This window comes from Acinonyx jubatus, chromosome D4 (genome assembly GCF_027475565.1).
Source record: "Acinonyx jubatus isolate Ajub_Pintada_27869175 chromosome D4, VMU_Ajub_asm_v1.0, whole genome shotgun sequence".
Lineage (NCBI taxonomy): Eukaryota > Metazoa > Chordata > Mammalia > Carnivora > Felidae > Acinonyx > Acinonyx jubatus.
Window position 1 is genome coordinate 37,698,283 of NC_069391.1, and position 286,392 is coordinate 37,984,674.

Genomic DNA, 286,392 nt, shown 5'->3' on the forward strand with positions numbered 1-286,392 from the left:
ATTTCTAACGGCTGCCACCACGGGGTGTCGGAGGACGGGAGAGGGCAGAGGGGGAATTGCAAAATCCTGATTGTCCCCCAACCTCAGACATTACTGGTCCGGTGGGAACCAACAACTTGGGCCTCCCGGCTGGTGGAACCAACCTCCTCCCGTTGGGTCCTTAATAGGATCCTTCCTGCACCGAGCCTCTGAGATCCTCCCGGAACTCCGCTACCCTTTTTCTATATGAATTGTTTCCATATGGGAAATTTTTTCCACATGGAGAGCTAGTGAGAGCGTTATACCGAGATGGCCTCCACCTGCCCAAATCTGGAGGGGAAAGAATCCCAAGAGCCAACCCTGCCCCTTTACCCTGTAGCTCGTTTCTCCTCATACACATCCCAAATTTAGCCTAGAAGTGCAAGAATCCCAAGTCTACAACTGCTCCTTCCTTCCTCCAGAACTACATTTCCCAGAAGGCCTAGGGCAGAGCCCCGCCTGAATGCGGTAAGCAACTGCCCGGCGGGGGCGGGCCTGAAGGCAGGGGGCGGAGCCGGGAGACCTCCGGCTGGTGGCCCTCCAGAGTTGCCCGGAGGTGGGCACAAAACAGTAGAAGAAAGGTGGGGGCTAAGGGGTGGGGCCTTATGTCCGCGTGACAATGTGGGCAGAGGGATCGAGCACCAGGGGCGGGGCTGGACTCCGAAGCCCGAAATGAAACGGAACGACCGGGGCGTGGCCGAGCAGGAAGAGGGCGGGTCCCGAGGAGGGCCTCAGCTGTTTCCCAGCTTGGCAGAGCCCCACGCTGTGCCGTGGCAGCGCAACTCCGGCTAGCGTGGAGGGAATCTTCGGGAGCCTCCCTTCACCCCCACTTCTGGGGTCACTGCCGTGAGTGAGCCCAGCGGTGGGACTTTGGGGGGGGGGTGTTGAGGAAGCACACTTCCTGAACTTTCGCTCCTACTAATGAGTAGGGGGTGCGAGTCTGGACACTTGGGCCCCTTCTCAAGCCGCGGTTCCCAGCGGGAGGCTGGCCCCTAGACCTCATTCTGTGCCTTCGGGCACTGTAGCTGTAGCGCTGGGGTGGGGTTGGAGTATTCCAAGCTGTAGGCGCAGTCACTCGATCCCTTCGGATCCTGTCATTGAGGAGGGCAAGGAGATGGGCGGGATCGAGTTGCCTTTGACATTCCTCCCTCCAAGCCCCCCCCCCCCCCATGGAATTATGTTGGGCTAACGACTCAACTTGGCATGCCCTCCTTTCTTTGGGGCCAGGCCGGGCCCTCCCCCTCAGATCCGGCCAAGGGCCGGCGGCCAAGACTGAGGTTGAGTATCAAGCGGGGAAAGGCTTGGCTAGGTCAGACCCCACCTGCTGGCATTAGCCTGTGGTTGGCCAGATGGCGGAGGCGGCAGATTACAGGGGTCTCTAACGCTGTTAACACAGGAACCATAGTTCCTCCTCCACAGCCCCGATGCCAGATGCCATTAAAATTGCCCCTTTCCTACCTCCAAGTAGCCTTCCTGGAGCAAGTAGCAGCATCAGTCCTTGAGAAGATAGGCTTCACTATGCACAAACTCACCTGAGTGGGTGGGAGCCTGTCCCACCCTCTGGCCCACAAAGCTCCTTTCCTCTGCTGCATTCAGACAGCCAGTCGGACCATTATCTCCCATCTCTTGAAAATTATGCTGTGGAGGGTTAAGCTGGGATTTTGTATTAGGCAACCTTGCTACCTGGTGACTTCAAACAAGTTCTTTCTTCTGTTTGGGCAAGTTTCTTCATCTGTAGAATAGGCACTATAGCTATGCTTCTTGTTCAGTATTATTGTTAGAGTTGGATGCTGTGGTGGCATTTGGGAGACCATTACAGGGCCTGCATGGAGTGGGTGCCTAGGCCTGTGGGTTCCTGTTCTTCACACACACACACACACACACACACACACACACACACACACACACACACAACCTTGGAATCCTAGAACATTAAGATTCTCAGAACCTGTTGGAAAGGGCTTTTGAGGTCATCTTGGTGGCCTTTCTATGCCTCCAGGTGTAATGAGATAGGCTGATTTAATATGAAAGTTTTGAGGATGCCCTCACCCTGTTCTCTGTCCTCTTCAGATATGGACCCTTTCCCCTTATTCCCTCAGTGCCCAGAAGGGGGCCTTGATTGTCCTGAATGAATGAATGAATATAAATGTACAGCAGGTACTTCTTTGGGTTTTGCTTAGCTTGAGGGCATCAGTTAAAGGCTACTGTGTTCATTCTCCAGGAGGGCTTTTCTAACCTGTTCCTACAGGAAGGGAAGTCCATATTGGTGTTGGGAAGTTTTGAAAGCTAAGTTATGTGGGATGAGAGAAAGAGTAAGAGGCTGTTCCAGACCAGCTGGAACTGACCAGCTTAGGGAGTTGGGGGGAGGGAGCACAGAGAATGAGGTCCTGAGACAACACCTCACTGGAGGGGAGGGGAGATTGTAGGGAGCTGTATATTGACATCTGGGATCAAATTCTGGTCTGTACCTGTCATTCTTGACAGTTTCTTCATGGGAGAGGTGGGGGAGTTGAGGACCCTGAGCAGTTCTGGCATCTCCTTGGAAAGAGCTGAGGACTTTGAGACAGACACTGGCATCTGGGAGGAGACTAATTACTATTTGCCAGTCTCCCTCTCTACTTCCTCCCAGCTGGAACAGGTGGGCAGCCGGCTGGCACTGTGTATGTCTGTGTGTGCACCTAGCTGGTGCTATTTCTTTGTTGAACTCTGCCCTGAGGGCTGAGATAGGAAGGGTCAGTGGCCTTGAGTAGCAGATTGGGACACACACCTCCCCCCAAGTCTATGGGTTTTGTTTGTTTGGTTGGTTTTTGGTGTTTTTTTGTTTTTGTTTTGTTTTGTTTTGTTGCAGTCGTATCTGTGTGTTTAGCATACACTGTATGAGAGTGTATGTAGTGCAGTAGGGGGTGTCTGATAGGTGAAGGAGAGACATTGGCCTAGTGTGGCTAGGCAAAACTTCCTAGGGCATATGGCTGAAGGATTTAGATTAGGAAAGGAATGAGTTTGGTGGTCACAGGATAGGCCTGCCTGGAAATGGAATCAGAAAGCAGATGAGACCATGACATGCCTTAACTCTTGATTGCAAAGTTTACACTTCTGAATTTAATCCTGGGTGTCATGAGCAGCTCTCTAAACTAGGAGGAGATGTAGTCTCATAAGTGCTTTAAGAAGATCACCATGGTTGCTGTAAGCAGAAGGCATTGGGGGAAAAAGAAGTTGGAAGCAGGGAGGTCTAGGGGGAAAGTACTGCAATGATACAGGGGAGAAATGACAGTGCCCAAACTAGGGCAGGGGCAGCAGGAGAGTCAGTGAGTGGTAGAGACACATCCAGGAGGTAGCTGGCCAAGAGATGTGTTGCCAGGAGGGGAGAGCAGGAAGGTTGGCAGAGAAATGGACTTGGTGATCAATTACTGAGAACAGGGTGGAATTTGAGAGAGCAAAGAAAGGGTGGTCTGAGAAGTCACCATGGCCCCCAGGCAAGACTCTTTACCCCAGCCCTAATGTCCAGACTCAACCCTGCCTCTCTCCAAAGCAGGCCCAAGACCGAGGCTGGCTTTGGGTATCTTCTCTAATCTCTAGATTTAATCTGACTTTTGACTCAAGATTAAATTCCATGCCTGAGATGTTCCCCCTTCTCTCCTCTCCCCCTCTGGGGACAGGAAAGCCAGCCTACTGCCCAGTTAAAGGTCTGAAGGAGCTGGTTGGATTATCTTCCCTCTCCCACCATGGCGCTCTCCAGATCCCTCCTCTTCTCTTCAGCCTGAACTGCATCCATGTGTGATCCAGGGAGGCCTGACTAATTCTGTGAGTCTAGACAGCTCCCTGACCCTGCCTGGGTTTGTTCTTCCACCAGGGAAATGGGGATGTATGCCATCTGCCCCTCCCCATTCAGAGTCCTGACTAATTTTGTCAAAAACTGGGCTCATGAGAAAGAGTGGGTAGGATACAGACAGATGGTTCTGTTAAGGGTCAAGCCTTTAGTCCCAGACCTTACATCCCAGTAATACAACCTTTCCAAAGTATACACCTCTTCTTTCTTGCTGCAGCAAAGGGAGATACTATGGAATGAGAAAGCTCAGTTCTACTTCTCTCTTTCCCCTTCCAGAATCAGGCAGGCCAGGTTCAGATGCGCTTTGTTGGGTGGTCCTACTGCCCACTCCTTCCATAACTGGGGGCTGATGCCCCAGAACCCTCAGGAGAAGAGCCAAGCCTATCCCCGCCGCCGCCCTGGGAGCCACACAGACCATAAGAGTCCCAAGGCCACCGCAGGCGCAGCTATGTACACCTTCTTGCCTGATAACTTCTCGCCTGCCAAGCCCAAGCCGTCCAAAGAGCTGAAACCACTGCTAGGCTCCGCGGTGCTGGGGCTGCTGCTGGTGTTGGCGGCAGTGGTGGCCTGGTGCTACTACAGTGCCTCTTTACGCAAAGCAGAACGCCTGCGTGCGGAGCTGCTGGACCTCAATCGAGGCGGCTTCTCCATCCGCAACCAGAAGGGTGAGCAAGTCTTCCGACTGGCCTTCCGCTCAGGCATGCTGGACCTGGACTCCTGCAGCCGCGAAGGTGCCCTGCTCGGCTGTTCTCGCACAGCAGATGGGCGCCCGCTGCACTTCTTTATCCAGACTGTAAGGCCCAAGGACACGGTCATGTGCTACCGTGTGCGCTGGGAGGAGGCAGCTCCAGGGCGCGCGGTGGAACACGCCATGTTCCTGGGCGATGCAGCGGCACACTGGTACGGCGGTGCTGAGATGAGGACCCAGCACTGGCCTATCCGCCTGGATGGCCAGCAGGAGCCACAGCCCTTCGTCACCAGTGATGTCTACTCCTCTGACGCCGCATTCGGAGGCATCCTCGAACGTTACTGGCTGTCATCGCGTGCGGCTGCCATCAAGGTCAACGACTCAGTGCCCTTCCACTTGGGCTGGAACGGCACCGAACGCTCGCTGCGGCTGCAGGCCCGCTACCATGACACGCCCTACAAGCCACCTGCTGGCCGCTCCGCAGCACCAGAGCTCAGCTACCGTGTGTGTGTCGGCTCTGATGTTACTTCAATCCACAAATACATGGTTCGACGCTATTTCAACAAACCGTCAAGGGTGCCAGCACCCGAGGCCTTCAGGGACCCCATCTGGTCCACGTGGGTGTTGTATGGGCGTGCCGTGAACCAGGACAAAGTGCAACGTTTCGCCCAGCAGATCCGCCAGCACCGATTCAACAGCAGCCACCTGGAAATAGATGACATGTACACACCTGCCTATGGAGACTTCGACTTCGACGAGGCCAAGTTCCCCAATGCCACTGACATGTTTCGCCGTCTGCGCGACGCCGGCTTTCGTGTCACGCTCTGGGTTCACCCGTTTGTGAACTACAACTCATCGTGCTTTGGTGAGGGTGTAGAACGTGAGCTGTTCGTACGCGAACCCACTGGCCGGCTGCCCGCGCTTGTGCGCTGGTGGAATGGCATCGGCGCGGTGCTGGACTTCACACGCCCAGAGGCTCGTGACTGGTTCCAGGGACACCTGCGGCGGCTGCGCTCCCGCTATGCTGTGGCTTCCTTCAAGTTTGATGCAGGAGAGGTCAGCTATTTGCCACGGGACTTTAGCACTTACAGGCCGCTGTCCGACCCCAGCATATGGAGCCGACGCTACACTGAAATGGCACTGCCCTTCTTCTCTCTGGCAGAGGTTCGCGTGGGCTACCAGTCACAGAACATCTCGTGCTTCTTCCGTCTAGTGGACCGCGACTCGGTGTGGGGCTATGATCTGGGGCTGCGCTCGCTCATCCCCGCGGTGCTCACCGTCAGCATGCTGGGCTACCCATTCATCTTGCCCGATATGGTGGGTGGAAATGCAGTGTCTGAGCGCACAGTGGGTGGTAGCGAAGTGCCAGAGCGTGAACTATATGTTCGCTGGCTGGAGGTGGCCGCCTTCATGCCCGCTATGCAGTTCTCAGTCCCACCTTGGCAATATGACGCCGAAGTGGTGGCTATCGCGCACAAGTTTGCAGCGCTTAGGGCCTCACTCGTAGCGCCGCTATTGCTTGAGCTGGCTGGTGAGGTCACCGACACAGGCGACCCCATCGTGCGCCCCCTCTGGTGGATTGCGCCAGGCGATGAGACAGCACACCGCATCGACTCGCAGTTCCTTATCGGAGACACGCTGCTGGTGGCTCCAGTACTGGAGCCAGGCAAGCAGGAGCGAGACGTCTACCTGCCTGCAGGCAAGTGGCGCAGCTATAAGGGCGAGCTTTTTGACAAAACCCCCGTGCTGCTTACTGATTACCCAGTGGACCTGGATGAGGTTGCCTACTTCATCTGGGCATCCTGACCCAACCCAGGACCCAGGAATCCCACAGCCCTAACCTCTGTCTTCATGCAGGCGTTTAACCCTCCATCACAACCACACCGTGCATCCCAAGGAAGGTCCCACCTCTGCAGTTCCCACTAAGTGGGTGCTGACATAAATGTGCTCTAGCCAGCTCCTGCAGGGCCAGGTGAGGGGGCGCTGAAGCAACTTCCCATTTCAACGCACAATCCTAAAGACACTCTTTCCCTCCATGCTCACTGCAGTCTGCAGAAACCTCTTTCTGAGGTGGGAGCGAGAGAACTCTGAGGTAAAATGCCAGCTATCTTCCTATTACACGATTGTGTTTTAAAAGCACAGAGAGAAACCTTACTGTCCGTCCTGGCCTGAATGGCCATCTTTGTCCTTCTAAGGTTGGGACTTGATCCTTTTAATGTCCCCAAATAGCTCCCTGCCACACTTAGAAAGGCACATTCTTGGTGTTGGAAGCCAGGCCCCAAGTTCCCAGCACTCGCCTGAAGTGTGTTGACCTGGTCCTACCCCAGCTAAGGAGATGGGATGGAGGTGTCTGGCCAACAGACAAGGAGGATGGAGGTCCCATCCCAGAGGATAGAAGGACTGGGCACAGCACTGAGCCATCATTGTTGTCCCTCATTTGTGAAGAGACTCCTAATGCTGCACTTACCCATCTATGTAAACACATGGGCTCAGCCCTGGACCAGGGCCATGGCCTAATGGGCAAGGACTTGCAAAGCCATGCAGGCCCAACTTGGTGCCTTAATTCAAGAACCTGTGTGTGTGTGTGTGTGTGTGTGAGAGAGAGAGAGAGAGAGAGAGAGGCACCATGTGTTCCTGGATCTATGGAATGAACACAATACTTCTGAAGCTGGATGAGCCTGGAAGGAGGGGACAGGAAGCAAATTTGAGGTTTTGATTGTTGATCTGGCCCTCTTCTGGTTGATGTCTCTGGGACTATAGCAGGAAATAAATAGCGCTTTCAAGATTTCTCAGCTGCCTCACTTCCTGCATACATGGCAGGGGTGTGGCATAAAAGGGAGCGAGCGGTGTTCTTTTTCTGATGGTAGTGTGCTTTGGCACGTGAACTACATTTGCACATCGACACCTGTAAATACACATACAGGGTAAGGTGTTTCGTTTCAGCCGTTTTCCCTTTCTAAGAAGAGCAACCTCAGCCAGAGTAAATCTCCCTGACTTTGCAGCTGAGTCTGAAGAAGTGGCTTACCAGAGCGGGGAGGTAGGAAATAGGGCAGGGCTCAGCTTCCCTCAACCCCTAAAGAATGCATCCTTTTGTCCACTCCTCTACCCCCTCTATTTCCCCAGTGTGAAGAATGCCTAATGAAAGTTTGGGGGCACTCACAGATGTCTATCTTGAGTGCTGATTTTACCACTTGTCTACAAGCTGTGTGATTTTAAGCAAGCTGCTTACACTTATTGAACCTCAGTTTCCTCCTATGTAAAATGGTGATGATAATGCCTACCTCCCATGATATTGTGGGAATTATAAGTACAGATGTATGTAAAGTGCCTGGCACAAGTAGGTGCTCAATAAAAGGTAGCTATTATACTATTTCTTGGTTTTTGTTGTTGTGGGGTTTTACTGCATAAAAACAAGGATTCTTCTAGGCCCCAGCTCCCAACCCAACTGGCTTCCTCTGGGCCTGCCTGTTTCCCAAACATTTGCACATAGCACCCAGTTGAGCTCTGAGTTTGTGACCCAAAGGGCACTGTGGTCCAGAGAAAGGCAAGAGGAGAGATATCTGAAAGTGGGATGTCAGGAGCCAGGATTCCTGTGTCCCCAGGAGATGGGGAGTATATGAATGAACTTCCTTCTCCTTTTTGTCAAGAGCATCCATCCATCAGTACTCAGTGATGAACCTCCTGGGGCCCCAGCAACCATCTGTAGGTTGTGGAGTGACTGTAGAAGCAGAACACCCAGGCTGGGTCCTGGAAGGTTCCCTAAGTGGCTGGAGAGCATGACTCACACTTGAATGGCCCTCCAACTTTCTTTGCAATCTGAAGCCAGTTTAACTAACCTCTTAAGCCATGGTTTCTTCATCTTTTGAATGGAATTTCTAGGATTCATTGAGATGGACCTGTAAAGCACTTATGCAAAAATTGGCAAAGAGTAAGTGCTCAATAAATGGTAACTCCTATCAACTCTTCTTTTAAACAAGGGACACTAAACAAGGAACAAACAAAAAAGCCTGCCTAGAACCTATGCTGTCCATGTGGTAGCTACTACCCACATGTACCTTCTTAAATTTAATTTTAAAATCAACTAAAATGAAATAAAATTAAAAATACAGTTCTTCAGGCACACTAGCCACATTTCAAGTGTTCAAAAGCCATGTGTGACTAGTGAGTGGCTAACATAATGGACAGGACATATTATAGTTGCAGAAAGTTCTAGTGGACAGCCCAAGATGAAGCAGTGTGTGCTGTCTGAGATGGCATGGGGAAGGATAAAACAATCTGTAAGGCCTAAGTAATCTGGCATGGAGGAGGAGGCATACACCCTTCAGAAGGGCGGTAAGGGTGGGCAGCAGGGTCTTAGTGTCTTACAGCCTAGATGGGGGAGGGGGCAAACCGTACTCACTGAGCATTCACTGTGTGCTGGGACAGGGCCAAATGGAAGAGTGCCCTTTTCTGGCCAATTCTAGCACACTGGCCCTTGGCTTGTGATCTGGTTTCTGGCCAGGCTTTTGCCATTTTCATTAATCACAAAAGCACAGATGAACAAATTGAAGCACTGAGAGAGGAGGGTATTGGCAGAAGATTAGTAACCAAGACTAGACTGGAATGTGGTGTTCTGCACCCAAATGCCTAGAGTCTCCTACCCACCTTTCATCAGCATGGTCTAGCACTGGCCTGTATACCAGCAAGGATGGGGAGCCAGCCAAAATGTATATTTCTGAAGCTGCCACCCACTGTTTCTGGGTCAAGAAGTGTTTTCCCTTCCCCACTGATACCAAAACAGAGAGATTCAAGAAGGGGGTGGAAGACCAGAATTGCAGGAGCCATGAGAAAGAGCTAGATCTTGGGAGATAGGGGAAGGTGAGGGAACTGAGTTGGAAGCTACCTCTACCCTTCTTTTGGCCCCTTCCAGCCTTGTCCTGCACCCCATCCCTCCCCATCCTCTTGTGCATTCCCAATTTATGTTTCTCTGCATATCTGGTGGGGGTGGCTGTCCTTACTCCATAGAACTTCCGGCAGCCTTGTATGACCAGAATTCCTAATTGGCCTCCCTATACCCCTGAGCTGGCTGGTGGGGGCTAATATTCAGGAATGGGGAACTCCTCCAGAGGTAATGGATGGGGACAGAGTGGCCACTGTAGGAGATCTGGGACTGGGGCCTAATGCCCCCATTCTGTAACCCCATACACCCTGAGAGTCTGTCTTAGTCTCATTTCTAATACCATATGAATCAGCTGAACCCTAGTCAAGCCCAAGATGTGAGCTAAGGGTCTTTGCCCTTGTTCCCCAAGATTTGGGTAAGGTGCATCTCACTCTGGCTGGCTCCAGAGCAAGTCTTCTGCTGGTTCCCCTCACCAAGTTTCTGATCGCTTCTCCCCTCCTCAAGCCCAAGGCCAATGCTCCATCCCTTGGCCACTAGCCCACAACAGATCATATTAATGTTAGCCTGGACCACTGCAGTGACCCCCTTTTTTCACTCTTGGATGCTTCAATCTAATCCACATAGCAGCTAAGGAAATCTTTTTGAAATTCAATCAAATCACTGAGGAAAATATCCAAGCTCTGATGTTCAAGGCCTCTACTTTCTGAATACTTCGCACATCTCTGTTTCTATTTTATTCACACACACATACTTATGAATATATTTTGAAAAGCATTTGAAGAAATATTACCTTCTGTTCTGGGAACAGCTGCACAGCCCATCCCTGAGAGGGGAGGCCTGCCTCCACCCAGCCTTGAAGAAAACCACACAGGCAACTGGGTAATTTCCTTTCCTGCTATTGTCCGACTCAGCAGGACTTCTGCTGACACCCTCCCCTCTCTGGCACACACCCCTGTTCCCAAGGAACAACCTGGTTTTTATCTTAAGGTTAGCCATTTACTTCATGCCCATGGATTTTTCCAGCAGTTTGAAGGGAGGGGAGAATCTTTTTTTTTTTTCAATGCACTTTACCATTTTGATGGAATATAGGGGGAAACGGAGGCTGACCTCTTTTTTTATATTGAGATATAATTGACAAAACATCATATTTTTCAGGTATTAGTTTCAGGTATACAATGTAATGATTGGATATTTGTATATATTGCAAAATGATCACTGTTGTAAGTCCAGTTAACATCTGTCACCATACAGATATGGTGTATCGATACACCATATATACTATCAAATATTTTTCTTGCAGTGAGAACATTCGAGATCTCTTCTCTTTGCTACTTTCTTTTTTAAATTTTTTATTAAAAATTTTTTTTAATGTTTTTATTTATTTTTGAGGCAGAGAGAGACAGAGCATGAGCAGGGGAGGGGCAGAGAGAAAGAGACACAGACTCCGAAGCAGGCTCCAGGCTCTGAGCTGTCAGCACAGAGCCTGACGTGGGGCTCAAACTCATGGACTGTGAGATCATGACCTGAGCTGAAGTCAGACGCTTAACTGACTGAGCCACCCAGGTGCCCCACCTTGCTACTTTCAAATATGCAATACAGTTTTGTTAATAGCCACCATGCTGTATATTACATCCCCATGACTTAATAATTTTGTAACTGGAGATTTGTGCCTTTTGACTCCTCCACCCATTAGGGAAGGGGAGAATTCATGACCTCAAGTTGCAAATCCTGAGCTTGGCTGGGCTTGGGGTTGGATGAGGAATGGGAAAAGACAGAAGAGGAGGTCCTGTCCCTAGGAGTCCCCAGTCTAAAGAATAGGAAGAAATTGTGCCTCTGTACTCTGTATCCTTGTGTTTTTCCCTCCCTCCCTATCGCCCTTTTCCCTCCTCAGGCTGTCAGTTGAGATCTTCCTATTACACAGTCCTGAGCAGGAGGTGGATTGGGAGAGGAAGGGAAGGGAAAGGAGTAGCATTCCAGAAAGGCACAGAGCAGGTCTCACAGGGCATCTATAGCACAGCCTCAAGGGGGCAGCAGCAGGGCTGGCACAGCCTTCCTCTAGAAAAAAAGGGACAGGTTGGGCCCCAGTCTGAGCCAATGGAGATGTAATCCTCTGTTCCCCAAACATGGGGGCCCACCTGAGGTCTCATACATATCAGCACAAGTATTTCAATTGAAATTCTACTATCAAATAACTACCATTATAGCTTCATTCCTTTAGGTCTTCAATTCAGCAAAGAAGTGCCTACTGTGGGGGTGTAAGGTATTACGCTTGGAAGTCAAGAGGGCATTTTCATTTTCCAGAGCACACCCCAGAAGGTAAGTCTGTTAAGTGCTTCTCCACCCTGGGTGGTAGAGGTGGTACTGGGGAAAACAGGTGGAGTTCCAAGAGGAGCCTCTTCAGGTAGAGGTGGGAACAGGATAGTATTTATAGGATGGGTGCTTATTAGGGAATGCTTCCAGGAGGACATGCTCTGGAGCATGGAGGGCCTCAGATCGAAGGGGATATTGTGGTCTCAGTCCCACATCTCTGAACAAGCTGACCAGAAGCAAAGTGGGGATGATGACAAAGCCTGCTCACCCACCATGTCCTAGTCTCAGTCCAACTCTCCCCCCACCTCATCCATCTCCTATAACATGCCACGGTCCCACCCTGATACCAATTCTTCCTGCAGAGAGTAGGTGAAGATAATTTATGGGGGTTCTGTCACCAAAGTACCTGTGTTTTGGAGGCACCTGGGTGGCTCAGTCAATTAAGCATCCGACTTCAACGCAGGTCATGATCTTGTGGTACGTGAGTTTGAGCCCTGAGTCAGGCTCTCTGCTGTCAGTGCAGAGCCTGCTTCTGATCTTCTGTCCCACTAGCTCCCTGCCCCTCTCCCGCTCATGCTCGCTTTCTCTAAAAAATAATATATATAAACATTTTAAAAAGTGTGGTTTTTTAAGGTTTATTTATTTTGATGTCAGCACAGAGCCTGACGCAGAGCTCAAACTCATGAACCATAAGAGCATGACCTGAGTCGAAGTTGAATGCTTAACTGACTGAGCCACCCAGGTGTCCCCAAAGTGCCTGTGTTTTAATGGAAAACTCTGTAAGGCCCAGAGGAATGACTTCAAAGCCATATGAGATATTCTAAAGTAGAGTCTTCCCTCGGGCACTTCATCCTCAACACACCCCACATACAGGCAACTGCCAGGGCCATCTACCTTCTTAAGCCTCAATTTCTCCAGCTGTAAAAATGAGCAGCAAAATTAGGTCATTTTACAGTCCCTTCTAACTCTGACATATAAGATTTTAGCATCTTGAGCTTCGACAGCCTCCCATGCTGAGAGCACAGGGCTGGCCAGCTCTTGTTAGGAGGCAGCTAGTCTGTGGTTTGGCACCACTGCCCAGCCGGCATTTATTAAATCAGTGGGATGTGGTCCCTTCTGGCCTGGAAAGAGAACATTAAGCTCCAAAAACTTCCTGCAGCAGGCCTCCTTCAGAGAGTACTGCTCAGAGGGGTGAAGAACAAAACCATTCAGATCCTTGGCAGTGCTCCAAGATCCTGTTCACTAGTATTTTTGCCCTGTCTACATGGAGAGCCAGTGACTAAAAACATCTGGAAGCCTGTTAAAGACTTGGGTGACTTCTTTCTCCTTTCAGGGGTGGCTGTTCTTGACCTTGGTAATCCAAGTTGACCTTTGCCAATGCCCCTTTGCATTCAATCTTCTGCACTTCATTGGGCAACAACCCTTTAATAAAATCCACATGAATCCATCTGCTAACAGCTCCTGGAAGGGCTGTAGGATCTAACACCTGTCCTGCATTCCTTGAGCCCTAGTAGCTAGGGAGAACAGGGCTGAGACCCAACTCTTGCACCTCTGGGTCTTACAGTTGAATTGGAGAGAAAGGGAGTATGTAGAAAGAGAGAAACATAAATGATGAGAGCTTGCTAATGGTGGAGAAGGCAGCTGCAGGCAAGGAGTGCACAGGTGTAGTGATGGGGCTGCTGGGTAGCGTAGCAGAGTCCCCCCGGCCTGAGCCTGCCTCTTGCCAGTGACTTCAGTCGTGCTGACAAGGCCCATGCTGACTCTGGGAGGCAGGACTGGGCTGAGAGGTTGGGGTCCACATGCCACTGAACTGGTGGGCCAGTGTGGTCTGTCCCTCATCTCTCTCTTGTGACCTGGAATATGTCACAAATTCCTTTGGTCTCTATTTTAGGAAGCATCTACTGAGCACCTACAACATATGTGCCTGGTGCCAGGGAGAGGGTACATTTAGTGAGTAGAACAAACCTAATTCCCGTGCTCTGGTCCGACTCGCTTGTATTTCCTGTCCAACTACAGGTCATAAAGTCTCAGGAACGCTGGTCAGGTGGAGTTCCAGAGGCAGGAGAGTCACCCTGACTCCTCCCTTAGCTTCTCTGGGGTATGAGTGCATGGACACAGGATTCTCTCTGGCTAAGGTCAGAGCTCCATTTCACTTTAGCTTTCTCCCCACCAGGGCAAGAGTCCAAGAAATAAAGAGAACAGGTTAGATGGGCAGATAAGCTCCCTGAAGTTTATTTGTAAATTACAAGGATGTACTTATTACACCTAGACTTTTTAACTCCTCGTTTGCCTTCCTTTCCACCCAGCTGAGATTTTTGTTTGCGTTCCTCTGAGAGTCCTCAGCTGATTTTACTAACCCATCTGCTCTTTGCTATGATGAGCCAAAGACCAACACAATCCTTCCCTGGAGTTGACAATGGTTCATCTTGAAAGGCCCTCAGGGATCCTACAGAGGTAAGTGACTGTGCTCTGGTCAGCTCATGAAGCTGTGGAGCAGAGAAACTGGTGCCCTTCTTGGAGCGCTGCCTTCATCTCTTTGAACTGAGCCAACTGGCAGGCCTCATCCAGCCCCAGCCAGCGGTAGGCTTGGTGCTCGTGGGAGAGGCGGATCTCCACATTGCAGTCCTTTACCTCCGCCAGCCAGTAGATGACTGTTTTAGGCTTCTCTCTGGCCACATAATTGAGCTCCCTCCTGAACCCCTCAATGATGGTCAGCTGGTCTGCTTCTATGCCTGCTTCCTCCTGAGTCTCCCGCAAGGCTGCTTCTAAGTCATTTTCTCCTGATTCCACATGGCCTGGTTAGGAAAAAAGAGGAAGAGATAATCTTCAACAAAGGTGGAATTTTCAGGTCAGATGATTTAAAGATAGGGGGTCTTCGGTGACTTTTTAAATTAAAAAAAAAATTTTTTTTAATGTTTACTTATTTTTGAGACAGAGCATGAACAGGGGAGGGGCAGAGAGAGAGGGAGACACAGAATCTGAAACAGGCTCCAGGCTCTGAACTGTCAGCACAGAGCCCGACGTGGGGCTCAAACCCACAAACTGTGAGATCATGACCCGAGCCAAAGTCGGATGCTTAACCGACTGAGCCACCCAGGTGTCCCTTCGGTGACTTTTTTAGATGTTGCTAGGCTAAAGGGGGTCTACAGATTGGCAATATCCTAACATGCCTAGGAATAGGGTACAGAACAGGTAGTGTCTGGGCAATTCCTCCTCCCCACCGTATCTTCTCTGCAGAGAGTTAAGACCATGGGTTTAACAAGTCTGATCTAGAAGACTGCTCTTCAGTGGTGAGAGAGATGGCCTTCCTCAGACCTCTGCTTTCTTATTCTTTGGAGCTCTCCTCATCTCAAGTTCTCAGGGAGACTTTTCCCTTGGAGACCTTAAATTGATTTTCCGAAGGAAGGGCAGTCTCTTCTTGGCAGGTGAGAGCTGGCTGAAGAGGGAGCACTTTGCCTACAATCCACAGTGAGGACTCAACACTGTCTTAGTTGGTCCCTGAAGTCCCAGGGCCAACAGACAGGCTCCAAACCCTGCACTGCAGCACTGGCAGCTGTTTCCAAGTAGCTATCAAGGCTTTTCCAAATTGTTTTCATCTTTCTGAGCAAGGCCAGATTCCAGTTTCATAGGGAAAGTCCTGATGGGAACTTAGACTAAGGACAAGCTGAGAGCCAGTTCTAAGAAAATTTGCTGGCAAGACTCAAACCCAACCAGACAGCTGCCAAGAAACTGCTGTAGGAGAGCCTGAAGCTCTGCAGACTGGGAGCAGCCCTCAGTTTTGCCTCTAGGCCCTCCTTGCAAATTCTCAGCTTGCCCAGAGGGGCCAGGAAGGACAGGGAGGGGTCTGGCAGCCTCTGTCAACACACGGTTCCAGCAAGTTGCTGGGGGCCTCCTGGTTCAGGAGCTCATGGGGAACAGGAATTGTTAGCTGTTCCCTTCTTGGTTCAGAGACAAGGCGACCTCCTAGCCCTCCTCCTTCCCAGGGGCTCTCCCAGCAGTGCCCTGAGTCAGCCGTTGCTGCACAGCTCCCACAGAAAGCAACCAGGAGTCGGGGCTTAAAAAACCAATCTAGCTCATGGCTTCTGGGAATCTTCTCTCTATAGCACTTTATGTAGCTATGTGCACAAAGCCAGGTAGGTACTGCACTGGGGGAGGAAGGTGAGAGGGATGTTGGTGGTAAGAGGTGACCCTGATTCCCACCTGCCCTCAGAAGTGTGGGGAGTCTCTGAACACGCCCTTCCCAATAGTGTCTGTGCTGCATTCTACCCATGAGTGTTAACAGGGTGACTTCTTCAGGCCCAGGCGGGACAAAATTTGGAGAGTTCCTTTGAAATCTTTCAGTGAGAGGTACTATGCAGTATGACATTGGTGATCAGGAGACAAGTGTGAAGATTTCTATTCATAGAGTTTGTGACACTTTTGTCCCTCTCTTTCACCTTATTTCTCCTTAGTGAAATGCAAAAGTGCAAAGTTTATTTCCTGTTCCCATTTCCTTATTTTCCTCCAACCTGGATCCTTGTTCACCCCTCCCCCTGGCACTCCCCTTTAAAGTTCCTGCTCCCTTCTATCTGGAGGCTGTTCACTCTGGGCTCCTGACCTGTAACCCAGTAATGATTTGATCCCAAGGCCCCCAATTCCCAGCCCAGTGCCTTTTCTCCTACCCAGGCATTCACCACAAAGACTGGCACTCCAGTGAATGTGAGTCACACACAGAAAACCGGTGCTGCTTCTGCCCTGGGATTCAATCACAAAGTTCTATTTCCAGCTCTGCTCTGGCCTGGCATGGAGACCATGTATGTAGAAAGGATCAAGGGCTCCTGCCCCCACCTCCCCTCCTGGTGCACAGTCACTGAAATATAAGCTTTGTGGAGGGCCTGGCAGGGTGGCTTTCTGAGCAACACTCAGCATTTTCCCGAGAGCCAGCCCCTCTGCCTTGCACCTTTGGGAGGAGTCCAGTGATGAATGCCATCTGATGCCTGCAGCAGTAGAAACTCAATCGCAGGGTCGTCCACCTTGGGAATGAGGCGTCTTCGGAAAATGATCAAGCCACACGCTCTGAGGGCCATGGTCTATCTGAGGACTTAAGGAAGAAGATGTGAGACCCTGGGAAGTTACACAAAACAGGAAGATCTACCCTGGGGGCAGCATTCTGGTGCTGGAGAACAGCACAGACCAGCTAACAGTGACCTCATCAGCTACAGAAAAAGGCAGCATACCGAAGACAAGATGGGAGAAACCAGGAATCAGAGGCTGATTTGTGTGTGATGGTAGGACCCTGGCCCCTACCCTGTCAGGGAAGCTCTATCCCAACTCCTCCAGGACTCCCTGTTAAGACACAGGGGCTGGGGCTGGTGTGTGTGCATTAAGAGACTGGAGGTCCTCAGAAGCAAACCCACTGAAACTGGAGAGATGCTGTGAATGGAAGAGATGAGGAACATTCTCATCAAACCCATGGTCCCATTTCCTTTCGGCCTCCAGCCTGAGTCTGTGGGGCAGAGACCCCAGCAATGTAGTTTCAGATGGCTTGAGGACTCATTCAGGGAAGGTAGCTTGGGGTACTAAAAAGCTTTTTGTTATTGATATTTTTAGTCTTTTATCCAGGTTTTAGAATGTTACACGTTCATGTGGTTCATAATTCTAAGTACAAAAAGGCACACACAGTAGAAAATCTCTTTCCTACCCCATCAAAAGCAAGCTAGTATAATGGTCAAGAGTGTGAATCTGCAGCATGAGTTCAAGTTTTGACTTTACTACTTATTCACTATGTGATTAGCTCCTAAGTCTCATTTTCCTCAGCTCTATCTAAGACAGGATAGTAACAGTTCTACCTCAGGGGCACCTGGGTGGCTCAGTCAGTTAAGCAGCAGACTTTGGCTCAGGTCATGACCTCATGGTTTGTAGGTTCGAGCCCTGGGTTGGGCTCTATGCTGAAAGCTCAGAACCTGGAGCCTGCTTCAGATTCTGTGTGTGTGTGTCTCTCTCTCTGCCCCTACCCCATTCATGTTCTGTCTTTCAAAACTGAATAAACGTTAAAAAAATTTTTAATAACAGTTCTACCTCAAGGGGTTGCTGTGAGGGTTGCTGTGACTTAACTTTTGTAAAGTGCTTTAGAACAGTGCCAGGCATGTAATAAGCATTCAAAAGATTTCAATATGCATAGGAAAATGTTTGGAAGGATACACATCATTAATAGTATTTCCTGGAGGATGAGATTATGGGGAGACTTTAATTTTCCAGTCCCTATATTTCTGTATTGTTTGGAAGTTTACAGAAAATATTTATTAATTTTATAACCAGCAATTCTGTGAAGACTACAATTTTTTAGCCTTTTCCATTTTAGTTACTTTTCTTTCCATTTCAGAAAAGAATGTCAACAACAAGAACAACAACAACAAAAGAGAGGAAGGGAGAAGAATAGAAATATCTGCAGAAGTGAAAAAACAACTCATCTGAAGGGGGACAGGTTATCAAGGTAACAAAATATATGGAAGATCACTTATGTAAGGCCTTTCTAAAGAAAATTTGTCATTTGTTCAGTCAACAATATTGAGTAGCTACCATGTACTAAGTACATGCTAGGCCTTTGCTCTCATGCAGTTTATATTCTAGTGGGAGAGACAGATTTTAATCAAATAATTAAGCAAACTAAAAAATAATTGCCAATAAGGTATGTGCTACAAGGGAAAAATGTGTAATGGGTAACCTGACTTTGTCTGAGGGATCAAGGAAGGCTTCCTTGGAAGAAGGGATGTTTGAGTAGAGAAGGACGAGTGAAAGGTAAGTTGGCAATGGGAATGAGGAGAAGAAGTGTGTTCCAGGAGAAGTGGACAGCATGAATAAAGGTCCTGAGGTGGGATGGCAGAACGAAAAGAAAATCAGATATCTTAAATGCAGCAAAGGCCTGGGAGAGTGACCCAGGCAGGAAAAGACCCAAGTCAGCAGGGCCTCATCTGCAAGATTCCAGAGCCAAAGAAGGAGCTGGTATGTTGGACAGCAGAGCTGATGCAGAGAGCTGGAGCAGGAGGTGATGGCCTCCTCAGCCCCCTTGCTGGTACTCAATCAAGATAAGCCTGCATCTGTCAAAGGCACACAAATCAGACCCAAACTGAAACTCTTTCCAGGATAATTCTCAGAACTGTCAACACATGGCTTACCAAAAAACCAAATCCACCCAACACTGTGATCTTTTACAAATATTTCTAAACGTATAATGAATTTTTAAGAATTGGAAATAATTCAAGTGGGTTTTTTTAAGGCTTAAAAAAATTTTTTTTAATGTTTGTTTATTTTTGAGAGAGAAAGAAAGCATAAGTGGGCGAGGGGCAGAGACACACACACACACACACACACACACACACACACACACACACAGAATCCAAAGCAGGCTCCAGGCTATCAGCACAGAGCCTGACGTGGGGCTTGAACTCACAAGCCACGAGATCATGACCTGAGCTGAAGTTGGAGCTTAACCAACTGAGCCACCCAGGCACCCCTTAAGACTTTATTTTTAAGTAATTTCTATACCCATTGTGGGGCTTGAACTTACAATCCTGAGATCGAGAGTTGCATGCTCTATTGATTGAGCCAGCTAAGTGCCCCTCAAATGGGGTTTTTGAAATGGTCTGTGCTCTCATATACTGTTGGTAGGAGAGAAAATTAGCATGTCCCCTTAGGAGGGCAATTTGGTAATAATTATCAAAGCATAAAATGCACATTCCCTTACACCTAGCAATTCCATTCTAGGCACTCTGACATACACAAATACATGTTTAAGATATACACATAAGGATGTTCATCACAACCTTGTTTGCAATATCAAAAAGGAAAAAAAGGCAGAAACAAATATCCATCAATATGGGAAGGTTAAATAAAGTATAGTATATCTGTACAATGGAATATTATGGAGCCTTTTAAAAAAACGAGGTAGAGCCAAATGTGCTGCTTTTAAGAGGATTTTCAGACAGGGACGCATGGGTGGCTCAGTTGGTTAAGCCTCCGACTCTTGATTTCGGCTCAGGTCATGATTTCATGGTTCCTGGGTTCGAGCCCTGCATTGGGCTCTGTACTCATATTGTGGAGCCTGCTTGGGATTCTCCTCTCTCTCTGCCCCTTCCCAACTCTCATCCTCATGAGCTCGCTCACTCTCTCTCTCAAAATAAATAAACTAAAAAAAAATATTTTTGGACATATTAAGTGAAAAATGTATGATTCAGAATAGACTGTATAATGCTATCCCGTTTGAGTTTTAAAATTTACATGTAAACTGGTAGCAGGCTTTTTAAAACATTATGTTCTATTTCCCTGCTCTCCCTATTTATGCCAAAAACCTTCCCCATTTTGGAAACCAGAAAGAAGCACCCTGTTGCCACCATACTGGTGAACAGAGGTTTCAAATTAGTGGTTCCAGGCTTAGGCAGAAACAGGTACCAGATACCATGCCCTCCTATAAAGATGCTTATAAAGTAGTAGCAAGTTACTGGTGAAGGGCACCTTGCTCCTGTCTTGGGTTGAGTCCCATGGAATGAATGTTGGATCCCTAGATAAGCTTAGGGATCCAAGACTAGAGGGCAGTGCCCTGCCTTGGACAGAAGCCCCAGAGCATTGCTCTACATCACTGCCATCACCAATGCATCATGGGGAAAACAACACTGCCTGTATGGGGGGGGGGGGGGGCAAGACAGACAGGCCTGGTGTGGCCATGTGGAGACACTGGAAAGAGGGGGGCAGGACAATATTTTCCCATGGGGAAGTGGCTTAGGGTAGTGACAAGGGCACACCTTAGAAAAATGTATCTTAGTGGACACCAATGTGTAAGGGTAACCACATCTAAGAACCAGACCAACCAATGGTTCATCTTAATGGGACCAGAAGAGCTAGGATCAGATGTTCACTTTCTACCTATCCTATTGACCTGTGGAGAGGACAGTTGTTCTAGAAAGGCAAAGCTCCTATTTACCTTTTCAATTGCTTGGCTTGAGCCAGCTGTTCTCTAGAATTTCTCTCTCCTTCCCCATACATGCTTCCTACTCATGCTTTCAGAAGCAGCTCAGTGTCACTTCTTCTGTGAAGCCTTCTGGCTTCTAATCATTCCATCTTCTGGGCTTTTAACATGGTTTGAATAAACTTCTGTAGCGTTTGATCAGAGAAACAGAACACTATGAGGAAATTAAGGATTTAGTGTAGGGATTACATCTTGTGCAGTTATGGAAGTTGATGGAGAAATCCAAGCAACTCTGTCACCTCTGCATCTGGTGTTGTGCCTGAAGTCTCTATATGTAAGCAAGGCCAGCAGTTGGGAAGGAGAGCTGGATGTGAAGTGGAGGAGAGCAAGGAAAACTGGAACTTATGAAAACAAACCAGATCCTATGAAGACAAGTAGAACTCTTGAGGACAAATGAAACCTGTGACTTCTTTCACCATTTCCAAGCTCATGAACTTATAGGAGGAGCTGGAGCCCTTTGTCATAGAGTTGAATGGACATCTGGCCGAGCACTCGGAGTAACTGAAGGAGGACATTCAGCAGGAGTTGGGGAGCTGCCGGCCTGAGTGCTATATCCTGCACCGACAAGGTGAACCAGCAGATCAGTGTCAAAAGGTAAGTACTGCCACATGCTTGGTATCCTGCTCTGTCCTTCACAGTGTACTATTGCTACTTCACTTAAGCTTTCCAAATCTCGCACAAAATTTTCTTGAGGTTGACCCTAACTTGGAACCATGTAGGAAGGGAATCCTGGGAAACACAGTTCCAGTTTAGCTAAGTGGACACAGAACAAAGCCACCACAAGCACAATATCTAGTCTGGTAAATCTCAGTCTGTACCTTTGGCAGGGAAGAGCCGGACTATGAACTCTGTTTCCTTGGGACCCAGCACAGCAGCTTTCAACAGATGTTCATTGACTCAACAGAACACTCTCCCCACATCCCACTCAAACAAATGCTCAGGGTATGTTCTGGGATTTTGGGAAACAGCCCAGTGTTTTCCTGAAGAGTGCCATTTACATAAAAATCAATGGAGCCATTGTTGTACATTTTCTGTTTTTCTGGAGACCATGAAGGGAAACTGTTCTGGGGTTTGAAAGTTGTCAGCTTATAGAGAAAGATACACACACACACACACACACACACACACCAGACTCCAAGTAGATTCAAACCTCAGGGGGTTAAAGAACACAGCATCCAATATGCAAATGTGCTTGCAGCCAGGATTGCAGAGATGAGAACTCCAAGCTGACAGCAGGCAATTCACACTTCAGAAAAGTGGCAAAGTGCCTTAGGTGGTTAAAAAAAACCTGAATAAAAAAATCCTCAATGTCATCAGAAGGTTCCAGAAGCTAAGGAAAAGTGTTCTTGCCTTTCTCTCTATATACATTTCCCTTACAGCTCAGGAGGTTCAGAACCTAGGTGCCAAAAAATAATTCACAGATAAATGGCTGTACTGATGTATTGTGTTCCAATGTTTTCATCAAATTAATCAGAGTGCTATTGCAAGCATAGCTCAACCCCAAACGCCCTCACAAATATACCTTTAGATACAGAAAGAGCTCCCCAAATCCTCAACTTGTTCCTTATAATCTTAAATCCCTTTAACAGAAACTGTTTCATGCCACCATGTTATCAATTAAGCATCTGCATTGTGCCAGCTATACTGTGCAAAGTTCTTTACGTGTATCTTTTCTAATGCTTAAGACAAATCTTCATGATAAACACGACTGTCTCCAGTTTTGGATGAGGAAACTAAGACTCAAAAAGGTGAAAATCCTTGCCCAAAGGCATAGCCCAAAGGCAAGATTTGAATCCAAGTAAGTCTAACTCCAAAGTATATCTCCCTCCTTATACAGCTCTGCTTACCAAGAAAGATGAGGGCTTAGGGCACAAATGGCCTGGAGAGAGGATGTGCAAATAATTTATAAAATTACTCCCAGTTCCAAAATGCCCAGTTTTTGATCTATATTCATATGGGGAATTTTTTTTTTTAAATTTTTAATGCTTAGGGAGACACAGAATTTGAAGCAACTCCAGGCTCTGAGCTGTCAGCACAGAGCCCAATGCAGGGCTCGAACTCACGAACTGTGAGATCATGACCTGAGCTGAAGTGATGCTTAACCGATTGAGCCACACAGGCACCCCATACATTTTAAAGGTGCCCAGCTGGAATCCTTTCCATAGAATAGGTTTTAGTTGGGGGGCAGGGAGTAGAGATGAAGATCTTGGTGCCCAAGGATGACCTGGAGAGGTAAAGTGTAGCCTTAGGCCCCTACTTTGCCTTTCTATGAGTCCTCTGCTTTTTCTCTGGGAAGTAAGGACCTAAAACCACATGTTCAAAACCATATCCAGTAGCCTGGGGGTTCCTAAGCACCAAGTGTTGGGAATACCCTTAATGCTAGCCTTGAACAAGCACAAAAACACCTAACTTAGGCAGGGTGCTGGTATCCAGGAAAGTTGCCCGGGCCACTCCGCTGTGAGGAGGAAGGCCAGTTCTGCCTGCTTACAAGCAACTCTAACTGCTCAGCTTTTCCTCTCTTCCCATATCATAATGGTCTTTTCTGATTCTTCAACTCCCCTCCTCCCTTTCAAAGGATGGAATAGACATGAGGTGCCCATCAGTGAATAAAGCTCTCTCTTTCTTGTGACAAAAAGCAAGCAAGCAAGCAAGAAGCTCCCAACTACTGTGAATAAATTGAGACAAAGAAAATGTTCCCTTAATTGCACCTTTCCCTGGGCATCTGCCACTCTCTTTTCTCACAGAGACCAAGCTGCTGAGTCATGTTGCTATCTTTGCTATTTGGCTGAGGGCGAAAACAGGAGATTTCACCTGTAAAGGCATGAATATTGGCTTCCAGGATGGGGCCAAAGTCAGACAAGGTTGGAACAAAAATCATTCCAAGTAAAGAGGATCTGTTAAGTGGCCTATTAGTGCCATCTGCTGTACAATTCTAGAAAGCAAACATGGAGAATTCTAATATTAGCGCCTGAAGGGATTTACTTACTCATCTAACATCTGTTGAGTATGTCCCACTTGACAAGCAGTATGACAGAATTGAAGAGTGGATATAGAGCTGAATATTATAAAGCCCCAGCTTTCTAAGGGTTCACAGTCTCGTGAAATCGGAAGGTACTTAGACAAGTTGCCAGTGTGTTTTGTGCATCATTGGGGTATGTGTAAAATGGAAAGGAAGCAAAGAAGAGGGAGTGGTTATCTTTAGGTCAAAGAGGCACCCCATAAGGATTCTGAAGGATGGCTAGGAATTCACCAGGCAGAATAAAGGTGGAGGCAAGGGGCATTCCAGGCAGAGAGGAGCGTGGGCAAAGACCCTCAAGCACAAAATGGCATTCCATTGATAAACAGCTTAGTTTATATTCTATAGGCAATGAGAAACCTTTGACTGACTTTAGGCAGGGTTGGTGATATGGTCAGATTGACATTTTACAAAGACATTCTGGCAGCAAGGAAGGTAGAGAATGAATTAGGATTGAAGACAGGGAGATCAACGAGTTACAAGCTTGTCACCAATAGGCCAGGTGACAAATGATAGAGTTAAATTAAGGCAGAGACCCTGAAAAAGGAGAGGAAGGGATGAATTTGAGAAATATCTCGAAAAGAAAACCAACAGTATTTGATGTTTCATTGTTCAAGGGAGAGAGGAGGAAAGAGAGATTGTTTGGTTTGGGTGACAGTGGAATAGGGAGTAGAATGTAAAATAATGATTTGCTTGGGACAAGATGAATTTGAAGTGCTATAGACTACCCACAAGGTAAATGAACAGATGGAATTGTGTTCAGTGATCTGATCACCTCATCCCACCTCTTCATTGCCCAAGGTGAAAATTTCCTATTGGAAAAAAATTTTGCTTCCACTATAGGTACCTCTGCAGGCCACCTCCTCCACTTGGGTAAGTCTGCCTGTGCATCTGATATTCAAAGCATTTTATCCTCTTTCAGTCAGAAACAACATGGAAAAGCATGGCTGGCTTTGCAGTGAGAAAGACCTAACTCCCTAATTCAACAGTTGTATTACTTTAAGCAAAATACTTCCTTAAGCCTCACTTTCCTCATCTGTAAAATGAGGGTAACCTCTATTTTACATGGTTGTAGTAGGGTTAAAAATAATATATACATAAGATCAGACATATCAGAAGTACTGAATATATAGGAGTCATTTTTATCCCTGTTGTCATAAAAGGTCATCAGAAAGCTTCTGTATTATGATCTAATAGCATGCTCTTAGCTTCTATTGATAGCTGAATCAAGAAACGGCTTTTCATATTTCCAGCAAAACTGCTGGTGACCACGCTGTTCACTACACCATATATATTCCTTATGTATAAAGTACCACAAGATAAATTCCTTTCAATATAGGAACTGGGAAGAAATTCACTCTTTTGAAAAATGGTTTCCTTTTTTGTGTTATTTCTCGGACAAGTTTTGAACTAAATTGGGTGCTCGCAGTAAGTCTACTGGCCTTGTTGGCTAGTATATTTATTTGTTTCTATTATGAAGGTAAGAGGTACCATTTTGGGGGGGGGGGTAGTTACTGCTTGTCAGGCATCGTGCCAAGTGCTTTACTTTCATCAATTCACTTAATTTTCACAACAACCCTCTGAGCCTTTACCGTGATTTTTCAAGAGGAAAAAAAAGGAAAGATATGTCTGGGTAGACTCAAAGGCAGGTCTGCCTGACTCCCAACAACCTTGCTCTTAACCTTGACTCTGTATTACAGTTTTACATTTGGCTATATGATTGTAGTCAGTTTAGTAAAACCTTAGTTTGCAAGCATAATTCGTTCCGGAAACATGCCTATAATCCACAGCACTTGTATATCAAAGCAAATTTCAAGAACCATTGGCTCAGTTGTGATCATGTGACATTTCGCGTCAGGTACTACTTACATCGCAAGACATTGTCCATTTACCAAGTTAAAATTTATTAGAAACGTTTGCTTCTCTTACAGAACACTCCCAATCCAAGGTTTTCTTGTGTGTATGTGCATACATATATGTATATGTGTGTGTGTGTGTGTGTGTGTATATATTTTTTAAGACATATAATAACAAATAACAAATACATAGGGCCCAAATCAGACCACAACAAAGAACAAGGAAGTTATGTTTTAGGTGGTGGGACTCTCCTGCGATTTTCTTTCTTTACTTCTGCTATAATTGCCACGATATTATTCATTCAATAGATGAAACATATTAGAAAATATAAAATCTCTTCTGGAAAGCAGGCAGGGTTTAAAGGGCAACAACAAAGTGAAACTGAGGCCGAGGGAGGGGAAGGTATGGCGTTCTTGCCGTAGGGCCCTAAATGTGAACTCTGGGATTCCGATGCCCCACCCCATCGTCACCTGCGTGCGGGCCAGCAAGGCTCAGAGCCATTGAACCCTCCCCTCTTCCTGAGCACAGAGGAAAACTGAGGTGCTGCGAGCGGCAGAGGGGGTGGGGTTGGTTGGGGGGAGGTCTGGCCTGCCCACGCCTCACTGCCAGCCTGGGGGAGAGCGCGTCCACCTTTGACGGTGCACCGACGGGAAGCTATTCAGCTGCAGATTCTCATCGGTCAAACCTCAGTACCTTAGCACAGAATTCAACACAGAGGCCGTTCCTTAAGACTACTCACCCAAGGCCGAGGGAGGCAGGAGGCGGGCCTTGAACGGAAAGGGGGAGTACGTCGACCAATCCGGAGGGTTCGGTTGCGCTTAGAGCGACCAACAGTATAGGGAGAAATCTCCTCCACCCGCCTCAAAAATGCCTTTCTTTCACTTAGAACGTCGCGAGATCTTCACTCAAGCTGTATGGTTGGTTGAAAGACGCAAAGTGAGGGTTACGCCCACTGCTTCCTCCGTTCACTGATTGGTCTTCTAGAGGAAAAGGGCTCTAACGTCAACGAGTTCCGCGAATGCCCATTGGTAGATGGTGCGGCCCTGTCGGCGCGCGGGCGCCGGCGCGGGCGTTCGAACGCGGGGTTGGCGGCGTTACCATGGCGATGCGGCCTGGCCGGAGCAGCAAAAGCCGGTGAGTTGACAGCACCCCGCCAGCTTTCGGGCTCTCTCCTGTCGGTGTTGTCTTCTGTCCTCAGACAGGGTTGACCGAGGGGGAACTTGGAAGTCTCTGAGGTGAGAAATGGCGGGGGGACGACCGGGGAGGCGAGGGGTAGGCCTCTGCCCCCCGGAGGATGGCACTCAGGACGCCTGCTGAACGCGTGAGGAGGCGGCGGTTGCAAGGAAACTGGGATTTGGCCTCTCATGGTTGTTTGAACGCTCACCTGCTCTTTTCTTCATCCCAAAATCTCCGCCTTTTTTTTCTGTGACTATCTCGAGCGCTACTTCTCCCATGAAGCCTTGTCTGAGTCTCGAAATCTTGCCTTTGAACCTGTAGCCCTAACTGGAACCTTTCTTAGAATGCACTTGTATTAGGCGTTGGGTTATTTGTGTACTTCCGTGAACCTCATTCTCCTCCTTCCTCCCATTTAGAGTTCTTTGAGGCAGAACAAGCATCTTTCATTCACAATGTCTTACACACAGTAGAGTTTTCAGGAATTATTTGTTGAGTTGAATTTAATTCACCACAAATAGATTGGATTCCCCTCTGTGCCCTGTGCCGTTTTCCCTCGCGTTTGGAGGTTATTTTCTATTTTTACGAGAGTAGAGGGAGTGCACCCTAATTCACATTAGAAGGACCTGAAAGTCCACGTTGGCCTTTCCACTGTTTGTGAAAGGGAACATCTTTTTTTTTTTTTTTTTTTTGAATTCTTGCTACAACTCTGGCACTGTGGCTTTTAGTCTTGTTCTCCCAATGCTTTTATTAAACTCCTTGTGAGTCTTTGCTTAAAACAAATTACTGTATGCCAAGAGTGTCTCAGTTTCTTAGTGACCTGCAGCTATTGTCACATTTTAAGAGTGCTTTGGAAACTGTTTTAAAGCATTTTCTCCTTTGTATTTTACTTGTAGTGAGAGACTACATGTAAACTACATGTAGTGAGAGACTATGCTTCAGGTGCATATAACAGCTGCTCTTGTAGCTATCCAATCATCAGGTGGCCATGATAGAATTGCTTTACCAAGACTGTTGTTTGGGGGCACCTGGGTGGCTCAGTCGGTTAAGCATTTGACTCTTGGTTTCGACTCAGGTTGTAATCTTTGAGTTTGTGGGATTGAGTCCCGCATCAGGGCTCTGTGCCAACAGCACAGAGCCTATTTGGGGTTCTTTTTCTCCCTCTCTCTCTGTCCTTCCCCTGCTTACACTCTCTCTCTCAAAATAAATAAAGGTTAAAAAAAAAAAAAAAGACCGTTGTTTTGTCGACTCCTAAGACTATAATATTGCCAATCCGGATTGTTGATGATTCTCATGTCAAATTCATAGCTCAGTGATGGTTTTAATAAAAAGATTGAAAAAGTCAGGTATAGTAACAGTGCTATTATTATCCTCTTATAAAAGTTTGAACACAACTGTATAGCTAAATTGCAGATCTGTGACATGTAATGGAAACCAAACAGGGGATTCAGGGTTTGGCGTTGGCTCTGTCTCTACTCACTGTAGCTGGTTTTACAAGCCAGTTAGCCCTTTCAGTTAGCCCTACTAATTCAAAAAGTGTTGAATTAGTAGAGCCACAGGGATTCTAGTCTATCAAGTTAGTCAAGCAGGTGTTTGTTTTTTTAATTCCAGTATAGTTAACATTGTTATATTAGTTTCAGATGTACGGTATATTAATTCAATAATACTGTACATTACTCAGTGCTCATCATAAGTGTACTCTTTTTTTTAAAGAGTTTATTCTTTAAAAATGTATGTTTATTTTGAGCGAGAGTAAGCGTGAACGGGGGAGAGACAGAGAGAGAGGGAGGGGGGAGAATCCCAAGCAGGCTCCATGCTCCAGTGCAGAGCCTCATGTGGGGCTCAATCCCTGGACTGTGAGATCATGACCTAAACTGAAATGAAGTGAGCCACCCAGGTGCCCTGTGGTAAGTTATTCTTAATCCCCTTCACCTATTTCCCCCATCTCCCCACCTACTTCCCCTCTGGTAACCATCAGTTCTCTATAGTTAAGAATCTGTTTTTTTGGTTTGTTGCTTTTTTTTTTCTTCATTTGTTTTGTTTCTTAAATTCCACATATGGGTGAAGTCATATGGTATTTCTCTTTCTCTGATTGACTTATTTCACTTAGCTTTTTATCCTAGGGATCCATCCATGTTGCTTCAGATGGCAAGATTTCTTTTTCTTTATCAGTTCTAGTAGTTCTTTATTTTTAATTTTTTTTTAATGTTTATTTATTTTTGCGAGAGAGAGCATGAGCAGGGAAGGGACAGAGAGAGAGGGAAACACAGAATCTGAAGCAGGCTACAGGCTCTGAGCTGTCAGCACAGAGCCTGACATGAGGCTCAACACAGCATTCAAACCGTGAGATCATGGCCCGAGCTGAAGTTGGACGCTCAACTGATGGAGCCACCCAGATGCCCCAAGTTTTCATTCTTTTCGATGGCTAATATTTCATTATATATATGTGTGTATGTGTGTGCCACATCTTTATCTGTTCATCTGTCAATGGACACTTGGGCTGCTTGACTACTGTAAATGATGCTGCAATAATAAAAAAATGCTGCAATAAGTAATGTTGCAGTAAACCTAGGGGTGCATATGTATTTTTGAATTAGTGTTTTCATATTTTTTGGGTAAGTACCCAGTAGTAGAAATACTGGATCATATGGTAATTCTTTTTAATGTTTTGAAGAAGCTTCATAATCTTTTTCACTGTAGTTGTACCGGTTTGCATTCCTACCAACAGTGCACAAGGATTCCTTTTACTCCACATCTTTGCCAACACTTGTTTCTTGTGTTTTTGATTTTGACCATTCTAACAGATGTGAGGGGATAGCTCATTGTGGTTTTGATTTGCATTTCCCTGATGATCAGTGATGTTGAGCATCTTTTCATGTGTCTGTTGGCTATCTGTATGTCTTCTTTGGAGAAATGTCTGTTGTTGTCTAAAAGCAATTGGTTATTTTTTGAAAAAAATTTTAATGTTTATTTATTTTTGAGAGAGACAGAGGGGGAGACACAGAATCTGAAGCAGGCTCCAGGCTCTGAGCTGTCAGCACAGAGCCCAATGTAGGTCTTGAACCCACAAATTGTGAGATCATGACCTGAGTCAAAGTAGGACACTTAACTGACTGAGCCACCCAGGTGCTCCAAGCAATTGGTTATTGATATCAGGTAAACATCACATGTTCAGTCTTCCAAGGACTATACAGCTGAAACTGATAGCTGCCATTTATTGAGCATTTACCCTGTGCAAAGCACTATATCAAGGGCTTTATATAAATATTACATTTTTCTTAGCATAGTACATCAATGTACTGCCCACAGAGCATTTCAGTAAAAGCTTTTGGTTTATGTTGTTAATGTAAGTCTTTAGTTATTGTATGTTCTAGTGTATGTCCTTGGAGCAAACTAGGGCATGATCCTCTCATCTTCCAGTTTAGGAGAAATAGTTTCTTTGGGCTGCCATTATATGGTTTGTAAAGTAAGGGGTTGAAGTCTTCTCAGTCCCTTACAGATTAATTCATCAATTAATCCAGTTTCTTGTACTGGCTCAGCAAACCTGTTCATAATTTGTACAGAAAAAAATCCTCAACAAATTTTGTTAAATGAGCAATAGAGTTCCACTTATACTATGAGTGTTGTGGTCATTGTATACTTCCCCAGTTAATGTCTCAAGGATTTTGATGTTCATATCTTATTGAACAAGAAGACTTTTCCATAGGCATAAACTAATAATAGGTAAATAGGTACCATTTGTATTGGAAAAATGCCATTTTCTACCTATATGTCTTTTCCTGTGTAGGAAAAACCTCATTTCTTTCCCTCCTGTCTGTCTCCTTTACCACTCATAGAACACTTCACTTCTGACACTTCTGGCTAAATGTGTGGGGACTTTTCCCCCACCAAGCAATTCTTTGTGACACCAGCTGGGTATCCTATAATTTAACTCAATCTAACTCTACCTATTTGGAGATAGTATCCGATCCCACAAGTTAAGGGCTCAGTCTGACACCCCACTTCAGATGCCAACTGTTAAGTAGTAGGTCCCCAGGTTACCTACAACTTCTGTCAGATTTGGCTATAAATCAGAAGTTCCCATGACTCCCTCCATGGACTCAATTTGCTAGAATGGCTCACAGAACTGAGGGTAACACTTAAGTTTACCAGTTGGGGGCGCCTGGGTGACTCAGTGGGTTAAGCATCCAACTCTTGATTTCTGCTCAGGTCACGATCTCACGGTTTGTTGGGTTGGGAGCCCCATATTGGGCTCTCCACTGACAGTGTGGAGCTTGCTTGGGATTCATTCTCTCTCTCTCTCTCTCTCTCTCTCTCTCTCTCTCTCTCTCTCTCTTAAAATAAAAATAAACTTCAAAAAAAAAGTTTATCAGTTTATTAAAGGTTATAATAAAGGTTGTAGATGAACAGCCAGAAGAAGAGATACATAAGACAATGTCTGTGAGGGTCTTGAGCATAGGAGCTTCTGTGCCTATGGAGTTGGGGTGTGTCACCCTCCTGGTGTGAATGTGTTCACCAACCTGGGAGCCTACTGAACTCCATACTTTTGGTATATTTATGAAAACTTTGTCAAGCTTATGGCTTGATTTTTTTGGTGGCCAACCCCCACCCAGAGTTGCATCATTAGAACAAAAGATATTCCTAATGCTCTTATCATTTAGGAATTTACCAGGGTCTTAGGAGTTCTGTGCCAGGAACTATGGGCAGAGACCAATATATACTTTATATTATCTAGGTGAAAGATACTAGGACCAAACCACCAAGGCTGTGGTGGTTGGAATGAGGATAGAGGGGGAAAATTTGACAAATATTTACTCTATTAAATTGGCTGGACCTGTTGATTAGATTTGGGATTAAAGGAGAGGAAAGGAATCTAGGATGCTTCCCAGTTTAGCTCTGAGTCACTGGTTCATGATACTGTCACTCACGTACTCCCACTCCCCTCACCAAAGAAGAGAAAGGTGGAGGGGCAGTTTTGTGGGGAGGTCATGAGTTGATTATTGACAAATAGTTCAGATGCTTAATTATGGAAACATTTTGATAATGATCCCTGAATGTTTTTGCTGCAACTAAAGTTACACTGGAATTCTAGAAGTATCACTTAATAATGCTGTACAGTATTCAGGCCAAAAAAACTCTAGGTGTTTCATCAGCAATGAGGAGCAGTCTTTTAAGTTAGTTACCTTCTTGTGTTGAGATTTGATTGGTTAAAACTAGTGGCATGGAATTGCATAGCCAACATATGAAATAAATCCATATAGTTGTTTTTAATGATCTATGCCTTGGTTCCTTCATTTTAAAAAAGGAAGATGGTGATAATTGCCACTTATCACAAAAAGTCTTGGAAGAATCAGGTAGCACAATTAATTACATATTAATAATTTAGATCCCAGTGGATGGAATTATTGTTTGAATTTTTCTTTGCTTTCTCAGCATCATTCCTTTAGAAATAATTCCTGGTGCCAACAGTTCCCAAAAGGATGTAGCCTTGGGTAAGAGTCTATATCATCTTAGTAATTTATAAAAAACTGATTTAATAATTATTTTTCCAGTGAAACACATGAAGATATATTTTGTCAAAAGTATTTTATAACTGCAAAATGGCAAAAATCTGCAAATGACAACTTACAATTGGATTAGACCAGGATTTTAAAATTAAAGCCCTGATTTTAAACCCAGCGTTGGCTGGGAATTCTTTAAAAATTAAGCCTCTAGGGGCATCTAGGTGGCTCGGTTTAGTGTGCCAACTTCAGCTCAAGTCGTGATCTTGCAGTTCGTGAGTTTGAGCCCCACATCGGGCTCACTGCTGTCAGCCTGTCAGCACAGAGCCTGCTTTGGATCCTCTGTCCCCATCTCTCTGCCCCTTCCCCACTTGCCTTCTCCCAAAAATAAATAAATACTAAAAATTAAGCCTCTATATTTAGAATAATACTTCTACTGTTTGAAGATAACTGGGTTCGACAATTTTGTTAGGTTTATTTTTAGGTGATTATTCCCATGCTTTTCACCAAACTTAGAAACTTAAGCTCATAGTGGGGCTTTTGAAAGGAATTGCAGTAATTGCAAAGTATTGGCTATCTAACCATAAACTTGAAATTTATCTTTTTCCAGTGAAAACAGGATCTCTCAAAAACTGCTTTTGGGTATAACTCACATAATTCGTATCCTAAAATCCACCTCTATCTAGCCTTAAGAATTCCATTAAGTGTCATATATTCTCATTCCTTTGCAGCTGTTGTTTTGAGCAGTTGTTTAATAACACTTGTCTTCTGTTGAGATCACTAGTCTATAGATAGAATAACCCCTAGAGTTTGAAATAACTAACTCCCTTGTTGAGGGAAAAGTGTATATTATATCATCTACCTCTTAATCTTCCAGTGATAATACTGAATTTCTTATGTTCTTAATTAAGGAACTTATGCCTAACATGGAGTATGGAAACATTTTAATGAAAATTGTTTGAGAATACTGGGTTTGTATTGTATACTTAATGGTACGGTGGACCCAGTGACCTTGTTAGCGGTCCCTTAAAAAGTGATCATTGTTAGTGTGTCCTAGAGCTAGATAGGTTGGCGGTTTAGTATGTGAACATACTAAAAGCCATTGAATTCACTTTAAGTGGATGAGTTGTATGCTGTGTGAATTAGATCTCAGTAAAGCTGTTTTATCTATTTTTAAAAGTGGTTATTGTCACAATTTTAGGGGAACTTAGATGAAGAAATATTTCTTGGCAATCAGAAGCTATTTTAGTTCTTTTATTTTCATACTACTTCTATAATAATAGAGTATATAATATGCTCTAATGCCTACTGACCTTCTGATGTAGTTCCCTTACTTTCAGAAACAGCATATTCATTTAAAACATACACAATTGAGTATGTAGAGAGGGGAAAACAGATGTTTAAAGAGGCCATGGTGGTTTAGCCTATGAAAGCTGTGAGATCATTGGAGAAGTCAATTATTCAGAGCTAGCTTTAGTTCCCACATAAAATGAAGATGTTGGACCACATCCTAGCTCTCAAATGCCCACAGGGCTAACCAGTTAATGTAAATGAATAAAGTTGTTTGGTTGGCATAAAGGAACCAGAAGCAGAGAGACTATGGTGTATAGGATAGTATATGCTCTTCTAATGTTTATTTTTGTTTGTTTATTTATTAGAAAGTATGTGAGCTGTATATGCTCTTCTAAAGAGAGCAGCACAACTCTGTTTTGGTCTGTTATTGCCTTATTTTATTGTAGGCTCAATGTAACTATCTTTTGATTCTCGAGAAAAACAGAAACTGGATTTTTAATTGCTCTTGATTTTTAAATAGTGAAACGAATCCTAAAAAAGTTTTAAACACTATGCAAGCCAAACTGCAAGGTATGAAGGATGAAGGAATCCTTCATAGGCCAAATGTTCTAGATTATATCAGCTGTTGACTAAATGACCTCTTTTGACTTGGCTAGCCATAGGACTCCCCCCCCCCTTTTTTTTTTAAATCTTATAGAAATGCAGTGTGGTGCATACCAAAGAATATGTGTGAAACATATATGTAGGTTATAAAGTATAATACAAAATGAATAAAATTCCTAGACCTGACACATCATCTCCCTTTGTTCTCTTCCTGTTCCACATTTCCCTGCTCACTCCTCTGAGGTAACCACTATTCTACATTTTGGGATTAGATGCCTAAATAATACATTGGACTTGCCTGGTTTTGCTCGAGCCTTAAAAACAACATAGTTTTCTAGGATTTGCTTTTCAAGTGATGTTTCTGGGATTTGATAAATTGAGTGTAGTTATAGTTTGTTCTTTTATCACTATTGTATAATATTCCATTGTGTGAATGTATCCACATTTATTTAGTCTCCAGCCAGTAAACATTCAGGTTATTTTCAGCTTTTGGTTCTTGTGAAGAGTGCTGCTATGCACATATTTCTATGTGCCTCCTGAAGCATGTGCAGAAGTTTCGTAGGGTATATACCGAGGAGATGAGTTGCTTGGTTGTATAATATATGAAGACTCAACTTCATAAGATAATGTCAAACTGTTTTTCAGCATAACTGACTTAGCCCCATGATTCTTGACTCTGAAAGTTCTCCATAGCTTTGCCTTCTCTAATTTATTGTATTCTTTTCTTCCATACTTTTTTTTCTCTTGGTGAAGATGACCTGCTTCACTGCCCCCCTATTTTCTTTTTCTCAAGAACTATATGTTCTCTGCCATTTCGCTTCATTAAGAACATTTTCTCTAATAAAAAGATAAAAAAGGACTGGAATGCCTGGGTGGCTCAGTCAGTTGAGTTGTCTGACTTCGGCTCAGGTCATGAGCTCGTGGTTCTTGAGTTTGAGCCCCACGTTGGGGTCTGTGCTGACAGCTCAGACCCTGGAGCCTGCTTTGGATTCTGTGTCTCCCTCTCTCTCTGCCCTTCCTTCACTCGTGCTCTGTCTCTCTCTCTCAAAAATAAATAAACATTAAAAAAAATTTTTTAAAGGACTTTAATAGAATAGAATCATATTTAACAATATTATCTTTTCATATTTCATATATGTAACTTGCTAAAGGAGCCTTTTTAAAAGTTTTTCCATACAGAAATATTTACTGATAATTTAATGGTCATTCAGGCACCTGGGTGGCTCAGTTAAGTGTCTGACTCCTGGTTTCCACTCAGGTCAAGGTTTCACTGTTCAGGGAATCGAGACCCGTGTCAGGCTCTGTGTTGACAGCATGGAGCCTGCTTGGGATTCTCTGCCTTTCTCACTCTCTGTCTCCCTCAGAAGAAATAAATAAACGTTAAAAAAAATTTAATGGTCATTTAAAGAACTTTGTAAATTGTTTGTCAGGTTCTGTATAGGATTACATTTAAGTTCTGTTTACTGTGGCTGTGTTTTTTTTAACTGCCTCACAAATGATCTGGATATTTCTGGCACTTATGAGCTCTTAGTTGTTTCAGGAGTTGCTCAGCATAAATAATTTGAAATTTTATTGTTGGGGAGTTTTTTTTTTAATTTGGGAACATGAATTTTTCTGTAATCAATTTGAATGCTTTTATTTTTTTTTTAATTTTTTTTTTCAACGTTTATTTATTTTTGGGACAGAGAGAGACAGAGCATGAACGGGGGAGGGGCAGAGAGAGAGGGAGACACAGAATCGAAAACAGGCTCCAGGCTCTGAGCCATCAGCCCAGAGCCTGACGCGGGGCTCGAACTCACGGACCGCGAGATCGTGACCTGGCTGAGGTCGGACGCTTAACCGACTGCGCCACCCAGGCGCCCCTGAATACATTTCTTTTAAAAAGGCTGTGAACACACAAATGTTTTCAGCTACTGTAAAAGCTACCCAAAGCCACATTTTATTTTCCTCTTCACCGTATTTTTTTGGTTTGTTTATTTTGTTATTTTGAGAGAGAGAGAGAGAGAGAGCAAAAGGGAAGAGGGGTAGAAGGAGAGGAGGGAGAGCAAGAGTCCTAAGCAGGTTCCACACTGTCAGCACTGAGCCTGACACAGGACTCGTCCAACTAACTGTGAGATGGTGACAGCCAAAATCAAGGGTCAGACGCTTAACCAACTGAGTCACCCAGGCACCCCTTCACTGTATTTTTTATAATAGAAATAAATCATTAATTATTATTATTTAATCATTATAAAAAAGTATTATTTGATACTATGAAGTCCATGTACGAGTGAGTCAGGCTTTTTTTCTTTTTCTAAACAGGCAGGTTTATTTTATTTAAAATAAATATGGATAGAGTTCCTAAACATCTTAACAAAATGAGGTAGGTTTTGGTTTATCCATTATTAAGCTTATATTGAGTTACCTTTTTTTTTTTTAATATATTTTGTTTTTAAATAATCTCTACACCCACATGGGGCTCAAACTTATAAAGTTACAACCCAGAGCTCAAGAGTCACATGTTCTATTGACTGAGCTAGTCAAGCGCTGCTGTAATTACTTTTTAAAAACTATGGCCACCACACCCACCTAGAACGTGTTCCTTATGCCCTTCTTTTTTGTTTTTAATTTTTAAAAATGTTTTATTTATTTTTGAGAGAGTGCAAGCAGGGGAGGGTCAGAGAGAGGGGGACAGAGGATCTTAGCAGGGTCTGCACTGACAGCACTGATCCTGATGCAGGGCTCAAATTCTCCAGCTGTGAGATCATGACCTGAGCTGCAGTTGGATGCACAACTGACTGAGCCCACCCAGGCACCCCTCCTTATGCCTTTTTCATTTATCCAAGTAAAGCTCTGGAGATTTTTGTTCTCTGCTTGAAGAGTCTAAAAAAGTGTTCAGCATGTGCATTTTTTTTTTCAAAGTAGACTTTATGCCCACTGTGGGGCTTGAACTCAGGACCCTGAGATTGAGAGTCACATGCTGTACCAACTGAGCCAGCCAGGCACCCCCAGCATGTGCATTCTTGGCAACTCTTAACCACAGCTCACATTTTTTAAAATTTAATTTAGTTTTATTTTTAAGTAAACTCTCTACCCAACATGGGGCTTTAACTCATGACCTCAAGATCAGGAGTTGCATGCTCTGGAGCGCCTGGGTGGCTCAGTTGGTTGTGTCCGACCTCAGCTCAGGTCATGATCTCGCAGTTTGTGAGTTTGAGCCCCATGTGGGGCTCTGTGCTGACAGCTCAGAGCCTGGAGCCTGCTTCAGATTCTGTGTCTCTCTCCCCTTCTCTGCTAATGCTCTGTGTCTGTCTCTCAATAATAAGCGTTAACAAAAAAAAAAAAAAAAAAAGTCACACGCCCTACTGTCTAAGCCAGCCAAACACCCCGACAGCTCAAATTTCTATAGAAAATTTCAAGACATTTTATCATTTTCTTCTGTGGTTAATTTGGTTTTGATAACTTTAGAAATGAATGCTTTAGGGGAAGAGCTTTTCCCATTTATTTTTTAACTATTTATTTATTTTTGAATACTTATTTATTTTTGAGAGACAGCATGAGCAGGGGGAGGGGCAGAGAGAGAGGGAGACAGAATCCCAAGCAAGCTCAGTTCTATCAGCGCAGAGCCGGATGCGAGGCTTGAATGCAGGAGTTGTGAGATCATGACCTGAACTGAAACCAAGAATTGGATGCTTAACCAACTGAGCCACTCAGGCGCCCTGCTTTTCCCTTTCAGATGTTAGTGTAACATCTAAAATTTAATGGTATGAGGTTTCTTCTTAGAGTGATAAAAATGTTCTAAAATTGGATTTTGATGATGGTTGTACAACTCTGAATATACTAAAAACTGTTGAATTGTACTCTTTAAGTGGGTGAGTTTTATGGTATGTGAATTATATCTTAATAAAGTTGTTAGAATTTAATGATGTCCTAGAGGGATTTATTGACCCTTTTTTCCTGTTTCTTTTTTGATAATCAAGTATTTGGGATGTCACATTAATTTGAGAAGCTAAAAATAACTTCTATGCTTTTGAACTTGGACCATTTTCCCCTAGTTTTTCTGATTGGCAAGGAATACATAGATAGTACATTTAGGTTTTCTACTTTTTTATAGTGATCAAAATTAAAAAAAACATTTTTAATATTTACTTATTTTTGAGACAGAACACAACCAGGGTAGGGACAGAGAGAGGGAGACACAGAATCCAAAGCAGGCCTCAGGCTCTGAGCTGTCAGCACAAAGCCCGATGTGGGGCTTGAACCCACGACCACAAACCATGAGATCATGACCTGAGCCAAAGTCGGACACCAAACTGACTGAGCCACCCTGGCGCCCCAGTGATCGAAACTTTTATTAGACATATTGAATAATCTTGACAATTCTACAAGCAGACAACAGTGGATTCTGATATGTTCTTCAAGTTTTTTGAAATTATAATACCTGCCCCTGGGTTAATGTTACTCAGTTGTCTCCCCCTAGAGGTGGAACACAGAACTCTTTTAGCATAAATATTCTATTTACCCATGGGATTGCTTATTTTCTAATAGGTAATATTTTCCCCAAGTCATTGATACTATATGTTTTTCTCAGGTTGACTTTAAAAAATTAGACTGATGGGGCCGCCTGTGTGGCTCAGTTGGTTAGGTGTCTGACTCTTGGTTTTGGCTCAGGTCATGATCTCATGGTTCGTTAGATCAGACCCCACATAGGGCTCTGGGGCTCCTTGCTGCAGTGCAGAGCCTGCCTGGGATCCCCTCTCTCCCTCCCTCTCTGCCCTTCCCCTGCTTGCATGTGTGCTCTCTCTCTCAAAATAAACTTAAAAAAAAATTAGACTAATTTAAGCAATTTCTTCTTTTATGTCATCTAGGTCAGTGAAAAAAGACTTATGAAAACCGGTATTTTAACTTTATTCCAAAGGCCTAAGAAATAAAAATCACACAGTTGAAAATCTCTTATCTGTATATGTTACATGGATTTAAAATAACAATGACACTATGTGATTTTATTTTATGTGACATTCTAGAAAATACGAGTCATCTATGAGACAGAAAGCAGGTTAATGGTTACCTTGGGCCCAGGGTGGAAGAGAGGATTGACAGCCAAGGGTGTTTAGGAACTTTCAGTAGGTGATTGATGGGACTGTATTGATTGTATTTTGACTGATATAGTGATTACATGGATATATATTTGTCATAATTCATAGAACTATACTCCTAAAATGGATCTAGTTTATTATATATAAGGAAAGTTGATTAAAAGAAAAATCAAATAAGACCACACATACACATGACGTTTATTTGTATCAAGTATTGATCTTTCAATATATAGCATCATCTAATATTTCCCTGTTGTATATGTAATCAGACATTTATGTTAACTATTTCAGTGGAGAGCAAAGTACTTGTACAATTGTCATTGATGAAATAGTTTGAATAGAAGCCTACACATAGTATTTTGCAAATATAATATGTCTACTCTAGTAACTCTAATTCCTTACCTTTTGATTCTATGTTACATATTCAGGTTTTGACCAAATAATAGAAATTATCTTGTAACCATGTTAAAAGTCTTCATACAGTGCATCTATTTGTATCTAAGTCAGGTGGCCAACACTTTCTACATGCCAGGCATAGTGACCAGTGCTGAGTAAGAGAGCATGGCCCCATCCTTATGGAGTACTTTATAGTTTTCAAATTAGTTTTACATAAATATCTTACTGCATCCTTTAAGAGAGGGGAATGAAACTCAGAGAAACTGACTTTGTCCAGTTTACGCAGCTAGATGACTGAGTTAATATGATACCAAGTTCAGTTTCAGGCAATTTAGGTGGATAAAGTTACATAGCTCAGGTAGATAAATGGAAAGTTTGAGAGGGTATGTTAAATAGTTGGATCTTATCCACATCCTGGAATGTGAAGAAACTTCCTTAATTGTATATAAAGTTACATGTGTTCCCCTTCCAGTTGATTTTCTCTAACACCAGGATAAGAAAGTTTGAATTTCTTGGATTTCTTCCAAGACTATTTCTGATTGTTACCCCAACAGCTGAGACCCAGTAGATCCTGGGTGTCACAGGGGAGAACTCTGCATACTTGTGGCATTGAATGTGAGTGGGCCCTACATACAAAAACCTGTCATCTGACCCCATATTGATTTCACTGATTTGCAGGGCATTTTCATGGTGGTGGCAGCTGTGAGCTGAGCTGTGTTGTGCTGCAGCACAGATGCAGGAAGCTGCCAGTCTACTGAGCAGTGTAGATAGTGGGCCTGTCATGGTGGGATGGCAGTGTCGCTGTCTTTGCCACTACTTGTGAAGGAGGCAGAATGGAATAGTGGAAAGAACATGGGACTAGCCATGGGAAAACCTAAGTTCCAATCTTAGAACTGTTACTTGAGAGCTATATTACTATGGGCTATTCTCTGTATCATTCTAGTCTTCTAAGTAAAATGAGGGAGTGATCTGTGCACCACAGATAAATCTCAACATCATTATACTACATGAAAAAAGCTAGATACAAAAAAAGACTGTATTTTATAATCCCATTTATGGAAGACTTCAGAAAATACAAACTAATATATAATGACAGCAGATCAGTGGTTGCCTAGGGCCAGGGGCAGAGAAAAGGAAGGAATGCAAAGAGACATGAGGAGTCTTTTGAGAGTAATAAAAATGTTCTGCATTCTTTTTTTTTTTTTAAGTTTACTTTTATTTATTTTGGAAGAGAGTAAGCAGGGGAGGGGCAGAGAGAGGGGGAGACAGAATCCTAAGCAGGCTTTGCACCTGCTTAGCATGGAGGCCAATATGGGGCTCGAACTCATGAACCACAAGATCATGACCTGAGCCAAAATCAAGAGCTGGACCCTTAACCAACTGAGCCACCCAGGCACCCTAGACAAATTTCTTAAAATATTGAAATGCTTAATTTACCCAGATTTTGATCTTATATTCCATTTGATTGTTTTACTGCTTCATGGTTATTATATCCTGTCATCTTTATTTACATCCTTATAGTCACAGTGTGACAAAGGTGTCAGTGGTAAATTCTTAACTCCAATATATTTGGAGCACAAGAAACATGGAAAGAAGTCATGGAAATGACTTGACACCATCCCCTACCCCAATTTTCATCCTGTATTCTATTAATGGTTTTAAATGCTCAAAATCTGTCTTTTTTCTATTGTTTTTGTTTGTTTTTAAATGTTTATTTTTGAGAGAGTAGGGTAGGAGCAGAGAGAGAGAGAGAGGGAGACAGAAGATCTAAAACAGGCTCTGTGCTGACAGAGAGCCCCATGCGGGGCTCAGACTCACAAACCATGAGATCATAACTTGAGCTGAAAACGGAAACTTAACCAACTGAGCCCCCCAGGTATCCCTGCTCAAAATCCTTCTTAATAAATACTTCCAAAAGCCAAAACCAATTGTTAGGAGTTGACATTGGAGTTGAAAATTAACCTAGGGAAAATATTCAGTAACTCAAACATGAAGTAAGTAGCGACCATTCTGGATTAGTTGTGGCTGTATACAGCTATTCCTGATCTCCTTTCCCAAATGCTCAGGTCTGTGCTTAAGACTTGCTGGAAACGCATAATCTTTAGCTGGACATGGGACAATGGGCAGCTACTTCTGAGACGTGTTTCTTGGAGGAAAGCTGATTTTAGGTTTTGGTCAGAAAATAATACAAGATGAAACTGTCAGACATTAATTGAAACACAGAATATATATTTAAAAAACCAAAACATGAGTTAATAGTGAATTTTTAAAAAGCACCCCCCACCCAAAAAAAAGGCAAAACCCAAATCCTAAAGGAACTCATTAGATACCATCCAAAACAACTAAGGCAGGTGTGCCTAGGTGGCTCAGATGGTTAAGTGTCCGACTGTTGGTTTAGGCTCAGGTCATAATTTTATGGTTCGTGGGTTGGAGCCCTGCATGAGGCTCCATGCTGACACTGCAGAGCCTGCTTAGGATTCTCTTTCCCTCTATCTCTGCCCTTCCCCTGCTCACTCTCTATCCCTCTTTTTCTCAAAATAAAATAAATAGACATTAAAAACAAAATAAAATAGGGCATTACTTCTTACTCTGAAAATTGGAAATTAAAAGGAAAGAATACCTTTATTGCTGCCTTCTATGTACAAACTTTACTCTGGATGATCAAATAGCCCTAGTTGTTAACTGAAAGTTTTTCTTTACAAGAAAATTCCACCAACAATGATATATTCTGAAAATTACCATTTTGCAACCCCTAATGAAATAATTGAGGCAGGTAGCAATCATTGGATGAAACTATTGGATTGATTGGCTGATGAGAAAACTTTACAATGAAGGAATCAGCCTGCAAATCTAGCAGACATTTGCATATTTTCTGATATGATGGGTTTTTTTTAATTTTTTTTTTTTACATTTATTTATTTTTTGAGAAACAGAGTGAGACAAAGCGTGAGCGGGGGAGGGGCAGAGAGAGAAGAAGACACAGAATCCAAAGCAGGCTCCAGGCTCTGAGCAAGCGGTGAGCACAGAGCCTGATGCAGGGCTGAAACCCATGAACTGTGAGATCATGACCTGAGCCAAAGTCAGACGCTCAACCAACTGAGCCACCCAGGTGCCCCCTAATATGATGTATTTTAAAGTGCATAGTAACACCTATGAAGTATTTTTGCCCAAAATGTAGAACTTGATTCTAATATTGGGTTGTGAGATTAGGCCAAAACACAACAGGACACCTAGTTAAATTTGAATTTCAGATGAATAATGAGTGATTATTATTATTATTATTTTTATTTTTTAGTATAAGGATGTCACATACTTGGAACATACTTGGTTTCTGCAAAAAGTCATTGGAGTAGAAAGGGAAAAAAGAAATGATGGGGTATTGCTCTGTAAGAAAAAAGATTTAAGAGACATGACAACCAAATGTGTGCACTTTGTTTGGATTCTGAGTTAAACAAAAATATTTTTGTAAAAAGATATTTTTAAAAATATATGTTTAAATACTTTATTGTTGGGAAAACTGGACAGCAACATGCAAATACAGAAAAATTAACTCAAAATGGATTAAAGTCTGAAAGTAAGAGCTGAAACCATAAAACTTCTAGGAGAAAACGTAAGTGGTAAGCTCTTTGACACCAGTTCTGGCAATGATTTTTTGGATTTGACACCAAAAGCAAAGGCAACAAAAGCAAAAATAAAGCAGAACTGCATCACACCAAAAAGCTTCTATATGTCAGAAGAAACCATCAATAAAATGAAAAGGCAGCCTACTGAATGGGAGAAAATATTTGTAAATCGTATATCTGATAAAGGGTTAATACCTAGAATATATATATATATATAAAACCCTATAACTCAATAGCAAAGTAAATAATCTGAAAACAAAATAAGCAGAGGATCTGAATAGCCATTTTTCCAAAGACTTACAGATGGCCAACAGGTACATGAAAAGACGCTTAGCATCACTCATCATCAGGAAAATGTAAATCAAAACCACAGTGGGGGGCACCTGAGTGGCTCAGTCGGTTAAGCTTAGGTCATGATCTTGTGGTTTGTGAGTTCTAGCCGTTCATTGGACTCTGTGCTGACAGCTCCGTGCCTGGAGCCTGCTTCGGGTTCTGTGTCTCTCTGTCTGCCCCTCCCCTGCTCGCTCGCTCGCGCTCTCTCTCTCTCTCTCTCTCAAAAATAAACATTAAAAAAATTTGGGAGGGGCACCTGGGTGGCTCAGTGGGTTAAGCATCTGACTTCAGCTCAGGTCATTATCTCACGGTCTGTGAGTTCAAGCCCCATCTCGGGCTCTGTGCTGACAGCTCAGAGCCTGGAGCCTGCTTCAGATTCTGTGTCTCCCTCTCTTTCTATACCTCCCCCACCCACACTGTGTCTCTCTCTCAAAAACAAATACACACCGAAAAAACTAAAATATATTTTTTAAGATATTTTAGCAAAGGAAATAAAGAATAGAAGAAGCAAGTAAGGCAAATTTTGATAATTGAAGAATCTGGGGGTAGTTAATGTGAGGGTTTATGGTACAATTCTATTCACTTTTGGGATATTAGGAATTTTTTGTAATATTTTAAAATGCTGTGGGTAGATTACTGTGCTTGAAATTTGCCAAGCAGTTAGTAGGTGCTTTACAGAATATGCCTGCTATACAATCCATACACGTAGAGAGTATTTTAATATGTCTAATTGTACTGTCAATACCTGTCAATACCAATTATTTTAGTTGAAGAAGCTGAGGCCCAGAGACATTAAATAATTTAATCACATGTCGCGTCTGATTCTTGGCAGAGCTTGACTGGATCCTGGATTTTTTTGATACGTAATCCAGTTATTTTCTGCTATATTATTTACTACTAAACAAACTCTTTGATGGTCTACTGGCCCGTTTAAAATAAAAGTCTTATTTGACATCTTAAAATAGAAAAGAAGAAACAATGTGAATGTTTTGCTCTCTGTTCAGTTTTCTCCCTACAGAATAAAAATATGTTTGGTGGTGGTGGTAGTAGTTTTAAGATCCATGTTTATGGGATGTCCATGATGTATTATACCAGTGCTTTAGTATTAGTTCCTTCTAAATCCACTGACAAAGTGGGCATGTCACTATTTTATTATAGCTAACATTTCTAAGAAGGATGAAGGGATGTTCTACAATAAAATAACTACAGAGAAAATATCAAAAGTAAAAACATGCATTTATGGATGGGTGTAAAGAGAAGGGTCATTATCCTGGTAAGCCTGCCTAAAGAAATCTAGAGCAAAAATCCTGGGGTACAGAAAAATAAAGTTCATTACAGTGATATTTTGGCAGCTTGAATCCCAACGTACTTAAATAAATTTGTAGAAAAATTAGTTTAGTGTAGTTTCTTCCCCCCACCCTCCACCCCTTCTAAGGGAGACCTATTGCTACTCGTAGGTTACAGCCTTTGTCTGGGAAACTACTACAACTTACAACCCAGGTTATCTTGTTAACAGACCACCAGTGTTGGACTTTTTTGTTCTCCCTAATTATCTAATCAGGTGCTGAGGAACGTACTTTTAAAATGATCCTTTGCTCTCATCTTATTTAACCACTGAAAGATAAACCCAATAATACAATTTGAATAAAACATGATTTTAAGAGTAATTTACATTTGCATTAGTATTGTCAACTTAAGATGACAACCGGGATGCCTGGGTGGCTCAGTTGGGTAAGTGTCCAGCTCTTGATCTTGGCTCAGGTCATGATCTCACAGTTTGGGATCGAGCCCTACATCAGGGTCTGTGCTGACAGTGCAGAGCCTGCTTGGGATTCTCTCTCTCCCTCTCTTTCTGCCTCTCCCCAGCATGCGCTCTCTCTCTCTCTCTCTCAAAATAAATAAACTTAAAAATAAAATGACAACCAATAAACATTATTTTAGGGGTTCACTCCAAGATGTTTTTTAAAGTGTTTTATTTATTTTGAGAGCAAGCAAGCATGTGAGCAGGGGAGGGGCAGAGAGAGAGGGAGAGAGAGGATCCCAAGCAGGCTCCGTGCTGTCAGCACAGAATCAAACACAGGGCTCCATCTCCTGAACTATGAGATCATGACCTGATCTGAAATTAAGAGTTATATGCTTAACCAACTGAGCTGCCCAGGCACCCCTCCAACAGGTTTTTAAAAATGAAATTCTGGTGGCACCTGGGTGGCTTAGTTGGTTAAGTGTCTGACTTGGCTCAGGTCATGATCTCATGGTTTGTGATTTCAAGCCTCATATCCAGCTCTGTGCTGATGGCTCAGAGCCTGGAGCCCATTTCAGATTCTGTGTCTCCCTTTCTCTCTGCCCCTCCCCCCTTCTCACTCTGTCTCTCTCTCAAAAATAAATAATCATTGGGGCGCCTGGGTGGCCTTAGCTGGTTGAGCATCTGACCTTGGCTCAGGTCATGATCTCACAGTTTGTGAGTTTGAGCCCCACATTGGGCTCGTTGCTGTCAGCCTGTTAGCACAGAGCCCACTTGAGACCCTCTGTCCCCCTCTGTCTGCCCCTTCCCCGCTTGTGCTCTCCCCAAAACAAATAAATATAAAAAATTAAATTAAAAAAATTTTTTTAAATGTTTATTTTATTTTTGACAGCAACAGAGGGGGGCAGGGACAGAGAGGGAGACACAGAATCCGAAGCAGGCTCCAGGCTGCCAGCTGTCAGCACAGAGCCCGCCGCGGGGCTCGAACTCACAGATCGTGAGATCATGACCTGAGCTGAAGTCGGACGACCAACCGACTGAGCCACCCAGGTGCCCTAATTTTTTTAAATTTTTAAATGGAATTCAGATTTAGCCAGATGAATAGAATAGTTTGTGTAAAGGACTTAGACATAATTCTTTGCATAAAATATAACTCAATACATTTTAAAATATAACTCAATAAATTTTAGTTTAATCAGATCATCAAAGTAGTATGACTGTGCACTATCTGCTGAAAAAATGTGATTAGCCTTATTACATAAAAATTTTTTTTGAACTATATTAAGTGCAAAGGTGATGTTGGTAAATATATTGTATCAGGCTTTTCTAGTTTTTAAGGACTCTGAGGTTGTCTCCGTTACTTTGGGTGATGGGACTTGTAGAGTTAGGAAACAGAGAAAATGGCTCCAACGACATAAGTTTCATACATTCTTTTTTTTTTAATGTTTTATTTATTTTTGAGAGAGAGAGAGAGAGAGCTTGAGTGGGGGAGGGACAGAGAGAAAGCAGACACAGAATCTGAAGCAGGCTCCAGGCTCCGCACTGTCAGCAGGCCCCAACCCACAAACTGTGAGATCAGGACCTGAAGTCATATGCTTAACTGACTGAGCCGCCCAGGTGCCCCCAGGCAATCTTGTAATCCTTTAGTTGCCTTGGTTAAAAAATAGAAATGGTGAAACTTTTTGTTCTTTGTCCTGTCTAAGCAGATTGTGTTCGTTCAACAAATACTGGTTACGCACCTTTCTAGCTCAAATGCTAGACTGAGCAGATCATACTGCTTTTCTCTTGAAGAATTCACATTATAGTATAAGGCAGAGCCACCTTACGTCATCTCTGGAACAAGGCTGGCAATAAATTTAAAAAATATATGAGTCTGTAATAAGTGCCCTATCAGTTTTACAGTCAAAACACTATAGGAGTTTGGAGAGAGAAATCTTATCTCCCTGGGGTAATTCATGTATTCAGCAAACATTATTTATAATTGTGTGAATTTTTTTAATGGCTATAACAAACAGCATATGAAAATGCTTATGTAAATAGATTTAAAAAGTGGATTATAATATAGTTGTGAGTACGATGTTCTATACAATGTTTAAAAAATGCATTAAAAAAAAAAAAGGCCAGGGAGAAAAACACCAAAATAGTAACAAGTAGTTGTATCAGGTCAATTTGAGAAGGCTGGGAGGGAGGAAGGTAGATGGATTTAGAAATATATTTTTTAAAGAAGATATAGTGGCATAGTTTCAAAATTTTAAAAACAGCTGTTCTAGAGGTCCTGCTCTGTGTGATGGAGACAGCAATGAAATAGAAATAACAATAGGAAAGGTAATAATAGATACCAGCATTTATTGGTATATAATAGTCCTCCTTGGGGGAGGGGAACTAGTTGGTAGAGGGCTAGCGTTAGAAGGAGACTATTACATAACAGCTTTTGAATTTGGCTCAGGTCATGATCTCACAGTTCAGTTGTTCATCTTGTGAGATCAAGCCCTGCATCGGGCTCTGAGCTGACAGCACAGAGCCTTCTTAGGATTCTCTCTCTCCTCTCTCTCTGCCTTACCCCCTGCTTGAGTGCTTGCTCGCTCTCTCTCTCTCTCTCTCTCTTTTAAATAATGTTTAAATAAACATGTAACTAATAAATTGAGAGTTTACTTTCGCTCTGTAATTGCTTCACAGTATCCCATTTAATGGGTTGTTATTAACCAGTTCCTATACTGATTCTTTGTTATTATATAAAGTGCTGTGATGAATAACTTTGTACCTATGTCACTTTGTACTTCTACACAATATCTGTAAGATAGGTTCCTAAAAGTAGAATTGCTGGGTCAGTGTATTTGGGTTTGTAATTTTGATAAATATAGATCAGTGGACTAAAACCATAGCCACCTGGGGGACTTTGTCAGTGTTGTTAGGTTTGTCCCCCTCAATGCTGGGAGGTTTGTTTTTTTGTTTTTGTTTTTGTTTTTTTTTTTAATTTTTCTATGTATCTGGGATGGGGTTCAGTTATCTTTATATTTTTAGGTTCCTAGGGTGATTCTGATGTTTACCCCAGAAGGAAGAGGAGGTTGGACCTTTGTAAAATGGAATGTGGTACAAAAAAGCATATCTAATTTTAAAACAAAAGAGCAGCTCTTTCTGCTCATGGGTCCCATCCCTGTGCTTTAATGAAAACACCTTTTTCCTTTGCAAAAAGAAAACCCAAAAAATAAAAGAATGTAGGCTAACTGTGGGGCTCAGAAATACAGAAGCATGCCAGTGGCTGCTTTAATCTGCATGTTCAGATTACTACTATCTCCAGCATCTTCCCCTCCCATGGTATTATGGGATATGCAAGCATTGTAAGAGGAATATGTTAGTATTTCAAGTACGGATTAAGGGATGCAGTAGAAGTCATGGTTAGCAGAGTTTGGTATGTCACCAAGGAAATGAGTATGTGAAATATATGATTTTGTACAGCCTGTGGAAATTGAAGACTGCATAGCACTTAAGCTGTTGCTCTGGGTTAGGCTGAGCCAAGTAGGAAATGTAACTGCTTAGAAGTAATTTAAAACACAACAAAACATTGAAGGCTTATTTTGTTCTAGCATCTGTGCTAAGTGAAGTTAGTAGTATAGAAATAAATCACAGTAGTAATAACTACCAATACTTATTGGGCACTGAGTATGTACGAGGCATTATGCTGAGAGTTTTACAAGTATTTTCTTATTCATTCATTCATTCATTCATTCATTCATTCATTCATTCTCAAAGTGTATGCTGACATGCGAGCAGGAGACGGGGAGAGGGAAAGAATCTTAAGCAGGCTCCACACTCAGCACAGAGCTCGATGTGGGACTTGATCCCTTGACCCTGGGATCACGACCTGAACAGAAATCAAGAGTTGGTCACTCAATTGACTGAGCCACAGGTGCCCCAAGTATTTTCTCATTGAATCCTAATCCTAGGAACTGTAGGGGCTATTACATTGCTATTTAACAGTTGAGATGGGGCACCTGGGTGGCTCAGTCAGTTAAGCATCGGACTCTTGATTTCGGCTCAGGTCATGATTTCACGGGTGGTGAGTTCAAGCCCCACATTGGACTCTGCACTGACAGTGTGGAGCCTGCTGGGGATTCTCTCTCTCTGCCCCTCCGCCACTCATGCATGTGCTTCTCTCTCTCTCAAATACATAAACTTAAAAAAAAATTAACAGTTGAGAAAAATGAGTTTCATAGATGTTAAATAACTTGCCGAAGGTCACACATGTATCTACTTCATAAGATTAAAGGTTAACAAATGGTATTTAGAACAGTGCCTGGTACATAATAAATGCTCAAAAATATTAGTTGCTATTATTATTGTTATTATTATTATTATTATTACTGAAGTACAGAGGAAATACCAGTTATCCCTTGCCTAGGGCATATGTCACAGAAGAAAAATATGAATAGAATTTCTCTTGGGAAAGACAGATATTCCAGCTAGAAGAAACAGTTGTAAAGGGATTGGTAGCCTGATTTGGCTACTGCATAATGTACTTGGTGGTAAAATGGTAGAAGAGGATGAGAAATGAAAGAAGGCATCATGGGAGGGTGGGGCAGAGAGCTATTGAGCTATTTTGAAAGGATGTGCATAACTCATTTTAGGCAGGGGGGTTGGGAACATTTCAAGCAAAGATACAACATGTAAAAAGGCATAGAAACATGGTTACAGTTATCTACTGCTGTGCAGTAAACTACCCCAAAATTAAATGATTTGAAACAACTATTTGCCCACGGTTCTTTGAGTCCTCTGTTTGGACTAGGCTTAGGTAGGTAATTCTGGTCTCACTGGGCCAGTCACTCGTGTGGCTGCAGTCATTTCGTGGCCACTGGGGCAGAATAGTCTAAGATGGCTTCTCTCACATGTCTGACTTTGATGATGACTATTGGCTGGGCTTCCCCTGTCAGCAGAGAGTTGCAAGAGAACAGAAGCTGCAAGGGTTCTTGAGGCCTAGGTATGGAAGTCACACAGTGTCACCCCTACCACATTCTGTCAGGTAAAACAAGTCACAAGGCTAACCTAGATGCAATGGGAGGAAAAAGACACTGCCTCTTGATGTGAAAGGACCTGCAAAGAATTTGTGGCCTTCCCTGACTCCCCCAAATCTACCACAGACGGAAAAGGTCAGGATGAGTTTAGGATATATTACTTAGGCTTCTTTGGCCTTTTCTGTAGCCTAAGTAGCATTTCCTCCAAAGTTAATTATACACTGTAATTTATTCACCTTTATTACCTGGCCCTGAGCTCTGTTTCTCTAACAGTGGTGTGGAGAATTCCTCAGGATCCTGATTTTAGTAATAAACCAGGATTATGTGGATTATGTGTAATTAACACATTATTTGTTAGTATTAAATACCTGACTGTTAAAAGTTTTTAAGCATTTTAATGTTCTACCATATAAAACCTTTTTTAAAGTTTATTTTAATAATTGCTATACCCACGTGGGGCATGAACTCACAACCCTGAGATTATGAGTCACATGTTCTTCCTACTGAGTCAGCCAGGTGCCCCAGCAACCATATAAAATCATTTTTTTAAAGCACTTGATTTTTTTTTGGTAATTACTGTTTTTTAAAATAATATCTACACACAGCATGGGGCTCGAACCCACAACCCCAAGGTCAAGAGTCATGTGCTCTACCAACTGAGCCAACCAGATGCTCCTATAAGATCTTGAACAATTTTTTAAACCTCAGGTAAATTACTTTATTTATATTCTGCACAAGCTGACATCTACAACCACCTACCTTTACTTACCTTGTAGAATGATCTGAGACCCTGAATTAGATTCTGAATTGATGTTTTTACCTCTTTATTCAACTAGCTTTTACCAGTACCCAGCAGATACAAATGTGATTTCCTCTGAGTTATGTTAGTTTATAATCCTCTGTGGTTTGCTATTTAATTCTGCTTTCCATTCTGAAGGACTTCTTAGCCTTTGTTCATTAATCATAGGAAACAGTTGTGCAACATGCCTTGACATTAACTTGAACATCTAAAATTAGTCTTGCTACAATCAGTGGTTGGGAACAATGTTTCAGTAGTTTGTGACATGTGTTAAGTAGACATTGCAAGATTGGAAGGAACTCCCTAGAAAAAAGTAAGTGACTTGTGTGTGTGTGCGCATGTACCTATGTATATACACAATTAAAGTTCCATTTGATAAATTACATCTGTTACTACAAATGCATCATAAGCATCTTTGCTTGTGCACTGTGCTGTTTAATTATTTCAGAAGAAAATGTATATTGAAAACTTGGTATGTTAGAATGGATTTTCTGCATGTTTGTTTTGTGATTTTCATTTTTAAAGGAATATTTCAAGTGTGGCTTTTTTCTTTTCCTATTCAGAAGTTATAGAAACTCATTCACAAAAAATGACATCTTGGTTGTATGAATGTCTTTGTGAAGCTGAACTTGCACAGTATTATCCTCATTTTACTGCCCTTGGTCTTCAAAAAATAGATGAATTAGCCAAGGTTACAATGAAGGACTATTCCAAATTGGGAGTCCATGACATGAATGACCGCAAACGTCTCTTCCAACTTATCAAAATCATTAAGATTATGCAAGAAGAAGATAAAGCAGTCAGTAGCCCAGAGCATCCTCTTCAGACAAACAGCCTGTACATTAAGCCTCAGGAATCCAGATCTGGCCCTCGCAGACAACTGCATTTTGATTCTCCTGCTGACAACAAAGACAGAACTACCAGCAACAACGGGCTTGAAATGTGCAGGTTATCAGATTCTTCTGTAAACAAACAGAAGTCTAGTTACCTCAAAGTGCTCCAACGCATGCTGCCGGCTGATTCCCAACACCATACAAAAACAAGAATTCGGAATGCCACAGCTGCTGGTTCCTATGTGCAAACAGAAACTAACACTTCACTCTTTTCATCAAATCACTTTTCTCCAATACTGGGGGATTATGATATTCCCGTTATTCAAAGAGTCCCTCATGTTTCAGAGTATAACTATGGAATCCCTCAGTCCTGTATCAGGTAATAATTTATTATCTTTTTTGGGGGTGTGGGGGAGACAGAGGCAAGGGCAAGCCTCTCCATGACTGAGAGCAACAGCTTCTTAGATATAGAAAGTTATAGTGAACAACTTCTGCAGCAACAATAGAAGTAGTTTGATGGGGGAAAGTTCATGAGGAATTGGGACTTTCCAGATGGGAGAAAAATGATATTGTTCATGTATGTTCAAGCTGCTACTTGCCAGGATCTGGTATTATTCCGTAGCAAACCTATTTCTATTGTTTATTATACTGTAACATGATACATCTAGTGCATCTTTGAAGGTAAAATAGTTAACTGGCATTCTGTAATGGAAAGAGTGTGTGTGTGTGTGTGTCTGTGTATTCCACAGGATTTTTTTTTTTAAGGCTATCAAATTCACTTCAACCAGGAGACATAAAGCTTAGTTAAAAACAAAGAGCATGTAGTTGGATTAAGTAGATCTTGGGTGCAGTTAGCTTACCTACACATGTTGAAATAGGGTCCTGATTTTGAGTGCTTTCTTCAGTTCCAGCCCTGGAAGAACATGATTTTGGTAATTACAAAAGAGTAAGACACTTTTGATGCACTTGCAATTTTGAGAGTCAAGGTGATAATAAGTCATTTTCATCTAGTGCTTTAAGTTAAATGTTGAAATGTCCCTAAGAGCTAAAATATTGACTAATCCCTAATACCAGCATTGGTATGATAGAAAACATATTCTTTTAAAAATAACATGTCTTGGTTGTTTTGTTATTGTAAAAGTTGCACATGGGGAGTTATAGAGAAACAAAATACATTCTTTTTTTTTTTTTTTTTTTTAATGTTTATTTATTTTGGAGAGAGTCACAGTGAGAGTGGTGGAGGAGCAGAGAGACAGGGAAACACAGAATCTGAAGCAGGCTCCAGGCTCTGAGCTGTCAGCACAGATCCCAACATGGGGCTCAAACCCATGCAACGGTGACATCATGACCTGAGCCAAAATTGGACGCCCAACTGACTGAGCCACCCAGGTGCCCCCAACAAAATACATTCTTAAGCCACATTTTCTTTCTTTCTTTCTTTCTTTCTTTCTTTCTTTCTTTTCTTTCTTTTCTTTCTTTTCTTTCTTTTCTTTCTTTTCTTTCTTTTCTTTTTTCTTTTCTTTTTTCTTTTCTTTTCTTTCTTTTCTTTCTCTTCCTTCCTTCCTTCAAGCTATTATTCATACCTTAAAAGAAGGTATACATTTAGATCTGGCCTTATATTGGCTAAGCTTTCAGAGAATCTCATAAGCAACCAGTTCTTTTATTCCAAAGGAAAATAGAAGACCCAATTTTACAGGTAAAAGTACTTTTAGTAATTTGAAATACATAATGAATTTTATAGTGTTTCTAAAAACTTTATTTGGTTTAGCAGAGCACAGAGTAACATATAGCACTCTTTAACTTTTTTTAAGGTTTATTTTGAGAGACAGAGCTTGTGCACATGTGTGCACGTGCAAGCTGGGGTGGGGCAGAGAGTGAGGGAGAGAGAGAGAATCCCAAGCAGGCTCCACACTCATCATGGAGCCCAGTGTGGGCTCGATTTCACAAACCATGAGATCATGACCTGAGCTGAAATCAAGAGTCCACACTTAACCAACTGAGCCACCCAGGTGTCCCTCTTTTCTTTGAATTGTTAGAGAACTAGACTGTTCATGGCTATCAAAGCCAGGATTATTACTGTCCTATTGGTTAGCTCTGAGGTGAAAGAACAGATATTTTCTTGAATGTTAGTCTTTTTTTGAACAATACATAAAAATCTAAGTTGGAATTATTTATAAAGACACTGCTTTGCATTATTTATTTGGATAAAATGAGCATTTTAGTTTAAATAGGCTCTTTCATTTAGTTGGCTCATATTAAGTACATCTCTTCCAGGCCTGATTCTCGATATAAAGATAATTAGGATATATGGAGACTCTTAGTTTCTTAGGGTGCAGGGTGAGTAGGAATATAAACAACCATACGGTGAGATAAGTGCTCTTATAGAGGTTTATACATGACAGACCCAGAGCAAAAGCTATTCCATTGAGCTTTCTTACTTTTTATATATCATTATTTTATATTTTATCACTCTTCCTACTCTTTATTAGAGAAGTAGAGATTTTAAAAAGTACATTTTACCCACTAATCCTCATACTGTCTTTTCACCCAAATGTTTCTAAGTAGGGGTCAGGGTTTCAGAACTCTGAGAAACTCCCTCATGAACTTAAGGCTTGCTGTTAGGATGTCATCTTGTCCAAAGAGCATTCTCTTCAGGTGCCTCAAATCAAGTAAGCTCAGAATACATTACTGGTCTCAGGTTTTTTTTTAAGCTTATTTATTTATTTTGAGAGCGAGTGTATGTGTGTGTACTCAGAGGAGGGACAGAGAGAAAAAGGGAGAGAGAGAATCCTAAGCAGGCCCTGTGCTGTTAGCACAGAGCCTGATGCAGGGGTCAAACTCACGAACCATGAGATCATGATCTGAGCCAAGATCAAGAGTCAGATGCTAAACCAGCTGAACCACCCAGGCCCCCCTGGTCTCAGAATTTTAATAAAAGTTTAATGCATTTAGAAAACTAGTTGCCCTGACTTATTTAAGATTTTAAATAGACCTAACTCCAGCTGTCTGAACTCTTTTCATGTCAGATAGATACAGCTTATTTCTTCTAGGGAACACTGGGCATTAAAAAACCAGAGCCTTTTAGGGGCACCTGGGTGGCTCAATTGGTTGAGCATCCATCTTTGGCTCAGGTCATGATCTCATAGTTCATGAGTTTGAGCCCAGCATTGGGCTTCGTGCTGACAGCTCAGAGCCTGGAGTCTGCTTCGAATTCTTTGTCTCCCTCTCTCTCTGCCCCTCCCTGCTTGAGCTCTGTCTCTCTCTCCCTTAAAAAAGAATAAACATTACAAAAATTAAAAAAACAGGGGTGCCTGGGTGGCTCAGTCGGTTGAGCGTCTGACTTCGGCTCAGGTCATGATCTCACGGTTCGTGGGTTCAAGACTTACGTTGGGCTCTGTGCTGACAGCTCAGAGCCTGGAGCCTGCTTTGGATTCTGTGTCTCCCTCTCTGCTCCTCCTCCACTCATGCTCTGTCTCTCTCTCAAAAATAAACATTAAAAAAAAATTTTAAAAACAGAGCATTTTAGGAGAAGAGCAGTCATTCCTTTTTGCCCCTTGAACTTGAAAACTAGTTTTTGACCACGTGACCCATCTAGAGTCCCTAGTCAATTTTTAAAAAATTTTTAAATGTTTTATTTATTTTTGATAGAGAGACAGAGAATGAGCAGGGCAGGGGCAGAGAGGGAGGGAGACACAGAACCTGAAACAGGCTCCAGGCTCTGACAGCTCAGAGCCCGACGCAGGGCTCAAACTCATGAACTGCGAGATCACGACCTGAGCCAAAGTCAGGCGCGCAACCGACAGCCACCCAGGCACTGTCAGTCCCTAGTCAATTTTTAAAAAGACATTTTCTGTTCCCCTTGATTAACTTTGTATGATTAAGTTATTAATATCCCCAACAACTAGAGATTTTGACACAGGCCCTTGTTAAAAAATAATGCATTAAAATTTTGTTTTTCTTGTTAAAAAAAAATTGAACATATGCAGAAGGGAGAATAGAACAGTGAATCCCCCATATGCCCATCATCCACTTTTAGTTGTCAGGATTTTGCCACACTTAACCTCAAAATGGTACATTTTTTTATTCTATTTTATTTTAAGTTTATTTATTTATTTTGAGAGAGCACAAGCAGCAGAGGGGCAGAGAGAGGGAGAGAGAGAATCCCAAGCAAGCTCAGTGCTGTCAGCTCAGAGCCTGATGCAGGGCTCAAACCCATGAACTGTGAGATCATGACCTGAGCAGAAACCAAGAGTCAGCTGCTCAATCGACTGAGCCACCCAGGTGCCCCAAAATGGTACATTTAAAAAAATTTGCTCTGGGGCGCCTGGGTGGCGCAGTCGGTTAAGCGTCCAACTTCAGCCAGGTCACGATCTCGCAGTCCGTGAGTTCGAGCCCCGCGTCAGGCTCTGGGCTGATGGCTCAGAGCCTGGAGCCTGTTTCCGATTCTGTGTCTTCCTCTCTCTCTGCCCCTCACCCGTTCATGCTCTGTCTCTCTCTGTCTCAAAAATAAATAAACGTTGAAAAAAAATTTTTTTTCTAAAAATTTGCTCTATGTTGGTTAAAAAACAAAGCATGCTTTAAAAGCTTGGAGTTATCTTTTATGCACAATATTAGAAATTTTATTTGCTCCTTTTTATTAATTTTAGATCCTGACAAAAAATAATTTTCCAGCCAGTTGGAGGGCTCAGAAAATTGAAATTGATATGAAACAGTTATATAGTGAAATATCCTGTGTAAAATCAATTATAAAAGGGTTTTTAGGAGCTATTAATTAAATTCTAAAGTGTAAAGGAAGGGAATAATTTTTCTTGCCAAGACATTCTAAAGTATATAGACCAAAGGCATTGATCCTGTAAACTGCTTTCAAGAATTTTATTTTCTTGTTACTTAGGTTAAGAGGAATTTCTATACAGGTAAATGGTCAGTTCTTAGAGATATGCATATATACCCCCATTAGGCTCAGCAAGTAAAATGATGAATTTTGTATCCCTAGCTCAAGGAGTATTTCATCAAATATTCTAGCTGTTAAGGTTGATAAGTTCACTGAAGCCAGAGCCAGAAAAGAAATGTGTCTGAATAGAAGGGTGATAGTGGTGGGCAGCACCAGTCATAAAATTGTCCTGGGAAGAAAAAAATAGAGGATTGTGTTCTAACAAACACACATCAGGTGACAAAAAGAGGAAGAGCAAGACAAAGGGAGGTACAGAATATACCTGGGAAGAACAGAGGAAAAGTACATTGAAACCTACCACCTAATTCAAGGTATTTAGTAAACCCAGGTATGATTAAAAAAAAAAAAAGAAAAAGAAAAAAAAATCATTAGAAGTTTTTGGAAGACCACATCTGGAAGTCAGACACACAGTCTTAAAGCTAAAGCAGTTCTTAAGGTTTGGGGGTTGGTTCGTTGTTTTCGGCAGGATAAAGGATGGGGTGGAGTAGGGATAGAGATAGAAATAATCAGGAGGATTTAGTTATTAAAAGAACTTTCTGTACACATAGTATGTATAAAATTACATGTATTTTTAATATTTATTTATTTGGCGGGGTGGGGGGAGGACCAGAGAGAGGGAGACAGAGGATCTGAAGCAGGCTCCACGCTGTAAGTACAGACCAATGCGGGCTCCAAGTCACAAATGATATCATGACCTGAACTGAAACCAAGAGTTGGCTGCTTAACCCACTAAGCCACCCAGGCACCCCGTGTGATGTTACATATTAGAGTGACAGGGCGCCTGGGGGGCTCAGTAGGTTAAACGTCCTACTTGGGCTCAGGTCATGTTCTTGCCATCTGTGAGTTTGATCCCCACGTCAGGCTCTGTGCTGACAGCTCAGAGCCTGGAGCCTACTTCAGATTCTGTGCTTCCCTCTCTGTCTGCCCCTCTCCCACTTACGCTTTGTCTCTCTCTCAAAAATAAACAAACACAAAAAAATTTAAAAAAATAAAGTGTTGACACTGAGGAAGTTTTTTATATATAATATATATGTATAAGGTGTGTGTATATATATTAGGCATAATGTATATACAAAATAACAAAATGTGCTCATACTTTGACCTCTTAAGTAGTCATCCTATTACTAAAACTTAAAGCCCACTTACAAATATATATCAGACAGAACACCTCAGAGAAAGAGAAATCTTGGACTGAGATGGAGAAAATCAGAGTTTGTGTTCGAAAACGCCCTTTGGGCATAAGGGAGGTACGTCGTGGAGAAATTAATATTATTACTGTAGAAGACAAAGAAACTCTACTTGTTCATGAGAAGAAAGAAGCAGTTGACCTCACACAATATATTCTGCAGGTATGATGCTTTCCTTTTGTGTTTGGAACTAATGTTATCAAGTGTGTCAGTTTGTTGCTTTTCTTTGAATAGCAACACACGAATTCTAAAATCCTGTTTTAGCTTTGGGTATTGGCATTCTTTTTTTTTTTTTTTTTTTTTAAGTTTATTTATTTATTTTGAGAAAGAGAGCGGGGAAGGGGCAGAGAGAGGAAGAGAGAGAGAATCCCAAGCAGGCTCCGCATTTTCCACGCAGAGCCTGATGCGGGGTTCAAACTCACAAAACGCGAGACCATGACCTGAGCCGAAGTCGAGAGTCAGACGCTTAACTGACTGAGCCATACAAGCACCCCACATTCATTCTTGATGTAAATCATTAATACTCTGGGCCTTCATTAAAAAAATATATAGATAGTGCAGTGGGGGAAACAATAACATAATTTCTGCACTCTAGGGCAATAGAGTTGTATCATACATTCGCTTAACACATTTTACGTGAATGTAATTATACCTATTCGGCAAAAAGTGGGGCCCAAGGGGATAAAAAGAATGTAATGAATTGGTGGTAGATAGGACAGGTCACTGAGGTGTGCCCCAGGGTGACTCTGAGATGATTGCATAGTTAGTCTCAAGTCTTGCCTGTGTCTCACAGTGTGAACTTATTCTGCTGAGTGTGTCTGGAGTTTAATGATGGAGGATATGTTTTTGAGCAACAAGGTTCCAGATTGCCACTCAGCTGCTTATTTCAATTCTCAACTGTCTTTGGGCTTAGATTTAATTTGGTGGAAACTGGACTCTTGAGCAGGCCACTTGGTGAAAGTTAGATTATAGTGTGAGTAAATGTAATCCAGGGATATGATTTTTACATGTAACTTACAAGGATTTACATAAAACACTGGTAATTTAGACACAAAAAATATTCACTCCCTGCCAGAAAGATCACAAAGAGTCCAAGGACAAAGGCTTGGTATTGAAGGGAACTTACTTAAAGTAGATAGATACCCTTGTAGTAATCCTCCAGTCTCCTATGGAAGCAGCAAGCCCATAGATGGGAGACACCATAATTTGGTACTCTTAAAATGATGAAGCAATTGTAAATAAAACAGAGGATAATCTACCGGATGTTAAGATTTGAGAATTTGGGTCTCTCTTTCTCTGAATCTGCCTCCCTAAACATGCACGTTATATTCATTCTTCTTTCTCTCTCTCTTTCTCTTGCCTCAAAACCCAGTGATTGGTAGAGAGAAAAAAGTGGTGAGTAATCTGTTGTGCTAGCATTTCACTTTAGTCAGCTGAGATTTTACCCTCCTGGAATAAATACGTTAACGCTGAAGTCAAATTAACACTTTCCCCCTCTTTTACACATGCATTGTTCATCTTTTTCTTTGGCTATCAAAATTGAGTTTCACAGCAACGTTCAAAGTAATCCACTGACTCTTTGTCTGGGCACTAAATTAGTAGGTCACTGTATAACCAACCCAATCACTTTAACAGCCTTACTGACTGCTGATCAATGCACAATCTATTAGGTCTAGATGGGAGATATTTATTTTGAAGATGGTCTAAATGCCAATTAGTTATAAGGTTATCTAGTTCCATACCTACTTGTAACTGTAGTAATAGCCCTGTCCAGTCACCATCTACCCAAGACATCATTAATGATGCTTTTGTCACGGTAATTCCCTCAAAGAAGCATCAGCTTATCTTTTGTATTTTTCCATTATCCCCAAACACAATAACCTTCCTTCTTTGTCATTACCATTAGTCAATACTTATTGAATACCCATAGTTTTCATAGCACTTACTCTGTAGTTTGAACTTTGGACCTTTGCTCTCATAGGTCAAAATCCTTACCTATCAATGCTATAATACAAGTGTTGGGAGGGCTTTTACCCCCTTTTCTTTTCTTCAGTGGAAAGAAGTAAAGGGAGGTTCATAGCAAACATGGCAAATAAATATTGATCCTAGATTCTTTGGGTTTTATTTTTAAGCTTACTTAGGAATTCAGACAATAGGTTTATGTACCCATTTAATTAAATGTCCTATCCTTTCAAATCTTCTTTTGTTACTTAGTATATATGATCATATACATGTAGTGTGCTGTCTTACCATTAAATTTTATATCAACATAATGTGTGAAAGGACAAGGAAACAAATGTGTATATGTTTCATTCCAATTTCTTAAATAAAGAAACATATAGAAAAAAGATGGTACTGAAATATATTAAAAAGTCAATAGTGGCTCTCTCTGTGTAGTAAGATGTATAGGCAATTTGATTTTCTTCTCTGTTGTTTTCCATGTTTTTAAAATTTTCTATAATCAGCATGTTACTTTTATATAAAAAGTAAAAACTTTTGAGTAAGATAGAGTCACCTATTTCAAAATCAAAACATACAAAAAGGTATGCAGTGAAGTATCCTGCTAATCCCATTTCCTCCTTGAAGGCAACCACTATTACCTGTTCTATCTTTCCAGAGAAATTCTATAAATATACATGTTACTTTTATAATCTGAAAAAATTTTATTTAAAAAATAAATTATGGAACTCCAATCATACCAAGGCTAAAGTGAGTATTAATCCAACCTAATTGATAAAGTGTGATCAAATGAAAGTATCTGTGATGCAAAGGATATTATGGATTATATATATATTTATATATTGTGCTAGCATTTATTATATTTATAAAATAGCATTATTATAATTAACATATATAACATATGTAACATGTTAATTAGAATAATCTTGCATGTTCATATATCTTTCATTAAGGATACTTACAGAAGTACTGGAAAAATCAATACCTAAATCCTCTTGGAAGGAAAGATACTAATCCCTTTAATCAATAAGTGTTTTCTAAGGTGTTTACTCAGGAGCTGAAGTTATTCACAAGCACTCATAGAAGGAGATGAAGAATAGCCATATATTCAATGAAGTAAAAGAAAATTTTTTAAAACTCCCACGTTTACTTGTTTTCACTTTTTTCTTATTTTCCTGAGAAACACCAAAAAATATATTTTAGAAATATATTTTACTTTTTATTATCGCCATTTTCAAGTTTATTAAAAAAATATAAAGAACCCCTATGTACCTATCACCCAGATTCAACAGTTAGAAACATTTTATTCTTAAAAACATCACATATTTTGGGGCACCTGGGTGGCTCAGTCGGTTAAACGTCTGACTTCGGCTCGGGTCATGATCTCGTAGTTCGTGGGTTTCAGCCCTGCGTCGGGCTCTGTGCTGACAGCTCAGAGCCTGGAGCCTGCCTTCGGATTCTGCGTGTCCCTCTCTCTCTGTCCCTCCCATGCTCACTTGCTCTTTCTCTCTCTCTTTCTCTCAAAAATAAATAAAACCAAAAAAAAATTTTTTTAAATCACATTTTATGCCACTAAAAGTTCACAGACTTCTGTATCATGCTGCACAGATTCCTTATTTTCTCACCTCCTAACTTTTGGAGATATCTTCTAACTGATAAATTCATCTTAGTGGCCCCAATTTCTGCTCAGGTGCCCTAACAAATTTCTATTCTAATGTAATGGCACACGAAACAGAATCAAATGTGGGTAGAGTGACCTATAATAAATTGCCCCAATTTACTTTGCTGGGTTTTCCCATGCAATTTTTCCTTACCTGGATATTTAGAGCAGGCCCAAGAGGTAGCAGAAGATAGGGCCTCATGTCCCCCTTGTTGTGTATGGACTGCCATTATTACACTACGGTCAAGCTTGAAATTAGTACTTTTACTCAGAGATAGCTGGGCTACCAACATAATAAGCCTCTAAATTTTGCAAGTGATTATGGCTGCTGAATTAAATGCTTTCCAGACCCCTTTTAATAGGGTTATCTATCCTTTTCCAAATTATCATGGTTTTTCATTTGGGAATCATCTTGGACTACTTTTTCTTCCCACCAATCCAGGCCATTAGTTGCCAAATTTCTCATGCGTCCATCTCCTCTTTATTTTCATTGTCATCATCTAATTTAGACCCTTCTTACCTCACCACTAGATTAACAGTGTCCCTGTTCTTAGTCCATTCACAGTGTGCAGTAAGATTAGTCTTCCAGTAAAATGGCTCGGATCATCCCTTCCCTTTGCAAAGTTTTTTGTCTTCCCACTATTTGCTAAATTATATATGAACATTCTGACCTTAAGGCTAGTGTCCCAATACTCATACACCGTAGTCCTAACTCATTATTCTAGCCGCCTATTTCACCTTTCTACCTACAAAATCCTGTATTTCAACATTGAATCTTCCCTGTTCCCTAAAATGTTCCTTGTGTTTTCCTGCTTTGACTATTTGCTCATGTTTTCTTTGTGCCTGGACTCTCTTCCCTGCCTCCATCTATACCTCTCAAATTCCTCTTCTTCCCCCATGGCCCTTTATCTGTACAGTATTTTTCATAATCTCTTTTCTAATTAGAAGGAATATGTTTTTGTTTTGAATTCTACATGTACTTTATCTCTCACATTTTTTCTAGCTTAGAGTCATGTGTATACTGTCTGGATTCACACCTTTAGGTGGTCGAGTGGGGTAATGGTAGGGTAATGTCAATATCTTTGGGCCCTTTGAAGTGCCTACTACAGGTACACATGTTACCAGCTGAGCAATATATGTTTATGGAATTAAAAGCTCAGCTGTGTAACCTATGAAATGGAAACCTTCCTCTAGAATTTCCCTAAATTTCAAATATGCTGGCCCTAGCTAGGCTGTGAGGATAATCCCCATAAAATTGAGTTCTCCTGGAGCTAAGGAGGATTGGCTTACTCTTGTACTCATCAGTTTACTTCACTTAAGAGAGAACAAAAATTATGTGCCTTAGTTTTTACATTATAAGAATATGTCTACAGAGATCTCAAGTAAAAGAAGGCCCTGTCATTTGACAGTTGATTGCTCATTTATCTCTAAATTTGTCATAGTCAGTAGTTAAAAACATATTCGCACCTTTCTTATGTGTTAACTAGAATAGTGGTGAAGAAAATCCAGGAAATGTCTCTATAAGAATCACATTTCTTTTTCAGCATGTTTTTTATTTTGATGAAGTCTTTGGTGAAGCATGCACCAACCGGGATGTATACATGAAGACTACTCACCCACTCATTCAGCATATTTTCAATGGGTATGATAGTAATTATTTGCTTCTCTTGCTTCATATTTTCTCTTCTCCATAATCATATTTCTTTATAAACATCACTTACATTTTTCAGTTTTTTAATTAAACATGAATTTGTGTCTTAATCTGGTGAATTTAGACTCTGTTAAAGAGTGCCTTATCTCTATAGGAGTTACCAAGCATTTAGAAATTTTCAGGAAAAATGTTGTTAGCAATATAATTTCATCAAAGTCCTCAGAATAAAAAGGTTTAAGTGGTTACAGTTTGAACTTTTGATAACAGGAATTATGTATTCTGGATATATAGTTCAGTTACCTTTTTCATTGGAGTGGGATAGGTAAGTGACTGTCATCTGTTCTTTATAGATGTATTTTTTTTAATTTTGAAATAATCACACTTTAAATAAACATATAAATGGGATAGAAAAGGCATTAGGGAGCCCTGTTGTATATTCAAAATATAGGCATGTATTGATAGAAAATGCCAAATGGTCTGCTATAATCACTGATACCAGAGTATTTTGACTTTTTCATTTTGTTTATTTATTTAAAAAAATTTTTTTTAACATTTATTTATTTTCAAGAGACAGAGTGCGAGTGGGGGAAGGGCAGAGAGAGGGGGAGGCACAGAACCTGAAGCAGGCTCCAGGCTCTGAGCTGTCAGCACAGAGCCCCATGCAGGGCTCGAACCCACCAACTGTGAGATCATGACCTGAGCTGAAGTTGGACGCCTGACTGAGCCACCCAGGCACCCCTATTTATTTATTTTTTAAATGAGTTGACTTTTTTTTTTTTTTTTTTGAGAGAGAGAAAGTGCACACAAGCTGGGGAGGGGCAGAGAGAGTGGGAGAGAGATAACTTTAAGTAGGCTCCACACTGCCAGCATGGAGCCCAATGTGGGACTTCAACTCATAACCAATGAGATCATGACCTGAACTAAAATCAAGAGTCAAACACTTAACTGACTGAGCCACCCAGTTGCCCCAGAGTATTTTGACTTTTTTTTTTTTTAAACAATTATTCATTTTTGAGAGACAGAGCTCAAGCAGGGGAGGGGCAGAGAGAGAGGGAGACACAGGATACAAAGCAGGCTACAGGCTCCAAGCTGTCAGCACAGAGCCTGGTGCGGGGCTCGAACCCATGAATGGTGAGATCATGACCTGAGCCGAAGTTGGATGCTTAACCAACTGAGCCACCCAGGTGCCCCTTGACTTTTTTAAAAATAATTTTTATAACTTTAAAAATATTGAGGTATAATTCACATACAGTTAGATGTACAGATCTTAAGTATTCAAGTTTCATGAGTTTTAGTAGTTGTGTATATCCAAGTAACTAATACCTTGAACAAGATACAGAACATTTCCGTTACCCCAGAAAGTTCTCTTGTGTCCCCTTTTAGTTAACCTCCACCTCTACCCTCAGGTCTTATATAACCACTGACCTGCTTTCTGTCACTATATATTTGTTTCGCCTGTTCTAGAATGTCACAGAAATAGAATCATTCCCATATATGTTCTTTTATGCTTGGCTTCTTTGGCTTAGCATAATGTTTTTTGATATTAGTACATGTATCTGTAGTTTTTATTACTAATATTCCTTTCTATGAATATACCATAATTTGTCCATTCTCCTTTTGATGGATATTTGGGTTGTTTCCAGTTTTGGACTATTATGAATAAAGCTGTATGAACATTCTTGTACAAGTCTTTGATTCTTGGACATGTTTTCATTCATCTTGGGTGAAACCTAGACATGGACTTTCTGGGTCTTAGGATATGTGTGTGTTTATAAGAAAGTGTCAGGGGCGCCTGGGTGGCGCAGTCAGTTAAGCGTCCAACCTCAGCCAGGTCACGATCTCGTGGTCCGTGAGTTCGAGCCCCGCGTCAGGCTCTGGGCTGATGGCTCAGAGCCTGGAGCCTGTTTCCGATTCTGTGTCTCCCTCTCTCTCTGCCCCTCCCCTGTTCATGCTCTGTCTCTCTCTGTCCCAAAAATAAATAAACGTTGGAAAAAAAAAAAAAAAGAAAGTGTCAAACAGTTTTTCTCACACCATTTTGTATTCCCAACAGCAATGTGTGTGAATTGCATTTCTCCATCCTCACCATATTTGGTATTGTCAGTCTTATTTTAGCCAATCTAATAGGTATGTAACTTTATCTCATTGTGCTTTGAATTTGAATTTCAAAATGCCTAATGATACTGAGAATCTTTTCATGTGCTTATTGCCATTCAGATACCTTCATTTGCCCCTTTTTTGTTTGTCCGTTTCCTTTTTATTGTTGTTTAATAGCAGTCATTAAAATTTTTTTAATTCTAAGTAGGCTGAAAAAGTGAAATGCCTTTCAGGTTTGATTTCTTATATATCAAATTTAGGGAGTACTTTTTAAGAGAGCAAGTTTGTAAAGTTAGAATTTGAATGTTAGGACAGTACCAGTTAAAAAATAAGAGAGCTACAAGTTAAGTGCATCCATTATGCAAAGTGTAATAAGAGATTTTTCATGCCCATATTGTTGTTTTTCAAAAAGATCATCACTAAAATGTTCAGAAGATAAGGTAGATACTATTCTTTACTCTCATTCTGCTAAATCTTTTTTTTTATTTTAGAGAGAGAGAGCATGAGCAGGGGGGAGAGGGGGAGAGAGAGAGGGAGAGAGGGAGAGAGAGAGAGAATGAGAATCTTAAGCAGGTTCCACACTTAGTGTGGACCCCAGCACAGGGCTTGATCCTGGGATCATGACTTCAACAGAAATCAAGAGTCAGCCACTCAATCCACTGAGCCACCCAGGTGCCCCTCATTCTACTAAATCCTCTGCAATGTGTTTACATTTTCCTCCATTAATCCTTTCCTATCTGTGCCTCTGCTAGTGTATTCAAATGCCCATACTACTGGGAGCCTGGATTCAAAAGACAAGGAGTACCTGGTCTCTGCTCAAACAGCTTAAATCTGATTAGCTACCATCTCTTTATTCTCACACTTATATGGTTCCTTTGCTGTTGTCCTATTACTGGTTCTTGGGTTTCTTTCTGGCTTCAGGCCTCTTTCTTCATGTTCTTCTCTCTGCCCACCTCCAGTGTTCCCTTACTTCTGTGTATTCACAGACTTTTTTCTTACTGCAAGTAGCTACTTTTATCCTTAATCTCCATGCAATTTCCTGTTCAAGAGTCTGCAATAGCTGCTTATTACTTAACATTATGTTCATTTTCTACTCTGTACTACATAGTTGAGCCTCCAATACTCAGGTAATCTTGGCCTCTAGCTCCTTCAAAAACATGCGGTGATTGGCAGGATAGTTTCCCAGCTCTCCTCTGAACCTTTTATTCTGCAGTTCTTCACACTCATACCCATGCACATACCCACCCTACATGCAAGAATAGTGATTCTTACTTAGAACCACATGGTGTCAGAGCTAGAAGGGATCTTAGAAATCAAGTAACTAATTAATTTATTAATGAAAGTGAAAACTGAGGCTCTTAGAAAAACCCTTCTGTGAGTCCTTCCTCAAATATCTTGCTTATTCACATCTAAACTTCATTAATATTTATATGAGTAGTCATTACCACCCTGTTAATCATATGGTCTTCTGTTATTTTTGTATTTATTTTAATTCTCTATTACTTCTTTCATCAAGCTTTTTCGGATTAAGACAAAATCATCTCTTAGATTCTCTAGGACATCTAGCATGGAATTCTTATTTGCTTCCAGACTTGTCTTATCATATAACCAGTTCCATGAAAAATTCCTATTAAAAAACTCATGTGCTGCTTTAAGAATGTTTTTTCCTCTTCCTGTGTTTTTATCATGTAAAGCCCTCCTCTCCCTAAAGGATTGTATGCTCATAGCTGAATTTTGTCAGCTATAAACAGGATTCTGTTTCTACCTGACTTTGGTAATGAAAAATCTGTATGTAGATTAACATTTCTCTTAGTGTATATGTTATACAAATGATTTTTTTCCCCTAGAGGGAATGCCACTTGCTTCGCATATGGACAGACAGGTGCTGGGAAGACCTACACCATGATAGGAACTCATCAGAACCCAGGACTCTATGCTCTGGCTGCCAAAGAGATCTTCAGGCAACTAGAAGTGTCCCAGCCAAAAAGGCACCTCTTTGTGTGGATCAGCTTTTATGAAATCTACTGTGGACAGCTTTATGACCTCTTAAATAGAAGAAAAAGGTACTGGTTATGAATGGGAAACTACAAATCTGTTCATCATTGTTTTAAGCGAGGGTCCACAGAATTGATGATCATGGGATTTAATACAAGGTCTTATTATATTAGTGCCCTTTTCTGAGATGAGTCTCCTGAATTAGATGAATATTTTTTAAATCAGTTCAGCTAGAAAAGAATGCAAATTAGCCTTCCATTAGTATTTTTTAAGTGATCTATATCCGTATGTTTATCAAAAGACTATCCCTTTTACTTTGATCTGCAAAAAGGTGATGATTTCAGGAAATCAGGATATCAACATGTACTTAAATACCTTCCTATTCTTTTGCCTATTATTACATTGGAAGAACTATAAATAATGTTTCTTGCTTTCTCTTATTTTTTTTTCTCAATAATCTTAGGGTAAATTTAATGATAATTTTCTGAGATCAGTTAAAAAAAATACATCTCGGGGAGCTTGGGTGGCTCAGTCGGTTAAGTGTCCAACTTTGGCTCAGATCATGATCTCGCAATCCGTGAGTTCGAGCCCCGCGTCGGGCTCTGTGCTGACCGCTCAGAGCCTGGAGCCTGTTTCAGATTCTGTGTCTCCCTCTCTCTCTGACCCTCCCCCATTCATGCTCTGTCTCTCTCTGTCTCAAAAATAAATAAACGTTAAAAAAAAAAATTTTTTTTTAAATACATCTCTCTTCTTCACGTTAGACTTCTAACTCTTCTAAGTCTTAAACTGTTGCCCTTGAAACATAATACAGTAACTTAGAAATGGATTTAAATCCTATTGTATTTTTCTGGCCTAAAGTTTTGTTTAGGTTGAAAGAGCTGACTTTAACTGAGCAGGAAACAACAAAGTTGTGAAGGTACCAACTGACTGGGAGGATAAGGAGGAGAGATGGAATAGGGGAGGTGGAAAGATAAAAGAGTGTCATAACCGAATTAACCAGAACTGTGACATGTTGGGAGCAGTCACAAGTGGAGAGAAGGGAATTGGGGCAGAGCATGGTGGTAGGCTGGGGAAACTAAATCAGTGACAGAAACTAGCCCCCAGCAAAGGTATCCAAGCCCCTACACAGCTGTCCAAAAGGATGTGCAAATTCCAGGCAAACACTGGAATGGGGGTTGGGCTAGAAGAGCATCTGAGTTCAGTAGAGTGTGATAGGGCAGGCCCCCATGCCAAAGGTGCTGATGTTTGAAGGGTTGGGGTCCAGAGCCAAGATGGCCAAGAATGAACTCTTGAGATGTCTTTGGTGCAAAAAGGTGGTTTTATTAAAGCACGAGGACAGGATCCGTGGCAGAAAGAGCTGCACTGGGGTTGGGAAGAGTGACTGATTATATAAGATTTTCTATCCTGTGGAGGGGAGAATGAGGTTAGGGCTCTAGGAAATTGAGTCCATAGGTTTCTGGAGATTGCCTTTTTACTTGTAAATTATTAAGACAGTTGCAAACTGATGCAAACTCTTGTCCTGCATGATGATCTCTATCAGTTAACCATTTGTTTTTCCCTTTCCTTTGTTCTTGGGCAGCCAAGAGTGCCTGAGGAATGTTTTACAAATCCCACCTGGGGGATGGGGGGGTGGGGGTGTTAGCTTGTACTATGCTCTCAGCTTGCCTTTGTTACCTATAAGAGTATTGAGTAGTGAAACTGGAGAAGCCATCAACTGGGCTTAGGCAGACCACCATCTGTGGACTATTCCAAGAAAAGGGGACCTTTAGGTATGCCACAATTCAGAGGATGTACAGGTGTTCAGGGTTTAGTCCTGACACAGCAACTGCCAAATAAAGGAGGGTTCTGCTCTAGGTTTGGTTTGGAGAAGAGTTGCTTTTCTTTATTACCCTCTGTTGGTTTTTGAAGCTTCAAGTTAGTTCAATCACAGCTTCTCTTCCAAGGCCCCAACACTATTACTTAGGAGACCTTTCCAGTCAGAATGCAGCTGGACACTGGCAAGAGCATCTGGCTCTGGAGGTCTCAAACAGACCAGGTTCAACCACTAGCCACCAACAAAATCCAAAGGCAGAGAAACAAGTAGTGGTGAAACAAGAAAGGAATTTAGTTCAGTGGGGCTACCACCAGGAAGACAACGGACTAACATTTCAAAGATCGCCTCCAAAGTGCCGAAAATACTTCTAGGTTTATATAAGGAGAAAGTGGGACAAAGGTCAATGGGTTTGTGCAGGTGGGCAGTGAAGTCAAGTTGATCATTGTCTTAGGGCCAATCATGGATAGAGTCTTGCTGGCTTGGGACAGTCCTTTATTGCTTGAGGGGGTAATTTGTGTTCCCTTCTGGGGATGCTTTGCCTGCATGGTCTTTTCCCAGAGTTAAGAGTATGATACGCTGGAATGAACTTAATCATTTAGAAAGTTTGAGGTCAAAATGCAGGAAGTTGAAGTCCTCTTTGTTTAAAGAACAGTCGGCAAGGGGATAAAAGCTGTTGTGCTGTGTGTGTGTGTCTGTCTCTCTGTGTCTAGTTTGTTGGTTTCTTTGGGTGAAGGGACAGTCAGGATATCTAGTTATTTGTGAGTGCGGTTCTTTAATGAATGACTCAGATATATTGCCCTGTGTATTTGCATTCTTTTCAGTTTATTTATTTTGAGAGGTGGGGGAGGGACAGAGAGAGAGGGAGAGAGAGAATCCCAAGCAAGCTGTGCACTGTCAGCACAGAGCCCAACTCGGGGCTCAAACTCACGAATGGTGAGATCATGGCCTGAGTTGAAATCAAGAGTCAGAAGCCAAACCAACTGACTGAGCCCCCCAGCAACCCCCCCCCCCACAAATTAACTCTTAAAGTAGAGGATAAATTGTTTTTATAGCCTTGCATAAAAAGTGATAGAAATACATTTCTGGCTTATAGAATTTAAAAAGCTAGAAGTACATTTTGGGCTGTCCATTAGGAACTGTTCTGGGGTGAGCTCAGGGCATAGGGCCTGTATGTTTAGGAATGACCTGAGGGCTCTGAAAGCTTGATCCCTCTTTTATTCCAGAAGCCTGACTGTTCTAATAGAATTAGTTTCTGATAGGTCATGGGGATTGGTGAAGCTGTTTTTCTCCAGTTCTGTAAAAATTCGGAAATTTGGGGTGAAACAAACTAAGAAAACATTTTTGAGAAAATCATTTCCTTTTTTGGGTATAAAGTGGAATTCCATTCTTAACCTTAATCAGTATCTTATTAAGGGAGAAAAATAATCTTTGAGTCTTTGATAGATTCAATATATGCCCCTTGATATATCTGGTTTAATGATGATGATAGACCATAGCCTTATACATAGGCCTGAGAAATTCAGTTATAGCACCAGCTCTTCCTTCCTCCCTTGGAAGATATATGAAGACTCCTTATGTTGGAAATAGAGTAGAACCCAGTTTCTGTACATCTCTCTGCTCTACCTTCTATGATGTTAGCTTTCAAAATTGGCCCTCTAGCAGATACGGAATGGCTGCCACTGCTCCCAGGGCCACATACTTTCACTTCCAGAAAGAGCACCAGCACCTCACCCCCAGGCACCTAACGACCAGAGACAAGAACTATTTTGATTGGACCAGCAGAGATCCCATATCCACTCCTGAACCAATCACTAAAGCCAGGAATATACCATCTGTTGATTGGCATATGTCTGCATTATATGTTCATTCTTTTAATTGTAGCCAAAGATGTCGATTTGTTTACAATAGTCAAGGACCATCTCTGAAGCCCAGGGCTGTGATCAGGAGGTGTGCGAGGGGGGGCGTGGAGGATACACATCAATCTCACTCAAATAACAGAACTGCTACCTAATAGGGAAATGGTGGAAGGTCTCTGGGGAGGCAAGAACAAAGTCCATTATAGCAGGTCTGCTGTACCAACCATGTTCTTGTGTCTGCAGGCTCTTTGCAAGAGAAGATAGCAACCACGTGGTACAGATAGTGGGACTGCAAGAGCTTCAGGTGGACAGTGTGGAGCTCCTCTTAGAGGTAACTCTTCCTTACTACCCCATGATAGTAACCTAAGTACAGGGAAAGAATTCATTTTGCTATCTAGCAAGAATAATGGAATTTAGCCAGAGGGCCATGACAAGCATGCTACCTAACATTTGTAAAATGTGAGTCCTCTAAGAGGATAGCTCCTTTCTGTACAGGGTTGTTGTCTAAGTGCCACAGAGTGTGTGGGAGAACCTTGTGCATGAGAGGCTACTCTTGTGCTAGCTTGACAGACTGCTAATGTGTATATCTATGGTAGTGGGAAAAGCTACTGGAGAGAAATATTCTTTTTTTAAGTTTATGTACTTATATTGAGAGAGAGAGAGTCAGCAGGGGAGGGGCAGATAGAGGGAGAGGGAGAGAATCCTAAGCAAGCTCCACACTGTCAGCACAGAAACCTAATGTGGGGCTTGAACTCACAAACCGTGAGACCATGAGCTGGAGTCAAGAGTTGGACACTTAACTGACTGAGCCACCCAGGTGCCCCGAAATATTCTTACTTTTAAGTAAAAATTTTAATGGGTAAGGGGCACTTGACTGACTCAGTAGAGCATGTGACTCTTGATCTCTGGGTCATGAGTTTGAGCCCCACATTGGGTGCAGAAATTACTTAAAAAAAATTTTTTTTAATAGTAATTTTCACATGGGTTCGGAATTCAAGAGGTACAATAAAAATATCCCTTCTATTCCCTTTTAAAACTGAGGCAAGTTTTTTTGTATATCCTTCCAAAGACATTTCCAAATCTTTCATGAAAAGTTCTTTTAGGGGCACTGTCTGTCTCTCTCTCAAATAAATTTGAAAAAGCTTCTAAAAAGTTATCTTTTAACACTTGCTCATTACTAGATACAAACCTTGCAAAAATATGTAAGAAGATAGAAGAATACAGGCCACTTCCAACTTACTGTATAAAACTCCCTACTCCCCACTGAGATATCCACTGTTCAAACGGTTTAAAATCATTTTTTTTCCTTTGCGAATTTATTAATTTATGTACAAATATATTTTTGTTGAATTGTCCTTTAATGCAGTGCTCCTCAACCACTTAGATCACTTTATTGTGAAAAATAGCCTATACCGAAATATGCTTAAAGCCTGAATGTGTATAGTGTAGTATAGTATAGAATAAAGAAACAACCACTTTCATAATCAGTTACCCAGATTAAGAAATAGAACATTTCAGCACCCCATAAACCCCTATACAACTTGCCAGTCACAGTCCCCTGTACTCCTGACATTTATGCTAAATCACTTTCTTGTTCTTTGTTATAGTTTTACCACTTATGTATTCATCCATTAACTATATAACTTACTGTGCACCTGTTTTTTAACTTTTATGAATAGAATCACACCATATTATTTGTCTTCTTTTGCTCATCATTATGCTTTTGAGTTCAGTCTATGTTTTTGCACATGGCTGTAGTTTTGTTCTTATTTGCTATATAGTTTCAATCATATGAATATGCCACCTTTTAACCATTCTGTTAATGGACAGCTGGGGTTGTTTCTATTTGGGGGGCTCTTCTGAACATTGTAACTGTGAAATGTCCTTATACCTGTGTTCCGGTACAGTTCTAGTTGTGAGGACATGCAGATCTTCCACTTCATTAGCTTTCCAAAGCTCTGTATGCTACCACAAGTGGTGTATGAGCAATCCCATTGTTCTTCATCCTCGCCAAGACTTCCTGTTGATTTTCAAATTTTTGCCAGTCTGGAATTGTTTAATTATATCTCATTGTAGTTTTATTTTGCATTTTGCTGATTGAGAAATAAATTGAATAGCTTTTCATATTTTTAATTTATCTTATGGGTTTCCTCTTTGGGGAATGCCAGTTAGGGTCTTTTCCTCATTTTGGGGTTGTCTGTCTTTTTCTTACTGATGTGTATATACAAATGTGAGTCATTTGTTTTTTGTGTCATAAACATGTTGTGTCATTCTGTGGCTTGCCTTTCTAGTTTCACCGCAGTGTCTTTAAATGCTTACTTGACTCTGAGGTCAATGAAATCAGAATCTTTTAAATCAGTCAGGCCTAGATGTAGATATTAGTGTTATCCTGAACTGAAATATTGGTCACATACCGTAAAATTCACCTTTTTAAAGTATATGCTTCAGTGTTTTTAAATATAATTTTCTTATTAAAATATAATCCACATAAAATAATCACCCTTTTAAAATATGCAGTTAAAGTGATTTTTAAAGTATATTCAGAAAGTTGTGCAGCCATCTCCTCTATCTAATTCCAGAACATTTTCATCACTTCAGAATGAAACCCTGTACCAGTAGCAGTTGCTCCGTATTTCCTTTGCCTCCAGGCCTTGCAGCCACTAATTTCTGTCTCTTTGAATTTGCCCATTTTGGCCATAGCATATATGGAATCCTACAATATGCAACCTTTTGTCTCTGGTTTCTTTCACTTAACAGATTTTCAAAGCTCACCCATGTTGTAGCATATGAAAGTACTTTCATTCATTCTTGTGGCTGAATAATATTCTATTATGGATACATTATTCATATATATATTTATTTTAGAGAGGGAAAGAGAGAGTGAGCTTGTGAGTGGGGAAGAGGGGCAATGGGAGAGAGAATCTCAAACAATCTCCATGCTTAGCTCAGACCCCAGCATAGGGCTTGATCCCACGACCCTGGGATCATGACCTGAGCTGAAATCAAGAGTCAGACATTCAGTCGACTGAACCACCTAGGTGCCCCATATTATTCATATTTTATTCATCCATTCATTAGTTAATAGACACAGAGGTTGTTTTTACTTTTATAGAAGCACTGTTATGAATAATACTGCTATAAACATTCATAGTACAAGTTTTTGTGTGGACGTATGTCTTCAGTTCTCTTGAGTCTATGCCTAGGAATGGAATTGCTGGGTCATACTTTTTGAGGAACTGCCAAACTGTTCTCCAAAGTGGCTGTGCCGTTTTACATTCCCAGCAGCAATGTATGAAGGTATATGTCATTTTAAATGCTCTCCACATGATTCTGACATGCAGCCTGCAGCCATTATAATCATCCTTACAGTATTCTTTTAGTAGCAAGCCTGGCTAGAGTCAAAGAAAGAAGGCTAGAAGGACAGGCCAGGTACTTGACCAGACGTTCCTTTAGAACAGCTTCACAATACACCTTTCCAGGGATTTGGGTGTATGAAATGGCAGGGTGGCCCACCACTGATGTCTTTTTCTAACAGTTTCTTTTTCCTAGGACAAATAAGTAAATTTTGCTTAAGGCCTGAGACCTCATATTTGTGTGACTATTATATTCTTAAGTCCTGGGATAAAACATCTGAGGATAGCACATGAGTGTGGCTATTTTAGAGTTACTTAAGAGCCAAGGGCCCCTTTCTAGGAATTGTAAAATCAAGTGCGCAACAAAAGTTTGTGGGATGTGTTGAAGGGGCTTCCCTGAGATTGTGACCATTCTTTTTTTTTTTTTTTTTAACTTTTATTTATTATTGAGAGACAGAGACAGAGCATGAGTGGGGGAGGGGCAGAGAGAGGGAGACACAGAATCTGAAGCAGGCTCCAGGCTCTGAGCTGTCAGCACAGAGCCCAGTATGGGGCTGGAACTCACAAACCGCAACACCCAGACCGAAGTCAGACACTTACCTGACTGAGCCACCCAGGCGCCCCTTTTTTTTTCCCCAATGTTTATTTATTTTTGAGAGAGAGCAGGGGAGGGGTAAAGAGAGGGGGACAGAGGATCTGAAGCAAACTCTGCACTGACAGCACAAAGCCTGAGCGGGGCTCGAACTCATGAACCATGAGATCACGACCTGAGCCAAAGTCAGACACTTAACCAGCTGAGCCACCCAGGTGCCCTGAAATTGTGACCATTCTTTTTTTTTTTTTTTTTTTTAATGTTTTTTTACTCTTGAAGGAGAGAGATAGAACATGAGTGGGGGAGGGGCAGAGAGAAAGGGAGACACAGAATCCGAAGCAGGCTCCAGGCTCTGAGCTGTCAGCACAGAGCCTGATGCGGGGCTCGAGCTCACGATCTGTGATATCATGACCTGAGTGAAGTTGGTTGCCCAACCGACTAAGCCACCCAGGTGCCCCAAGATTGTGACCATTCTTAACCTGTCCAAAGTGCCCTCCATTGTGGAGTCCTAAGAAAATTGTTTCTTATATTCCTGTTCCCTGTGGTTCTCTTGCCCCCACCTCCCCCAGCCATTCCTTCATTTGACAGGAGAGTTACTGCCCATGATGCCTTTATCCCTGAAGATTTAACCAACTGAATGGGAAAGGAAGAGATGTTTAGGAGGAGGTCCCTTTCCCTTAGCTATGGCCATAATTGTGTTAATGGGAAGTCTGGTGTCATATCACTCCCACTACCTTTGGAAGAGTTTATGGTACTGCTCTATCTTAAGATATCTTTCCTAAGAAAAGCCACCTGGGTGGCTCAGTTGGTTGAGCATCCAACTCTTGATTTCGGCTCAGGTCACGATCTTATGGTTTGTGAGTTTGAGCCCTGTATCGGGCTGTGTGCTGACTACAGAGCCTGCTTGGGATTCTCTCTCTCCCTCTCTCTCTGCCCCTCCCCTGTTTTCTCTCTCTCTCTCTCTCTCTCTCTCTCTCTCTCTCTCAAAAAATTAACTAAAAAAAAAAAGCAGAAAGAAGTTTCTTGTTAGTGTTTTATATCATCACCATCGATACTCTCAGTCTACAAGAAGTCAGTTGAGATCAAGATGGAAAGTTGATATAAATTATGGATGCCCTCATGAACATTTACTCACTCGAAACAACAGCACTTGCTAACTCAGGTGTTGCACTTTCTCAGGTGTTACTGTACATTCTCGCTCAAGTATCACCCATGTGTTTGCTCAAGTGTCACCCTCAGGTGTCATCTTTGAGTGTCACCCTCACAGATCACCCTCAGGTTCACTCAGGCATGGCCACTTGCATGCCTGCACAACTAGCAGCCGTATTTTTCCCACAGGATTGTCCTTCTTCCAGGAACTCTCTCCTTCAAGTGTATTTTATTACCTGGGCTTAACAATGCAGACACAAGGTCTTCCCTGCCTTTACCGAGGATGCACTGACTCCTCATATTTCTCAGTTGTGGAATCAAGATTTCTTCTGTCAGGGAATTGATGAGTATTTTTTCAGTTGTAGAGATTTACAGATTTTTTTTAACGTTTATTTATTTTTGAGACAGAGACTGAGCATGAATGGGGGAGGGTCAGAGGGAGGGAGACACAGAATCTGAAACAGGCTCCAGGCTCTGAGCTGTCAGCACAGAGCCCGACGCGGGGCTTGAACTCACGGACCGAGAGATCATGACCTGAGCCGAAGTCGGCCGCTTAACCGACTGAGCCACCCAGGCGCCCCAGATTTACAGATTTTTAAGTCATTTCGATAGCCACTTTATGTACTTATGGGCATCCATTCTCAAACTTCTCATAAACCTGTTTCATATTTTATCATTGCCCTAATCGCAATTGGTAACGGAGGCCCACATGGCAAAAGCTTCCCCTAGGTGAGCCTCGTTGTATGCCAGTGGTAGAGACTTACTATGCACACAGTGCCTATGCTACTGACATGCTCCTAGCCCTCCTTCAGTATATGCACAGAAACCTTAGTGATTAAAGCCTTATAACCATACAGAGGTGGGTCCTGGTGCCATGTATCCTTCAGCATGTCCTTTCCCTTTCTGAGCCTGAAACATGTGGATGATAGTAGATGATTGGGTTGGATGATACAGGAGGAAATGAGATAACATATAGAAAATGGTTGGTGTGACACTAGTTCAATTCGCCACATCTGTTCTTATTAATAGTCTTTATTAATAATGTCCCTGAATGTTACCCAGGCAACAGAATTGAGCAGTTGTCTTTAGTTTCTTTGGTGGCAGTTCCCCATTTCACTACTCACATAACATGTTTTGTCTAAAGGACCTAGATTTAGAAATTTGCCCAATAGACTTGAGTTACAGAAGGAAGAATTCAAGAAGGAGGAAGTGGTAGAGGAAAAGGAAGCCTACTGATTTTTCAGTTGATTGCACTATTTTTGCTTGGCTCCTAGACTTGCATTTTCCCCCAAATATTTTGTTTTTCCCTTTTCTTCTTCTTTTTTCTTTTTGGTTCACTTGTACTGGGGAGCCCGTGGAGTCTCATGTTGATCTGCAAAGCTCTATTTCCCCAGGAAACTCTGTTTTACATTTCTGAAAAGAAATAAAGTTTTGGAAGTTTACACAAAAATGTTTGTTCTTGGGGCACCTGACTGGCTCAGTCAGTGGAGCATGCAACTCTTGATCTCAGGGCTGTGCGTTCGAGACCCACATCAGGCTCTCTGCTACCAGCATGAAGCCCACTTCTCTGTCCCCATCTCTCTGCACCTCCCTCACTCATGTTCTCTCTCAAAAATAAATAAACATTGGGACACATAGATGGCTCAGTGTGGTTAAGTGTCTGATTCTTCGTTTCAGCTCAGGTCATGATCTTACAGTTTTGTGGGTTCGAGCCCTGTGTTGGGCTATATGTGCTGGCAGCATAGAGCCTGCTTGGGATTCTCTCTTTACCTCTCTGCCCCTCCCCTGCTTGTGCTGTCTCTGTCTTTCTCAAAAAAAAAAAAAAAAAACTTAAAAAAATTTTTTAAATAAAAATAAATATTAAAAAAAGTTGATCTATCTGATGATCTTTATAAACGGAGTCATTTTTACTCGTCAGAGCCCAGGTGCTTTATTTCACTTTCTGAAAGGCATGGTTATTGTAGCCTGTTTCTGAAGCTGAGGAAACTGAACCAGAACCAGAAATCCTTCATGCCTTCCCTAAAAGTCATTAGTCAGGAAAGGTATCCTCAACACATTAGGTTTTCTGGGATGTACTCACAGGTACCTAATGCATCATGATGGATAAGGTGGACAAGGTGCATGAAAAACCAAGTGTAAAACTTTATAACAGAACCCCAGAAGCCAACTTTTCTTGACTTCCCTGGGGGTGAACCACAAACCATCTTCTAAGTGTCTGTCTGTATCCTCTGTGCCTAGCTAGGCCTTGAGGCCTTTCTCAGCTGTGTGTCCCTAGCATCATTACTGTCACGTGGCAGAGGCCACCTGGCTTCTATCCCTAGCCTGACGATATTTGACCTATGTGACCTCGGGTAAGTCACTAACTTCTCTCTTTCTTCCCTTATCAAGCATATTGTTTATACAAATGTAGAGATTTAAAGGATCTCCCCTGTCTCTTCGTGGGGCTTGTAAAAGACCAAAACCAACAAGCAAAAAACAAAAAGAGGTGTGAGAACCCTAAAACTAGAAGGAAATACACCAGAATCTTGTTTACTCTGGATTTATGTGAGGTATATATTTTCTTGTTGATAGTTTTCCTACATTTTCCAAGTTTTCCACAGTAAGCATGTCTTTCTTTTCTAATAGAGAAAAAAGAAAAGTTTGATAAAAAGAACATTACACATCATCCTTGCATTAGTCTATGTATGCACAAAGAGTGACAGGAGAGAGGCCAGGATAAAGAAGTACATTTGAACTAGGTGGTTCAGTTACAGATGTGCCTGAAGCAGCCTAGCCAGCATCCAAGCTTAGTTAGCAGTGCAGGGCAGGGGGACCTGCCACACCCAGTGTAAGGGACTACTATCACTCTTATGATTTCTAATTAGCAGTAACATACTAGCTCTGCAGTTGACAGTACAGTGTTATAAATTAACAGGTTCTTCTCTTTATAAAAAGATTCATCGGATAGAGCTATTACACTTTTAGCAAGCTATTTACAAAATGAGTGCATCTAAAATATTCTAAATTTGATTTTAAAATACAATTCTAGGGGCACCTGGGTGGCTCAGTAGGGTAAGCAGCCAACTCTGGATTTCAGGTCATGACCTCGTGGTTTGTGAGTTCAAGCCCCACATCAGGCTTGAGCTGACAGGCTGACAGTGTGGAGCCTGCTTGGGATTCTGTCTCTCTCTCCCTCTTTTTCTTCCCTGTGTATTAGTCATTCTGTGATACACATTTCTGTCCTTTGCTTTAGTTACTAAGATAGATGGCTACTGTGGGACCTTGCTTTGGAGACAAGTCATGCCCTGGAGATTGTAGTCAGGCTAAATCTATCAAAGGTATAAAAAAGAGTTTATGAGATCAAGAAGTAAATTAGCTCTTCAGCTATTAAATGTTTTCCCCCAAGGTGAGTATTCCACATTGTTTGCATTGCTGTTGGGTATTTACTCTGTATGATTTAATGTTTAGGCAGCTTTCTGCTTAGAAGGAAAATGACTGCAGTGTACTGACAAAGGTATATGCCTGGTCTCTGTTGCTCTCAGCCAACTCTTAGAAACCAGAGGGCTTTTTTATTTCTTGGGGAAATCACCCTATGGATTTTATTTTCAGGTGATTCTGAAAGGCAGCAAGGAGCGCAGCACTGGGGCCACTGGAGTTAATGCAGACTCCTCCCGCTCCCATGCTATCATCCAAATTCAGATCAAAGATTCAGCCAAGAGGACATTTGGCAGGTGAGCTGGAAATATGCAAGGAACTGCATTGTCTGCCTTTCCGTAACATGACTTTGAAATATGTGTTATCAACAACAGAACACTCTGCCACCATGGAGTTTTTAATAAATATCAGGGATACAGAGTAGAGTTGTTAGCCCTGAAATAAATCATTGTATTAAAGTGCCATCAGTTGATTAACCATGAAGTAATGACCTATTGTTGGTCAAGCCTAAGTTATTAAAAGGGACATTGATTGCTTCTAACATGAAACACAGTATCAGCAAAGGAATAGTAGGAAATGCATCTCAGCTTACAGGCCAAAAAAAAAAGGGGAGGGGGGAGAGAGAATTAATCTAGCCTTCTTGAAAGAAGCCATAAGACAAATGAGTACATTCATTGCTTCTCTGGTGCTATCTTAGCAAACTCTGCCACACTGATGGATGAGCCTATCTCACCTCTCAGTAATGAGTCTTTTTCTTTTCTTTTTTTTTCCTTAAACTTTTCTTTCTTTTCTTTTTATTTTTTTGGCTGGAAAGTAGCCCACAGAAGTTTCTATTTAATTATCTAAGTGGTCACATATGTGATTTGCATTGCAGTCATTTAGCTTTATGGGAAGAATGGCGGGGTTTTTTGGGGGGGGGGAAGAATGTTTTATTAATTTTAGTCATACTTTCTCACAAATGATTAAAACCAATGGAAGTGTCTGAACAGTGCTATCAACAGCTGACAGATCAGGATCTTAAAATACTTTTGGAAAGCTGACAGTAATGTCTTTTCTTTCCTGAGGATGGGCCAGTGTTAATTTCTTCCTGCCGCCACAAAATGCTGACTGTTGTAAAAATAAACCAAAGCCCCAAAGAAGTTACCTTTGCTGTGTCTTTTCTCTAGGATCTCTTTTATTGACTTGGCTGGCAGTGAAAGAGCAGCAGACGCCAGAGACTCAGATAGACAGACAAAGATGGAAGGTGCAGAAATAAACCAGAGTCTTCTGGCTGTAAGTTGTTTGACAACTTTAATCTAAAAATCCTTCTTGAGGGGCACCTGGGTGGCTCAGTCAGTTAAGAGTCCGACTTCAGTTCAGGTTATGATCTCATGATCTATGAGTTCGAACCCCGTGTCAGGCTCTGCTGACAGCTCATAGCCTGGAGCCTGCTTCGGATTTTGTGTCTCCCACTCTCTTTGCCCCTGCCCTTGCCCCTGCCCCTCCCTCCCTCTCTTTCCCTCCCTCCCTCCCTCCCTCTCTCTCTGTCTCTCAAAAATAAATAAATAAACAAACAAACAATTAAAAACTTAAAAATTTTTAAAAATCCTTCCTGAGAGATTTTGTCCCTCTTTACATGCAGCCAGAGTGGGTGAGGGTGGTTGGGTGGAATCAGTAGAGCAAGGGCATGCTCTTAGAGTCTGGCAGTGGAATTCCAAGGTTGGAATTGGGCAGAGGCTGCCCAATCAGATTCTCAGCAAAGGAACACACAAGTATTTCTGCAGCTGCTAAATGGTTAACTTAGGTAAGCTTTCTCCCTCTCATCAAATTTTTAGATTGTATTAAGTTTTCAAACATACAAAAGTAGAATAAATCATTTAATGACTTCCCAAATACTTGCACCCAGCTTCAACATGTGAAAAATCTAACTAACCCTTCCCTTGGATTATTGTAAAGCAAATCCTGTCATCCTGTCATGTCTTCCACAAATATTTCATTATCTCAAGGAGATGAGGGCTCATACTTTCTTAAATATACCTGCAATGCCATTATCACACCTAAAGAAATAATTATGTTATATTATCTATTATCTAGTAAATGTTATCCTTCCTCCAGTTGTCCCATAAATGGCTTTTCACAGTTGGTTTGTTCAAATCAAGATGCAAACAGGACCCTTGGATCATTTCTGATAGTCTATTTTATTCCATATCAGTTCTTCCATTCTCTCTCTCTCTCTTTAATATCAATGTATTTGTTCAAGAAAACTGGGTCACTTGTCCTATAAGATTTCCTGCATTCTGGATTAGGTTGACTGCATCCCCATGTTGATGTTTAACATGGCACTCTGTTCTCTCTATTTTCTGTAAAGTGGTTAAGGTCTGTGTTTGTGCTGTACAGTACAGTAGCTACTACGCCACATGTGGCTATTGAGCACTTCAAACGTAGCCAGTCTGAACTGAGATATGCTCTAAGTGTAAGATACACCCTGGATCTTGAAGCAGGCATAATATCTCATTAATATTTTTCATATTGATTACACAATGAAATAACATTTTGGATGTATTGGATTACATAACATGTAATTAAGATTAATTTGGAGTGCCTGAATGGCTCATTCGGCCAAGCATCAGACTCTTGGTTTTGGTTCAGGTCATGATCTTGAAGTTCGTGGGATTGAGCCCCGTGTCAAGCTCTACGCTGGCAGCATGGAGCCTGCTTGGGATTCTCTCTGCCCCTCTCCTGCTCATGAGCGCATGTGCGCGCGCGCGCTCTCTCTCTTTCTCTCAAATAAATAAATAAACTTAAAAAAAGATTAATTTCATTTTTTTAATGTGAAATTTTAAATTACACGTATGATTTGCATTTGTGGCTAACATTTCTATTGGGAAAGCACTGTTCTAGAAGCTTGATGAGATTGGGGTTCTGTTTTTTGACAAGAATTCATGGGTAGTTTTTAGACTTCCTATAGGAACATGTCAGGAGGTACAGAATGTCTGCTTTTCTCTCTTTGTGATTTTTTAAGAATTGAGAAAAATTCAAGTGTCAGCTTAATTCCTCCATTATAGTTTCCTATCAGACTTTTTCATTGAGTGGTTTTAGCAGCCGTTGATGAACATCGCCTGTATCTGCTGTTTTATTAGAGATTCCAAAATGATGATATTCTAATACTCCTTCTTTATTAGCTGGAAAGAACTTTCCCTCAACTGTCTGATTCTGAAATATAGTTCATACAGTAGATACCAGATAAATTCTTGCTTCTTTGCCTTTACTCACCATTTTGCAGAATGACTGGTGTCCTAGTAACCTAAACATGACCAATGAGTTTGTTATTTACTTTTTTTTTTGTATTATTATAAACTCATTATAATCATTATTCTTTTTTGCTATTTAAATTGTACATATTTGGCCAGTGGGAGCTTTTTCAAGTATGTTCCTTTGTTTTTTTGACCAGCCCTCTTAGTCTCGAATAGCTTCCTGGCTTTCTGGTATGACAAGATAATCTATGCTCATCTTGTACGTTTCCTTTTCCAGACCTTGAATCAGCCAGTTCTTCAACAAGCCTTGGTTTTAGAAGGAAATGGCATTTAGAGACCATTAAGGGGCACTAGGGGTGCTTATACCATAAGTGGGTTAGTAGACAGAGCTAGGAAATAGATTTTTTTTGAAAGGGAAGGTAGATCAGGGATTCATACTAATAAATTAATTCAAAATTAAGATTACAAGGGTTTTGGTTAACTTTTTTGAATTTATATTTCCCTTCTCTCCTATGCTAGAATTCTTAGTTCCTAACATTAATTTATTAGCTCTACTTCAGTATGTATACATTTCAAAATAATCCTAACACTACTCATAATATGATTACTGAATTCAAATTAATATTTCTTTGCAGTTTCTTTTTCACTCTTAAATTGTATCTGGTTAGGGATGTGTAGTCCTAATACTGTGTTGCAAAGTCACTTGATAAACACACACACACACACACACACACACACACACACACACACATTCAGTACATTGAATATATATGTATTCAACACTGTTCTCAGAAGCAAAAGGGTAGCATACTGTAAACACTTTGCTTTTTTCCCTGACCAGTATCCTGGAGCTCCCTACACGGTTCTATATAAAGATCTTCCTTATTCCTTTTTGCAGCTCTACAGTGCTGCCTGTGCTCCTCCATATTATTTAAGTCCTTTTGACCAGAACTGAAGTCTCTAGCTAGGTACTTTATTTCTAGGCCTCATGAAGGATAAATTGCAAGGCTAGAAAGGTGAGAGAGCATCTATCTTTATCTTTTTAATTTTTGAATAATTTTAAGTTTACAAAAAGATGCAAAAATAAATGCCCAGCATTCCTTCACCCAGCATCCATAATATTAACATCCTACGTGACCAGAATAAAATGCTCTAAATCAGGAAATTAACATTGGTTATAATACTATTAACTAAAAAAAGAAAAATTTTAAAGGGGTGCCTAGATGGCTTAGTCAGTTGAATGTCCAACTGTTGATTTCAGTCATCCCAGGGTCATGGGATCGAGTCCTGTGTCAGACTCTGTGCTGAGCATGGTGCCTGCTTGAAATTCTCTCTCTCACTCTCTCTCCCCCACCCCCCCACCTGCCTCTTTCTCTCTCTCAAATAAAAGTTTTAAATATTTAAAAAAGTAATAATACTATTAACTAATCTACAGACCTTGTTTTAATTTCACCAGTAGTCCCACTGATGTCCTTTTTTGGGTCCAGGACCTTTTATTGCATTTAGTTGTTCTGTCTTCATAGTCCCCTCAGTTTTTGTTGTCTGTGACTTTAACACCTTTGAAGAGTGCTGGCCTTTTATTTTGCAGATTGTCTGTGGATTTGGGTTTATCTGATGTTTTCTCAGATTCGATCAAGGTAAAGAATTTTTAGCAAGAACACCACATAAGTTGTGTCCTTCTTGGTGGATCATATCAGGTGGTGCATGAAATCAGTATGTCTTACTACTGGTGATGTTCACTTTGATCACTTAAGGTGGTTTGTGCTAGGTTTCTCCACCGTAATGTTACCATTTTTCCTTTTGTAATTAATAAATATCTTATGGGGAGATACTTTGAAACTATGCAGATATCCTATTTACATCACACTTTTGCTGCCTAATTTTGGCATCCATTGATGATTCTTAATCTGCAACAATTATTGTGGTGTTTACCTGGTGGGATTTCCTGTTCCTATCACTCTTTTTACATTAATTAGTTGGAATTCTGCTGTAAGAAAGAGCTGTCCTTCTTCTCCAATTTATTTATTAGATTATAACAGTAAATGGATATTTCTTTTATTTGCTAGATTATAATACATTTCTATCATTATTTTATTGCTCAGATTGTCCCAGATTTGGCCATTGTGAGCTCTTTCAAGTTGGCTCCTGTATCATTTTGATATATATGCCCTCATCATTTTTTGTTGTTGTTTATGTATTTTGAGAGAGGGAGAGAGAGCACAAGCAGGGGAGGGGGCAGAGAGAGAGAGGGACAGAGGATCTGAAGTAGGCTCTGGGCTGACAGCAGAGAACCTGACACGGGGCTCGAGCTCACAAACCGTGAGATCATGACCTGAGGCGAAGTCTCAGGCTCTGACTGAGCCACCTAGGCTCCTCATCCCCCATCATTTTTGAGCATATCCTTGTCTTTTGGCCTTATAAGATGTCACACACTCATCTTTATGCTTTCCCTGCCCTAGCCCTGTAATCAACCATTTCTCAAAGGAGCCCCAGAACCAATAGCATTTACCGGTTAAGTTTCTAAGACTCAGATGGATTAAGTGAACTGGCCAGGGGTCCATATTCTCTAGCTACAAATCTGTGATTCTCATATGTAAAATTATGGTCCAGGAATCAAGTATAAAACCTGGGAAGAAGTCCATGTGAAGTCATACAACCTCTTGAGACTGGACTATGTCTATCTCACAAGGTCAGTAGCATGCAAAGGAGCCTAGAAACAAGCCTTCAAAAACAGCATCATAGTCTTGTGCTTTGTGGGGCTCCACGGGGGCTCAGTTAGTTGAGCATCTGACTCTTATTTTCAACTCAGGTCATGATCCTAGGGTCATGGGATCAAGCCCCACATCAGGCTTTGCACTGGGCCTGGAGCCTACTTGAGGCTTTCTCTCTCTACCTCTGTCCCTCTCTCCTGCTTGTGCTCTCTCTCTTTCTCTAAAAAAATAAAATTTAAAAAAATAAATAAAAATTTAAAAAATATTTATTAAAAAAATCTTGGGGTGCCTGGGAGACTCAAGTCGGGTAAGCATCCGTCTTGGGTTCAGGTCATGATCTCGCGGTCTGTGGGTTCAAGCCCCGTGTCGGGCTGTGTTGACAGCTTGGAGCCTGGAGCCTGTTTCAGATTCTGTGTCTCCCTCTCTCTGCCCTTCCCCTTTTTGCACTCTCTCTCTCTCAAAAATAAACATTTTTAAAAAATTTTTAAAAATCGTGTGCTTTGTAAGGTGCACAAAGGTACACCTTATTTTCTTCTTGGGTATTCCCCTTAGTTCTCCCTTAATAAGTTTAATAAAGTATACTTCCCATTCTGATTCAACAGGGCTAAAGGGACTCAAGGACTCATAGGGATTGGTGGCCACACTTGGATTTGAGTATGTAAGGGGCAGATGTAACTCAGGGGCAGGATTTGGCTACCTGTTTGTCCCTTTTGGAGAACTGTCCTAGTGCTCAAGTTTGGGGTATTTGTAATAAAAGAGGAAATTCCCTTATATAGGTTTCTCTATCTGAAAATAGAATTTTCCCATGAAACCTTTTGTAAGCCAAAATGGCATAAGGCAAAGAAGTGATTACCATTAATTTATATGGGAAAAGTGTGTGCATTCCCAAAATGCCAAAAATAGCCTGTCTTCGGCTTTTCTGATACCTTAAGATACATCTTGCTAATGGGTGTACAAACTAAATCAAAATAAAGCACAGATGGAGGAGCCTAGCTGGCTTAGTGGAGCATGTGACTCTTGATCTTGGGGTTGTGAGTTCAAGGCCCACATTGGGCTTAGAGTTTACTTAAAAAAAAAAAAAAAAAAAACTATTAAAAGATAAGGGGCACCTGGGTGCCTCAATTGGTTAAGCATCCAACTCTTGATTTCAGATCAGGTTATGATCTCACAGCTTTTGAATTCCAGCCCTGTGTTGGTCTCTACACTGACAGCACAGAGCCTGCGTGGGATTCTCTCTCTCCCCATCTCTGCCCCTCCCCCGCCCGCTCTCTCTCAATACTAAGTTAGTTAATTAAATTAAATAAATAAAACACAGATGGAGATACAGTTCTGCTGAGATGTTGAATGTACTTCCCTGGGAAGCAGTTGGACGGTACCACTCTTGCCGCTCAGGGTACACGCACTGCACCTGTAAAGGCTTGTTGCAGAATAAACGCTGAATACTATTTTTACTTTTCACCTTACTTTTTAATGTTTATTTTTGAGAGAGGGAGAGAAAGCGTGTGTGAGCATGGGTGGGGGAGGAGCTGAGAGAGAGGGAGACAGAATCTGAAGCAGCTCCAGGCTCCAAGCTGTCAGCACAAGAGCCCGACACAGGGCTTGAACTCAAACTGTGAGATCATGACCTGAACCGAAGTCAGACGCTCAACTGACTGAACCATCCAGGGGCCCTTACTTTTCACCTTTTAAAATAAAAGTGAAAATCCTCTTTAAATTTCTTTTAGTTAGCACAGACAGGTACTAAAGTAGGCCTTTTATAAAAGTGAAATGGCATAACCTGAACTTTCAGAAAGTGGAGGATACTTGTTCCCTCTTATATACTGCAGCTTTTTGGATAGAGAGGAGTTAGCTGTGGACCTCAATATTTGCCACTAAGAACAGCCATAGCAAACTCTCAAGGCTAATTACCTGTTCTTGGTGAACTCCAGCATGGGTACTTCCAAGGATTCTTTCCATCCTCTTTCCTCCCTTGCTTTACATTTACTTTATTTTAACCTAGATACATGACTCAGAAATAGGAGATCTCTTCTCCCTCCTCCTGTTCCCCTCACCCTTGCTGTTCTGTTCTTTCTGATGAGCATGTTACCCCTGGAGGTCTACATATGTGGATCTCTGAGCGCTAGTGATGTTCAAATGTGCACTTTTTTGAGGGGCTTATGTCTAGGAGCAAGTGATACGTCCTTGCCTTTGGGACACAGTCCCTGCCTTTTTAAAATAAGAAGGTAAAAAATAAAATGAGAAGGTAGACTTAGGTGATTTCCCAGTTCCTTTCCAGCTCTGACTCTAGAATTTCTTCTGTCCCACTGAGAAAACTTTTATCTGAGTCTACACTTGAATCTACACCTATAGGTATGCATGTGGGAGCAGGGAGGTTGAGGGAGTCAAGTAGATATTCTCTCTACTTCAGCACATCCATAGCTGATAATAGTATAAGAGGAGATGAGAAAAAGGGAGGTGGCAAGCCAGAACTGCCACCACATAAGCTTGGACTCTGGGCCTTGTGGGAAGTTACCTGGTTTGTCTGTTCCCTGCTATCAGGGCTAATTCTAGGATCACAGCCTTTATGTTGGGTGGCCCTTAACTAGACACAGCACAGGATGTTGTTTCCCAGTCTAGCTTGATTCTTCTTGTTGGACAAGAAACTACCAGGGCATTTGACTTCCTTTTGGAGGATTGCCTGAGTGTGGCTTATTTAAGAAAAGTCTGATCTGTTAACTCTCTCTTTGCATGTGATATATGATGTGTTTGTTGTTATTCTACTCTGCAGCTGAAGGAATGTATCCGAGCATTGGATCAGGAACACAGCCACACTCCCTTCAGGCAAAGCAAATTAACTCAGGTAAAGTTAAATGTGAGCTTTGAGTTTGTTCTCACTTGTTCTTTCATTCATTTGTTCATTCAGCAAAGCATCCACTGCCAGCAATGCATGATGCTAAGCTTGGGGGTCCAGGGAAGGAAAGGGTCACATTCTTTCCAGGAGCTCATTCTTTCCAGGAGCCTGGAATGGGCTCATTCTAGGATGCCCATTCTAGAGAGGGGCATCCTCAGGCAGAGATGCCTGTGGTGGGAGGCAGCTGGGCATTTTCGGGGCAGTGGTGCTCTTCTGGTCATCACTCAACAGCTTTTTGCCAATTTCTAATATAAAGAAATATTTTTTATTTAGTGGAGTCTCTTGAGCCTTTGAAGGGAGGTTGGTGTAGTTGTACTAAGTACTTTCTTAGCTGTAAGACTTAGACTAGTGTTTCAAGATAAAAAATAACAGCTGGAGTTAAAAGGAATGAGATAGATGTATTTTTGAAGTTTATTTTGGGGCGCCTGGGTGGCTCAGTCACTTGAATGTCTGACTTTTGATTTCGGTTCAGGTCATGATCCCAGGGTTGTGGGATCAAGCCCCGCATCGGGCTCTGCACTGAGTGTGGAGCCTGCTAAAGATTGTATCTCTCCTTCTCCTCCTCTCTCCTGTTCACATGTGTGCGTGTGCTGTCTCTCTTAAAAAAAAAAAAAAAAAAAGTAAAAAAAAAGTTATTTTTAAGTAATGTCTATATCCAACATGGGGCTTGAACTTAAAACCCTGAAATCAAGAGTCACATGCTCTACCAACTGAGCCAGCCAGGTGCCCCAGATGAGCTAGATTTTTGACAGGTTCTGATAGGAAAGATGACCAAGATCTACAGTATAAAAATATGTTATGAGACAAAAACTACACAAAAAAATTCTGCATGTGTTAACTGATTATTCTGAGTGTTAAAACTATAGGTAATTTTTTCCTCCATTTTTCTGTCATGAAACTGTGCTTTATTAACAGAAAATGCTAGTAAGTCAGCATTGTAATAGCTATACAAAAGTGGCCCATGGAGGGGTCTACCTACATATAAACTGCTGTGAAGGCAGTTATGGGTGCTTCTGATTCCCTTCTGCACCAAGTCCTGTGCCCAGTGGAGAATGGACTAGGGTAGAAGGCAGTTTATGAGATCTTTGTATTTTGGGAGAGGTTTTCAGTCTGTGCAGCTATCCTAATGGCTCCACAGGGCCTGTGGCAGAACCTATAACATAACTCCTTAGTAGTCGGAACTGGTTAGATGATGTCTTCTCAAACATTTCAGCCAAAAACTTAGAAAACCTTTCTTATGGGTGATTCTGACATTAGTTGTTATTATTATTATTTTTTTAATGTTTATTTTTGAGAGAGAAAGAGACCATGTGAGCAGGGGAGGGGCAGAGAGAGAGGAGGACACAGAATCTAAAGCAGGATCCAGGCTCTGAGCTGTCAGCACAGAACCCAACATGGGGCTCGAACTCACGTCCTGTGAGATCATAACCTGAGCTGAAACCAGATGCTTAACTCACTGAGCCACCCAGGTGCCCCTTGGCTCTGTTATTTTTTAAAACAAGTTCACCATCCCCAGAAAATATGTTCCTACTTAATTAAATAATTCAGGGGTACCTGGCTGGCTCAGCTGGTAGAGCATGTGACTCTTGATCTCAGGGTTGTGGGTTCAAGCCCCATGTTGGGTGTAGAGGTTATTTACAAACAAAATCTTTAAATAATAATAGTGATTCAGACCATATATACAAGTACAAAGAAGATGGTAGGAGGTACCAGAAAATCCCACCTCCCAGTGATAATCACTGCTATGTTTTGGTGGACATCCTTCCAGACATTTCTCTGTCCATATATCTACATGTAGATCTACTTACATAGTTATGGAGTAATATGCCTTTTCACTCAGATTAAGTTTTAGATCTTCCTGTGTACCTAAGTACAGCTATACATAATTTTTTAATCATTTATTTTTGAGAGAGAGAGTGCAAGCACGAGCAGGGATGGGGCAGAGAGGCAGGGGGGTGGGAAGAGAGAATTCCAAGCAGGCTCAGTACTGACAGCACAGAGCCCGGCATGAGGCTTGATCTCACGAACTGTGAGATCATGACCTGAGCCAAAATCAAGAGTTAGAAGCTTAAGCAACTGAGCCACCCAAGTGCCCCACATAATTATTTTTAATGGTTGTATTATATTCAGTTAACGATTTGTTCCCTACTTAAAAATGCCTAGATTTTCCAATTTTTATTATTATGTTGTAATGCATATCCTATATATATATATATATATATATATATATATATATATATATATATATTTTTTTTTTTTTTTTTAATTGAACAGTTCTCTTTAGGATAACATTCTGGAAGTGTGCACTTTTTTAATGTTTTCATGCATATTGCCAAACTGCCTTCCCAAAAGGAAGTACCATTTCATGGTACATGCTACATGAGTAGTGTAGCAATGTAGAAAAGTACCCATTTCCCTGGACCCTCACTAGGGCAGGCATCATGAGTCTTAATCTTATGGGTGAAAAATATTAGTATTTTTAATGGCTTGTTTGTATTTCTTTGGTGGTGAAGTGAGTACCTTTTTTTTTTTTTTTTTTTTTTAACATGGTTGATCATTTGTATTTCTTCTTTGTAAACTGCCTTTTTGTAGGGGATGGGGAGCCCAGTGTCCTGCCCACAATAAGTAGTCAATATGCCCCTTGTTAGTTGACTTCGTTGACTTGACTTCTGTTTTGGACAGGTCCTGAAGGATTCTTTCATCGGTGATGCCAAAACATGCATGATTGCCAACATCTCGCCAAGCCACGTGGCCACTGAACACACTCTGAATACCTTGCGTTATGCTGACCGGTGAGTTGCTCTCAGGTAGCAGGTCGTGTGTACAGGTCTTACACACACATAGGGGTCTGATCTTGAGCTCCAGAAGCCTGTTCTTGAGGCAGTGATCCTAGTACCGAAGGGGAATGTGCAGTTGGTAATTTGAAGAATGTGACCTGGTAGGCCTTGCCATTTTACAAGTGTGAATGTGACAAGAGGAAGAGGACACGTTTGCCGGTTCAGGAGACAACTCCATTGGTGATTTTTAAATGGCTACTGGGAAATGAAATTTCTTTGGAGTTGAAGGCTCAAGGTTTTCTTCCTGCTAGCCTCAGCCCTAATAGTAAGGGATAGAATACATGTTACTTGTCAAAGCAGAGACACTTAGAACTTTGTAGGTCCAGAAGAGAGCAACCCAGATATAACATGTTACAGAAGGATAAATTGAGCCCAGAGAAGGGCAGGAACTTTAAAAGGGCTCATTGGGAATTGGTGGTAAAGCCAGCACCTTTGACTATATTATTTGGGGTGACTTTGATATCTGCCAGGGTCCCCCCAACCTCACCCCATGTCTTACTCTGTGGTCACATATGTTTCCTACCATGGATGAAGACGCTACCATTTCCATTCTTTCCTCTGGCTGCTTTGCTGCCTGGTCCTGTCTTACATCTTTTTCTGTGGTCTCCCAGAAGCTGTCTCCTCTCCAAGGTTAACAAACTATTTGAGGGAAAGCTTTTCTTTTCTTTTTCTTTTTCTTTTTTTTTTTTACTACTGTTGAGGAATCTTTAGTATCCATGGCATTTTATGAAATTCATTGGGAAGGAAAAGTGAGGTATTATTTAAGTTCAATGAAAACAGGAAACCTTATCTTTTTCTCTACCATATCTATTGCTCAGTGCTTTACCTGGTAGACGCACAGTAAATATTTGTGAATGAAAGGAGGAACTCTTCCTGGGTGTCAGGGTGAGGCACTCTGTGTACCATCTCATTTAGATAGGAGAGATACTTGACACAGTGGTTACAAGAGCTCTGGAGTCCAGGCTATCTGGGCCAATATCCTACTTCTGCCTCAAAATAGCTGAGTGGTCTTGGGCATACATTTTGGGTCCAGTTTCCTTATCTGACAGGGGATATTAGCATCTACATCTTACAACAGTTACATGGAATCAGTGAGGATAATATGTGTGAAGGGCTTACCAACATGATGGGCACACAGTGACTACTCAATATGTTAATTTAATTTATGTGTTAATTTAACCAATGGTAATACTAATAGGTCCCCAAAATAGGTTTCTTTTATTGCATGATTTCCTAATGCCTGCTCACTAGCACTGCTAGAGGAAAGGCTACTTCATGAACTGAGATCAGATAGAAGATATGAGATGATCCAAACTTGTTTACAAAAACCCAGTATGGCTGGAAATTCTTTACCCCCATGTATCCATTACCCAGCTTCAACAGTTATTAACAGTAAGCTGAACTTGTTTCATAACCCCACTCACTCTCCAAATCATAGACATTGTTATCAATTGCTTAGACTAATAACTTCATCACTAGAAGCAGAGAACAAGACCATCTCCTCACTTAGTGACTCAGTAAAGGAAGATGAAAATAACCCTTTCTCATAGGGGATGTATTAAGTATAATTGCAAAATTATTTGAAATAATTTTGGCTTTAAAGAGAATGGAAAAAGTATAATAGAATTCGCTTCATTTGAAGCAGTCTAATACATTACTGAAAATAAATGAGGAGCACCTGGGTGGCTCAGTTGGTTAAGCATCCAACTCAGATTTGAGCTCAGGTCATGATCTCACATTTCATAAAACAGAGCCCTGAGTCAGGCTACGTGCTGAGAGCAAGGAGGGGGCTTGGGATTCTCTCTCTACCTCTGCCCCTCACTCACTCAATGTGCTCACTCGCGCGCGCGCTCTCTCTCTCTCTCTCTCTCTCAAAATAAAAAAATAAATGAAAGCCATTTATTTTATGTGCTTAAATGAGGCCTAGAAGAATGTTGCTAAGTAGTCCAGAAATAAAGTTCCATAGTTCTAATAGATGTATCAGAAGAGCTCACTGATAGTTGTGATTTTGGTGACATGAAAAGTACACTGGAAGCAGTTAGCATCAATGACCAAATTACCTGTAGGATTCCTTCTGGCACTCAGCTGTCTATAGTTATTTACTGTGACTCCTAGTGAGAAATTTTGATGTTTCTCTCTTAATTAAACTAAAATATTTAAGATTTTTATAATAGGAAGTAATATGGAACCATCTAGACTTACCATGGCACCTCTCAGCCCGTTGCTTGTATGTCCTACTGCAACACCTAAACAAAGGCCCGTGGATACAATTCGTGTGTCTTTAGTCACATCCTACATCTCTTTGCTTAGCTATGTTGCTTGTCTTCCTTGGCTCTCAGACTTAAAGGTAAGATTTAAATGAAGTCTCAGTATCAGACTTACGATCTTGGTTTTCGGAAATGACCAGGTGTCATTTGGCTACCAGTAATGATTGAATTAAAACCAAAACAATGGAGGGGCACCTGGGTGGCTCAGTCAGTTAAATCATCTGACTTTTGGTTTCAGCGCGGGTCATGATTTCACAGTTCATGGGTTCAAGCCCTGCATCAGGCTCTGTGCTGGCAGTGCGGAGTCCTCTGTCTCTGCCCCTCCCCCACTCATGTTCTCGGCCTCTCTCAAAATAAATGGATAAACTTAAAATAATGGAAGAGACATTTTATGGGAGCCCCCCAAGTAGAAGTAGTACTCCCTTCTAGAGGATTTTTTTTTCTTTTTAATAAAGAAACACTCTTTGTTTTTAATGTTTTATTTATTTTTGAGACAGGGGGAGACAGAGCATGAACAGGGGAGGATCAGAGAGAGGGAGACACAGAATCTGAAACAGGCTCCAGGCTCTGAGCTGTCAGCACAGAGCCCGATGCGGGGCTGGAACTCACGAACCATGAGATCACGACCTGAGCTGAAGTCGGCCGCTTAACCAACTGAGAGCCACCCAGGCGCCCCTCTAGAGGATTTTTAAATATATCTTTTTAATTAAGTAGGCTCCATGCCCAACGTGGGGCTTGAACTCATGACCCTGATATCAAGAGTCGCATGCTCCACCGAATGAGCCAGCTGGACACCCCACCTCCTAAGGGATTTTAATGAAGAATCTACAAACTACTGGAGAGTCACATTTTTACTTGATGTCACCTTGTAATTCTAAATTCCTACAGTGTTTTTAAATGTCACAGAGTAAGAGACTGAACTTGACAACTAAATCCTAGCAGAGACCTAATTCTGGCTTTTCCATCTTCTCTAAAATTCCCATGTGGAATAGAGCACGGTTCTCTATTTCTCTACCTAGGAGGCAACTTTGCCTCCCACGGGACATTTAGCAATGTCTACAGACATTTTTGATTGTCATGACTTAGAAGTGCTTCTGACATTTAGTAGGTGGAAGCCAAGAATGCTGCTAAACATCCCATAGGGCAGAACACAGGACAGTTCCCCACAACAAAGAATTATCTGGTTTTCCAAATACCACTATGCTAAGGTTGAGAAACCCTAGGAATAGACAGGTCACTTTTCCTTTAGTGGAATTAGCACAGCCTGCTTATTTCCAGAAGGTTTTGCTTCCTGAGTTCTAGCAAGTTTGAGGGAATTCATTTTCTTAGAGAAGCCTGAAAGGAGATGGGCTGCAGGAAAAGTGGGCAGGTGAGTGGTAGACACCAGGCTCCTGAGTTGGTCCACCTTCAAGAAGTACAGCATGGGCCCTACATGGATGTAGTGTAGTTCCAAGACCAGCTCCTCTGGCCTATCCCATGGGACTGAGGTGATTTCCAAAACTTCTGATCATAGAATGCTAGGTATATGCTTATATCCTAAGAGAATACACTTGTCTTTTTTGTAATACTTTTTGTTTCGTTTTTGAAAAATATAGAAAAGGAATTAAGGAGCATACAGGAATACACATTTAACATAAAATGGTAATTTACAGGGTCAAAGAACTAAAGAAAGGCATTAAATGTTGTGCTTCAGCTACCAGTCGAAATCGGACCTCTGGAAACTCTTCTCCAAAACGAATCCAGAGCTCCCCTGTGGCCCTGCCAGGGGATAAGTGTTCTCCCAAAAAAGTCAAGCTGGGACTTCAGCAGTCATTCACAGCAGCTCCTGGTTCCACGAGAGGGAAGGCTCATCCTCTGGCAAACCGCCCACCCAATATCCCTTTTGCTCCTGTACCTAAAGTTCCCAGTAAAAGGGGTGGATCCAGAGGGAGTCTTCACCAAGAGTGGGTCATTCAGACTAGCCCTGTGAAGGGAGCCACACGGTCTGGACATTCAGTCAAAAAAAGAGAAGAGTCTGCCTCATTGTGCTCTGAGAAAATTCAAATGAGCCACAAAGCTGCCCGCAGATGGGGAAGCAGGACCCCTGGCCCAGGAGAAGACCCGGTGCATGGCAAACTGCCCTCCAAGTGCAAGAAAGTGCAGACTGTGCAGAAGCAGCTTGTGTCACGAGTTGAGCTGTCCGCTGGCAACCTCCACCACTTGGCAGAATACAGTCAGGGCAGCAAGGGGAGCACAACTGCCAGGTCTGCCTCTGAAGCTTGGACAGACATCCCTCCACACCAGAAGGAGAGGGAGGAACATTTGCGCTTTTATCACCAGCAGTTCCAGCAGCCGCCTCTCCTCCAGCAGAAGTTAAAGTACCAACCACTGGAAAGGTTTTTATGCCAGTACAGGCCCCTAGAGGGGCAGCTCCAGAAGGAGACCCCTCCTCCCTTCTGTTCTTACTCTGAGAGCCAGGATGGAGCCCAAACTGAGGACCTTGATGACAGCGATTTCAGTGAAGATTCTTTTTCACATGTCTCCAGTCAGAGAACCACAAAGCAGAGAAACACCCTAGAGAATAGCGAAGGTTCATTCTTCCTTCATCAGAGGGAACAAGGACCTGAGGAGCAGGTGGCTGAAAGGCAGCGAAGTCTGCTTTTTAACCCCAGGACAGATGGTGATGAGAAGTGTCTAACTGGAAGCTGGATGTACTCCAGGGACCCCACAAGCCACAGAAGAGCAGCACTTAATCGTGGCTACAGCCCAAGTAAGTTACCTTTGGACTGGAGCAGAGAGGAGGACTCTATCTCCTCAGCACCTTCTCCCAGAGACAACCTGGCAGAGAAGCCTTACTGCTCACAGGTAGAGTTTGTATATGGCCAGAAAAGAGGTGGCAGCCCAGCCTTTGATCTCAGACAGAATGCCTTCAGAAGTGAGGTTCCTGGGCAGGCCGAGGGTACTTCACCATCCCTGGAGGCAGATGGTTTCATTTTCTCACTATCCCACATTGCAGTTGCAAGATCTCCAGACCAAAGAGACACAGTCAGTACACCTCTGAAAGAAGTCAGACAAGACAGCCCAACAGCAAAGAACAGTTATACATACCAAGACGACGACTCTAAAGGGGAATCAGGCACATGCTCTGAATATGCTTCTGGAGTGATGGCTCCCCTCACTGTGTCCCTCCTGGAGAACACAGACAATGAGGGCTCTCTTTCCTTGGAGCAGCTGGCCCAGGATGGGCCTGTGCATAGTCTAGCGGCAGTGGACACAGGGGGACCAGCTGTGGACCACACAGTGTCATCTGATGATCAAAAGGCACTTCTGCCAATCTCTTCAGCAACTGGGCACCTGTGGCTCTCATCATCTCCCCCTGACAATAAGCCTAGTGGTGGTCTTCCAGCTCTGTCCCCATCACCCATCCGTCAGCAGCCCCCGGACAAGCTACCCACAAGTGAGGCCGACCTAGGAGGGGTCTGCGAGAGCACAGAGACTGCTCTCTTCTCCCAGGAACATGTGGGTAGCCAGCAGTATGATGCTGATGCTAAGGACACAGAGCTGAATAGCTCCCAAGGTTTCCCAGGAAAACCCTTCCCCACCATACATACTGGAGGACCCCACCCTGGGCCTATATTCACCCCACAAACAGAAAGTAGTGATATGGCTGACCAGCCCTGGGCCCAGGAAAGAAAACATCCAACAGGTCTTGGTTGGCAGGAGCTGAGTTTGTCCACAGACCCCATCAAGTTGTCTTGCTCCAACACAGACGTCGTATGGCTCAAATACAGGCTGATCCCAAGATGCTTAGCAAGGCCAGGCTCTCCCCTGATCCCCAGCTGCTCTCCAGAGACGGCAGGAAAAGTCCATCAGCTCACCCTGGGGCATGCACAGTAAGTTGGACACTCCCCAAGATTCGAGCCCCTCCGGCACCCCTACTTCCACCCCAGGTTAACGTTTTGTCTGTCCTGGGAATGGCTATTGTTGGCTCAGTGTCAGAGCTATTCTACAACTAGAGAGGCTTTGTCCAGCTTTTCAAGGGAGCTTGCCTAGATGCACCTGACATGGAGAGCAAGAATAAAATGTATGGGAGCAGGCCCACCAGGGTGGATGAACCCTGAGTCTGGGAAAGCTGGGACTTGAGTGGGAGAAGGGAGGATCTGTCACCTGTGGTAAGTTCAGAATCCTCTTCATTCTGTCGGGTCTGTATTCCTGAAGTGCTGCCCAGAGATGCAAAAGCTGTAGCCTTGTGCCCGCAGAACCAAGACAGGCTGGCCACCTTCCAAAATGGTGAAGTTGATCAAAAACAGAGGGACTAGTGGTTTGTACTGCTTTCCCCAAAGGATGCTGTAGATGGTGCAGCAAAAAGAGATGGGACAGAGGCATAGAGAAAAAAAAGGCAGAGGGATCAAGCAGGGCCCCTCTCAGCATTAGAGGCTGGGAGATGGAGGGCAGGGTGGGTGTGTGGGAACAGAGGCTACAGCCCTTTGCTAGGGCTCCTGATATCTAGGCCGGCTGTGTGCCTGCTGCTCGCTTTGGCTCCAGGCCAAGGCCATGGACAAAGAAAAGGACATGCAGGGATGCACAGGTGAGAGGAGCCTGGCAGATCCTCCAGTTTCTAGCTCAAACCCCCTGCTTTGGTCCCTGGACGCCCAGGGAGGAGAGATGATGGCAGGCAAAACAGGCTCTACCCCATGCCAAGTGTGTCACCTCCAGTGGTCACAGCCTTGAACCTTTTGGCAGGGAAGCTATGGGCAGCTCCTGTAAAGAGTACTCATCCCTGTCCTTCAGTGTAGCTGGGGAGGCAGGGACAGCTTGAGAAGTGCCTCTTTCCTGGTATCTTCTTGGTATACTCTAGTGCCTAAATAAGCCCTAAGAACAGGTGACAGGGGAGGAGGTGATGGTGAGCTGGCCTTGGTCAAAACTTTGACCACTTTGGGCAGAGGCAGTTCCTCGCCTGGAAATAAGGCTCTCAGCTCCCAAAAGTTGCCCAAGAGAGATGGAAGGCCCAGAGGATCACACTGTCCCCTCTGGTGTTTCCAGGCAGGTGGTCATCCGAGCACACCAGGAACAGCTGGATGAAATGGCAAAACTGGGCTTCAAGGAGAAGACCCTAATGAGCCAGTTGGCTCTTAATGTAAGTGGCCTTGGCTAGACCCTCAGGGGCTCTTGGGAATTAGCCTGTGGGTAGTTTGATGGTCATCCTTGTTTGCTGCAGTTATGTGTGGGGTAAGGGTCTGCTATCCTACTCTAGGAGGCCTTGTGCCATCCCTCTGACATAGCTCAAGGGGGGCGCAAGGACAGGTGAGAGATGGTACTACACTCCCTGTTTCCAGGCCTGTACCCTGTGCCATTCTGCCTGCCATTCTGCCTTCTTCTTGACTTGCTACGGCCCCTCCCTGTGACAGTAAGTGACCTACCACATGCAAACCAGGGGTACTTTCACAAAAACAACCCTCTGTCCTGCAGAATACCTCTCATAGAAGTTTCTCAAATGCAGGGGTGCCTACCTGGCTCAGTCAGTGGAGCATGCAACTCTTGGGGTTGTGGGTTTGAGCCCCACATTGGGTAGAGATTACTTTAAAATAAAAACCTTTTTTTTTAAAATTCATTTTGAGAGAGTGCGCGCAAGCTTGGGGGGGTGGGTGTAGAAAAGAAAAGAATCCCAAGCAGGCTCTGTGTTGTCAGCGCAAAGCCTGATGTGGCGCTCGAACCCACAAACTGTTGAGATCATGACCTGAGCTGAAGTCAGATGCATAATGGACCAGGTCACCCAGGTGCCCCTTAAAAATAAAATCTTAAAAAAGTTTCTCAAATGCAGAGAAATGAGCCTCACCCTGTGCCATAGTGACCCTCCTGCAGATTTTCCAGCTGAAGGATGGACCTGGGCTCTGAAAACTTGCAAGAGAAGGGACTAGAAAAGCAGATCCTGAGAGAAGGCTAGCAAAAGCTCCATTTGTCCTTTGTTTCCTTTCTCAGGATTTTGAAGATTTTGTGACCCAGCTGGATGAAATCATGGCTCTGAAATCCAAGTGCATCCAGAGTCTGAGGAGCCAGCTTCAGCTATATCTGGCCTGCCACAGGCCAGCCACCGCCCCTGAGAGAACAATGGTGTCTTAGAGTAAGACCCAGTATGAGGTGATGGCAGCTCAGGAGCCTGTGCTGAAGGGGCCTCTGCCAGGTCCTCCCTGCAGATACCAGACCCACTCCCTGATCCTTCTCAGGCTACCCTTTCCCTAGCCACACATGGCCTTGACTGGGCCCCAGCTCCTCTCTCAGGACCAAGACTCTGTCCCTCAATTTCAAGCACAAGGCCATCTGTAAGGAAGGACAGAGCAGCCTAAAAAAAACAATATGGCCCTCCCTTTTCTTTGGGGCTAGAAGAGAATTTGTCTTACTGACCTCTTGTCTGGAAACACACTTGGGTCTAATAACCTTGTAGATGTTTCTGAATTTAAGGCTCAGAGGATGAGGTCAGTGGTAATGTAAATGCCAAAGGCCACAAGCTGGAGAAGAAACCATGCTGAACTCAGGGGCTTTGTTAGATGAATTCTGTTCTTCAAGACTTAGCCAAAAACTAAAACACTGGTGGCTTGTAGTGGGGGCTGGGTGAGCTCTGCCCCATCAGCCCTTGGAGACTGGTTTGGGCTTTAGGTTGCATACGTGGGACAGGCTTTATACCCCCAGTTCCCCTCCCTTCCTGCAATCCAGACACAGAAGGGAGTGTTCATATTACTGCATTATTCTTTTCCCATCTCTGCTTATGCTGGGATGACTGGCCTATTATAAGCCCTAACAGCACCCATGCTCCTGTGGCAGGCAGTTCCTGGCTCCTGAGTCCTCACCTGTCACGCCCTCTCGTGGCAGAGTTGAAGGGGAGGATCTCAGGCAAGTCCATCTCCTAGTGTTACCTTTAACATGACCCTGAGTGTCCACTACCTCAAGAGCCTGTGTTTAGTAGTACCTTGGCAGGAGTGCTCCAGTCAGTAGTCTTGAGAATCTGAAGCAGAATTTTTACACACCCCTTCATATGAGTCCTCCTTGCTATGTATCTTTTCATCAGGAAGAGGCTCAAGACAAAGACAAATACAAACTGGTCCATCACTTACTAGGGCCTCCCGGGTCAAACTTCAGATTCATGTGTCACAGCCTTGGCCCGGATGCCCACTATAATGTGTGAATCTTCAGTTTCTTACAGGGAAAGGATACCTTTGTAAGGTTTTAAAAGGAAGGCTTAATTAAGAGGATAGAAGCATTAACTGGCTTTCAACAAGACTGCAGCCCTGCCGCCCTTTAATTGATCTGAGCACTAGAGGGCGGCCTCTTTCCTGGCCAAAAGACTGCAGTCTCTCCTCATATGATCACTCAAAATACTAGACCCATTCCCAGCCGTGAGCATAAGGTAGGGACTACAGGATGGCATTAAGTATAAAGACCAGAAACTTCAGGGAGGAATCTAGTTCAGCTACAACAGCACCACTGAGAGCTGGTAAAACAGTCTGAATCCAGTTCTGCCTGCGGCGCACAGCACATAAACGCCTGATGCTTCTCACAGGAAAAGGTACTTCCTCATTTCTGAGTGCCTACACCACAGGCCCAGCCTGTCTCACCTCCAGTCTTGCAGGAAGGCATATGTCCTTGTTCCAGAGACTGAGCTACGTCAGGTTTGTAACAGATCCTCATCTGGGTCTGCCTCTGCAAACCAAAACCCAGGGCAGACTGCAGGGCCAGCTTCTGGGTACCAAAGGCCTACAGTGGGAAGAAAGTACTAAAAAGACAAAAATAGTTAGCTCCTATTTCATGAGCAGCAAATCTAAGCAGGAACCTCTTCACCACCTACCCCAGCCCCTCAGTAAAACAGCACTTGGCAATAAATTATCACAGCAGAACATACCTTTTAGAGTTTTATTAGTAGTTCTCTGAAGAATCAAAATAGTTAGCAAATTACTTTAGATTCAAGACTGTATATCCTTTGTATTTAGATCTTTAATGATGAACAACATAATACAAAACAAACGAAAGAGACTGATTTCTATGACTAGGTGTTACTCATTGTGTCATCCTAGAGCAGGGGGCTGGAGGGAGAGGCTGTTCTCCAAGGAGAACGGAGGTGGAGTTAGTGCTGGGCTACTAAATTGCAGCCTATTTCTCCCCACTCGATGTGCTGGGAAGGGGCCAATGATTTCTTAAACCAACAACTGCTTCCGAGAGAAGGGAGCTCTAAAATCCTGGGTAGCAGAGGATTGTGGTCCAAACCAAGCCAAAAGAAACAGGCTGGGGCAGGGAAGCATGGTAACTGCCTGGCAGAAGAGGCAAACTCAGCGCCCCATGGGGAAAAGGGCATTTTTTGCACCTCAGAGACATTGCAGAACCAGTGTAACACTAAGAGTTTGTTGGAAAAAAAAAAAAAAAACCCTGGAAGAACCTTTCAATTGCACTCAACCTGGATCAGAGTTCAGTCCACCAGTGCAGGGGAGGGAAGCATCTAGCCCTAAAGCAGCAGAGTCTGGCCCTCCCACCCCTTCTTCCTGACTCCTTTTGGCAGCTGTGCCAGGTTTCGGCTGAGGACATACCCCAGAAGGACCAGGGAAGTCTCTCTGGAGGGCCAAGGTGGGAAGGTCACTTCTCAAAATACAAATACATTTAATATGGAAGGAACCAGAGCAGTTCTGGAGGCATTCACATGCCCAAATCTTCCCTACTTTCTCCCCAGCTCAGAGACTGGCAAGCACAGTCTCCGCGCCTGACCTTCCACCCCCAAAAGAAAATCGGGAAGTGTGTCCCTTCTCCTTCCCCACACATGGGATCCTCAGGGCCTCCTGCGGGGGTGGTTCCATGGCAGGGCCTAGGCAGCGCCTGGTCTCAGCTGGCTCCTGCCCGAGCCATGAGGTCTTCCAAAGCATTGTCCTGGTCATTGTTGTGTAGTAGCAGAACTTCCTTAATGTCTTTCAGTTCAAAGCCCATTTCCTTAAATTTGCTCATTAACTGAAGAAACTCCATCATCTAAAGGACAAAAGAGAAGAAAGATTGAAGAAAGGGGTCTGGCCACATAGTAGGGTAGAGGAATGTGTATGTAGGGGGCTGCTTGGGGGAATCTGCATTTTTTGCCAGAGCCTCATGAGTTTCTCTGAGGTCCCCCAACAAGCACAAGGGGGCTGTAGAGGAAGCCAGGCAGATAGGCTGATGCCACAGCCTATCATCCTTCAGGAACTATGCCCAGTTCCAACTCCTGCTGTCTCATTTGCATCCCACTAACCAAAATCCACATTCAAGGCAGGATACTGAACCCAGAAACAGCCAGGAAGCAGGCTGGGCAAAGTGACTAGCAATCTCCTCAGTCATCCAGAAGTAAGGCTTTTTGCCCAGGTCATTTCCCCTTCCCTTCCCTGGGACTCTAGATAATCTTCAACCCAATACTTCATCAAGCCTCTAACAACCCAAACTATCCAAATGCTGTCTGGACACTTAAGAAATTATGTATTTTGACTACCTCTGCCTGCACTCACTAGTAGGAAAAGGTGATTCTTGGACAGGAGACATTACTTTGTCCCTCCTTTCCAGAGGGTTCCCTTGAGGCACAAAGGGTCCTACCTTTTCCTCTGAACACTGGTGCATTTCCAGAGCCTCTTCCACTAAAAGAGGGTCGAAGCCTTTCTCACAGAGCTGTCCATGTGCAAAGAGATAGTCGAGAATCTTAAAAAAATAAAAAGGTTTGAGCACTTATCACCACTCTTGCCTGAGTTTCCCAAGAGTCTTAGACAAGCCAGTAAGGGTGACATCTGCTTCCCACCTGGCTATTAGATCCTGGATAGGACTTGAATTTGTATTGTGAACTGCATCCAACACAGTAGGACCTCGGTGACTATTTGCTGAAAAGACAGGCATACCCTTCTAAACATGAGTAGCCATTTTTCAAAGGAGTTCCTGTCACAGCTGACTCATCTCTCCCAGAATGTCAACTCCACAGACGGGGCAGAATATACTAACAAATAGCCCAAATCACAAAATGCCAAGATTTAGGTCTCCAGTACCCTATTTTGGAACACTCTGGGCATCTATGACAGGATAAACATTTCTGGGAGGAGACATCAGACCATATCTCAAGCCTAGTGTGCCCTCTCAGGAGGGGCAGAGAACAGTCCAACGGCTCCAATGCACCCTTTCCTCTAGGCTTTTCTCTAGCGTAGGTCCCAGGGCAGCCCCCAAAGCAGAAGCACTGCTGCTGAGGCTGCTACTTTCTCCAAAAATATTGCCCTGAGTCCCGCCAACTCACAGGAAAGGACGCTGGGGCTAGGAGTCTGATGGGGCTCTAGGATATAAGCAGGACATTACTCCAGCCCCAGAGGTCTAGAACCTCTCTCCAGGCTGACCACTCACCACCCACCCCACCCCAACCCCCAGCCAACCAACCACTCACCTGCTCAATATTCTCTCCTTTCTTCTTCATGGCTCTCAGGACACACTCATATGAGTAGCCCATGTTGACCACAGTCTCCACACACTGCCGCTCACTGGGGGACAGTGTCTGCAGTTCAGAATAGGCCTGGGGACAGCTGGGAGTGTTGGGCACTTGTGACATTGAGAAATTAGGAGGTGTGACCTGGTGGTGGAGAAACCAGAGGATCAGGCAGGAATAAAGACAACTAGGGCCCCAGAAGACATGTCCCCTAAGTAGCCCAGTCCAGGGGCTTGCTATTTGACACTTACCACATTCCCAAACAGTTGGCCTGGTAGAAAGGGCCAGACTGCTGGCCAGACATCCTAAAGATGGGTAAGGGAGCACCAGATGAGGAAAAGAAAAGCTGGGAAGACACCTGCAATTGGATTGTCCTCTGCCCTCATCCCAGCTTGCAGAATAAGAAAATACTACAAGACCTATATGCCCTTCTATGTTCAAATCCCTTGGGCTTGAATTGGAGAAATAAGTTCTGAGGCTGCCCATGGGACGGATGGCAAGATGGCTGCTATGATTTCTCTCCCGGGCTCCATTATCCCTTTCACAGGTTGTGCTTCAGAGTCATAAAAGGTTCATTCACCTCAGACACCCCCTAACTCTGGGGCTCTTTCCCAACAATGTCTCTATCCCTGCTTCTATCCCTGGGCTGGGCAGAGACTGCGAGTGCTGTTCCCCTGCATGGCCAGTTCAGTGGCTCAGAGCTTTGAGGGCACTCCACCTTTGCCCTGCACCACAAGCTACAAGGCTTCAATTCCCTGCTACAGCTGCCAATACTGAAGGACTATTAGCCACACCAGGGTGGGCCCTCAAGAAATGGAATGTGTACTCCAGGGCCCTGCCTCTACTGTCCTGCAGGCAGCCTGCTACATGCCCTAGGACTCTATTGACCTCAGTCGGATTGATGGGTAGAACTCTTTCTACCCCTTCTGATAATGACTCAGGCCCAAGGCATGAAGGCTGCTCACTCCCAGACCTAAGGACCAAACCACAATGGAACAAGGTCATAGTTTAGCCCAGCTCCCAAGAACCAGGGAAAGTATTTCATCAGAATTTTTACTTCCTTTGGGGGGAGGAGGGTGTGCTTAGGAAGCAGGGAACTCAGCTCCCCCTGCCCCATCCTAGAAAGACATTCAAAGTTAATAGCTATAACCAGATACTTTTCTCAAAGTCAGTTGGGAAAAGCCAAAACTATAGGCTTTAAAGCTCACTGTTTCCTTTTATCCATCTCACCCACAGCACACCCCTGGCAGCCCAGTCACAGGGCTCAGTCATTGAGTTACAGGAGTCACAACAGGGCAGAGACTGGATCAAACCAGTCTGGTACTTCGCAGGTCCCAACAAATCTCTCTTCAGGGTCAGGGTCTAACTGGGCTTGAAAATACCAAAAGCCAAATATGATTAATCATACTGCTGGCGCAGTACTTATCACATCACAGTATGCTAATGTGAGCACCCTACCATGTCACACGTATTTCTGAATCCCCAGGGCCTTGCTTTAGGTTTGGTGTTTACAGGCCCTGCTCATCAATTGTTGAATAAATGGAGGTCTATTAGGATTTTTTTTTTTTTTTTTTTTTTTTGAGAGCAAGTTGGGGAGGAGCAGAAAGAAAGGAAGAAAGAAAATCTTAAAAAGGCTCGAAGCATGGAGCCTGATGCAGGGCTCAATCCCACAACCATGAGATCAAGACCTGAGCTGAAATCAAGTCAGATGCTTAGCCACCCAGGTGCTCTGGTCTATTAGGATTTCAAAGGGGGAATTTAATTTAACACAGCAAATTGACACTGATTCTCCCTCCCCAAAACCCACTACAATGATAATAAAACTATTAATCTTTAAGGTCAAAAAAAGAGGGAACAGCAGTGGACAATATATTTCAATGAAATATTAGAACATGGAATGCTAGCAGAAGCAGTGAAGTTATAAGTAAGTGGGAGAAAGAAGAGTCAGTCCACCAGCCCTTCAAAACTCCTGAGAGGGGTTCAGCATTTGGAAGCACCAGGTACTGTTGTGATAAGGCAAGGACACAAAGTGAGTGATTAGAGCGATAAGACCCTCAGGGAAAACCTTCCCCACCTGACCCTCACCCTCTTCACGGGGGCAGAAAGTTCAGTCTCTAGGACTAAAATATGGATACAAGGGATGGCATATGACAAAATGAGCTATAAGAACAAAAGGGGAATTTAAGTAAAAATCCTATACACCAGACTTCCCCAACCTTCCTTAACCCTCAGGCAGAATTCTCAGGTGAAACTGTAAGCCTCCAAAACCTTCACATGTTGACACTTTGCAGAGCCCCCCAAAGCCTACTAACCTTCAACCTACAGTGAAACTTAGTGATTGGCAAGTACACCCCAACACACACATTTCCCCCTCTGCTGATTTTTTTTAAGTGCCTCGCTCTTAAATGTGAATAGAAAGCCAGAGATCCCAAACCAAGAGAGAGAATAGACAAAGAAAGCACTTGGGATTTAAAGTATGGTAAAGTAAAATTTTATTTAAAAGATTGTGAGATTTTTAAAAAATGATTATAAGACAGTCAAAGATATATCCAGAAAGTAAAACATAAAGACAAAAAGATAAGGGGCATCTGGCTGGCTCAGGCAGTAGTAGCACGTGACTCTTAATCTCTGGATCATGAGTTAGAGCACCACACTGGGTGTAAAGATTACTTAAAAAATAAAAACCTAAAAAGTCTCCTCTTTTAAAGAAAAAGGACAGGAAACAAAAGGATAGCACATTAGAACAACAGTCAAGGAGGTCCAATATCCAGTTATAGGAATTCCAGAAAAAGAGAAAACAGAAAATATTAATAAAAGAAAAAAAATCTCAACAGATGTTGGCGAGGATGCGGAGAAAGAGGAACCCTTCTGCACTGCTGGTGAGAATGCAAACTGGTGCAGCCACTCTGGAAAACAGTATGGAGGTTTCTCAAAAAAATTAACAGTAGAACTACCCTATGACCCAGCAATTGAACTACTAGGTATTTATCCAAAGGATACAAAAATGCTGGTTCGAAGGGGGCATGGGCACCCCAACGTTTATAGCAGCACTATCGACAATAGCCAAAGTATGGACAGAGCCCAAATATCCATCGACTGATGAATGGATAAAGAAGATGTGGTATATATATTCAATGGAGTATTAGTGATAAAAAGGAATGAAATCTTACCATTTGCAACAACATGGATGGAACTAGAGCGTATTATGCTAACCAAAATAAGTCAGAGAAAGACAAATATCATGTGATTTCACTCATGTGGAATTTAAGAAATGAAACAGATGAACATAGGGGAAGGGAAACAAAAATAAGACAAAAACAGAGAGGAAAACAAACCATAAGGGACTCTTAAATACAGAGAACAAACTGAGGGTTGCTGGGTATGGGGATGGGCTTAGATGCGCGATGGGCATTAAGGAGGGTACTTGTTGGGATAAGCACTGGGTGTTATACAAAAGTGATGAATCATTAGATTCTATTCCTGAAATCATTATTACACTATATCTTAACTAATTTGGATTTAAATTTTTTTAAAAATCTCAGATTTTTTTAAAAACTGAGCTGAGCCTTATGAAAGGATCTAGGAGGGCCTAGCAGCACAATAAATGAACAAGGCACAGCACACCATGAGTAAACTTCAAATCTCCAGAAATGAAGATCCCAAAATCTATTTGAGCAGGTGGTGGTTGGAAGAACACAGAAGCACAGGAATGCTAGAAAGCAGTGGAGCTTATACTTCAATAAAGTTTCTTTAAAAAGAGAAGGAACAATGTCTTGAAAATTCTTAAAGGGAAACAATCTTCAACTAAGAAATCTAAATCCATCCAAACTATCATTCGCACATAAGGTTAAAATTAAGACATTTCTGGACACTCAAGGACTCAAAACTGACAGGTTACCCAGTATGTTTGGATGTGTCAGAATGAGAAAATTATCACTGGGTCTCTGATCGCTCTCTCGGAGCATTTGGAAAAAACTGGAAACAAATACAAAGAAACTATGCAGAGGAGCACCTGGCTGGCTCTGTCCATAGGGTTGTGAGTTTGAGCCCCATGTTGGGGGCAGAGAATACTTTAAAAAAAAAAAAATCTTTAAAAAAATTTTTGTGACTTTTTTTTTTTTTTAAAGTATCCTCTACCCCCAACATGGGCTTGAACTCACAACCCTGAGATCGAGTCACATGCTCCACCAACTGAGCAAGCCAGGTGCCCCAAACTGCAAATTTTTTAAATGGAGTAATTTATGAGAAAAAAACTGCAAAATTAAAAAAAAAAAATCACAATATAGTATCTGAATTTGACAATAAATATTTACCCAATCATAATAATGTGAACAGCACCATTAATTTACCAAGTTTTGTGATATAATTATGATGGAAGCTACAGGAAGGAGGTAGAGGAGCTACTATAAAAGCTAAATCCTCAACTATAACAAAGTATAAAACTATCTAAAATTGATAAATTTAGGGGGCACCTGGGTGGCTCAGTCAGTTGAGGGTCCAAATCTGGCTCAGGCCATGATCTCATGGTTCATGAGTTTGAGCCCCACATCAGACTCGCTGCTGTCAGCACACAGCTGGCTTCAGATCCTCTGTCCCTCTCTCTACCCCTCCCCCACTTGTGCTCTCTCAAAACTAAACATCTAAAAAGAAAGAGTAAAATAAAATTAATTTAGAAAAAGCAACATAAGCACTTCATTTAGAAATACATAGATAAATCCCAGCAGAAATAGCTTAAAGAGTCCAAAGTGCCTAACTAAAGGAAGCAAAACTGGAGTTGGGGAGTGGTGAGTCAGGGAGCTACTGTTTTTCAATATGACTTGATTGGGGTGCCTGGCTGGCTCAATCAGTAGAGCATGTGACTCATGACCCTAAGGTCATGAGCCTTACACTGGGTGCAGAGATAAATAAATAATTTAAAATAAATAGGGGCCCCTGGGTGGCTCAGTCGGTTAAAGCATGCAACTCTTGATTTCTGCTCAGGTCATGATCTCACAATTCATGAGATCGAGCCCCACATCAGGCTCCCCACTGACAGCATAGAGCATGCTTGGGATTCTCACTCTCTCCCTCTCTCTCTGCCCCTCTCTGGCTCACTCATGCGCACACATGCACTCTCTCTTTTTCAAAATAAACAAACTTAAAAAAAAAAAAACTAGAGGGGCACTTGGGTGGCTCAGCTGATTAAGCATCCAACTCAGGTCATGATCTTGCAGTTTATGAGTTCAAGTGCCACATTGAGCTCTGTGCTGACAGCTCAGAGCCTGGAGCCTGCTTCACATTCTATGTCTCCCTTTCTGTCTCTGCCCCTCCCCCACTCATGCTCTGTCTGTCTGTCTCTCTCCCCCTCAAAAATAAAACATTAAAGAAAATTTAGGGGCACATGGCTGGCTCAATCAGTTGGGTGTCCAACTTTGGCTCAGGTCATGATCTCACAATTTGTGGGTTCGAGCCCCGCGTCAGGCTCTGTGCTGACAGCTTAGAGCCTGAAGCCTGCTTCGGATTCTGTGTCTCCCTCACTCTCTCTCCCTCCCCCATTCATGCTCGCTTGCTCTCTCTCTCTCTCAAAAATAAAGATTAAAAAAAAATTTTTTTTTAATTTTCATTTAAAAAAATCTAGAGATACAGGGGCGCCTGGGTGGCTCAGTTGGTTAAATGGCCAACTTCAGCTCAGGTCATGATCTCACGGTTTAGGAGTTCGAGCCCCACGTTGGGATCTGTGATGACAGCTCAGAGCCTGGAGACTGTTTCGGATTCTGTGTCTACCTCTCTGACCCATCCCCATTCATGTGTTCTTTCTCTCTCTCTGTCTCTTGTCTCTCTCTCTCTCTCTCTTCCCCCCTCAAAAATAAACATTAAAAAAAATATATCTAGAGACAACAGAAGGATTTGTAAGTATTAAAGCAATGGCAACAGAAGAAATGATAAACAGATGTGAACACATAAAAGTTAAGAGAGTATATGTCAAAAAAATTTTTAAATACACTTTTGGAGGGCACCTGGGTGGCTCAGTCAATTAAGCATCTCTTGCTTTTGGCTCAGATCATGATCTCACAGTTCTCTCTCCCCTCTATCTCCACCCCTCTCCTGCACATACACACTCACTCTCAAATAAATATGTATTTTTTTAATAATAAAATACACTTCCAAAGCAAACTGGCACTACTAATGCTTACTGGCCAAATTAGTAAATTCAGAAGTATAAGGAAAAGGCAAAGTATTTTGCTGAATCAACTGTGTAAGAGTAAGAAATGTATCCATACCCAGAGAAAGAGAACCCCAATGGCAGAGTGAGACTAACCAGTGAGCAGAGCCAGGTCCACAAAAGGCTGACATAGAGTAAGAAAAGCATGGCTAGGGCTAGGTCAGCCAGTTCTATGCTGGTCTCAGAAGAAGGGCACATTACAAGATTATTCTTCTAAAGCTAATCCATGGACTTCTCAACTTCTAAGATTAGTTTATATAAACACTAAAACATGGAATCAGAATCTGAAAAGTGAGACCCAAACATCAGGCCTAAAATAGCCAACAAGAACTAAATTCCAAGAACACTTCCCTGAGTTCCTATATAAACTGTATACAGCCCAGTTAACTCCTTTACTCCCCTCCCCCATCCTCAAGTCACTAAGTATCCTGAAGAGAAGTGCTTTGTTCTCACCATGGGCCTCAAAAACTCACACTAAGATCAAGGGCCAGGATGGAAATCAGGCTTTGCTTCTTGGGGATAAGGGCCATGACTTCCTTAGAAAAACACCAGAACTTCAGTTCTGTTTATTTGCCCCTTGAAGGCAGAAAATCCCAAGCCAGCAAGAAGCAGGTCCCCTTCCCACCCTGAAATGGATGGGCCCAAAAGAAACTCCACAATCGGGTGGGTCAGAGAATGACAGGCATTCTGGTCTGAGAACCATTTAGTTTATCAGCTTTGGTCTCTAAATGGTCACTGTAATTTTAAGGGGGGTTGGGGGTGGGGGACTTGAGGTTGAGGATCCCTAATCTTTCCCAGAGTGCTTTTAATTTCTCCACAGCATACATTGAATCATGAAGAGTATCCTCCTGACCAGGGCCCAAAACCAGACCAGGAGGAATTAGGATGAAGTCCATTCCTAGGAGATAACACTAGAGTGTCATGCACTATCAAGTTTATCTGGGACAGGGGGTGCCTGACAGGCTGTCAGTGGAGCATGTGACTCTTGATCTCGGAGTTGTTGGTTTGAACCCCACATTGAGTACAGAGAATTACTTAAAAAATAAAATCTTAAAAAAAAAAAGTTTATCTGGGACAAGGTCTATGGAAGTTTATAAACAAAAGTGAGTTCTATGACAGTGGGAGCACTCACAGAGACAGTCATTTACCAAGAATGCTACTGCTGGGACTTTAGGCACTTACTGTAAAGTATCCCAAGGCTCATCTTTCTACCAGCTAATACCAGGCTTATTATGGTCTCTGACAGATATCCCACTAATATAATCAGGCTCCTTTCTGGCTCTAAATAAATAGTCTCTTGATATGCTGTCATTTAAAAAATCTGTGAGCTGGTATAGCAAAAAGTTCTTGGACTTCTAGGATTTCTATTCTAGAATGCAATGTATTATTCTGTGCTGCTTGAAACCACATCAAAAGCCTACCCTTTATGACAAAGGACTTACAACTTTTTTGAATATGACAAAATCAGATTTTCAGTGTAATACAAGTTGTAACTTTTATCATTAATCCATCTTTCAACATTAATCTGAATTCCAACCTTCCCCTCTCCCTCCCTTTGTAGGGATTCTTACTAGTGAGCAAAAAAAGGTGATTGCAGGATTTAAATCTGAAGGTTTTGGGGGCGCCTGAGTGGCTCAGTCGAGCATCTGACCCGACTTCAGCTCAGGTCATGATTCCAGGGTTGTAGGATAGAACCCCAAGTCTGGCTCCACACTGAGTATGGAGCCTGCTTAAAATTTTCTCTCTCTCTCTCTCCCCCCCCCCCCTTCTCTGCCCCTCTCCCCAACTCATGCTCTCTCTCTCTAATAAAAAAATAAAATCTGCAGGTTTAAAAGTGACAAATTTCTACCTTTTGCTCGGACTTCTGATTCAAATTATCTCCTAGTTACTAAGGCATCACGCAGTCTGCAGAACCATAACCAAGTTAGGTAAATTATAGTACACACAAGAACCAACCTTCTGGGCAGAATGAGAAGGAAAGAGGAAAGCAGGGACAAGATACAATGAGGAGTACCAAGCAACCTTCAAAAAAATGAATAAAGTAGGAAAAAGTAAATAAAAAGTTACAAAGAAGCCTTTTTAAAAAAAGGCAGCAGAGAAAGAAACAAAGTAATCAGAAAAACACCATTCATGCATGATATACATTATCTTTTTGAAGGAAAGACCAAAAAGATGCAGGTAGGAACAAGCGAACGTTAACCAAGCTAGCTCCTGGTTACTAACACTCCTTTGACCTCAGGAAACTAACCAGAACATACATAAGCAAAGTCCATACAGCCACGTCCCATCTTATCCTAAACCTTAAAAAGAAGAATGTGAGGTGACAACTGTTAGGCAGAATTTAGAAATCTTTGGGGACTCCTGGGTGGCTCAGTCAGTTGAACGTCTGACTTCAGCTCAGGTCGTGATTTTGCGATGAGTTTGAGCCTCACATCAGGCTCTCTGCTGTCAGTGCAGAACCCACTTCTGATCCCCTGTGTCTCCCTCTCTCTGCCCCTCCCCCACTCATGCTGTCTCTCCTTCTCTCTCAAAAATAAACATTAAAAAAAAAAAAGAACTTAGAAATCTTTGGAGCTCTAATTCGGAGGGAATTTCTTCCCCAAGAGGGATTTAAAAGGCTTACCGTGGGACCTGTATTTGGAGGTGATGATTCTTCTGTGCACACAGACAAGACAGAGAGGGAAGGCATCTGGGAGATCAGATCTGAGGGAGTCAGGGTTGGCACCTCTGTGCCACTGTCTAAGTTCAAAGCTGAAAGCCCAAGAGTATGATGCCCATTGAGCTCACTGGCACTGCTTTGGGTGGAAGGCTTTAGGGAATTCCGGAAGGTGCCATTGCGGAGGCAGGATGTGCTATGGAAAGTGCTTGCCAGCTTGGCTGTCTTCTGATTGCTATCATCAGAGTCAAGTTTGGGAAAGGATAGGGATTTGATATTGCTTACTGCAGGAATGGGGGGGAGGGACACTTTGGAAGACAGCGACATCTTTTCACAGTTGCCCAACTGTGGTAAGGTTATAAAGCCATTGGGTTTGTGAAGAGGCTTGATATCTAGGGTTGCCCGCTCCAGGGATGCCAGGACCTCCTCATCCTGTAACACAGACCCAGAGCCTCCTCTGGGCAAGTTATTGTCCAATAACTGAGCCATAATCGGTCCAGTGGTTCCTACCAGAATGTTTCTCAGCTCTTCCTTCTCATCAATAGTTTTTAACTCCAGATTATCAAATGGGTCTTCTTCACACTCAAAGTCAGCAGGATTGAAATCTGCCTTTGTGTGGGGTGGGCTGAGAACTTTCTGTTTCGTGGCACTGCTGCTGACCCGAGTCGGGGTGAGGATGCTGTTGTGCTGTAAGCTGGCAAGGATGGGGTTAATAGGAGGTGGCATTGTGGCTGTACTGTGAGTCTTGGAGAAGCTCATTTTGCTGTCGCCCTCTGGGCCACTCTTAGAATTCACTTTAGTTTCTACTTCCTCAGCCTTACGCTCTGCTTCCCGCTGGGCTTCTTGGATTTTCTTAATATCTTCAGCCCACTCAATAGTTTTCTTTTCCAAGGAGAAGTCATACTGCAAAGATATAGCACAGAAAGGAGGTGTGAACCCAGGTGACTGCCCTTCCAACTCAATTCCTCCAGAGAATTCACTTCTTCCTCACACCAGCAAAAGAGATCCATTCTAGGCAGCATATAAGGTGTATGGAACCATCCCCAGTAAGGAAAACTAAGGCTTCCTAATCTCCTTATGTGGTTTAATCAAACTACACTCCTAGATTACATCTAGAAAAGAACTAGAGTTCCCACCACCTCTAATCCTATATACCAGGCCAAAGGTACCCTGCCAAGTACTCCCTGCCTTCCTTCTCTCCCCTCAGATCATTTTCCTTTCTAGAATTCTTCATTGGTGGCCTAGGCAGAGCTCAGTGGCCACCTCTAAAGCTTTCCTGATGGCCTGTTCCTTCCTCTGAACTCTTACATAGCATCTGTCTCTATCATGTGACGCCAAGCACAAGTGACCACACGTAGATTTAATCTTTAATTTTTTCCTAAACATTGTCCCCAACAATATCACAAACCTCTGGTGGGCAGCTACTGGGCTTTAGACCCTCTTGGAGTCTGTTATCTAGCACAACGCCCTAGATAAATCCTGCTCAATAATAACAGTCCCTAACATTTAAAAAGCACCTACCAGGTACCAGGCAAGATTCTACGCACTTTGTATGTATTAACTCTGGATCTTTTAAACAACCCTTTAAAGTACCTACCTAAAAGTAGGTATTATTGTTACCCTCACTTTACAAGAGCTTGCCCAACGTCATAAAGCTGGTAAGTGGTAAAGCCTGGATGTGAATCCAGGCAATTGACTACAGATTCTATGTTCTTAAACCTCTACCTATTAAGTTATAATGAACAGATTGTACTCTAAATACAGGAAAACTTCTTAATAAGAAATCTAGAAATATTCATATCAGGATTTTACAGTGCAAACTGCATAAGGATTCACTTCATGGTTGGTTCCTTAACAGTACCTTCGAGTATATCTCAATTTACAAGAATTTCCATTTGCATACTTGGAAAAAAAATACGATTACATAAAACAAAATTCACCTTGAACAGGAGAAAACAAAACTTTTGGTGTTGACTCTAAAGCCTCAGAACTAAACAATGTCTGTGTGCACATTCAAGGCTTCAGAGGTTAAAAAAAAAAAAAAAAAACCGAAAAAAAAAAAGGTGGGGGGGAGGGGTGGGATGGAGAGGAAAGGGGCCTATATGCTCAGACCAGAGTTTTAGAGTACAAGAAACACAATAAAGTGCCTCTGGTCATCCCCAAGTCTTTCAGTTCAAACAACACAAGAGAAGCCTGGAAATGCACATGTCAAGAAGTTTGTTTATACCCCTGGGCACCTGGCTGGCTCAGTCAGTGAAGCATGTGACTCTTGATCTCAACCCCCATGTTGGGTATAGAGGTTACTTTAAAAAAATTTTTTCTCTTAAATCTTAAAAAAAGAAAAAAAAAAGGAAAGGAAGGAAGGAAGGAAGGAAGGAAGGAAGGAAGGAAGGAAGGAAAAGAAAAAGAAAGAAAGAGTTCATTTACATCCCTAAGCCAGCTGCTGAGCCCCAGAAAGGCACCTTGTGATCATGGTACTGCCTTTCTACCACTAACGGTAGTGAAAAAACAGCACTGGGCAAAGACTGCTGCTTCTAACTGTGGAGTAAATCCAATTTTGCACCTGGCTTCTTCCACCAAATACAGCCTGTAACCGACTTCCCACCGCCTGTAAACATGGGTCCCTAAAATTTTACTCTCAAGAACTGGAAATTTATCTCCTTTTTTTGTAAAACCTTTATTGACTTTCATTTTTTAATTACCATAGTAAATACAGAATACTTGGAACACAGGAAAAACAGTAGAAATATTACAGTGAAAAATTGTGATTTGAGTGTACAAATAAATAATAACAGCATCAAATATTTATGGAGTATCAGAAACCAGAATACGCATTATAAATGCATTATCTTATTTAATCCTCATAACAACCTTAAATGCTAATTACCCCCATTTTACAGATAAGGAAACGGAAGCTTGAAAAGTGTAAGAAATCTGTACAAGATTACACAGCTATTACATGGCAATTCCAGCTCATGAATGAGTGATACCAAATTCTGCTCTAAATCGAAACACTGACAGCCATTCCCCACTACTGTGACCACCACCAATATGATATTCAGTGAAAGCTTTCTAGACCCAGGGTGCATGGATTATTTATATATGTTTTACTAGATCACTTTGCTGAATGTTTAACTGAAAAATTGAGTTTGTACTGTCATGTATGGGCGAATATGACAAAGTTACAGGAAGCGTCAAGGTATCTATCTGTCTAGGGGACCCTAGGTCTGACTCTTCTCTGAATAGGAAGGAGACCAGTACCAATACCACAACCAAATCCCCCATGGAGACCCAGAGTGTCAAAGTTTAAGGGTACTGTGTGCAATTACAGAACAAAAATATTTCAACTGTCCCACACAAGAATGGAGCTCATATCTCCTCTTTTGTTATTAGTGGGTGCTATGAATATAGTGAGCACAGCACCATGCACTTATTAATGCTTTATGCTGATCAAATAAATAGAAAATTCCCAGCAATGCCTAAAATAGCAGCAATTTGGGATTCAAAACAATTTTTCTGGATGAATCAATGAAGCAGTGAATAATATGAGAACTATTAAAAGAAAATGGAGATGTTTTTTAACACTATTGTTAACAGTATCCTGCACACAGAGAGGTATTTACTAATACTTGCTATCGCCAATAAAAAAGTCACCAGGTAGGGCACCTGGGTGGCTCAGTCAGGTAAGCGTCCAACTCTTGGTTTCTGCTCAGGTCATGATCTCACAGTTTATGGGTTCGAGCCCCCATATCGGGCTCTGGTGCTGACAGTGCAGAGCCTGCTTGGAATTCTCTCCCTCTCTCTCTGCCTCTCCCCGAGTCGTGCTCACGTGCGTTCTCTCTCTCTCTCAAAATAAATAAGCATTTTTTTAAAAAAGTCACCAGGCAAAGAGAACAATGTAAAACTTTATATGGGATATCTGTGTCTCTTCTGGCTCAATAAATTCTCCATACACAATAGGGATAGCAATTCAGTATTTGAAAATATGTAAGATATTAAATATCATTAGAATTAAGGAAATACACATCAAAACCACAATAAGAGACCCACTGTAAACTCCAAGGATGTATATAACCAAAAAGACAGATTAGAAGAGTTGGCAAGGATGTGGATAAACTGAAACCCTCACGCACTGTGGATAGATTGTAAAATGGTGCAGCCACTTGGGAAAATAGTCTAGTGGTTCCCCAAAAGGTTAAACGTAGTTACCATATGACAACCCAGCAATTCCACTTATACACCCAAGAAATTTGAAAGAATATGTCCACACAAAAACCTATATACAAACGTTCATGCCACCATTATTCATAATAAACAAAAAGTGAAAAACACCAAAATGTCCATCAAGCAATGAATGGAAAAACAAAACGTAGTGTTATCAATACAACAGAACATTATAAAGTCATAAAAATGAATGACATACCAACACTTCATTCATTACACATTGATAAACCTTGAAAACATTATGCTAAAGGAAAAGAGTCAATCACAAAAGACTATCTACTGTATTATTCCACTTATATGACATGTCCAATATAGGCAAATTCATAAAGACAAAGTAGATTTAGTGGTTTCGAGGGGCCAGGGTGAGAGGGAATGACTGCTAATGGCACTGCATTTCTTTTGGGGGGATGAAACTACTTAGGAATTAAGACAGTAATAACGGTTATACACTCTGAATATACTAAAAACCATTTATGTGCAAACCTAAAAAGGCAAATTTCAAGGTATATGAATATCCTGATAAAGCTATTATTCTAAAAAATGTAACTATAGTTCTCCCATTATAATTACTCACTGCATTTAGACTGGAAGATAAATATTTCTTAGAGTAACATGTTGGTGCCTTAGAGAATCTCCCAGAAACAAAACTCCTTTGCCAGAAAGCTGTATTTTTTTAAATCTTAAGTCACAGGAAGAAGTGTTTGATGGATAGTGTACTCTGTTTTCCCATGTGACTCTTTCTCTAAACTGTAAGCTCCTTGAGGACAGTGATTAAGGTATTTATCTCTATCCCCAGCCCTAGTGGAACACTGCTCAAAAGCAGGCATTCAGTAAATGTGTACTGAAGGAAGAAAGGAAGTCACAAAACATAAGGCTATTTGCTGCTTTCAAGAAGTAATTCTGTACATTTATATATAACTGCACTTTAAAGATGAGAGGATTAAGAAGCTACTGAAGAGGTGGCATTTAAGCACAGTCTAGAAGAATAAGCAGATTTTAACAGGTAGACAGCTTTCAGTACAGTGAGAAAGAGGAAAATATTCGAAGTGGAGGTAACAGCTCATGAGAAAAAACACAGTACAGATAGGTAATATACACGGTATATTCAATGAATTGGCAGTAACCTAGTATGGAGGAGACATGGAGGAGATAATGAGCCGAGGTGCTTTACTACACCTTACGTCTACACTTGATTCAATAAGGACTGGTGAACCAGTGTAAGTTTTTTTTTAACAGGGATGTGACAATTTGAAACTTTAACTTAGTAGTATTATTCTAGAAACAATATGGAAAATTTTTAAAAATGCTACAAGAAGAGGGGCCAATTAAAGAGGCTATTGCAATAGTGCAGGTGAAAAAATAAGGTTAAGGATGAACTGGATGGTAAAGGTGAGACACAGCAGAGAGAAAAATATCACCTTATTTGAATGACCAAGAAGATAATGAGGACATCAAAAGAGAGAAGGAAAAGAGGCGAATGAGCAAGTCAGATGGACAATGGAGATTTGTTTCAGACAAGGCACAGAATCCCAGGAATACACAGTCTAACAGATTGCAGAAGGTCTGTAACAGATATATAAACATATGTAAGTATGTGTGTGAGAGAGACAATGTGAGCCAAGCAGTAACAGTTGCTATACAAAATACAAATAAGAGATAAGAGAATGGTTTTTTTTTCCTATTTCACTATACATCAAATTCTTACTTTTTAAATTTTTAAATGCACTAAACTTTAACTAAAAATTACCACTTACCTGTATTTCTCTGACAACCTGCAAACAATCAGGCAAGGAGAAGCCAATAGGTAGACCAACTTTAGCTGGTGTTTTGAATTTGTCTCCTATCTTAAATGGGACATCATCAAGGTAACTGAAAGTCCCTATAATCAAAAATAAAGTAGAAAATATCAGCAAAAAACTTTATTATTTGTTTTGCTATACTCTTACATCTAGGATACAACATTAAGTTATGCTAGCCTAAAACCAGAAGTTAGAGGGTTGCTTCTCTGACTGCTTACCTTCTCCTGACCCTAGATCTCCGTGCAGGGAGGAAATCCTACCTGAGCCTACTTGATCTTATAAGGGTTTATTTTCGATTATACTTAGCGAAAGAGCCAAAGTACTCACAGAAGCCTAAAAGGCCTCCCCAAAGCCCACTATCCCTCTGCCCTCAACTGTCTGTCGCCTCTAACTACACTAAATCAAGGTGATTCTCTGTCCCTCAACCATGACAGAGTCAAATCTACCTCAAAAATTCTGCAGTGGCTGCTCCCTTTATCTGGACTGTTCTCTTAGATATCCACATGACTTATTCCTTTGCCTCCTTCAAGTCTTTGTTCAAATGTCACTTTCTCAGTGACGCTTACTCTGACCATCCTATTTAAAGTTCCTATATGACCCTCACTGCAGTACTCCCATGTTACTATCTATCTTTTCCTCTACAGCACTTAGTACCTTCTAACATATTATTCATTTTTAAATTATATTTATTGTCTGTCTGGCCCAGTGGAATGTAAGTAAGCTCCTTGCAGGCAAGTATGTAAGTCTATTTTATTCACTGATATTGTCTCAAAACATACACATATTAGGCACTTCAAAAATACTGAATTAATGATAGAACCTCCACAAAAGAATCTCCTTGACTAGATTTCTCTACTTCAGAAAGAATCATTTTTAATTAATACAAGGAATTACTCTACATTTTTTTAAGACTATATTCTGGAGCAGATGTGGAAATATTCAAGAACCACAACACTTATGAAAAAAGGAAAACCAGACCAGACCATGGGAATCAGAACAGGATTATCAGGAGACATAAGTCATATACAACTGAACTGCTTTAACTCCCTAAAGGTTCTCTGCCTAATAGCTGAATCATACAGAAAGACCAGGACATTATCACTGATTTATGGAGTCAGACAAAATGCGAGCAGCTCTTGTATGTAACTATCACTAGCTATACACTCCAAATTGTACATGGTTTCTTTTCTGGACCAGGTTTGGGGATAACTTACTGGCAGAACCATCACGGACAATAAAACAGTTGATAAAATTAATTCTGCTTTTTGACTATTAGTAGCTGTAAGGATTGCTTCTGGGCCTCACACTAGACACTAGTGTATTTTCTTGAGTGCTCATGGACAGAATAAGACAATTACACCTCTTCCATGAAGATGCCTTCTCTCCCTTTCTAAAAATTGATAGATTTCAAGACTTAACAAGCTCAAGATGTAGCTGTAATCTTGTCATCATTCCCATTTCCTCAGGTAAATACTGCTCTGATACACCTGAAACCCTCCATCAGGAAGAAGGTCCCTGCTCCCACCCTTGGGGGCTAGAGTTTCTAACATATCTTCTATCCAGAATTAAAACATTTTATGTATCTCCCACTCAGCTAGCAAATTAAATTCAAAACCGTGTCCAATTTAACAATTTTTTCTGGGGAATAGTTTCCTAGTGGGTCATACTTTTAAAAGTACTGTTTTCTCAGATGGCAATGCCTGTCACATTCCCACCCCTTTTTACTTGATTATTTCTACTCCTTTAAGAATGAGCTTTACAACTCCCTTCTCAATCTCAGAACACCCAGTTTATACCAGCACCTCAGGTTGTACGACTCTGTGTTAAGTTTCCTTATATTCCGCCTAGAGACTGTGAGTGAGAATCTGAGTGTCCCCTAAGAAGGGATAAAAATGTTTCAAATTTATACCTCCCAATCTCAGAGTAATATCTGGCAGAAGACATGCTCAATAAAGTAAAACACAAAGAATACATGGTCTTATGCTTCTTTCATATTTAATTCTCACCCCCATGCTAATTCACATTAATATTTATTAAAATTCAAAGTAATTTACCAAAACTGGCAAGGCTAGTCACAGAAATGTACCAGGTACCCCCACCCCTCAAAAAACTATCAGGTATCATCATAGCTTGCCAACAAAACCAAGTATTGGTTACAACACTAAAACTCTGTCACTTACAAAATTCTTTATATTATAGAGATTAAAAGGAAAGTTGTATCTAATTTTAAAAATTGGGAGGAAGGGCATCTGGGTGGTTCATCCAGTTGACTCCTGGCTTCAGCTTAGGTCATGATCGAGCCCATGTGGGACTGTGTGTGGAATGTGGAGCCTGCTTAAGATTCTCTCTCTCCCCCTATGCATCTCTCCCCTGCTTGCTCTCTCTAATAAATAATAATAAATTTATCTGCCCTCCATGAACACAGGTGCTCAAATTTTCCTGAAAGTTAAATTTTAACTTTAGCTAGTATCCTGATTAACTGGAAACAAAGTTGAAACTAGCCTTTTCTAAGAAGCACTGCAAAGATTTACAGTCTAACAATCACAAAATTAAGTCTTTTGTTTAACAATGTTTACTCATTCAGGGGAGCCTGGGTGGCTCAATCAGTAAAGTATCCAACTTCGGCTCAGGTCATGATCTCACAGTTCATAAGTTCAAGTCTTGCATCAGGTTCTCTGTTGTCAGCAGCCCAGAGCCCTCTTCAGATCCTCTGTCCCCCCTTTCTTCCTTGCCCTCCCCCACTCTCTCTCTCAAAAATAAACATTAAAAAAAAAAAAGAATTCATTCCAAGTAGGTTAATTATATAACACACACACTGAAAAAAAATCCTATCCATAATATACAAGCATATATGATATATATATATAAGAAAACTCATCCACACGAAAAGTAACAAAAAAAATTCTTTTTTAATGTTTTGCTTCTATTTGAGAGAGACAGTGCGTGATTGGGGTAGGGGCAGAAACACAGAGAGACAGAATGTAAAGCAGGCTCCAGGCTCTGAGCTGTCAGCACAGAGCCCAATGTGGGGCTCGAACCAATGAACCTTGAGATCATGACCTGAGCTGAATTCTGAAGCTTAACTGAGGCCACCCAGGCGCCCCCTAACAAAATTTTCTTAAGTGAACAGTTCTGTTGGGGCACCTGGCTGGCTCGGTGTAATGTGTAACTCTTGACCTCAAGGGAAAGATTACTTAAAAATAAAATCGTTTGAGGGGTGCCTGGATGGCTCAGTTGTGTGAGCGCCTAACTCTTGGTTTCAGCTCAGGTCATGATCCCAGGGTCATGGGATTGAGCCCCGAGCTAGGCTCCATGTTGAGTGTGGAGGCTGCTTAGGATTCTCTCTCTCTCCCCGTGTTCCTCTCCCCAGCTCATGCTCTCTCTAAAAAAAAAAAAAATTTTTAATGAAATCTTTTAGAGACACCTGGCTGGCTCAGTCGGTTGAGTGTCCAACTTCAGCTCAGGTCATGATCTCACAGTTTCTGAGTTCGAGCCCCACATCGGGCTCTGTGCTGACAGCTCATGCCTGGAGCCTGCTTCGGATGCTCTGTCTCCCTCTCTCACTGCCCCACCCCTGCTCACGTTCGCTCTGTCTCTGTCTCTCAAAAATGAATGAACGTTAAAAAAAATTTGTTTAATGAAACCTTTTTATAAATAAATAAATATCTTTTTTAAAAGGGCATTTAAAGAGATGACAACAAAGCAAACAACCCTTTAACGAATATATCAAAATATGTATGTCTCATTTCTCAATACATCTTATTTTTTAAATAGATTCAATAAAAGCTCAACTACAGAGAATTAAACACTATGACTAATAATTTTCCAGCTTACACCAAATACTTTTTACTTTCAGTCTTTTTTTTATGTTTATTTATTTATTTTGAGAGAGAGCATAAGCAAGGGAGGGGAAGAGACAGGAGAGACAGAATCCCAAACAGGCTCCACACCGTCAGCACAGACTCCAATGTGGGGATCAAACCCATAAACCGTGAAATCATGACCTGAGCCAAAACCAGAGTCCCACACTTAAGCTACCTAGGCACCCCTTTCAGCATTTATTACTGAATATCTTTCTTTTTCTGAATATCTTTCTAAGATGTCTGGGCCTGTTTTCTTAAAATTTAGTTTAGAAAAAGAAAATTAAGTATATCTGTGATGACTGTGGCTGTGGCAGTTCCCTGAAGTCAGGTTCTGTATCGCTTTGCATTATGCCACAGAAGAGACTGGGCTGAAAATGTAGTATATCTCAGGATAAATTCTGGGAAGACTTCATTGTGTTTTCTTTCTTTCTCAATTGCTGATATACTGGTGATCCTGTGACCTGCCTGTTTCCCTGAAACAAAGTTACAATTCCAGGGAGGAGGTAGGATGAATTCTTAATGGAGGATAGAAACTGGATTATGCTTAATTCAGGTCTTACTGTAAACTCAAATTGAGGATTAAAATTTAAGTTTTTGAAAAAGAACAGTAAAGACCAAACTTAAAATTAAGTGAAAAACACAATTCCATGACTGGGTATCACTACCTTAAAGCTGTGAAGTTGGCTTTAAAATTAGACACATGGACAGATAAATAGACACACTCGTATACAGACACACATTAAAATTATATAGATATCTGCTATAGGATATGAAGTCAAAATAAATGTTACTCACACCCTAACAACAACAGCCAACCTACAAAATCAGCTTTTAAACGCAGAGTGTCTGGCATTCAATCAAAAACAAGACACACAAAGAAGCAAAAAATGTAACCCATCATTAAGAGAGGAACCAGTCATCAGACCCAAACTGAGTGATGGCCAATATATTGAAAGTATCAGAAAGGTGGTGAACATGTGTTAGCAAATGAGGAATTTCAATAAAAGGCAGAAATATAAAGAGACAAAACAATAATGCTAGAAATGAAAAATGCTGTATCAGAAAAGAAAATCTTTGACAGTTCATAACCAGGCTACAGTGATAATCAGAAGACAATACTTAGCAGAGAAAACAATCAGAGAACCTGAGGTTAGGTCAAAAGAAATTAACCAAATTGAAACACAAAGGAAAAGAAAAAAGAAAAAAATGGAACAAAGCCTTAAGAAAGCTTTAGGACTATCAAACAGCCTAATATGTGTATGATTAGAGTTTCAAAGGTAAGAGAGAAACAATGGGGCAGAAAAATTTAAAAGAGATAATGGCTTGCAAAATTTCCCAAAGTGATAAAAAACATCCACCCACAGATCCAAAAAGTTTAGCTAACTTCAAGTAGGATAAATACACAGAAAATCACACCAAGGCACATCATGGTCAGATTGTTAAAAACAAAGAGAAAATCTTGAAAGAAGGTGGGGAGCAGCAATGATTAAATGATGGCCAATTTCTCTACACTGTAAAGCATAGCTGATCAACTTTTGAAACAATTTAAATCTTTTTTTTTTAATGTTTATTTATTTTTGAGAGAGAGAGCCCAAGCAGAGGAGGGGCAGAGAGAGAGAGAGAGACACAGAATCTGAAGCAGGTTCCAGGCTCTGAGCTGTCAGCACAGAGCCCGACATGGGGCTCAAACTCACGAACCGTGAGATCATGACCTGAGCAAAGTAGGACACTTAACTGACTGAGCCACCCAGGCGCCCCAACTTTTGAAACAATTTAAAATAAAATACCTTTCTCTATACCTCAGCAAGAAAAGGATGTCAATATGCTGGTAGAAATTAAACCAAGGGCAAAATGAACCTCCCTTAAAAATTAGCTAACTAGGGGCACCTGGGTGGCTCAGTCGGTTAAGCTTCTGACCAGCTCAGGTCATGATCTCACAGTTCAGGAGTTCGAGCCCCAAATCGGGCTCACAGCCCACTTCAGATCCTCTGTCTCCCTCTCTCTCTGCCCCTCCCCAGCTTACACATGCTCTCTCTCTCTCAAAAATAAAGATTGTAAAAAAAAATTTTTTTAATTTAAAAAAAGAAAAATAAATTAGCTAAGGGCACCTAGCTGGCTTAGTCAGTTGAGCACTGTGACTCTTGATCTCTAGGTTATGAGTTTGAGCCCCATATTGGGTGCAGAAAGAGTTTAAAAATAAAATCTTTAAAAAAAAAAGTTAGCTAAGTAAATGGTCATAAATAGGATACCCTGGCATTTCAAAGGAGAGAGTTTAGTTTCATTAAGTTATATCTTATTATACAGACTTCTTTTTTTCTAAATTAGAATCTCAGGGCATTTTCCCAGGTAGTAAAAGAATAATTTTTGTTTGTTGAAACATTTTTAAAAGCCCTTTAAAAGTCGTTTCTGGAAAATAAGTTTTTTCTTGGATGAAACAAGTGGAAAATGAGTTAAAAACTAAAGGGGATTAATATTGTAAAGCACCAGGCTCCAGGAAAGGCCTGATTTACACTGACCCAAGGGTTTGCAATTTACATATTCTAAGAACAAAATTTTTAATTTTTTTTAACGTTTATTTATTTTTGAGAGACAGAGCTCAAGAGGGGGAGGGGCAGAGGAGAGAGGAAGGCACAGAAACTGAAGCAGACTCCAGGCTCTGAGCTGTCAGTACAGAGCCCGATGTGGGGTTTGAACCCATGAACTCTGAGATCATGACCTGAGCCAAAGTCAGACGCTTAACCGACTGAGCCACCCAGGCACCCCTAATGTTTATTTATTTTTGAGAGAAAGTGTGCAAGCAGGGGAGGGGCAGAGAGAGAGAGGAAGACAGAGGATCTGAAGCAGGCTGTGTGCACTGACAGCAGAGAGCGTGATGTGGGGCTCGAGCTCCCAAATTGCAAGATCATGACCTGAGCTAAAATCAGGCACTTAACCAACTGAGCCACCCAGGCACCCCTATAAGAACAATAGCTTTAAAAGTCTTTGAGAATTGTTTATATCTCTTATTCTGTTATTTAGGGATATGTAATTATTAATGACAGTGGAAGAAGTTCAATCTCAGTTGAAAAAAACAAACTTGAAGGTAAGTTAAATACCAGTCATAAGACAGCATAGCAAAAAAATCTAGTCAACTCAAATATTTGAAAAGAAAAAAAAAACTATTTAATATCCAGTCACAAGAGCAGATGCTACCTCCTGTCCACACCCCAAAATGCCCCTGGAAGAATTACACACACACATATACCCACTAACCCCAATGGGCCAGGCAGATAATACCTAACTTAGGGAGAATCAATCCACAGGCCTATAAGCTAGGCTGTGCCAATCAGATTCTCCCTTGGCCAAAAGACAGAAAAACTTCAGCTATATGATGCTAGCTGCTTAAACTGAAAGATCAAGTACCAAGCAACACCATATGGGGGGAGGGGGTGCATTTTTGGCCCTATGCACTCTATACAAGTAGGCAAGTAGGCCAAGAAAGCAAGTCTATTAACAGAAGAACAAAAATGGAGCACACCCGCAGAGAAAAGCAGTAAGGAAAGGCTATGTAGCCTTCTGAGAGATGGGAGCAGATACCTCAGTTTCCTGGCTTTCTGATTTGTAAGGCCAAGCTGAACTTGATTTCCCACACTCAGCTACCTACAAGACTGCCTACTCCCATTTTTTTTTTTTTTTGCCTATTTCCTTTAATTTCTATTCCTTAAACTATATGATATCTAAAAATAAGACTCTTTACTCTAAAAACTCAACGAAAGCAATGGAAATTCAGGTAGGAACTCAGCAGTTTAAAGCAGAAGAAGCTGAAGAGAGAAAGAGAAAATCTATTCTCAAATTTTATTCCGAATATTTTGCTTAATAAAATTTTGGTGAGGAATGCAAGGTGATGGAGGACTTTCTAAAAAACAAGTCTTTACTGATCAGGTAACTTCAAAATTAGAATCTTCTCTCTGGATTGTTTAGCTGAAACACATAATCTGGAGTCCATCTTATTTTCACTCCAGTCAAAAAGGATTTCCTAAAGAGCCAAGATATATAACTTGTCTTTTGAAATAAGGTAAGTTAAAATTTTTCTTTTTTGCTATTTTCTCCCCTAGGTCTTCCCTCTGTCATTTGCTGTCCTCTTTTGTCTTGAAAAAAGCTATCCAGAAGCAACTTCAGATCTGCCTCTCTACTATCATCCAAATACTACGAAAGAGCCACATAATAATCCTTAAATAATACAAAATAGGTTACCTGGCAGATCTGATGCCCCACCTGCTACACAGAATGCAAATTCCAGAGTCAGAATGACTTAACTCCAAAAGGATTTAACAAAACATATACAAGTGATGCATGTAAGGATAAACACAATAGTAATTCAAAATATTAAACACTTGTATAAAATATATTAGCAAGTTAGAACCCCAGTGACTGCTCCAGCACCCTGACTCAGCTGATACTAACAAGCAACCATTTGTAGATCAGAAGAGCATACCAACACATGTTGCCATGCCGTCTGGCAAACCATTCTTACAATGACATGATTTTAAAAATAGAAAATCAGCTTTAAAAACCTACTTAAATTAACGGTGTTGTCTGGATATTTCTGTTGTTTAATTCTACTATATGAAAAGAGGGTCTAATTTTAACTTCTTAGGCATCTCTATTCCTCCCAAATGCATATAATAAAGCTTACTAATGTATTCAATTTTGGAAAGTCATATCTTAGAAAAGGATGGCAGGGGCACCTGGGTGGCTCAGTCGGCTGGGTGTCCGACTTCCAGCTCAGGTCTGATCTCACCATTCATGGGTTCTAGCCCCACATCAAGCTCTGTGCTAACAGCTCAGAGCCTGGAGCCCTCTTCAGATTCTGTGTCTCCCTCTCTCTCTAACCCTCCCCCACTCACATTCTGTATCTCTCTCAAAAATAAATAAACATTAAGAAAAAAAATTTTTTTTTAAATAACAAACTATTATGGAGCACCTGGGTGGCTCAGTCGGTTAAGCGTCTGACTTCAGCTCAGGTCATGATCTCGTGGTTTTTGAGTTTGAGCCACACGTCGGGCTCTGTGCTGATGGCTCAGAACCTGGGGCCTGCTTCAGATTCTGTGTCTCCCTTTCTCTCTGCCCCTCCCCTGCTCATGCTCTGTCTCTCAATCATAAATAAACGTAAAAAAAAAATTTTTTTTAATGATAAACTATTAGTTTCTTTTTAATTAAAAAAAATTTTTTTTAATGTTTGTTTTTGAGAGAGAGAGAGAGAGAGAGACAGAGCATGACAGCGGAGGGGCACAGAGAGAGGGAGACACAGAACTCAAAGCAGGCTCCAGACTCCGTGCTGTCAGAACAAAGCCTGACGTGGGGCGCGAACCCACGAACTGCGAGATCATGAGCTGCGCAGAAGTCAGACGCCCAACTGACTGAGTCACCCAGGCACCCCCATATTTTAAAATTTTTTTTAATGTTGATTTATTTTTAAGAGACCGAGCGAGCGAGCGTGCACACAAGCAGGGAAGGGGCAGAGAGGGAGTGAGACAGAATCCAAAGCAGGCTCCAGACACAGGGCTCAAACTCAAGAGCCGTGAGATCATGATCTGAGCCCAAGTCAGATGTGTAACTGACTGAGGCACCCAGGTGTCCCAGATGATAAACGATTAGTTTCAAATGCAAAACTGTAATTACTACTACTGACATTCCTGTAATTACTGATCCGCTGATCATGGTTTATTTGTAGTAATTACTTACTATTATTGTGGGGCAGGAAGGATGAGGGGATGGACACTAAACCAAACCATTATTAAGTATTAACTAAAGATTTAGAATTTTTCACATTTGAGATGGCAAAGAACTATGACCACGGGATAAGAAAGGGAATGGTAACTACTTCAAAATACTGCTGAAGAACAATAAAAATAGATAGGCTCCCTATCCATCCCTGGTAATTTTAAGTACAATAACCAGCGAGACTCTAAAGTTTAACTACCTACTTAAATACTTAAATACTAAATTACCTGAAATCCATTGGAATGTATATGCGACCCTGTTGTACAACTTTTTCTCAAGCTGCCCATTTAAATAAATAAAAAGCGGCACTTGCTTACACAATGCTAAGTGATTTCAAATCCTCTAATCAAATCATAACTTAAACCATTATATCTAACAGTCCACTTACCATGAAAATCTGCACCCAACTTCTTAGAAGCCATTTAGAACCTGAAAAGCAAAGAAATATTTTTAGGCACATGATACTCTGAGGGATATAAACAAATTATAGGAATATTGAGACTATAGGGGCATCTGGGTGGCTCAGGGTTAAGGATCCGATTCTTTGATTTCAGCTCAGGTCATGATCTCACAATTTTGTGACAGAGATTTGCATGGGATTCTCTCCCTCTCTCTATCCCTTCCCCACTCACGCACGTGCTCTCTCTCTCTCTCAAAATAAACAAACATGAAAAGAAAAAAGAAAAAAGAAAAGAAAAGAATACTGAGACTACAAAAAAGAAACCAGAAGACTAAAAGGTTCCAGGACTGATACAGTCCTCAAATTTCTCAGCCCCAAAGTCTCAAAAAAGAAAGCAGAAAGGAAGAGATACTAGTTTTCTACAGAAAAGTTAACTATAAAACTGCATGTTCTGAATATACTAAATATATGAGAAGAAAAGCATACTAACCTTTGACCAATTGATATGTGGACTACCAAAAGGAAAAAATTACAAAGCATATACCTTCTTGATACAAACTACAAATATGTCAGTAATAGATTAAAAAAAGCATTTTTCAGTTATGCAAATATAGACCTTTTGCTGGCAACTAACTCTAACAGTAATTTCTTAAGCAGGGAATGAATTACATACAATCTTCTGTACAGTTTAATTAGTATAAAATTTTTCTAAATAAAAGAAAAATATCAAAACCACACATCTAGCTTAATATTACCTTTGCATTTTCAACCCCTATATAAGTAGGTATTAAGTCCTGTCTTACACAAATAATCTGAGCTCTTCAACCTAAAAGTTTATTGCCCTTGACATGATGTTTATACCTTTAACTTGCCTAAAACGTAAGCAGGAAAAAAATTAAGGTTAGCTATACGAATTTATGGTCTTTTGTCTATTAACCTGCATTACAATACACTGAAAAGCATCATACTGAAAATAATCCATTTTCACTGAAAGTAAAAAAAAAAAAAAAAAAACCAAGTGTATTACACCTGTCTTGTGAAAATTATTCAAAATAGAATTAAAATCTGCACAGGATTTATTGTATTTGTTTACTTTGAAATTGACAAGGGGATTTTAAAATTTACACGGAAAGGCAAAGAAAATAGAATACCCAAAATGATTCTCAAAAAGAAAAAGTTGGAGAACTTATCACCTAACTTCAAAGCTTACTATTAAGCTACAGTAATTAAGATTGTGGAAATGGCATAAGGATATCATACATCCCAAAAAAAGAGTCCAGAAATACAGCCATACACATATAGCCAGTTGATTTTCAACAAAGGCACAAAAGCTTAAAGGGGAAAGGATCGTCTTCTCAACAAATGGTGCCAGACATTCACACGCAAAAAAATAAACCTTTATCCATACTTTGTATCATATATAAAAATTCAGGGAAATGGGAAGATAATGGCTCAGGGGTACAGGGTTTCTTTTTGGAGTGATGAAAATGTTCTAAGACTGACTGTGGTGGTGACTGGATTGTACACTTTTTTTTTTAATAGGAGGGTTTTTGTTTTTGAGAGAGAGAGAGAGAGAGAGAGAGCGAGCACATACAAGGGGACGAGGGGCAGAGAGAGAGGACAGGATCTGAAGCGTGCTCTGCAGAGAGCCCAATGAGTGGCTTGAACTTCCTAAACCATGAGAACATGACCTGAGCCAGAATTCAGAAGCTTAAGCAACTGAGCCACCCAGGCGCCCCCAGACTGTATACTTTAAGTGGATGAACTGTGGGGCACCTGGGTGGCTCAGTGGATCGAGCATCAGACTCTTGATTTCGGCTCAGGTCATGATCCCAGGGTTGTGGGATTGAGACCTGTATCGGGCTCTGCACTGATTATGGAGACTGCTTAAGATTCTCTCTCTTCCTGCCCCTCTCCCCTGGTCTCTCTAAAATTAAAAAAAAATTTTTTTAATTAAAAAAAAATGCATGGTGCTCACTTCAGGAGCACATGTGCTTTTAAAAAAAAAAAAGGGTGACTTATACACAGTATCTGATACACCACAACCACACAGACAAATCTCAAATGCATCATGGTACATGAAAGAAGCCAGGATCAAAAGGTAACATATGATTCTACTTACAATGAACTATAAAAATAAAAAAAAATAGGGCTCCTGGGTGGCTCAGTCTGTTAAGCATCTGACTTCAACTCAGGTCATGATCTCACAGTTTGTGAGTTTGAGCCCTGCATTGGGCTCTGCGCTGACAGTTCAGAGCCTGCTTCAGATCCTCTGTGTCCTTCTTTCTCTGCCCCTCCCTTGTTTGCACTCTCTCTCAAAAATAAATAAACATTAAAAATAAATAAAATAGAGACTGCTTCTTTAAAAAACAAAAAAAGGAATAAAAAATAGGCAAGACTATAGGAATAAAAAAGTAATCTAACTACCAGGGACTATACAGGATAAAATGGATTATGTAAGGGGCACCTGGCTGGCTCATTCCGTACAGCATACAACTCTTGATCTTGGCCGAGGTTGCAAGTTTGAGCCCCGTGTTGGGTGTAGAGATTACTCAAAAATAAAATCTTCTTAAAAATTAATAAAATTTAGAGGTGCCTGGGTGGCTCAGTCAGTTAAGCATCCGAATCTTGATGTCAGCTCAGGTCTTGTCTCAGGATTGTGAGTTCAAGCCCCATGCTGGGCTACACACTGGGCATGAAGTCTACTTAAAAAAACTAAGGGGTGCCTGGGTGGCTCTGTCGGTTAAGCACCCAACTTCAGCTCAGGTCATGATCTCATGGTTCACAAGTTCAAGCCCTGCATTGGGCTCTGTGCTGACAGGAGCCTGGAGACTGCTTCAGATTCTCTCTCTCTGTCTCTCTCTCTCTCTGCCCCTCCCCTGCTCACGCTCTGTCTCTCAAAAATAATTTTTTTTAAAAAAGCATTTAAAAAAACTAACTAAAAAATAAAATTACGAGCACCTGAGTGGCTCACTCGGTTGAACATCCGACTTCAGCTCAGGTCATGCATGATCTCATGGTTCGTGAGTTCAAGCCCCACATCAGGCTCATTGCTGTCAGCACAGAGCCCACTTTGGATCCTCTGTCCCCCTTTCTCTCTGCCCCTCTCCAGTTCATGCTCTCTCTCAAAAATAAATATTGTATAAATAAATAAATAGTTTTTTAATTAAATTTTAGTAAAATTTTAAAATGTTTTAACCAAAGTGGATCCTCTAGGTGGTAGAACTTGAAATAATTCATGACATTTCTCTATGGTTTCTGAACATTCTATTGCAAACAGGTATAAAATTCATAATTTCTGGGGCACCAGGCTGGCTTGGTTGGAAGAGTGTGTGACTCTGATCCTAAGACTGCCAATTCAAGCCCCATGTTGGGTGTAGAGATTACTTTAAAAATCTTTTTTTTTTAATTTGGGAACACCTGCATGGCTCAGTCAATTAAGCATTTGACTCTTGATTTTGGCTCAGATCATGATCTCATGGCTGGTGAGTATGAGTCCCAAGTCAGGCTCTGCACTGACAGTGCAAAGGCTGCTTGGGATTCTCCCTCCCTCCCTCTCTCTCCTTGCCCTTCACCCACTCACTCTCTCAAAATAAATAAACTAAAAAAATTTTTGTCATACCTTCTTTAAAGTTTTACTTAAAATTTTCTGTTTTTTGGGGGCACCTGGGTTGGTCAGTTGCTAAAGCATCCGACTTCAGCTCACATCATCATCAACAGTTCTTGAGTTTGAGCGCCACATTGGGCTCTCTGCTGTCAGTGCAGAGCCCAATGCCTCCCTCTCTCTCTGCCCCTGCCTCACTTGTGTGTGCACACTCTCAAAAATAAATAGAAACATTAAAAAAAAAGTTTCGGTTTTCCAGCACAAGGTGGGGATGAAGTATTCTGGTTGATATTCTAATTAGTGAAGATTTGAAATTATAAAGTACATGGATCATCAAAACATTTTACATACGCAGAAGACATTTCATTGGCGAACATGCTTTTACGGTCATCAAAATGTACATAAACCACAATACAGTGAGACTTCTTTAAAAATTTTTTTAATGTTTATTTATTTTTGAGAGAGATGGAGACAGAATATGACTGGGTTAGGAGCAGAGAAGGAGACACAGAATCCAAAGCAGGCTCCACGCTCCAAGCTGTCAGCACAGAGCTTGACGCAGGGCTTGAACTCATGAGCTACGAGATCATGACCCGAGCTGAAGTCGGATGCTCAACTGACTAAGCCACCCAGGAGCCCCAAGACTTCTAAACCCAATAAGCAAGAATGTGGGCAGCCTCAACCTTCACACACAGACATATATCAGAAATATGTTTTTTTAAGTGTCTGTAGAGAAAAGCAGTATTTAAGCATCCACCAAAGAAAGCTGTGAATATGCTCATAAACAGATACAGAAAATGAGTATTTTCATCTATATGTCCCTAATATTTATTAATATTGTGGGATATAAGCAGTTTCAAGAAGGAGCTGTTTTGAGATGTAAATGGCTTGGGAGAGGCTGCTTGGGCCTCTGATTCAAAAATAATTTTTATGGAGGGTCTGGATGGCTCAGTCGGTTAAGCATCTGACTTCGGCTCAGGTCATGTCTAGCCCCATGATGGGCTCTGTGCTGACAGCTCAGAGCCTGGAACCTGCTTCAGATTCTGTGTCTCCCTCGCTCTCTGCCCCTCCCCCACACATGCTCTTTCTCTGTCTCTAAAAAATAAATATTAAAATAAAAAAATAAAAGATAATTTTTATTGGCAGTTACATGGCCCACAGCCGCTTGCACCCACTCTATTGTACACTTTTTTCATTAAAAAAATTTTTTTTAATGTTTATTTATTTTTGAGACAGAGAGAGAGCATCAACGGGGGAGGGTCAGAGAGAGGGAGACACAGAATCTGAAGCAGGCTCCAGGCTGTGAGCTATCAGCACAGAGCCTGACGTGGGGCTCAAACTCATAGACTGTGAGATCACAACCTGAGCGGAAGTCGGATGCTTAACCGACTGAGCCACCCAGGCACCTCTACTGTACACTTTCAATCAACACTTTTTCAGACTAAAGGCCAAAACCTAAAAAGTTATTAATAATAAAATAAAATAAAATAAAAAATAATTTTGCAAGGCCCCTGGGTGGCCAGTCAGTGAAACATCTGGCTCTTGACTTCAGCATAGATCATCTTACGGTTCATGGATTCAATCAAGCCCCACATCAGGCTCTGCACTCACAGTGCAGAACCTACTGGGATTCTCTCCCCCCATCCCATGACCCTCCCCTGGTCATGTTTCTCAAAATAAACTTAAATATTAATAATTACTATTATTATTTTGCAAACAGGGGGTGCCTGGGTGGCTCAGTCAGCTGAGCATCCTACTCTTTTGATTTTGGCTCAGGCCATGAAAAATGCTCAACATCACTCATCACCTGGGAAATACAAATCAAAACCACAATGAGATACCACCTCACACCTATCAGAAGGGCTAACATTAACAACTCAGGCAACAACAGATGTTGGCAAGGATGCAGAGAAACAGGATCTCTTTTGCATTGTTGGTGGGAATGCAAGCTGGTGCAGCCACTCTGGAAAACAGTATGGAGGTTCCTCGAAAAACTAAAAATAGACCTACTCTACAACTCAGCAATTGCACTACTAGGTATTTATCCAAGGGATACAGGGATGCTGTTTCAAAGGGGTACATGCACCCCAATGTTTATAGCAACACTATCAACAGCCAAACTATGGAAAGAGCCTAAATGTCCATCGATAGACGAATGGATAAAGATGATGTGGTGTATATATATACAATGGAGTATTACTTGGCAATCGAAAATGATGAAATCTTGCCATTTGCCACTATGTAGATGGAACTAGAGGCTGTTATGCTAAGCAAAATTAGTCAGAGAAAGACAAATATCACATGACTTCACTCATATGAGGACTTTAAGATACAAAACAAATGAACATAAGGGAAGGGAAGCAAAAATAATATAAAAAAACAGGGAGGGGAACAAAACATAAGAGACTCTTAAATACAGAGAACAAACAGAGGGTTGCTGGAGGGGTTATGGAAGGGGGGATGGGCTAAATGGGTAAGGGGCTTAAAGGAATGTACTCCTGAAATCATTGTTGTACCATGTGCTAACATGGATGTAAATTATAAAAAATAAATAAATAGAAAGGAAAAAAAAAAAAAAAAAAGGAGTCTCATGCTCTACTGACTGAGCCAGCTAGATGCCCCTAAATGGATTCTTAATAGCTTTTTTAAAGAAAAAAACCGCCCATGGGGCACCTGGGTGGCGCAGTCAGTTAAGTGTCCGACTTCAGCCAGGTCACAATCTCGCGGTCCAGGAGTTCGAGCCCCACGTCAGGCTCTGGGCTGATGGCTCAGAGCCTGAAGCCTGTTTCCGATTCTGTGTCTCCCTCTCTCTTTGCCCCTCCCCCGTTCATGCTCTGTCTCTCTCTGTCCCAAAAATAAATAAACGTTGAAAAAAAAAAAAAAGAAAAGAAAAAAAAACGCCCCTAAATGGATTCTTAATAGCTTTTTTAAAGAAAAAAAAAAGCTCCACCAAAACACAACCCACAAAATGGGAGGGGCTTGTATCTAGAATATATAAATAAGTCCACAACTCAATAATAAAAAGACAAATAATCCAACTAGAAAATAGGCAAAAGAATATGAATGGTCAATTATTCAAAGATATACACACGAGATGATGTTCAACATCGTTATTCATTAGTCAGGGAAATGCAAATTAAAAACTCACCTTCCTATTCCCCATTAAAAAAAAATTTTTTTAATGTTTATTTTTGAGAGAGAGGGAGAGACAGACAGAGGGTGAGCGGGCAAGGGGTAGAGACAGAGGGAGACACAGAATCCGAAGCAGCTCCAGGCTCCGAGCTGCCGGCACAAAGCCCGACGCAGGGGTCAAACCCACGAACTGCGAGATCATGACCTGAGCCAAAGTTGGACACTCAACCAACTGAGCCACCCAGGCGCCCCTCCTAGTCCCCATTTTAAAGCATGCATATTACCTTCAACAAAGCAAAATTTCTACTAAAAAATAGTAAGTGAAAATTAAAATATAGTATCCCTTATTACTAAATAAAAGGAAATAAATTAAAAATTTGCCTCACTAAAGGTGATAAAATGTAGATTTTCTAGGCGTTTTCTTTAAATGGTAAAACAATTCACTGAATGCAACTCCTACATTTTCCACAAACCTTAAGAAACAGGAAATTCATATCTGGTCATTTACATTAAAGATTTTTCTAATATCTGATATGCAGTAAAACTTCACTGTCTCTCAAGAACCAAAAGGATTTTAATAGCTATTTGGGTCAATATTTTTTTCCTGGAATATCTGAAACAAATCAAGTGAGACAGATAATTTATTGCTATTTATATTTCCTTATAAGCCTCCCATATTTTATTTAATTATAACTATTTCTTATAACATCTTCCTATAATCTAAATGTTTAATTATGGGGAAATGATTAAATAAATTATAGAAAAATTCAAAAGACAAGTGGTAATGCAATTAAGAATGTTTATTAGGGGTGCCTGGGTGGTTCAGTTGGTTAAGCATCCAACTTCAGCTCAGGTCATGATCTCATAGTTCGTAGGTTCGAGCCCCACATCGGGCTCTGTGCTGACAGCTCAGAGCCTGGAGTCTGCTTCAGATTTTGTGTCTCCCTCTCTCTCTGCCCCTCCCCAGCTCATGCTCTGTCTCTGTCTCTCAAAAATAAAACAAAACAAATGCTTATTAAGAGCATATAATTGAAAATAAGTGTAAGTTTTAAACTGTTTTTACAAGTTGGACTGAATTACTTTAACTATGTAAAAAATGTATACAAAACAAGACTGAAAAAAATACATTTGCCCCCAATGTAAAATTATAAGTGCTCACAGGGGGAAAAAAAATCCTAAGTAATCATAAATTTCCATTAAAATAAATATAAGTGCTTATATTAAAGGAAAAGTATCAAGTAAATAAGAACAGCACACATTCTTAAATGACAAACTCTTACACTAATAAAATGTAGAACTCCCTGAAGGAAGTTCTACAGGAACTTAACAGCAATGTTGTTGTTGTTTTAAGTTTATTTATTATTTGCGGGGGGGCGGGGGGGGACAGACAAAGGAGGAGAGAGACAATCCCAAGCAGGCTCCACACTCTGTGCTGAGCCCAAAGTGGGTCTCGATCCCAAGGGATCCTGACATGAGCCCAAATCAATAGTTGGACACTTAAACGACTGAGCCACCCAGGCACCCCAACAGCAATGTTCTATTTTTGCCAGTTTAGTGCCACTTCAGTTCAAATGCTATGGAAAGAAAACCTGGTAACTTAAAATTTAACTCACTAATTAGATATCCGAGAACAAAAAGAGATGGGGAAATAGGTAAAAGGAAGAGAACTGCATGGAGAAGAGGAGCTAGAGTGCAAGAAACAGAAGAGATGGGATAAGGAATGGAAAAAGGGAAAGGTGAGGAGTTTAGGGGTAGGAAACCAAGACAATACAAACATCCTGCCAAAGCACAGGCCCTTTCTTAAAGAAGAGAAAGCCCAAGGGCAATTACAATGATGTTCTCATTTTCTTTCTTCCCTTTCTTAGAACATTAAATTCCTATTACGTGAAATTACATTCTATAGTTTCCTAATACACAACAGCAATTTAGTATCTCAGTAAGCTATCACAGTCACACATTATACTGCAACAAGAGATGCAATCAGTAATTTCCCAAGATGCAAATTAATCCAGAAAATTCTCCAACTTACAGAAAAAGAAGCTTCTGGAAATCATCAGATTTCAAGTCTAAAAACAAAGTTAACGCCTATACAACTAGCATTCACACTAATATGTGTAAGACAAAAATCACACTTGTAGAAGCCATTAATATGTCAATTCTAGGCTACACTATATTCATCAGAAAAAAGCTTTATTTTTTTCACAGATCTCAAGAGATATTTTGGAGCCTCAGTTCCAACAGTAAAATAGTAAATAAAGGTAGTAGATTGAATAATACGCCAACCCTAAACATACCATAAATCTATCACAGTAGAATAAATTAAGCAAAAATATTTGTTTCCATATTAAATATTTAGTACTCATGGGGCGCCTGGGTGGCTCAGTCAGTTGGGCATCCGACTTCAGCTCACGTCATGATTACAGTCTGTGTGTCCGAGCCCCGAATCAGGCTCTGTGCTGACCACTTAGAGCCTGGAGCCTGTTCCTTAGTATGTTTCTTCCTCTCTGCCCCTCCCCACTTGTGCTCTGTCTCTCAAAAATAAATAAACGTTAAAAAAAAATTAAATATTCAGTACTCAGGATAAGTGATATCATCATTTACTATACACAGTAACTTTTAAAAGAGGTCTCTATGGCAAAACGAAAAGCTAGCAACCATGTTAATACCACCTCCCCCTTTTTAATGTCAGTGATCCATGAAACCCAAAAGTCTGGAAACCATTTTATGTAAAATAACAACCTCAAATGAGTATGGTTATTAAAAAAACAAAAAACATATCTTTGCATAATGCTTGAGACTGAGAAAGAGCTCAACAAAGGTTGGTAAAAATATAACTTAGAAGAGAGTAAACCACTTGTCAAGTACTCTACCTACCAGTAAACTGGTGTACCTATACACAATAATGTAGATTTTTATTTGAATATTAATATTAGACTCTTATTCTGGGGTGCCTGGGTGGCTCAGTTGGTTAAACATCCCACTTCAGCTCAGGTCATGATCTCATGGTTAGTGGGTTTGAGCCCTGCATCGGGCTCTGTGCTGACAGCTGAGAGCCTGGAGCCTGCTTCAGATTCTGTGTCTCCCCCTCTCTCTCTGCCCCTTCCCCACTTGCACTCTGTCTCTGTCTCTTAAAGATGAATAGATGTTAAAAATAAAAAATAAAAAAATATTAGACTCTTATTCTGATGAAGAACATGGCCATGAACACTGAACAGAATTTTTATGAGACCCTACTTTCAGTTTCTTCAAGTCTGAGAATTAGCCAGAGACATTATTTTCAGGGTCTATCACTGTCCACAAGCTCTGTGTTTGCAAAACTAATCCCCTTACCTCAGCCTATTTGGCTTAAGATGGAAGACCAACAATAGAGGTCAACAGTACACAGATTCATACTGAGGAGCATTTCAATAACACCAGTAAGTTTTTCTTTTTGCATTAATTTCTACTTTCAATTCAGCTGGAATAGTGCTTGTTCAGTCAGATTTGTCCTGAGAACCACTGTTTTACAGAGAGTGAAAATGGAAAACCTAAATTTGAATCACTAACCTGCAGAAACAAGATCTAATAGGCCCTGCCATTTTAGAAAACAGGAGCATATGTTTGTGTGAATACAGAAACAAATATGGTGGTTCTATTTGGATGATGGGTTTACAACATGGGGCTCTTGGTTTTCTCTTTTGTGCTATTTGCTTTCCAGGTTTTCTATATGGAGCACATATCTCTTGATGGACATACCTTGTAACTAGGAAAAAAAACCTAGGACTCACAAACATATGGCCAACTAATCTTTGACAAAGCAGGAAAGAATATCCAATGGAATAAAGTCAGTCTCTTCAGCAAGTAGTTCTGGGAAAACTGGTCAGCGACATGCAGAAAAATGAACCTGAACCACTGTCTTACACCACACACAAAAAATAAACTCAAAATGGATGAAAGACCTAAACATAAGACAGGAAGCCATCAAAATCCTTGAGGAGAAAGCAGGCAAAAACCTCTTTGATCTTGGCTGCAGCAACTTCTTACTCAACACGTCTCCGGAGGCAAGGGAAACGAAAGCAAAAATGAACTATTGGAACCTCATCAAAATAAAAAGTTTCTGCACAGCGAAGGAAACAATCAGCAAAACTAAAAGGCAACTGACAAAATGGGAGAAGATATTCGCAAATGATATATCAGATAAAGGATTAGTATCCAAAATCTATAAAGAACTGATCAAATGCAACACCCAAGAAACAAACAATCCAGTGAAGAAACGGGCCAAAAACATGAATAGACACTTTTCCAAAGAAGACATCCAGATGGCCAAATGACACATGAAAAAATGCTCATCACCACTCATCACCCGGGAAGTACAAATCAAAACCACAATGAGATACCACCTCACACCTGTCAGAAAGGCTAACATTAACAACTCAGGCAACAACATATGTTGGCGAGGATGCAGAGAAAGAGGATCTCTTTTGCACTGCTGATGGGAATGCAAACGGGTGCAGCCACTCTGCACAACAGTATGCAGTTTCCTCAAAAAATTAAAAATAGAACTACCCTACAACTCAGCAATTGCACTACTAGGTATTTATCCAAGGGATACAGGGATGCTGTTCCGAAGGGGCACATGCACCCCAATGTTTATAGCAGCACTATCAATAATAGCCAAAATATGGAAAGAGCCCAAATGTCCATCAATGGATGAATGGATAAAGAAGATGTGGGGTGTGTGTGTGTGTGTGTGTGTGTGTGTGTGTATATATATATATATAATGGAGTATTACTTGGCAATCGAAAAGGATGAAATCTTGCCATTTGCAACTACATGGATGGAACTAGAGGGTATTATGCTAAGCGAAATTAGAGAAAGACAAATATCACATGACATCACTCATATGAGGACTTTAAGAGACAAAACAGATGAACATAAGGGAAGGGAAGCAACAATAATATAAAAACAGGGAGGGGGACAAAGCATAAGAGATTCTTAAATATGGAGAACAAACAGAGGGTTACTGGAGGGGTGTGGGAGGGGGGATGGGCTAAATGGGTAAGGCACATTAAGGAATCTACTCCTGAAATCACTGCTGCACTATATGCTAACTTGGATGTAAATTTAAAAAATAAATTAAATATAAATACACACACACACACACACACACACCTAGGAAGCAACCGAGGGAAAGAATACCCCAGATACCTATAAGGGGACTAAACAGAAACAACACAGTATGCAATCAATGAAAGACTGACCTCAAAGAGAGGAAATACAATAAAAAAAAGAATAAATCGGTGGTTTCTAAGACCAGTAAGAATACCACATAAATGGTCACGGACGTATAACAGGTGTTTCAGTTTATTGATAATAAAGGATGTAACCCATGATGAAGAGCTAACTTACGAATTGCTCCAAATAACACTGCATCATCACTCATAAAACAAAAACTACAGGGGGGCACCTGGGTGGCTCAGTTGGTTAAGCATCCAATTCTTGATCCTGGCTCAGGTCATGATCTCGTGGTTCATGAGACTGAGCCCCACCTCTGGCTCTTCACTGACAGTGCAAAACCTGCTTGGGACTCTCTCTCTCTCATTCTCTGCCCCTCCCCAACTCATGAGCACAGGCTGTCTCTCAAAATAAATAAATAAACATTTTAAAAAAACAAGAAACACAAAACTACAGAAGAACTAGGTAGAAATACATAATTAATAAGATAGATATAACTTATATCAAAATCACCCTGAAAGCAGAATATACCTACAGTACCCACAGAACACTTTACAAAAACCTAAGTAAATATTAAGCCACAAAGAAAATTCTAATAAATATCCAAAATCAGAAATAGCACAACTGGGGCACGTGGGTGGCTCAGCCGGTTGAGCGTCCGACTTTGGCTCAGGTCATAATCTCACAGTTCATGAGTCTGACCTCTGCATCGGGCTCTCTGCTGTCAGAAAAGAGCCTGCTTCAGATCCTCTGTCCCCTCCTCTCTCTGCACCACCCCCACTTGCTCTCTCTCAAAATTAAATAAACATTAAAAAAAAAATAGGGTGCCAGGGTGGCTCAGTTGGTTAAGCATCTGACTCTTACTTTCATCTCAGGTCATGATCTTGCATTTTATGAGTTTGAGCCCCGCATCAAGTTCCACACTGACAGTACAGAGCCTGCTTAGGAGTCTTTCTCTCTCTCTGTCCCTCCCCTGCTCATGCTCTCTTTCTCAAAAACAATAAACAAAAAAAAAATTTTTAATGAAATAGCACAGCCAACAGTCAAAACACAAAAAGATTAGAAATTAATTACATCAGAACACAAAAAAAAATCCTACTACCTAAAGCTAAACTGTCTCTTGATCAAAGAGGAAACCAAAAATAAAACTGCAGAAAACAATGACAATGAAAATACTGCATTTAAGAACCTACAACATGCAGCTAAAGCAGTAATCGGGAAAATTCACTGCCCACTCAAGTACTAAGAAGAAAATTCACAGCATAATGACTTAGGATATAAAAAACCACCTGAGGAAAACACAAGAATGGAAACAGGGACATAAGCACAAAACAATCCATTAAAAATCAGAAAAATGACCAACTAACAAATTAACCCAAGAGCTATAATTTGGAAAATAAACCATTCAACTAACTCAATTTTAAAAGGAAGGGGTAGGGGGGGCACACCTGGGTGGCTCAGGTCATGACCTCACTGCTTGTTGAGTTTGAGCCCCGAATTGAACTGTGCTGACAGCTCGGAACCTGGAGCCTGCTTCAGATTCTATCTCTGTCTCTCTGCCCCTCCCCTGCCCGTGCGCTCGCTCGCTCTCTCAAATATAAAATATAAAACAAAAAAACAAAACAAATATATATATATATATATATGTAAATAAAAGAAGAGAGAGGGGTGCCTGGGTGACTCAGTTAAGCATCGGACTATGGCTAAGGTCATGATCTCACAGTTCATGGGCTCAAGCCCCGCATTGTGCTCTGTGCTGACAGCTCGGAGCCTGAAGCCTGCTTCAGATTCTGTCTCCCTCTCTCTCTGCCCCTCCCCTTCTCGCACTCTGTGAGTCTCTCTCTCTCAAAAAGTAAAATAAAAGAACATTTTTTTAAAAAAGGAGAGAAATAGTGTACACAACAGAGGAAATTAAAATAATCTGAAGACACTGCTTTGTTCATCTCTTTGCAAATACAAGTGGCAACCTGGATAAAATGATCTTCTAGGAAAGTACTATTTATCAATACTAACTATACACGAGGCAGAAATCTTAACCAGACCACTAACCACAGGGAAAACAGAAAAAGCTGTCAAAGAGGTCTTGCAATCCAAAAGAAACCTAACTGCAATGACACTTTAATGGTTTCAAAACACAGGAAAAGACGTTTCTAATTTTTTTTTACAAAGCAAGCATAATATTGATGCTATCAAAGAAAAAAACTACAAAAAAAAAAATCTCACGTATGCATGGAGATAAAAAATCCTCAAAATAAAAATGCAAACCAAATTTAGTAATAGATTATAGGAATACATCACATCCAAGTGGGACTTAGCCCACACATTCAGGATACTTCAATACTAGGAATCTGTTGATATACTTCACCATTCATTAATAGATCTAAGAAGAAAAATCATATAGTCATCTCCTTAACATGAGATTGAAAACAACAACAAAAACAGAGGGCACCTGGGTGGCTCAGTGGTTAAGCATCTGACTTTGGCTTAGGTCATGATCTCACAGTTTGTGTTTTTGAGCCCTACACAGGGCTCTGCCTGACAATGCCAAGCTTGTTTTGGATCCTGTCTCCCTCCCTCCCTCCCTCCCTCTCTCTCAAAAATAAACATTAAAAAAAAAAAAAAAAAAACAGGGGCATCTGGGTGGCTCAATTGGTTAAGTGTCTGTCCATATCTTGGTTGCTGGGGTCAAGACCTGCATCGGGCTCTGGATGACAGTGTGGAGCCTGCTTGGGATTCTCTCTCTCCCTCTCTGTTCCTCCTGCATGTGCGTGCACTCTCTCTCTCACTCTCTCGCTCTCAAAACAACAAAACCATCTCTCTCAATACCAAAGCCAGAGAATGTTGACTAATGGGGAAATAAAGGATTCCCATAAAAACAAGATGTCCACTATTATTGTAATTTGTTTACATTATTATTTAACACTGGATGAAAGAAGTTAAAAGGTATAAAAAGTAGAAAAAAGGGGCACCTGACTGGCTCAGTCTGTTGAGCGTGCAGCTCTTGATCTCGGGGTCTTGAGTTCAAGCCCCATGTTAGGTCTAGAGATTGCATAAACTTAAATAGTAACTTAGAAAAATGGCTTTCCAAGGGAAACCCCAAAACTGAAAAACTATTACAAATAAAAGGGAATACAATGTTTCTAGATACAAAATTAATATAGGCATACTTTGCCTTACTGTGCTTTGCTTTACTGCACTGCACACTGTCTTTTACATACTGAAATTTCAAGACTTCAGTGGAAGAAGTAAGTGCAGATGTGGTAGAAATAGCAAGGGAACTAGAATTAGAAGTGGGGTCTGAAGATGTGACTGAATTGCTATAAGCTCAGGATAAAATTTTAATGGATGAAGAGTTGCTCCGTATGGATGAGCAAAGAAAGTGCTTTCTTGAAATGGAATCTACTCCTGATGGAGATGCTAAGAAAACTATTGAAATGACAGGAAAGGATTTAAACTTTTTTTTTTTTTAAAGAGTGCATGAGCCAGGGAGAGGGGCAGAGAGAGAGAGAGAAGGGCGGCGGGGGGAGAGGGAGAGAGAATCTCAAACAGGCTCCACACTCAGTGCAGAGCTCAATGTAAGGTTTGATCCCACGACCTTCAGACCATGACCCGAGCCGAAATCAAGAGTCAGACATTTAACCAACTGAGCAACCCAGGTGCCCCTGACAGCAAAGGATTTAGAAATTACATAGAGTTATTTGATAAAGCAGTGGCAGAGTCTGGGAGGACCAACTCCAATTTTGAAAGTTCTGCTGTGGGCAAAACGCTATCAAACAGCCATCTCATGCTAAGGAGTAATTGTTCATGAAAGAAAAGGTCAATGGGGGGGGGGGGTGCCTGGGTGGCTCAATTGGTTAAGTGTTCAACTCTTGATTTCAGCTCAGGTCATGATCTCATGGTCCCTGAGATCCAGCCCCACTTTGGGCTCTGCACTGACAAAGCAGAGCCTGCTTGGGATTCTCTCTTTCCCTCTCTCGCTCTCTCTCTGCCCTCCCCAGCTTGTGCATGCGCACTCATACTCTTTCAAAATAAACTTTAAAAAGAAAAAGTCAATCATTGCAGCAAACTTTACTTTTCTCTTATTTTAAGAACTTGCCACAGCTACCCCAACCTTCAGAAACCAACACTCTTATCAGTCAGCAGCCATCAACATCAAGGCAAGACTCTATACCAGCAAAAAGATTACAAATCACTGAAAGCTCAGATGATGGGTAACATTTTTTAGTAATGAAGTACTTTTTAATTAAAGTATGTACATTGTTTTTTCATTTTTTAGGTTTTTTATTTATTTTGAGAGACAGAGTGCACACACAAGCAGGAAAGAAACAGAAGGAGAGAGAGAATCCCAAACAAGCTCTATGCTGTCAAAACAATGAGATTATGACCTAAGCCAAAAATCAAGAGTCAGACACTTAACCAACTAAGCCACCCAGGTGCCCCTGCTACATTGTTTTTTTGCTTTTAATGTTTATTTTTGAGAGTGAGACAGAGTGTGATTGGGGGGGGGGGGAGGGGGGGAGGGGGGAAGAGAAAAACTGAAGCAGGCTCCAGGCTCTGAGTGGTCTGCACAGAGCCCAAAGCAGGGCTCGAACTCACAGACTGCGAGTTCATGACCTGAGCCAAAGTCAAACGCCCAATCGAGCCACCCAGCTGTTCTTGTACATTGTTTTTTTAGACACAATGCTATTGCACACTTAATAGACTACAGTATGGTACAAACATAACATTCATGTGCACTGGGAAACCAAAAGGTTCATTTGACTTCATTGTTCACTTTATTTGGTGGTCTGGAACCAGAGCCAAAGTATCTCCAAGGTATATTCTAAAACAAATGCCCTTCATATACACAATAACTAGATAAAATATAATTGAAATATGCAATGTGCCACAGAGGTAAGAAGCAAGAATAAACTTAAGATACAAAGGAAGAAACTAAAGCTCTACTGAGCAACAGAAAAGAGGACTTATGTAATTGGAAAAGCATATACTAAATCTTGGATAGGACACATTACATTATTAAGATTGATTCTCCTTAAGCTACTCTATAAATGTGTCATGATAAAAGTGAAAACTAGAGTCTTCTGTTTTATGAACTAGAAAAGCTGATTCTAACTTTCATATGGAAATAATATAAGTAACAGCAGCCAAGAAAACTGTGAAGAAAATAATGGAGACTAGACTGTCAGATATTAAAATATTTATTGTAAGATTTAACACTTACAGCTGTGCCATACTGGCACATAAAGAGATCAGTGGAACAGAACAGAAATCCCTAAAAATACCCAAATTTGGAAATGTGGTATATAATAAAGCTGCCATTTAAAATTTTGTGAAATGATGGGGGCGCCAGCCAGCTCAGTCAGTAGAATGTCCAACTCTTGATCCCAAGGGGTCATGAGTTCAAGCCCTATGTTGGGTACACAAATTACTTAAAAATAAAATCTTGGGAAGTGCCTGGGTGGCTCAGTCAGTTAAGTGTCCAACTTTGGCTCAGGTCATGATCTCATAGTTTGCAGGTTCAAACCCCGCATCAGGCTTTCTGCTTGAGTGTGGAGCCTGCTTGGGATTCTCTCTCTCTCTCTCTCTCTCTCTGCCCCTCCCCTGTTCTCTCTCTCTCTCAAAAATAAATAAACCTTAAAATAAAATCTTAAAAAATAGAAAGTGAGGAAAGTGACAAAAGGAAGGAAGGAAGGAAGGAAGGAAGGAAGGAAGGAAGGAAGGAAGGAAGGAAACTTGTGATGTAACAACAGGGTAGCTATTTAGAAAAAGGTTAGAGGCTCACCTCATACTCCATCCCCAAACAGATTCCAGATCAAAAGTGTAGTAACATTATGCAACTACCCAAATATATCAATCCTATTTTCATTCTACATAGAAAGGTACAGAGCAAAAATAACTTTCTGAGGCTCAAAATTCAACAAAAGGCTTACCTTATTTAAAAAAAAATTAGAAAATGAAGGTTATTTTTTTGTTTATTTTTTTATGCAGTAATCTCAACATCCAACATGGGGTTCAAACTCATGAGTCTGAGATCAAGAGTCTCATGCTCTTCCAACTGAGCCAGCCAGGCACCCCAGAAAATGAAGGTTATTTTAAAGACAGGTTGCTGTAATGTACAAGTTTTCTCACTAATTATTTGAAAATGATGCTTTACCAATTATTAATCATATGGTATACTTGAGGCTATAAGAGCACCTAGTGACACAAAGCTCATTTTTTTTTTTTTTTTTGGTAAGTTTATTTTGAGAGAAAGAGCAAGCATGTGTATGTCCAAGTACAGAAAGGGCAGAGAGAGAGGGGGGGAGAGAGAATCCCAAGCAGGCTCCACACTGACAGTGCAGATGCAGGGTTCAAACTCATGAATCCTGAGATCATGACCTGAGCCAAAACCAAGAGTCAGTCACTTAACTAAATGAGCCATCCAGGCTCCCCACAAAATTCATTTCACATAGTTTAATACAAACTGGTTATAGCTGAGTATCAACTTGCTAAAATTTAAAAAGCAATTAGCAGTACATAAAAATATAGTATTTGTCAAGGTAAATTACTGACCCAATCTGTTTTCATGAGAACTGCAGTTAAGAATTCTAGCTAATTCTTGGGGGCCTGGGTCAGCTGGTTAAGCGTCCGACTCCTGATTTTGGCTCAGGTCATGATCTCAGGGTTCATGAGATCAAGCCCTGCATTGGGCTTTGCACTGACAACAAGAAGCCTGCTTGGGATTCTCTCTCTCTCCCTCTCTCTCTGCTCCTGCCCTCCTCACACTCTCTCTCTCAAAATAAAAAAATTAAATTAAAAAGATTCCCTCTCTCCCTCTGCTTTCTCTAAAATAAAAATTAATTAAAAATTAAAAATTAACGAACTCCAACTAATTTCAAAATGGGTCAGGAAAAATCCAAATAAGGATTTCCTCAACTCTGAATCAACTCTGGGTTCCTCTTAATTCTACAAGCATCTAGCATATCTAATCTTTAGCAGGGAGGGAGGCCTTTTCATATCCCCTTGCCCTCTTCCCTTAAACTTTCTGAGAATAGGATAATTCTATAATATTCCTAACTAATATGTATTTTATAAATATGAGTAAACAAAACAATGCCCTTAAAACGAAAAAGTTAAGAATGATTTTTGTAATCACCAATAGTCTGAAATCATAAGGCCTATGAGACTAACATAATGTAAGAACAAGAAAGTGCTGACAGTTACAAGTTAGAATGGGGAGTCATAACATAAAGCATTAGCTAATTAGAAATTTTTAATCAGTATCTTAACCAATTCATTACACCTCATTTAACATTTTCTTCAACATGATTTAGAGTTTAGTAGAAGTACAATGTCGCAGGGGCACCTCGCTAGCTCAGTCAGTGGAGCATCCAACAACTGATCTCAGAGTTATAAGTTTAAGACCCATGCTGGGTATAGAGATTACTTAAAAATAAAAATAAATTTTTAAAATGTAAAAAATAGGGGAACCTGGCTGCCTCAGTCAGTATACTAGTCTTGATCTCAAGGTCATGAGTTCAAGCCCCACGTTGGGCATGGAGCCTAATACATATACGTATATATATGTGCACTTATATAATAAAATATAAAAAGGAAAAAAGGGGAAAATAAAAGTATAATGTCCCAAAAGGAAATACAGCCACAAACTTATCAATTCAATTCTTTCAACTGTGAATTAACATTGGGAAAAAAATAATTTCAAGAAGTAACTGAAGCAAAAATGTCATCTCCTCCCCAACTCTTTCAAAAATCACATCACGGAGAGCCTGGTTGGCTCAGTTGGTTAAGCATAAGACTTTGACTCATGTCATGACTTCACAGTTCTTGAGTTCAATTCCCACATCAGGTGAGTTCGAGCCCCCCTTCAGGTGACCATGAGCCCTGCATCCAGTGATCTCAAGCCGTGCTTTGGGTGGGCCCCACTTCTCTCCCTCTTTCTCTCTCTGTCCCTCATGGGATTCTCTCACTTGCACCCTCTCACACTCTCTCAAAAAAAAAAAAAAAAAAAAAAAAAAAATCGTATCACAACTCATGCCAGAATGTAAGAGAGAAAGAGAACTCCAGACAGTTAAAAACATGAGTTCTAGCCTTAATTTTTCCATCACTTTGGGATGGTTTAGAGCCTGTCAAAATCTCTGAGGGGAAAAGAAGAATTCAGGACTGCTTCTATAAAAAGAGAAGCCTGGAACAAATGATCTCTGAGAACCTTTTCAGAATTAAGGGTCTGGATATATTCTTTTATAACTATGGACTTCAGCAGCTTTTATGCTCTTACAATAAAAATAATGCAAGACTTCATTCAAATTCTTAGTTATGACAGCATATAAACACATGTAATCACTTGTTGAGCCTATGATTCAGTATGTACACACAGTCCACACCCACTTTTTTAAGTAGAAAATGCTTACTACTTAACACTAATAACCCTATTTCACTCTACAAGTAGCCAATACAATATAATTGGTTGACTTGTATTTTATACAAGGAAACTAAACATCATACCATGGGCTATGAATCTGACCCGAGAGAAATAATCACAAACATAATTTTTCTGTTCTTCCAACAGTCTTCATACTCAGTGGATTACATCATTCTGTTAGAGTCATGTGAAATCTGAAAGGTTTTTCCCATGGAAACAAAGAACAGAGCTCTGTTCACCAAACTCAAGAACTTATACCCCAAAGGGAATATTGTGCAGTACCAAAGGAACAAACAATATAAAGATGGCACAACTTCATAAAAGCAGATGATCCTCATCAGTAGCCTAATGGTAAGTCACAATGCCTACGACACTTACCTCCCCCTTCATTTCATCACGCATTTTATCCATCTCACATGATCACAAGAAGGGGGAGTACAGTACAATAAGACACTTTGAGAGAGAGAGACCACATTCACATAATTGTTCTATTTTATTTTTTATTATTGTTGTTAATTTCTTACTGTGCCTTATTTATAAATTAAAACTGATCATACCTAGCCAGATACATAGAACACCTGGCTGGCTTTGTTAGTAGAGCATGAAACTCTTGATCCAGGGTTATGAGTTCAAGCTCCAAGTTGGGTGTAGAGATAACTTAAAATATTTTTTAAAAGATGAATAAATAAATAAAATTGGTCATACATATATATGTATAAGAAAAACCTTACTACAGATCTTCTTCAACTTACGGAGTTTCATCTCAATAAAACCATCATAAACTGAAAAAAAATCTTGTCACAAATACAATTAATACACCTAACCTACTGAACACCATAGCTTAGCTGAGCCTACCTTATACGTGCTCACAACACTTTACATTAGCATACACTTGGACAAAATAATGTAACACAAAGTCTATTTTATAATAAAGTGTTGAATATCTCATGTAATTTATTGAATACTGTACTGAAAGTGAAAAACAGCTGTATGGGTACAAAATGGTTATAAGCGTATAAGGTGTTTACCCTCATGATCACATGGCTGACTGAGAGCTGCAGCTGGCTATCACTGCCCAGCATTATAAGAGAGTATCATACCACAACCTGGGAAAAAAAATCACGATTCAAAATTCAAAGTATGATTTCTACTGAAAACATATTGCTTTCACATCATAAAACCAAAAAATTGTAAATCAAACCTTTATAAGTTGGGGACCATCTGTATATAAACTGGACAACTGCACAGTTTCAGGCATCCACTGAGGGTCTTAGAACATATCCCCTTGTGGATGGCGGGTGGGGGAGGAAACCACTGTACATAACAGAATCTTCCTTCTTTATTTTACAACTGAGAAACCTTAATCTGAAATGATTTCTAATAAAAAGACACAAAAAACACACAGATCTTTTCATTAATCTTAGGTACTTTATAGTTATCAAAATAGGTTGTAATTTCTATCTGGTAACAAAACTTAACATATTCTTCTTACAAATAAAAAAAAGATTTGTAATATTAGAAATTAAATAGTACAATGGAATGAATCTAAGGAGGGTTATTATAAGGATTAAATAACATAATACAAGCAATAGTTACTCACCAGCGTCTACTGACACCTCCTCACCTTCCTAAATCTTATTTTAATAAAGCCACATTTCAATGGCTTGTACTTACTCTATAGAACAAAGAAAGGTGATTCCAAAAGACCATCACCTACAGTAAGAAACTCATTTTTCTAAATTTTTTGAAATCCATTTATTTTTGTTTATTTATTTATTTTTGCAAGAAAGCACGTGAGTGGGGGAGGGGAGGAAAAAGAGGGGGCGGGGAGAGAGAGAGAATCCCAAGCAGGCTCCACACTGCCAGCATAGAGCCCAACTTGGGGCTTGAACCCATAACTCAGATCACGATCTGAGTTGAAACCAAGAGCCAGACACTTAACCAACTGAGCCATCCAGGTGACCCAAAACCCGTTTATTTTTATATTGACTTATGAGTTCCAGGCAATCAAATGGAAAATTCTCTATAAAGGTTAAATATATGATTTCAGCATACTTATGTACTAAATCTTTTGCAACTCTCCTGGAAAATAATCAAAAGTCTATCATCCTTCAAATAATAAGAAAATATTCCGGGGTGCCAGGTGGCTCAGTCTGTTCAGCGTCTGACTTCGGCTCAGGTCATGATCTCATGGGTCATGAGTTCAAGCCCCATGTCGGGCTCTGTGCTGGCAGCTCAGAGCCTGGAGCCTGCTTCGGATTCTGTGTCTCCCTCTCTCTGCCCCTCCCCTGCTCACACTCTGTGTCTCTCTCTCAAAATAATAAACAAACATTTAAAAAAATATATTTCTTCTCCCACCATCATTAAAAGTTGAATAAACTTTTAAAAAGAATGAAGATACTGGTATATATACTAATTTAGACTAAAAAAAATCACAGCACATCACTAAAACTTCAATATAGTGGACTATGTCCATTTTAAAATATATATATATACAGTACAACCTTTTCATATCCATGTCAAATAGAGAATCAAATCTTACCAGATTACTGGAACAAAGTTACTTAATAATATCCCAGGTGCCTGGGTAATTGATTGATTGATTGATTGATTGATAGATAGATAGATAGATAGATAAAATAGGCAAACCTGTGTTTTCAAAAGAAAAGAAAAGGGGGCACCTGGGTGGCTCAATTGGTTAAGCATCCGACTTCAGCTCAGGTCATGATCTCTCAGTTCCGGAGTTTGAGCTGGAGTCAGGCTCTGTGCTGACAATTTAGAGCCTGGAGCCTGGTTCGGATTCTGTGTCTCCCTCCCTCTCTCTCAAAAATAAACAAACATTAAAGGGGCACCTGGGTGGCTCAGTCAGTTAAGCATCTGACTTCGGCTCATGCAGGTCGGGCTCTCAGTCCGTGGGTTCAAGCCCCGTGTTGCACTCTGTGCTGACAGCTCAGAGCCTGGAGCCTGCTTCAGATTCTATATCTCCCTCTTTCTCTGCTGCTCACACTCTCTCTCTCTCTCTTTCCCTCTCTCAAAAATGAATAAACATTTTTTAAAAATTTTTTAAACTTAAAAAAAAAAAAAAAAAGACATTCCAAATATGAAAGTTCAACATGTGGACTATATGTCGTATAGGATTACTTCCAATATAAATGTAAGCATAAATCTTTAAAATTTCTCACCTCTGTAACAATTTTGTCAACTCTAACACAATGCATACATTATCCAACTACGTACAATCCAGCTAACTTACCTATAATGTAAAGGGTGTATATGATTTCCAGGAATATGGGAAATATTAGCACCAAAAGCAACACAGGCAGTTTGGAAACCTGCTTGTAGCACAACAAAACCATAGTTGATTAGGCCGACATTAAAACTCAGAACACCACTGACTTCAAATAAGAAAGCATCAATTCTGAGGTGCCTGGGTGGCTCAGTTTGTTCAGCATCCAACTCTTGATTTCAGCTAAGGCCATGATCTCATGGTTCATGGGATCAAGCCCTGAGTCAAGGCGGGTTAGGATTCTCTCTCCTCTATCTCTGCCCCTCCCCCAACTCCCACTGGTGAGCGCTCTTTCTACTTCTCTTTCAAAAATAAATACAGGGTGCCTGCGTGGCTCAGTCAGTTAAACATCTGACTCTTGACTTTGACTCAGGTCATGACCTCATGGTTCCTGAGTTCAAGGCCCACACTAGGATCTCTGCTGTCAGGGCAGAGCCCACTTCAGATCCACTGTTCCTCTCTCTCTCTGGGCCCTCCCCCTACACTCATGCACTCTCTCAAAAATAAATGGATAAACCTTAAAACCTGAGGCCAAGCCCCACATCAGGCTCCACAATGACAGCAGTAGCCTGCTTGGGTTTCTCTCTCTCCCCATCTCCTTCTGCTCCTTCTCACTCACTATTTCTCTCAAAACAGATAAATACATGATTTTTTTTAAAAAGAAAGCACCTTGGGGCGCCTGGGTGGCTCAGTCGGTTGGGCGGCCGACTTCCGCTCCAGTCATGATCTCGCAGTCTGTGAGTTCGAGCCCCACGTCGGGCTCTGTGCTGACAGCTTGGAGCCTGAAGCCTGTTTCAGATTCTGTGTCTCCCTCTCTCTGACCCTCCCCCATTCATGCTCTGTCTCTCTCTGTCTCAAAAATAAATAAACGTTAATAAAAAAAAAAATTTTTTTTTAAATAAAAAATAAAAAAATAAAAAAGAAAGCACCAATTCATTTCTAAATAACAGAAGCGCACTTGGTGGCTCCATCAGTTGAATGACCGACTCTTGATTTCAGCTCAGGCCATGATCCCAGGGTTGTGGGATCAAGCCCCGAGTCAGACTCCGTGCTGAATGTAGAGCCTGCTTAAGGCTCTCTTCTCTCTCTCTCCCCCTTTGCCCCACTCACACATTCCCCCTCTCTCTCTTTCAAAGAAAAATAAAATAAAATAAGGCTTAGTGGCTCAGTTGGTTAAGCGTCTGACTTTGGCTCAGGTCATGATCTCGTGGTTTCTGAATTCAAGGCCAGCACGAAGGTCTCTGTTGTCAATGCAGAGCCTGCTTCAGATTCACTGTCCCCCTCTCTCTCTGCCCTGCTCCCCTGAAATGCAAAAGCACTCTCCCAAAAATAAATGGGTAAACCTTAAAAATATTAAAATAAAACTAAGAAAAACAAAGAGAAAAACTAAAACCTAAAGGTGATTCTTTAAAAAGGTTAATTAAATTGATAAACCCCCTGGGCAAGGCTTATCAGAAAAAAAAAAGAAAAAAGAAAACTACTGCTATCAAGAATGAAAGAGACCATACACATTTACAAAGATTAAAACAGAACACCATATCAAAACAATTTTATGCCAAGTCTGGCAATCTGGCTGAAATGAACCAATTTCATAAAAACCACAAACTGCCAAAGATCACTACAGAAGAAAGAAACAAAAATAGCCCTATACCTATTAAAGAAATTAGATTGGTAATTTACAACCTCATCATAAAGAGAACTCACGGGGCACCTGAGTGGTTCAGTTGGGTAAGCATCCAACTTTGGCTCAGGTCACCATCTCACAGTTCACAGATTCGAGGGAGAGTGGGGTGGGGGGGAGAGGCAGAGATGGGGAGAGGGGGAGCAGGGGAGAGAGAGAGGGACAGAGAGACAGAGACAGAATCTTAAGCAGGCTCCACACTCAGCACGGAGCCGGATATGGGCTCAACCCTGAGATCATGACCTGAGCAAAATCAAGAGTCAGACACTCAAATGAACCACCCAGGTGCCCCTAAACTTGTTATTTTAAAAATGTCTGTAGGGGTGCCTGGATGGCTCTGTCGGTACAGCATGTGACTCCTGATCTCAGGGTTGCAAATTCAAGTGTGTGGAGCCTACTTAAAAAAATAAAGTTTTTTAACTTCAAAATAAATAAAAATGTAGAAGCAAAAAGACACTATCGTTGAACATCCCTAGCATCTACATTTTGAGTTCTCAATATGATTTCTGCATTAATTCTTAGAGAAATGGTTATTTTCACATGTACAGGAAAAATTTGTAAGATTAACCTGGGTCATCTGTTGTGTATGAAAGACATCTTTCAAATATTTTTTTTTTTAACGTTTATTTATTTTTGAGACAGAGAGAGACAGAGCACGAATGGGGGAGGGTCAGAGAGAGGGAGACACAGAATCTGAAACAGGCTCCAGGCTCCGAACTGTCAGCACAGAGCCCAACGCGGGGCTCGAACTCACGGACCGCGAGATCGTGACCTGAGCCAAAGTCGGCTGCTTAACTGACTGAGCCACCCAGGCGCCCCATCTTTCAAATATTTTAACGTTTATTTATTTTTGAGAGAGAGACCGAACACAAGTGGGGAAGGGGCAGAGAGAGAGAGAGGGAGACACAGAATCCAAAGCAGGCTCCAAGCTCTGACCTGTCAGCCCAGAGTCTGACACACTTAGCTCGAACCCACGAACCATGAGACCATGACCTGAGCCAAAGTTGGACGCCCAAATGACAGAGCCACCAGGCACCTCTATCTTTCAAAGATTTATAGTTCAGGGGGCGCCTGGTTGGTTCAGGCAGAAGCGCCTGGGGTCGTGAGTTCAAGCCCCATGTTGGGTGTAGAGATTACTTATATAAATAAAACTTTAAAAAAAAATTACAGTTCATATGAAAAAGCTACCAACCTGAAATGGTTAGGGTTGATCAAAGATGAAACAACTTGTACATCAAAATGGCTACAGGTAGAATATCCAACTCCTGGATCTCAGGGTTGTGGGTTCAAATCCCACACCAGGTACAGAGATTACTTAAAATCTTTTTTTTTTAATTACTTAAAAACAAAATCTTAAGAAAAAAAAAAGAATGACTATGACTATTTCAAACACGTGGTATAAATCCCCAAGTTTATAATAATCAAAGAAAAGATCCTTAGAAAACCAACAGTCAAAAAAAATTGAAAACCCCAAAAATAACCTACCGTAAGAGACTACTGTTATAATCTTTTTTTTTAATGTTTATTTTTGAGAGAGAGAGAGAGAGAGAGAGAGAGAGACAGAGCATGAATGAGGGAGGGGCAGAGAGAGAGGGAGACACAGAATCCAAAGCAGGCTCCAGGCTCACAGCTGTCAGCACAGAGCCCGACGTGGGGCTGGAACTCACAGACTGCAAGATCATGACCTGAGCCAAAGTCAGAGGTTTAACCAACTGAGCCACCCAGGCACCACTGTTATACTAACTCTTTACTCTGAAATTGGTAATTAAAAGAACAAAGCATTTGTCCTTTTTATTTTTTTCTTTTTATTGTTTTTATTTTAATTCCAGTATGGTTAACATAGTGCTATATCAGTTTCAGGTGTACAATACAGTGACTCAACAATTCAATACATTACTCAGTGCTCATCATGGTAAGTGTGCTCATCCACCCCTTTCAATAGGAACTAAACCTCAGCATAAGCCTGCTACTAAGGGAAAGCTCTTTAGAAAAGAACAATACTTCAAAAACATAAATATGACAGAAATAGCACGATGATACAATTTCAAAACTTCTAATTAAATAACTGATTCAAGTATCATCAGTGAATTCTAAACTATTAAGTAAAGATTTATAGGGAATTTTATAATATAAGGATCACACTGACACCATCTGAACAACTAACAACTAAACCACTAAAATCACTAAAAGTGGGACAACCATTCATTATATACCTCCTTGTGTGATGTAAACGAAAGTACAGAGCACCACCTATGTGCTGTTCCCCTTACTGTCAAAAAATAAAAATAAAGGGGCACCTGGGTGGCTCAGTCGGTTAAGCATCCAACTTCGGCTCAGGTCATGATCTCACAGTTTGTGGGCTCGAGCCCTGCATCAGCCTCTGTGCTGACAGTTCAGAGCCTGGAGCCGGCTTTGGATTCTGTGTCTCCCTCTCTCTCTGCTCCTCCCCTACTCATGCTCTGTCTCTCAAAAATAAACAAACATTTAAAAAAAATTTTTTTTAACAAAAGAATTGTTTAAATAAATAAATAAAAATAAAAAACATGAATTAAATCAAGCTTCTATTAGTTTACAAAAAATAGAGGAGCAAGTGAAAAGAAACACGAGAATGTACATAGGATACCTACAGGACAAATGGCCTGGTTTCTCCAATGAATCAATCATATGAAAAGGGGATAATTATCATATAATAAAAAACCCTTAGACATGAAAGCCAAATAAGTGATAAATACAGACCTTATCTGAACTGTGAATGGAACAAACTGCCTGTAAAGTGACATTTTTAACACAATAAGAGAAATCTGAATATAGATGACATTATATTAAGGAATTACTAATTGTTCAATGTGATAATAGCATGATGGTTATGTTTTTAAAAGAAAGCCTTAACAAAGGTTCGTAACAATGTATTTACAGGAAAGTTTGAGATTTGCTTTAAAATACTTCAGGCACTAGGGCACCTGACTGGCTCAGGTTGTAGAACATGTAATTCTTGATCTAGGGGTCATGAGTTTGAGCCCCGTGCTGGGATAGAGATTACTTAAAATAAAAAAAAAAAAAAAATTACAAACATATAGCATGTCTGGCAGAGAAGGGTTTCCTAAATATGATATAAAAAGCACAAACCATAAAAAGCTGAAAATTTCAATTCATTAAAATTATGAACTTTTCTAATACCAAGACTATAAAGAGATGAAAAGTCACAAATTGAAAACAGATTATTTGTAGCCCGTAGTTAGCAAATAATTAGTATACAAAATTACATATATAAAGAAGTCTTAAAAGTCAATCAGAAAAAGAGAAACAAGAAATTGGCAAAGAACTTGAACACACACTTCATGAAAGAAGCACAAATAATGAATGAATATATGAAAGGAGGCTCAACTTAAGGAAACGTAATAAAAACCAAACAGATACCATTTCAAACCCACCAGATTAGAAAAAAATTTAAAAGTCTGACAATATCAAGTGTTGTGGAGGAAGTGAGGAAACCAAAACACATACTGCTGGCTCTTGACTCAGTAACCACAAGATGCACAAATACCATGAGCCAACTCAGTGACTCAAACATTAAAAGTGTTTGGTAAGCAATTAAGCAACTGATAATGACCAATCCAGAATTATGAGAACACATGCGGACTACTGCCAGATACAAATTTTGGCCCTTAATGAACTGAATCCAACCTGACACAACAATAGAAATAAGAAAACTTAGCCTCTTACCCAGTTTATCCAGTTTATTTCGTTAAGTACAAAATATTCAGGTATTCATTTCCTCCTCAAGTACTAATGACATCTTAATGACTAAAATTTTAATGAACTATTTATCATTCCAGTTACACTATACTACAAAGAGAACAAGTAGTTTTAAATAGCTTTGAGTTCTTTGTCTCATTCTCTCTGCCCCTCCCCCGCTCATCCTCTGTCTGTCTCTCTCTCAAAAATAAACATTTAAAAAAAATATTTTAAAGAATGAATGAATGAATGAATAGATAAATAAATAAATAAATAAATAAATAAATAAATAAATAAAAATAGTGGCTATACTTTAAATTTACTTTATAGGAAATGAAATGGCCCTGTGACTGCCTAAGAGGGATGAAAGTGTAGCAGATGTAGTTTGGGCATTGAAGTTGAACAAATCTGAGTCCAAATCCAGACTCTACCATTTTATAGCTGTAACCTTAAATTACTCAACTTCACTGATCCTCAATTTCCTCAACACCTAAAAAAGTATGTGTATCACAAACTGCCTACCTAATCAAAGATTAGAGATTGTAAATTGCAAAGATTAAGAGATTATTACAAGTGTTTAACAATGCCTACCTCATTAGCACAGGCCCAGTGTTAGCACACTTCCCTTTATAAATCTTGCTAATCTCACCTAAAAATTTTAAAACCTAAAATTACAACTCTCAACTGACAGGAAAATATTACTCTTAATTCAAATCATTTCCAATATTACAAAATTGTGCACTACCGGTTAGAAGAGGAATACCTGCCTACGTCTTCCTTTAACTGAAAGGCTCTTTCCTTTATTAGATTATGGAAAAAATAGATTTTCACTTATCTTCATGATATAGAAGCAGGGATTCCCAAGTTATGTCAAAATATAAACTCATCTGATTTCTAAGATTTAATTCAAGTTTTTGATTCTAAATAAAAGCTATTTAATATTTAAGGTACTACATACCACTTTTTACATTTCCTGAAAAGGCCTGTCTAAAGAAAAATTACCTGATCAATGATGAATTGATGGTATTGGGATTTTTTGGTTTGCCTGTGGGAAAAAAGTTTACAGTTAAAATAATCTACATGTTAAAAATCTCAAAACAGGAGGGGCAGAAGGGTGGCAATTGGTTAAAGCATCTGACTTCAGCTCAGGTCACGATCTCCCAGTTCATGGGTTTGTCAAGCCCCACACTGGGCTCCACACTGAAAGCCCACAGCCTGCTTGGGATTCTGGCTCTCTCCTCTCTCTCTGTTCCTCCCCCACTCACACTTTCTCTCAAAATAAATAAACTTAAAAAAAGAAAATCTCAAAACAGCAACACCTGAGTGACTCAGTAGGGCACACAACTCTAGATCTCAAGGTCACGAGTTCAAGTTCAAGCCCCACCTTAAGCATAGAGCTTACTTAAAAAAAAAAACCTCAAACTATTCAATTTAATTAGAGATCAGGGAAATTTATAATACAGGCCATCTACACTGTGGGATAATGAAAATACATTTGTAATGCTGAAAATACTCAAGAGGATTTTAGTCACTGAATTGAATTTCAGGAATCATCATTTTAAACACCTTACCACATTCAAGATGTAAAAGAAAAGACGCACAAAATAAACTTAACATTTGCCAATCTGAGAAATATGAATAACCAGTGATGACTGTCTACAGACCTAATATTATCACTTCAATACTGTCTCCTTCAAAACCAAAATAAAAAATAAAATCTTTCAGGGGTGCTTGGGTGGCTCAGTCAGTTGAGCGTCCAACTCTTGGTTTTGACTTATGTCATGATCTCATGGTTCATGAGTTCAAGCCTGTCGGGCTCTGTACTGAAAATGCAGAGCCTGCTTGGAATTCTCTCTCTCTCTTTCTCTCTCTCTCTCCCTCTCTCTGCCCGCCCCCTGCCCCACCCCACCTCGCTCACTCTATTAAACTTTAAAAAAAATTTTTTTTAAATAAACTCTTTCAGGGGCACCTGGTTGGCTCAGTCGGTAGAGCATGAGACTCTTGATCTCAGGGTTGTGAGTTCAAGCCCCACATTTGCGTAGATACTACTTTTAAAAGGATTTTTTTATGTCAACAAAAATAATGTAAATAATAAAATCTTTCAGATACACACAAAATGTCATGATGAGGTCATGAGTCAAATTCTAAACCAAAGAAAAATTCAGAAACTTCTTATATCCACAAACTTTAATTTTCTTCCACTGTCTTTATTTCTAAAGTAACCCTTTTCTTCCAATGAGGCCATAGCAAGTAAGTTATTTGCTGTGCAGTGATAGAGATGATCATTAGACAAACATTAATTTTCCCATTTCCATAATGAGAATGACTCTTAATGCAACACAGAGCACGCATTAAATGTTAAGTGAATAACAGAAAAGCTAAATAGAATGGATTAGAAATAAAAATTTAATTTCTAAAACTCCACTTTATAGGCTAATGCAGAAAATGTAATTCTTTTAGTCTTTGAACACTTCACATTTTTTGTTATAACACAATACATAAACTTTCAGTTTAACTAGTTTGGGACAGTAACAAGAAAGAACTAGCTATCACTAAAGACTAAGTACCCTGTTTTTCCCACCATCAAATATGACAAAATTCCAAAGAGAAACATCCATCATGTCTATCCAATTTCTCAAATGCTAATAATTATAACTGAGGAAAGAGAGAAAACACTAGTAAGTGGGGTTAGAACAGAAAGTATTTAATAGTCAACTAAATTGCCCAATCTGGTTTTCTAACACTGCATGTTATTTTAAAACTCTCAAATTTTCACTTCAGTTTAATATAAAATGCATTTTCATGCCCAGCCATACTTTTAAAAGACCAGTCTGGAAACAAGTACGTGTGGAGACAATCCAAAGTCAGAGATCCCTGATAGAGATCAAATAAATGAAGTATAACTTGACGTTCCACAGGAAAGATTTGGGACTGTTTCTGACGCCCAGGTGGACTATACAGGTAAGTCTCCACCCAAGAAATAAACAAAAGAGGCAAGACAAATATACTGGGGAAGACCAGACAATGTCAAAGATATCCCCAAAGGCCCTTCACCCAGGCTCTGGTTTCCTCCCTTTCTCCCTAATCTCAACGGCTCAGGGAGAAGTAAATCTGCATCTCACTTCCCCAGCTCACCCTCAACTCCAGATCACTCACCTTCTTTACTAAAACCTGGATCCTCCTCCCCGACATCCTCTAATTCCCAAAGAGCTCTTACTCCAGCCAGATAGACATGTACTGCGCCTGTCTTTCAGTAAGGTATTAGTTCCCTTAATCCGAACTCATTTTCCGCATCCCATCTGCCTTCCGCCCCTTCAACTCGGGTCCCCTCACTCCGACCTTTCTCCCAGAATCCTCGCAAGTCACCAATTTCTAGCCCCTTCTCCCTCCCACTCCTCAGCTATAGCTCCTTTCTTCCGGCTCGGCCTCCAACCTCTTCCCAAGGAACCCTCCCCCATCCGTCTCCCCGTACCGGTCCCCTCCCCCAACTCCGCCCCTCTCCCCTTCTCCCAGCGGGAGGCCCCCCTCACCTGAACGCCGCTGCCGCCGCCGTCCCAGAAGCCGAAAGGTGCTGGCGCCGGCCGGCCTCCCAGGCTCGGTCCCCGCTGAGCTCCTGACGGCCTCTAGGGAGAGCGAACGCCACCACCTCCAACTCTGCCCGCCCGGGGCCAGGCCGTCACCGTAGCCACTGCCAGTACCACAGCCGCCATGTTGAAGTCCTACTTCCCTCCTCCTTCCCCTCACCACTCCGCCCCTTTGGACGTCGGACGTCAAGGCGCCGCGCTCCACCCTCCCTGGGCCAATGGGAGGAGTCGACGGTGACGTAACTAATCTCTCTTCTGCCAAACAACTCTAGTTGCCTGGACCGCTGCAATTGGAACGAGTGGACCTTGCTGACCCATAAGGGAGAAAGGGAAGGGAGGTGGGGGGAGTCATTCAGAGGTTAAGGCGTAGAGGCTGGAGAAGCGGCCCAGGAGGGAATCTGAAAGCCTCGAATCGTGAAGGGACGCACAAAGACTTACCAATGAGACCTACTTGGGAATGAGAATGTCTGGCTTTTGGTCGCAGGTCAGTGACCCGGTACAAGTCCTACCCTTTCCGGACCTCACTTTCCCCATTTACAAAGATTGGGTTGAAAGATGACCTCTAAATCTTCCTCCAATTGTGACATTCAACGATTTAAACTAGGTAATCCAATCCCAAATATTGACTGCCTTGTGCATTTATTGGATGTCTCTTGAAATTCGGTGCATGGAGGATTCATAACTGCGTGAGATGAATCTTTGTTCCCGAAAGTTCCTTTTTGGTGAGAGAAATAGAAGCACAGTTAACTCGAGGAAAAATCAGAGAGTGATAATGGCCTAACAGGTGCGTTAATTGCTCTGGACAAAATGGCTTTTGGCTGGAGGATCAGAAAAGGTTCACATCTCTACACTTTATGGGTACATAAAGAATGTGTGTGCTCTCATACCTAATTCTTGAGCCCTGTTTTCTCTTCAGAGCTCCAGAGAAGATACCGTTTGTACTTTGAAGGGTGCAGCAGTTTTAACTCACAATGAAAGAAAGTGGGCATTCCAGAAGGGGGAAGTTAAAATAAGCAGAGAATAGCAAATCGTCGATTCTGGATTATTTGCCTACTTAATTCAACAAATAATGGGCAGCCACAGAAGGCTTGTGGAAGACTACTGGAACAAAGCTCTTCATCAGGAGAATTTAAATGGTAGCAGTGAATAAAATGGACTGCAGACTACAGGGCAGACTTCTGCACTGAGTAAAAGATTCACACCTGAAGTAAAGCAGAGACTGCAGGGATGGAGACCAGGGAATGAACTGAACCAAGATTGAAGGGATTAATTCAACAACACTCCCATGTAGAGAATGGGAGGGAGAATAAATCATAAGAAAAAGCAAGTTCTGGGGGTCTTTTTTAAACATAAACAAAAAAAAAAGTAAGGTTTACTGAAGTGCTAGAGGAGATAATAGTGAGTTCAGCTGTCCAAATTAAGATGATGGCAAATTTTCCAGAGAGATGTCCAGGAGGGAATGTAAACTTGGAAATTAAAAAGAGGCAAGGAGTATATATGTGTAGTATACTGATACTTCTTGAGCAATTAAACTTTTCACTCATAATTCAACAAGCATTTCCTGACTGCCTGCAGTATACCAGGCACTGTTCTACGCACTGGGGATAGAGCAGTGTATAAAAGAGACCCCTCCCCAAAAAATCCCTGCTCTCACAGAGCTTATATTCGAGAGGAAAATGACTAATAATAATGGTGATAGGTGTTAAGAAGAAAAAAATAAAGCAGAGGAAAGGAGATAAAAAGGTATCCAAGGTTGAAATTTATAAAGGATGGCCAGGGAAAGGTGATATCTGAGTTAAAAATAGAGGGAAGTGAAAGATTTGCAGATATTTAGGAGTAGAAAATGCCAACTGAAGGGAACACCAAATAAGAGATCCTGAAGTGGAAGCTCACCTTCTATGTTCTAGGAACAGTATGCAGCCCAGTGTAGCTGGAATGGAGTAAGCAAAGAGGAGATGAAGTCAGAGAGGTAACAGGGGACTAAATCACACAGGGTCCTTTAGGTCATTTTAAGGACTTTGGCTTTCACTCTAAGTGAGCTGAAAGCCATTGGAAAGTTGTGAGCAGAGAAGGGAAATGATCTTTTTAGCAGAATCACTCTATTCACTGAGCATAAGCTAAAGAAGGGCAAGAGTGTAAGAAGAAAGACCATTTAAAAATTATCGCAGTATTCCAAGCAGGAAATGATAGTCCTAAGTAAGACTGTACAGTTGTAGTAGTAGTGAAACTGATTAGAAATAGCTCGGTTCTGGGTACATTTTGAAGGTAGTGCAGTAAGAATTTGCTCCCAGATTCGATGCACGATGGAAATGAAAGGACTCAAGGATGACTTTAAGGTTTTTGACCTCAAATTCTTACAGGTTTGGCTAGAAGAATGGAAAATCAGATTAATTAAAATTTCTGAGGATAGGACCCTTTGGAACACTGACAGGGCATGGGAAGACGAAGCAGGGAAGGATTTGGAAAAGTAGTGACAAGAGGAGTAGAAAAGGAATTAGAAGACTATGGTGCTGGGCGCCTGAGTGGCTAAATTAGTTAGTTAAGCATCTGACTCTTAATCTTGACTCCGGTCATGATCTCACAGTTAGTGAGTACAAGCCCCCCATTGGGCTCTGTGCTGATGGCATGGAGCCTGCTTAGGATTCTGTGTCTCCTTTTCTTTGCCTTCTCCCATTTGTGCAGGCTTTCTCTCGTGCTTTCTCTCTCTCAAAATAAATAAACTTAAAAAAAAATCTAAATGTCTAAGAAAAGAAAAGAAAGACTGTGGTGTCATGGAGGATTAGGAAGGGAAGAACCTTTGGAGGTGTGGGCCTGTGCCTCTTACAGTAGGACTCCCTGAGACCAGAGACATGCCTCCCCTATCAGATAAGGACTTCCTGAGATTTCCCCACCAGCCTAGGTCTCCTGATCCAATAATTTTTCCTTCTCTCCCTTCTTGCTTGATCAGGTTTCTGATCCCTGAGAAACACTGATCAGTGTTCTACTCCTGAGCCAGCCTGCTGTGTGCCTGTTCCCCATGGACACAACTCATTTTATTTTTTTAAAGTAGGCTCCACACCCAGTGTGGAACCCAATGTAGGGCTTAAATTCATGACCCTGAGATCAAGACCTGAGCTGAAATCAAGAGTTGGACACTCAACTGACAGAGTCATCAAGGTGCCCCAGACACAACCCCTTCTTAAGAAATGGAAATGAAGTAAGGACATTTCCTGGAGAAACAAATACTTCACCTTCCTAGAAGTGACTCATACTTGACAATTTCCATGTGTGAATGCTGATGGTAATTCTCTTGGGGTCAGAAGAGGTTGAATAAGATACCAGTCCTCCATTCCCCCTGCCCTGTGTCTTTCCTTCCCAATGCACCTAGATGGTGCCAGCACACCCGCTGTCTAGAAGCAGCACTCCAGGCCAAGGGGCATCAGCTTGCACTCCTTCCACTTTTCCTTTTCTTTCTCCTTCACTTCATAAATGAGGCTTTTGGGGTGTCTAAGAGCAGAAACAGGAAAGACAACCAGCTCTTAATCTTTAGCCATCCAGAATTTACTTAGACCATATGCCAGACACCATGAGTCTGCAGAGATACTCTTAAGGAGGTCAAGTGAAGGAATCAGACAGGTGTACAGAAAATGATAGTATCTGGCAGAAAATTATGGAGTTCCCAAGGCAGTACATTGCATACCTCAGAAGTAGAGAGGAGAGAGAATCTGAGTAGACTTGAGAAACAAAGGAGAACTATATGGAAAATTGAAGGATTTAAGCTAGACCTTAAAGAACAGATAGAATGAAGGGTGCCCAAAGCAATGAGAACAAAGCAGTTTAGGCACAGGCATGGATTCAAGAAAGCTCCACAAAAATTCAGAATCAGTATGGGTATATGTAGGAGAGCAGAGGAAAATAAGGCTGGAGAGAGCAAGTACGAGGAGGTGTGGCTTGGGTTTAATAGTTCTAAGGCTATAAATAAAGTCACTGGAAGCTTTTCTGCTGGGAAATTAAAGAGAAAAGTCTGGATAAATCCTTAGAATCATGGGGGTCAGGTTGAAACCCTTTGCCCCTCCCTAGAAGCTCAAGATAACAATTAAGGACTCAAGTCTTGGAGCACCTGGCTGGCTTAATCAGTAAAGCGTGCAACTCATGATCTTGGGGTTGTGAGTTCAAGCCCCATGTTAGGTGTATAAATTACTTAAAAATAAAATCTTGAGGCACCTGGGTGGCTCAGTCAGTTAAGCACCTGACTTTTAATTTTGGCTCAGGTCATGATCTCACAGCTCGTAGGATAGAGCCCCAAGTCAGGGCTGACAGCCTGGAACCTGCTTGGGACTTTCTCCCTCTTCCTCTGCCCCTCTCCCTGCTCGCTCTCTCTCTCTCTCTCTCAAATAAATTAATTAATTAAATGGTTGAATAGAAAAATATGGGTATAGGGGCACCTGGGTGGCTCAGTTGGTTAAACAACCAACTCCTGATTTCGGCTCAGGTCATGATCTTGCAGTTCATGAGTTTGAGCCCTGCATCAGGCTCTGTGATGACTGCTCGGAGCCCACTTGGGATTCTCTCCCTCCCTCTGCCCCTCTCTCCCATTCATGCTCACTCTCTGTCTCACAAAATAAAAGTTTTTAAAAAAATACATGGGTATAACTTGTCAAGAGGCAATTCACTAAAGAAGAAACAAATAAATAGCTAGTGAGCATATACAAAGATAGCCAACATGACTGATAATTTTTAAAAATGGGAAAAGGCCCCATTTTTCACCTAACAAATTGGAAAAAGCTAAAAGGATTAATTATATCCAGTGCTGTCACGGATGGAGAAATAAGCATATTTATACACTGTTGATGGCAGTACAAATAGATGAAACCATTTTTGTAGAGCAGCATGGCAATGACTATCACAATACATTGTGAAGTAAAAAGCCAGTTATAGAATAATGCTTATTGTATCCATTTTTATAAAAAAAGAAACAGCTAGACATACAGATATAAATATAGACATAGATATAAGTACAGATTTAGAAGAATGCCTGGCTGGCTCAGTTGGTGGAGCATGTGATTCTTGATCTTGGGGTCATGAGTTCAAGCGCCACGTGTGGCATAGAGTTTATTTAAATAAAAAATAAAAATAAATGTAGATTTAGATATTTTAACATAGATAACAGTGCAAAGATACACACCAAACTCTTATTGTGGCTCTGAAGGGAGCAGGACATGCCTGAAGAGGGTGGGCAGCAGGACTTGGAACCAAGGAGGTGGGGGAAGTGGAAACCAGAGAGAAGGTCGCAGTCACTGCTGGAAGATGTGACTGGAAGAAGTCACAGCTGTGAGAGGAGAGGAAGAATTGCCCTGACTTCTCCCTCCAGCCCTCCAGTTTCCTGCCATTGCCTCTCACCGTTGGAATCTAGCTAGCAGCTGGCAAAAGGAGCCGGGAAATGTAGTTTTCAGAACAGAGAATGGGTCCCAAAACAGAGACATAATGACCAACCTCAAAAAGTTATTGAGTGGTTCACAGTATCAAAGAGAGAGATGGAGAACCAGATATGAAAAGCAAGAGAAAACCTAGTAAAAAAGAGCAAGGAGCCTGGTAAGAGTCACCTGTGAAAGAGTTATAAAAGACAATTCCTTAATAGTAAGTGGTAATAGTAAAAGATAATTGTATCAAATTTGTTTAAATGGTGTGAGTAGACTATCCTGTCCCTCAGCTAAAAGAGCCCTGTCTCACCTGTTGGGATGAGCACTGGGTGTTGTATGGAAACCAATTTGACAATAAATTTCATATATTTAAAATAAATAAATAAATAAATAAATAAATAAATAAATAAATAAATAAAAATAAAAGAGCCCTGTCTCTAATAATCATTCAGCTGATACACTGAGGTCTACTATACACCAAATCCAGTGCTACAGTGGGAACAAAGATTAAATAATACCAGGTTTCAGTCATCAAGAATCTTTGGAGGAAGACAATCATAAACAGACAATTATAATAGTTAATGTCAGCAAGCTTGAAGACCAGCCACTATGCTAAACTGTGGCTTTGTGCAAAAAAAAAAAAAAAAAAAAAAAAATCATCCTTTCTGAGTGGATGCTATGCCAGGGATAAAGCTTGGCAAATTGAGTGCAGCTGGATTTTAACCCTCTCTGGACCCCTCAACCAAGCACTTTTATGAGCACAAAGTACACAGCCATACATAGCTGCCCTGCTTAAGGAGGTAGAGACTGGCACCAATGGAGGAGATCAGAGGCAGCCTGTGAGGATGTGTACCCACCTATGCAGCAGGAAGGCCTGGAAGCCCAGCCTCTCAGCCCAGAACTTCATTAGAAAACACAATGATTTCATTTGCTTCTGGTGCTACTAACTGTAACAAGGAATTTGCAAAGAGAACCCTCTGGAAATTTGGAAAGACTCCTTTGGAAGGAAAAATTAACAGATGGTGTTTACAGCTTTGCCTTGGTTCCCCCATCAGAGTGAATGCCAGATGTTTTCTTCTAGTTTCCAAGATAGTGTGTGAGATCGAAAAGGTTCCTTTGCCCAAAGGTAATGAAATATTAGAATGAGTTAATTGTGAGCATGTGGGCAAGTGAATCCTGTGCCAGGTCAGCAAAGTTTGACTTGCTGTTGTGATGTTATCATTCTAGTCTTTTCTTTTAACAGCATCAGTGTCCCATAAGAGGGGGTTGGCTGGATAAATGCACATGAGACAATGTTATGCAGCCATTAAAAAGGATGTTATAGGGGCACCTGAGTGGCTCAGTCGGTTAAGCTTCTCTTGGTTTCAGCTTAGGTCATGATCTCACTGTTTCGTGAGTTCCAGCCCTGCATTGGGTTCTGTGCTGGCAGCATGGAGCTTGCTTGGGATTCTCTTTCTCTCCCTCTCTCTCTCTCTCTGCCCCTCCCCCACTCGTGCTGTCTTTGTCTCTCTCAAATAAATAAATTTTTTAAAAAAAGATGTTATAAAAGGATGTTATGTAGATACAGTAAGATCAGCGGTTACCAGGAGTTAGGGGAGAGGGATAAATAGGTGAGATACACAGCATTTTTTAGGGCTTTAAAATTATTCTATATGACACTATAATGGTGAATACATGACCTTATACATTTGTCAAAATCTATAGGACTATACAATACAAAGGGCGAACCTTAATGTAAACTATGAACTTTGCTAATGATAATTCATCAATACTGCTTCACTAATTGTAACAAATTAGTTACATTAATGCGGTGTTAATTAATGCAAGGTGTTAGTAATAGGGGAAACTGGTGGGGTTGAGGGAATATGGGAATTCTCTGCACTATCTGCTCAATTTTTTCTGTAAATCTTAAACAGTTCTAAAAAATAAAGTCTAAAAAAAGGATGTTATAGAAGTATGTAAATATGAAAAGATGCTTGTGAAACATTGCTAAGTTAAAAAGAGCTACTAACCATATATTCAATATGGTCTCATTTTTGTAAAATTATACACATACACACAGTATAATTTTCAATTTGAAATTCTGAAAGGATATATGCCAAAATATTATAGTGGTTAACTCTTGGTGGAAAGCTTATAGGTAATTTGTAATTTCTCCCCTCTGTTTGCTTATTTAAAAATGCCCTGGTGGGGGACACCTGGGTGGCTTAGTTGGTTGAGTGTCTGACTTTAGCTCAGGTCATGATCTTATGGTTCCTGGGTCCGAGCCCTGCATCGGGGTGCAAAGCCCTTTTGGGATTCTCTCTCTCGCCTTCTCTCTCTCTGCCCCTCCTCCACTTGCACACTCTCTCTCACTCTCACTCTGGTTCTCGCTCTCGCTCTCTCTCAAAATAAACAGATAAACTTAAAAAGAAATGCTCTAGGAGAACCTGGCTGGATCAGTTGGTAGAGCATGGGACTCTTGATCTTGGGGTTGTGACTTCAAGCCCCACAGTTGGGTGTAAAGATTACTTAAAATTTAAAAGTCTTTTAAAAAATGCTTTAGGGGGCACCTGGGTAGTTCAGTCAGTTAAACATTCAATTCTTCATTTTGGCTCAGGTCATGATCTCACGGTTGGAGAGTTTGAGCCCCGTGTCAGGCTCCACACTGACAGTGCAGAAACTACTTGGGTTTCTCTCTCTCCCTCTCTCTCTCTGCCCCTCTCCTGCTTGTTCTCTCTCTCTCTCTCTCTCTCTCAAAATAAATAAACTTTAAAGAAAAAATGTTTTAGGAGCACCCGGGTAGCTATCGGTTGAATGTCTGACTACAGCTCAGGTCATGATCTTGTGATTCATGAGTTTGAGCCCTGCGTTGGGTTCTCTGCTGTCAGCACAGAGCCCACTTCAGATCTTCTGTCCCGCTCTCTCTCTGCCCCTCCCCCCCAAAACCCCCACCCTACCTCCACCCCCGCTGTCTCTCAAAAATAAATAAATATTTTAGGGGCGCCTGGGTGGCTTGATCCGTTAAGTGTCTGACTTCAGCTCAGGTCATGATGTCACAATTCCTGGGTTTGAGCCCCATGTCGGGCTCTGTGCTGGCAGCTCAGGGCCTAGAGCCTGCTTCAGATTCTGTATCTCCCTCTCTCTGCAACCCGCCTCCCCCCCCCCCCCACTTGCACTGTCTCCCTCTGTCTCTCAAAAATAATAAACATTAAAAAAATTTTAATAGATAAACATTTAAACAATTAAAATGCTTTAAAACATTTTTACTACACAAAACACATAAATATTTTTCCATTGTAAATGGTTCAAATGATAGAAGATGTATTTTAGTACTGCCGTGTTGTGCTCCCCAGATCTCCACCCTTCAAAACTGAACCATTCACTTCTCCAGCTGCTGGGAATGTTAGTGGCTGATAGCTTGCAGTTAAGCACTCCAGGCAACCATGCCTGAGAAGAGCTGCTTGCTTTCAAATCATGCCCTCTTCCCCAGGGCGGCTTACATTCAAAGACTGATTAGTGCAAGAGTATAAAGGCCTGATTACCCTGGCCGCAAATAGGGACAATTCTGCAGGGCCATCCTAGCTCCAATGCTCTACGTGGAATAGACTGAGGCTTTTTTTTTTTTTAAGTTTATTTATTTTGAGAGAGAGAGAGAGAGAGAAAGAGAGAAAGAGAGAGAGAGAGAGAACTAGCAGTAGAGGGAGACAGAACCTGGAGCAGGCTCCATGTCCAGTGTGGAGCCTGACTCTGGACTTGATCTTATGACTCTGAGATCATGACCTGAGCCAAAACCAAGAGTCAGATGCTTAACTGACTGACCCACCCAGGCGCCCCAACTCCTTCTTGTTAAAGATTACTTTTCCCCCTTGCTTGAAGATGATGGAGAACTCTCTCTCCTATTAAAAATGTGCCTCCCCATCTGGATCCCATCATCTCAACCTAGCCATTAGACCAATAACTAGGATTAAGTAACAACATGAATGACCAAGACATGATAAAGGAGGAAGGAACTGTGTCCAACAGAGCTATAGAACATAGCCAATATATATTGACAGAGGCCAGGAGCATATACGTGGGACTATACTCTGAGAACTCTGAGGCTTGATCTAACTAGGGCAAAGTTGAACCTAAAATTGGATGAAGGAGAGGTTATTAATAGGGAAACATTCTGGGGATGCCCAGGTGGCTCAGTTGATTAAGCATCCGACTCTTGGTTTCAGTTCAGGTTATGATCTCACTGTTCATGAGTTCGAGCCCAACATAAGGCTCTGCACCAACGGCATGGACCCTGCTTGGGATTCTCTCTCTCTCTCCTCTCTCTTCTCTTTCTCTCTCTCTCTCTCTCTCTCTCTCTCTCTCTCTCTCTCTCTCAAAAAGGATAGGGTTCCTTGATAGCAAATGAGAATGATAGGATCGCAAAATAATATAGGCCAGATGGTAGTGCTTAACCATCAGAAGCAATGTAAATGCAATTATTGTAATAAACTATGAGGTTGGAATGGCAGCCAGAAGGGCCTGACTTGCAGAGAGATGGCTGATAGTACACAATGTTCCTAAAGGTAAGATGGCCAACATAGCAATTAAAATAAATCAAAGTTGGGAGATCAAGGGGCTGAGTCATGATTCATTGCCCAGCTTCTGGACTAGAACCAGCTTCCAGACCCGGAAACGAATGACTAATGGAGAGACCAGGTCTCCAGGAAGAAGGGCCCTATAACACCATGGCAAGTACAAGATAGCAATGATTCCTTCAATCCTTCCCCCAAAGGGGTCCACTGCCATTACTTGGGCAGGCCACACAGGGAAAAAGGAAATACTATCCAAGGGATTCAAGGACTTTAAGACAACAGGAATTCAGAAGTCTGAGATGAAATTGATTATAGGGGATCAAAAGCATTATTAGGGTCCTGCAATTAGAGTGAGATGTACCAGCTCCTTTGGTTAAAAGAGAAAGGGTCTGAGGTTCGGATGTTTCAGAATCATGAATAGTTGTGAGTGCATTTGCTGGCTAGTAAGAGACCTTGAATGAAAACGACTGTAAATCAGGGATAAGGAGGCCTAAGGAAAAGGGCCCTGGCCTGGCTCAGCAACTGGAGCATTGTGACTCTTTTTTTTTTTTCTTTTTTTTTTTAAGTAGACTCCTCAAGGAGCTTGAACTCATGACTCTGAGATCAAGACCTGAGCTGAGATCAAGACCTGAACTGAGGTCAAGAGTCATATGCTTAACTGACTGAGCTACCCAGGCACCCTTGGAGCATGTGACTCTTGATCTCAGGGTTGTGAGTTCAAGCCCCATATTGGGTGTAAAAATTACTCAAAAATAAAATCTTTTTAAAGAAAAAAAAAAAGGTCTAAGGGAGAAGCATTTGGGTGGACCTATGGGAAGGGGAATGAAGTACAAAGATCTTTATATCACATGTGTATTAGTTTCCTAGGCTGCCATAAGAAAACACCACAGACTGAATGGCTTAAACAACAGAAATTTATTCTCTCACAGTCTAGGGGCTACGATCAATGTGTTTTCAGGTTTGGTTTCTTCCGAGGCCTCTCTCCTTGGCGTGCAGATGGCCTTTCCTCTGTGCGTAGATATCTCTAATGTCTCTCTGTATGTGTAAATTTTCTCTACTTATGAGAACACCAGTCAAATTGGATTAGGGCCCATTCTAACAGCCTCATTGTAAACTTAATCATCTCTTTGAGGACCGTATCTCCAAATACAGTCACATTCTATGGTACTGCAGATTAGGGCCTTAACATGGAAAACTTGGCGGGGGAGCAGGGGGAGTTCAGTCCATAACAACATGTTAATACATATTAGAGAGACACCACAGAAGAGTCACAGAACAACCAAGTAAACAAAATGACTCAGTCACTTGATAAGTCAGTCTGTCATTGACCACTCCAGAGCAGGTACAATGGTCCATAAAGTAACCATAGTGGGACTTTTCATGAGTCCAACAGCATAGATTCACACTCACCAAGCTTTTCCCATTTCCCCAAATTGTCAAAGAAATTTCATCAATTTACACTAAAACCAATGTGTATGAAGGTTCTTACCAACATTTTAGTTTTTTTCTTACCAACATTTTAAATTACCAATCTTTAGGTTTTGCCAGAGAGGGGATAAATGACTTTATTGGATTTTAATTTGTATTTCCTTGTGTTTGTATTTCTTACGTTTATTGACCATTTGTGAATTGCTTGCTATTACTCCTGCCCGTATTACTATGGGATTGTTCCCCTTTTCCTTATGGATTTGTAAGACTGTCATATATTCTATAATTTGTAACTAAACCAAAGTGAGTTCTCTCCTTGGTGAGTCAGAAACTGCACCAGGTTGAATTGTCACACAAACTTCATTTGCAACAAATGAGATCATGAGAAATAGCTTCCAAAGCTGTGACTCCCCAAGCAATGGTGGATGGGTTCCTCTTACTTAGGCTTAGGATGATTATTTACTTAGGGAAGTCTTGTCACTGTACATAGAAGTGGACATAAGATTGCAGATGAGCCTTAAGAAAACATACACACATTGTATGCTATGTAAATGAGGATTGTGCTCCCCTCCTTCTGCAAAGATTTTAGTATTATAATGAGATAAAGGTAGTTGTCAGTCATTCTAGAGGACACTTCAGGCACAGGCATGAGTCCGGGTTTAAGTTCAAACTGGTCTGGGTGGTCTGGGCCAGCTGGAGGTCTCGTCAGGTTTGTTGCAAGGGTGCTTTTGCTTTCCATTTGCCTGAGTTAAAAGATAAGCTGGAAAGAAGAGCTTAAGGAGAAATATGGGGCAAAGGTCAGTAAGTACAAGCAAAAGGGGAGTAAAGGTCAGGTCTTGGGGTCTAGCTGGTGACAACATTAATCATCTGATTTGTTGATAATTGTGAATTGCTTGCTATTGTTCCTGCCCATTTTACTATGCAGTTGTTTCCCTTTTTCTTTCTTTCTTTTTTTTTAAGTTTATTTATTTATTTGAGAGAGAGAGACAGCACAAGCGAAGAAGGAGCAGAGAGAGACGGAGAGAGAATCCCAAGCAGGCTCTGTGCTTACAGTGCAGAGGCTGACGAAGAGCTTGAACTCATGAAACCATGAGATCATGACCTGAGCCAAAACCAAGAGATGTACACTTAACCGACTGAGCCACCCAGGTGCCCCAAGATTTTATTTTTAAAGTAATCTCTATACCCAATGTGGGGCTAAAACTTACAACCCCAAGATCAAGAGTCACATGCTCTACTGAGTGAGAGCTCCTCCCCTTTTTCTTCTGGATTTTTAAGAGCTGTCACATATTCTATACATTAATTATCTGTTAAATGCAATAAAAAAATATCATTTGCCTTTTAAGTTTAATGATGTCCTTTTTTTTCCTTTTTTTATTCCTACCTAATTAAATTAAATGGATTAAGAGTTTATCTACAGGCACCTGAGTGGCTCAGTCTGTTAATCATCCATCTTCAGCTCAGGTCATGATTTCATGGTTCAAGAATTCAAGCCCTGCATTGGGCTCTCTACTGTCTGTGCAGAGCCTGCTTCTGATCCTGTGTCTCCCTCTCTCAAAAATAAATGAACATTGGGGCACCTGGGTGGCTCAGTCAGTTAAGCGTCTGACTTCAGCTCAGGTCATGATCTTGTGGTCTGTGAGTTCGAGCCCCATGTCAGGCTCTGTGTGCTGACAGCTCAGAGCCTGGAACCTGTTTCAGATTCTGTGTCTCCCTCTCTCTCTCTGACCCTCCCCTGTTCACTCTCTGTCTCTGTCTCAAAAATAAATAAATATTAAAAAAAAAATGAACATTAAAAAAAATTTTTTTAAAGAGTTTATCAAAAAAGAGATTCTAACTTCTACCAGAGGAATAGATGGTACTGGACTTGCCTTCTGGTGACAAAGAACCAGAAAAGTGGACAAAATATATGAAAGAACTATTTTCAGACCTTGCACTAACAAGCAGTGTGGGACTATGACCCCTAGGGTAGGAAAACAAAGAAGATAGGCTCAAGCTGCATGTGAATAGGGTGAAACTCCAGAAGGTTGATCCTGGTCAAAGAACTTATCAAAGACAAACAAAGTCAGACACTAGTTAAAGTGGTAAGGACAGATCTTAACCAGTAATATACTATTGCAATAGGGAAGAGAATCCAGTATGAATTGAACTCAACTTTGATCAGTACAGAGGTGAATGGGCATTTTATTTATTTTTTTTTAAGTTTATTTATTTTGAGAGACAGAGCTTGCTCACATGAGCTGGGGGAGGGGCAGAAAGAGGGAGAAAGAGAGAATCCCAAGCAGGCTCCACACTGTCAACACAGAGCACCACTTGGGGCTTGATCTCACAAACCATGAGGTTGTGACCTGAGCAAAAATCAAGAGTGGGATGTTTAACCAAACGAGCCAGCGACGTGACTCCAAATTAAATTTTTTTAATGAAGAAAAAATACTTTTTCAGCTAAACAAAAGCTGAGAGATTTATTACCCTCAGATCTGCCAAAAAAATGTTTAAGAAAGTTCTTTATTTCTTTATTTTTGGAAGGTTCTTTAGACAAAAATATGATGATACCAGATGAAAAAGAGAACCAGAAATTGTAAATATGTAGATAAAAACAAAAGATACATAATTTGTAAATATATTTAAGAGATAAGTGACTGTTGGGGCACCTGGATGGCTCAGTTGGTTGAATGTCTAACTCTTAATTTTGGCTCAGTCCATGATCCCAGAGTCATAGGATGGAGCCCCTCATCAGGCTCAGTGCTGAGCATGGAGTCTGCTTGAGATTCTTTTTTTCTCTCTCTCTCTCCCTCCCTCTGCCCTTCTCCCCTGCTCACACTTGTTCTCTCTCTCTCAAAAGAATAAAAAATTAAAATAATATAAATTTAAAAAGACAACTGGCTTAAAAATAAAAAATAAAAGATAATTGTTCATTTTTTTTAGCATTTTATTTTTAAGTAATCTCTGCATCCAACATGCGGCTCAAACTCACAACACTTCAGATCAAGTCACATGTTCTAAAACAAAAGAAAAAAAAGAGTCACATGCTCTATTGACTGAGCCATCCAGATGCCTGATAATTGTTTATTTTATTCTATTATTATTTTTGTTAATATTTATTTTTGAGAGAGACAGAGAGAGACAGAGACAGAGCATGAGTGGGGGAGGGGCAGAGAGAGAGGGAGACAGAATCTGAAGCAGGCTCCAGGCTCCAAGCTGTCAGCACAGAGCCTGACACGGGGCTCGAACTCACAGACCGCAAGATCATCACATCAGCCAAAGTTGGATGCTCACCCAACTGAGCCACCCAGGCGCCCCTTATTTTATCTTTTTTAAGTTTGTTTATTCATTTTTAGAGACAGAGAGAAAGTGTGCACAAGCACATATGAGAGAGTGAGAGAGGGGCAGAGAGAGAGGGAGAGAGAGAGAATCCCAAGCAGGATCCCCAATAATTAACTGTTTAAATAAAAAATATAGAGGGACACCTGGGTGGCTCAGTTGGTTAAGCATACAACTCTTGGTTTCAGCTCAGGTCATGATCTCACAGTTTTGTGGGTTTGTGGAGCCTGCTTGGGATTCTCTCTCTCTGCCTCTCCCCCTCCCATGTTGTCTCTGTCTCTCTCAAAACGAAGAAACTTTTTCATAAAAAATTTAAAAATATAGAAATGTATTTTTAGGTAGACTCCACACCCAACATGGGGCTTCAACTCACCACCCTGAGACCAAGAGTCACATGCTCTACCAACTAAGCTACGTGCCCCAGTAAAGATATACTTTGTAGTTTATAACATAAGTAGAAAAAAATGTATTACAGTAACAATAGAAAGAACAAAAAGAAAAGGAAATGAGGGGTGCCTACCTGGCTCAGTTGGTAGAGCTTGTAACTCTTGATCTTGGGGTTGTAAATTCAAGCCCCACGTTGAGTGTAGAGATTACCTAAAAATAAAACCTTTTAAAAACTAACCATAAAAAAAGAAGAGAAGGAAATGAAGAAGGAGAACAGAGAATATAGAGGACAAAGAGAAATAAGGTATGTTTAAACCGTATCAGTAATTACATTGAATATTAATGGTCTAGAGTTTCCACTTCCGGCATGAAAGCATGAAGATTTCAGTGGAAACTGGTGAAAATTATTTTAAAACACCAACAACAATATTAAAATCTCTGGAAATGGCTGTAAGAGCTTAAGCAAAGAAACATTTATAAAGAAAATCTGCTAAAACTCTATATAAACCGTGACAGTCTGTGGTATTTGAGCCAAGATGGGGCGGGACACCATGGTGGCTCAATTGGTTAAATGACTCTTGATTTCAGCTCAGGTCATTATCTCACGATTTGTGGGATTGTGGGATCAAGCTTCACATAGGGCTCTGACAGTTGGAGCCTGCTTGGGATTGTCTCTCATCTCTCTCTCTGCCCCTCCCCCTGCTCATGTGCTCTCTCTCTCTCTCTCTCAAAATAAATAAATAAACATTTTTTAAAAAGAGAGAGAAAGAGGGGCGCCTGGGTGGCTCAGTCAGTTGAGCGTCCAACTTCGGCTCAGGTCATGATCTCACAGGTCATGATCAGTGCAGAGTCTGCTTCAGGTCCTCCATCCCTCTCTCTCTGCACCTCCCCTGCTGGTGCACTCTCTCTCAAAGATAAATAAATGTTTAAAAAAGAAAGAGAAAAAAATTCACCCTCTGTCCCCCCACTCCCAGCTTAGTGAGACAGAAACTCTTCTCTAAACTGGTACAGCCAAGAACAAAAAGGTCCCCTCATACACCAGCTCCCAATCAAAGGGCTATCTTCTTGGAAGGGACAGCACACCAGCATTTCTCATTCTGCCCCCAGCTATCTGTTGCCAGTGCTAAGGTCTGGGTGAGAGCAGGAAAATAGAGGGGGGATTCCCTTCTTCTGCCCAGCCACCACTCCTTGGATGTGGTACAGATGAGACTACTGGGACCCAGATTGCCCTTGTGGCTCATGCACAGGGGTTCTGGGCAGAAAGGCAAATGAAGGAGATGTGGGCCTGCTTCCTCCCCTCATCCACCAAGCACTCAGCTTTTAAAGTGGAGATGTCACTCAGAAGTATACCACTGTGCTTGCCCCCAGCACCAGAGTCATGGCTCAGAGATTTTGACAAGGGGAGAAGCAGACTATAGAACTGTGAGTTCCAATCATTCCCCGAAGGAATTGACTTCATTTGCAACCGACTATGGAGAAATTCAATCCTAAAAGCACCCTCAAAAACAGTGGAAGTTGTGGCAAAAGGCTACTGAGAGGGGATTGATAGTTTCATTGACAATATACGCTAAAATATATGCTAGCTATAACGCCAGAGAGAAATAGGGAAAGATATACCTAGAACGATCCCTCCTCAGGGCACCTGGGTGGCTTAGTTAGCTAAGCATCTGACTTTGTCTCAGATCATGATCTCATGGTTTTTGAGTTTGAGCCCCACATTGGGCTCTCTGCTGTTGGCAAGGAGCCCGCTTCAAATTCTCTGTTCCCTTCTCTCCCTGCCCCTCCTCTAGTCATTCTCTCTTTCTCACTCTCTCTCAATAAACAAATAAATAAACTAAAAAAAAAAAAAAATGAAAGAACCATCCCTCCTGGGGTTAGAACACTGACTTCAGAAACTATAACTTCAGGGAGCCCAAATTTGATTGGATTTCTCTGTGAGGCAATTTATGCCCTAGTACTGTTGAAAATACAGCTATCAGTGGACAATTAGTGGAGCTTAGTTGCTGTGTGTGATCAGAGAAAGAGATAGTGAAAGAGAACCAAAAAAAGAAAAAAGCAGGGAACAGAAATTGCCTGTGAGAGTAGCCAAATTTGAGATTTAACCAACAAAGACTTCAAAGTGGCCGTTATAAATATGTTTAAAAAACATAACAACACAGAGAAAAATAGCTGATTAAATTTTTGTAGCAAGGAGATTACAAGATGAACTTAGGACATGTTGTGTGGAGAATCAAAGAAGCTTTCAAACACCGATGAAGTTATGTCAAAAGTTCACAGAAGTTGATCTTGAAGGTGTTCCTACCGATTAAGCTAAATCAATTTGAGAACTGAAAAAAGTGATAATTGCTACTGAATGAAACACACTAAATCTCTAAAAACCCATACCTGCAAATGGAATTCAAAGAGACACAGCCAGAAAAAAAATATTTTTCACCTTTTGAAATAGCTACAAATCAAGCAGAAAGAATTAAGTATCTTATCTTTTCATTAGGAACCATATTTCATTGAAACTAAATTGCCCGAGGGTCACCTGGCTGGCTCAATCAGTAGTGCATGCAATACCCTTTTTTTTTTAATGTTATCTATTTATTTTTTAATGTTTATTTATTGATTTTGAGAAATAATAACATAAAAATGTTATTATTTATTTATTTGTGCATGCACGCAGGTGGAGGAGGGACAGAGAGAGAATCTCAAGCAGTCTCTGCAGTACCAATGCAGAGTCTGATGTGAGCCTGAACTCATGAGATCATGACCTGAGCCAAGATCAAGACTGCGAGGTTTGGGGTGCCTGAGTGGCTCAGTTGGTTTAGCATCCGACTTCAGCTCAGGTCATGATCTCACGGTTCGTGGGTTGGAGCCCCGCATTGGGCTCTGTGCTGACAGCTCAGAGCCTGGAGACTGCTTCAGATTCTGTGTCTCCCTCTGTCTGCCCCTCCCACACTCACACTCTGTCTGTTTCTCTCTCTCTCTCTCAAAAATAAATTAAGAAAAAGAAAAAGAAAAAGAAAAAAGACTTGGAGGTTTAACCAGCTGAGCACTCAAGCGCCCTGAGCATGAGACTCCTAATCTCAAGGTTGTGAGTTCAAGCTCCATGTTGGACATGGAGCCTACTTAATTAAAAAAAAAAAAAAAGAAGAAAAGAAAGAAAGCAAGAAAGAAAAGAAAGAAACTTAATTGCCCAAGTTGAGAAGAGAATATTCTTCTTTATCAAAGATGACTGGCTAATAAAGGTATACATAATGAAAATAGTTGAAAAACTATCATTTTCCAGCACTTAATTAAAAGATTATTAATTGGGGAGGGTGACCTGGATGGCTCAGTTGGTTGAGATCAGACTTCAGCTCAAGTGATGATCTCACATTTCGTGAGTTCAAGCCCCACATCAGGCTCGATGCTGTCACTGCAGAGCTCACTTTGGATCTTCTGTCACCCTCTCTCTCTGTCCCTCCCCTGCTTGCTTGCTCTCTCTCCTCAAAATAAACATTAAAAAATGATTATTAATTGGTACTAATCAAATGGTTAATAGGGAACTGGACATTTGTATGTCCAAGGCAATCCCACTCAGATGACTTCCTGGTGGCAAGGTGAAGAAAAATATAATTTTCCAGTAGAGGGATCAAGCTATCATTTCACTCAGTCCAGTGATTAGCAAGGTCTAACTCTTCATTAATGGTGGTACAAACCAGTCTTATGTATTTCCTTAGGTGGTAGGGGGTAGAAAATACACAACATCACCCATAAAGTATGTTGGTTAAAAATGTTTAACTTGACCTAAGTATCTATCAACAGATTAATGGATAGAGAATAAATGGTATATATATTACATATTTATACATATATATATATAATATATATACCATTGAATATTACTCAGCCATAAAAAGAATGGGATCTTGCCATTTGCAATAACATGGATGGACCTAGAAGGTATTATTTTAAGTGAAATAAGTCAGTTGGAGAAAGGCAAGTACTAATTACCTTATGATTTCACTTCTGTGTGGACTCTAAGAAACAAAATAAATGAACAAACAAAACAGAAACAGACTCATAGGTTAGGAAACAAACTATTGGTTACCATAGTGGGGATGGCTTAGTGGGGCAAGTGAAAATACAACACAATAAATAAGTCACGGGAATGCAAAGTACAGCATGAAGAATATAGTCAATAATATTATAACAACTTTGTATGGTGACAGATGTTAACTAGACTTATCATAGGGATCATTTCTTAATGTATAAAAATGTTGAATCACTATGATGTACACCTGAAACTAATACTGTATGGCTATTGTATGTCAGTTACACTTAAAATTTAAAAACACTTGATTTGAACTAATCAAGCCTTTACATCTAACCTCTACTTATAGGAAATAGAAGAACAAATTTAATACAGCTCATGAAAGCAATCAGAAAAATCCAACAAATGGGGCAATATACAGGTAAACTGGCCCAGGTTCTTTAACAAGTGAGATAATAAAAAGAAAGAAAGGAGAGAACAGAAAGAAAGAGAGAGAGAGGGAGAGATGGAAGGAGGAAGGAAGGAAGGAAGGAAGGAAGGAAGGAAGGAAGGAAGGAAAGAAAGAAAAGAAAAGAAAAGAAAAGAAAAGAAAAGAAAAGAAAAGAAAAGAAAAGAAAAGAAAAGAAAAAAGAATGGTTAAAGTGGGGCACCTGGGTGGCTTAGTTTGTTAATCATCGACTCTTGGATTCGGCTCAGGTCATGACGTCAGGATTCGTGAGATTGGAGCTGACAGCACAGAGCCTGCTTGGAATTCTCTCTGCCTCTCTCTGCCTCTGTCCCACTTGCACTCTCTCTCTCTCTCCTTCTCTCAAAATAAAAAACTTTTAAAAAATGGTTAAAGTGGTAAATTACAAAATTAAATTTATACTTTTCAAATTATTATTTTAAATTAAATAAAGTACTATGAAAGTATGCAAATTTATCTGAAGTGTGCTCTTGATTAAATTTACTTTTGACCCATATTGTCACTGTAGGTTAATATTCACCATATCTACATGAACTAAAAGTTATGAAAGGAAAGCTATAGGTCAACATGTTTTTATTTTGTTTTGTTTTTTTTCAGGCAATCTCTGTTTTTATTCTATTTTAGAGATATAGATTATGTACACAGAGGAATATTTGACGTATTTGTACAGTTTAAAAAATAACAAAATGTACAATAAAATACATTAATAAATAGAACAAAACAATAATTTTGAATACACTTGTATATTCCCCCATAATCTCATCTTCTCCTCTTCAAAATGAAACTATAGTTCAGATTTTTATTATTGCTTTCTAAAATGCTTTTAACCACATAGGTATGTTTTCCTAAGTAATATATTGTTTAGTTTTGCTTTATATAAATACAGTCATACTGTATATATCTTTTTTTTAATTTATTTCTTTTTTTAAAGTCTATTTATTTTAAGAGAGAGAGAGAAAGAAAGCACACATGTGCAAACTGGGGAGGGGCAGAGACAGAAGGAGAGAGAGAGAAGCAGGCTCCACACTGTTATTGAAGAGCCCAAATCACGGCTTGATCTCACTACTGTGAGACCATGACTTGAGCCGAAACCAAGAATGGGACACTTAATGACTGAACCACCCAGTTGCCCCCACTACTGACTTTTTTTAATTACTAGATTTTATTGAAGAAGTTATTGTATCATGAATTTGATTTCAAAAATTTGTAGTACAAAAGTTGGGATGAATGGCTAGTGCTTTGTGTTTACATGGAAATGAATTGATGAAAATGTCTCAGGGGTGTGATGAAGTTACTGTTCAATAAAAGCATCCTCCCAGGGGAGAAGAACTGAACATTTAAAAATTTAAATAAATGAATAAACAAATAAATAATTTGTAGTACAAAATGGTATACAGTGAAAAGTAAGTCTCCTTCCCGCAGACACCCCTGAATCCTCAGAGTTAACTGATGTTATTAATTTTTAAAATTTATTTATTTTGGGGCACCTGGGTGGCTCAGTCGGCTGAGCATCCGACTTCGGCTCAGGTCATGATCTCGCGGTTTGTGAGTTCGAGCCCTGTGTCGGGCTCTGTGCAGACAGCTCAGAGCCTGGAGCCTGCTTCGGATTCTGTGTCTCCCCCTCTCTCTGCCCCTCCCCTGCTCACACTCTGTCTCTCCCTTTCTTTCAGAAATAAATAAAAAAATTTTAGAAAAAATAAAATAAAATAAAATTTATTTATTCTGAGAGAGACAGAGCCCAAGCAGGGAAGGGGCAGTGAGAGATGGAGAGAAAGAGAATTCAAAGCAGGCTCTGCAGTGTCAGCACGGAGCCTGATTTGGGGCTCAGACCCAGGAACCATGAGATCATGACCTGAGCTGAAATGAAGAGTCAACTGAGCTACCCAGGCGTCCCAGATATTATAAATCTCTTATGTAAACTTTATACAAATGAAAGCCTATTACATACAATGTACTGTATTTTTTCTTTCTGTTTTATTAATTTACATTGTATCATAGAGTCATTACATATTAAGACATTCTACCTTATTCTTTTCTCTCTTTTTTTAATGTTTATGTACTTATTTTGAAAGAGAGAGAGAATGAGCTGGGGAGGGGCAGAGAGAGAGAGGGAGAGAGAGAATCCCAAGCAGGCTCTGCACATTCAGCATAGAGCTGGACTTGGGACTCAAATTCATGAACCATGAAATCACGATCTGAGCCAAAATCAAGATCTGGTCACTTAACTGACTGAGCTACCATACACCCCTCCCCCATTTATTTTTAAAGTTTGCTTATTTGAGAGAGAGAGAGAGAGAGAGAGCAATAGGTGGAGGGGAAGAGAGAGAAGGAGAAAGAGAGAATCCCAAGCAGGGTCCACACTGGCAGTGCAGAGCCTGACTAGGCTCAAAATCACAAACCATGAGTTCATGACCTGAGCCAAAATCAAGAATTGGACACTTGACCAACTGACAGACCCAAGCACCTCTACCTTATTCTTTATGTTTCATAGTATTCCATTTTATTAATGTATCAGAATTCTATCCATTCATTAATTCAACAAGGTTTTTTGTTTGTTTGTTTCTTTTTTTGCTATCTATCCACTATGCGCAGAGATGGATGCAAGTAGATGGGGGTGGGAGGACACTTAGGGAACAGCAAATATAAAAAGGTCTAAGACAAGAATATGCTTAACATGAAGGTTCCCCAGGTGGCTCAGTCAGTTGAGCGTCAGACTTCAGCTCAGGTCATGATCTCATAGTTCATGGGATCAAGCCCACGTCAGGCTTTGCACTGACAGCTCAGAGCCTGTTTTGGATTCTCTGTCTCCCTCTCTCTCTGCCCCTTCCCTGCTCATGCTCTCTCTCTCGCACTCAAAAATAAATAAACATTTTTTTAATTAAAAAAAAAAAAGAATATGCTTAATATGTTCAAGGAGTAGCAAAGCCAGTGTTGGTGAGAAACAGTGAGGGAAAATGAAAGCGGAAGGGAAGAGATGGAAGAAGTGGCCAGGAGTGAGATCAAGCAGAATCTTGTAAGATCATAGAAAGACTTTGATGTTATTTTATTTATTTATTTATTTATTTATTTATTTATTTTTTAGAGACAGACAGAGAACACAAGCAGGGGAGAGGGACAGAGGAGAGGAAGAGACAATCTTAAGCAGGTTCCACACTCAGTACAGAGCCTGAGATAGGGCTTGATTCCACGATCCTGGGATCATGGCCTAAGCCGAAATCAAGAGTCAGATGTTGGGACACTCAGGTCATGATCCCAGGATCATGGGATCAAGCTCCATGTTGGGCTCTGTGCTGAGCATAGAGCCTGCTTAAGATTCTCTCTCTCTCTCTCTCTCTCTCTCTCTCTCTCTCTCTCTCTTTCAGGGTACCTGGGTGGCTCAGTTGGTTAAGCATCCAACTTCGGCTCAGGTCATGATCTCAAGTTTCATGAGTTCAAGCCCTGTATCGGGCTCTGTGCTGACAGCTCAGAGCCTGAAGCCTGCTTCAGATTCTGTGTCTCCCTCTCTCTCTGCCCTTCCCCTGCTCACACTCTGTCTCTCTCTCTTCCTCTTGAAAATAAATAAACATTAAAAAAAACAAAAGATTCTCTCTCTCTCTCTCTCTCCCTCTTCCCCTCTCCCCACCCACTTGTGCTCTCTCTCTAAAATAACTAATTAATTAATCAATTATTTATTAAAAATAGTTATAAAACTGGTAAGATTTGCTGATAGATTTGAAACATTAGCTGGAATCAACCAATGTAGACCTGTTTCCAGGCTAAGTACAACAAAAGTCCATAGTTTGGGTTGTCCTGAAGCACTGGAATACTTTATATGTGTTAGTAACATGAGAGTATGAGGGATTGCCGGGAGGAGGTAGGCATGTAAGCGAGAACTAACATTTCTGTATCATCTGTGCGGTAGTGTTCAGACATTGCAAGTAACGGAAACTGATTCTGTCTAATGTGATACAAAAAAAGAAGTCATTGGAAGGAAACACAGGTGCTGACAGTCTTGAAAGAACAGCTGAATCACCAGGCCTTAAACAACACAAGAACCAGATGGCTTCAGGAATCTAGATGACAAGAACTATCGGATGGTCTCTTCAGGTTGCCTCCTGGCGTGAATCAACTCCAACCATTGTCCATCTCTGATTCACCCTTCAAACAATGCAAATTTAGGAATTAATGGTCTGGCTAGCCTCAATTGGGTCATATGCCCACTCAACCAGGACAGAAAGGCGTCTTGACTGACAGATCTACCATTAGAGTATGCCGCCGGAGAAAGGTAGTTCCCAAAGGAAAAATAGAAATATGCTACTAGGAAGACGGAAATCCAATACTAGTACTGGCAAAAACAGTAGGTTCCACCACAGCTTAGCATGCATTTGGCATACACATACATTGTCTCATTTATTCATCACAATAACCCTATGTGATAGATTCTAACATCTCTCAGAAAGGCTCAAACAGATTGTGTAATTTATCCAAGCTCGTGAAGCAACTAGGCAGTATAACCAGCATTTGAACTAAGGTCAAAATCTTGCTTTCAAAATCCCTGCCCTTTCTGTTACACCACAATATTCCACTGGGTAGAAGATTAAATTTCTACTATTCCTCACTTTTCCCATGAGTAGAAAGAAGTAACTACTTGCTCTGGGTCTCCTGAGTGGTTTGGCTATCCAAGCTAACAGGTCTGCAGAGTAGCCAGGGCTCTCTTGGAAGTGAGTGGCTAGCTATTCCCTTTATTTCTTCTATCATTGATTAGAAGAGAAGAAGAAAAAGAAATAGTCCGATGAAGTAGATATTAGCCATTTTTCACCCGCTTGATATGTTCCCTTTTTTTGTTTTTGTCTTTGTTATTTATTTTGAAAGAGAGATAGAGAGCAACCAAGGGAGGGGCAGAGAGAGGGAGACAGAATCCCAAGCAAGCTCCACACTATCAGCGCAGAATGCAGGGCTAGAACTCACGAACCGTAAGATCATGACCCGAGCCGAAGTCAGGAGTCAGACACTTGACCGACTGAGCCACCCAGGTGCCCCATGTTCCTTTTTTTTCTTTTCTTTTCTTTTCTTTTCTTTTCTTTTCTTTTCTTCTTTTTTTTTTTTTTTTCTTGAGAGAGAGAGAGCGCACTCACAAGAGGGACAGAGGGAGAGAGAGAATTTTAAGCAGGCTCCAAGCTGGGCTTGGAGCCCTGACTCAGGGCTCAGTCCCACAACTCTGATATTATCACCTGAGCTGAAATCAAGAATGGGATGCTTAACCAACTGAGCCATCCAGGCACCCCTCAAATGCTTAGTATGTTCAAAGCATAGTGCTTTATATCCATCTTTGCATTTAATTCCCTTAATAGTCCATAAGATAGACAATATTATTAACCCAAATGTACAGTGAAGGAAACAGGTTTAGAGAATGGAAGTTATTGCCCAGTATCACTGGCTTTCAAGCTTAGTCCATCTAATTCCAAAACTGGTGTTCTAAACCACTATGCTGCACTGAGTTCTCCTGCCGTGTTTGGACTGAGGCTAGAGGACTTTCACTTTGCCAACCACTCTTGGTGAGAGGAGGTGGTCTGTTTTCTCACTGACATAACAAGGGAGTCAGATTTGCTTACTTCTGAAAGGCCCTTCTAACTCTGATTTCTGCTTCCACTGACAAGACAAAGGGCTGAGTTCTATGTTACACAAAGAGTTCAATTCTGTGTTATCCAAATTGTTTCCTAAAAACTACCTGAAATTAACATTTGTACAGTGCTTTGCAGAGTACTTCAGACATCAATTCCTCAGAGGATAGAGGTCTTTGCCACTGTACCTCTGGGCCCCAGAAGCAGCCTAGTTATTAGGTGACTGAATGTGACTCTCCTGATTGTAACTCAGGCCAGAAGGTTTACCAGGAAAAGGAGGAGCATTTCCAACTAGTGAGAGCAATTGGAAGGAAAAACTGTGAACTCATGCTGATTCCCTGGGGGCATTACACTCAGAAACAAAATGAATTTCTCATAAAACACAGAAGGAAGGACAAGGTCCTCCTTAATGTACTTTGTGCCCTGACCAACCAGGAACTCTGAACCTGTGGCTTATTCCAGTAAATAAGGGGGCTCCCTGGGGTCACCTGGCTAGCTCAGTCCTTACAGCATGAGACTCTTGACCTTGGGGTTGTGAGTTCTAGTCCTATGTTGGGCCTAGAGATTATTATTGTGGTTTTTTTTAATGTTTATTTGCTTTTGAGAGAGAGAGAGGGAGGGGCAGAAAGAGAGGGAGACACAGAATCCAAAGCAGGCTTTAGGCTCCAAGCTGACAGCACAGAGCCCGATGCGGGGCTCAAACTCATGAACCCTAAGATCATGACCTAAACTGAAGTCAGACACTTAACCAGCTGAGCCACCCAGGCGCCCCTAGAAATTATTTTTAAAAAAGAGGGACTCTCAGGGTGCTTGGGTGGCTCACTCAGTTAAGCGTCCGGCTTCGGATCAGATCATGATCTCATAGCTGGTGAGTTCAAGCCCCAAGTCGGGCTCTGTGCTGTCAGCTTGGAGCCTGGAGCCTGCTTCGGTTCTGTGTGTCTCTCTCTCTGCCTCTCCTGCACTTGCGCATGCATGCTCAAGGTCTCGCTCTCTCTCTCTCTCTCTCAAAAATAAACATCAAAAAAATAATTAATAAATAATTTTTAAAAAGGTGGGGTCTCTGGAAGACTGAGAGTGGAGAGGTGGGGGGCAAATGAGTCTTAGAAACGGCTGGGTAGAGTGAACAGTACTGTATAAAAAAGAGAAGTTGAATAAGAAAAGCAGGCCACTTTTTGCAACAAGCAACTCTTTTCCTTTCCTATTCCTCTTGCTGTCATCTTTAGCTCTATATTCTTTCTTCCCCATATGCTTTTTAAATTAAGTTTATTTATTTATTTTGAGAGGGGGAGAAGGGGCAGAGAGACAGAGGGAGAGAGAGAATCCCAATCAGCCTCCATGCTGTCAGCACTCTTCCTCATATTTTGGGGAGACTAGGGAAGAGTAGATGAAGTTGAGGGGAAATTGCTGCTCAATGGCAAAAAAATTAAAAATTAAAAAAAGATAGAAGAACTTAAATCAACTTTCTCCTCATTCTAAATGATAAGTAGGAATTGGAACAATCCAATTTTGCTCATGATTTTTCACTATAGGGAATACATTTTAACCAGATCAATATACTGCCTTTACTAGAATTCTGCTGTAATGTCACTACCTGTATTTAAGTGTAGAAAAAATATTCCCATGCTCACTCTGATGACTCAGCCTTGAATTTAAGTTAGGACTGCAAAAGGGAGATAAAGCTGCAAAAGTTTCCATGGGGGTAGGGAGGTTTCACTTTTTCAGCCAGAGTAGGTTTACACCCACATGCAGCTCTTGGATTTTGGTTAGTGGCCAAGAGGGAGCTGATGTCAAATGGTCCTCTGATGTTTGCCAGTCCCCAGAGTATCAGGGGGCACAGCTGGGTGGGTGGATTTCAGCCTAGAGCTCCATCTCCCAGCCCTCTAAAAAAAGTGATCCCATAGCCAGATGGTAGGGGATGGGGAGTGGGGAAGGCTGGAGAAAGGAAGAATTAGCCAGATTAACACCTGGTTCCTTCACCAGAGCAGGGGCTCATGCATGAAAGCAGGACACAGATGGTCTTCCAAGTAATTAGAGAAATTAAATCCCCAGTATTTTTAATCCCTGTATGGCCAGACTGCTAAAAAAAAAAAAAAAAAAAAAAAAAAGGAAGAAAGGAAGGAAAGGAAGATGTGAAAAGTCCTTTGAATTTTTGCTTGGGCAACGTGTTACATCTTGATATTCCTTTCCAGCAGTAGAATTTCTCATCTTCCTTTTTTACAATACCCTGAATCATGTTTGTTTGTTTTATTTTTAATGTTTATTTATTCATTCTGAGAGACAGAGAGTACAGGGGAGGGGCAGAGAGAGGAAGAAGGAGAATCCCAAGTTCTGTGCTGACAGCTGTGGAGCTCAAGGTGGAGTTCAATCCCCAAACCTCGGATCATGACCTAAGCTGAAATCAAGAGTCAGACCTCAACCAACTGAGCCACCTGGTGCCCCTGTTTTGTTTTTTAAGTAATCTTTATGCCCAACATAGGGCTCAAACTCACACCCCATGATCAAGAGTCACATGCTCTTCCTACTGAACACACCAGGTGCCCCCCGGGCCTTTGTGAGTATTGATCACACCACTACAGTGAGTGAATGATGCCCTAACAGTGTGATAGAGGGGAAAGATTGGGTGGCAATTGGTAAGGTTCTAGTCCTGCCTCTGCCAGTAATTTGCTGTGTGTCTTTTGCAACTTGCCTTACCTCATTAAACCTTACATTCCTCTTTATTTTTTTTTAACTTTTTAATGTTTGTTTATTTATTTATTTTTGAGAAAGAGACACACACACAGAGCACAAGCAGGGGAGGAGCAGAGAGAGAGGGAGACGCAGAATCCAAAGCAGGCTCCAGGCTCTGAACTGTCAGCACAGAGCCTGATGCGGGGCTCGAACTCACGAACCTCAAGATCACGCCCTGAGCCAAAATTGGATGCTTAACTGACTGAGCCACCCAGGTGGCCCAAATTCCTCCTCTTATGAATGGGGGTAATACTGTTTGGTTCTCAGAGTGTTTGAAAGGCTGAAACAGAAAAGTGCTGTGATATTTCGAAAAGCATAAAGTATTACAAAATAGAATAAAATATGATTTTATTCATCTTCTCTTCTAATCATTCTTTTTTATTTTATTTTATTTTATTTTATTTTTTAATTTATTTATTTTTGAGAGAGCGAGTGAGCACAAGTGGGGGAGGGACAGAGAGAGAAGAGAGAGAATCCCAAGCAGGCTTCTACTGCCAGTGTGGAGCCTGACACAGGGCTCAAATCTGTAAACCATGAGATCATGACCTGAGCCGAAACCAAAAGCTGGACACTCACTCAAATGAGCCACCCAGGCGTCCCGTTGTTCTTTTATATTTTAAATGTATAAATGAGTCCCTCACCCTAGATCCTTACTCCCAACAAGGAAGTTGAACTGGATCATGCAATGATTTCGGAAGGCACCAAGCATGAACTGAAATTGATCTGAAAAGACATAGATAATAGGGCCATGATTTAACAGGTTTCACGGGGGGGCATGTGTTCACTCATTCACACAACAAATAAGGCAGAAGTGGAGGTGTTCTTTTCTGCTGCTACAACAGATTGTAAAGGCCTCTGGCCAGCTGCTTTATCTAACTACCATGCTGAACAATCGGTTGGTGCCGGGTAGGGAAAAAGTAGTTGTTACTCTGCTTTTTGTGCAGGCATAGGGATGCTGGTTTGGAAGATTTTTAAAGACATCTCCAGTTGCTTGGAAGCATCATTCACAAGTTAAAATATAGCAAGTAGTTGGGTTTTTCAGACTAGCAAATATATATATATATATATATATATATATATATATATATACACACACACACACACACACACACACAAATACACAAAGATTTATTTATTTAAGTAATCTCTACACCCAACGTGGGGCTCAAACTCACGATGCCAAGGTCAAGAGTAGCACACTTCACCAATTCACCAACTTATCCAGTCATGTACCGCACAGTAGTAAATATTTAGTTTAATTAAATTTTATTTTATTATTATTATTTTAATTTTAACTAGGCTCCACACCCAACATGGGGCTTGAACTCACAACCCTGAGATCAAGAGTCACATGCTCTGCCAACTGAGCCAGCCAGGCACTTCTAGCAAAATTTTTTTTTTTTGATGAAAAAAAGTTTATTTATGTTGAGAGAGAGAGAGCAAGCAAGGGAGGGGTAGAGAGAGAGGGAGAGAGAAAATCCCAAGTAGGCCCCACACCCAGCGCAAAGCCTGACACACCCAACGCAAAGCTCGATCTCAAGAACTGTGAGATCATAACCTGAGCTGAAATCAAGATTTGGATGCTTAACTGACTGAGCAACCTAGGCTCAGTCCCCCCTAGAGCCCCCTAGAGGGCCCCTAGAGGGGGCTCTAGCAAATATTTTAAACATTAGTAATAGTCAGGGTTAGCTAGGATGTGAGAAAATGGACACTCTCACAAGCAAAGTGTAAATTAGTAGAATCTTTGTAGGATGACGTAGCCATAACCGTTCCACTCCACCTCAAATTTCACAACAGAATCAGGCTATAGATGGGAAGAGGGATATCCCTTGATGCTGAAAGTCCATTTTATTATAGTTCTTAACATATTTAAAGCATTTTATAATTTTATATGCAATCCGATATAATTTAATAATATGTATATAATCATATATCCATTTGACAGATAAAGAAACCAAGGTTCAGATTTATCCCTCTGATTTGTTCAGACTCTCACTGTTAACAAGTGGTGGAGGCAGGATTAAGACCCTTAAACTCCAGGTGGTACCCTTTTCCTAAACAACAAGATGGGCAGAATACAAAGGAAGGACCTCTTTGCTACAATGGACCAACAATAGTTTCTGGAATAAATAAATGTTTTAAAAAAGAAACATTTGGGTAGGCATACCATATGCCAAACGATCACTCAGGGAGTTGAGAAATGGTTTTGATGTCCCCTGTGGATTGTAAAAATGTGTTTGGTTGCAAGTAACAGAAACTCTACTCAAACTGCAGGAGAGTCCCAGACAGAGTCATCAGGGATGGTTTCTATCTCTTGGTTCTGTTTTCCTCAGTGTTGACTATATTCTTAGATAGGCTTCCCCCATGGGACAGCAAACTGATTCCAGCATCTCCAACCTTACATTGTTCTAGTATAATAACCCCTGCATTTGAAAGCTTTTTCCCCAATACCTCCAGTTTTGGCCAAAACTAGATTATGTATCCAATCCTAGAGTCAAATGGCTGGGTCAGCTCCAGGCCAAACCATGTGAACTAAAATTAAGAGTAAAATCAGAATTCTGTTACCAAAAGCACAGCTACTGTGAAGATCAAAATAATACTTGCAATACCCTGTAAGGTAATGTGGAAAAGTTAGAAGTTTTGATGAAAAAAAAAAAAGTTTTGATGGAAAAAGGACATAAGGCATTTGTGATTTCCACATTGAAAACTTCTTCAAATTCTGGGGCTCCTAGGTGGCTCGTTTGGTTAAGTGTCTGACTTCGGCTCAGGTCATGATCTCACAGTTTGTGAATTTGAGCCCTGCATTGGTCTCTGTGCTGACAGCTCAGAGCCTGGAGCCTGCTTTGGATTCTGTGTCTCCCTTGTTCTCTGCCCCTCCCCCACTCCTGCTCTGTCTCTGTCTCTCTCTCTCTGTATCTCAAAAATAAATAAATATTTTTTAAAAAAATTTTTAAAGACTTCTTCAAATTCTCTTTTATGGAAGGAGAGAAGGCTTCCCAGGAGCAAGACAGCTTCTTTATTCCCCACAAATCTGATTGTACTAGGAAGGCAATGCCCTCTGCTCACCGTGACAAGGGAGAGGTGCCTGTCTACTGCCTGGCCAGATGCCTACTGCCTCACTGTACTCTGAGGAGAGCTTCTGAGGGAGGAAATGGTTTCCATCCTTAAGGCTATTTTACTGGCAGCTGGAATTAGCAGGAAAAATACAGAAGATATGAGTTCATTAGTATGTCTAGAGCTAGAAATCTGGAACCAGTGGGATATGAAAGAGCAAAGGTGTGTATATGTAAACATTTATGTATAACTATAACAAAAGGAGAATGGATTAGAAGAAAGGAAGTGAAGGCAAAAGAGAAGAAAAAAGAGACAGTTTGGTTTTCTAAGTAGGTTTTGTATTCTCATTGTCTTTCTTCCCTTCTTCCTCCTTTTCTTTTTTTTAAATTTTTTTTTAACGTTTATTTATTTTTGAGACAGAGAGAGACAGAGCATGAATGGGGGAGGGGCAGAGAGAGAGGGAGACAGAATCAGAAGCAGGCTCCAGGCTCTGAGCCATCAGCCCAGAGCCCGACGCGGGGCTCGAACTCACAAGCTGTGAGATCATGACGCGGGCTGAAGTCGGACGCTTAACCGACTGAGCCACCCAGGCGCCCCATCCTCCTTTTCTTAGTTAGCATATTGACTAGACAGAGACAGAAGTATCAGTGGCTCAATCAAGGTGAAAATTTCTTTCTTTCACAGGTAAAAGTCTGAGTTGATAAACCATGAAAACTGGTCAGGTGAGAGGCTTTGCTCCCCAAGGTCCTCCTCAGACTCAGTTCTGTCCATCTTTTTACCCTACCCATGGTATTAGCATTCTCATCCACAAGGTCAAAATTGACTCACCATTACTACATCTCAAAGAGAGGAAGAGAAGGGTTAGCAGCTTCCTATTAAATATGTGACCTGAGAGTTGCCAAGATCATTTCAGCTGGCTTCCCTTTTGGCAAGAAGGTAGTCACGTTGTCCTACCCAGCTACAAAAGAAGTTAAAAACGTAGTAGAGTTGGGGCACTTGGCTGGCTCAGACAATGGAGCATGCAACTCTTGATCTCAAGGTTGTAAGTTCAAGCACCATGTTGGGTGTAGAGATTACTTAAAAATAAGATTTTTTTAAAAAATATGGTATAGCTGACAGCCAAGCACCCAACTAAGCTTGGGGGAATCCATTACCAACTGAAAGATGGGCATATTGGGGAACAATCACTGTCCTTTACCCTTCCAATCAAAGCCAGTTTCTACCCATTGTTCCCCCTTGAAACTCTTCACATCCTTCAAGAATTAGCTTATGTGACCTCTTTTAAGAAGCCTTTCCAGGGACACCTGGGTGGCTCAATCAGTTAAGTGTCCAACTCTTTATCTCAGCTCAGGTCTTTTTTTTTTTTTTAATGTTTTTATTTACTTTTGAGACAGAGAAAGACAGCATGAGCACGGGAGAAGCATAGAGAGAGGGAGACACAGAATCCGAAGCAGGCTCCAGGCTCTGAGCTGTCAGCACAGAGCCCAACGTGGGGCTCGACCTCACAGACTGTGAGATCATGACCCGAACTGAAGTCAGACGCTTAACTGACTGAGCCACCCAGGCGCCCCTCAGCTCAGGTCTTGATCTCAGGGTCATCAGTTCAAGCCCCATGTTGGGCTCTGAGCTGAATGGGGAGCCTACTTAATAAAATAAAAAATATGCCATTCCAGATCCTCTTGTTCCACAGAGTTCCCATAATTCCTTAGACTCTATGGTATTTTAGTTAGATGGGTTCTCCTACTAGTCTATGAGTTCCTTGAGGGCAAGGATGAGGTCCAAGTCAGATCTCTGCCAACCACCACACCTACCACACAATAGGGCCTAAAAAATGATTACTAAATTACTGAAACTTCTTCTCTTTTATGGACCTTTTGCGAGTAAGCTGGAAATCTTAGCATGTTGAAAAATTAGAAACCCCTAAATTCTTCAGTGTCTACTTCCTAAAAGCAAGGATTTTCTTCCACATAACCACATTTTTTTTCTTCTTTATTGTTTTAAATATGGAACACCACAAGTTTGTGTGTCATCCTTGCGCAGGAGCTGTGTTAATCTTCTCTGTATCCTTCCCCTTTTAGTATAGGTGCTGCAGAAGCGAGCACTACATAACAACATTTTTAAATTATAATTTGACAGAGATGTCCTTAAATGCCTAGAGGAAAGGAAAGAAGTGAGGGAGGAAAAACAAAAAAAGGAGTAGATTAGAAAAAGAATCTCCAGGTCTTTGGAGTAACCTGTGTTTGGATCACTCCTTCCTTCAGGCTTAGCCAGGTTGTTTACAACTCTGCCTTAACTTCCACTTCCTGCTTGCCCTAAGCCTAAAGATCAGCCAAACGTGAAAGCTTATGGTCATCTCAGTTCTCTTAGCATGTGTTCTTCTTTCCCCATGCGTGTGGCTTTCTAGATTCCCCAGTATACCCAGGAACCTTTCAAAGCCCTTGTCTTATCTCCTACTAAACTCTCACTCCCTGGACTTTGTTCCCACGCTTTTGGTGTGTCTATTGTTCACCCAGCTGTTATTTTCTGCCCAGGCAGCAACAGCTTGTTCACTTGCCTTTCAATGCTTTTAGGAAAAGTCCTCTGTTGTGCCATCATAGAATTCCAAATTAGGTAAAACAAAGGGAAGCCCATTGCATCAGTCCTTCAGGAAAACCCCGGAGAGCTCAAAAAGACAAATTCTATCCCTTTGGAACAAGGTCCACTCTGCTTCTGAAAGAAGCAGCTACCCACACAAAGATGGCAGGAACATGGGCTGCCATCTTTTTGAAAAATAATTTTTTTTAATGTTTATTTATTTTTGAAAGACAGAGAGAGAGCAGGGGAAGAGCAGAGAGAGAAGGAGACACACAGAATCCAAAGCAGGCTCCAGGATCTGAGCTGTCAGCACAGAGCCTGATGCAGGACTCAAACTCAGAAACCATGAGATCATGACCTGAGCTGAAGTCGGACACTCAACTGACTGAGCCACCCAGGAGCTCCATGGGCTGCCATCTTTAAGACTGCTGCTACACCTAGGGGCACCTGGGTGGCTCACTCAGTTAAGCATCAATCTCCTGATTTCGGCTCAGGTCATGATCTCACGGTTTGTGAGTTCGAGCCCTGCATCAGGCTCTGAGCTGACAGCTCGGAGCCTGCTTGTGATTCTCTTTCTTTCCCTCTCTCTCTTCCCATCCTCTGCTCGACTCTGTCTCTGTTTCAAAATAAATAAATAAACTTAAAAAAAAAAAAGACTGCCACTACATCAGTGAGTAGGGTGGAGCTAGGGTAAGTTAAAATACCACAGAGATCTCCTACTAAGTTTCAGTGGACTTTCTCTTGGCTAAACATTAACTCGGTTGCTGCAAACTTTTGACTATCTCCCAAAGTTCTGGTAAGGCTGAAACAGTTGTGGTCAAGTTTTTTCAGTGTTTCTGAGGAGGAATGGATCCCCTTCTCTGCTATTTTCCCTAATGCCACTCTTATCTTCTATGCCTTTTTCTTGTACTTAATCTTTACATTTTTGTGCTATTCTTCAGGTAAATTCCTTAGAACCATCTTCTAATTCATTAATTCTCTCTTTGACTGTGTCCTTTTATAATAGTGTATCTTGTAGATAAGGGCACCTGGGTGTCTCAGTTGGTTAAGCCTCTGACTTTGGCTCAGGTCATGATCTGCAGTTCGTGGGTTCAAGCCCTGTGTTGGGCTCTGTGCTGACAGCTCAAAGCCTGGAGCCTGCTTCAGATTCTGTGTCTCCCTCTATCCCTGCCCCTTCCCAGTGCACACTCATCTCTTCCTCTCTCAAAAATAAATAAACTTTAAAAAATGTTTTTAAAGATAGTGTATCTTGGGGCGCCTGGGTGGCTCAGTTGGTTGGGCGTCCGACTTTGGCTCAAGTCATGATCTCACACTCTGTGAGTTTGAGCCCTGCATCGGGCTCTGTGCTGACAGCTCAGAGCCTGGAGCCTGCTTTGGATTCTGTGTCTCCCTCTCTCTCTGTCCCTACCCTGCTCATGCTCTGTCTCTCTCTGTCTCAAAGATAAATAAAAACATTTTAAAAAATTAAAGAAAAAAAAGATGGTGTATCTTGTTTACTGAGATTTTTCCACCCCGGTAGTATAACAGATAGAAACTTAGCATGCCTAATTCCATATTGCTTCTATTTCCTTTGCTGTTATGATCTATAGTTTAGAAACTTCTGCTTAGCCCTGCACATAGACGTGTTACAGCTAAAATTTCCCAAAACTGTTTTTTACCCAAAACCTACCTCACCCAAGGATATAAGGAAGTACATACAGAAATGATTATGCTATATTTAAAATTTATAGGAATAATGTGTCCAGATTCCTGTATACAAAGATCAACTGACCAAGGACAAAGAAGTTTACCTGACTTTTCACAGAGTACCTAAGGGGCTCAGTTGATTGAGCTTCTGACTTTGGCTCCGGTCATGATTTCATGGTTAATGGGTTCAAGCCCCACATTGGGCTTGCTGCTGTCAGTGCAGAGCCCACTCCAGATCCTCTGTCGCCCTCTCTCTGCCCCTCCCTTGCTCATGAGTACTCTCTCTCTCAAAAATAAACATTGGGAAAAAAAAAAGAAGAAGTTACATGACTTTTCTCAGAGGTCTACAGACATCAATCACAACTTTTGACTTCAACACCCCCCTCCCCACTTCTCCCTTTTGCTAACATAAAAGAGGCTTGAATTTCATGCTGAGGGGAGATGGTCCTTTGGGACAATAGTCATCATCTTCTCAGTTTGCTGGTTTTCCAAGTAAAGTTGTTTTCCTTACCCTAACATCTTGCTTTTCAACTTACAGGCCTGTCATGCAGCAAGCAAAATGAACTTGGACCCAGTTACAACAGCTATACTTTTCCATTTTAGGAAATCTTTCTCCAAATTTCTAATTGACTCATTTATTTTTTTTTAAACTTTCCATTTAAAAAAAATTTTTAAGTTATTTTTTTAGTAATCTCTCCTCCCCATGTGGACTCCTCCCAATCAAACTCATGATTCTGAGATCAAGAATCACATGTTCTTCTGACTGAGTCATCCAGGTGTCCCTAAACTTTCCATTTTTCATTTTTTTTAAGATTTTTTTTTATTTTTAAGTAATTTCTACACCCAGCATGGGGCTTAAATTTACAACCCCAAGATCAAGAGTCACACACTCCACACTCCATCAAGAGTCACAACTGAGCCAGCCAGGCACCCCAAATTTTCCATTTTTCAATAATCTTAGATTTATATAAGTTAGGAGGTAATACAGAGGGGTGCCTGGGTGGCTTAGTCAGTTAAGCTTCCAACTCTTGATTTTGGCTCAGGTCATGATCTCATAGTTCATGAGTTCAAGCCCTGCGTTGGGTTCCATGCTGACAGTGCAGAGCCTGTTTGGGATTCTCTCTCTCTCTCCCCCTGACACACTCTCTCTCTCTTTCTCTTTCTCTCTCAAAATAAATAAATAAACTTAAAAAGAAAAAAGATAATATAGAGAATTCCTCTGTATTCTTCACCTAGTTTCCCTTAAGGTTAACATCTCACATAACTATAGTATGTTTATCAAAACTCAGAAACTAACACTGATACAATACTAATAATTTTATTCAGGTTGCCTCATTTTCTTCACTAATGTCCTTTTCATATTCAGAATCCAATCCAAAATACCACATGACATCTAATTGTCAAGTCTCTTTAGTCTCCTCCAATCTGTGACTGTTTCTCAGTCTTTTTTTTTAATTTAACTTTATTTTTTTTAATTTACATCCAAATTAGTTAGTATATAGTGAAGCAATGATTTCAGTAGATTCCTTAATGCCCCTTACCCATTTAGCCCACCCCCCTCCCACAACTCCTCCGGCAACCCTCAGTTTGTTCTCCATATTTATGAGTCTCTTCTGTTTTGTCCCCCTCCTTGTTTTTATATTATTTTTGTTTCCCTTCCCTTATGTTCACCTGTTTTGTCTCTTAAAGTCTCTATGAGTGAAGTCATATGATTTTTGTCTTTCTCTGACTAATTTCACTTAGCATAATACCCTCCAGTTCCATTCACATAGTTGCAAATGGCAAGGTTTCATTCTTTTTGATTGCTGAGTAATACTCCATTGTACATATATACCACATTTTCTTTATCCATTCATCCATCAATGGACATTTGGGCTCTTTCCCTACTTTGGCTATTGCTGTTAGTGCTGCTTTAAACATGGGGGTGCATGTGTCCCTTCGAAACAGCACACCTGTATCCCTTGGATTAATGCCTAGTAGTGCAATTGCTGGGCCATAGGGTAGTTCTATTTTTAGCTTTTTGAGAAACCTCCATACTGTTTTCCAGAGTGGCTGCACCAGCGTGCATCCCCACCAACAATGCAAAAGAGACCCTCTTTCTTCACATCCTCACCAACATTGGTTGTTGCCTGAGTTGTTAATGTTATGTTTCTCAGTCTTTCTTGGTCTTTCATGACCTTGGCACTTTTGGTTTTTTGTTTGTTTTTGTGTGTGTGTATTTTTGTTTTGTTTTGTTTTTTGAGCGAGAGAGAGAGGGCACAAGTGAGCAAGAGGGAGAGAGAAAGAGAAGCCGGGCTCATCCCACTGGAGCTAGAGTTCGCCTGATGTGGGACTCAAACTCATGAACCGTGAGATCATAACCTGAGCCAAAGTCAGATGTTCAACCGACTGAGACACCCAGGTGACCAACCTTGGCACTTTTGAAGAGTATCGGGCAGATATGTTGTAGAATGCCTAGAATGTCCCTCAATTTAGATTTTTTCTGATGTTTTCTCATTATTAAACTAGAGTTACAGATTTTAGGAAAGATGCCACAGAGGTGAAGTGCCCTTTGTATTACATCACATGGAGGAGTATATAATGTCAATCTGACTTAATATTATTAAAGTTAACCTTGATCATTTAATTTAGGTGGTTACTGCCAGGTTTCTCTACTGTAAAGTTATATTTTTCCTTTTCCATATTCTATGCATCAGAAGTGAGTCACTAAGTCCAGCCTATACTCAAGGAAAGGAAAATTAATCTCCACCTCCTGGAAGGAGGAGTATCAAAGAATGTGTGTTCTTTTTTTTTTTTTTTTAATTTGAGAGAGACAGAGAGAGAGAGAGAGCAGGAGTGGGGACAGGGGCAGAGGGAGAGAGAGAGAGAATCTTAAGCAAGCTCCACATTGAGCGCTGAGCCTGATACTGGACTTGATCCTGAGATGCTGGGATCATGACCTAAGCAGAAACCAAGAATCAGATGCTCAACTGATTGAGCCACTCAGGTGCCCTAAAAGAACATTCTTTAAAAGATTTCTTTAACATAAGTATGCATTAGATCCTCAAAGGAATAAAGGAAGAATAAGAAATTGTATAAAGTATAAAAAGAATAAAACATTATGAAATGAAAACAGGCAAAAATAAAATAAGAACAGGTATACATAAAAATCAGTCAATGTGAGGACATATGTTAAAACTACCACAGTAACTAGGACACCTGGGTGGCTCAGTCAGTTAAGCGTCAGACTCTTTATCTTGTTCAGGTCATGATCTCACAGTTTCTGAGTTCAAGCCCCACATCTGGCTCTGCCCTGATGGTGTGGAGCCTGCTTGGGATTCTCTCTCTTTCCCTCTGCCCCTTCCCCCCACCCCATTAAAAATTTGTTGTTTTACTTTCCTTTATATGGAATGAATTATTCTTCTGATTATGGACTTTTGGGTGAGGGGGCATCTGAGCACCTGACTTTTTTTTTTTAATTTTTTTTTAACGTTTATTTATTTTTGAGACAGGGATTGACAGAGTATGAATGGGGGAGGGTCAGAGAGAGAGGGAGACACAGAATCTGAAACAGGCTCCAGGCTCTGAGCTGTCAGCACAGAGCCCGACGCGGGGCTCAAACTCACAAGCTGTGAGATCATGACCCGAGCTGAAGTCGGACGCTTAACCGACTGAGCCACCCAGGCGCCCCGCATCTGACTTTTCTACAATGAGTTCTACTAAAGAGTTTAGGAAATCTACTTGTAAACTCATTTTGGAGTGGGAAGTTTTGCTCTTTTGTTTCATTTTGTTTTGTTTTTGTTCTCATTGCTCCCACTCTTCCTTATGTAGAGTTACAAAACTCTAGTCCCAGGCAGGAGAGGGCAGCAGCTTGTTTCAGCTCCTCACCTTAGCTTCCTCACCTTAGTCCCTAGTTTCTAGCACTGAGACTGGCTCCTGTTCACTGCTTTGGAGCACTTCTAATCAAGGTTTGGTCTTTCTGGTGACCAGTCACCATCCAGGAGCCCACCAAGAATCACCTCATTAAAACCAAACACACAGGGGCGCCTGAGTGGCTCAGTCGGTTAAGTGTCCGACTTCAGCTCAGGTCATGATCTCATGGTTCATGGGTTCAAGCCCCGCATCTGGCTCTGTGCTGCCAGCTCAGAGCCTGGAGCCTGCTTCAGATTCGGTATCTCCCTCTCTCTCTCTGCCTGTTCCCTGCTTGTGCGCTCTCTCTCTCTCTCTCTCTCTCTCTCTCTCAAAAAATAAATAAACATTAAAAAATTTAAAAAAAAACACACTGTGGGGCACTTGGCTGGCTCAGTCAGGAGAGGATATGATTCTCAATCTCAGGGTTATGAGTTCAAGTTCCACAATTAGGTGTAGAGATTACTTAGAAAGAAAAAAGACACTGCTATCATCTAGGAAATTCCAAAGGATTCACAAACTCTGTTAAGAACTAGAGTCAAAGACCAAATATTAGAAGAAAAGATATTCCTTGTGCTCCTATCACTAGGAAACTACAAAGGTTTCAGGAGGTATGTGCTAGGAAGTAGGGACAGAGACCAAATAAATATATTTTCTATTATGTCATACAATTATTTTGCAATATATATGTATATCAAATCATCATGGTGTACACCCTAAACTTACACAGCCTTTTATGTCAATTATATCTCCATTAAGGTAGAAAAAAATTTTGTTTCTACAATCAGTTGACTTTAAGTAAAGGAGATGATCCTTCATAATGTGGGTAGGCCTCGTGCAACCAGTTAAAAGACTTTAAGAGCAAATCAGGTATTCCTGAGGAAGAAGAAATCCTGCCTCAAGACCACAACACCAGCTCTTGCCTGAGATTTCCAGCCTGCCCTACCGATTTTACATTTGCCAGCCTCCACAATCAGGTAAGTCAATTCTTTGGAATAAATTTCTCCCTCTTTTTCTTTCTCTGTCTCTATCTCTGTCTTTCTGATACATATGTATATGTATCATTTCTCTGATATGTATATATCAGAAGGATTTATATATATCCTTCTTCTGGTCTTTTTCTCTAGAGAACACTATCTGATAACAGACTAAAATCTAACAACAATGAAATAATTAATAAATTATGGTATATTCTTTGATTGAATTATTTTTCAGCATTTAAAAATCATGTTTTCAAAAGATATATAAATAGCATGGGGACATTTTCAAAATATTATGTTAAGTTAAAGCAATAGAAGAAATTAAATCTGCAATTTTATTTAAAAAAATAAGCACACCCATAGATGGAAGGAATATAGATATACACACATAATCAAGGAAAATCACAAAAACATTTATTGCATTTATTTCTTTTTGCATTTCTTTTTTTCAATGTTTATTTATTTTTGAGAGAGACAGTGCAAGCAGGGGAGGGGAAGAGAGAGGGAGACAGAGGATCTGAAGCGGGCTCTGTGCTGACAGCAGAGACCCCCATGCGGACTCAAACTCATGAACCACAAGATCATGAACTGAGCTGAAGTCAGATACTCAACTGAGTGAGCCTCCCCAGGTGCTCCTCTTGATAATGGTTTTAAAAATATTTTCTGGGCATCTGTAATTGATGTTATCAGAACAAAAATGTTATTCTGTAATTGCCTAATGATAAGAAAATCTTTGTTCCACTTTGTAAGCCGTGTTATTTTTCTATCATTAGTTGATACCCATATGTTTGTTTTTATGCTAATCTTGCCTTGCATTTGAGTCAATAGATATAACTGGTAGAAAGTTCTTCAACAAAATTTGTACATAATATACTTCTACAATTCTTATATTTTGCAATTAGGCATTTACAAAACGCATGAAGGAAATAGAATGACACCATAAGATATATATTTTAATTAGCTATTTTTTCCCATCTTTTTCCAAATAAATTACTTGAGCTTAGAGGGGCGCCTTGCGGCTCTTGATCTCAGGGTCGTGAGTTCAAGTTGGGTATGGAGCCTAATTTTTTAAAAATTACTTGATCTTCTAAGCAGAAAAATTTCATCTCTTCCTTTCATTTTTCATCTTATTGAAGTTACAAATAAAAGTAAGATTGTTTAAGAAACAGGAGGCAGGAGTCAAAAGCCAAGGAAACTGGGTAATTTATAAACTATATAATCAGTTTCTGAATGACTAGAAATTGTATGTTCTTAACACAAAATCTATCAGTGTGCACCAAATTATACATAAAATATAGAAATAGAATTTCTGCTCTCAAAGTAGTTGATGCTCTGGATAAAATAATCCAGGTTCTTAAAAAAGAAAACAATAAGAGAGTACTAGGAAATGCTAAAATAAATACCACTTGCAACTTCAACTGGACCCAGATATTTAATGCAGCAGAATTGAAAATAATCTGGAGCAAAGGTCCTGGGTTCCAGTCCTCACTCATCCCCTCTGACTATGACTTGACTTTTTTGGCTTTAGTTTTCTGTAAAGGTATGAGTTTAATGAGATGAACTTTCTCTATAGCATCTTCTACCTTTAGTAATCTATGCCTCAGGATCTGAAAAGTACTTCCACAGTGGGTGAAATAATTATCATTCACATGCCTTAGAGACCTCTAACATCTTTGAATCATCAGAGAGCAGTTATTGAGTGCTTACCATCTGTCTCCATTCATGTTCTTATGTCCTCCAGGTCTCTCCTTGCTGTTTTTTTAAATTATGGTTTGTGTGACTTAAAATACCAAATCCTTTCTCCTCACAGAAATGTTTTCCTCCCAAGCCCTTTGCTAGCAAGGATACTTAATTAGCTCCAACACATTAAGGGTAGAGTCATACAGGGAATTGTGGCAACATCTGCTTTGTTTGTTCCAAGAAATCTATGCAAATAAACAGGAGGATTTCCTGTTACTAAGCATGTATAACATAACTCAATTTGTCCAAAGTATTTTATGCTACTTTGTTGTTATTTATTCTTCCTGGAAACACCAAGCCAGGTATAAGGTGATCAGGTCCTGGGTCCTCTGCCTATTGAAGGGCCTCCTTCTGCATGTCACACTGTGAAGGAATGGTTACAAGGACTGACTTGGAGAGGTGGGAGTGAAGAAGACTGGAACTGTTGGGGGTTTTATTTAAAGCTATAAAATAGTCAGTTTGAAATTATCTTTAAAAAGAGCAGTATGTGGGGCACCTGGGTGGCTCAGTTGGTTAAGTGTCCACTCCTGGTTTCAGCTCAGCTCATGATCTCATGGTTTCGTGTGTTCAAGCCTTACGTCAGGCTATGTGCTGACAGCACAGAGCCTGCTTGGGATTCTCTCTCTCCCTCTCTCTCTGCCCTCCACCCTTCTGCTCATTCTGTCTCTGTCTCTCTCAAAAATAAACTCGGGGCACCTGGGTGGTTCAGTAGGTTAAGCGTCTGACTTCGGCTCAGGTCATGATCTCATGGTTTGTGAGTTCAAGCCCCGTGTCGGGCTCTGTGCTGACAGCTCGGAGCCTGGAGCCTGCTTCGGATTCTGTGTCTCCCTCTCTCTCTCTGCCCCTCCCCCGCTCATGCTCTGTCTCTCTCTGTCTCTCAAAAATAAATAAATGTATTAAAAAATTTTTTAAAAAACTTTAAAAAAGAGCAATATGTAAGGATATATAGATACAGGTGCAAAACATACTGAGAAAAAGCTAGATCATACATCAAGATGTAACTTTTGGGTTTCGTGTCTTTCTTTTCTTTCCTTGCTTTCCAACTTTCTACTTTGAGCACATATTACTTTTTAATTTGAAAAAAAAAGTTATTTTAGGGGCAACTGGGTGGTTAAGTGTCCAACTCTTGGTTTTGGCTGAGGTCATGATCTCACGGTTTGGGGGATGGAACTCCTCATCAGGCTCAGCTCTGACAGCATGGAGCCTGCTTGGGATTCTCTCCCTCCCTCTCTCCCTGCCCCTCTCCCATTTCTCTCAAAAATAAATAAAAAACTTAAAAAAAAGAAAAAAGTTATTTTAATAAGTAAATGGATTTCTCAAGGTTCTGGATGCAAATTGTTGCTACATTAGTCTCATCACACAGTCTCTTCCCTACACCTATTGTTAAACCTACTGTGAACATACGTAGAGAACTTGTAAAACATATATTTGACTTACCTTTTGTCAGTCATTCAACATGTAGGGAATGTATAAAATATGCTAGGTGCCTTCCCTAACACTAGGGATTTGGAGATAATTAAGGGTATCCTCTGCCATCAAGTAGCTCTCCAGCTAATAGAATAGATATGAAAACAGATCATTATCAGCCTGGCTGGCTCAGTTGGGAGAGCCTGTGACTCTTGATCTCAGGGGCATGAGTTCGAGCCCTACGTTGGCTATAGAGATTAGTTTAAAAAAAAAAGTATTAAAAAAAAAAAAGAAAACAGATCATTACAATACAGTGTGATAAATTATCCATAAAATGTCCTGTGGGGGCACAGAGGAAGAACATCTGAGAAAAGTTGAAAGATGAGCGATGGTAGGAAGAGACCAGTCACAGAAAAGTTCATGCTTCAGTCCAAGAAATTATTAACTAAGAATGAATGATTCTTATTACATGATGGAATGAATGTACAAACAAGGGACTTTTTTTAATCTTGGAAGTTTCAAAATGCATTCATTCATTAATTTATCCATTTATTCAACAAATATTTGTTGAGTGTTAGCATGTGCACGTAGAGGCCATTTTTAGGCAAAGCAGCTGAAGTGATGGAATGTAGAAAGGGCAGGACCATCAAGTAACCCACCTCAAAATATCCATAGGTGCTAACTAACCAATGGGCTACTTAAAGATAGGCACAGTTACCAAAAAAGGGAAGATTGCATACCTCACCATACCTCCTCATCTTCCCCCTTTAGGAACAGCCCCCATGAATTGCCTCTTTGCAGACAGCATCTTCTCTGCTGCCTGCCTACTTCTCTCTTGAGGTGTATTCAATTTGTTCTGCTGTGGGTGAATTCTTTCACCTCTCACACCACCAGCTTTTACCCGATCTTACCCCACATTTGGAGTCCCCCATCAGATCAAGAGATACCCCATATATACACCACATTGCACTCAGGCACTAGAGATAACAATGATAGCAAAGACATCCATAGTCCCTACTCTCAAGCAGCTTACACTCTAGTGGGGGTGACAGACATTAATCAAATAATCCTACAAATGCATGTAAAATTCTAACTGTGGTAAGTTCTCAAAGGAGAAACATACAATGCTTTGAAATTAAATAATGGAGGTGGGGGATCACAACTAATCAAGGAGCCCAGGAAACACTTTCCTAAGGAAGTAATGTTTCAACTGACATCTGAAAAATGACTAAGTACTACAACAGCAAAGAGGAATAGAAAGAGTATTTTTAAAAATATTTTTAATGTCTATTTATCATTAAGACAGAGAGAGACAGAGCATGAGCAGGGTAGGGACAGAGAGAAAGAGAGAGAGGGAGACACAGAATCCAAGGCAGACTCCAGGCTCTGAGCTGTCAGCACAGGGCCCAACACGGGGCTCGAACTCATGGACTGCAAGTTCATGACCCGAGCCGAAGTTGGACACTTAACCGACTGAGCCACCCAGGCGCCCCTAGAAGGAGTAAATCAAATGGAGATAAAGCTGTACCCGGGCCCCGTGGCAAGAGGGAACATGTTGGTTGGATTTGGAAGGATTGAAAGAGGGTCAGTATGGTTGGAACTGAGAAAGGAGGAGAAATATAGTAAGAGATGTGGCTGGAGTCAAGTTAGGAGCCAGATCATGCAGGGTCTCAAGGGTCAGATTAAGCATTTTATTTTTATCAAAAGACCAGGAGGAAGACAGTGAGGAAGTAGAGATGACCATGGGGATAGTTTGATCAAATTTGCATTAAAAAAAGAACTATCTGCTGAGTGCAAAACACAAGAGGTCAGAGTAGATGCATGTGGTCTATCTCTGAGATCTTCACAAATGGTGCAATCAGTAGGTGATGGGGCAGCTGGCTGGCTCAGTCAGTTGTGCACGTGACTTGTTTTTTGTTTTATGATTTTTTTGAGGGGGTGCCTTGGTGGCTCAGTCGGTTAAGTGTTTGACTCTTGGTTTCAAGTCAGGTCATGATCTCACGGTTTGTGAGTTCGAGCCCCACATCAGGCTCTGTGCTGACACTGTGGAGTCTGCTTGGGATTTGCCCTCTCTGCCTCTCCCCTGTTTATACTGTCTCTGTCTCTTCCAAAATAAATAAACTTTAAAAGTAAAATAAAATTTATTTTTAAAAAAATTTATTTAAAAAATGTTTAATGTTTATATTTTAAAGAGAGCATGACTGGGGGAGGGGCAGAGAGAGAGGGAGACAGACTCTGAAGCAGGCTTCAGGCTCTGAGCTGTCAGCACAGAGCCTGATACGGCTCAAATTCATGAACTGCGAGATCATGCCCTGAGCTGAAGTTGGACACTCAACTGACTGAGACACCAAGACACCCCAAAAAATATTTTGTTTTTAAATAATCTCTACATCCAACCTGGGGCTTGAACCCTGAGATCAATAATCATATGCTCCACAGATTGAGCCAGCCGGGCACCCCAATGTGCATGTGACTCTTGATCTTGGGGTTGTGAGTTCAAGACCTGCAATGGGCATAGAGCTTACTTTAAAAAAATAAATAGGGATGCCTGGGTGGCTCAGTTGGTTAAGCATCAGACAATTGATTTCAGTTCAGATCATGATCTCACAGCTTATAATCTCATGCTCCCTCTGCCCTTCCCTTCCTCCTCCCCTCCCCAACTCATGCATGTGCAGTCTCTCTCTCTCAAAATATTTTTTTAAAAATTAAAAAGTTAAATTATTTTAAAAATTAATGAGTACATTGGTGGTGATGTTAATAAATGTGATTTAATTTTTTTTTGAGAGAGAGACAGCGCAGCAGGGGAGGGCCAGAAGGAGAGAGGGAGAGAGAGAGAGAGAATCTTTTTTTTTTTTTTAATGTTTCTATTTTTGAGAGAGAGAAAGAGAGCATGAGCAGAGAAGGGGCAGAGAGAGAGAGAGGGAGACACAGAATCTGAAGCAGGCTCCAGGCTCTGAATTGTCAGCACAGAGCCCAACAAGGGGCCTGAACTCACAAACTGGGAGATCATGACCTGGGCCAAAGTTGGATGCTTAACCAACTGAGCCACCCAGGTGCCCCGGGAAAGAGAGAATCTTAAGCAGGCACCGCACTCAGCATGGAGCCCAGCCCGGGGCTTGATCTCACACTCTGGTCTCAATCTCATGACCATGAGATCATGACCTGAGCAGAAATCAAGAGTCAGATGTTTAACTGACTGAGCCACCCAGGTGCCCCAATAAATGTGATTTAAAAAAATACATGACAGACTTGGACTAGGGTAGTGGGAGATGTGAATTGACTCAAAATATTTAGAAGGCAAAATAAATAGGACTTGGTGATGGAATAAATGTGTGAGGGTGTTTGAGGAGAGGTTACAAGAATTGGGAGAGACAAAGGTGATTCCCAGGCTTTCATGTGTCTGGAGAACATTTTTTTGTTTTGTTTGTAGAGCGGAGAGATGAATTCAATATCCTCTCAGATTAATTTCAGTCTAGGGTTGTGGCTTGTATTTTTTTTATTTTATTTCTTAAATTTTTATTTATTTGAGAGAGAATGTGCGTGTACATACAAGTGGGGAAGGGGCAGAGAGAGAGAGAGAGAGAGAGAGAATATCCTAAGCAGGCTCCACACTGTCAGCACAAAGCCCGACGCAGGGCTCGAACCCACGAACCGTGAGATCATGACCCGAGCCAAAACAAGAGTCAAACGCTCCACCAGCTGAGCCAGCCAGGTGCCCCAAAAGTTGGACACTTAACCAACTGAGTCATCCAGGAGCCCCAGATAGTGTGTGTGTGTGTGTGTGTGTGTGTGTGTGTGTGAGTTTATTTATTTTGAGAGAGACAGAGCATGAGTGGGGCAGGAGCAGAGAGAGGGAGAATTCCAATCAGGCTCTGTGCTGTCAGCGAAGAGCCTGACAGCAGGCTTGAACCCACGAAACTGCAACCTCATGACCTGAGCCAAAATCAGGCGACCCCCAGATTGTAGTTTTTAAATTTTCCTTCTTCCTAGCCTGATTGTCTTAAAAAGTACAAGGGAAGAAACCAGGTGAAAAAATTTTGAGCACTTATATCTTTATATTGAGGTATACTTAATATAAACTGCATAATTTTTTTTTAATGTTTACTCATTTTTGAGAGAGAGTGAGCAAGAGAGAGCAAGCATGAGTGGGGAAGGGGCAAAGAGAGGGGGAGGTACCGAATCCAAAGCAGCTCCAGGCTCTGAGCTGTCAGCCCGGAGGTTGACACAGGGCTTGAACCCACAGACTGTGAGATCATGACCTGAGCCGAAGTTGGTCACTTAACCAACTGAGCCACCCAGGCACCCCTAAACTGCATAAATCTTGAATGTACACCTTGTTGAAATTTTACATATGTGTACACTGTTATAATCATCACCGAGATCAAGAAATAGAAGTTTCCAGAGCACCTGGCTGGCTCAGTGGGTGGAGCATGCGACTCTTAATCTTGGGGTTATAGGTTCGAGCCCCACATTGGGTGTAGAGATTACTCAAAAATAAAATCTTAAAAAGACATATATGTTTATATACTTATATAAATTTCTTGCACACCAGAAACCTCCCTGGGTTCTCTTCACAGTTAGTAACCACCAAGAGTAATGACTACTCTGACTCCTATTATATGAGATTGTAATATAATATGTATTTGGTCTTTGTCCTGATTCCTGGCACAAGAGCTCCTAAAACTCTTGTAATTTTCTAAGTCATAATGGTAGAAGCACATCATTTGTCATTTTTAATAAGTACCTCTCAACCATACCTGAGTTCATATTAATGGGGTGACTCAAGATGATTCCTTAGATAGCTTCAGGATGGGGGTTGGTTGCCAGAGGAACCAAGCATGTAATTATGAGTATGGAACTTTCAGCCTCATCCCCTAACCTCTGAGAAGGGGAGGAGAAATGTGGATTGAATCAAGGTTAATGATTTAATCAATCATCCCTTCATAATGGAACCTCCATATAAACCCTAACTATGGGGTTTGGATTAGCCTCCAAGTTGGTGAATATATCCACATACCATGAGGGTAGTGTACCCCAAGCTCCACAGGGACAGAAGCTCCTGTGTTCAGGACTCTTGCAGACCTCACTCCCTGTCCATCTTCATTTAGCCCTTCATTTGTTTCTTTTATAATACCCTTTATAATAAGCTGGCAATATATTTATTTTCCTGAGTTCCATGAGGTATTATAACAAATTATGAACCCTGATTAGGAGGTCACAGGAACCCCCAATTTATCTATCAATTGGCATTTGAACTATTTTCATCGATTGACATTTGAACTATTTTCCATTTATGGCTGTTATGAATAAAACTGAGTACTCTCATGCCTTTTGGTGGACGTAAACACTCACTTCTGTTGATACAACCAGAAGTAGTTCTGGATCATAAGGTACACATACTTAGCCATAGTAGGTACTACCATAGATTTTTTCCAAATTGTACCAATTTATGTGCCCACTAGCAATGTATGAGAGTTCCAGTTATTCTACCTCACCAATCATTGGTATCATCAGTCTTTATTTATTTTTTAAATTTATTTATTTTGGGAGAGACAGCACAAGCAGGGGAGGGGCAGAGGGAGAGGGGGACAGAGGATCTGAAACAGGCTCTGTGGTGACAGCAGCAAGCCACCCACATGCCCCGTTGTCGTCAGTCTTTTAAAAGCAACTGTGGACTTTTAAACTTCAAGGTGAATCTTTATTCCACAGAAATTGTGAGCTCTGCTGGGAGGTACATTTGGCAATAGTTCCTGGGATGTCAAAATGAAGTGCACCAACTCTGAGGATGAGCCTACAGCCTTTGACATGGGCAGAGGATACCAGGAACCAAGTGCAGCCCAGCATGAGCCTAGATTCTCAAAGGAATTCCAGACTCTTGCCCAGTGGGCTCCTGGGTCACCAAGGGCATTGTGAGGCAAGACAGAACTGCAGCAAGAGGCTCAAAAAGAAAGCTGAACCACTTCTGACCCATTCACCCTGTTCATGTCTCTGAAGGGATAGGCCTGACCAAGTAAGATGGGGCTGCCTTTCCCAAGGTGGCACTAGAGATTAGTGGCAGTGCCCACTTGGGATGGCAGAGGACTCTGTCTCAATCTGGTCTGTTTCGGATTGGAAAACAAATCTAAATCTTGTAGGCAGAACCTTAGATGGGTCAACAGAGCTCCCTGGAGGTATGAAGCCTGAAGCGACCAGCAGGTAACTGGGCACTATAGCCCGAAGCCAGTCAACCCCAAGCAAGAGTATCCTGCTTCCTCAAAGGGTTTCTTTACCTGAGGAAAAGCGGAACCAGCACTCAAATTCCTACAGCATCTTCTGAAAATGGAGGCAAGGGTGATCCTGAAGAAGCCCCCTTCTCTAACTGACAAGCAAAACGGCCACTATACTCTAGTTCAGAATTTCACCCAATATGCCCTCATTGAGATGCAACCAGGGCCCAGAGGGAGAGGCAGGCAATGGCAGTCCCCTGTTCCTGTCCTCAATTTAGGAGACATAAGAAACATAAATTAAGGCGTGAGGCCTATTTCATAAAGCACAAAGACCCAGTGGCCCGTAGGTCGTGGGAGTCGAAAGGGAGGCGAGGTCGTAGCTGAGGGAAAGGTGACTGAGGAGCTGTTGCAGCTTGGGCAGGAGAGTCGGGAGAGGTGGACAGCAGGGAATCAGGAGACTGAGAGGAGAACGGAGCCTTAGGACTCCCCAGGGGTGGGAAGGCGGGTAGAGGGCCAGGGAGCGGCTTGGGGTGGCTGCGCCGGGCAGGGCAGGTACTCTAAAGAAGGAAAGTCTGGGCACGCCGGCCGGACTCCACCTTACGAGGGTGGGGTAAGGAGGTCCTGCCTCCTCGCACAGAGTCCAGCCCTTGGTGCTGGAGCTCCGTTTGTGATAGGTTCGGGGAAAGTGCGGCGCTCAAAAGGAGATAACCAGTGGTGGCTGCCCAGGAAAGGCGTGTGCTGGGAGGGATTCCTTCTCCGAGCCGGGTTAGTTGTCTTCACTTCCGGGTGCCTGCTGATGAGTAGGCGGGGGTCCAAGTCAGCGGCCAGAACGCAGATTGCTTTGACCCCTGGTCTTCCAGTTCCAGCGGCACTCTGACGACCGTTGGAAATGCGCGGGCGGCAGCAAAACGACAGCCGCGAATTTACCACTGGCAGACCCTAAACCCCACCCCTGAAGGCCAGGCGGCGTCTCCGTGGCGACGTGCAGCGAAGTGCGGCTGCGCAAGGGTGACGGAGCGAGGGCGAAGGGGAGGGGGTGTTTTGGTTCCAGCCGCTCGCCGTCCTTTCAGACTTGTTCGTCTGAAAGCTTCTCGTTCCTTCCTTCCCTAACCCCTTCCCTTTCCCTTTTCCGGCCCCGGTCCTCCCTCCCTCCTTTCCCTTCTGCCTGCCTCCCTGGGTCCGGGCCATTTTCCGGGCCAGGCGCTTTAAAGTGCGTGGCCCCGGGGCCCAGTATATGACCCGCCGTCTTGCTAACCCTCGCTACCCCCGCCCCATGTGGCTGCGGGGCCGCTGCGGCGCTGCCCACTATGGCCCGGAAAGCAGTTAGCAGGAAGCGGAAAGCGCCTGCCTCGCCAGGAGCTGGGAGCGACGCTCAGTGCCCGCAGGTGAGGGCTGAGAGGCCAGGACTCGGGTTATATCGCCGAAGCACCCAGAGGGGGATAGAGTCCCGAGATAAGGGAACCGGAACCCGGGACCAAGGTTTGTAATCAGAGGTGGGGCAAGAGCGTGGCCCAGCCAGTACGGTAAGGGCTGGGTCCCCAGGAATTCATAGGAGAGCAGAAAGGACAGAGAGATGAGACACTGAAGGGAAACTTGGAAACAGGGTATACTCCTCAGAAGGCCTACAGCCGGGAGTGGGGCTGGAGGGGAAACTAGAATCTTGGCTTTGGAGGAAGGGAAACCGACGGCGAGTGGAATCAGGAACAAAACCTCCCAGAAGGTACGCGGAGGGAGAGTGAAGTCCACCTCCGGGGGGGGGGGGTGGGCAGAGATGATTGCGACCTTTATATGGGAAAGATTCTCCCCCCGGCTACCTCAAGCCCCAACATGGGGTTTTTGGCTCCTGGACCGTTGTAAAAAACAGCACTTCTCAGGTATCATTCCTATACCTCCCTCTTTGAAGGAGAAGACCTTGTTGGACGCGTATTCGGACTCTGATTTCCCGTGCCTCCTACCCCGTTAGTATTTGATTTTTCGAATTCTTCAACCGCCTGGAGCGCGGGACAGGGAGGAAGTCTTTGATAGTGCATCCCTGGAAGGTGTAGGACCCCAGTCTGGCCCTAGTTGCACTCTCCATGCTCCGCGGGGAGTACAGACTGAGAGAGAGAAGGGGACTGGGTAGAGATGCAGCCCAGGTCGGTAGAGTAATTATGTGGCCCCTCATTCCCTTCCCTGTCAAGTATAGCTTTAGGGGATTTGAATCCTTCACTCCTAAAAGGCCTGGTAAACCTTTTGACCTCTTTTCTGCTTCCATTCCCTTGTCTTTCAGCCCTTGTTTCTCATAGGTTTGACTATGAGCAGTATCTTTTCAATGTTGGAAGAATTAAATTGGACTTTTCTGTATTGAGTTACCTATTCTGTTAAATGTGAATCCTGCAGGATGAGTTCTTGGTGATTTCTCTGATACAGGAGGATCCCTCCTTCTGAACCAAGGTAGCCAAAGCCCTAATTTCTAATGTTGCTTTACACAGTTTGGCTGGGATCACTCACTTCACAAAAGGAAAAGACTCCCCCCGGTGAAGAGATCCTTAGTGTACTACCTGAAGAACCGAGAAGTCAGGCTTCAGAATGAAACCAACTATTCTCGAGTGTTGCATGGCTATGCAGCACAGCAACTTCCCAGTCTCCTGAGGGAGAGAGAGTTTCATCTTGGAACCCTTAATAAAGTGTTTGCATCTCAGTGGCTGAATCATAGGCAAGTGGTGTGTGGCACCAAATGCAACACGGTAAGTGTCTGGGGTAAGTGAACCTTACCCTATGTCCTGCTCTAGAACCTCTCACTGCTCACTTTCCTCATCAGTTTCTTTTGGGAAGATATTGCCTTACTCTGCTTTCCATTCTCTCCTATCTGTTGATAACTTCCGCCTCTCTTTCTGTCCCTTTTGCCACTTCCTCATTTCTTTCCTGATAAATCTTCAGAGGAGCCTGTTTCTTTAGGCCTCTTGCCATATGTACAGTTGTTCCACTGCTTTTTTTGGCCTCATGTTTTTGTGTTGCTTTTTAAGTCAGAGAATGCAGAGGAAAGATTTAGGAAAGAATGATGCTCAGGGAGGGCATCATTTGGGATACATAATAGTGGAAACTTAGGTCTTACCTGCTAGACTAAAGGCATATATAAAAATATTTAAGGATGTGTGGGTGGCTCAGTCGGTTAAGTGTCCAACTTGGGCTCAATTCATGATCTCATGGTTTGTGGGTTCAAGCCCCACATCGAGCTCTCTGGTGTCAGCGAGAAGCCTGCTTTGGATTCTCTGTTCCCCTTTCTCTGCCTCTACCCTGCTCATGTACTCACTCAACACACGTTCTCTCTCTCTCTCAAAAATAAATAATATTAAAAAAAAATTAACTAGCACTTGGCTCAAGATAAAGCGAGCATTACTTTTTAGGGAGTAGAATCTAAAGATGTATTTCTTTTAAGAAAGGGCAGAGAATGTGTGTTTGGTGGTATATTTCAGGATATAAATGTTTGCTCTTTGTAAAGTAGCCTCCTGAAAAGGATTCAAAAGAAAGAAAAATTATTATATAAGTAGGAAAGTGTTCTTACACAGAATGACTTAGAAAATAGTTATAAGTGAATGAAAGGAAAAATATGTCGGTAATCTATATAATAAGCACAATTACAGGCATAGGTAAAATAGGTCAATCCATGATTGGATATTACAATATGATTGGAACAGAAGGACACAAATAGCATGATTTCAGAGGAATGGTAAGAGGCAGGGCCTGGAGGTGGGAAATGATTCCAAAGGAAGCATGAGAAAAGATGGGATGTAGGCCCAGCTACTCTCTCTGTTTTCACCTCACCCTGAGTGATTAGACAAGTAATGTCATAATGGCTGGGTAAATTTTCCTTAGGCAGAAGCACAGATTGATTGAAAGAGAGAATATCCTTCTAGATCAAGAAAGTGTTAAGTACTAGAAGTGTTTGTTTATAAAGGACATAGGCAAAGATTTAAACAAGAGTTTTAAGGAAGGAAATAATATCTTGGAGGTTGGGGCCAAACTGACATTTCCTCTTCTGTTGAGCGTTGCTGCTTGTCATACAGAAGCCTTTCAAAACTAAGTAGCGGTGGGGCACCTGGGTGGGTCAGTCACATAAGCATCATACTGTTGATCTCAGCTCAGGTCATGATCTCAGGATTCATGGGATCGAGCCCCAGGTTAGGTTCTGGGTTGACATCATGAAACCTGCTTGGGAGTCTCTCTCTCCACCCCTCTCCCCCCACCCCCACTTGTGCACACAGGCACGTGCTCTCTCTCTCAAAATAAATAAACTTAAAAAAAAAAAAAACCTAAGTAGTTGTGGAAAGACAAAACTTCCTTTTCCTAGTTTCTCATGCCACCACTCATGGTTTAAGAGCACTGTCATTGTGCCTTGGAATAGAAAAAGAGTTTCCCCATTTGGAGGAATTCATTCTGCTCTCCATGTACATCATCATACTGTTTTGCCTGGCAAATGTTGCTGAATTCTGAACTAAGTTAATAATAGTCTTTTTCTTGAATTTATTGCCTCTATTTTGAAGGTTTGAATAATATAAAGTAATAATTTACTTTTTTTTTTTAATTTTTATTTTTGAGAGAGACACACACAATAGTGCAAGCGGGGGAGGGGAAGAGAGCCGTGAGAGGGAGACACAGAATGTGAAGCAAGCTCCAGGCTCTGAGCTGTCAGCAGAGAGCCTGATGCGGGGCTCAAAGTCACAAACCATGAGATCACGACCTGAGCTGAAGTCACAAGTTTAACTGAGCCACCCAGGAGCCCCTAATCTACTCTTAATACCTACCTCTTCCTGACTTCCTGTGTCCTCATAACCTAAGGTATTTAAATGAGGGCCTATTTTCTTTATATAGTTTATGTTGTTATTTGTTTAGCTTCCAGAACCAAAGCAGGGAACCAGAAACAGTGCTCTTAACTTTGTGACATTTGGCAAATGATTCTCTTGTGTGCCTTTGTTTTCCCATCTATAAAATGGGAGTGGTAATATACAGTGCTGAGAATGTGGCTGTGCACATCTTGGGAAACACTTGTTAGCAATATCTTCCTTATGCAAAAATAGTACTGGTCCAGGCAGCTGTGTGGCTCAGTGGGTGAGCACCCAACTCTTGGTTTCTTCTTAGGTTGTGATCCTGGGGTTGTGGGATCCAGCCGTGCATCAGGCTCCATGATGGACATGGAACCTGCTTGGGATTCTCTCTCTCTCTCTCTCTCTCTCTCTCTCTCTCTCTCTCTCTCTGTTTTTCCCTACCCCCCTCCCCCACCCCACTTGTGAGTACATCTATCTCTAAAAAATATGTATATATATTTGTGGTGATAATGAATGCAAAGCTTTTTCCAATGATGTTTGCATTCCTTGGGACTCCACTCAGTTTGAAAGAAAGGAAAATTAAACAATCTTTGGAAAATATGCCAAGATTCGGGGGAAGAAGAGTTTGTGTTGGATTCTCAATAGTAAGTTTTGGTGTATTGAAATTTTGCAATTTAAATGTATCAAGTAGGAAAAGTATACCACAACCATTCATATCCTAAAATAATCTATTAATTAATGTGTCTGCTGGTTAGAAGCTGCTTTTGTCTTGGGTACTGTTGGTATCATTAGCATTTAACTGAATATACACAAATGCTAAAAAGCCCTATCATTTCCCAGTTAACTAGCTTCGGGCAATAGTATTGAAACTTCTGCTGAGGCATTAGGTCATCCATTATGGAAAAAAACATCAGATATATTCTATGTCTTTCTGTAGCTTGATTCCTGAGGTGGGAATTCTGCTATGCTATGGGCTAACACTCAAACTAGGGGCAGTCACTTAACCCTCAGAATTCTCTGGGCCTATTAAGCATAACTACAAGAATGGTCAACGTATGTCTTAATCATTAATAACATTAGTATGGTCATATATATTTTTAAGTTTACTTATTTATCTCGAGGGAGAGAGAGAGAGTGCACATACTTGTGGGAGGGGCAGAAAGAGAGAGAATCCCAAGCAGGGCCCATGCGGTCAGCTCAGAGCCCAATGTGGAGCTCAGATTCACAAACTGCAAGATCATGACCTGAGAAGAAATCAAGACTCAGGTGTTCAACCAACTGAGCCACCCAGGTGCCCCAGTATGGTCATATTTTTTCTTTTTCTTTCTTTCTTTCTTTCTTTCTTTCTTTCTTTCTTTCTTTCTTTCTTTCTTTCTTTCTATTTATTTATTTTGAGAGAGACAGAGACAGAGCACGTGGGGGTGGGGTGGGGGGGGGGAGAGAGAATCCCAAGCAGGCTCCATGCTGTCAGCGCAGAACCCAATGTGGAGCTCTAATCTCGAAACCTCGAGATCATGACCTGAGCTGAAAGCAAGAGCCAGACGTTTAACCGGCTCAGCCACCCAGGCACCCCTGGTCTTGTTTTTTCTTTACTTAGAGAAAAAGGGGTAGTATAACCTTAATTGGAACATGGGTCTGGAAATCAGGATGGGTAGGTATATTTTCCTGGTTTAGGATTACAAAGTCAAATTGTGTACAGAGCCAGACACAAAAGCTAATTTAGAGAAGCTTATGAGGCACAAGACAGTAAGAAGTAGCAGGGACTGCAGAGAGCCAGAGAAGGCATTCTTGGCTCTAGCCAGTTTTTGCCATGCAGGAATTTTTTTTTTCTTTAAGTTTATTTATTTTGAGAGAGACAGAAACAACACAAGTGGGGGAGGAGCAAATAGAGAGGGAAAGAGAGAATCCCAAGCAGGCTCCGTGCTACCAGCACAGAGCCCAACATGGGGCTCAAACCCAGGAACTGTGAGATCATGACCAAGCCAAACTAAGACTCCCAACCAACTCAGCCACCCAGGATTTTTTAATTGTTTTTTAATGTTTGTTTATTTTTGAGAGAGAGAGAGAGCATGAGCTGGGGAAGGACAGAGAGAGAGGCAGAATCTGAAGCAGGCTCCAGGCTCTGAGCTGCCAACACAGAGCCTGACGTGGGGCTCGAACCCATGAACCGTGAGATCATGACCTGAGCCAAAGTCAGAAGCTTAACTAACTGAGCCACTCAGGTGCCCCAAGAATTTTTTTTTTTTTTGATGTTTATTATTTTTGAGAGAGACGGTGCAAGCAGGGGAGGGGCAGAGGGAGAGGGAGACCCAGGATCCAAAGTGGGCTCTGTGTTGATAGCAGAGAACCTGATGCACAGCTCAAACTCCCGAATGGCTCAAACTCCCGAACCGAACTATGAGAGAATGACCTGAGCCAGACACTTAACTGAGCCACCCAGGCCCCCTGCCATGCAAGAATTTGAACCTATTGTTAATTTTTCCTTTTAAGGAGAAACTGGAAATCTGGATTTTTATGGGGAAGAGTGTTAACCATTTGTGAAGATTATCCAGAGTCTGGTGTGACAAGAGCTTTAGGTGTCTGAAAGAGAATTATGAGATTAAGGTTGGAAAGGTTCATTAGGATCAAATTATGGAAGCCATGAAGTGTCAAGTTAAGATTTTATTTGTTGGGGAGTGGAGAGACAAGACCCAAGGATTTGAAACAGGGAGTGACATGGTTGGAGTACTACTTTAAGGGAAAGTAGTTACAGGATGCTAGTGCTATACTATAAATGAGAGGTAATGAGGGCCAAAAGCAGGACAGTGGCAGGGAGAGAGTGAGAAGGAGACAGATAGAATACATCTTAAGAGGGTGAGGGGCGCCTGGGTGGCTCAGTCGGTTGAGCGTCCGACTTCAGCTCAGGTCATGATCTCGCAGTTCATGAGTTCGAGCCTCGCGTCGGGCTCTGTGCTGACAGCTCAGAGCCTGGAGCCTGCTTCAGATTCTGTGTCTCCCTCTCTCTCTGCCCCTTCCCTGCTCATGCTCTGTCTCTCTCTGTCTCTCAAAAATGAATAAACGTTAAAAAAAAATTTTTTTTTTTTTAAAAGAGGGCGAATGGGTGGCTTGATCAGCGGAGCCAGGATTTATTAATTGTTTTTTAATGTTTGTTTATTTAAAAAAAAATTTTTTTTTTTAATGTTTATTTATTTTTGAGACAGAGAGAGACAGAGCATGAATGTGGGAGGGTCAGAGAGAGAAGGAGACACAGAATCCGAAACAGGCTCCAGGCTCTGAGCTGTCAGCACAGAGCCTGACGCAGGGCTCGAACTCACGGACCGCGAGATCATGACCTGAGCCGAAGTCGGCCGCTTAACTGACTGAGCCACCCAGGTGCCCCTATGTTTGTTTATTTTTGAGAGAGAGAGAGAGCGTGAGCTGGGGAAAGACAGAGAAAAGCAGAATCTGAAATAGGCTCCAGGCTCTGAGCTGCCAATCTTGATCTTGGGGTTGTGAATTTGAGCCCCACGTTTGGGCATAGAACCTACTTTAAAAAATAAAAGATCTTAATGGTACCATCTGTAGATGGTGACATGCTCAGATATGATCCAGAGGATTAAGTCAAAATTGATACTGATGTCTTGAACCTGGGTAACTAGAAGGATGGCAGGAGAAGTACTGAACAGATTTGAAGAAAAAATGAGTTTAGTTTTATATTTTCACTTAGCTGAAATTTAAAAGAGGGGTAAAGGGGAGTACCCGGGTGGCTCATTTGGTTATATGACTGACTTTGGCTCAGGTCATGATTTCATGGTTCGTGAGTTCAAGTTCCACATCAGGCACTTCTGTCAGTGCAGAGCCTGCTTCGGATTCTTTGTCTGCCTTTCTGTCTCTGCCCCTTCCCGTACTGTCTCTCTCAAAAATAAATAAACATTTAAAAAAAAAACCAAAACCTTAAAAAAGTAATAAAAGAGGGATAAAGATTGAAGTTAGTGATTTGGGGAATAGTCATCTATATATGAGGGATTATTGAAATTCATGCACTACTGGGGCGCCTGGGTGGCTCAGTTGGTTAAGTGTCTGACTTCAGGTCATCATCTCACAGTTTGTGGGTTCAAGCCCCACATCAGGCTCCGTGCTGATGGTGCAGAACCTACTTGGGATTCTCTCTCCTTCCCCTCCTTCCTCCCTCCCTCTCTCCCTTCTACACTCACCCACTCTGTCTCTCAAAATAAACTTAAAAAAAATTTGCATACTACCATGGGAGAGAGGGTAAAGAAGACACTTTTTGTTTTTAATGTCTGTTTATTTTGAGAAAGAGATTGTGCATGCAAACAGGGGAGGGGCAGAGAAGGAGAGAGAATCCCAAGTAGGCCCCATGCTCAGGAGTTGGGGCTGCTGAATGAGGGGGCCTTGATCTCACCACTGGGAAATCATGACCTGAGCCAAAAATCAAGAGTCGGATGCTTAACCGACTGAGCCACCCAGGTGCCCCAAAACGGCCCTCTTAACTTCCATAAACCTTGCCAAAAATTGCGAAAATTTCATTATATGTGTATTTTCTGGGCATGATGTGGGGAAGGTGGTGTGAAGACAAGGCCATAGTTTTCATGAGATTTTCAAAGGGAGTACTATGAGCCAAAAATGGGTAAGAGCCACTGATATTGAAAGGGTGGCTAAAGATAGAACCTTGGAGAATGTCTACATTTATGGAGCAGGAACTGCTACAAGGAGACCAGGGAGGTCAGAGGAGAACTAGGAGAGTACCAAAAAAATTCAAGAAGGGGGATATTTTGGAGCACCTGGTTGGCTCAGTCAGAAGAGCATGCAAATCTTGATCTTGGGGTCGTGAGTTCAAGCCCCACATTGGGTGCAGAGATTACTTAAATAAAATTTTTTTTAAAAGAAAAAAAGGGGGTATTTTGAGAGGGGATGGTTTGAAGAGGAGGATAGTAATAGAGTGATAATGTATGCAGAGTTTGAGGTATTTAAGACTATCAGGGACTTAGCATAGTAGATAAGATTGCTTATTGCAGTTACAGAGAACCTACACCAAAGGGAACCAAGGAGCCTCTCAGTAAGAGGGTGTTAGAAGGGACTTAGAAGACTGATTTGTGGGAAGGCTTAAGGAAATGGGACTTTCACAGGAAAATTTCCTGTGAAATTATTTTCACCCAGACACCAAGGCCTAGCTGATAGTACCAGGCTCACTCCCTACATATCAGGGCTACTTTCTTTTTCTCACCATTTCCCAAAGTAATGGTCAAGGGTATACTGCTGACTTCCCAGATCGACTTGGTGGATCATAATGAAGCAGACAAAATGAGTTTAGGCTGCGATTTGCTGTCAGATGGGAGGAAGAAGAACTTTGAGGAGCCTAATTTTGGGGATGGGGAGGACTGGTAAGCACCAGGGTTGAGAAAATAGCTGTAATGTTTTCACTGAGTTTACATATGCAGATTCCTGAAATAAAAGCAGGATATGAGATCCAATTTGAGACACAGGAAAACAAAATATGGTGAAGTGTGGGAGTTTTGCTTTGACCAGATCTTTAATTCATGCTCCTTCATTTTACTATTGTATTTCCCCAAAAGGATTATACCCTTTTAGAAGATACTTTTATCTTAATTTTTTACTTTTTTAAAGATTTTATTTTAAAGTAATTTTTACACCCAACATGGGGCTCAAACCTACAACTGAATGAGCCAGCCAGTTACCCCTAGAAGGTACTTATAAACGCTTGCAGAATTTCTTGGGCCCAACCAGGTGTACAGCATTCTTATCTGTATCCTCCAGTTTTGTTTCATAGGATAGTAATCTGTAAATTAGCCATTTTTAAAATGACATGGTTATTCTCTGCCTAGTAAGAAATGTTCAGATTTATTCCAGAATTAGTCTTTATGTTATTTTCAGAATATTTGACTCTTAGAGGAAGATTTTATTATTTATGTTTTATTATTTGTTTTTTGACAGAGAGAGGCAGAACATGAACAGGGAGGGGCAGAGAGAGAGAGACAGAGACAGAGAATCTGAAGCAGCTCCAGCCTCTGAGCTGTCAGCACAGAGCCTGACATGGGGCTCGAACTCATGAACCCCAAGATCATGACCTGAGCTGAAGTCAGACGCTTAACCCACTGAGCCACCCAGGCGCCCCTAGAGGAAGACTTTAGATGTGGAAATGATAGAATTGTTATGTTGGCAAGTTCATCTGCTGGGGCACATGTGTGGAAGTGTTTCTACGTGGGAAATCCTTGTGGAAATGCCTCACATTCTAAGGTTTCATATAGAGTTAATTGATGTTAGGAGGCTTTAGGAAGAGGAACAGTAGAAATATGTTTATGCCCCTTACATGTGAAGGTGCTAGAGTTGTTTTTTTCCTGCCCTTTTCTGACTTGTCTTCATGTCTGGGAAGGCCTTTCTTGGATTAACATAGGTGTGGGACTCAGGAATCCTGTTTTGTGTAGTGCATTGCAGACTGTGGATCACCTTCTGTTTGTGAGAAAATTAATGGTCAAGAATGTTAGAACCCGACCAGCAGTCCTGTGGAGGGGTTCAAGAATTTTAGGGCAGTTTTTCTCAACAAGAATGTTGATGGTGTTTTTGGTGGTTTCTTTGTTGTCTGAGACTTTATCTCATTTTTACAGAATATTTCACATTCCTGGTTTCTACTCTGTATATTCCAGCAGTGCTCCCAACCCTCTCTACCCTGCACCCCCAGTGCTCCAAAGAGGAAGTAATTTACAGGGTGTTCAGGGAGGATTTCCCAAAGGAGGAAGGGGCTTCAACTAATGGGGAGGAAGCAGAGGTGTGTGTTCTGTAGCCAAATCAAGAAAGTACAAGAAATGTTGAGGGTCCCTAATAAACCCATTTGGCTGATGCAGGGCAGAAACTATGGGGAAAGAGACTGTGACACATTCGCTGGAGGGTTGGCTAACTGAATCTCCCTTGAATAATTTTTTTTTCCTTTGGTTCATGCTAGCCTTTTTTTTTTTTTTTTCCTTTTTCTAAACATTTATTTATTTTTGAGGGAGAGAAACAGAGTGCCAGTGGAGGAGGGTCAGAGAGAGAGGGAGACACAGAATCTGAACCAAGATCCAGGCTCTGAGCTTTTGGCACAGAGCCAGACACGGGGCTCGAACTCAACTGCGAGATCATGACCTGAGCCAAAGTCAGTTGTTCAACTGACTGAGCCACCCCAACGCCCCTCATGCTAGCCTTTAATAATGAATAATCTTGTTAATCACCTTTCTCATCTAGACAATTGAGTCACATGCAGTATGATCCCTGATATATTTAGAGCCTGTTCCTATATAGCTCTATAGCCTTGGAGGATGAGGAAACCTGAGTTGCTGAGAGCAGAGGTTTGCTGGGAGGTGCCTGATAGGCCAGCTACCAGAGGAAAGTTAATAATAAAACAGTCTAGAGGTGCTCAGGTGGCTTAGTTGGTTAAGCGTCCAACTTTGGCTTGGGTCATGATTTCACGGTTTGTGAGTTTAAGACCCATATCGGACTCTGTGCTGGTAGGGCAGAGCCTGCTTGAGATTCTCTCTCTCTCCTCTCGCAAAATAAATAAATAAACTAAAATAATAATAATAGGACAGTCTAGTTATTTCAGTTGGTTCCTACTTTCCTTGAACCCTTCCAAAGCTTGTCCTCCCCACCCCCAAGGCCAATCACTTGAACGGCTGTCATATCATCAGAGGAATAAAAAAGTTCCATGAGCTAAGCATGACTTCCTTTGTCAGTTTACTTGTTTTAAAATTTTTTTTTAATGTTTTTATTTATTTTTGAGACAGAGAGAGACAGAGCATGAGTGGGGCGGGGCAGAGAGAGAGGGAGACACAGAATCCAAAGCAGGCTCCAGGCTCTGAGCTGTCAGCACAGAGCTTGAGGCAGGGCTCGAACTCACGGACTGTGAGATCATGACCTGAGCTGAAGTCAGACCCTTAACTGACTGAGCCACCCAGGCGCCCCCAGTTTACTTGTTTTAAATTGATGCATATTTGATTTCTGATACTTAGGCCTTTGTTTCTCAGGCATGACCCAGAAACCAGCTGCATCACAGTCACTTGAGGTGTGTGCTAAAAATGCAGTTTCCTTGTCCCTGCTCCAGTATGGATTCAGGATTTCCCTCAATGAAACCTAGGAATTGACATTTTATTAGTATTTTTTTAAAATTTATTTACATCTATTTATTTATTTTCAAGTTCATTTATTTTTTCTCAGTACTCTCCACACTCAGTGTGAGGCTCAAACTCATGACCCTGAATTCAAGAGTTGCATACTCTTCCGACTGAGCCAACCAGGTGCCCCTATTTTTTTTTTTTTTTTGGTAAGTAATCTCTATACCCAGCATGGGGCTTGAACTCATAACCCCGAGATCAAGAGTCATATGCTCTACCAACTGAGCCAGCCAGGTACCTGAGGAATTGGCATTTTAGACAAGCTCTCAGGCAATTGTTACATGAATCACTGGATTAGACTTTATGCTATGTAGCAATAATTTTTTTGCTACCTTATTAAATCTAGATCAGTTGTTTGAATCCTCCCTGTATATTCTAAACTATGTTCAGGGCGTAAGTGGGACATTATAGTTGATGGATCTGGAAGAATGTCCTTGTAGGCATCTTGGTTAGTATCTGTTCAGTGCCAGTAGGGTATAATTAGATGTTATTTCTGCACTTTGAGGAAGCCCTTGACAAATGGTTATTTTTCTTTTCTTTTTCAATTATTATTTTTCTGATTTGCCTGTTCCTGATCTCAATTACAGATAAAGCAAGATATTTGCCCATTATTTTTTCAACTCAGATCTTAGCTTAGGACATTAGCTTCCAAGTTTTTGGTCTCTTTTCTAGCAGATTAATATGTAAACATATGTCAGAATATCCACATTTGTTTGTTTTTTGGTTTTTTTTTAAGATTTTATTTTTAAGTAATCTCTATACCCAACTTGGGGCTCAAACTCAACCCCAAGATCAAGAGTCTCCAGCTCTTTTGACTGAGCCAGAATATCCACATTTATACCAACAAATTTGATGATGTCATTTTGTATTGCATATTTAGATTCAAAGATTTGTGGGTTGAGTGTGGGCTCTGTTTCTTATTAACTTTGTGCCTATGGACAAGCTCAAATACCTTCTCTTAAGCCTTTCTTCTCTCACCTTTAAAATAAATGGAGAAAGTAGTACCTGCCTAGCAGGGTCAGGAACAGAATTAAATAAAATGTTATTCAGCACAGTGCCTAAAACATGTGTTTAGTAAATTGTTGATGTAATTAATGGTGGCAGTGAAGAAGTGGCAGTAGTGATTTGTTGGTCCTAGACTTTAGGTTTATTTTTGGCCAGGTTTGGGTGTGCTTAAGGTAAATAGCATTTCTGTACCCTGTAAATGGCTTCTTTCTGTATGGTAGTTACATCCCAAGTAGCTTAGACATTTTACAATAATTCATCTAGGGCCACCTGGCTGGCTCAGTCAGTGGAGCATGCCACTCTTGATCTCAGGGTTGTGGGTTCGAGCCCATGTTGGGTGTAGAGATTACTTGAAAATAAAATCTTGAAAGAAAGTATCATCTAAAAATAAATAGATAAATAAATAATCCCTATTGTATTTATTATATTTATATAATAATTTATGTAAGGAAGTACAATTAGGAAATTATATTTAATTTCATTATAGAAGGAATACAGATAAAAGCAAAATATTTTTCTGTGTACAAATTAATACCTAGTTCTGATAAGGATGTGGTGAAACAGGTACATATATACATTGCCACTGAAACCCTTTTTTGACAGCAATTTGGCATTATATTTCAAAAGTCTGGTACATATTAATTATTGAATGAAGAGCCTAAAAATATCATACCCTTTGACCTAATATTTTCAGACTAGGGAATTTATCCATAGGAAGATAAGTCTTTTTTAATGATATAATCATTGCAAGCTATTTTATCTAAATATTAACAAAAAGAGAATACTTGAATAATTTATGGTAAATCACATCTGCATGATATTATGCAGAAATTAACATAATTATGAAGACTAATAACATGCAAAGCATTTGATATGTTAAATGTAATGAGATACAGAATTCTATCTGTGCTTATTATAGCTGTACACAATTATGCATTGACAAATGAAAAAACAGATTTGAAAAGAGAGGGGGCACCTGGCTGGCTCAGTTGTTGGAGTGTGCAACTCTTGATCTCAGTGTCATGAGCTTGAGCCCCATGTTGGCATAGAGATTACTTGATAAAAATAAAAGAGAGGATTCTGAGTGATCTTTTTTGCATTTTTTTTACTTCGTTATTGTTGATAAAATATTGTTAATAAACTTATTTTTTTAAATGTTACTTCAGCTAGATGAATCTTCTTTTTTCTTAGTCTAAAACAATGGTGGAAGTGGCCTTGTTCATTGCTTGTCTTGTTTACTGACAAAAATTCAGCATAGTTATGTATTATATATCTTTTCTGGGGAGAGGAAATAAAATACAGTGGTAGGATATATAGCAAAAGGAGTTTCCTTTCTGAGTCACATAAGGATTTTTTTCGAACTCAAAATAACATCTAGAGAGAAATCTTCCTTCTGAGTGGGCAAATACACAACCATATTGTCCTTAAGACTTGGTACTATAATGCTCAGAAAGTAAAAGTGAGAGAAATAGGATTTTGCAGTCATATCATTGTTTTAACACTGTTATTATTGAAAGCTTATAATTTTTTAATATACCAGATAAGTAATTAATATGTAACTATAATCTCTCTACTTTCCAGTAGTTTAGAGATAAGGCTTCCTGTTAATTCTGAATAGATGGCTTTATAACTAATTAGAAATGCTGTAGGGGAAGAAAAAGCTGAGAATAGAGTTGATTTCAGGGTTGTGAGTTTGAGCCCCGCATTAGGTGTAGAGATTACTTAAAAATAAATCCATAAAAAAAATTTAAAAAGAATACACTTCCAATAAATGACTCTTTAAAAAAATCAGTTTATTGAACTTGTTAGATATAAAATTTGCAAAGAATTATGTCACTTAATTCTAGGATAATTATAAATCCTAGTATGTCCTCCTTCCACAAAAATCATGATTCTAGTGGGAAAATACCAGAATTCAGGATCCCATAGGAAGTATCATTGCTAATTTTAGCAAGTCAGCCCATAGCCACCTTTTGAAGGAACAGTTTATAGTCACAATTCAGAGAGTAAGAGGTCTTGGCATAGCATAGGAGCCTGGATTTAGATACAAGGATGTTCATTGCAGTGTTTTATACTACTGAAAATTTGAACACAGCATAAATGTTTAATAATAGGAGATGCAGGGTGCCTGCTAGCTCAGTTGGAAGAGCATGATTACTTAAATCTTTAAAAAATAATAATAGGAAATAATAATGTGCTAGTATACACATACGGTGAACTACCTTATAGGCATTAAGAAATATGTAGAACTATATCAACTAATTTGGAAAGCTGTTACTGCTGTATTAAATAAAACTATATAAAATAATATGTGACATCACATTTTACAAATGAAGAAATATACGTAGGCATGTGACTGAGTGTGTAGTAAAGGGCCTGAAAGAAGATACAGAGAGTGAGTGATAGGATTGTGGTGGTTTTTATTTCCTAATACCTGCTTTTCTATGTTTTATAAATTTAGGATGCTTTATTTATTTATTTATTTATTTATTTATTTATTTATTTATTTATTTATAATTTTTACTTATTTTGGGAGAGAGCATGAGTAGGAGAAGAGCAGAGAGAGAATTCCAAGCCGGCCCACACTGTTAGTGTCAAGCCCAGTGTGGGGCTCGTACTCACATACCATGAGATCATGACCTGAGCTGAAACCAAGGATCAAAAGCTTAACCGACTGAGCCACCCAGCCTCCCCAGTCCTTTTACTTTAAATAACCACATGATCTCTCCTTTAATATACTTGGAATTAAAACAATGACCTGGGCTTTCTGGTGTCACAACTCTTCTAGGTCCTGAACAGTCTGAAATATTTGTAGCTATGGAGTCTTGATATTGTTCAAGCAGCATATTGAGCTCAGCTGTATCCCCAACGTCCTGTGCAGCAGGATGCAGGTGGGCAGGGAACTGGCTTTTACAGGTGGGCTAGACAGAATGCCTGATTTTCCTGGTCATCGTTGGAGTCTTAAATACAACTCATTATCTTGATCCTTTTCTTATATTGTGCAAGTCATATGTGTTCGTTGAGAAAAAAATTAAGGTAACTGGGACTATGTTTTTATTTATTTATTTATTTGTTTGTTTATTTATGTTAATGTTTTATTTATTTTTGAGAGCCAGAGACAGACAGAGTGTGAGTGGGGAGGGGCAGAGATAGGGAGACCCAGAATCTAAAGCAGGCTCCTGGCTCTGAGCTGTCAGCACAGAGCCCGACATGGGGCTCAAACCCACAAACTGTGAGATCATGACCTGACCCGAATTCTGACGTTTAATCAACGAGCCACCCAGGTGCCCCATGTTTTTATTTATTTTGAGAGAAAAGAAGAGAACAAATCCCAAGGATCATGGGGCTCAATCCCAGGATCATCATCTGAGCCAATATCAAGAGTCTGAGCTTAGGGGCGCCTGGGTGGCTCAGTCGGTTGAGCGTCTGACTAAGGCTCAGGTCATGATCTCACAGTCCGTGAATTCGAGCCCCACGTTGAGCTCTGTGCTGACAGCTCAGAGCCTGGAGCCTGTTTCAGATTCTGTGTCTCCATCTCTCTCTGAACCTCCCCCATTCATGCTCTCTCTCTCTCTCTCTCTGTCTCAAAAATCAATAAAGGTTAAAAAAAAAAAATTAAAAAAAAAAAAAGAGTCTGAGCCAACTGAGCCACTCAGGTGCCCCAGGAATTATGTTTTTAAAAGCTTATTCATTTAGGTGCCTGGCTGGGCCACTCAGTAGAGCATGCACCTTCATCTCAGGGTTGTAAGTTTGAGCCCCACATTGGGTATAGAGATTACTTAAAAATAAGATTTTTTTTTTAAGCTTATTTATTTTATACCATAGCATGAACAGCTTTCCATGTTAATAAATATTCTCTACTCTGTCTTTTTTTTTTCTTTTTTTTAAGTAAACTCTACCCCCAGCAAGGGGCTTGAACTCATGAACCCAAGGTCAGTAATCACATACTCTACTGACTGAGCCAGGCCCATTCTTAAAAGCTGTATAATAGTCCACTGTGTGGCTATACCCAATCCCCTGTGGTGTCTCACTATTTAAAAATTTATTTTATTTATTTATTTTTAAAAGATTTTATTTTAGGAGCACCTGGGTGGCCCTGTTGATCGTCCGACTCTTAGTTTCGGTTCAGGTCACGATCTTGTGGTTTGTGGGTTTGAGCGCTGTGTTGGACTCCGCACTGACAGTGCAGAGCCTGACTGGGATTCTCTCTCTCTCTCTCTCTCTCTCCTCTTTCTGCCCCGCCCCTGCTTGCATTTGCACACATGCTCTTTCTTTCTCTCTCAAAATAAATGAATTAAAAAAAATATATACTTAAAAAAAAAAAAAAAAGATTTTATTTTTTAAGTAATTTCTATACCCCGTATAGGGCTTGAACTCTCAACCCCAAGATCAAGAGTTATATGTTCCACCAACCGAGCCAGCCCGGTGTCCCAAAATTAATACATTTTAGTTAAAACTATTCACCAATCATTATTTCCTTAGCAAAAGTTCTTAAAATTGAAATTATAGGCTTTACGTGTGTTGAAATTTTTGATACATATTGTCTGACCATTTTCTGTTGATCTTCTTGGTCTTGGCTCTCTCCTTTGCTCCTACTCATTTTCTTGGTTTGGAATAGGAATGGATTCTTTGATTTTGGTTGTTGTCTTCCATTTACCCAACTTTCAGCAGACTTAGGCTGCCCAGTTGGCTTTTTCTGTCTGACTGAGTATAATTTATCTTGATATCTGTGTAATCTATGTGGATTTGTTTTCCTTTATCCATTAGGCTCCAGCTAAAACACTTCGGAATTTTAGAAATTTTGTGAGCCCCTTCATTTTATTAAGCTACCTTCATCTTTCTATGTATGCACATTTGTGTGTATCTACGTGTATTATACATGCATTCAGAGATACACTCTCTAATTTTATAAGCTTCCTGATTGTAAGTCCTTTGCTTTCATTTTTTTCCCCTCTGTTCTAGAATGTAAGCTGCAGGGAGCCATTTAGATTCAAACTTACCTTGCCATGCTGCTAGTTCCTGGCAGGGATCCCAGTAGGTTAATGTGGAGCAGCCCCATTCTGGGATTTGTTACAGGAACTGCATGAAGCCTTGGCCCCTTGTCAGAGAGCTTGGGGAAATACTCTGTGGCAGCTCACTCACATCCCTTTCCCTTCCTTTGAAAAAGCAAAAAGTTTCTGTCCTTCACATGGTGCTTTGTCATTCCTCTTCAAGAGTGAGGTTGGGGGTAAACTCCTGGTTTCCTGGGTCCTGTAGAGACTTAGCTATTAACTTTTTCATTTCCCCTGTATCAGATGTTTTTCATCAAGTGTAGATGAAACTACACCATACAGAACTAAACAAACATTAGAATAGTGTATTGCTGGGGCACCTGGGTGATTCAGTTGGTTAAGTGTCTGACTTCAGCTCAGGCCGTGATCTCACAGTTCACGAGTTCAAGCCCCACATTGGGCTCTCTGCTGTCAGCACGGAGCCTGTTTCAGATCTTCTCTGCTCCTCCCCGGCTCATATTCTCTCTCTCAAAAATAAATAAACATTAAAAAAAATAGTGTATATTTTTTAGAATAGTATATCACTATTAATTGTTACTTGTTAAGCACCAATTATGTGCCAAGCCCTGTGCTGGATGCTTTATGTTTTATTAGATCTTTTAGCAACCCTAGAGGTAGATCTTATTCTATTTTTATAGATGAGAAACAAAATATAGAAAGGTTAAGTGACTTGCCTAAGATCACACAGCTAATAGGTAACAAATTTGAAATTCAAATCTAGATTTCTCAAAACTGGAGTCATTGGACTTAAGACTTTCTTGGACATGAATAGTTGAAACCTTTTCTCCACATCTTTTCTGGATGGCAGAAATGGACCTCTGTATTAAGACAGGAATGGCCACACACACACACGGACAAAAGAATGGGCTGACACAGTGGCTAAAATAATCTTTAGCCTGCCCTCAGATTCCATAAGAGAAACTTGGATCTTTCCAGATTGCAGGTCAGTTTACTCTTGTATCTTATCAAATTCATTATTCTTAGTATACAGAACAGATTCTCTACATCAGTGCTTCTCAAGCATCAGTATACCTAGAGATCTTGGGAAACTCCAGATTCTTATTAAATATGTCTAGGGCAGGGCTTGAGATTCTTGGGTTCCAACAAGCTCCTTTGAATAGCAAGCATCTAGATCAGTGATTATTAAACCTGGGCAATCATTAGATTCACCTGGAGATCCTTGAAAAGAAGTCAGTTTTACAGGCCCCAGAGTTGGAAATCGGAGGCATTTTAGGGTAGGGCCTGGGAATTGTTTTTCTTTTATAGTGTTTCTAAAAAAGAAAACTCCCCAGGTTATTGTGATAATCAATTAGGGAATCATTGGTCTCAAAGGTAGCATGTTATGGATGCATTGTCCCACAAAACAAAAACACAGAGGTATAAGTGGGCAGTTAATTTTGCTTCATTAAACATTTGAGAGGGACTGTGTTGGTTAGAGATCATTTGCTCTAAAAGAGTAAGAAACCCACTCATGGTTGTTGTTGTTGTTGTTGTTGTTGTTTTTAATTTTTCTTAAATGTTTTATTTATTTTTGAGAGAGAGAGAACAGGGGAAGGGCAGAGAGACGGGGACAGAAGATCCGAAGCAGGCTCTCTGGCTCTGCACACTGACAGCAGAGAGCCCAACGTCGGGCTCGAACTCACAAACTGTGAAATCATAACCTGAGTCGAAGTCAGACACTTAGCCAACTGAGCCACCCAGGCACTCCCCCCGCTGATGTTTATTGGAAGGGCTAATATGCAAACCCCAAGGGTAGGAAGTATCTCTAGATCTCAGAAGGAAACAGAACTAAGAATTGGAAAGCTGTTAGGAATTAAGGATGTCCGTGCTGTCTCTCTTCTGTTCCTTTCTCTCTGGGACTGGCTTTGGTAGAAATTGGTCACCCAGACAGTCTGGTCTAATGCCTCCAAACCAGTTTCACATTCCTGAGAGAATCTGATCAGTCCAATCTAGCCTCTGGATTGGTTCTCCCTGAGCCAGGAGGCCACCTCTGGACAATTCTCTGATCTGGAGATCTGGACTTACATCAGACGCACCTTAATAGGGCCCCACTCTGAATGCAGGGATATGTGGTCCCCTTAACATTGTTGGTCACACTTCCTGAAAGGTGTCTTCTACAAGTGCTTACTATATAGCTTTGCACTGTTGGGGTAGGATTACAGAACTAAATAAGATAAATCTCCTACTCTTTGAATTGAGAGGGCGTTGTAATTGGGGGAGAGAGACAAAGATTTTAAATTAGTGTTGTGGGTAGAGGGGTATCTGGGAAACCTGCAAGAGAAAAACTTATCCAGCCTGGATATTTAGGGAATATTCAGAGAGGACATACTGAACTGAATCGTGAAAGATAAGTACGTGCTGGCCACATATAGAAAAGAGGGGGAAGTAGTTGTGGCTTTGTGAACAGCACGAGCATGAAACAAAATAATTATATTTCATTGAAGATTTTGGGTGAATAATAAGTAATAAGCCATTATTTCTAGAGCATGAGGTCCATGGCAGGTTGTAAAGCTAGAGAGAGAGAGGTTGGGGCCAGATTGAGGAGTCTTGATGCTGTGATAAGGAGTTTAGATTTAGATAAAGAGGAATGAATAGATATTTTTTTCTTTTCTTTTTTTTTAATGTTTGTTTATTTTTGAGAGAGAGACAGAGCGTGAGTGGAGGACAGACAGAGAGAGAGGGAAACGCAGAATTCAAAGCAGGCTCCAGGCTCTAAGCTGTCAGCATAGAGCCTGATGTGGGTCTCGAACTCACGAACTTTGAGATCATGACCTGAACCGAAGTTGGACGCTTAACCGACTGAGCCACCCAGGTGCCCACCAATGGAAATTTTTAACTGATATGGGAGGATTGCCATTTTTGTCAAGATGACGTATTAAAGTGTGGAGAATAGGGGCGCCTGGGTGGCTCAGTCAGTAGAGCGTCTGACTTCGGCTCAGGTTATGATCTCACAGCTTGTGAGTTTGAGCCCCGCGTCGGGCTCTGTGCTGACAGATCAGAGCCTGGAGCCTTCTTCAGATTCTGTGTCTCCCTCTCTCTCTGCCCCCACCCTGCTTGTGCTTTCTGTCTTTCATAAATGAATAAATATTTAAAAAAAAAATTTTTAAGTGTGGAGAATAGTTTTGATTTTGGCCTTGCCTGAAGGTACAAAGACCAGTTGCCATTGTCCAGACAGGTGATGAGAAAAAGGATGGAAAGGTAGGAGCCAACTGTGAGAATATTTAAGATGTAGATTTGGCAGGTCTAGATTGGATGATGGGAATGTGGGAGGAGTCGAGAAGGAAGGTAATTTGTTTTGCACATATTTTTTTTTATTTATTTATTTATTTATTTATTTATTTATTTATTTATTTATTTATTTATTTATTTATTTTGAGAGAGAGAGAGAGAGCGAGCATGCACAGGCAGGCAGGGGACTGGCAGAGGGAGAGGAAGAGAGAGAATCTTAAGTACCCAGCACTTAAGAAACTGAACCACCCAGGCACCCCTGGACATTATTGAGTTTAAAATGCCTATGGAGTACATCAACAATGGTGCCTGTTAGGCCGGGAATCTGCCTTAAGTAGTTCTCAAGGCTTATATTACAGATTCAGGGGAGGTTGTGCCTCCCCACCCCACTTTCTTTTTAAAATTTTTCCTCAGTCTCTGTTACTCTTTTTTTTTTTTTTTTTTAATGTTTATTTTGAGAAAGAGACAGAGCATGTGCATGGGAGAGGGGCAGAGGGAGAGAGAGAGAAAATCCCAAGCAGGCTCTGCACTGTCAGCACAAAGCCTGACCCCGGGCTTGATCCCACGAACTGTGAGATCATGACCTTAGTCAAAATCAAGAGTTGGACGCTTAGCTTAACTGACTGAGCCACCCAGGCACTCCAGTGGAGAGAGCTCTTAATCAGACTTCCTGCATCCCTGCCTTACACCAGCATAAATGCGTCCTGGACCAAGAGCAGACATGAAAGATGTTAGCACATGTGTGTGCCTCACAGTGCTGTCCATGCAGTGGGCAGTAGTGGTTAGTAAACACTTGAGTGAGCAAGCGAAGAGTGACGTGGGCAGTAGGTCCAGGTCCCTTACATATGGGTGTTGATTAGAACATGACCTCACCTGACTGCATTCCCCTTCGCTGACTTGGAAAGACATCCCTATGAATTGTTGGAAGGAAGCAAGTGGGGACATCGTGTAGTACATGCAGTCCTGATTCTGTCAGATTTCACATTCACCTCTTATTTGTGAGGTGAGGTCAGAAGGTTGAGTACCAGAAGGTTAAAGGCTGCCTTATTTGCTCTGCTACTGTTGATTCTTGCAAAGAGGCGCCACCTGCCTCTCAGTAGCTGGGAGCTAACACTCAGATTCCTCATCTGTAAAATGGGACCCTCAGAGGGTTCTGGTCTGCTCATCTTTACAGCAGTCTCTGCCCCTCAGCACTGCCCACATCGGTGTGTCCCGAGCACTGTGGGGCCTCAGCAGCCTCCCCAGCCCCACCGACCCCAGGTGTGGCAACCACAGATGTCCCTGGACATGGCCAGATGTCCCCCAGGGGGACTTTTAAGTAACTGGAAGCCCCCAGCACAGAGTCTGGCATACTCACCAGCCAGGATTTTCCTTTTTCTCTACTGCTGAGGGCATTATCGTGGTGTTTGCTCACCTGGGTTTTAAATTAAAAAAAAAAAAAAAAAAAAGTTGGACGCTTAAGTACCAAGCCATCCAGGCACCTCTCTCCCTGGCACTCTTATTCCAGGTACTCCTTCCCTTATATTTAAATTTAAGGCCTATCTAGTTTCTCCTTTCCTAGACCTTCTTCTGGCACAAGCAGTAGGTTACTTTATACAAAGATTTGACGTGATTTGGCTTCATCACAAGAGCTGCTGAGAGGATTTTAAGCTGACTTCCTACACTAAGGTGTATGACATTAGAGATTATTTCTCTCTCGTGCATAGACACATTGCTAGCTCCTAGAACAGTACTTGGTATTTTAGGTGGTCCTGAACAACTGAGTGAAAGAGTGAATCATTTAATTCTATAAAGAGTTTATTAAAAGACTTGGGATTGTTCTTTCTCTGAGACTGATCTTTTCTGTAAAACATTTCTCTGAGTTAAATCTTGCAGAGTGGCAAGAGGTTAGTTTGGAAAAGAGGTGGAGAAGAGCATTTCAGGCAGAAGCAGCAGCATGAACAAAGGCATGGGGCATGTGAATGGTGTATGTACTTAGAGAAAAGCAGTGAGATAATTAATAACTCTTACCTTGTCATATGTCTCAGGTCACTCCAGCAAACCTAACATTTATAACACAGTTAATAGTGGTTATGATGATGGGTTCTGGGAATTGTTTACAAGTTTCTCTGCATGAGTAGATAAGAATTAGATATATAAAATAAGTCCAGAATGGTAGAAAACCTTTAGTTGGGTTCTTTAGGTCCATAGTCTAATGAAAGTCCTCTTTGAAGCTGCCCCTTTTTTTTTTTTTTAAGTTTATTTATTTATTTATTTATTTATTTTGAGAGTGGGGGAGCGGAGCAAAGAGAGAGGGAAAGAGGAGGAAAAGAGAAAAGAATCGCAAGCTTGGGACTGGGGCTTGATCTCAGGAACAGTGAAATCAAGAGCCAGATGCTTAACTGACTGAGCCAATCCAGGCACCCCTGAAGCTGTCTTTGAATCCCAGACAGAATTTACTACTTGTTAATCTGTGTTCATGCAGTATATTATACCTTTCTCTGTTATATTTCCTTATTTTCATATTTCATTTGACTAATAACCCTGACTATGCCTTTAACAATTTCTAGGGTCTAACATGTAGTAGAGATTAATTAAAGTTTGATGGATAATTGAATGAATGGATGTTTGTACCCAGGGTTATCCATATTAAAGAGAAACTGTGTCACCTTCTTTATCCCTTTTCTTGTAGCTATTTGTAGTGGATGTGCAGACAAGCCAGATCACCAAGATTCCCATTCTGAAGGACCGGGACCCTGGAGGTGTGACCCAGCAGGGCTGTGGTATCCATGCCATTGAGCTGAATCCCTCCAGAACTCTGTTAGCCACTGGAGGAGACAACCCCAACAGTCTTGCCATTTACCGGCTGCCTACGCTAGATCCTGTGTGTGTGGGTGATGTAAGTTTCCCCAGTAATTGTAGTTAGAGGTAGCCTGTTTTTAAACAGAGCCTGCTAGGTAACATGGACCCTCCTCCCACATGCCCCCTGGGAAGGAATAGTTTCCCCTAGATTTCTGCTAACTCCAGGGGCATGGGGGTGGGGTGAGAGGGTAGAAATATCTGAATGGGGACTGAATTCCCCATAGAGAGTATCTGGTATATTGAGAGTGTTGTTCAATAAAGCAGTGAGCAACACACCTCAGGGTCCAGCACCAGTGGATTTGTGTCTGAATCCACAATGTCTACATATCTTCCACTGCCCGTAGTCAGAGAACAAAGTTTATTAAGTCATTCATTCAGCAACAACTGTTTATTGAGCTTTCTATGTCCAATCATTGTTTTGGACACTGGGGACATGCAATGAACAAAACAGATAAAGCCCCACACCTCGTGAAGCCTGTCTTCTAGTGGAGGGAGACATATAAACCAATATATAAACCAATAAATATTTACCAGCAGTATGTCGGAGTGTGATAAGTGCCATGGAGAAGTGTAAAGGCAGATTAAGGGGATAGAGTTGGAGAATGCTATTTCAGAGGATGGTCAGAGAAGTCCTCATTGATAAGAATGACATTTAGCAGGGAGACATAAAGGAAATGAGAGTACAAGTCATGTTGATGTCTGGAGGAAGAGAGTTCCAGTTATAGCTCTTGTACCAGGAAGGTACAAGAGAAGAGTGGTAGGATGAAATTAGGGAGAGAAAAGGTAGGTGATTATGTGTAGAAGCCCCAAATAAGACATCCAGAGGTGGCAGGCCAGAGCGGTGTGTCCACCAGACATGTTCATTGCCCATGGGAATGCCGGTTTTATTCCAGCTTTGAGCTCCTCAAGACAGAAGTTAAAAATTGTGGGATCCTGCCGTATGGGTTAAGATCATCAGAGATCACTTTATCAGTTTTACAAAGATATTTTCAGTCAGACTGTATGCTTTTCAAGAGTATACATTGTAATCCTTATTTTACTAATTTATTTTTTTCCCCTCTCTCTCTGTACCTGTCTGTCCCTTCTTCCTCTCCAAGGATGGACACAAGGATTGGATCTTTTCCATTGCATGGATCAGTGATACTATGGCGGTATCTGGTAAAATTACCCTTTTGTATGGAGTTTTTGTGTGGCAGGGAGGGAGGGAGGCTAGAAATTGAAAAGGGGTAGTAGTGCGATTGGAAATAGCCCAGTAAACAGACCATCAGCCAGGGGCCAGGAGATCTTATTTCCAATATTGGCTCTTTCTCTTACTTATCATGTGTCCTTGAATAAGTCATTTCCCCTGTATATTCCTGATCTGGAAAGTGGAGTTTTGCTGGCATTCTTCATTTATTATTCATATTCCTCTTTGTTCCCCAAAAGTATGTGTGATGGCATGTTAGCCTCAACATTTCTGGGGTACTTCATTGTGACAATGGTTGTGAAAGTTTTTGGAAAAGTTGATGTGAAGTATTAGGAGCAGTTACTTTCTGTACAATTATATAAAGTGCTTCTTATTGATAAAAGTTGTATAGAATTGGGGGAATTTCTTGGGGCGCCTGGGTGGCTCAGTCGGTTAGGCATCCGACTTCGGCTCAGGTCATGATCTCACACTCCGTGAGTTTGAGCCCCGCTTTGGGCTCTGTGCTGACAGCTCGGAGCCTGGAGCCTGCTTCAGATTCTATGTCTACCTCTCTCTGACCCTCCCCCGTTCACGCTGTGTCTTTCTCTGTCTCAAAATTAAATAAACATTAAAAAAAAAAAAAGAATTGGGGGAATTTCTTTCCCAGGGGTAGAAGTCAGAAAAAAACACAGGGAAATTAGTGTAGAGAAGATAATAAAGAGATACACAAATGCTTTCCGGATACCCACAGCAGCCTACAAAGTAGGCTGAGAGTGCTACAGTTTTGCTGGGTACCCATATGTAAAAATCCAATCCCCAGTTCTAGATTCCCAAATAAAAATAATCATAATGGTTGCTAAATTAAGTACCTCATATCTGTTATAATTCTCAGAATAATACTAAAAGGTTTGCATTATTAGCCTCATTTCACAAATGAGAAACTTTATATTCTGAGAGTTTATTATAACTTGCCAAAGGCCACATGAATAGTGACAGATGGACTCAGGATCTGAATCCAGGTCTGATTTCAAAGCCCATGCTTAGAACTGCTACTAACAAAGCTCAGGGAACATAAATATTTCCTCTTTCAATTCTTCGCAAGGCAATAGAAAGCAGCCAAGAAGGAAGATAAATCTAATGAAGAAACATAGTTACAGGTCAGAATTACCCAGGAGTGGTTCAGAAGCTTTTTAATTCCCTGTCATTTGCCTCCCTGGGGAATGAAAGCTGTTTGAAGGCAGAGGCCGAGCCCTGTCATCTTTATAACAGGGATTGCCTGTATGACAGTAACCTGCACTAAATGTTGTTGGGAGCCAGGACTTGGCTTTGCTTTGGGAGCCTCTCATCTCTCCTTGAGATACCCTGCCAACATCCTATGTTTTCAAGCTGCTAACTCCCAAGTCTACATTTTCTGAACAGTATAGCAGGTTTTAAGAACATGGGCTCTGAGGGCACCTCGGTGGCTCAGTTGGTTAAGCACCTGACTCTTGATTTTGGCTCAGGTCGTGATCTCATGGTTTGTGGGTTCAAGCCCTGTGTCAGGCTCTACATGGGCAACTTGAACCCTGCTTAGGATTCTGTCTCCCTGTCTCTCTCTGCACTTCCCCCACTGACACTCTCTTTGTCTCTCTCTCTCTAAAATAAACGTTTTTATAAAAAGGTCATTGGTAGGATTAAATGAAGTAATACATAATTGCTGCTGTATTAAAAATGCCCAATACTTGTTAACCATTGTTAATGTTCAGCTTGATGATGAATATCAACCCCTGAACATTCCACCTCAGACTCAGCACATTCATACTCATCATCTTTCTTCCAAGATCCCCTCCTCTCCAAGGACATATATTTGTGAATGCTCCCACCTTCCACACAAAGGTGCACAGCCAGAAAACTAAAACTCCTCTTAGGGTCTTCAGTCTCCTTAGATTACCAAGCCATGTTTATACTGCTTTTTAAAGTATGTCTTATAAACATTGTATGTCACCTATACTTAAATAATTAAAAAAAAAAAAAACCCTCTTATGTACAATTTCTTTTTTTTTTTTTTTTTTAACGTTTTATTTATTTTTGAGACAGGGAGAGACAGAGCATGAACAGGGGAGGGTCAGAGAGTGGGAGACACAGAATCTGAAATAGGCTCCAGGCTCTGAGCTGTCAGCACAGAGCCTGACGTGGGCCTCGAACTCACGGACGGTGAGATCATGACCTGAGCCGAAGTCGGCCACTTAACCGACTGAGCCACCCAGGCGCCCCTACAATTTGTTTTCTATGCTAGAGTGCTCATCATCTATATCTTGAATTACCCCTAATATCCTTCCATATTTTCTCTCTGCTTCTGTACTTCTCTAATCCAATCTTCATGATGCTGCCCAACTAGTTCTTTAAATAATTTTTCTTTATTTTAAAAGTAATAGGTGTTAATCATAAGAAATTTTTAAAATATAGATAAACAAAAAGAAATAAGAACTACCCTCAATATCTCTACCCAGAGATAACTACTATTAATATTTTGAAATATAATATTAAAATAATAGTCATTTTTCAGTACATATTTTTAGTTGGTTAAAATGGATGAATGATGAATATATGGATAGATGTACCTACCAAGTATAATAAAATGTTGATAGAATACAGTTCATTGTAAAATTCTGTCAACATTTCAGTATGCTTGAATTTTTCATAATAAAACTTGTATAGTTTTTTTTTTAATGTTTATTTATTATTAAGAGACAGAGCATGAGCATGGGAAGGGCAGAGAGAGAGGGAGACACAGAATCTGAAGCAGGCCCCAGGCTCTGAGCTGTTAGCACAGAGCCTGACACAGGGCTCGAACTCACAAACTGCGAGATCATGACCTGAGCTGAAGTCAGACACTTAACCGACTGAGCCACTCAGGCACCCCAAAACTTGTACAGATTTATTTTTTAATTTGCATTATAAACCATGCATAGTTCTTCGGATGTGTCCTTCTCTCTCTGGCCTTTTCTAGATTTCATATGTAATAAAACCTCTGCTTTGAATCCCTGTCCATAAGCGTTATGATGCAAACAAATTGGTGGCACCTGGCTGGCTCAGTCTGTAAAGCATGTGATTCTTGATGTCGGGGTTGTAGGTTTGAGCCCTGTGTTGGGTGTAGAGATTTCTTGAAAATAAAATCTTTAAAAGAAAAGATGCACACAAATTGGCTGGTATTTCTCTCGTGTTAGATAATTTTTACTATGAAACATTCGTGAGATTTGCAATATGGGAAGGATATCTTCTAGTCTAAAGGAGAGTTGGCAAATAACTTTACTGGAAAGGAATTTTAAAACATAATTTTTTTTTGAAATTTATTTATTTTGAGAAAGAGTGAATGTGCTCGTGTGCATGCAGGCAGCAGAGAAGCAGAGAGAGAATCCCAAGCAGGCTCTGCACTATCAGTGTAGAACTCAGTTTGGGGCTTGAGCTCATAAACTGTAAATCATGAACTGAGCCAAAATCAAGAGTGGACGCTCAACAACTGAACCACCCAGGCACCCCTAAGACGGGATTTTTTTTTTTTTTAATATTTCTTTGAGAGAGAGAGAGAGAGAGAGAGAGAGAGAGAGCAGGGGAGGGGCAGAGAGAGAGGGAGACACAGAATCCGAAGCAGGCTCCAGGCTCTGAGCTGTCAGCACAGAGCCTGACGTGGGGCTCGAACTCATAGACCTCGAGATCACATGACCTGAGCCGAAGTCGAACGCTTAACCGACTGAGCCACCCAGGCACCCCAAAACAGGATTTTTTTTAATGGTTTTTGATTTTCTATTTTATGACTATAACACAGCCTTATTCTTATAGGACATACAGATTGTTCTGAATAAACATCTTTTTGTATGTGTCTTATGATAGTGCATTATTCCTAGATGGGAGCACACACTTTCTGGTTTTTGCTGCAGATGCTCAGTTGTCCTCCAGAAAGATGGTCCCATTTAAGCTTGCCACCAGCAATGTATTCAGGGCTCAGTTCAAAGAAAACTGTTTTTAGTTTTTTAAGTGCTTCATTATTGTTTGCTAAGGAAAACTATGTTTTTAAGTATTCATCTTCTGCAGAATGCTCATCCTTTTTTTTTTTTTTTTTTTAAGTCATCTCCACACCCAACATGAGTCAAGAGTTAGTAGCATGCTCTACTGACTGAGACAGCCAGGTGCCTCGAACTTGCATTCTTTTTTTAAAGGTTTTTGTTTTTTGGTTTTTTTTTTTAAGTTTATTTTTGAGAGGGTGGGGAGGGGCAGAGAGAGAGGGAGACACAGAATCTGAAGCAGGTTCCAGGTTCTGAGCTGTCAAGCACAGGGCTCAATGTGGGGCTCAAGCCCACAAACTGTGAGATCATGACCTGAGCCAAAGTGGGATGCTTAACCCATTGAGCTGCCCAGGTGCCCCCAAACATTCTTAATATGGGAATTATGGTCCCTATAGGTCCATGGAAAGCCTTCAAGAGGTTCATGAACCTCCCTAAAATTGAATGTACAATGTGGTATTTTGTGTAGTTTTCTAGAGAAAGGGGTTTTTAACATTCTTAAGTCTCTCAGAGGCATACAAGACTCAGAAGACATTAAGTACTGTTGCTCTAAGGTGGAGGTTCCCAAACTCTACTGCCCAGCAGACATCACCTGTGCATGCCCAAGTGACCTAAGCATTTGGCTTGGAAAATTACTGAGCTTTCTCAAACTATAATTCTCTTGAAAAATCTCACCAATGGTTAAAGGTTATATTATAACTCCTATACCTTAGTTGAATCATCCTTTTGATGTAACTATTAAAATGTATGCTGTTCTGTTTTGTGCTGGGCCGCCTGACCAAGCTACATATGAGGATGATGCCCAGAGAGCTAGACTAAGAAAGCCCATCTTGGTTTCTGTAGGACTGTCCCATAGAGATTTGAGTATGTCTGACATCTGTGGTTTCCTTGCTCTGTAGGCTCACGTGATGGCTCTATGGGACTCTGGGAGGTGACAGACGATGTGTTGACCAAAAGTGATGCAAGGCACAATGTGTCACGGGTCCCTGTGTATGCTCACATCACTCACAAGGCCTTAAAGGACATTCCCAAGGAGGACACAAATCCTGACAACTGCAAGGTCCGGGCTCTGGCCTTCAACAACAAGAATAAGGTATGACATTGCCAAAGAGGAAGCCTATTCCTCTTGCTTCAGCTTCTTGGCTTAAATCTTGTAAGATTCACTTCCCTTCCTTTTCCAAGTCAGTCCTTGTAACATAGCTTAGTTCTGAGCCTATGGAGAATTGAAGGCTGAGGGACACTGGTGAGAAATTCTGAGATTATAAAACCCATCCCTTGCATTGAGCTCTGCAGTATTTCTCTGGATGGTCCATATTTGTAGGTCAGCCTCTCAGAGTTTCCCCAGGGCCACTCTGATTTGACTGTCTCTCATTTGCACATGCCTTTGCAAGTGCTCTATTTTGGGTGTGATTTTCATATGTGCCTCTGAAAATGATAACTTTTTTGTCTTTGGTATTCAGGTTCTTTTCATTCTTCACTGCCTCTTATCAACACTCCCAGCAGGTCTTACCTAATCATTGAGTCAGATCTGAAACTGGCGGTATTGAATGTTAGGGTGGAGACTCAGAGCCAGAAGAGGAGAAAAGCTCCCCAAATCTGAATCAGGCCACATTTGAAAGATAGTTCTTAGCCTCCTATCTCCTGTCCATAGTTATGGCTTAGAGGTAGATTTAGATCCTCCAATCATAGAAGCTTTCACACTGAGATTTATGAAACTGTCCTTCATGTGTGTGCTCTGCTATAACTATCCAACGAGATGTCATGGGAATGATTACATAGTAGGAACTTTCTGAACCATAGGTATTTATATTACTGCTAGAACCTGGCTGGCTTCTTGAGTTCTCCCAAGAAGCAGCCTTGATTTAATATTCTATCCAGCTGCATGCCATAGAGTGAGATGATGGACTAACAATTAACAATCCCTGGCCCCCCCTGCTGGAATCCTCATGGGATAAGAATGAACAATGGGAGGACCCCAACCTTCAGGGTCTTCCCCTGCTTACTATTGTATATTAGTTGCTACAGATTGAAATATAACCTATTTTTTTCATTGCTCTTGTAGGAATTGGGAGCAGTGTCTCTGGATGGTTACTTTCATCTCTGGAAGGCTGAAAATACACTCTCTAAGGTGTGATGAACATGACTTAGTGGTTTTACCTAAAAATTTACCTTTTGGTTAAAATACTCTCCCTAACATTCTGTCTAAAGCATCAGTTTTCCAAGGGTCTGGCCATGTTATTGCACAGTGCATGGAATTCTGAGTCTGATGTGCCTCTTTTAAGTCTTTTAAAGAGATCAGAGGTGGTGATTCTTTCACATTGCAAGGACTTACTGAAAGACTCCTTTAACTAGCAGTCCTCCAATCCACAAGGCATTTAAGTATTTGGTTATGGATTATTGGCCATTTGGCATGTCATAAGGGCAGGAGAACCTAAAAGTTAGGAATCACTGGCAACTGAAAATTAATTAAACTAACATAAACCATCTTTGAAATAATAGGTAATGAGAAGATTTACAATCTTTACAAGCAACTTTTGCATAAAGTCAAATCTGTCTGTGGGTTATTTGCCCTCTTCTTGTCCCAGAGGCCTTTGCTGCCTATTACTTCTGTGATAGACTCGTCCTCAAGAAGCAGAGCTTCAGGAATTACTGACTCCTTCATGTGAAGCAGCCTTTGAGCTCCGCTGACCTTGCTTGGTGCCTTACATGCAGTTGGCACCTGCTGAGGACTGACTTAAGGGTTAAGGCTGACTGGTGTTCCCTAGGGTTGAGCCAGGCCCATGAGTGTGCTTTCTGTAGTGTACAACTCTCATACAATTGGGAACCTAGGCTGAGGATAGCCAGAAATTAGCCCCTTTATCTGAAGAGTAGTGAGGAGGGTGGTGGCAGAGAGGGTGCTGGCAGAGAACACAATGTGACCTTGGCTTTAGTGCCCTGGGGTTACCCCTGGAAATAACCTGTAGGTCTAGGCTTTTCTGCTTCTGATTATTTAATTCCAGCTTAACCTTTTTTCCCCTAATCAGTCCTCTTCAGTATTAGATCTTATTTCTTATTAACAGTCACCCTCTCTTTCTCTTATTTACTTAGGGGTGGAACAGGGCATTATTTCCTTAATCAGGGCTTGTCTTTTTGTCTCTGACTTTGTGTGGCTTGTGTATGAAGGAAACCCACACAGGTGGGCATCTAAAAACAGTGCCCTATAGTACACTCTCTGGTATTGCCATGGGTGCATCATTTCCTCTCTCTGTTTCAGCTCCTCTCCACCAAACTGCCATATTGCCGTGAGAATGTGTGCCTGGCCTATGGTAGTGAATGGTCGGTGTATGCAGTGGGCTCCCAAGCTCATGTCTCCTTCTTGGATCCACGGCAGCCATCATACAACGTCAAGTCTGTTTGCTCCAGGGAGCGAGGCAGTGGTAAGAGTCCTGGTATGCCCCTGAGGCTTATAGCTGCATTGCAGATGAGTTTTGACTTTCAGTTTCTGTGTTGATTTCCAAACAACAATTGTGATCTTTATGGAACCTGGTGTTTGGTAACACATGGAGGGAGCTTAAATACTCGCAGATGGCAACAGAGCTTCAAACACCACAGACAAATTTGTGGCCACAGAAGCCTCAGTGGAAACCAACAGTCAGGATATTGGTGGTTTTCTTATTTCTTCATAGATCTTGACTTTCTACCTTGTGGTAGTTTTTTGCTGGTGCCCCATCTGAACTGTAAAAATCATTTTATGCCAAGGGATGATGTACAGTGAGGAGTTTACAGAGGGCATGAGGAAACATTTGAGGGTGATGTATATATTAGTTATTTTGATTGTGGTGATAGTGTCATGGGTATATACATATGTTAAAACTTCAGATTGTGATTTTAAATATGTACAGTGTATTGTTTGTCAGTTATACCTCAGTAAAGCTGAAGAAAATAGTTTAGTTCTGATCACTGGGTGAGTTGTAGCTTCAGCCTCCCATCTTTTATAGCATATTTTCTCTGAGAGCACTCTTTCTTTATCAAGGAATAAAAAGATTATGTTTGTGCTGTACTTTAAGATTTCAGTATATCTTTATCTGACATGTTATTTCATCTTACCTAGAACCCTGTAAAAAGCAGGTAGGAAAAGGTAAGGTTAGTGTTAATAACTCTGTTTTATAGATGAGGTGACTGAGACTCAGAGCATTTAAATTCCATGCTCAGTATCTTCTGGATTGGTGGAAGAACAGCCAGGGACTAGAATACAGATTATTCAAGTTAACAGAGTGTATTTTCTTCATCTCACTTTGTTCCCCTTCTCATGCAAAAATGTAGCTACATTATCCTGGGAGTCCTAAAAGGCACAATAAGAATTACAGTTTAGCCTCTTTCTTTCAAGAAGTGTTTATTTTCATTCAGATATTGCAAAAGTGGCTTTTGTTTGGGGTTTGTTTTCAATTTTAGTTAAGATGCTCATGTTTCAGTGCAGAGAGAATAATGTGTGTAATGAGAGTTTTAAGGGGAAGAGTGATTAGGGTTGGCTGGAATGATGTCTGCAATGAAAAGCTTTAAGAGGGGCGCCTGGCTTGGTGGGTGGAGCATGTGACTCTTGATCTTGGTATTGTGGGTTCAAGCCCCATGTTGGGTGTAGAGATTAGTTAAAAAAAAATTGTGTTTAAGTTTTAGGGGTACCTGGGTGGCTCAGTTGGTTAAGTGACCGACTCTTGATTTTGGCTTAGGTCATGAGACTCATGTCGGGCTTCGCTCTGAATGTGGAGCCTGCTTGGGATTCTCTCTGTCCATCTCTCTCTCTCTCTGCCCCTTCTCTGCTCTTTCTCTCTCTCTCAAAATAAATAAATAAACATTTTTTAAAAATTAAAAAAAATGAGGGGCGCCTGGGTGGCTCAGTCGATTAAGCATCTGACTTTGGCTCAGGTCATGATCTCACGGTCCGTGGGTTCGAGCCCTGCATCGGGCTCTGTGCTGACAGCTCAGAGCCTGGAGCCTGTTTCGGATTCTGTGTCTCCCTCTCTCTCTGACCCTCCCCCGTTCATGCTCTGTCTCTCTGTCTCATAAATAAATAAATGTTAAAAAAAAAAAATGTTGAAAAAATTTTAAAAAATGAGTCTTAAAAAAATAAAGCTTTAATAAGATATTTTGGTTACTGTTACAGGAGTAGCTTTCATAACTAATAAGAAAATACTGATTCCACAAATATTATCAAGCACTTCCTATGTGCCAAGAGACATCTTCGTACCCCATGCACTTCTTTGATCCACAGACACAGTACCAGATAAAGACCTCTTGCAGTGTCAGATAGGGGTTTTAGGTCAGATAGGAAGAAGTCCTTATTAATATAATGATATATAAATATGCAGGTTACCCTGTTTCAGTACAGGTTTGAAACACAGTGAAGAAGTTATGAGTTTACATATAACAGTTTAGAGTTATGAAAGATGACTCCACAGTAAGTCTAGGGGAGGCAGGAAGGTTCAGGGCACAGTTAAGGTCTTAGGCTAAAAGATCTTAGGCATCATTTGATCTCTGGCACTTCCCTAAGGTTTATGGGAAGGTCCCTGTTAGTGCATGGATTGGCAGTGTGGCATCAGCATTCTAAGGCTTTTGCATGAGATATACCTGCCATGGGAAAGGCACTGTCTGGATGTGGGTGCCATGTGAACTCAGTGCTGGAGAAATTCAGGTAGTCAGACCATCAAGTGCATATTCTCCCTACTCATTGCTCTTTCCTTTTTTCTCTCTCAGGGATCCGGTCAGTGAGCTTTTATGAGCATATCATCACTGTGGGCACAGGGCAGGGTTCCCTGCTGTTCTATGACATCCGAGCTCAGAGATTCCTGGAAGAGAGGCTCTCAGCTTGTTATGGGTCTAAGCCCAGACTAGCAGGGGAGAATTTGAAACTAACCACTGGCAAGGGCTGGCTGGTGAGTAAGACCGTGCCTGACATGGTTACTGAACAGTGACAGAAAAATTGTCTTCAGTCTACCCATCTGCTCCCACCCCCACTGATAACACCAGCTAGTCACATACTTTTTCACTGGTAAGAGGTACTCCTTAGAGCAGAGAAAGGCACTTTCCCTTGATTTTGCTTCTGCGTCTACATGTTAATGGGAAAACTGAGGCCCAGTAAGACACACTAATTGATTTAGGATTGCCCCCAGGTGATAATAGAGCAGAAGGAAGGAACCCCCCCACCGTAGCCGCTACTGAATTATTATTGAAGAGTTTGGTCCCAACTGTCCTGAAAAGACCTTAGGTTTGTATAGCAGTTCTTCAGCCTGTTCACTTTTCCCTAATGTTCATTTGGAAAAATGAGGCTCCAGTTCCCATGAGCACCAGTCTCCTGACATCAGGTTAGATGCAAGACCCTCTCCTCTTAAGGAGACCAGAAGGAATTCCTGTCCCTTCCTATCCCCTTTTCTGCCCTATGGCCTAGAGGTGCTAACAATCTCTTTTTCTTCCCATAGAATCATGATGAAACGTGGAGGAATTACTTTTCGGACATTGATTTCTTCCCCAATGCTGTTTACACCCACTGCTACGACTCGTCCGGAACGAAACTCTTTGTGGCAGGAGGTCCCCTCCCTTCAGGGCTCCATGGAAACTATGCTGGGCTCTGGAGTTAATTACAACTAACTCTTTCCCAAAATGTAGAGATTTACACTAACTTCCATCCTTAGTTTCCTTGTTTCTTTTGATTTTCTTCCAATTGTTTGAGGCCCTCATTTTAGTGGGAACACAAGAGTTTGCCTATGGTTTAGGCACTTGACAGGAAGCTCTGTACAGAAATCTGAAGTGTTTTTTGTTGTTTTTTTCTTTTTTCGCTTTTGGTAATCAGAGTTTCTTCTGTCTTTTTTCTTTCTGGCTTCTCAACCAAACATTGTTAATTCTTATTTGTATTTTTTCTTTAAGTGACACACACTCTCCCCTCTCTGGCTTCTGGCAGAGGCTGGCATAGTCATTCTCACCCTTACTTCACTCTTGAGAGGTAGGGTTCCTTTATAATTATGTGGTTGCTGTCAGACTTTCTGTGAAAGTTTGGGGGCTGTCTTTGTGTGTGTGTGTGTGTGTGTGTGAGAGAGAGAGAGAGAGAGAGCGAGAGAGAGAGAGAAAGAGAACTTGTGTGCCTGCAAATACCGTGTGTCACTGAAATTACCTGGAGTAAGAATTACTTGTAATTAAAATATTTATAAAAGAAACAACTTTATTCACAGAGTCAGCTTTGGGACTAGTCTTTATCTTGTTTTTTTAAAGTCTAACAGCACTGATTATAGGAAGTAAAAACAGAAAGAAAAACAGTCACCACCAGGAAAACCCTTTGAGTTAGATGGCAGGCTTCCTGGTGACTTTCATGCCAGGACTCCAGGGTGATCCATCCCCTACCTGTCTTCCCAACCTTGTGTTCCCCAGGTGAGAACACTTCTCTGTGTCATTTCCATGTCATCGTCCGTCCCATCTACTGAGCCAGTGGCCACTCCCCTAAAACATCAGGGTTTCCAGATGCAGTTCTTGAGGCTGCAGAAGCATTGGTAGAACTTGGTAAAGAGAATCCCTATCCCAGTCTTCCTTTTCCTTCCCTCAAACAAGACCTGATATGGTATCTCAGGGGCCTGGAGCAGGGGGCCTTACATTTGCTAAGATTCACATACTCAGTCCCCTTGGCTTTGTGGAGAAACTTCTCCTTTGCCTTTCTTCTAATCTTGTGGGTTTTGCTTTGCTTTTCTAAATTAGGTTCAGTCCAGGAGGGTGGGGGTAAGCAGGGGGTTTATCTGTGTGTAGCGAGTGCTTCATGTGTGGAATGTTCATTTTCTTATTACAGTGGGGCTGGGGTTGAAGCCACCTCTCCCACTCTGTTGGCTTAGCCCCAGGGTGGTGGTGGTGGCCTAGAGCCATTGTGCATGTAAAAGCATTGATGTGATTAGTAATTTGTTCCTCCCTTGAACTGTGTTTAGTCTGAGGTTTTGAAACTTGCAGGCAACTGACTGACCGTGATGTCCAGTTATTCCTTGCTTTTTATGCATCATGTTGCAGAAGCAGCTGTTCCCACCCACAAATTCCTCCTCCATTCTAAGCACATACTCTGCTTCTGTCAACAGCCCATCCTGGGGGAAAGGAAAAGTCTTATTTATTCCTGCACTCTCATTTCTAAATTGCTCTCCCAGTTATCCCCCTCTGCTCTGGGTGTAAGTGGGGAGATGGAAAAAAAGAGTGCCTTCTCCTTGGTAATGGGGTCTGGTGGGGGAGGAGACAGCAAGTCCACCCTATCTTGGTTATACAAGGCACATACCACAGTTTCTAGAATTCTCATCTTCTAACCTAGAGAAATAGGTGCTATAAACAGGGAATTAAGTAAAATGCTGGATACTATAGATCTTTAATTGTCTTAATTTTTTTTCTATTCTTAAACTACAGGCTGTAGATTTCTTAGTTCTCACAGAACTTCTATCATTTTAAACCAACTTGTATATTAAAAAAAAAAAAAAAGATCTTAAGTAGGATGTTTTGTACTGTTGCCAGACCCTCTTCTGTGATGGGTAATACGTTTGATTGTTTGAGATTTTGTTTTTAAAAATGTAGCACTTGACTTTTTGCCAAGTAAAAAAATAAATATTATTCCAGTTGCAGAGTGGTTTGAGTAAATATGTATAGCCAAGAAGCAGTGGGGTAAAAGCCCCAAATGACTGGTTGAAAGTTTACCTTGGGGAGCTAGGATTGCTTGGAACAGAAGGGGAACACAAGAGTTCCCTCAAAGTTAAGGGCAAGTCAAGTACAATCACACGAACACTTAGACCTACTTGCTCCTGGTCCCCAGCCCTGGCCAAAGATCATTTATTCTGGGGTCCGGGTCCAGTTGAGGATGAATATGCCCAGGCAAGAGGACATAGTGACCAAGGTGAGTGATGCTCTTCCCAGATCTGGTTTGGGGGTGTACCTGAGAGAAAGGCAGACTGCTGAATTGTACCACCCTCCTCATCACCAATCCTGGAAGATTCATCGGGGCTGGGCCACAGAGTCAGGCAAAGCAGTATATTCCTCTGTCTCAAGGCACTTGTTCCTCTCTAGACAAGCTAGATACAGCTGCCCTTTGCACCTACCTTGGAGACTGACTACAGAATAAAATTCATACAGGCATCTACCTATGTGATCAAAGGCCACAAAACAGGAAGGGAGAGGTGAATTAGTTGAGGCAATTAAGAGGGTTTCCTAAAGGAGAAAAACCTTTTCCAAAATGAAGTTTTTAGAATTTCCAATCCATGAGACAGTGATGGGTGTTTGCAAAATGTTCCTTGGTCAAATTATTTCTGGGAAATGCAAATGTAAACAAAGACGTGCTTTTTCCCAACCTCAGGTTTTGGTTACTGTGGAACTTGGGTCCATGGAACATGCTCAGAGAAAGGTGATGGGATCTGAGGGGGGACCTGGCCTAAGCTTCGGGCCTCCATGGAATCTTGGCTCTGCTCCTATTTTCCAGCTAGACTTTCCAGCAAAGTATGTATCTCACAGAAAAGCTTTGTGGACTTTATAGGGTCCCTCCCTTTCCTGCCAGTCCCGATTTCCTTGCCATGAAAGAACTTCCTTGTTCTCCCTCAGGCCACATGCCTCGTTCCCCTGGTCTACTTGCTGCTCCCATCATCCTTGGGTCCTTTTACAGAAGGCTTTGGAACCTAATTTATGTTGAGTTCCCTACCCCACAACTCCAAGAGTTGACTAGTATTAATCAGGCCTTTAGTAGTGTTTTATTTTTATTTTTTAAAGTTCACCCATTTATTTTGAGAGCACCTGTGAGAGCAGGAGAGGGGCAGACAGAGAGGGACAGAGAGAGAATCCCAAGCTGGCTCCATGCCACCAGCACAGGTCCAACATGGGGCTTGAACCCAGGAACCATGAGGTCATGACCTGATCTGAAACCAAAGGTCAGGCCCAACTGACTGAACCACCCAGGTGCTCTTTTTGTTCTGCTTTTTTAAAAAAAGTAATCACCCCACATGGGGCTCAAACTCACGACCCCAAGATTAACATCAGGTCTTCCAACTGAGGCAGCCAGGCATCCCTGGCCTTCTGTGTTTCTAATTAAGCTGAAGACTCCCAGTCTAGCCTCTCTGATCCAACTGCCATCCAGACAGTTCCTAGAGCGGGTACCCAGAAATAGCAAGTCAGGATGTCAAGACCCTTAGCTTAGCATTAGGGTCAATTGTAAAAGCCAATGACCCAAGTGTTTTTTTCTTTCCTTTCCAATTGGCTGATGTCTGGGAGCCAACAATGGGTGAGGTTGGGGGTGGCTGTCATTCAACGTTACTTGGTTTTAGCCACATTTCATTCATGCTAGTGTGCTGAGATGACTGGATGCTTTGGAAGGGTAGAAATATGGGCTAAGTCTGGAACCACCGATAAAGACAAAACAAAGTTTGAGTTTCTTAACTTGTTTTTTCTGCCCTTCCTTCAGCTCCTCCAAAAAATAATCCAGAGAAACAAATGTGAGAAATTTGTTTCTATACTACCACCAGAGAGAGGTGTGAACTGAACTGCTCAAGATGGGGTTGTAAGCTCTTCTGTTTCAGCGCTCCAAGACAGGGCTCTGAGCTGTCCTCTCAAATTCCTATTGGGTTGAGCCTCACATCTAAACACTCCTCTTGATTAGTGTGTAATTGCTGAAGTCAGAATTTTAAAAGGATAATAATACTCATTAACTGAACTTAGTGTCACGTGTTTACTGCATTTCTTGTTAAGCACCATTCAGAGCTATAATTAACATCCCTACTGCTATGGACAAGAAGAAAACAAATGAACAGCTTCCCTCACTTGTAGCTACTTTTTTCTTAACTGGTGGCAGCTTGAACAGAGGACTGGAAATAATAAGACTCCGGGGTCAAGGCCATTGCCCATTGCAGAGAACACTGTGCTGGGTACCATGGCCTGAGGTGTGGCGGTTTGGGCCCTGTAATGTATTGCTTATGTGAGAAACATCCTTCATTTTTACTACCACCACCCTCTCTGCTCCTCTAGGCTCTTTTGCTAAAAACACAAAATTATTGTCCCAACCACCATGCTTCAATTTCTACCAAACAATCTTTCTTCCCCCCTGGGAGAGAGGAGTTTTCTATCACTGATTAGAGATACTGTTGCTATTCCTTGAAGGGGGATATGCTACTCCCAAGTTCTGACCAACCACTCAGGGTAAGTGGACCAAAAGGGGAGGGTCTGGGTTCTGTTTTAGTTCTACTGCAGCTGCTTGTGACCGTGACTTTGAACAAGTCTTTTCCCCTCTTTAGTTTTTTCACCTTCTACAATGAGGAGTTCAGATTAGACATTAGATGATTTCCTGGGTCCTTAACATCCACAACTACTCTAGTGCAGGAAGTCTAAAAAATAGGAAGCAATCCCTCCCCTCAAGCAGTTTGTCTTCAAAACAGGTAAATATTATAGCAGGGCTTGTAAAATTTCATTACGTGTCTTATTTTCCTAATGGCTTCTGATAAAACATTAAGAATTGTGGGTTGGATAGTGTCTCCCCAAAATTGAAATCTATCCGGAGCTTCAGAATGTGACCTTATTTGGAAATAGGGTCTTTTCAGATAAAAATAAGGTAAGGATCAAGATGAGATCATACCAGGTTAGGGTAGGCCCTGCAGTGAGGAGTTTCCTATGTAAGAGAGAAAAGGACATACTGGGACACACAAGACAACATGAAGAGAGACAGATTGGAGTGATGTATCTTTAAGCAAAGGAATTCCAGGAGCCACCAGAAGCTGGAAGAGGCAAGGAAAGATTCTCTCCTAGAGCCTTGGGAAGGAGCATGGCCATGCTGACACCCTGATTTTGGACTTCTGGACTCCAAAACTGTAAGGGAATGGATTTCTGTTGTTTTAACACCACCAAATTTGTGGGAATTTGTTTTGGCAGCCCTAGCAAACTAATACAGGAATATTCAGAGGAATTTTCAGATACCAATTTTTATAAAATCACATGATACGTAAGAAAAAAAATTTTTTGTGATAATACAAAGATGAATGGTATTCACATAATAGTGCTGAGACGTGCAAAAGCAAAAATTAAAGCCCAGAACCACACTTGAATTGATTCTGCCTGACTCTGTCCATTCCAGGACCAAGGCAGTAATCCCCAAACTGCTCACCTCTGGTTGCTTTTTCCTACCTATCTCAAACTGAATATTTTTTTAAAAATTTTTTAATGTTTATTTTTATTTTTGAGAGAGAGAGAGAGAAATAGAGTGTAAGCAGGGGAGGAGCAGAGAGAGTGGGAGACAAAGAATCTGAAGCAGGCTCCAGGCTCTGAGCTGTCAGCACAGAGCCCAACGTGGGGCTCAAACCCACAAACTGGGATCATGACCTCAGCTAAAGTCAGATGCTTAACCGACTGAGCCACTCAGATGCCCCTGAACATTTTAACTTTTACTCAAGGTCATCTTTTCACAGTGCAGATTGTCTTAGGATGCCTTCCTATCCTGAATGTATTGGCCAATAACACGTACAGCTATCTGCAGTCCTCCTTGACAGCAGGAGATAATAGGAGATCTAGCTAAAGCCTGTGATAAACTTGCTCTACTATAGAATCTGCCTTGTGCCTGCCTGTGCAGACCTGAGTTACTAGCCAGGGTGTGAGGAAAGATCAAGGATGCATGAGTCAAGGATAGAGAATGCATGAGTCATTAGGTAAAGTTACCATTGACTATATTCTTTTTAGGCTACTAGTTAATCTATCTGGTGGCTGTGGACTTTATTAGGAAACCTTAACCTATCCAAATGAATTTATTGTGTTGAAAAATTGATTATATCCATTGACCCAGCAGTTTCACTTTTGAGAATTTTAGGAAATGTTCTAGGCAAACATGCAAAGATAGATGTATAAGGATGGTCTGTCATAGCATTGATTATTAAAAAAAAAAAAAAAACAAAACTTGGAAGTATCCTAAGTATTAGTAAGGAAATGCTAAATGAAAATTTAAAATATTTCCAAGTAGGGGTACCTGGGTGGCTCAGCTGGTAGCATCTGACTTCGGCTCAGGTCATGATTTTGTGGTTCATGGGTTCAAACCCCATGTCAGGCTCTGCACTAACAGTGTGGACTCTGCTTGGGATTCTCTCTCTCTCCCTCTTTCTCTGCCCCTCCCCTACTTGTGCTTTCTCTCTCTCAAAATAAATAAATGAACTTAAAATATTTGCAGGTCAATCTCATCACAAAAAGAGAGACCACCAGATATTATGTGCCTCCTGATGGGTTACAATAGGAAGTTTCGCTTTTTGTAGGTTTTTTAATGTTTTTTCTTTTTAATTTATTTTTGAGAAAGAGAGAAACAGAGTATGAGTGAGGGAGGGTCAGAGAGAAAGGGAGACACAGAATCTGAAGCAGGCTCCAGGCTCTGAGCTGTCAGCACAGAACCTGATGCAGGGATCGAACTCATGAACCACAAGATCATGATCTGAGCCAAAGATGGATGCTTAACTGATTGAGCCACGGAGGTGCCCCTGTTTTGCTTTTGTTTTTAAGATTTTATTTTTTAAGTAGTCTCTACACCCAATATCAGGCTTGAACCTACAACCCTGAGATCAAGAGTCACATGCTCAGGGTGCCTGGGTGGCTCAGTCAATTGAGTGTCTCATTTCAGCTCAGGTCATGATCTCGCATTTCTGGAGTTCGAGCCCTGTGTCAGGCCATCTGCTGTCAGCACAGAACTGACTTAGGATCCTCTGTCTCCCTCTCTCCTGCCCCTCCCCCACTTGCGCATGGGCACACACTCTCTCTCTCTCTCTCTCAAAAAATAGACAAACATTAAAAAAAAAAAAAAAAAAAAAAGGCACATGCTCCACCAACTGAGCCAGCCAGGTGCTCCTGCAATAGGAAGTTAACAGCATTACCTAAGAAGTGTTCTTGCCAGAAAATCAAACTTGATCTGAACAAGCACAGATCTATCTATCAGCTCTCAGAAAATACAGTGACTGGAGGAATATATTAATGGTATAATGGGGATGCAAACAATCAAATTCAGGATGTAGAGGAAATGACCTGTTTTTTTCCCAAGAAACAAGTAGCAAGAAGGACAACTGTAACAGATTAAGGGAGACTTGAGTCATATATATCAAGCAAATGTAATGCATACATGGTGTTTACATCCTGATTCAAAACAATGCAAAACAATGCTACGGTGAAAAGAAAATTAACACTGACTAGATATTAGGTAATAATAATGGTTGTTGGCAATCTGGCTGGCTCATAGGTAGAGCATGTGACTCTTGATCTCAGGTTTGTGAGTTCGAGCCCCATGTTGGGTATAGATATTACTTTAAAAACTTTTTTTAAATAATGATTGTTAATTTTTCTAGGTATAATAATGATATTGTGGTTATGTTTTAATTTATTTTGTAAATATTTTATTTTTTTTAATTTTTTTTTTCAACGTTTATTTATTTTTGGGACAGAGAGAGCCAGAGCATGAACGGGGGAGGGGCAGAGAGAGAGGGAGACACAGAATCGGAAACAGGCTCCAGGCTCTGAGCCATCAGCCCAGAGCCTGACGCGGGGCTCGAACTCACGGACCGCGAGATCGTGACCTGGCTGAAGTCGGACGCTTAACCGACTGCGCCACCCAGGCGCCCCAATATTTTATTTTTTTAAAGTAATCTCTACACCTAACGTGGTGCTTAAACTCATGACATCAGGATCAAGAGTTGCATGCTCCTCCTACTAAGCCAGCCAGGTTGCCCCATGGTTATGTTTTTTAAAAACCCTTAGCACTTAGAGATATTTATGGATGAAATAACATGAGGTCAAGAATTTGTTTCAGGGGTGCCTGGGGTGATTCAGTTGGTTAAATATCCCACTCATGATCAGGTCATGATCTCACAGTCATGAGATCGAGCCCTGCATTGGTCTCTGCTGAGAGTGGAGCCTTCTTAAGATTCTCTCTCTCTCTCTCTCTCTCTCTCTCTCTCTCTCTCTCTCTCTCTCGGGTGCCTGGGTGGCTCAGTTGGTTAAGCTTCTGAGTCTTGGTTTTGGATCCGGTCATGATCTCACAGTTTGTGGGTTCGAGCCCTGCATCAGGTTCCACACTGACAGTTTGGAATCTACTTGGGATTCTCTCTCTCTGCCTCTCCCCCATTTGTGCTCTCTCCCTCTGTAAAAAAAATAAAATAAATCTATTCAAAAAAAGAAGAATTTGTTTTAAATAATTCAGAAGGTTAAGGGTGCCTGGGTGGGTCAGTCAGTTAAGCGTCAGACTTCCAGCTCAGTTCATGATCTCACAGTTCATGGGTTTGAGCCCTGTGTTGGGCTCTCTGCTGTCAGTGCAGAGCCTGCTTCAGATCCTCTGTCCCCCTATTTCTCTGTCCTTCCCCTGTTTGTGCTCTAGTGCACCCTCTATCTCAAAAATAAATAAACATGTAAGCATGTCAGGTTATTGGGTGGCTGGCTATTATCTGTCACTCTTCCCTACTATCAGTAGGTCTGACTGTTTATCTTGTACATTCTCACATCTGTTCCCATTTGCTGTGTGTGAGAAACTACAGTATAAAGCTTATGGGAGTGAATGGCATTTAAAAAAATAATAATTCAGAAGGTTACATTTTTTTACAGCAATATGTTTATAATTGTTGAAGCTGGTAGATGAGTATATGGGGGCTCCTTATACTAGTGTCTCTAATTTTGTAATGTTAGAAATTTTCCATCATAAAAAAATTTTAATGATATATGCAAGTAAATCTATATGTTCCTTTTTTTTTTAAATTTGTTTATTTAATTTTTGAGAGCACAAGCAGGGGAGGGATAGAGAGGAAAGACAGAATCCAAAGCAGGATCTGTGCACAGAGCCTGATGGCAGGGCTCAAACTCACACACTGTGATTTCATGACCTGAGCTGGGATCAAGAGTCAGATGCTTAACCCACTGAGCCACCCAGGCACCCCATGTGTTCTGACCTAGAATGACTGCTCAGATATATTATTACATAACAAAGTAGTTACAAACCAGCGTATAAAGCAGGATCTGTTATAAAATTCATACATATCTATATTTAGGTATCGGAAAAATCAGTAGAATGTTATCAATAGAATGTCAGTAGTGGGTCTTTAGCCAGCAGAGTTTCAGTGATAACTTGTATTTTCTTATCGTGTCCTTAAAATGCCCCCTCCCAGTTTTGTTACAATATGTGTTGATTGTGAATAAGCATTTATAATAAAGGATAGTGGACAAAGAATATTGATGTCCTTTGCTCAAAAAGACTAAAACAGGGGCACCTGGCTGGCTCAGTTGGTAGAGCATGCGACTCTTGATCTCTGGTGTTGAGTTCAAGCTCCAGGTTTGGTGCAAAGAAAGAAACAAAAAACTATGGGGTGCCTGGGTGGCTCATTCAGTTAAGTGTTCCACTCGTGATTTCAGTTCAGGTCATGATCTCACGGTTCGTGGGTTTGAGCCCCGTGTCAGGCTCTCCTCTGGCAGTGTTGAGCCTGCTTGGGATTCTGTCTCCCTCTCTCTCTGCCCCTCCCCTCCTTGCTCTTTTTCTCTCTCTCTCTCAAAATAAATAAACACTTAAAAATTAATTTATTACTTAACATTATTGAAACCTTCAAAACAGGGTCAATAAATTCAAGAAGGAGACTATGATTAACTCAGTTTATAATTCAGCAACATTTGCTGGTCAAAACTGTAATGGTATATATGGAGAGTGGAATGAATTTCTCTCTCTCAAAATAAACAAATGAATATAAAAAAAAAACAACAAAACTTGGGGCGCCTGGGTGGCTCAGTCGGTTAAGTGTCCGACTTCAGCTCAGGTCATGATCTTGTGGTTCACGAGTTCGAGCCCCGCGTCGGGCTCTGTGCTGACCGCTCAGAGCCTGAAGCCTGCTTCCGATTCTGTGTCTCCCTCTCTCTCTGACCCTCCCCCCATTCATGTTCTGTCTCTCTCTGTCTCAAAAATAAATAAATGTTAAAAAAAAATTAAAAAAAAAAACAAAAAACTAAAACATTCCTCATTTCCCTTTCCTTTGGCATGAACGTTCTGTTTAGGGCAGTTAGCTCATTCATCCTCTCAATTTTCCTTTTCAAAACTGTTCTCAATCAAACAAGAAACTACTCACAACAAACTCCAGTTAAAATAATCTTCTCAAAAGTCTTCCATGATCACATCTCTACACAGGGAGCCTGGCTTTTTGGGGTCTTTCCAAGCACAGACAAATACAGGATTGTCCTGAGAGACCAGAAACTTCTGGGGAGACTGGGTAAATTCCCTGGGCCAATGAATCCATCATACATCCAGTAGGGGGAGCCAGACCTTAGTTCCCAAACTCTTGGAGGTATCATTCCTGCATGAACTCAACATGGAGTGTGAGCAAAGATACACACAATACACATTTTTGGAGGCAGGCAGAGCTGTAATATCAGTCTTGAAGGAAGATTTTTTTTGTTTGCTTTGGGTTTTTGTTTTGTTTTGGGTTTGTTTGTTTGTTTTGCTATAATGAACTTTTCAGAGTAGCGATCCTTGAACCAAGTTCCCCTTTACATTTATGAACAGATACGATTTACAAAAAGATGCGCACATAACTTCTCAAAAGTATGTGTGTATGTGTGCATGCCTATGTGGCTTAAAGTTAGGCAGGAGGCAGCTTGGAGAAAGAGTGCTGGATCTGAGGTTGAAGTTAAATCCTTTCTCTAATGATTAACCGGCTCTTTGGCTGTAAGCTATTTGAATCTCTGGGCTGATTGTGAACTTCAGCGATAAGGGATGTGAAGGTTCTTTGAAATAGAGCACAACTATAAAGCATTCTCAGGGCTCCGAACAGCCTGAGCCATCTATTGAGATTTCACAGTCCCAGGGACATGGCAGATCTCCCTTACTTAAACTCAGTCCAAATAATCTTGACTATAGGGCAGCCAGGAGCATGAGGACTAGCTGGTGTTTACTTTGACAAAAAGCTGCAAGTCTTCAAGCATCTAGCCAGTCTTTTACCTGAACAGGAACCATGAGTCTTTTTATCCCTCCTGGTTGTGAAAGGGCGGGCCTACGCCAGCCGACTCCATCTTGTTCTGTGTCCTTCACCTTGACCACACCTCCTCCCCTTGAGTAACCCCCCCCTCACCTGCCTAACAGGACTCGACCCTTCCCCAGGACCCTTCCCCAGCCAATCGGCTGAGGCCATAGCCATTACCTCACCAACTGCCCCCAGGCCCCAATAAAATCTTTGTCCTTTTGAAACTCGCTCTCTCTCCCTGGTATCTCACCGCTGCGTCGGTGCAGGTAGGGGATTGAGCTCGAGCTAGCTCAAATAAAGGCTCTTTGCTTTTGCATCGGACTCGGCTCCCTAGTGGTCTTTGGGGATCACGAATTCTGGGCATAACAGTTGCAACCTCCCCTTTTAGCCACAGACAGATGAGGGGCTTAGCTAGGCTGACCACACGGGAGTAAGAATCCATGTGTGACCCTTCCCCCAAGACACTGGGGACCTAAGCAACCCTGGAGAGAGCTGAAATCTGGGCTCCCTGAGACACGGAGAGGCAGCTTCTCAGATAACACTAAGAACTCTGCTAGAGACTGAGCTGGTAGAATTGGAGAAAGGCCTCAGGGAAAGAGGAATTGGTACTCATACTTCCCCTACTCCAACTTTTGCCCCTGCTGATCAGGGTTACGGGATGACGAACATCAGCTTTGCCCCATTAGCAAGGCTTCAGCAGCTACAGATCCAGGTTGGGTCCACCTGTGTTTAGTGTCAGGTGCTGATTTGTGTTTTCCCTGAGTTCTTGCCCTGTCCCAGGTCTCTGCACCTTCTATAGCTAGCTGTGGCTCCATTTGGGGACAGTGGTTTTCTGCAGGGGTTATTCCTCAGCAGGTCATGTTCACGCCTGCAGGAACTGGTTTAACTTGCTTCTGAGAGTCTTGACTCCACCCCAGACTCCTTTGGCTTCAGGGTAGGGAGTTGGAGGGGTGGGGGAGGAGGAGACAAGATACAACCAAAGGGAACAATGAAGTCAGGAAATCCCTGAAGAAGTAACTTTACTCTGAGGGAGGAGAGGGTCCCGCAGGCTTCCCTGAGGTTCCACCAACCTATCTCTTCACAGGTCACAGGAGACTCCAGCCTTTCCTATAGTTAGCGTCACTCCTGGTTCTCCAGGATGTTGTGCTCTTAGAGAAGTCTTCCCTGCCCATCACCACTGCACAGCTCTCCAGGAGCAGTCATCTAATGGACAGGACTCACCCTCTGTAAAACTAGACTCACGTTCAAGGTCAGGACCTGACCTGTTATCCGAATGAACCTCCACCAGGTCTGTGTGGAGTCAGCCCCTGGAAGCTTACATCCACCTATCCAGTCTTCTGCTTCCATCAGTATGACAGGTCAGTGCCCTAACTTGCAGCTTTCTTGTCTCTTATGTTCCTGGTGATTTGCTGTGTTGTATACCTCAAGGCCAAATTAGGAGGGCATAAACAAGCATTGTCTGAAATTCTAGTAAATAAAATGTTGATAGGTGTGTTTTCCTTGTCCCTGGCTTCTGATTATGTTTAGCCAATGGAGATTAGGAGGATGAAGAAGGCTGTGACAGTGTTTATGCCCCAGCACATACTCCACCTTCTGAAAAGCGAGTCCCTGTAAACCCATCCGGTATCCCTTTCCATATACTCTCTGCTCCCTGCCTGTGTCCCCTCAAATCCAGTAGTGATTATGTTTCCCCACTGTCACTAGCCCTGGGGTACAGCACCATCTCTTGTTGCCTTTCCTTTAAACTCTCTTCAGAAAACAAAACAAAAACCCCTCTCCTCGGTTACCCGTTTCTTGCTGGGACCCTGAAAGATAGGACAGATATCACAAAGATAAATGAATCACCACCTAACCTGTCACTTGTCTGTGGGAACTTAACAAGTAACTCAAACTTTCTGAGCTTCGGTTTCCTCATATGTAAAATACTACAGGGAAAGGAAAGGTACTCTGAGGTCACTTTCAGCTCTCAGAATCTTTGGTTCTAAGGTGATAAGTGTAGCTACAGAATTCAACCAGGAAAACATGAGTCAGAAGGGAAAAATATGTAGAATTATTGCATTGGGCATTTGGGTGCAGGGGTTAGGGGTTACCGCAGAGTTAAAAGTTGGTAGGAAAAAAGTCAAGAAATGGGTCCATCTATGCCGCCTGTAATTTTTAAGTTTAGTCCTTTCCAAGAAATTCTCTAGAGTTGTGGTAGGAATCAGCTTTTATTTTATCTTTAGCTCTGTATTTGTCTTCTCTTATTAGAAAATGTAGGAAAAATGGGGCACCTGGCTGGCTCTTGATCTCAGGGTCATGAGTTCAAGCCCCACATTGGGTGTGGAGCCTACTTAATATAAAGTAGCAAGAATATCGTTCTCCTTTGTTTTTTCTCAATCTATTTCTTTTAATCTCTTTCTATGTATCTAGTCTCTCTGTATTTGTTTCCTTTTAATTTCTCTGTTTCTCTCCATTAAGACAAAGAAAAGGGGGAAAAAAAGGACATTTTCCTCAGTGGGGGGGGAATCAGGAAGTTCCTGAACAAAGGCACCTAGCAGGCACACAAATGAGGCAGCCGGAACTGACCTGCCCCTGGAACTGCCACTTAGAGGGAAAGAGTCCCAGATGCTGGAAACTTTGGGCGCTGGTGTTTTCCCAGGCCAGACCAAGGCTGACCATTAGTTTTAACTCTACACTTTGGACTGAATTTATTTTGAACAGAATTCACCTGGCTATCTCTATCACCACTCAGGTGCCTTGTACATGTGATTTCAAAAAAAGTGCTTAAGTACCAGAAAGGGAGGCTGAGATTTCTTTTTAACTGGAGTCATAGCTCTGTGGAGTAGGCATTAATTATTATCACTTCAGTTTACAGATGAGGAAACCGAGGCTCATTGGGCAAAGAAACTTGCCTGCACTGGAGTCTGTGTTCTCCATTACCTCGCTTTACTACCTTCAGGTTTATATTGTAACTTAATGTAACTTGATGTATCCTGTAGCTTGAAACAGGTATGGTGGGAGTATTTGTGTCACAGAAATTAGCAAATGCTACACAAATCAGGGCTTGTTTTGTTGTTAAGGCTTAAAGTGATGCAGAAACGCCTGGGTGGCTTGGTTGGTTAAGAGTCCGACTTCAGCTCAGGTCATGATCTCATGGATTGTGAGATCGAGCCCTGCATCAGGCTCTGTGCTGACAACTCAGAGCCTGGAGCCTGCTTTGGATTCTGTGTCTCCCTCTCTCTATGCCCCTCCCCTGCTCATGCTCTTTCTCTCTGTCTCTGTCTCTCTCTCTCTTTCTCTGTCAAAAATAAATAAACGTTAAGAAATTTAATTTTAAGAAAGTGATGCAGATGCAAAGGCACAGGGAGATGCAGAAACCCCACGAGAGAGACGGGAGGATCATCCCCCAAAATAGTCTTGGATCTCAATAACTTCCAGATGGGTGGCATTCCCACTCATGTGTAACCTTTTCAAGTAAACTCCTTTTAGAGTACCTGGCTGGCTCAATTGGAAGAACATACATCTTGGTGTTGTGAGTTTGAGCCCCAGATTGGGTACAGAGATTATTTAAAAAAAAAATTTTTTTTTAATCTTTATTTTTGAGAAAGAGAGTCAGAGTGCGAATAGGGAAGAAGCAGAAAGAGAGAGAGAGAGAGAGAGAGAGAGAGAGAGAGAATCTGAAACAGGCTCCAGGCTCTGAGCTATTAGCACTGAGCCTGACATGGGGCTTGAACCCACAAACAACAAGATCATGACCTGAGCTGAAGTGGTATGCTTAACTGACTGAGCCACCCAGGCATCCCTGGGTGTAGAGATTAATTAATTAATTAATTAATTATTAAGAGACAAGAGAGAGAGCAGGAGCAGGGGGAGGCACAGAGATAGGGGGTGACACAGAATCCGAAGCAGGCTCTAGGCTCCGAGCTGCCAGCACAGAGCCCAAAGCAGGGCTCAACCCACAAACCACAAGATCATGACCCAAACCAAAGTCAGACGCTCAACCAACTGAGCCACCCAGGTGCCCCAAGATTTTTTTTTTTTTTAAAAAGCAAGTAGGGGGTGCCTGGCTGGCTCAATCCTTTAAGCATCTGACTTCAGCTCAGGTCATGATCTCTTGAGCCCACTTTGAATTGTGTGTCTTCCTCTCTCTCTGCCCCTCCCCTGCTTGAGCATGCGCTTTCTCTCTCTCTCTCTCTCTCAAAAATAAATAAGCATTTAAAAAAACACACAAAAAATAAACTTAAAAAAAAATAGGGGCGCCTCAGTGGCTCAGTCGGTTAAGCATCTGACTCTAGATTTTGGCTCAGGTCATGATCTCATGGTTCGTGGGATAGAGCCCTGGGTCAGGCTCTATGCTGACATTGTGGAGCCCTGCCTGGGATTCTCTCTCTCCCCCGCCCCCTCTCCTGTGCTTGTCCTCTCTCTTTCTCTCAAAATAAATAAATAAATATTTAAAAATAACAAAAATAAAATAACCCTTTTTTTAAGGCTTCCTGATAGCAATAAATGATCATTTCCCAGTGCAGTATGTGTGTGTTTAGATATAACTTATGTAGCAGCATCTGAGTGGCTCAGTTGGCTGAGCATCTGACGACTTTGGTTCGGGTCATGATCTCACAGCTCATGAGTTGGAGCCCCGCATCGGGCTCTGTGCTGACAGCTCAGAGCCTGGAGCCTGCCTCAGATTCTGAGATTCCCTCTCTCTGCCCTTCCCCAACTCGTGCCATGTCTCTGTCTCTCAAAAATAAATAAACATTAAAAAAAATTTTGATATAACTTATGCAAAATAAAATGCAGAACTATTAAATATTCAGTTCATTGCATTTTAACTGTGTATACACCAGGCATCCACCTTCCAATATAAGGCACAGAACATTTCATTGACCCCAGAAAGTTCATCCAAGCCTCTAACCAGTAAATTTCCATCATGGTTACCAACCTGCCCTCCCCCAACCACTTTCTGATTTCTTTCTTTCTTTCTTTCTTTCTTTCTTTCTTTCTTTCTTTCTTTCTTTCTTTCTTTCTTTCTTTCTTTCTTTTCTTCCTTCCTTCCTTCCTTCCTCCCTCCCTCCCTCCCTCCCTCCCTCCCTCCCTCCCTTCCTTCCTTCCTTCCTTCCTTCCTTCCTTCCTTCCTTCCTTCCTTCCTTTCTACAGAGAGAGAGAGGCAGAGAGAGAGGGAGACACAGAATCCAAAGCAGGCTTCAGGCTCTGAGCTGTCAGTACAGAGCCCCATGAGGTCTCCAACTCACAAACTGCGAGATCATGACCTGAGCCAAAGTCAGGCACTTAACGGACTGAGCCATCCAGGCTCCCCTCTGATTTCTTTGAAGTCAACAGTGTTTCAGTCTTCCAGTTGCTCAGGCCAAAAGCCCTGGAGTCATCCTTGACTCATCTTTTGCTCTGACATCTGACATCCAACCCATCAGCATTTCATGTTAGGTAGATTTCAAAATATATCTAAAATCTAACTGCTTATATATATATATATATATATATATATATATATACACACACATACACACACACATATATATATACACATACAACAAAATACAATAAAATAAAATCTACCTGCTTCTCATCAACTCCACTGCTGTCTCCATCTTCCAAGCCACATCACCTCTCACCTGACTGGTCTCTAGCTTCCTCACATTCCCATGTTCTCCCCCTGCCGTCTATTCACACAGCTGCCTGAGTGATCTTTTAAAAATGTAAATGGTATGCCTGTGCAAAACTCTTCATTGCTTACTGTCTCTTAGAGTAAAATGGACCTCAAAGTCTCTACTATTTGGCCTACAAGGTCCTCTCCACCTTTTGGATCTCAATCTACTCCTCCTCACTGGCTTACCAGGCCCTAGCTAAGCCAGACTCTTTGATGTTCCCCTGAACAAACAAGCACATTCTTACCACACAGCCTTTGTCCTTGCTGGTTCCTCTACCTAAGATGCTCTGCACCTGGCTCACTCATTCAGTTCATTTAGGTTTCTGCTCAATGGTTATCTTATAGAGAACTTCTCAGATTGTCCATGCAAAATAGCATGTTTTCCTCTGACACTCTGACCCCTGACTACTTTATGATTTCTCCCTAGTCCTTAACACCTCACATTATATTTGTTTACTGTCTGTTTCTCCCAGTGGTTGTGCTAGTAAAATGTTTAACAACTAGCTCTCTGAAAAGTATGAATGCATGTATATATATATGTACAATTTTATTTATAAACTTTACTTTATAAATTTTATTTATAAACTTTATTTTACTTTATTTATAAAGTTGATAAGACACAGTTTGCAAATAATAACAAAATACTCTTTTTTTTTAATGTTTACTTATTCTTGAGAGAGAGGGAGAGAGTTCACGCGAGCGAGCATGAGCGGGGGAGGGGCAGTGAAAGAGACACAGAATTCGAAGCAGGCTCCAGGCTCTGAGCTGGCAGCACAGAGCCCGACTGGCGCTGGAACCCGCAAACCGTGAAATCATGACCTGAGCGCAAGTTGGACGCCTAACCAACTGAGCCACCCAGGGGCCCCACAAAACATACTCTTTATTGTAAATTCCATATTCTCACTGAATGCTTTTGTTGGTATCTGCCAGACTCTTGTAACCATAGCCAATCTACTTTGCAACTAATAAGTGTAGCTCCGACATAAATGTGGTTGATATTTTCACTTACAGGGGGAGTCTTTTCCAACACCACCAAGCAATTCCCTAGTTTTCAGGTGCACACAGACTGGGTATCCTACACTTTAACTCAATTTTGACACTATCTACCTGTGTCAGTCCCACAAGATTGCCCCACTTCAGATGCCAGCTGCAAGGTCCAGGTTGTTACTTCTGCTTTTGACCCACCTGTTGTAAACCAGAGGTTCCCACGACCTCCTCCTTGGGTTCAGTGATCTGCTCAGCTCACAAAGCTCAGGGAAATATTTACGTACATTTATCAGTTTATTATAAAGGATAGGGGCATCTGGGTGGCTCAGTTAAGCGCCCAACTCTTGTTTTCTGTAAAATCATGACCTGATTTTACAGTTCGTGAGATCGAACCCCTCTGTGCTGATAGTGTGAAGCCTGCTTGGGATTCTCTCTCTCCCTCTCTCTCTGCCCCTCCCCTGCTCGCTCGCTCTCTCTCAAAATAAAAAATTAAATTTAAAAATTAAAAAACATACTATAAAGGATACAGGTGAGCAGCCAGATGAAGAGGTATACAGGTCGAGGTCCAGAAGGGTCCTTGAAGACAGGAGTGGAACTGGAGTGCATGACCTTCAGGCAAATGGAGCTCATCAAATCTTCCCTTTGACCCTTTGGTCAGTGGATGAAAGTTCCAACCCTCTAATCACTAGGTCTTTTTGGTAACCAGCCCCATCCTGAGGCTATGTAGAAACCCCACCCTAACTTACCATTAGCATAAACTCAGTTGAAAGAGAAAAGGCTTGTTTTGAATAACAAAAGACATTCTGATTACTTGAGAAATTACAAAGATTTTAGAGGTCTGTGCAGGGAACCAGGGACCAAATATATTCATTTCTTATGATCCAGTGAAGCAAAGCAAAAGTGTAGGAACTTCACTCATTTATTAGTGAAGTGACCAACTTCCTTGCCAAATTGAATAGTAGCTTTTGAATACTGGAAAAAAATATTTAATATTTGCTGTATTCACAGTGTTAACAGCTATAGACATGACACAATTCTAAGTTTAATTTGCATGATTAACATATTTTGTCTCTTGAATCCAGTGAACAAAACAAGTACTGATTTGTAGCATTTGCTGATTCCTATAGTGTAAATAATCCAAACATAGCCTATTTTAAGCTACCAACATGATATCACTGAACAGAGGTTAGGAAGAAATGCACAGTATTTTATAGTTTTCCACCTCACAGATAGATACAAGAGCACAGATAACAGTGAAACTATTAGAAGGGAATGAATTTGAGTATTTTTTTCAAAAAAAATATTTTTTTAATTTTAGAGAGAGCATGAGGGGGGAGAGGGCAGAGGGAGAGAAAGAGAATCTTAAGCAGGCTCCATACTCAGCACAGAAACCAATGTGGGTCTTGATCCCACAACCCTGGGATCATGACCCGAGCTGAAATCAGGACTCGGACGCTCAACAGACTGAGCTGCCCAGGCACCACATGAATTTGAGTATTTTTTCTTTATTTTTAGAATAACATATTTAATTTTAAATTTATGTAATTTAATTTTTGACAGCTTGCAAAATTCCTGAAAATTTAGCAGCCGGCTCTCACGAGCCAGCTCCAGCACACCCTGGTTTCCTTACTAGGCTGTACGCTCCAGGAAGATAATGTGTAGTGAACTCAATAGATGCTTCTTGAATAAATTAATGGAGGTAATTTTAGTGGTATTAGTTCCTTGCCACCTAAAGTGCCTGACTAAATTTTGGTTAGGGGACATGGAGGTGAGCACTATTTGAGCTATCATGACTTGTCTAAAGAAATCTGGAAGAACATTGGATAAAGGGGGTAAATTTGTCAGGGAAGCCTGAAATCACCAGAGTGGGGATGAGGAAAGTGGCAATGTCCATAACATTATCACTTCAGTCATCCTCCACAATACCACCTTAACTGATTATTATTGTTGTTACTATTATTGTTATTGTTATTATTATTTTAATGTTTATTTATTTTTAAGAGAGAGCATGAGCGGGGAGGGGCAGAGACAGAGGGAGACAGACACAGCACAGAGCCTGACGTGGGGTTCAAACCCACAAACCACGAGATCATGGCCTGAGCCAAAGTTGGACGCTCAACTGACTGAGCCACCCAGGCACCCCCCAAACTATTATTTTTCAAAAATACATTTCAAAAATACATCTCTGACAGTTCTTCCAGCCTTCAAGATAAAATTCTAAATTTTATCTAGGCCCTTCGTGTTTCCACCTTACCATATCCAACCTTACCAAACCATTCATCTTCCCCTGAATGTGTTTTATGCTGTTCTGTCAGCAGATCTTTGCCTGTGCTACAGTCCCTACCACCAGGAATTGCCCTTCTACTACATTCTAACCCAGAGAAATGTCCATTCTTCACATCCTGCTTGCATAGTTTCTCCTCTCTGAGGTCTTAGCTGGTGCCTCATGCCCTCTGGCATAACTCATTTTCTATTTCCATACACTTAAAGAATTTACACTGGGGGCGCCTGGGTGGCTCAGTCAGTTAAGCGTCCGACTTCGGCTCAGGTCATGATCTCACGGTCTGTGAGTTCGAGCCCCGCGTCAGGCTCTGTGCTGACAGCTCAGAGCCTGGAGCCCGTTTCAGATTCTGTGTCTCCCTCTCTCTCTGCCCCTCCCCTGTTCATGCTCTGTCTCTCTCTGTCTCAAAAATAAATAAACATTAAAAAAAAATTAAAAAAAAAAAGAATTTACACTGAGGAGATGTTGGTCAAATGGTACAAACTTTCAGTTATAAGATGGATAAATACCAGGGCTCTAAGGTATAGCATGGTGACTACAGTTAACAATACTGTATTGTGTACCTCAAAGTTGCTATGAGAGTAGAACTTTAATGTTCTCACCATAACAACAACAAAATGTAATTACATAAGATGTAGCATTTGTTGACTAACTTTATTGTGGTAAACATTTAGCAATGTGTATGTGTATCAAATCATCATATTATCTCTTCTTAGCCTTTTGGCTAAGATCAAGTGCAAATCATCATATTGTATGCCTTAAATTTGCACAATGTCATATATCAACTACAGCTTAGTGAAGCTAGGGTGGGGGGTGGGGGAAGAACAGACGTTATCTCTTTCCCAGATAGATTATGAAAGCCTTGAAAACAGAACCCGATTCATTGTCTCCCATCACTTAATATAGTCTCAAGCATTTATCTAGTAGGCAACAACATTTTTTTATTTAAGGGGCATCCTGGGGAGAGGAAAGCTTAACAGCTAATTTCTCTGGGCCTCAGAGCTCCTCTTTAATTTTTTTTTTCAACGTTTATTTATTTTTGGGACAGAGAGAGACAGAGCATGAACGGGGGAGGGGCAGAGAGAGAGGGAGACACAGAATCAGAAACAGGCTCCAGGCTCTGAGCCATCAGCCCAGAGCCTGACGCGGGGCTCGAACCCACGGACCGCGAGATCGTGACCTGGCTGAAGTCGGACGCTTAACCGACTGCGCCACCCAGGCGCCCCTTCCTCTTTAAAAGAAGGCTAATGTTTCCTTGCCTGCCAGGAAGTTGAAGTTGATGAGCTCATAGTCATTTCCCAGATACATAACCTACCTCACAATTTTCCCTAGAGCAGAGCCTGGTATCAAAAATATTGAGAAGCACTGTGGTTTCATCCTTTAACTAAAAGGCATTTGATCTTACTTTAAGAAGGCAAGATTAAATAAATAAATAAATAAGCCAACAGGTGTAGCCATTCTGTCCCTGTGAAAGGCCGTAGTGAACTATCTTTGTCCCTGAATAGGGCCCAAGCTTCTGGGAGATTAGTGTTTGGCTGGAGGAATGTCAGGGTAGTCTGAGCTGAACAGGTTGAGCCCCCTCCTTTCCTCCAAGTGTACTGTACAAGGTGCACTTTCTTCCATAGCCAAGCCAGGAATTATAGTCATGTTTTTCAGAGCAGATTTCTCCTGGTAACTATCATGTGTATGTTCTTGGAAGCTCAAAAGGAAAGTTTTGCTTAAGTTCACTCAGTAATTACAAATGGACATGTGGGGTGCTTGGCTAGATCAGTAGGTAGAGCATGGGACTCTTGATATCTGGGTCCTGAGTTCAAGCCCCATGTTGTGTGTAGAGGTTACTTAAAACAAACAAACAAACAAACAAAACAAAACAAAATCGACATGCAAGTGAGTGCTCAGTGAAAAATATTCTTTATTTAGCGACCACAGCTGGCCCACCCTCAAGTTGGCAGAACTGGTGTCACATCAGCAGAGAATCTGAGGGGGTGGCCTCATCTAAAATATCTACCCCTCCACCTGTCATTCCACCATTAGAGCTTAATTCCTTAGTGTCTCTGAGGAGGCTTTACTGCATCTAGAGACCCTACTGACATTCCAGTTCCTCTGGAAAGAGTATTTAGCAGGATTAGTAACAAGAGGAAATAAATTCTTTAACCTAACATTCAAGACATACAATCAGATGCTACTAACCTCTATAACTTTATCTTCCACTACATTGATCCCTAAAAAAACTTTCCCGTCAGCCAAACTGGTCTTTGAGCCTACCTTGCAGTTATTTTCCCCCTGCCTGTTGTTAACACAGCTTCCCTTGCCTGCCTGAAATATCTGGGCACTCTGTCTCTCTTTATTCATCACCTACTATATGAAGTGCTGTGTCAGGGATTTTTTTTTTTTTTTTTTTTGTAATTGTTCACAGCACCCAGAACAGAGCAAGGCACGTAGTAGGCATACAATAAAACTTGCTTCTTATTCTGCTCATTTGTAGAATTTTTTACATTCTAATTTGGATATGCACAGATGACTGGGTATAGGTTTCTATATCTTTTTCATAAGCAAAATGTAGAAGTGCAAGAGGGAGTTTTACAAGATAACTATTTGAAAGCATCACTCTTCATTTTTAAAATATTTATTGAGGGGCACCTGGGTGGCTCACTGGTTAAGCATCTGCCTTCAGCTCAGGTCATGATCTCACGGTTCATGAGCTCGGGCCCCACATCGGGCTCTCTGCTGTCAGTGCAGAGCCTGCTTTGGATCCTCTGCCCCCTCTCTTTCTGTCCCTCTCCCACTCACTCTCTCTCTCTCAAAAAGAGATAAATAAACTTAAAAAATTATTGGGTGGGGCACCTAGGTGGCTCAGTTGGTTAAAGGTCCAACTCTTTTGATTTCTGCTCAGGTCATGATCTCAGTTCAGGATACTGAGTTCCATTTCAGGGCTCTCCCTTTCAAAGTAAATAAATTTTTAAAATAAAATAAAATCTTTAAAAATATGTCATTTTATTATTACTTTTTAAATGTTTATTTATTTATTTTTAAGAGAGAGAGAGAAAGCATGCACAGTTAGAGGAAGGGCAGAGAGAGAGAGAGGGGAAGACACAGAATCTGAAGCAGGCTCCAGGCTCTGAGCTGTCAGCACAGAGCCCAATGTGGGGCTCAAACCCACGAGCTGAGCTGAAGTCGGACGCTTAACCAACTGAGCCACCCAGGCGCCCCCCCAAAAATATGTCATTTTAAAAAATAATACTTCAGGGGCGCCTGGGTGGCTCGGTCGGTTAAGCGTCCGACTTCGGCTCAGGTCATGATCTCACTGTCTGTGGGTTCAAGTCCCGCGTCAGGCTCTGTGCTGACAGCTCAGAGCCTGGAGCCTGTTTCAGATTCTGTCTCCCTCTCTCTGTGACCCTCCCCCATTCATGCTCTGTCTCTCTCTGTCTCAAAAATAAATAAACGTTAAAATTTTTTTTTTAATAAAAAATAATACTTCAGAATTACTCTGGGGATGTAAAAGTAATTTTTGTAATTTTTAGTGTAAAAATTTACACTAAATTTAGTGGGCTGGCACTTCACATGCTCTAAAAATTTTAGATTTTCTTCCCTTCTCTTTATTTATTTCTTAAAGTTTATTCATTTATTTTTGACAGAGAGAGAAAGCATGAGTGGAGGGAAGGATGGAGAGAGAGAATCCCAAGCAGACTCCCCTTCATCAGTGCAGAGCCCAACTTGGGGCTTGATCTTGGCAACTGTGAGATCATGACCTGAGCCAAAATCAAGAGTCCCATGCTTAAGCAACCAAGTCTCCCAGGCACCCCTTCCCTTCTCTTTAAACTATAAGCATTGTTTGTGCCCACCCAGGGATGTCAAAAAACCAACAAACCAAAAAAGAAACAAACAATAACAAAAACAAACAAAAACCACAAACATTTACTGAGACCTCTCTCTGAGTATCATGAGGGAATTTAGAACAAGTACAAGATAAGATTTTCTGCTAATTTACAGTCTTTGATTAGTTAGGCTACACATATGAAGAATTAGTAATACTGTGAGACTGGGAGGGTTAATAAGGGCTGGCATCCCCTGGAGAGGAGGTGGGATCTGTGTTTCTTGGAAAGGAAGGTGTTGGGGAATAGTGCTGGTCATGAAGATCTTGGGATGTAGAATGGAGGAGCTGCAATGAATACGAGAGAAAAATAAAGTGGGACAAGTTGGAAGAACCAGATTATGGAGGGCTTTGAGAAGTAGGCAGAATTTTACATGTTTTTCAAAGTACAGTGTTGACTTTTGAGCATAAGAGTGACATATTTAAAAATATAATTTCTCTATGCATTTAAAATGCACTTGCTCTAGGGGTGCCTGGGTGGCTCAGTCAGTTAAGCATCCAACTTCAGTTCAGGTCATAATCTCACCGTGGTGGGTTCCAGCCCTGCATCAGACTCTGCACTGACAGTGTGGAGCCTGCTTGGGATTCTCTCTCTCTCTCTTCTCTCTCTCTCTCTCTCTGCCCCTCCCCCTGCTCATGTGTGCTTGCTGTCTACTTCTCAAAATAAAACAAATAAACTTTTTTTAAAAAAGCTATTAAAAAAATAAGAATAAAAAATAAAATGGGTTCACTCTACAAAAGACAGATATGCTAACATCATTAAAGGACATATTTATGTGTTAAATGAGGTCTTTGACCTTGAGGTCCACTGAAGGTTGGGTGTAAGGTGGAGAGGTAGAAAGTGTTATATTATTTTTTAAGTTATTATTTTAATTAATTAATGGAGTGTTCTATTCTTTTTTTTAATGTTTATTTTTGACAGAGAGAGAGAGAGAGAGAGACAGAGTGGGAGCGGGGGAGGGGCAGAGACAGAGGGAGATACAGAATCGGAAGCAGGCTCCAGGCTCTGAGCTGTCAGCACAGAGCCCGATGTGGGGCTCGAACTCACAGACCATGAGATCATGACCTGAGCTGAAGTCGGATGCTTAACACCCAGGCACCCCTGGAGTGTTCTATTCTTAATCAGACAGTAATGACCCTAGGTCTTTCTACTTCCCAAACTATGTGATTACCAGAACTAAAATAATATCTTCCAAGAGAAGGGAAGATAATTCTTTGCCAGCCCCTAATCTTCCTGCTTAGTAGAACTCTTAACGTTCCATCTGTATTAGCTTGCTAGCATTGCTCTAAGATAGTACCACACACTGGGTGACTTGAATAACAGAAATGTATTTTCACAGTTTTGAAGGATAGAAATCCAAGATCAAGATGTTGGCAGGATTTTTTTTTTCCTGAGTCCTCTCTCCTTGGCTTGTAGATGGCTATCTTCTCCCTTTGTCTTCACATGGTCTTGCTTTTTCTCCCTCCCTGCACTGACATCAGTCATATTGGATTACTGCCCACACCAATGACCTCATTTAACCTTAATTATTTCTTTTCTTTTAAGTTTATTTATTTTGAAAGAGAGAGAGAGAGAGAGCAAGCAAGGAAGGGGCAGAGAGATATAATCCCAAGCAGGCTCCGCACTGTCAGCTCAGAGCCTGATGTGGGGCTTGAACACACAAACTGTGAGATCATGACCTGAGACCAAACCAAGAGTCCGTCCCTTAACTAGGGAGCCACCTAGATGCCCCTAACCTTAATTACCTCTTTCAAGACCCTATCTACAAATACAGTCACATTCTGTAGTAGTAAGTTAGTATTTCAGCATATGAATTTGAGGTGGACATAATTCATCCCTTAATTTATTATATTCATATGTCTTGGACTCATCTCTTAAGAGCATACAGCTTTCAGTACACCTCTAAATATCTCACTTAAACATTTTTTAAATCATATATGACCTGAGTATTAAAGGTAATTTGGGGGGCACCTGGCTGGCTCAGTTGGTGGAACATGTGAGTCGTGATCTCTGAATTGTGCATTTGAGCCCCACATTGGGTGTAGAGATTACTTTAAAATAAAACCTTATTTTATTTTATTTTTTTAGCCTGGTGTGAGTCCTGTATTACCTTCCATCAGTTATTTTTGGACATAAAGGTTTTTCCCTCATTATTAACAAGCCAGTCCTGTGTATTATTATTATTTTTTTAAATATCCTTATTCCTGGGCTATGTCAATTTCTTAGTCTGAATAGACTGGAATTATGGACTTTATTGTTGTTAAGACTGATATAAGACTTAATATTTGTTTATTTTGTGCTGCCTGCTTGGCTGCACAGTCTGCCAAATTGTTTCCTTTATTTTTAAATTTTTTTTATCATTATTTTTTAATGTTTAGTTATTTTTGAAAGAGAGAGACAGAGCGTAAGTAGAGGAGGGGCAGAAAGAGCAGGAGACACAGAATCCGAAGGAGGGTCCAGGCTTGAGCTGTCAGCACGGAGTCCAGCACAGGTCTAGAATCCACAAGCCATGAGATCATGACCTGAGCTGAGGTCGGCTGCTCAACCGACTGAGCCACCCGGCATCCCTTTATTATTTTTCAAATGTTTATTTATTTTTGAGAAAGAGAAGGGGAAGGGACAGAGAGAGAGGGAGAGAGGATCTCAGGCAGGCTACATGCCCAGTGGGGAGCTGGATGCAGGGCTCCACCAGGAACATATGAGAACATAACCTGAGCTGAAATCAAGAGTGGGAGGCTTAACCAACTGAGCCACCCAGGTGCTCCAAAAATAAAATCTTTAAAATAAACTAAAATGAAGGTAATTTGAAAATATAGAAGTGAGGGGCGCCTGGGTGGCTCATTCAGTTAAGCGTCCGATTTCGGCTCAGGTCATGATCTCGTGGTCTGTGAGTTCAGGCCCCGCGTCAGGCTCTGTGCTGACCACTCAGAGCCTGGAGCCTGTTTCAGATTCTGTGTCTCCCTCTCTCTCTGACCCTCCCCCCGTTCATGCTCTGTCTCTCTCTGTCTCAAAAATAAGTAAACGTTAAAAAAAAATTAAAAAAAAATATAGAAGTGAAATGGGAAAATGTTACCTATAATCCTATTATTTATATATGGCTCTTATTAATATTCTTTTGATGTATTTTTGCAGTCTTCCTTTCCTATGCATGGTGTTCTTACATAGTTATATTAACTCAGTGATTTGGTTTTGGCTTTTTATACCTAACAGTATAAAGCATGTGTTTCCTATGTCCTGGGAATGTAAATGTTATTTATAAAGGCTGCATATTATGAGATCTAGTAAGAATGACATAATTTGCTTAACCATTTCTCTACAGTCAGACATGTAAGAAGCTTCCAATCTTTTACTATTATAAATAAAACTGTGAGAAATGTTCTTTTCTGCATAACAATGTTTCCATATTTAAAATTATTTCTGGGGCTTCTGGTTAGCTCAGTTGGTAGAACATGCAACTCTTGATCACGAGTCATGAGTTCAAGCCCCACATCGGGCATGGAGCCTACTTAAAAAAAATTTGTTTTTAATTAAAATTATTTCCTTAGGGCAGAGTACCAGAATTGCTTTGGATGAAGAGGTTTTAATATATAATGGCTTTTTGTTTTCCAAAAGGTTTATGCCAATTTGTATTCCTATTAGTCAAATAAGAGAGAGCCTCTTTATTTTTTTTAAGTTTTTATTTAAAAATTCTCCTTGGTGGGGCACCTGGGTGGCTCAGTCGGTTGAGCCTCTGACTTTGGCTCAGGTCATGATCTCACGGTCTGTGAGTTCGAGCCCCGTGTTGGGCTCTGTGCTGACAGCTCAGAGCCTGGAGCCTGCTTGGGATTCTGCATCTCCCTCTCTCTCTGACCCTCCCCCACTCACGCCCTGTCTCTCTCAAAAATAAATAAACATTAAAAAAAATTTTTTTTAAATTCTCCTTGGTTAACATACAGTGCAATATTGGTTTCAGGAATAGAATTCAGTGACTCATCACTTATATATAATACCCAGTGCTCCTCCTAACAAGTGCTCTCCTTTATTTTTTTTAATGTTTAATTATTTTAAGAGAGAGAGAGCACGTGCACACACCCGTCTGTAGGAGCATGGGAAGGACAGAGAGAGAGAGAAGAGAAAGAATCCCAAGCAGGCTTGGTGCTGTCAGTATGGAGCCCGAGGGGCACTTGAACCCATGAACAGTGAGATCATGACCTGAGCCAAAATCAAGAGTGGGACGCTTAATTAACTGAGCCACCCAGGTGCCCCTAACAAGTGACCTCCTTAACACCCATCTAGCCTATCCCCATCCACCCCCCTCTATCAACCATCATTTTGTTCTCTATCATTAAGAGTCTTTTATGGTGGGTGCCTAGATGGCTCAGTCGGTTAAGCATCTGATTCTTGATTTCAGTTCAGGTCATGATCTCACAGTTTGTGAGATGGAGCTCTGTGTGGGGCTCTTCACTGTCAGTGTGGAGCCTGCTTGGTATTCTCTCTCTCTCTCTCTCTCTCTCTCCCTCTGCCCCTCCCCCACTCTCTCAAAATAGATAAACTTAAAAAAAACAAAGAGCCTTTTATGGTTTATTTCTCCCCTCTTTTTCCCCCCTTTCCCACATGTTCATCTATTTTGTTTCTTAAATCCCATATATGAGTGAAATCATATGGTACTTGTCTTTCTCTGACATATTTCGATTGGCCTAATACTCTCTAGCTCCATCCACGTCATTATAAATGAAAAATTTCATTCTTTTTTATGGCTGAGAATATTCCATTGTGTGTGTGTGTGTGATATGTATATCACATTTTGTTACCCATTCATCAATTGATGGACACTTGGGCTATTTCTGTAATTTGGCTACTATAGATAATGCTGTTATAAATATTGGGGTGCATGTATCCCTTTGAATTAATGTTTTTGTATTCTTTGGGTAAATACCTAGTAGTGTAATTGCTAGATTGTAGAGTAGTTCTATTTTCAGCACTATATATATTTTTTCTTTTTTCTTTTTTTAAGACAGAGTGAGACAGAATCTCTCTAGGCAAGGGCATGGGGAGAACAAGAGAGAATCTCAAGCAGGCTCCACACCCAGCACAGAGCCTGACATGGGGCTTGATCTCATAAGCATAAGCTCATGACCTGAGCCAAATCAAGAGTCAGATGTTTAACTGATTGAGCCACCCAGGTGCCCCTGTTTTCAGCTTGAGAAAACTCCACACTGTTTTCCAGAGTGGCTGCAGCAGTTTGCATTCCCACCAACAGTACAAGAAGATTCCCCTTTCTCCTTGCCAACACTTGTTTCTTGTGTTGATTTTGGCCATTTTGACAAGTGTGAGGTAATAGCTTATTGTAGTTTTGATTTCCATTTCCCTGATGATCAGTGATGTTGAGCATCTTTCCATGTGTCTGTTGGCAATCTGTATGTCTTCTTTGGAGAACTGTCTGTTCATGCTTTCTATCGATTTTGTAATTGGGTCATTCATTTTTGGGAGGTTGTATTTTATAAGTGCTTTATGTATTTTTGATACTAACCCTTTATCAGATATGTCATTTGCAAATATCTTTTGCAATTCCATAGGTTACCTTTTAGTTTTGTTGTTTCCTTCCTCACGCAGAAGCTTTTTATTTTGATGTAGTCTCAATAGTTTATTTTTGCTTTTGTTTCCCTTGCCTTAGTAGATATATCTAGTAAGACCAATGTCAAAGAGATTACTGCCTATGTCCTCTTCTAGGATTTTTATGGTTTCAGGTCTCACATTTAGGTCTTAAATCCATTTTAGTTTTTTATTTTTATTAAAAAAAACATTTTTTTAACGTTTATTTAATTTTTGAGACAGAGAGAGACAGAGCATGAACAGGGGAGGGTCAGAGAGAGAGGGAGACACAGAATCCGAAACAGGCTCCAGGCTCTGAGCTGTCAGCACAGAGCCCGACGTGGGGCTCGAACTCACGGACCGCGAGATCATGACATGAGCCGAAGTCAGCCCCTTAACTAACTGAGCCACCCAGGCGCCCCTATTTTTATTTTTTAAGTGTTTATTTTTGGGAGAGAGAGAGACAGAGACAGAGTGCCAGCAGGACAGGGGCAGAGAGAGAGGGAGACAGAATCTGAAGCAGACTCCAGGCTCTGAGCTGTCAGCAAAGAGCCTGACACGAGGCTGGAATCCACAAACTGCAAGATTGTGACCTCAGCTGAAGTTGGACCCTCAACCGACTGAGCCACCCAGGCACCCCTAATCCATTTTTTTAAGTTTATTTATTTTGGGAGAGAGAGATTGTGAGCATGGGAGAGGCAGAGAGAGGGAAGGAGAGAGAGTCTCAAGCAGGCTCTGAAATCAAGAGTGCTGGATGCTTAACTGACTGAGCTGCTCAGGCACCCCAGTTCTTTAATCCATTTTGAATTTATTTTTGTGTATGGTGTGAGAAAGTGGTGCAGTTTCATTCTTTTGCATGTTGCTGTCCACTTTTCCCAACACCATTTGTCAAAGAGACATGAGAGTGCCTCTTTAAATATAAACCCAGAGCACTTGGTAACACCATTATTTTTAGTCTTTATTAATTTTTTTAATAGTTATTTATTTATTTTGGGAGCGAGTGAGCTGGGGAGGGGTAGAGAGAGGTAGAGAGAGAGAATCCCAAGCAGGCTCAGGGCTGTCAGTGCAGAGCTAGACACGGGGCCCGAAGTCACAAACCAAGAGATTGTGAACTGAGCCGAAATCAAGAGTTGGATGCTTAACCACTGAGCCGCTCAGTTACCCCTACTCTTTATTAATTTGATAGACAAAAATGCATGTAACTGTTATAACTCACTTAAAAAATTGTGAAGCAAAACATTTTCCATGCTTGTTGATTACCTCTATTCCCTCTTTTAGGAATTGTTGATAAGCTTTGTCCACTTATTTACAGAAATTTCAGTGTTCTTGTCAATTTGTATGAGCTTTTGTTTACAGTAAAAATGTTAATTATTCAAAAATTTGTTCTGTTTCTCCCCCAGATCTACTGTTTATTTTAAAATTTATTTTTATTTATTAAATATTTTTGTTTTAAGTCGTCTTTACACCCAACATGGGGCTCAAACTCATGACCCAGAGATCGAGTCACATGCCCTTCCAACTGAGTAAGCCAGGCACCCCCCCAAAAATTTTAAATGTTACATAGAAAAGTTTTCTGTTCAAGGGGCACTTGGGTGGCTCAGTCAGTTAAGCATCTGACTCTGATTTCAGCTCAGGTCATGATCTCATGGTTCGTGGATTCAGGCCCCCTGCATCGGGCTCTGTGCTGACAGTGCAGAACCTGCTTGGGATTCTATCTCTCCCTCTCTTTCTGCCCTTCTCCACTCATGAGTGCATGTTTGCTCTTTCTCTCTCAAAATAAATAAACGTTTAAAAAGAGTTTTCTATTCAAGAGTAGTTTCATATGTTGTTTATTTCCTTTTTTGCATCTCTATTACTCAGCCATTTCTGTTTTCCTCAAGCTTTTAAAAAATTTTTTAAAAGTAAACTTGACCCTCAACAATGGGCTCTCCAATTCATGAACCGGAGATCAGGAGTCACATGCTCTACCAACTGAGCCAGCCAGTCGCCTCACACTTTTCAATGTTTTAAAAAATTATTTGACAGTTTTATATAGAGTGGCAGCCTGGTTTAGTGGGTTGAAAGAGCACAGGCTTTGTAGTCAACGTTTAGAATCCTGGGTATGCTATTTAATGCATCCTCTTCTCTTTGTTTTATAAAATCAGAATACCTGCCTATATAATTATAATTAGGATAAAAATACGATGGACATATATAACACTGGGCCTGACAGACAGTAAATATTTACCTTTACAGTAAATGTAAACCGTTACCCTCTTCAAATCATTTTGGTATAAGGAGTAACAGTATAGCTCTCTTTCTCCCAGGTTGTTAATAAATATTCCTCCTAATTACTTTTTATTTAAAACAATTTTTTAAAGGGGCTCCAGGCTGGCTCAGTTGGTAGAGCCTGTAACTCTTGTTCTCAAGGTCATGACTCGATCTCAGCTCAGGTCATCAGCCCAGGGTCCATGGGATGGAGTCGAGACTGGCTCTGTGCTGAGCATGGAACCTGCTTAGAGATTCTCTCTCTCCCTCTGCCCCTCTCCCTGGCTCTCAGTCTCTCTCTTTCTCAAATTAAAAATGAAAAAAAAAAAAAAAAAAAAAAAGGAAGAGTTATTTCTTCTCTGTATTTATGCATCCACTTATTTATATCAGTATTGACTCACTGATATTTGTTCAAGTCATAATCAAATACTATCATTATTTAAATGTTTTTTTTTTAATGCTTACTTATTTTGGAGAGGGCGCAAGTAGGAGGGGAGCAGATAGAGAGGGACAGAGGATCTGAAGTGAGCTCTCTGCTGACAGGCTGACAGCAGTGAACCTGTTATGGGGCTCGAACTCACCGACTGCGAGGTCATGACCTGAGCTGAAGTTGGTCGCTCAATGGACTGAGCCACCCAGGTGCCCGAAGTACTATCATTATTTATTTTGTTGTTCAAATTATTCCATTTTTGGCCATTGAAAATTCTACTTAAACAATTTTTTATTTTGGGCACCTGGGTGGCTCAGTTGGTTAAGCATCTGACTCTTGGTTTTGGCTCAGGTCATGATCTCAGTTCATGAAAACCTGCTTGGGATTCTCTTTCTCCCTTTCTCTGAAATTCCCCACTCTCTCTCTCAAAATAAATAAATAAACATTTAAAAATTAAAAAAAAATTAATTCCAATATAGTTAACATACAGCATTATATTAGTTTTAGGTATAAATATTTTTTAAAAACAGAAATAGAAAAAAATAAAAACTGTCAGAGTTTAATGTACCATGATTATGTAAAATGTTAACATTAAGGAATGCTAGATGAAGTGTATACTAAAGCCCTCAGAGTATATAAATATATGAATAGATATTGTTTTGTAAAACATTTTCAGTTTTATATAGGTGTGTATTTATCTCCTCTTGTAGGTTTTGTAGGTTCCAGTCAAAAGGGATTAAAATAAAAAAGACACAGGGACACCTGGGTGGCTTAGGCAGTGGAGCATGCAACTCTTGATCTTGGGTCATGAGTTCGAGCCCCATGTTGGATGTAGAGGTTACTTTAAAAAATCATTTACTTAAAAAAAGTCATTTCCAGGGGTGCCTGGGTGGCTTGGTCAGTTAAGCACCCAACCTCGGCTCCGGTCATAATCTCAGTCTGTGAGTTCAAACCCCACGTCGGGCTCTGTGCTGACAGCTCAGAGCCTGGAGTCTGCTTCCACATGTCTCCCTCTCTCTCTGCCCCTCCTCCACTTGCGCGCTCTCTCTCGCACTTACTCTCTCTCTCTCTCAAAAATAAACATTAAAAAAATTAAAATCATTAAAAAAAAAGGTGCAAATCCAACATTATATTGAGCTCTTTTAATCATCCTGACAATTCTTTGAGGTAGTTATTGTTATCCCCATTTTGCGGATGAGAAAATGAAGACAGGACGAGTGAGTTTAAGTACCTTGCCTAAGGTCACACAATTAGATTCTTCTAGAACAGGGATTGGCAAACTTTTGCGTGAAAGGCCAGACAGTAAATATTTTAGGGTTTCTGGGTTACTTAGCTTGTTATAGATATTCAATTCTGCTATTGTAGCATGAAAGTAGTCATAGACTAGAATAATAATCATAGAATAATCATAATAATCATAGAATAATCATGGTTGAGTTACAGTGGAACTTAATAGACTAAAATTTGAATTTTGCCTAAGTTTTGTGTGTCATGAAATATTATTCTTCTGATTTTTTTTAAGTCATTTAAAAATGGCTAATAAGGGGCACCTGGCTGGCTCAGCCAACGGAGCATATGACTCTTGATCTTGCGGTCATGAGTCCAAGCCCCAAAATGGCAAGAGTTTACTTTAAAACAAAGCAAAAAACAAAACAAAAACATTGGACTTTCAGGCAACTGGCTGGCTCAGGTAATAGAGTTCATGAGGCTCTTGATCTCAGGTTGGTGAGTTTAAGCCCTACATTGGACATAGAGCTTACTTAAAAGAAAGAAAGAAAGAAAGAGAGAGAGAGAGAGAGAGAGAGAGAGAGAGAGAGAGAGAAAGAAAGAAAGAAAGAAAGAAAGAAAGAAAGAAAGAAAGAAAGAAAGAAAGAAAGAAAAGGCTAACAATCTTAGCTAGCGGGTTGTAGACAAAAAGGAGATAGGCTGGCTTTGGCCCACGAGTTGTTTCCTGACTTTTGTTCTAGAATCCAGGCCTTCCTGAATTCCTCTAGAATGCAAGCCTTAACCACTGACTAGGGTTATATAAGTACTGATGAAACCAAATAATGTTCTTCCTGGTAATAACAGTTCCTAACAATTCTTATAGTCCAATTATTTTCTGAGGACTTTCATATGCAGTATCTTCCATGAAGCTGGCAGTGCCATATAAAGTAAACAGAATTGCACTCCTTTATGTAGATCAAGAAACAGGCTTAAAAAGGACAAGTTATTAATTAATTAGGAGGGAACTGGGCTTTTAGAGAAATGAGACACAATAGTGTTACAGGGAGTCTTTTTGGCTATTCCTCATAGGTCCCACACAATGGTAGTATCATTAACTATTTGTTTATTGCTTTCAAAGGTCAGCTTGCCCACAGCTCAGCTGCTTTTAGGAATAAACGTAACTCAAAAACTGATGGCGTATGCCAAATTGTTATATAGTCATTACACTAATTTTCAGCAAGCAAAATAACATGGACAGTGCATTAACACCTTTGGAGGAAAATCTTCACAAGAAGCCAAAAAAATTTTTTTAAGTTTATTTATTTTGAGAGAGACAGAGCTCAAGCAGGGGAGGGGCAGAGAGAGAGATAGAGATAGAGAGAGAGAGAGAGAGGGAATCCCAAGTAGGCTCTGCAGCGGCAGTGCAGAGCCCAGAGTGGGGGTTGAACTCATGAAACTGTGAGATCATGACCTGAGCCAAAATCAAGAGTTGCACCCCTAACCAACTGAGCCAAAGCCAAATTATTTTAAAACTCATTTTTATTATTATTTTTTAATACATTCAACATGGGGCTTGAACTCATGACTGTGAGAAGTAAGCCCACTGATCCAGTCAAAGGAGGGATTCAGAGACTCAGAGCACAGTGAAGTGAGGCTTTAAATCAACATTCTTGCAAGAGTGGGTGTTTGACGGACAGGTACAGTTGAGTCAGTTACAGCAGGCAATTTATCTCCTAGTGTGTAAGTTCCTCTCCTGATTCCTCATTGGCTAAGTACTACAGAGGTTATAGCCTTACCTGGAAGTCACCTATGCCCATGTAAGCCAAGAAGTAGTCTGATTGGAATAAAATGTACATCGCTTGAGGTGATGCAGAGTCTTCAGTTCTTTGGTGCATGCCCATTGCAAAGCCTGTGAAAATAAGTCTGTGAAATGGAGAGGGGAAGAACCAGGAAGTGAAGTGTCCACCAGTTTGGGATTCCATTGTGTGCATGGGGAAGTTCATACATATTTCCAATAAGTTGTAAACCTATTGTTAACTAGACAGCAGAGCTTTTATTTGGTATTTCTGAAAATGAATCATCTTCCTTATTCCTCACAATGACCCTAAGATCAAGAGTCTCATGTTCCACCATGGGAGCAAGCCAGGTGACCCCAAGAAGCCAAATTCTCATTAGAAGGTTGTTGGTGATATGGAACACAGGTAGGGAAATGTGGGTGATCCTATGGTTAATAGGCATGGAACACCCATCTCTATCTGCTGAAGGGAGAGACCTGCCAAAGGGACCAAAATGTTCTATGCTACCCTTTTCCCTGCATGGTGTACATTTTTTTTGCTTCTTAAGGTCCTTTCTTTCTTTCTTTCTTTCTTTCTTTCTTTCTTTCTTTTTTTAAAAGATTCTATACAGACCATTCCCACTCAGTTATCACATTCTTCAGGCAAGGTATAATGCATTTGATGATATCATTTACTGTAATTGAGTAGATTAGACTTGAACTGTGATTAGTTTTATCTAGATCGTGAAGATTCTGCTTTGGAGTTAATACAACCTTGATTTGATCTTCCTGTATCTTAGTTATCCATTTACTGGTTCTTTCTGAGATGGGCCTCATCTGATTTCAACCACCTACTTTATTGCCTGCCATGTGTACAGACTTAACAACCCAGGCTTCTGAGAATTTCTCCAGTGTATTTCCATCATATTATGCTCTCACTTTAGTCCAGCCAAGTGTACTCAAGCAATGAAAAACTGGTGAATTGGATGGTGATATTTTTGGCAGTTACAGGATCTGAAATTAGTTTCAGAGTCAATGTGTCAGAGTCAGGCTGCGTGGAAATGGTTGGTAGTATTATCCCTTAGGGGAACCTATTGTGAGAGGATAGTTCTATTACATCCAGGTGGTAATAACTATTATCAGTGAGGTTTTAGGACTTTGATGCCTTTATTTTTCTCTCTGATCCTAGGTCCTAGGTAGGACTTCTCCCTTGATAAGTGATAATTTATTGATAGCATCCAGCACAGTATGCCTGGTACAGAAAAGACATGTTTTTGAATATAACTACAGAAGAGGAAATTGAGGGACTGAAAAAGTAACATAGTTTGTACAACTCACAGTGCTAATACATGGTCTCTTTTTTCTTTCTTTGTTTTTGGAAGTTAGTTAATGAATGTATGTGTTTATTGATTGATTGATTATAATCTCTACACCCACCATGGGGCTGCAACTCAAGACGCTGAGATCAAGAGTCACATGCTCTTCCAACTGAGCCAGCCAGAAGCCCTGGTCTCTCTTTTCTTAAAGTTTATCTTTAATTAAAACACCAGTACCTTCTTCATGTAAAAAATTAAAACATTAAGGGCACCTGGCTGGCTCAGTCAGTGGACCATGTGACTCTTGATCTCAGGGTTGTGAGTTCAAGCCTCACATTGGGCATGGGGCCTAATTAAAAAAATTAAAACGTTATAGATTAGATTACAGTCCATTTTGACTAGCAACCTCAATCACAAACCCTCCTTCCCACTCCTCAGAGACAGCTCCTGTTATCTGGTTTGTATATGTCCTTTCAGAATTGTCTTCTTGTACTCTTTCAATTAAGTCTTTGCCTCTCAAGGGTTTTATCTTGGACTCTCCCACACATTTCTATAAAACAGGAATACAAAGAGGAAGACTGAACTGACCTGGCACAATTCCAGCTCACTGTCAGAAAGGGAGAGATAAGGTACATCTACACATGAATGGTCATGATAATAAGTTTTATTTGTTTTAGCCTGAGCATTCTTTGACAATTCAGATAAATAACAAAGGCTTCTCTTGAATTGAGCAGGACTATTAAGGTTTCAATTGTTATTCATCAATTTAACCTATAACAGTCTATTAGTAACTAGCATGTTAGTAAATAGTACAGTGCCCTGCACAAAGATCAGTATATGCTAATTTCCTTCCCACCTTACTTTTATATCTGTTGTGCCCAAAGGGTACATACCAGGTGTGAAAATAATTACTACTGATTATTGAGGGTTTACATGCCAAACAGGTACTTTACTTGATCTCATTTAATTTTCACCACGTGGTGAAGTGGTGTTATCACAAAGGAAAGCACAAATTAATGTAGGACCTGCTGTATTCCAAAGTCCATGTACCTAACTTGCCTGGGATACTGCCTTTGAGGATCAAATAGGTCAGTCAACGAGCAAATACTTTAAAACACTATGCTACAAGTATAAAGCATTATCCCCCTTGTGCTTAATTCTTGGAGTTAGATCTTTTTGAGAGGAAGGGGTTATTCATTGCTTGGAGACAGAAAATGTGGTTTGAGTCTCTTCAGCCAGAAACACCTGAACCTCTAAGCCTTTTTCTTTCTCCTTCCTTCCTTTTTCTCTTTCTTGCTTTCTTTTTCTTTCTTTCTGAACCTCTAAGCCTTTCTTTTCTTTCTTCTTTTTTTTTTAAGTATTTTAATCTTAAAATAATTTCTACACCCAACCTGGGACTTCAATTCACAACCCCAAGATCAAGAGTCGCATGCTCTACCAAGTGAGCCAGCCAGGAAGTCCTCTAAGCCTTTCTTTACCAGCTGCAATCCCTACTTCAAAGTGTTGATCATAAGATTTAGTAAAAATGGTTGTATAGACCACTGACATGAAGTAAGCGATAAATAAACATTACTTAAGTTACGTAGAAGGAGCTTCATACTGGAGAATTCCACTCTCGCATTTAACAACATATTATCCACGAAGCCCTCCCGCTCTGTTAAAGTTCCTTTTGAAGCTTCCTCCACCACGGGTGTACCTTAGCTAGCCGTTGGCGTTTTCCCGCGCAGGGGGCGGGGCGGAGCGCAAGCCCGGGAACGTGGTAGTGGAACCCCACCCCCCCCCAGCC

The 286,392-nt window shown here is 41.4% G+C and overlaps 6 protein-coding genes and 2 non-coding genes across 20 annotated transcripts; 5 read left to right on the forward strand and 3 right to left on the reverse strand.

Moving 5' to 3' along the window:
* The first annotated feature begins 508 nt into the window (after positions 1-508).
* On the forward strand, positions 509-7,904 carry MYORG (myogenesis regulating glycosidase (putative)). 3 transcript variants are annotated; one of them, XM_027039308.2, is made up of 3 exons: positions 580-864; positions 3,675-3,819; positions 4,121-7,904. In XM_027039308.2, the coding sequence occupies exon 3, from the start codon at positions 4,194-4,196 to the stop codon at positions 6,336-6,338; it is 2,145 nt and encodes a 714-aa protein (XP_026895109.1). In that variant the 5' UTR covers positions 580-864; positions 3,675-3,819; positions 4,121-4,193; the 3' UTR covers positions 6,339-7,904. The 3 variants fall into 3 exon arrangements, with proteins under 3 accessions (XP_026895110.1, XP_026895109.1, XP_053060949.1); XM_053204974.1 differs by lacking the exon at positions 580-864 and adding an exon at positions 898-2,656; XM_027039309.2 differs by lacking the exon at positions 3,675-3,819 and having other exon boundaries at positions 509-864.
* Positions 7,905-13,937: 6,033 nt separating this feature from the next.
* Positions 13,938-26,493, reverse strand: NUDT2 (nudix hydrolase 2). 2 transcript variants are annotated; one of them, XM_015073201.3, is made up of 3 exons: positions 26,335-26,493; positions 16,661-16,801; positions 13,938-14,516 (listed from the first exon to the last, which is right to left on the reverse strand). In XM_015073201.3, the coding sequence occupies exons 2-3, from the start codon at positions 16,785-16,787 to the stop codon at positions 14,200-14,202; spliced, it is 444 nt and encodes a 147-aa protein (XP_014928687.1). In that variant the 5' UTR covers positions 16,788-16,801; positions 26,335-26,493; the 3' UTR covers positions 13,938-14,199. The 2 variants fall into 2 exon arrangements, with proteins under 2 accessions (XP_014928687.1, XP_026895108.1); XM_027039307.2 differs by lacking the exon at positions 26,335-26,493 and adding an exon at positions 20,678-20,813.
* On the forward strand, positions 14,512-101,603 carry KIF24 (kinesin family member 24). Of its 6 annotated transcripts, XM_015073232.3 has the most exons (16): positions 14,512-18,193; positions 21,149-21,316; positions 26,482-26,729; positions 32,202-32,260; positions 51,705-52,353; positions 58,085-58,274; positions 63,276-63,373; positions 67,324-67,539; positions 71,384-71,471; positions 79,823-79,944; positions 80,815-80,920; positions 88,360-88,431; positions 91,165-91,274; positions 95,239-97,458; positions 98,609-98,702; positions 99,545-100,586. In XM_015073232.3, exons 3-16 carry the CDS (start codon positions 26,614-26,616, stop codon positions 99,683-99,685), a joined length of 4,281 nt encoding a protein of 1,426 aa, XP_014928718.2. In that variant the 5' UTR covers positions 14,512-18,193; positions 21,149-21,316; positions 26,482-26,613; the 3' UTR covers positions 99,686-100,586. The 6 variants fall into 6 exon arrangements, with proteins under 6 accessions (XP_014928718.2, XP_026895105.1, XP_026895103.1 ...); XM_027039304.2 differs by lacking the exons at positions 14,512-18,193; positions 67,324-67,539 and having other exon boundaries at positions 20,842-21,316; XM_027039303.2 differs by lacking the exons at positions 14,512-18,193; positions 21,149-21,316 and having other exon boundaries at positions 26,694-26,830.
* TRNAK-CUU (transfer RNA lysine (anticodon CUU)) lies at positions 90,035-90,107 on the forward strand. The gene has a single exon. It is a non-coding gene; the product is annotated as a tRNA-Lys (tRNA).
* On the reverse strand, positions 101,457-161,742 carry UBAP1 (ubiquitin associated protein 1). 3 transcript variants are annotated; one of them, XM_053204996.1, is made up of 8 exons: positions 161,531-161,740; positions 159,003-159,045; positions 128,917-128,957; positions 118,858-118,982; positions 112,847-113,782; positions 103,983-104,165; positions 103,157-103,258; positions 101,457-102,568 (listed from the first exon to the last, which is right to left on the reverse strand). In XM_053204996.1, exons 3-8 carry the CDS (start codon positions 128,948-128,950, stop codon positions 102,428-102,430), a joined length of 1,521 nt encoding a protein of 506 aa, XP_053060971.1. In that variant the 5' UTR covers positions 128,951-128,957; positions 159,003-159,045; positions 161,531-161,740; the 3' UTR covers positions 101,457-102,427. The 3 variants fall into 3 exon arrangements, with proteins under 3 accessions (XP_053060971.1, XP_053060970.1, XP_053060972.1); XM_053204995.1 differs by lacking the exon at positions 159,003-159,045 and having other exon boundaries at positions 161,531-161,742; XM_053204997.1 differs by lacking the exons at positions 159,003-159,045; positions 161,531-161,740 and adding an exon at positions 161,157-161,368.
* Positions 161,743-194,534: 32,792 nt separating this feature from the next.
* On the reverse strand, positions 194,535-194,639 carry LOC113593711 (U6 spliceosomal RNA). The gene has a single exon (XR_003414019.1). It is a non-coding gene; the product is annotated as a U6 spliceosomal RNA (small nuclear RNA).
* Positions 194,640-211,114: 16,475 nt separating this feature from the next.
* Positions 211,115-249,924, forward strand: DCAF12 (DDB1 and CUL4 associated factor 12). Of its 3 annotated transcripts, none has more exons than XM_053204998.1 (9): positions 211,115-211,136; positions 213,490-213,744; positions 235,941-236,147; positions 237,208-237,268; positions 242,215-242,408; positions 243,378-243,443; positions 244,569-244,731; positions 247,046-247,224; positions 247,768-249,924. In XM_053204998.1, exons 1-9 carry the CDS (start codon positions 211,131-211,133, stop codon positions 247,924-247,926), a joined length of 1,290 nt encoding a protein of 429 aa, XP_053060973.1. In that variant the 5' UTR covers positions 211,115-211,130; the 3' UTR covers positions 247,927-249,924. The 3 variants fall into 3 exon arrangements, with proteins under 3 accessions (XP_053060973.1, XP_026895100.1, XP_026895102.1); XM_027039299.2 differs by lacking the exon at positions 211,115-211,136 and adding an exon at positions 211,768-212,403; XM_027039301.2 differs by lacking the exon at positions 211,115-211,136 and adding an exon at positions 212,809-213,153.
* Positions 211,265-212,128, forward strand: LOC128312271 (uncharacterized). The gene is made up of 3 exons (XM_053205440.1): positions 211,265-211,357; positions 211,500-211,783; positions 211,885-212,128. The coding sequence occupies exons 1-3, from the start codon at positions 211,265-211,267 to the stop codon at positions 212,126-212,128; spliced, it is 621 nt and encodes a 206-aa protein (XP_053061415.1).
* Positions 249,925-286,392: the final 36,468 nt, after the last annotated feature.

Bases quoted from the DNA above. Each gene is read 5' to 3' on its own strand.
- MYORG (XM_027039309.2), top strand. From the start codon at position 4,194: ATGCCCCAGAACCCTCAGGAGAAGAGCCAAGCCTATCCCCGCCGCCGC.
- NUDT2 (XM_015073201.3), bottom strand. From the start codon at position 16,787: ATGGCCCTCAGAGCGTGTGGCTTGATCATTTTCCGAAGACGCCTCATT. The intron at 14,517-16,660 runs GTGCAAGGCAGA...TTTCCTAACCAG, and splicing joins TCACTGGACTCCTCCCAAAG to GCCATGTGGAATCAGGAGAA.
- KIF24 (XM_015073232.3), top strand. From the start codon at position 26,614: ATGCCCATTGGTAGATGGTGCGGCCCTGTCGGCGCGCGGGCGCCGGCG. The intron at 58,275-63,275 runs GTATGATGCTTT...TTTCTTTTTCAG, and splicing joins TCACACAATATATTCTGCAG to CATGTTTTTTATTTTGATGA. The intron at 97,459-98,608 runs GTAAGTTGGACA...TGGTGTTTCCAG, and splicing joins CTCACCCTGGGGCATGCACA to GCAGGTGGTCATCCGAGCAC.
- UBAP1 (XM_053204995.1), bottom strand. From the start codon at position 128,950: ATGGCTTCTAAGAAGTTGGGTGCAGATTTTCATG. The intron at 103,259-103,982 runs GTGAGTGGTTGG...TATTTTTTTAAG, and splicing joins AAGGAGAGAATATTGAGCAG to ATTCTCGACTATCTCTTTGC. The intron at 102,569-103,156 runs GTAGGACCCTTT...TTTGTCCTTTAG, and splicing joins ACCAGTGTTCAGAGGAAAAG to ATGATGGAGTTTCTTCAGTT.
- LOC128312271 (XM_053205440.1), top strand. From the start codon at position 211,265: ATGGCAGTCCCCTGTTCCTGTCCTCAATTTAGGAGACATAAGAAACAT. The intron at 211,358-211,499 runs GCCCGTAGGTCG...ACGGAGCCTTAG, and splicing joins TAAAGCACAAAGACCCAGTG to GACTCCCCAGGGGTGGGAAG. The intron at 211,784-211,884 runs GTTAGTTGTCTT...TTCCAGTTCCAG, and splicing joins GGATTCCTTCTCCGAGCCGG to CGGCACTCTGACGACCGTTG.
- DCAF12 (XM_027039299.2), top strand. From the start codon at position 212,326: ATGGCCCGGAAAGCAGTTAGCAGGAAGCGGAAAGCGCCTGCCTCGCCA. The intron at 213,745-235,940 runs GTAAGTGTCTGG...CTTTTCTTGTAG, and splicing joins GTGGCACCAAATGCAACACG to CTATTTGTAGTGGATGTGCA. The intron at 237,269-242,214 runs GTAAAATTACCC...CTTGCTCTGTAG, and splicing joins TGATACTATGGCGGTATCTG to GCTCACGTGATGGCTCTATG.